The 288,358-nt window shown below is 38.1% G+C and overlaps 3 protein-coding genes across 4 annotated transcripts; 1 reads left to right on the top strand and 2 right to left on the bottom strand.

Annotated features, from left to right (window-relative positions):
* The first annotated feature begins 84,950 nt into the window (after positions 1 to 84,950).
* Positions 84,951 to 143,157, top strand: PDE1A (phosphodiesterase 1A). The gene is made up of 15 exons (XM_062004542.1): positions 84,951 to 85,064; positions 98,142 to 98,324; positions 98,791 to 98,857; positions 99,845 to 99,961; positions 101,848 to 101,988; positions 107,972 to 108,072; positions 110,535 to 110,660; positions 114,268 to 114,369; positions 114,489 to 114,609; positions 117,301 to 117,382; positions 118,986 to 119,106; positions 122,227 to 122,411; positions 133,264 to 133,539; positions 140,743 to 140,861; positions 141,170 to 143,157. Exons 2-14 carry the CDS (start codon positions 98,239 to 98,241, stop codon positions 140,817 to 140,819), a joined length of 1,602 nt encoding a protein of 533 aa, XP_061860526.1. The 5' UTR covers positions 84,951 to 85,064; positions 98,142 to 98,238; the 3' UTR covers positions 140,820 to 140,861; positions 141,170 to 143,157.
* A 7,923-nt stretch (positions 143,158 to 151,080) lies between these two features.
* PPP1R1C (protein phosphatase 1 regulatory inhibitor subunit 1C) lies at positions 151,081 to 200,975 on the bottom strand. Its single transcript, XM_062004885.1, has 5 exons — positions 200,742 to 200,975; positions 198,577 to 198,637; positions 180,624 to 180,661; positions 179,322 to 179,382; positions 151,081 to 152,202 (listed from the first exon to the last, which is right to left on the bottom strand). The coding sequence occupies exons 1-5, from the start codon at positions 200,820 to 200,822 to the stop codon at positions 152,114 to 152,116; spliced, it is 330 nt and encodes a 109-aa protein (XP_061860869.1). The 5' UTR covers positions 200,823 to 200,975; the 3' UTR covers positions 151,081 to 152,113.
* Positions 200,976 to 210,384: 9,409 nt separating this feature from the next.
* Positions 210,385 to 252,410, bottom strand: ITPRID2 (ITPR interacting domain containing 2). Of its 2 annotated transcripts, none has more exons than XM_062004762.1 (19): positions 252,328 to 252,410; positions 251,648 to 251,923; positions 251,449 to 251,497; positions 246,214 to 246,263; positions 245,308 to 245,364; positions 242,589 to 242,625; positions 240,857 to 240,955; positions 240,138 to 240,346; positions 238,651 to 239,348; positions 235,353 to 235,425; positions 228,848 to 228,939; positions 224,524 to 225,741; positions 222,166 to 222,246; positions 221,641 to 221,768; positions 220,498 to 220,648; positions 219,300 to 219,365; positions 218,274 to 218,687; positions 212,048 to 212,163; positions 210,385 to 211,637 (listed from the first exon to the last, which is right to left on the bottom strand). In XM_062004762.1, exons 2-18 carry the CDS (start codon positions 251,862 to 251,864, stop codon positions 212,053 to 212,055), a joined length of 3,750 nt encoding a protein of 1,249 aa, XP_061860746.1. In that variant the 5' UTR covers positions 251,865 to 251,923; positions 252,328 to 252,410; the 3' UTR covers positions 210,385 to 211,637; positions 212,048 to 212,052. The 2 variants fall into 2 exon arrangements, with proteins under 2 accessions (XP_061860746.1, XP_061860745.1); XM_062004761.1 differs by lacking the exon at positions 252,328 to 252,410 and adding an exon at positions 252,138 to 252,318.
* Positions 252,411 to 288,358: the final 35,948 nt, after the last annotated feature.

Raw genomic sequence — 288,358 nt, 5'->3', positions numbered from 1 at the left:
TTGTCTTTTCTTCCTTTCTTTTTCTCTTCTTTGAAGAATTGTTTTCTTGTTACATTTTCCTGTATGTCTGTTTAAACCCTTGGTCTTGAAAAATGTGCTGCAGCTTTTTGGACATATGCCAAAACAAAAAAAGGATAAGTATCAATTTCTTAGTTTTAAAATAAGACCAGCAAGAGAATATTAAATGATTCATCACTTCCTGGCAAGTGTAATGACTGCAATCACCATTCATTATCTATTTGCACTCTTTAGAGATGTGCTAAATATTACTGTAACTTCAGAAAGTTATCACTTCCACTGAATCAACTGGCAGTGTGAGGTTAGTGATTGGACTTGGTGATCTTAAAGGTGTCTTACAACCTTAATCATTCTATGATTCTATGAACTGAAAAAAAATAGTGCAGCACAGGTGTGTACTTTAAACAGGAAATGATAACTATCTCCAGGACTTTTAGAGCTGTCTGCCTTAGAATGAGCTGCAAGAAATGTGTCACATCTGTGCAAAACTGGTATATGCTGAAGTTAAGGTAGCAGTTCTACAAAAGAAAGTATTTCAGCTTGTGTAGCTATCATGTTTGTCATTGTCAGAAGCTAAAGTGATGAAATGTGAAACCAGTTCCACTTCTTAGCTGTGCATTTATTCACTGTCTAAACTGGAACATTGGGGATCCAGTAATTATGGTTAATATTCACTTTGTGTACTTGTTTATCCTGTTTTAAGCAAATAACTTGTAGATTTACTCCTATAGATGTTCCCTGGCAATTATCCATAAGCAAACAAGGAATCTTATTTTAACAAGTTATAGTTGTAATATTTCTCTCTTTTGAACCTTATAAAAATGACTGAAAGCATAATAAGTAAACTATTTGGGGATGTAGATTCACTGTCACCAGTCATTCCTGCAAGTTGAAAACAAAATTCAGACTTAGTAACATATGCATGTATTAATTTCTTAGATTACTTATGAGATCTTTGGGGTAGCAATCAGCTTTTTGCATCGTTTGCACAGCATCTGGTACCACTGGGAATTTTGGGTACTGTCATGGCAAATGTTTAAAATACATTGTTTAAAAATCTTACAGTGCATGAACATTTTTTCAAATTGTTATGAATGATTGCTATGCTAGTGAAAAATCTTTACCTAACAGGTGAATGCTATTATGTAGCATTTCAGCATTTATTTTTGTATATCACCTGAACTCTGTTCATACCCAGGGAGATTAGGTGCAGAGAGCTACCTTTATTTCCATGATCTTGTGACTTTCAACTCTCTCTCTCTCTCTCCTGTGACCTTATATTGTTGTACATTAGAATCAAAGCCTTCCCAAAACGTGTCTCATCCTGGAATGCTACTAAAAATGGAGGAATCAAATGGTGTGTAACAAAAGATGTTTTAAGAGTGGCAGGAAGGGAAGAGGAAATTATTTCAATGGAAGTAGTAAGGCAGAGGGACGACCTAAAACTCCCCAGAAGTGATGGGTGTGGCAATGGCCCTAACTCAGATTATCCTCTAAATTCCTTCAGTCATTATGACCAACTGCTGACTGATTATGGTAGGATGGGACAGCGTTTCAAAGTAGGTTTCAACTTCAGGATGAGTCAACATATTATCTATCTAAGAAGACTATGTCAAAGTGTAGATGTTTCAATACTTTTATTACATCAGGAAAATAAATAAATGGATGTATTTTGCCTTATGATATTCAATTGTATAGAATATGAGATAGATTGGCCTTTTTAAATGTCATAGTATGAAACAGTGCTAGAAATTAAAGTAGGTTTAATTTCGTTCTCCATTAGAGTAGTTAGATAGTTGAGAAAGGTGCTGAATACATCTGATGTTTTTACATGATTTTTAGAGCCCAGAAGAGTTATGTCTTTGACTTCTGCCCCAGGCAAACTGTGAAATTTCAGTACTCTTCCTCCTTACTCCTCCCCAAGTCAAAAATGTTACTGAAGAGTTCTTAAAGAAGCTGAAATGGGATGACTGTCACTGGTTTTGTATCTTCAGCTTAAGGGTAGTGTTGCTGTTCTTCCATTATAATGTTGCTTAACTGGAGAAATTGCAGTGTACCAATGGGAGCAGATACCCTGTGATTTTAGTGAGTCAGCCTGGTCAAGTGTAGTGGCCTTTGTCCACAAGATTCATCAGAGTTTCTCACTATGATTTTAAAGTTTATTTGCATTATTGACTGAGCAAAAGTCTAATATTATAGATAGAGTTTGTCAGCAAGCTGGCAGAACATAAGTTTTCCTTTCCTGGCACAGATCACATTAAGAAATTTATCTGGTAATATTATGCAGTCTCAAAATCTGTCAAAAGTATAAATGATGGTGTGACAGAAACCACCTGCATAGCTCATGATGTTCTTGGATTGAAGTGCCAGCAGGAAATTGCTGCAGTATTCCAAATAGTAAGTGTGGTTTTGGAACAAAGCAAAAACCTTGAGAATAAGTTGATATTTGCTTTTTGCCACTTTAAAGCAGTTCCTTAAATCTTATACCAAAGGACATGCTGAATTTGTGGCAAGTGCTATAAGAAAGAGTAAGAGTTACATATTCCCAAACTAACAAGAGCTGAGTGAGACCAGGGAACCTGATACATGCAAAGGATGAAAAAGATATTGTTAGATATGACTGCATAGGAAAAGGGTTTCAAAAGAAACTATTGCTACAAAGTCACTGAAATGAAAATTTGCTTGATACAGGAGAAGAAACAAAGGAAAAACAAATATCCAGTTCCTACAAAAAAATTTGATGCATAAAAATCAAAGCACTTTTTGAAGTCAAGAAATTTCATGAACTCCCGGTGTCAAAACTTAGACAGTCTGAGTTGAAATGGACCTGTCCAAGATCAGTCAATGGACTAATCAAAATTTCAGGGCTCTTAGGCCCAAGCCTAGGGCCTTATCTATCAGCATATACTGTTTACATTTGTACAAGAAAGAAAAAAAAGAGGCTATTTTTGACATTATACCATTCTACATGCCACTCAGCAAAAAACATTCTGTGAAGCAATCAGCTTCCACCATCATAAGCTTATAAGGCTTTGCACATTATTAGCAATAACAAACTAAATCTCTGGAAGTTAGAATCGAAGCTGTTTCCTTTCCATTCAGATGTCACTTCAATATTATAATTTTAGATTAATATAAGAAAAACTGTGAGGTTAATGAACTTACCATTCATAATGCATGTACTTTCCAAGGTGGTTTCATGCAGTTGATGAAATTGTTTTTTACCCAATTTATATTTATATTTTACTTGTCAAAATCACCTTAGAGAGACTCCAAGGAAAGATCATTGTTTACAACAGTTACCAACAGAAGGATATTCTGCAAATCAGAAGGTATACTTTTGATCTAGTTGGCTGAAATTAGAGTGTGAGTATGATCTGTTTGCTGTGATATGGCTTTGCCTTTTAGGCTTAGTTTTTCCTCTGCCATTGTCACCATGAATAAATTCAGTAACTTGCTTCATCACCTCTTTTGTTCTATGGTTCCTTTAGACCCATATACATATAACTGCTTTTAGGCCTTGGAGGAATTTTTTAAGAATCATAGCACTATTTGGAAACTATATGGGGCAAAAGGTTAACACAGGTTTGTTGTCAGAATAGAAAGGTATATCCACCATCTCTGACATGGGTACATTTTTGTCCTATGGTTTGGAGTATTATGATCTTACAGCGAGACCTGCAAATACAGCAAAATTAGAATTCAAAATGGTACTTGTGATGCAAAATACAGTGCAATTGACAGACTTTTGGCACATTTAGTTGACAGTAATCAACTCTACAAACACAACACGGGGAAACGCTGGCTCTACTGCAGCACCACTGGAAAGGATCTGGGAGGTAACCACAAACCTGAACAATAGTCAACAGTGTCCTGCTGTTACAAAACAGATAAAAATATCATGCTAGGAGATATAATCTCTGCTAGCACTTGTGATCACTGTCACAGTGATCTAACTTCTGCAGTTCATGCATCTCTTTCCAAACACTAGTCATTGTCTTATCTTGTCTTGTTTCTGTTGGTTCCAAAATACTACTAATGAACCTGATTTTGAGCTTCACACATGCATCACAGAATTATTCTTGATAAGTTTTGTACCCTTTTGAGTGTTCACAATGTCAATCTGAAGAGCAAAATGTTGCAAATCTAACTGGTCAAGGGCAAATGCAATCTTTCAGTAACATCTTCCTGACATATTTATGCCAGATCACCATAATAATTTGTTTGGATCTGTTTTTGTTTTCAGAGACTCAGATTGCGTGTTTGTGCTAATGAATGATAAGAGCTCCCACTTTTCACTCTTTTCAAGTTTAAAATTTTCAGATTCAGACGGAATGGGATTTTCTTCAGCATCTGCTATAGAGTTTATAGTTAGTCTCCTTGCCTGATCTCACTAGAAAAATACTGAAATGTGAAATACATCAGAAACAGTTATTTGAAGAACTAAACCTACTGTCTGGCTGATTTTCTTGCTGCTGGCACCAATTGCTGAAAGAGACCAGTGAAGCACTATTTAAAGCTGTGTTTATTCGTTGTGTTTCCAAAAAGCCTCAGATCTCTGGGAGCTTTTAATGGTTCCTTTCTTTCAGCCATGTTTCTTTCTTTTGATACCCTCAGCCACTTGGAAGTTTAATTCATCATTATCCCTCCCATGGCTTTGTAACATGAGCTGCTGCACAGCACAGTCACTGTTTTAACTCCCCTGAACAGCTTTCCAAAGATATGGTTTCCCAAACCACAGAAATCCAAGTTGCAAGTGATTTATATAGGAATACGAAAGGCAAACATTATCAGAAATAGAACACAACTTGTTTGCATATAGACATGTTCCTGGCATTTCCATGGTCTTCTCTGTGTTTCTTTTCTAAAAATGATCATGCTAAAACAGCCTTAACAGAGTTGACCTGAGTAGCCTGTATCATTTTCGTTAAGCTATGTGTTTTTGTGAAATGTTTTCCTTGAGTGTGATTTTTGAGCTGGTCCCTATAATCACTAAAAGAATAATTTCCTAAAATGGAAAAATTATATAGTATAATGCAAAAATTTGTATAACTAATCTGGATAAAGGGATAATGAAATAAAACTACACTGATCCAAGTGAGAAGAATTCATAGTTGTAATTGACATTTTACTGACAGAAGTCAGATGAGCACAGAGACTTGCTTGTATAGAGTCAGGGTGTAGGTCAGGTACATAAATATCTCAAATCCTCTGTAAGAAAGGCTGTTGAATGAACAGTGCCTGGCATATAGTTGTTAATTATAACATACTAATTTAATTTTATGTGCTATTTAAATGCTTACCATTGTTAAATACTTTCTTGATTATAAGTCTCAATAAAGTCATTCACTGTACCAAACCAGAATTACTCCATGTCATTAAATGTGAAGTCTTTAGCTCATTATAGTGACCTTGTGATAAATATTGTGAGTTACTTCAAGTAAAACTGAAGAATAGGAACAGCTGTCTCCATCTGAACCCAAGACTTGCATGAACACAAGAAGTCCAAGCAAAGTGTCTCAAGAAACTGAACAGCAGTATCAGAGAAAAGGATGCAAGCTCAATCTGCATAGTTTGCAGAGAGATGCAGGGTGCAAGCAGGTAAGCATTGACTACTGAGAGGTTGATTTGACACATCTCAGTCTAAGTGCCCTTCTCAGGGCTGAGTGGTAGTACTAGAGGCTATTCTCTTTAACATTCCTGTTTCTGAGCTATACTAGTGCTGCTAACAGGCTACACAGAGGGATGTTTAGCATCTTTGTGGCTTATATTGTTCTTACTTAGAAGAGTGTAAATCCTTGTTTGAAAAATGGAAGCATATCTGACAGGTGTTACCCAAGTTCAGGGCACCTGTGCAGAAAAAAAAGTGTTTTCCCATATATTTACTTCAAGATCCACTGAAACCAGTTTCTTTAAAGGAATAGAAATAGTTTCTTCCTAAGGCTATTTCAAATAGCATTTTTTATTTTCCACTGTTGATGACCTGATTAGTTAGGACCTATCCCAACTTGATAGGTCATTTTGTTAGGCATATGATTTACCACTTACAATATGTTTAATAAATATTGCTCCATCTCGTCTTTGAGGATGACACTGATAGTGAGTTGATCATGCAATGAATGCTAGTGATGGTAGTGGAACTCGTGTAATAGCAATTTTGGTCTGAATGAAAGGCTCTCTCTTTTTCAAAATGTCAAAACGAGACTACTACAACTCATAGTGGGAAATAATGAATTAATAGAATTTTGTTTAACTGTGCACATTAATTGCAATGAATTGCAATTACAACCCCATGTAATGCTGCAGGTTTGGGGAAAAGTGGCTGGAAAGCTGCCTGGCAGAAAAGGACCTGGCTTGTTGATAGACAGCTGTCTGAATATGAGCCAGCAGTGTGCTCAGGTGGTCAAGAAGGCCAATGGCATCCCGGCTTGTGTCAGAAATACTGTGACCAGGGGAGCGATCATGATCCTGTACGCTGCAAAGGTGAGGCTGCATCCTGTGTTCAGTTCCAGGCCCCTCACTATGAGACAAACACTGAGGTGCTGGAGCGTGTCCAAAGATGGTCAGCAAAGCTGGTAAAGGATCTGGAGAACAAGTCTGATGAGGAACAGCTGAGGGATCTGGGATGCTGAGTTGAGAGGAGTCTGAGGGGAGACCTCATTGCTCTCTACAGCTACCTGAAGGAAGGTTGTAGCAAGGCAGGTGTTGATCTCCAAAGTAACAAAACAAGAGGAAAACAAGTTGCACCAGGGAGGTTTAGATTGGAGATTAGGAAAAGCTTCTTCACCTAAAGGGTTGTCAAGCATTGGAACAGGCTGCCCAGGGAAGTAGTTGACTCAGCAAGTATTTGAAAGATGTGTAGATGTAGCACTTAGAGACATGGTTTAGTGGACATGGTAGTGTCAGGTTAATGGTTGGACTAGATATGTCTTAAAGGTCTTTTCCTATCTAAATGATTCTAAGATTCTTTTCTCTTCATTGATGTTAAATGTGCCTAGCTGTGTCAATGGTGACTGGTTGGGACTAATTACATGACCAAATACATCTTACATTTCTTTTTTCTATATGCATGAATTTAATTCTTTTACCAAATGATCTGATTTGATTTTTCAAAAGCATAGAGTAGTACACAAAACAGAAGTCTGATGAGAGAGCCACTAAATGCTTGACATTCCCCATGACACACCTACTGGCTTCAGTTTGATAAACATATTTCACTGAGGGAACAAGTGAAAAACAGTGAGGCCCAAGTTAATTTCTCATCCATTTTACCAGTTGGAAGAAAGGGGGCTGACAGAAATAGATGAACAATGACTGTCAATTCAGGGTAAGTGGCTGGTGCTGATGAGAAGGTTTTGGCTTTTATGATAATGAGACCTTTGGAATACATTTGTCTATAAGGGGCAAGAAAATCTTTGTGAATAGGCTGGACAACTTAGTAAAGTGGGCTTTAAAGTGAAGAACTTGTGGGGTGGGTTGATAAATGGCAATATCTCCCCATTCAACAGAGAAATATGTCAGGGCAACAAAAGAAGTAACAAATGCTTCTCAGCTTCACACCAAGATGAGAAGCAGAAAGCTGACTACCTCAAGCGAATGTATAACTGTGGAGGTTCCTCTTGCACCCATCCAGAGAAACCTACATGCTCTAGTAAGCCCCTGCATTTTCTGTAAACCAACACACACAGCCTGGGCAACAAGCAGGAGGAACTCGAGATGTGGATGTGGTTGCAGGGCCGTGACCTCATTGTAATTACAGAGACGTGGTGGAACAGCTTGCCTGACTAGAGCAAAGCTATGAATGTCTATGTACTATTTAGGAAAGACAGACAAATGATATGAAGAGGTGTAGTTGCTCTTGATGTGAGAGCACAAGTGGAGTGTATTCAGCTCAGCCTAGGCAGGGATGAGGAGTGGGTTGAAAGTTTATGGGTGAAGATTAAAGAGCAGGCCAATGGGGTTGATACTGTTGTAGGAGTTTACCACAGTCCACCAGATCAAGATGGGGAAGTTGAGGAGGCTTTCTCACAACTGCAGCCCTGGTTCTCATGAGGAGCTCCAACCACCCTCATATTTGCTGACAAAACCATACAGCCAAGCAAATACAGTCCGGGAGATTCCTGCAGTCCATTGATGACAACTTTCTGATACAAGTAGTTGAGGAGCCAGTGAGAAAGGGTGTGCTGCTGGACCTTGTACTAACAAATTAAGAAGGTCTGATTGGGAATGTGAAGGTTGGAGGCAGCCTTGGCTGCAGTGACCATGAGACAGTGGAGTTCCAGTTCCTACATGGAAGAAGCAGGACACCAAGTAGGGTTGTGACCCTGGACGTTAGGAGAGCTGGCTTTGGCCTCTTCAAAGACCTACTTGGAGGTAATCTCATGGGCTAGGATTCTAAAATGTAGGGGTGCCCAAGAAAGTTGTTTAATATTCAAGCACCGCTTCCTTCAAGAGCTAGATCAGTGCATGCCCATGAGTAAAAAATTAGATAAAGTAGTTAAGAGGCCTACATGGGTGAAGGAAGCTTCTGAAGCAACTCAAATGGAAGACGGAAGTCTATGGGATGTGGAAAAAGGAATTTGTTGCTTGAGAAGAGTGTGGAAATGTTGTCAGAGTATGCAAGGATGAAACAAGAAAGGCTAAAGCCCTCTTAGAATTGAATTTGGCAAAGAAGTAAAGGTATTGGTTCTGGGGCCAGTTTATTCAATATCTTCATCAACAACCTGGATGAGAGTGTACTCTCCGCAAGTTGGCTAACGACACCAAACTGGGAAGACTGACTGATTCACCAGAAGGATGTGCTGCCATTCAGTGATATCTCAACCAGCCTGAGAGTTGGGCTTGAGAGGTTCAACAAGGACAAGTGCAGTCTTGCAACTCGGGAGGAACAACCCCATGCACCAGTATAGGCTAGGGATTGACCTGCTAGAGAGCAGCCCTGTGGAGAGAGACCTGGGAGTCCTGGTTGACAACAAACTAAACATGAGCAATGTGCCCTCATGGCCAAGGCGGCCAACAGTATCCTGGGATGCATCAAGAAGAGTGTGGCCAGCAGGTGGAGGGAGATTCTGCTCCCCCTCTACTCTGCCCTAGTGAGGCCTCATCTGGAGTCCTGTGTCCAGTTCCGTGCTCCCCAGCTCAAGAGTGATAGACACCTTCTGTAGAGCATCCAGCACAGGGCCACCAAGATGATCAGGGGACTGGAATGTCTTTCTTATGAGGAAAGGCTGTGAGACCTGGAGCTCTTTAGCATAGAGAAGAGAATACTGAGGGGGGACATTATCAATGCTTATAAATACATGAAGGCCAGACGTCAAGACGATGAGGTGAGATTTTTTTCTGTAGTCTCCAGTGGCAGGCGAAGGAGTAACAGGCACTGGCTGGAACACGGGAAGCTCTTGAAAATGAGGAGAAACTTCTTTCCTCTGAGGGTAAGGGAGCCCTGGCACACGCTGCCCAGGGTGTGGAGTCTCCTTCTCTGTAGGTTTTCAAAACCCACCTGGACGTATTCCTCTGCAATCAGGTCTAGGTTAACCTGCTTTAGCAGGGGATTGCACTAGATAATCTCTGAAGGTCACTTCCAACACCTACTATTCTGTGTGATTCTGTGATGTGGTGGTGTCTCTTACACATTGTTTGAGTGGATTGGATATTGTTGTCTTGGACATGTACATTCCAGTTCTAGCTTTAATGAATGCACGGTTCTCCCTGCTTAATTATAAATTCTGCAAGAAGGTAGGAAAAATTTACTACTTGTCTATTTATATCATTAATTTTAAATTAGTCTCATTATGCTTTACTGCTTGACAACAATCTGTATAAAAGAAGAGATACTGTGCTCATGGAAGTGGTATTTAAAAGCTATTGAGAGTATGTATTTTATATTAAAAGGAAAAACATACATTAAACTTTAGGGAACAGTTGATTTTGTTATAAAAATGAAATCAGAAATTGCTAGTGTCAAACATTGTGGTGGTTTAACCAGATGTCCACCAAGTCATAATATCACTCCCACTTCCAAAGATGGACAGGAGAGAGAGAGAAATATAACTAGCGGTTTGTGAACTGAGATAAGGTTGGAGAGATCACTCAGCAATTAACATCATGGACAAAACAGATTCAACTTGGGGAGAAAAAGGTTTAATTTATTAAAGGAACAATAAGAACAGGGAGATGAGAAATAAAACTGAATCATAAAACACCTCCCTCCATCCCTTCCTTTTCCTGGAACTCTCCCTCCCCTCCAGCAGCGCAGGGGATGGGGATGGGGGTTATGGTCAGTTCATTACAGATGGACTTTGCTGCTGTTGCTTCTCAGGAGGAGGCCTCCTCATACTTCCCAATGCTACACTATGGGGTCCTTCCCACGGGAGACAATCTCTCACAAACTTCTCCAATGTGGGTCCTTCCCATGGGATATAGTTCTTCACGAACTTCTCCAGCATGTGGCCTTCCATGGGAGCAACTCCTCACACCCTGCCCCAACGTGGGTCATCCACTGGGAGGACAGTCCTTCAGGTACCGACTACTCCAGCCTGAGTCCCTCACAGGATCAGTAAACCCGGCAGCAAACCCTGCTCTGGCGTGGGCTCCTCTCTCACCATAGACTCCCAGGTCCTTCCAGGAACTTGCTCCAGGGTGAGCTTCCCACAAAGCCATCTGCTCCGGTGTGGTCTCCTCCATGGGCTGTGAGTGAGTCTCTGCTCCCTGGTGGCCTCAATGGACTGCAGGAGGACAACCTGCCTCACCATGGTCTGCACCACAGTCTTTCTTTCAGGGCCTAAGCACCCTCCTCCCCCTCTTTCTCCACTGACCTCAGTATCTGTTTGTTTTCACATTCTCACTCCCTGTTGCTGCTGCAGTTTAGCAACTGCGCAGCAACTTTTTTTTCCCTGCTTCTCAAATATGTTATTCACAGAGGTGTTACCTCAGTCACTAATTGGCCAGGCCTGGGTCAGCTGTGAGGTCCATCTTAGAACTGACTAGCCCTAGCCCTCTCAGCTACAGGGGAAGCTTCTGGCAGCTCTTTGTTTAAAGAAGCCACCCCTGTGTATTTTTTGACAGGTTCCAGAGAAATAAATGAGAAAAAAATGAGATGGAATGAGTGCAAAGCACTGTTAGGAGATGAGTGGAAATGAGCAGTAAAATGCTAATAAGAGCTACAGAATGACACTTTTGGAAGGAGGGAAAATACACCCAGTTTTTGATACAGGAAGATTTTTTTTCTTACTCAATATTGTTTCATTTTATTGTTCAGTAGTAACACACAAGAAGCTTAGTAAATCAGCAAAAGACATCAGTACACAAGAAATTGTTCTTTGCTCCTTTTAGTTCAATTTTAAAACTTTAACATGAAAAATATCAACACATTCTTCAGTTCAGGTACAGTTACAGACCATAGGTAAGGAATTTAACAATGCCTTGGTATATGCTTTGTCTTTTTTGTAGACAAGTAAAACAATGCATTCTGTGTGGCTGGGAGCATAGCCCGTTGCATGTATGCTAAATTCATATGTAAATTAATTGCATGATTAATAAAGCCAATTACACATTGTACCCACATCCAAACATCTCAGAACATGGAAATAGCCAAATTAGTCTGCCTTAGCCTTGAGTTCAGATATATTATGGTATAAAATTAATGTATATTAGGGGTTTTTTTGCAGTTTGAATAAGGAAAGATGTATTTCCATGAAGAAGGGAGGGAAAAGGAAGGAAAATTCTAGGTAGAGACCTTGCAGGAAACGATAAGTCAGTCCTTGTTTATAAACCATAATGTTTGGTGTGTTTCATATTGTCTAGTCATGATCTTTTTGTTTTCCACTGCTGGCAAACTTCTGACTTGATAAAAAGTGTGAGCCCAGCGCTCCTTCTGAGACTAAATAAGTGATATTCTGACAGACTCACTGTAGATTAATGGACTGTCAAAATGTGTCCAAAGAAGTAAAAAGTCCTAAACACATACTTCTGAATCCTTCTTTAGGATCATTACCAATGATTTCAATAGGAAATATACTATATTTCTCACGCTTCTATGATTGTACTCACTTTCACTAGCAAAGGGCTGAAGGATTCTTTGTTTTGCATATATACCTTTAAAATTGAATGAACTGATTCATTTGAATATGTTTTGGAATTCTCTCATATCTAAACTAGGAGATTAGCAGGATAACTTTGCTTTAAATAATTTAGTTATGCTAAGAAGTAACTTTACTTGAGGGAGAGAGAGAAATATTTGATATACAAAAGGTCTGCATTTCTCCTCTGCTTATTGTTTTTGCTCTCTGGAAATGTTATTGCCAAAAAACTAGAATGAGTTTTCTTCTGGGTCTCCTTAAAGTTTTGCTAGAAGAGGTAAACTTCCCACCAGTTTTCAGTCATGAGTACACGTGTACTTGGCTCTGTATTCTCCCCTCTATACTTGGCGCTGGTGAGGCTGCACCTACAACACTGTGTTCAGTTTTGTGACTGTCACTGCAAGAAAAACATTAAGATGCTAAAATGTGTCCAAAACCAGGCAACAATACTGATGAAGTGTCTGGAGAACAAGTCTTATGAGGAGTGGCTGAGGCAACTGAAGAGGAGACTGAGAGGAGACAGGATCATTCTCTAAAACTACTTGAAAAGGGTATAGCAGTCAATCTCGTCTCCTTAGAAATTAATTATAGGAAATTGGCTCAAGTTGCACAAGGGGAGGTTTAGAATGGAGATTAGGAAGAAATTTTTAACCAAGATGGTTATTAAGCGTTAGAAGGGGCTGCCCAGGAAGATGGGGGAGTCACCTTCCCTAGCGATATTCAAAAGATGCATAGATGAGGTGCTGAGGGATATGGTTTAGTTTAGTGATGGGCCTGGCTGTGTTAACTTAGTGGTTGGACTCGATGATCTTAAAGGTATTTTCCAATCATTATGATTCTATGATAAACCTGGCACACCTGGAAGGATGTCATCACAGTAAACAGAGATTTGTGAAGAAGTGTGTGGTATTGGGGACATGGTGAGCCGGTATAAGGAGAAAAAGAATATATATGTGGAATAAAAGATATAACTCCATGAGACTTATCTTTGAAAAACAGTACTGTGCATTGCAAAGGCCATAATAAAATCTAGATAAAGAAAAATCGGATCATTACTGTATGCATTACATTTTGTGAATATCTTTTTAATAGAAAGATAAGAATGATCAAAATGTTATTCTGTTAGAATAATAGATTTATGTCATGCATAAGATAGTTTTTGTCTATGGCCATGCTTCATGTCTGAGGATGGAGCTGAACTCAGAATTTCATTTATCACTATTTGTGAGACTTTAAAATGATGAGTGTCAGTTTTCAAGACATCTATGGAGAAACTATTATTTAAAAGCAATTTTCGCAATCAGAAAGAAAAGCTCTGTTATTAGTAGTGTTGCTATTTCAAAGAAACAGTTTTGTAAGATGATATGTAATCACCTGTAGGATTTTTGATTTTGCAGCTTCTTTTCTGTCTAACCAAAGGATAGCAACAATGTGACCAAACCCCAAATATTTGATAAAAAAGATGTTGCAACATCACCCAGATACTAATGCCCTGGAGAAATTAATGTGTGTCTAGTTCCAGGTAGTTTCTATGTCTCTCAAACCGGATGCCAGAAATCTAATGATGAAAAACAAAAAATGTCAATAATGATGCATAGACCATAGTATTTGAATCAATGAAGAGGAAGTAAGTTCCAAAAAACTGAGAAATAGCTGGACTTAGTGACCATGATGAAAGACAGTCCAATATACTTTCATTTTTTTTTTAATAAACAAAATTTATTCTATCTGAAGCAGAATTGACTGCAAAAAATCTTTAAAAATATTTATTTTTCAGAAACCATCAAAACAAGCATACAGTTCTTCCTGTTGTTTTGCAATGCTTTCTCTGTTATGTATTATGTGCTATTATGTATTATGACTGATGGCTTAAATTTTATTTCAAGTCCATATTCTGCCATCTAGACTGAAATTTAAAACTGGATTTGAGTTAAGAAAACCCTATGTAGTGGAAAGATAGTTATGATAGATTCTTGCCTCTTTATTCTAGTTTTTTGATGAGAGCTATTGTACATAAAGAAAACTGCTACAGTCTACCATGTGACTTCTGATTTCTCTTAGCATAGTCTTTGCCATGTTAAATGCCCATATATTTTCCATGGGAAACGTCGGTTTTGCAGGGAAATTCTTTTAGACATGATCTTGTGCTTGTCCAATGACCCTGCTTAACGTATACCACCGTTACTCATGTCTTCCTTTCTGAATAACTTTTGAATTCTAAACTATCTTTAATTATTGTACTGAATATTTATATACTTATAATTGTTATTTTTAAAGAATTTAACTATTATTTTTTACTTGATTTTCTGTAACCCATTTGTACTAAGGCCTGGACATTTTATTACCCTTCTTCCACTTAAAGAACAACAGTTCTTCAATAAGTTGTGGAGAACCAGAAGAGTGTCTGGGGACTGTAGGAGAGCAAATGTCACTCCAGTCTTCAAAAAGGGTAAGAAGGAGGAGCCAGGTAATTACAGACCAGTCAGCCTCACCTCTATCCCTGGAAAGATGATGGAAGAACTTATCCTGGACGCTGTCTCCAGGCATTTAAAGGACAAGAGAATCATTAGGAGCAGTCGACATGGTTTTACCAAGGGGAAGTCATGTTTGACCAACCCGATAGCCTTTTATGAAGGTGTAACCAGGTGGATAGATGGTGGTAGTGCAGTGGATGTGGTTTATCTTGATTTCAGTAAAACATTTGACACCATCTCCCACAGCATCCTGGCAGCAAAATTAGGAAGATGTGGGCTGGATGATCAGGTAGTGAGGTGGATTGTGAACTGACCGAAGGGAAGAGAGTGGTGATCAATGGGTCAGGGTATAGATGGAGGCCTGTATCTAGTGGAGTCCCTCAGGGGTCAGTGCTGGGACCAGGACTGTTGAATATATTAATTAATGATCTTGATGAGGAAACACAAGGCACTGTTAGCAAGTTTGCTGATGTTACTAAACTGCAGGGAGTGGCTGACACACCAGAAGGCTGTGCTGCCATTCAGTGAGACCTGGACAGGCTGGAGAGTTGGGTGGGGAGAAATCTAATGAAATGCAACAAGGACAAGTGTTACATCAGGGAAGGAAGAACCCCCTGTACTGGTACAGTTTGGAGAATGAACTCTTGGAGAGTAGTGTAGGGGAAAGGGACCTGGGAGTCTTACTGGACAGCAGGATGAGCATGAGCCAGTAATGTGCCCTTGTGGCCAAAAAGGCAAATAGCATCCTGGGGTGTATTAGAAGGGCTGTGGGAAGTAGGTCGAGAGACGTTCTCCTCTCCCTCTACTCTGCCCTTGTGAGACCACTTCTGGAGTATTGTGTCCAGTCCTGGGCCCCTCAGTTCAAGAAGGACAGGGAGCTGCTGGAGAGAGTTCAGCACAGGGCCACCAAGGTGACAAAGAGAGTGGAACATCTCCCTTATGATGAAAGGCTGAGGGAGCCTGGGCTCTTTAGCTTGAAAAAAGAGGAGACTGAGGGGTGACTTCATTAATGTTTACAAATATGTAAAGAGTGGGTGTCAGGAGGATAGAGCCAGGCTGTTCACAGTGGTGTCCAATGATAGGACAAGGATCAGTGGGTATAAGCTTGAACAAAAGAGGTTCCAAAGAAATACAAGGAAGAATTTCATCACTGTGAGGGTGATGGAGCACTGGCACAGGCTGCCCAGATGGGTTATGGAGTCTCCTTCTTTAGGGACATTCAAAACCCACCTGGATGAGTTCTTGTGTGACCTACTCTAGGTGGTCCTGCTCTGGCAGGGAGGTTGGACTAGATGATCTTTTGAAGTCCCTTCCAACCTTTAAGATTCTGTGATTCTGTATGCTTAGTCAGTAGTTGCTTTATTGTCCAGTATTGTGCCATTATATGTATACATTTAGAAAACACATGGCACATCAATTACAGTGTTTTCCAACAGAGACTGAAATTCCATTCACTGTGGCCAATAATAATATTGCACTGGCTCAAACCCAAAGAATGCCATGTTTTGACTTGTGTATCTCAGTGCTAATTTAGCATCGTATCTCCCAAAGGAATTTCTTTCTCCCTCTTGTTTCACCTCCCTTCCTCTGCTTCTCATCCTTCCTTTTCACTGAAGAAGCCGAGTGTAAAACCCTAATAATATCAGGTAGAATCAAACAAAATACAACTGTGATACTGGTCTCCTTCAGAAGTGTTTTATTAATTGGGAAAATAAATGTCCCCATGAGACACTGGTATTTGTATTTTTTGGTATTTCTACTTTTTTCTTGGAGCTTTGCTAGGACTTTTCAGATGTAGTGAAACATAAAAGCAAACCTAAAGGACTGGGAAGCTTGTAAGACAAGTTCCTGTGCTTCAGCCTAAGCAGGACAGTCTTAGCAGGAAAATAAATCTCCTGTATGATGGTATTGATGTAAGCTCCCATGTAAACAGGGAAAGCAAGAGAAAATAAAACATTTTAATAAATATTCTTACTTACAAGAGGTAAAAAGGGAAGCCAGAACTTAAAGGCCTGCAAAACTCTTTGCACAAGGCTTTACCACAGGTACTACAATAGAACCAGTAACATTTGCCAACTTTTCTATCTTAATTCTGAATGAGTCACAATTATCCTCACTACTATTTAGTTTTTCAAGCTTGGATAAGTCGTTAGGTTAAGTTATATGATGTCAACTTGAAGAAATAAACTGAGACTGTCCTGCATATTTATGTACGCAGAACGCAGTAAGCTTAATGCAAACCTGGTAGAGCAGTTGAATGAAAAACCATCCAGCCTGATCCAAGACAGGATGAACTGTGCTGAGGAATGTGAATACTTAAATGGAGAATGTGGATATCACAGCATGTCCTATAGCATTCAGCCTATGTTGGGGTATAGTACAAGACATCAAAAAACTGGGCAATTTATTGGTTTGCTATAGACAGATTTGGAAAGCCTGCATGAGGACTGGAAGCTAGTAAAAGGAGTGCAGAGATATACCTCTTTCATTATCATTAAAAGGCTGTGACAACTATTCTGGTTTGTGGCAAGCCCTAGAAGACTCTATTCACTGCTGAAATTAGTGATTTAATCTAATTACATCACACATTTCCTAAACAGTGAACTGATGCAAGGTACAGTACTGAAAAATCAAATAATATTCTTGTCCTAAGTCCTACTTTAGATTTTCATATTTCAAACCTGTACATTTCCCTTAAAAAGTAAGAAGCATGTAGAAATACGTTGTCTTTCCCCCCCGGCCACAACTTTAATTAGTCCAGTAAATAAATGGATGCATGAAACTTAGATGTCCACCTGTTCTCTTGTTGCTCATGAAAGATAGGAGAAAACCTCTGGCCCCTTGCTTTCTTGTGAAAGCAGAACAGAAATTATGTCATTTAATGGATTAAAGCTTTAAGTGTCATATTTCATTGCCAGAATTAAAGATCAAAGCAAAATTTAGATGAAATGGCAAATACATGAGAGTCGAAAGCCCAGACGTTACAGTTGGCTGGTAGATGGTTTCATGTACACAAAAGTCCCAAACTAAACAGTGGTTTCTGTTAGAAGCTGATACTAGCAGTTGGTTTCCAAAGAATTTCAGAACAGTGAGGTTGGATGGGACACTCAGAGATTATTTACTCCATTTTCTCCTCCAAGTCAAGGCTGATAATTTCTGAAACATGTTTATATAGCCTTTTAAAAATCTACCCTTAAAAGTCTACTCATTGTGATTCCATGAACAGATTCCCTCAGCAGTTAGTGTGCTTATTATTTTCCATTGAACAGCAATCTTTTCACCATTGAGTCTTTATTACTGCAATTTATGGCCTTATGAACTATTTTTCAGCCCATTATTTCTTTACCACAAGGATAAGGAAAATAGTCTGTGTCTATAAACTTACATGGAATCTGGAAGATTTTCAATTATGTTTGCTTTTACTTTTCTTCAGATTGTATTGTCTGTGACTTTCTGCCTTTCCTCATATGAGATTTTTTCCTAGATTTCAGTTTTCTCAAGGTATCGTCCAGTATGCCTCTACTGAATCCTCTTGCCTCAAAGCAAGTAGTAATGCTTCAGGTGAGCTTAAGGAATACACAGGGAATGGGAAGTTGTTCTTCTGGATGATACTCTCTTTTATATGTCCCAGCATGATGCTTATTTTTTCTTCATAAGACTGTGATAATATGTTCAGTTTATGATTCACTGCTACTTCCCATGCATTTTCTGAAGAAATGCTGCCTAACCAATAGCCCCTTCTCCAGCAGATTATTCCCATGTGTATTCAGAGCTTGGTATTTTTTATATTCCCTATTTTTTTCTGAAAATTTCTGCAGCTTGTCAAGGACATTCCAAGGACCTTACTAGCTTAATATTGTCAGTTCTAGACTAATTATATCACCTATCTGCACCCAAACCAATGAGGAAAACATTGAATAGTGTTGACCCTGGAACAGCAAGCTTCTTAGATAAATTAGCTTTTGTAGTAGTTTTGCCCAGGCCGTGTTTTGGCAGTGAATGGCTACAAGGGTGGCTTCTTTAAAAAAGAGCTGCTAGAAAATTCCCCTGTAGCGGATAGGGCTAATGCCAGTCAATTCTAAGATGGACCCACCACTGACCAAGGCCAAGCCTGTTAGTGATTGAGGTAACACGTCTGTGAATAATGTATTTGAGAAGGGGGAGAAGTAACTATGTTAAATGGCCGCAGCAGCAGAAGGGAGTGAGAATATGAGAACAACATCTCTGCAGACCCCAAAGTCAGTGGAGAAGTGGGGGAGGAGGTGCCCAGGCACTGGAAGAGAGATTCCCCTGTGACCTATGGTGAAGACCATGGTGAGGCAACTGTTCCCCTGCAGCCCATGGAGGCCACAGGGCAGCAAGAATCTACTCTACCCCATGCTGGAGCAGGTGGATGCCTGAAGGTGGCTGTGACTCTGTGGGAAACCCACCCTGGGGCAAATATCTGGCAGGACCTGGGAACTCATGGAGCAAGAAGCCCATGCCAGACCAGATTTGCTGTCAGGACTTGTGACCCCATGAGGGACTCTCACTGGAGCAGTTTGTGAAGAGTTGTAGTCTATGGGAAGGATCCACATTGAAGATGTTCATTGAGTCCTATCTCCCATGGGAGGGACCCTGCATGGTAGCAGCGGGAAGTGTGAGGAGGCCTCTTCCTGAGAAGAAGCAGCAGCAAAGTCCATCTGTAATGAACTGACTGTAACCCCTAGTCCCCATCTTCCTGCATGCTCTGACAGCATTCCTGCTTTTTCACACATTTTCACATATGTGGTTGATCATGTCTTCTCTTTCTATCGGTAGTGTCACCTATCTATGACAGAGGTAGATGGGCTGCCTTTAACCACAACCAGCAATCCCTATACACATCTTCATTAGGTAGTAGCTATTTTAGCTAGTCTAGAAAGAATCTATAATTTCACACAAGTAAATTATTGTTCTTAAATTTACTATCTTAATTGCCCATAGATATGAAATTAAAGTAGAAGAAATATTAAAATTTCTGGATCTCTGGCAAAGAACTACAAATCAGTAAGAGATACGTCACATTAAACCATGCAGAATAAAATTTGGGTTCTAGCTCAAATATAGTCTTTTGCCTTAAGACATAGTACTAGATATGAAATTACTTAACTATTGTTAAGTAGATCTTGAGGTTAGAGAAACAGGTTTGTGAGTGGTAAAGTATTATGTGCTTTTAACCCAAGAAATCTGCTTTTACATGAACATTTTACATTGCATAGGAGATGAAATTAAAATAGGTTGCATCACATAGAAAGAGAAGTGGTTATTGGTTGTGATGGGCAAACAATAGAAAAAATAATTGGAAAATAAATTGAAAACCAAAGAATTCAGGAGTTTTCTGCTTGAGTTGGCAAATTAAATAAGATATCCCTAGGATATCATTTAAATAGACTTTTATCATTCTAATTACTGCTGAAAGGATTACCCTGAAGTAAGAAATATGATATTATTTGTAGAGGACTTTTACGGATTGCAATGTATATAATGTTTTCAAGTAAAAGACTTCCTCATGCTAATAAAAATGCAGCTCTTGTTCATTCTGTGTATCAGATCTGAGTATATCCTACAATTGGCTAATATGATTCCAGTGTAATGTCAGATTGCAGTCTGCAAAAGTCCCATGCTGGTGAATTTTACACATGTGATATTTCCCTTGAACAAGACAGGAGTAATCTTAGTGGGACTCAGGCTTTAGTAAGTCTAGTTAATCTGTTGTATCTTTCTGAAATGTCCTTTCTTGAAGAATATGCATGAATACTTATTCAAAATGCAGACATGATTTCTGAATATTATAAGGAAATGGTCACTGGGTAGTGGCTATGTTGAATGAATAAATGATCAAAAAAGTCTCTTTGGAACATGAAAACAATGCAATCAAAATGAAGAAATGAAGTTCTGTTAACATTTAATATTAATATTACTCTCAACTGTCTTTTTTTAAACAGCTCAAAATTCCTTGTAGCCGAAGTAATTACAATATAGGAATTTCAGCTCCCCCAAATAGTACTTTTACAATGCCGTGCTTGAATGAAAGTCCCATGAACAACAATATGCATTAGACTAGGCCCAGAAAAAAACATTTTAAGATACATATGAATTTTGGGACCTACAAAACTACTAGATGAAAGGTTGGGGAGTTCAGTGGAAAGACATATTTGTATAGCTCTCACTGAGAGTCTTGAGTTGGTTTTTTTCTTTTTTAATTTCTGGAAGGTCTCAGAAGATATCAGGGTTTTTACCATGAGCTGCATATAATCCCTCTGAACGATAGAAGTATAGCAGTCCTATGCACATAATATGGAATAGGAAGAAAACTGATGTACTCTGTTAATTTCAACTTTCTATATAGACAGTGAGTGAACATGATTCAAAATAGAGCAAATTATTTTGAAATGCTGAAACCCAGAGTAGCAAAAATAGATGAAGGAAAATGTGAACCTTGGCAGGCAAGAATAAGTAAGATCGTGACTACATGAAAGACTTTAAACTTTAAAATTATGACAACACTCTGAATACTGCATATTGTTGAAGAAAGATCTTCAGATCTTTCAACATCTTGGCAAAAACTAGTCTGTGATCTGATAAAAATAATAGTTTTCCTGACGAAGATGTATATCTCTCTACTTCGCAAAGGAGTAAGAGTGGGGCAAGGTGGAACTGAATTGACACAAAGTAACTAGTGATAACTTGCTGATAATTTTTCCTTTAGGTAATCACTCCATGGCAATGTCAAGAAAATAGTTTTATATGATGTGAGGATCAGTTTTTGGGTCCTTTCAGTCTAACCAAACTTGACAGTCATGCTGTTGTACAAGCAATATATGCTATCTCTAAGAAGAGATGTTACCTATTTCAGTAAAATCTGCTGAACTGCTAAATTTTCCTTTGTGAAAATACATATTACTGGAATTTTTATTATCTCTCTGTTATCTTGCATTATTTTGTGGTATTAATAATGATTTGTGCATAATGTAAGATGAGCTTTCTTGGTCATATACATTTTAGGACACATCTCAATGTTATTTATCTTTCATTTTCTATGCATTTACAGTGTCCCTCAAACTCAATTTGATAATGTCAGTGTTATATACTTAGCTGCCACTCTCCTCCCTCCAACTAAGAATGCAACTGCAAAGGGTGCCCAACCTTCCTGATCCTACTTGTCACACAACTTCACCTAGCACTTACTGAGTACTTTTCCAGAGGTAAGCTGCAAGGTTGCTCCAGTGCTCGGTCACAAGAAAGAGCGAGCTGTGGCAGATCCTTTCCTTAGCAGGAAGGGGGCACACTGTTCCAGGGTACGGTGCAGGCAGGGAGTACAGCTACTAGCAAGATGATGGCTTCTTGCTGGTTTACTGTTCTTTGGAATCCCTGTTTCCCATCAAGCTCTATGCCAGCACAGCTTTATTATGGGCCCTTTGACATGCTTGGGTAATGGCATCTTACCTGAACCACTCATAACTTCAGTTCACTGGGAACCATGGTCAGATGCTTTTCCTTTATAGCTTTGTTTACAGACTGTGTTCACTGCGGTTGAATTCTTCCTGATTTATGTCAGCATGATGTCAGAGCAAGCTTTTTAGTTTGGATCTCTGTTGAAATCTTATCTCGCAAACAGTAACAGTTTGCTACTGTCACTATCAGATCTTGGTCATTTTTGTTTTCCTCAGTCATGTAGTGTCGGTTTGTTTTATGTAGTTATGGTCCTACCAGCTGCAAACACCATATTCTGCTTCAGCCAACTCTAGGTTATTAGGTTATGAATACTAAAAATTATGAGCAGTGCTTTAATTTGCATAGTTATATCCACACATCATCCAGAGTGAATAAAAGCCAGATTGTAAAATAATTACAATTTCTTGAAATAGAGCCAACTTCACAGACCAGATCCATCCGTCTTCATTAATTTGTATACAGTTCTTTTACCAGAACAAACTTTCTGAAGGTACTCGTATGGGAATGCTGAAACAGCTGCACAACTTTTATTTTGAAGAAAAAAAAGTTGAGCCTCGGAACAGTGTGTTTTAAAGAGAGTGAGAGAGAGAGTGACTCTGCATTTAAGACTTTGACCAGCATGTGCAAGAAGTACTCTCATGGCTGGAATAATCTAACAAACTTTTACCTGGGTAACACTTGGCAAAGCTCCCTCTTTTTCTTTCAGAATTGAAAGGAATCCAGTACAATTTTGTGCTTCGATCAACTTGACTCCAGTTTTGCACAGCCTGCCTGGTTTGGTAGCACACGGCCGTGCCTGGCTTATGTGGCCTCTATGGCCCTTTTCTGCTACACTGTCAGAAAGAGGGAGGGAGGCTTCCCCCAGCACCAAAATATCATTCTGTGTGCTCTCTGCAGCACAGTAGCTAAGAAAAAAATTCCTGATTACTCCCTGGTCTTTTTGGAGTTATTTGCTGTAAGAAGTCTTTTTCCCCACTTTAAATGGATGATTGTGTTACAATCAAGAAAAAGCATCTCCAAAGACCGATCTTTAGGTAAGTGATGCTATTATTACTTTGAACTGAAAATGTTATGAACTTTGCTCTCTACATCCTATTTGTTAACCTAAAATTCATATGCAAGCACATGAAAAAATTGTTCAAGAGTTTAATAGTGCATAGCCTAGTAACATATTAGACTATTTTGGTGCTCAGAAAATATTTTTTCACTTGTACTGAGACTTTCTAGAAGTTCTTTTTCTTCTACTCTCTGTCTTCTGTATTCTCTAAAGTTTTGTATGGGATTGTCTTTATTATGAAAGAGGAGCGGCATAGCTCTTGAAAACTTTTTTTGTGTGTTTTGTTTTCCTACAGCTCTGCAATCCCTCAGTGTATTCTGGAATTATAAAGCTGTTTAAAAATGGAACATGGTTCTTGGTTGGTTTAGCTGATTATGTCTGTATGGCCGAATTTTAATACTTGAAATGATACACCTTTCAGAGTAAAGTAGCTTGCTTGCTGGGATGGGCAGACAAGTGCTTAAAGTATAACTAATTCCTAAGAGACTTCTGACAGGAAGCGTTCAAGTTTAAAGAGTAACAAGTTGGAACTTTTGTGAAGTGTTTCTTATTTGTTAGTTTAATCTATGAAACATCTTTCCAATTATCTTATATTTTAAAGTCGGTTATAAGATTCTTTTAACAGATCAGGATTAGAACTAGTTTACTTGTGCTTTTTTACCACAGGAGGCCCCTTTCATTGTTTGGCTAGTCAGAGCTTCAGACTAAGTGACTTCAAGTGGGAAATAATGTTTCTCAAAGTACTATGAATAAGGATGCAGCAGCTGTAAGATTAAATAAACTTGCAATAGTTCACACTTCTGTTTGCAACTGGTGACACCTTTAGCAAAACTATGACTCTTACTGGGTGACATCAGTAGCATATTGTAACCACAGTGTTGATATGACAAATAAATAGAAGATTATGGATGATCCCAGGAAAAATATAGCATTGTTGTTTATTGGATGGCCACTACCAATGTCATATGTTATGGGAGTACAGTAAATAACGTTTGATATTGTAGCTCCAGAGTAAGTTCAGATAGGTAGTCGTGACAGGATTATGGCCTACTAATGTCACATGTGGAAAAATTTTCATTAGTATTACAGGTGAAGTGCAGAAAGAGAATGTGGACATTAAAATGTTATTATGGGAATAAAATTACTTAACCATAAACCTTAAAATTTGAATGTCTTGAGTGGGTTTGAGATGCAATTTCTGTTGTAAACTCAATGAAACATTTTGCACTTTAATAAAGTGGAGTGAAGAAGTTATTTCACAGAAAGCTTGTGACTGGTGTTTAAGAGGCATTTGATAGTTTCGTCAAGTGATATCTTTTTATTTAAGCTAACAGATTAATCAAATGGATTTCTCTTTAAACATCAATGATTATTTTTAAGAATCTATGATAATTATCCCATAACTGTAACTTAATTTTTTTTTAAAACCACATTCTTATAGACTTTTGGGATCATTAGAATTGCAAGTGAATAAATGCATATTTCCTGATGTGTTTGGGAAGAACTGTAGAAATCTGCTGTAGCTACTGCAGAATTGGACAGTTTGCAAGAGCTTTCTTAACAGATGTTTCTCTAAATTCTCTTGTGGGAGTGAACTTAATGAAATACACGAAGTTTCAACATCTCTTACCAAAGTCCATTCCTTCAAATCAGTTCTAAATACAGAATGGCAGCTAACTATTGGCATGCTTAATCCAGAGCAAGAAAACCCCTAATATGGAAAGCCCCTTAAGAGTCCATGTCTCTACAGTGACTCTTCTGGCAAAAAATCTCTGTAATAGTACAATAAATGCTTAAGAAACATTTCCAAGGTCGAAACCAGAATATTTTAGGCAACTGAAACAGAAAGACAATCTCTGTATGCCATAAAGATTGTATCATGTACAGTAAATACAGATACTATCATAGTACATTTAAAGAGCTGGGGTTTTTTATGTGTGTTCATTTTCCTTATGACTTTGGAAACTATTTCTTTGGTGAAAATATGTTCTTAAACAAGAATTTGAAGATTTATCCTCAGTCCTTATAACTCTGAATTTTCTCTCTATGTAGGTAAAATGATTTTACAGGGTAGAGATCTTACATTAAGGTGATTTTTGTCTCAAAAAGAAAAGTGAATAAAATATCAAATTACCCAAATTTTATATATATTTACCTATATTTCACCTACAACCATTGCTAATCTTAGTTACTCTTAAAAATCAGGTCTTTCTTGAGAGCTCTCAGAATTTAGTACATACGAATATATTTATACTTGGAAAAGTTACACTTACAGTGGATCTGTACTTTTACTTGAGTTGCCTTCCCAATAGTTAGAAAAATAGACTGAATCTCTATTAATATTTCTATTAATAATTCTATTAATAATATCTATTAATAATTCCCCCAATATCACCAGTCCTCTACGTAACTGTGGAATAGGTATTATGTTCCAACATGGGAAATTCAATACTAAAGAAATATTTCTGACTAATTTTCAAATATTTTGTAAGTTTTGAATTAATGAAGTAAAGATATAAAAATACTTGGAATGAAGTGTAGCTCTTGAATTTGCTACTCAATAATGCTTGGAAGTAACAAAAAAATTCATTCAAAAATATAACTGTGTGGAAAAGCCAAGCTTATGAATCACACCAAACTGATTACTAAAGCAAATCAATTTGGATAAAATTTTATATTTGCATCAGAAACCGACTGCCAAATGATAAGAGATTCCTGCATTCCTTAATATCAAAAGAACAGTCTACCATACACATACGTTTCAACAAAACTCGTAGTTTGGACATTCACTGACTATTTTCATGCTAACATAAATTCCTGAGGACATTCCATATTTTTATTAAGAACAGCATCTTGAGCATACTTGCTATAACTGGAGATGGTGAAATTAAACAATAAACAAATCAACTTTCTCAAAGAAACCAATGGGAGCGTCGTAGCTCTGACATTTAAAATTGGACCGAATTAAACCATATAAAATATGGTTTAGGGAACAAATCCCTCCCTGCCAACTGCATAGATTAAACAATATAATAGCTGGTTTAGTTCTCAAATTTCTAAGATTTCTATTAACATAAAAATCTACACAGTTGTTAGTCAAAGCTTGTACTGAAGCTAATTTTTCAGTACTCTGCTTCAGTCTTTGGGAGTGGGGGCTTGTATGATATTGGTCTTCCTGGTCTTGACTGTGAATGGAAGCAAAAGCAACAGAGCATCACAAAAGTTTTTCTTTTGGTCTCTCTGCCTGGTCAGTATCCAAGAAAGCCTAGAATTATTTCAAGAAACCCATGGTCTGTTTTGAGATTTCTAGATCAATGGCAGCTGGATAATGACAAGAAATTTGTCCTTGCCATGTAACACCTTTGATTTAAGGCTCTTAATGTGTTTAAAAAATATTAATGTCTTAGCTTCAAAACACCTGTTTTTTTTCTGTTCTGCAAATGTTCTGTGGTCTCTTGCAATTTTGGATCAAGACTTTTCCCTTGGAGCAGTAGAGACAAGCTAAATAGGGCTCATGGCACTGAAGCAAGAGAAAAAACAAGGATGAAAGCCACTTGTTTTCCAACTCATCAGGACACATTATTATTACCTTTTCTATGTTGTTTACATACGAGAGAAGCTCTTTGTACTGTTGCTGTTGCAATATCTTTGTTCATGATATATATGAATGTTGTTTTAACTGCAATTGACTCAACTGTATTTCTCTGTAACATTGAATTCTCCTTTACTAAGAAAATGGCCCAGTCCAGTCCTTCACTCTCTTCTTCTAGTCCCTTAAAATATAAGTGGCTGATTCATATTTTATTGTATACTAAAATGAGCTAGATGTTAATAGTTACTGCAATCCACTGGCAGAAACTGTTCCAACATGACTTTAACACCGCTACAGAGCACATAGGTAATTATATACTATATGTTCTGTACAGCATATTGTAAATAAAGATCTGGTTTCTGGAAAATATTTATACTACTGCACTTTGTGGAATAAGAATAATCCATATCAACAACTATGAGGCATTTTTTTCACTTACATGTAGTGTAATAAAATATAGAAACAGCATGTTCTCTGACTTCTATACAATAAAAGTTTTTGGCAGATATTCGTTTCCTTTTGAAAAAAATATACTAGAAAGTATTTTCTAGCAAAAAACAACCATCAGTCTAGTAATCTTATATGGCTTCATGACTTCTCTTTCTATTCTTTCTGGATTTTTTTCTCTCTTGGGTGCTCAAAGTATTCAGGTGTTTTATCAAGTAAAAGCAAATATGTCCTCATATGATGTATTTCCCCTAATTGTGAGTCCTATATTACTTACTCTCTTTGTCCTTTGGCTTCAATATAGTATCTACTGAACAGGTATATTTATGTTTTGTATAGCTGGCTTTTGCACCTTTTCAATTAGTGTCTGTATGAAATCAGAATAACAGAAGAAGAGGAAGAAACTTACTTAATAAACAAGAAAAAAAACTATGTTCATGTAGGCAGCCTAGAAAGCAGTAGAATTTAGATGCTTATAAGCTCATTAAAAAACTGATGTTTTCTCCCTTTATTTGTAGTGTCCAAAAGTGTCCAAATTATTATTATCTTTATACTGTATGTGGGGAATAAGCAGATGTATGGGAAACTTTGCCAGATTTATGTTGAATTGTGCATTGCAATTACAATGAATGTACATTATATATCATTATTGCTAGTGATAGCTTAATTGTAAATTAATGTAGCATATTAATTTAATGAGTGACTATTCCTGTGGTGTAGGAGGAAGGTGGGCAGGGAAGAGCAAATGCAGTCATCATTTGCTTTTTGCTTGAAGGCTGGAATGTGAAAACACAGCACCCCAAGAAGACCCTGAAATCAGAGTTTGTTTTTTTTTATTTGTTTACTGCAACTGCTACAAAACTACATTTAGTTCATAGCTAAATGATCACCTTGTTGGTGATGCTGCTAAAGGTATTTCCTGCCTATGTGCTTGTTTCTAACTCTTCCTATGTGGCTATAATGGCTACACTGATGGGTAAATACCCCAAAATATTGCAGAGCTGTGTGTTGGCTTAAACAGTTGTCAATTTGGTTTGGTTTGGTTTATTTTGTTTTTTAAAAAACAGCAGTATGTCAGGAGAGATAACTTATAAATTGGAATGAGAAAGAGGTTAGTGTAATAAAAGTAGTAATAAAAAAAATGGGCTTTGGGAGGAGGATTGAGAGGACAGGAGCATCTGCTCCTAGCCTGATAAGAAGCTATGAAAAAATAATCTGATTGAAGCAGTAAATGAAGACATTTTTGAAGAGTATCCAGAATATTATGAAGGGTGTAAAAAGTTCTTAGAAATTCAGACTAATAAATTCCACTATTTTTGAGAACCATGGCACTTGCAGAAGATGGTGGAAAGGAAGATAAAATGTAAAGCACTACATCAAAAGATTTGAACAGTAAGTGGCATTTTGTAAACTGAGAAAGCAGGAGAGACTGAACAGCAGCTTAAGTAGGAGGAAAACATGGAGGATCCAGTTTTCAAGCAGATGATACACATTTATTCAATAAGTAGATTGAAAGGAGACGGAACCAAGTACATTAGAAATGAAAAAGAAAAGGAGCAAATGTCTTACATTCTTTACAGCTTAAAGCTGTTCAGATACATTTGAACAGCTGTCCAAATTTTGCTATTCAACCTTTTAATCATACTAGAAGAAGGTGAATAAATGCATTTTAGACATTTCATCCAGAAAAAGACCCTATTTGACTGAGATAGGAAATTAGGAGAATGTTTATAGCCATCCTAGTAATGTTAGTCTAGATTGCTATTGAAGTAATGGGGAAACTCCCGACTTGTTTTAAGAACAGACTTGTGCAATGGCCCATTTGTTCTGGTACTTTCAACAACTGAAAACTAAAGCTTTTGATAAGTAAGAACTGTTGCATTTTTTATATTTTAGTCTATCAAGCTTCCTAACTTAGGACAGTTCATTAACGAGGGCATGCTTATTCATTTAAGTGAAAAACATTGGTTTTATATTGTTGTATATACAGTTTTATTCTGCCCTGTGTTATACTTTCTAGGGAATGTAGACTTCTGAATAGGAAATGTTAAGTGAGAGTTAATATGCAATGAATGATTAACATTTTAATGTCTAAGGATTACTTTTAGTTGGAATTAAAGTGTCATTTACACAGTTTGGAATGACATTGTCAGGAAAGTCAGGATATACCTCAACATAGAATCAAAAGGAGGTGGCTTTTTAGATAGTGGCAGAAGAGCAGCAATAGATCAGGCATAATTAGTTGCTTTTCAGAGGAGTTAAGAAGGGAAGACTGGAACTGCTCCTGTTGTTCCTGAAGAAATAGGAATGATGAGCAGCAATTGTACAGCTCTCACCTGGCTTTGTGGTAGTAACTCTTCAAGAGGAGAAAGCAATGAAGAAGGTAAAAGAGCTACAGTGAACTTTTTCCACATCCTAGAAAATAGAGAGGACAAAAGACAGCAAAATAATAATAATAATTAAAAAAAATCTGAAATTTCTCGGAAAAATCAGAAATGAAAATCTAATTCATTCTGGGGTCAAATTAGCTTATTCTGGAGGCAGACTGAGGAAGTAAATTGTATGTGGAAGTATTTGAGGTCCTGGCATTGTGATTGTGTTTGAAACATGTTTTGTCAGACCTAATAGCCATAAAAAAACCAATCTGGAGAGAACAGAAAAGCACAATCCAAAACAGTGTTCTGTTTATTACTGGATATTATGGGAATCTTGACTTCTGAAATGTTTAGTCTTCCAATAAAGAAGTTTACACTTGCAAGTATACATTTTAATTATTTGAAACTGCTCCTTTTATGTACATGAAAAGGCAGATTGTAGGAAAAATGACAGAAATTGTCTACCCACCTGAGAATGATAACTATATTGGTTTATTTTTGAAATTAATCCACGGGTGAAAATAGGCTTTGGTAAGGTACTAAAAAGAATTTATATTTAAAATATTTCTAACTTTTTGACATGACTATGATAACATGAGAAAATCATGAAGACAATAAAAAAAGCCAAAAGAAGGACTGGGGGATAGTTTACATAAAGCTTTGGAACTGTTAACCCATAGTATTTTCTGAATTGTGCTCTGAAAAATTGTTTTAAAGTTGTTTTAAAGTTGTGAATTTCGATGACCTTTACAAACAACTGCATAGAAAATCTGGTGATTTTCTGAGCTCAGCTGCTAATGTGCAAAAAAGGACTTACTGACACATTCTCCAATAACAATTTAGTTGGCCATTACAACACTGCATTTAAAACAATACCATTTGCTTTAATATTCTTTTCCAGCTCTCTGCTTTTGACCAGAGTTTGTGAAATTTGAAATTCAGTAGAAAAGAGGGGAGAATACAAAGGACTTGAACACTTCATGACGATACAGGATCATCTAGAAATACTAACTTGACTAATACAATCAGTTCAGTTATATTAGTCCTAATTAATATCTTAACTAGTGTCCATGAACTTGTGCATAGCCTTAAACAAAACTCTGTGTCTTCATTTATGTACTGTGATCTCAGTTTAAAATTAGCCTGCCCACTGTAAAACTAACCAGAAAAATGTAGATTTACTTGTGGTATCAAGCATAACTGATTTTCAGCTTTCCTGTGTGTCTCCACGAGGCATTATGTTGTGTCATAGAGACATAACAAAATTTGTATTTTTAACAAGAATCATGCATGGAAATGTAGAAAAAAACCCACCTATTTTCCATTACTTCATGGAAAAATTTCATGTTTAAATTTTTAAATTATTGTTATAATGCTAGGAGATGTAAGTCAGGATTGTTGGATGATTACAAAAAAAAGCAAGGGAAAATTTGCAAATAATGGAAATATGGTTTGTTGATCAAATATTTGTAAAAATTACATCCATGTTAAACTACTATAATAGATGTTTTCTGCGCAAGGGTATTTATAGATCATTGTACTGGTATGAAGATGTCTGCCTGCAATTTATTAATCTTGAAGATTATGCTTTATTATAATAAGAATAAATCCAACATTGTCTAGTACTACTTTCTGTTCTATGTTACCATTTGGTAGGCTGAGTCCAGATTGACCCCTTTTATGCTAAGTGGTGTACTGATAGATACTGTCTATTTTGATAACAGATTCATAAAAAGTTAAAAATAGTAGTAATCTCATCAAAAGGAAAAGATAACTCAGGCAGATGGCTGTGCATGACTGTCCAATGACTTACAAAAGGGAAAGCCAGGCTCAAAGTCAATAACACTTCATGGTTAAGAGTGGAGGAGTCTTGTTTTTAAATGGAAATCACTGCATACTGGTAGTGGGAGGGAGAGAGACCTGTGTTTTGAGAAGGTTTGAAGAAAGAGATGGGTCTGAGTGGGAAAGGACGTAGGAAAGGACGGGAGGATGGGGCATGGCAGAAGAAAGTTAGAGTATATTTACATTGTAAATTACGTTCGAAAAATCTTGTTCCTTTACCTCCACAAACCTTGCATTGGAGACATGGTTTCTTCAGCACTGGGAGTGATTATTGTTGCTCTAGGAGCTGCTGAGGTGCTCCACAAGCTCATGCTGACACAGGGCTTGCGATGACTAGATAGTAACTTCTGACATAGTCAAAATTGGTTTTGAGTATTGCCGTTTCCATTCTAAGGTCTCTCCCTGCTGCTCTGAATTTCTGTGATTCCTCTATACCTTTTTATCAAGCCAACTCCTTAATTTCAGGTCTCTTCATAATTCCCTGGTTAATGTTTAGTGTGGCTGATGGTTGTCTTCCTCTTTAACAAAAACATGTTTGAGGAAAGCACTCTTTCAGAGTTTTCTGTATCTCATCCACACACTGTTTACACTCGTGATCCTATTTTATGTCTCTTTTGCCATAGATGGGCCCTGCAGACACTCCCACAAACGCAAATCAAGAGTTGGAATTTAAAAAACATAATGTCAACACTAGAAATGAATTTGATGATGATTAGGATGAATACACAAATATATAAAACAATGCAAAAATCAGTGACTTTGGTGTCTGAGGAACACTGAGAAGTTGGATGGCAGTTTGGGGAACTGCGAAAGAGAGGATGATGGGAAAGTTTACAAAGATGATGTAAAGCAAAAAAAAAGAAAAGTTAAAGAAAACTTAAAAGAGGAAGAGAATGAGTAACAAACTGGGATAAGTATTGTAGAAATGATAAGGAGGTGATGATCTGACAAAGAAATTAATGAGAATATGGTCATTTCCATTTTTACATTCTTACTCATCGCTTAATACACCACATCATAAATGGTGTTAATTTCTCCATGTTATCTGTAGGTTGACAACAGTTAGTGACACTGGTGAATTATATATGATATTTAATGTTGGTCTGATGGTCTGTTTAGGACTTTGCTGATGTGCTGTTTTTTACTATTCCCAGGCAAACTTTTCCAAGGTTAGTGATGATTTCAAGGGACATTACAAGATGGGTTGTTAAGTCATTTGCCAGTTGTCATGAGTGAGCTTTGTAATGCTTCTTGTTGTTAAAGATATCTGACTTCTTAAGGTACTTTAAGGCATATGAAAAATTGACACAGATCCTGATGGGATTTGGGTTTTTTTCTGTTTGCAGAAATTAAGAGAAGCTATTTCCTGATCACCACAACTGCTGACAGCCAGGCGTGCATCTGATATTCGAAACACTGCCCAAAGCACAGAAATTAAGGCTGCATCTAAAATTAAGTCAGATCTGCCACTTAGGTACATGGTTTAGTGGGATTTGGCATTGTTAGGTTTCTTGTTGAACCTGATCATCTTAAAGGTCTTTTCCAGACTAAATGATTCTTTGATTCTATGATTCTATTCTTCTGTACTGACATGCTGTTTGTTGGAGTTCAAATGTACGCAGTCCATGTTCAAACCTGGAAAAATGCTGCTCTTGCCATGTTGTGATGGTTGGTGAACATTTTTTACTTTTTGAGGAAATTAGTTTGGCTTCTAAGTGGCATCAACTGAGAAAAAATTTTGTCCTGAGCTGATTTTTCAGCTGATTTTTTTTTTTTTTTTTTAAATTAACATCCTAACTTTAGAAAATCCAGTTTTCAGCACCAGAATAACAGGTCCTATTGAACTGTCATTTCAAAACTAATAATGTGTTTTCTTGCAACTTTGGATAGACTCAGACTGGAACTTTTGTTTTACATAGAACAGGTAAAATGCATTGGTGTAAAACTAATGTATTGCAGTAACCCTCTCTGTTGATAATAGGCAATTACAAGGGATTGTTTAAACATAGTTGTGAGTCAAATTAATAGCTTTCTTAATGTTGGAGAAAGAATGTTGGTGTTATAACATGCTTCATAAAAATTAAAATGAAATTAATATTATACCTGAATCACTGGGATGTTGTTTCTAAATGATTAACAGTGTTCACTTGTTGTTTTGAACGAAATGAAATTACTGACCCCCTGTAAAAATGCATATAGATTTTAAACAATTTTCAGCAAGACTGATCTAGCCAGAATGATTACCCCTTCAGGGCCTAAATTAAAATGTACTGTTGTGTTACCAGGTCTCCTTTTTCACATTCCATCCTCTTGGTATGTAAAAAAACTCCAACTTTAATGACTCTATTAACTGGTGTAAATCCAGACTACATAAGAGTTTTCTTAGGAATCTTAAAGTCTATGTCTTAGAACAGGCTGAGCTCCATTCTGCTACTGACTGCTTCCACTACCTGATTTAGCTTCTTTACATATTTTCTCAGTATCTGCACTACAATGAGATACTCTGTAAAATACACCCAGGTTGAAATGTTTCCTCAGTGTATAGAGGAATAGTTTGTCATCAATTTCTTAATAAGAACTTTTTCTGTGTGTACCTTTCTGACTTTCAGTCATGTCTTTGCTTGAGAAAGTGAATCTAGTTCTTCAATATCACCCTTCAGGTGGTGTTTCCTAAATTTCTAGGGTTTATTATTGTTTTCCTTTTCAGTCATGATATGTCTACAGCTTTCTTCAAACTGTGATTCCTCCAAACAGCTTATTTTAGCAACACATTATTTAGGGCTAAGTAATTTGATATGGCTACCACTTCCCAAAAGTTCTATGTCTTTCCAGTCTTATCTGTACTTATATGTACTTGTCTACATATTTATTTCTGATATTTGTTTATCTCTTTTGGGCCTTTAGCTTCAACTGGAAGTAAGAGCTAGCATGCTTGCTATGCTAATGACTTGCATCACTGATCTGTGGATTGTGTCTGGCAGTGTTGTCACTGACCAAGAACGAGCAGCAGCAAGCAGAGAACTGATCATGTGCCTCAAGCAGAAGAGCATTTTTTGATCAGTCTTGCACTGACTGCTCCTAACAGAAGACTGAGGAGTGAATTCTCTCACCAGCAGGACATTTGATGGTTAGAGAACTTGCAATAAAGGTAGCACATTGTCTGACATGTGAGTAGGCAGTGGCTGATCTTACGCAACTGCTGATGTAACTACGGTCATCAGTAGTTAGCTAATTTCCTCAGTCCATGCACTATGTTAATTTTGTTGATGAAGTCCATTGTTCAGGAAGTTTCACACTCAACTCATGCTCTCCTGCTGCTCTCCTGAGCTATGGAGGAACTTCCTTGGCAGATATCTCCCAGACTGAGTGATGCTTCTGCCCAGCTTTCTTTGGCAGGAATAGAACCTGTTTTTTAGCACTAGAGTGGATTATCAAGGTCATCTTGGGGGCCAAGACTTACCAAATACAGACTGAAAATAGTCATGTTAACATAATTTGCTTTTCACAGGCTCTGCTCTGTAGCATCTGAAATAGCAATGGAAAGATGTCTCTGACTATTATCAATAAATTAATTTAGCATGCCAATTCGGTTTGTCTCCCTTCATTCACAGCTTCATTAGAGTACTTCTACACAAACTAGTATGACATCAAGACCATAGTAACACCTAACCATACCTTATCACACACCTTACAAACTAGTAGGTGTTAAAGTTCACATTCCTAGTAGACAAACTAGATCAGGGCTGCAGGACTGAGTATAGGCAAAAATATAGAACCAGGACTCTAGTCAAAGGGCTGGGAAGACTGTATGGTCATTGCTGTACTTTAGCTGTTAGAAATCAGCTCCCAGAAGAAGCCCAGTACCAGCAACTTCTTCATTCTAATGCAAAGAAATTAAATAATTGCCAAAGGAGGTTGAAATTAATGTTTGACTTGGCACTGAAAGAACCGCTCACATGAGCAATTGAGCCATGAGTTACCACCTCTCATTTAAAGATGGAATGTGACTCCAACTCCACTTAGCATGGACTAACACGCTAAATGCATATTTATGTGTATTGTGCTAGTAAACAAGCTGTGAACAAATTGAAGAATGAAAGCAAAAAGAATTAACCATGCTGAAGACTCTCTAGAGAAATATGCAGTTTAATTTCTCTTATTAAATTAAGTGAAATCCAAAACAGTAAACAAACAGCACGGGTTACATACATTACAAATTTTTCATATTTAAATGTTTAAAAGCACACCTGCTGTTCTACAAGTGTTCTTTTAAATGAAGAGGTGGTGGTTTTTCATACACAAACCTCTCCATATATTGTAAAATGAATATTGAAAAAATAAAGTGTGACTAGTGGAATTGGATTGCTATCATCACTGCCCAAAGATGTTATATAGATCCCAAAGAGATCCATTAATGTGGTATTTTTTAGACTACAGCACAGATTGAGATTCATTTTACTATATCCATATTTTTTGTGATTATCCTTTGATGATGTTTCTTTAATAGCTAAATATGTGATCTTGCAAATCATTGTGCCTATGGGTAATCATTATAAGTCTAATGAAATCAATAAAACTTCACATAAAAAAACACCGTACTTGACGTAGTTTCACAATATCACTCCATAGAAGGTAAATCTACTCAACATTGATTTGGATTGAACACAGAGTTGTTTATTATTCTGTTCTCCTAATAATTAAAAGTCAAACATTAAAACTTCTTTAGTATATGGATTGATGAAAAAAATCACATTGATGAAAGGATCATGTTTGTAAGAAGTTAGATTGTAAAGAAAATGTCAGCAACCTGGACATAATTTTTTGCTTTGTCTTTTAACGGAATGAAGATAAAAATTTGAATTTGTATTGTATATAAAACTGTCTTTGATTCAGTTCACAAGATAATATTTCTTTAGCAGAAATATTTTGATTTTAAACCTCTATCATGTAACTTTATAGAAGCTTTAGCCAACTGCTTAAACAGATGCTACACATCTCTCAAGACTGATACTGTGTTCTGTGAAGACCAATTGAGAAATAGTCTATACTCTATTGTTGTTTTCTTTATCATTTAAATGATGCAATACTTCAATATCAGATGATACAGAACAAAGGACTATTACAGTTTCACAGTGTGCAGGAAATTTAAAAAATGGAAAATGGCATTAGAGATGGTGCACTACTCTAAGAGCAATTATTTCAGGTCTTCTTTTATGTAGTAATTTGCAACTGAACAAAGTAGGCAAAGGAAAATTAGTAATAGTTTCATTATTGTATATTAATTTCTTTATTTCTAAATAACTATTGGTTAGTTTTAATTTACACTTTAATGGGTTTTACAGACACATAGGGATTATTGGTTTTATCTGTGTTGACTTAATGCTTACAAGAGTATGTATTGTTAGTCAGAATAAATCTCTGCTTCAGATCCAGTAACATTTGCTAGATAAATCATATCTTTTTTCAAAAAAAAAAAAAGGTAAAATGATCAGAGATATTCTACCACACTTCTTGCTAATTATTTTAATGCTTCTTTATTCTCAATACAACACTAGTTTTATTTACTCTGATTTAAGCTTCATTTGATTCATTGGTATGACTTGGCTAAATTGAAATACTTTCTGTTTTAAAGTTTTATCCCTTACTTAGACATCGTAGACTATATGGAAGGAACTTTTTAAAGTGGTTTTGTTTCTATGTAGATTAATCTCCCGAAGTTTTAGTTTAAGACCTTAATTCCCTTATATTTATAGCTTTTCTCTCCAGTTTTATAGCAAGTTTTCAGAATCTTCCTTGAATTATGAACACCTGGTTAGACTGCAGTGTTCCAATGCTGCTCTCATCAGTGTCAAATACAGAAGTATATGACTTCTACATCTGCTTAAGATTCCTTTGTTATATGTCCAAAACTGTACTTTACTCCTTTTAGGTGCAATATTTAGATACCTCATGTTTGGCTGGCATCCCCATGGTACCTGTACAATGCTACATATATGCATGTATCTCTAAGAACTCAACAAAAATGGTTAGATTTATAACATTCATTCACTCAAAGTTAAACAAATATGAGTTAGTTCAAATTATCTGATTTGATATAAAACTACCTAATCACTGGATGAGAAGGTATTCTGGGACTTGGCCGCAGCATGTCTTCTTTTTATATTTTAACACTTAAATATGTACTAGGATAGAAACCAATTCCACATTATGGCTTCTCAATCACTGGGTTAAATAACTAATTTCAAACTTAGATCAGTGAGATTTCAGTACTCAGCAAAAGAGTGACTGAACATCTATTTTGTGATTGTCTTATGGCATGACAATTAGGACACTTGCATAAGGTATCAGAGATCCCTTCCATGAAACAGGCGGTACATTTGAACAATTGCAAATTGTAATGGTCCAGTGTGGATTAAACTGCATTGATTGTCCCCAGTACTTGATGAAGTCATCTCTCATTTCAATTATGTGAATATTTTAATCAGTTTTTGGTATTTAAAATCACAATTAAAAAGAATTTGTTAATTAAAAACAACTACATGGTTAGCAATGAATAATTCCAATTCAATTTCTTTTCCAGCCTTCTATCACTATAGGACAGTTAACAGAAATTTGTTACATACAGTGTTATTGGACTTCCTTATGTAGTTTCTCAGTGCCTACCTTGGCACCCTCCAAAGGTTCAAGTTTTTATTGCAATATTGTATCATACTTAAAAGACGTATTCAGCTTCCTCGTCAGATTTTCAAGGCCATAGAGAGACTTTCTTCTCCAAACCATATGGATCCTGTCTCTTTTTAGTTCCCTGCACCAGACATTCTTAATTTCCTGCTTGCTGCGATCCTTCTGTCTGGGCCTGAGCTCTTCAAGTGTTACCTCTTTTTGGTCACCATGGGGTATCTCAAAACTCCATAAGGTTTCACCACAAACACCATTAAAGATATATTTATTCCTCCTATTTCTCAGTCTGTTACTGATCTGATTTCCTTAGAAAAGAATTTTCAGGAGAAGGAATACCAGATGCCAATATATTTGTCATCACCAACTGAGCCAGCCATCCTTTAATCATACTCTTTTATCCCAGATGATTACAAATCTTTCCAAAATCTTGTGAGAAAAGTTGCTTGACATCTGTGTGGAAGTCATCCAGGAAAATCCTTTCAGTGTGTTGCAGACAGCTGTGCCTAGATGGATAGTTTTATCCATCAGTGAAGAGTTGTTGGACATGGAGAAATTCCTTTGGCAAGCAACAGATCCTTTGCCACCAATCTCTTAAGACAGCAAATTGTCATTAGTGTGGGCTTTCATACGAGCAGTTCTTGTCCTCTGGTGGACTTTCTGGTGGTAGAAACAGTGAGCAAAAAGTCTAAAAAATGGCAGTTTTAATCTCTTCCATATGGAAATGTCAAACTGCAATTTTTCTGTAAACTCCAACACAGGGTTCCCAGGCACCCTTTACAGACTAATTTCGTTAGGGTCTGAGGAAGTTTGAAACCCTTTGTTAATGATGCTCAGATTGTAAACAGAACATCACTGAAGGCACTTTGTGCTGATTCAATAGATTCTTAAATCCACTGCAACACGTGTCAGGCATGCTTCAGTATTTGAGACAGTTCTTTGAGGACAGCACTTTTACTGAAAAAACTTAAGAAACTTTCCAATTAACCTTAAAGATTGCAATGTAATGATAAGGATGCCAAAAGTCAGATCTCCATCATCAAGAGGCAATTGGAAATATGATATCAAAAATACCTTAGGTAGTGTCGGCATCTGTCATTGGGTGAGAGATGCTTCAGTTCCTTAATTATCTTTGTGAGTCTTTGCTGGACTCATGGAGCTGTCTTTATTCCATTGGTGTGAAAGTATGAAGCACCTGCTCAACTTAGTATCATTAAGTACCTATCATTAAGACTATGTTCCATTCTGTCAGTTAACAGATAGTAACTATATCAATGATACAGTTCTATACTAAATGCTTCTGGCAGAGTAATAAACAGCTCTTACAAGGACTACCAATAACATAATTTTACTAAAATCCAGAACGTTCGGGTATTACCAAACCTGGACTTTGACCAGACAGATCCAAATTGCATCAATAAATGGTACATGTGCAATGTCAGATCCAAACAGGGACATGTTTGCAAATATGCCAACAGTGTTTTTGGGTGAGTAAAGTTCTCTTTGGTCTCAAATATTCATCAGATTGTGTGAAACAGATTGTTACAGCTTCATGAATTTAGATTTATTTTTTTGTAGCTCTAGCTAGGTAAAGGAGTCCTTCCATATACTGTCAATTGTAGAAAGAGTGATTTCTTGTGTTTTTTGTTTGTTTTTAATTTATACAATGTTCAGGATGTAAATTAAGGATAGGCAAAGGTTTTCTTTTCTCTACAGTGTTTACTAAGCATGACCACTGACTTGCAGTTTCGGCAACAGGAGCTTTGCCTCCTTGGAACGTTAGAGGTCAATTTTCTGTAATTTAAAATTTGTCAAGTTTTGCTATTTAAGGCTTCCGGTTAAAACTGTTCCTAATTTTAGTAGAAACAGAGAACGATATAGATGTAGGAATATAGAGTTGCCTTTTAGGATAAAAAAGGTATAAATATGCAAGACTAAAAGTTAAAAGCTATTGTTAAAAATCAATAAATCAGGTTTAGAAATGTGCACTTCATTTTCACTTTAAACAGTTCTATTTTCTGCTTTGAGAGTATTTGTCTTATTTCAGATCTTATTTGGTACCAATGTTTCTACTGAGCTGGTGCATGGGGAAAATGTTCCTTAAGGATCTTTGAAAATGCTTCCTTAAAATTGTTTGTGAAACAACAAATTTAAAAATGCTGAAAATTGTTTAAGGATCTAATACTGGCATCAGATACATGATACAAGATGTAAGGAAGTAGATATGAAAGAGCCAATAGACTTTTTGAATGAAAACTTGGGAGGCATAGAAACTCTGATTTTTTTTAATTCTTCTTTAGTCTTGTCACATCTCCTGGAGGCAGTTGCAGAGACGTTCACAGACTTAACATTATTTGTAGCTATTAAATTATAGACGTGGATAGCCATATGGTAACACATGAACGAGGTAAAGGAGTGATGATCTGTTGACCATAAGTAAAGAGAATGAACCTACAGAAAATTAAATGTGGAGCAGTTAATACGTTCATATAAAGGAGTTACTTGCTGAGCCCTCATTTAATCGCTGAGTCCTCTAGGATTACCTTAGAGTCATACTCTTAGAATAGCAGACAGGCGCTTTCTCTTAGGACTTGCAGACTGTTGAATTTATTTCACATTTCCTTCCAAAATAAGCTTCTCCTGACTAGCCCGAAGCAACTCCTTCAAAATTTGGTATCCCTGACAGTAAGTAACAGTGGTAAAGCAGGTTTATGATGAGAATGTAGAGACCTTTAAGATCATTTTCAGAAGCTGAAATGTATATACGTGTATGTGTTATTGAGAATAATAGAGTATTTTTATCACTGTATTTTAATTTAAAATAAGTCATGTCATACTTAAAACAAGTAATCTCACCCTGGAGTTACATATAGAGATGGTTAGGAACATGTGTAGTCTTTTCACAGATTTTTTTCTTTCCAGAACCTCTCAACATAAATAAATATCTTCTGTTTTTATTGTCATTTTGGGGAAGGGCATCTCAAAACACTTTTGTTATTTAAGCTGGAGTCACAATATGGAAGTCTTTGGCAGTATCAGACCTAGGGCAAGGTGTTTTGTAGATAGAGTAAGTGAATGTATGCAAAGTAGTTTCTTATTTTTAAAATATTATATCTTTTCCTGGATGGTTTCTTATCCACAAGTTTTAAGTACTCCAGAGACATAATTAAGTTGCTTTTCTTTTCAATATTTATGGAACATTATGCAAAGTACAGCGATTCTGGCAGTGATAAACTGTGATTCAAGTGGACAGGAAAACCTTCGCTCATTTAAGGGATATACAGGCTGTTGTCTCTGTTCTGTTTTAGAGGCGAGTACTCTGTCTCCTCATCAAAATATTTCACAATAAAAATTTAACAAATTGGAGAACATTTCCAGAAAAAACCCTGTTCATATGAACCTGAGATGGAATAACAACAAGTTGTGATGAAATTATATTTAAAGAGAAATGAAGTGTCTTAATTTAGATTCAAAGCCTATGAGTTCCATTTTTTGAATGAGTGATCATAGTCTAAGAAAATGATGCTCCATCTGCAAGCCTAATAGGAGCCAAATACTATGGCTGTGCTCTGCTAATGCAGTATTTTTAGCATGTGCTGTAATAGGCATCTTCCGGAGGAGACAGGGGAGAGTGAGCATTTCAGAACAAAGTTTTACAGCCAGACAGGCCTTTGGGCAGTAATACAATTCAAGTGGGAAACAAAGACAATGAAGATGGAAATTTAGTAACACTAATGGAAATTGCAAAATGCATAATGACCTGCTTCCTTCAGTTATAACGTTGACAAAGCTACACTGAATTTTTCCATGCTAGGTGGCTTTCCCAGGCTTATCTTTAACCCATGTGAAAGTTTTAGCCAAAACAGTAGAGCAATTTCTAGGTGAAAAAATACTGTGTTCCACTTGCACAAAACTCTTTTGACTTGACTTTAGAGCAGTTCTTGGGTTCCCTGGCACTTGAAATGTGACAGAGAAGTCATTTTGTTATCTGCAATGTACCTTTTACTGACTTCATAAGTTTTATCTCTGTCTTCACAGCTCCTGTGTGCCAACTGGGTTGGGTTTGAAATTACCAGGCAGCAGTGCTAGGGGGCTTTCCAAGGTATACACTTGAGTGCTTTTGTTAGCAATTTTGCCATGAGGGTCCTGATTTCTGCAAAACTGGAGCTCAGGGCAAAAATTCAAGGTTGTCAAAATGAGTAAAGCTACAACTACTATATAAAACTGAGTAAAAACCTGCTCAGTAAAGCAAATCAAAAGCCTTCACACATCCTGGGTATTATTTACATCCATGTGGGGAAAAAAAAAAGGAAAAATAAAAACATCTTTACTGTGATGCCAGCACAATTTCAGCATATGTTCAGGTTGCTTTCTTCTTGACAGCTTCAGGTAGAGCAGCTAGCCCAGAAAGCAGAAAGTTGCAATGCTGGGCCATTTTTGGGGCCAGATTTTTCTTTCGTGATACCTTACAACTGAAGTCCTGCTGTGCACAGCTGTCATAAACCAGTAGTTACCTAGTTACTGATTAAGAAGTAAACTTCTCTACTTTCAAATTTTCATTTAAGAAACCTTTGTACAAATGCAACAAAGTGAAACATAAACCAGTGCTATTAAACATTTCTATGCACTGCTGTGGCCACGTCAAAATTTGCTGTTAAAGAGGAACAAAAGAAGAACATTAAGTTTATCTAGGGACTTCTACTAAACAATGAAAATATAGTGCATTCTCAGGGAGTATATGAATCAGAAAAATATGGTGAGATGCTTGATTCTGCTTTTAGTGTTTAAGTTATGCTTCTCTCTGCACTAGTTCATAAAGCTCTTTTTTTCTCACTCTTGATAGCTGCTGCAAAGAAAGCTTCTGAAATCTGATTTACTAAGAGAACACAGTACCATCATTAAGGGAACAGGAGTGAATAAACAGTGGTATTGCTTGGCAAAGTCACTTGTTATCCTACTCCCACTTGGTGATTTTTGGTATGATGTGACCATCTGAGTTTTCTCAGATGAGATGGTTTATAGCATGTAGAGAGCAAGAAGCTCATGGGAAAATTCCTTTTGTAACCTTTTCTGTATTATTTTTCTTGATTATTAGTCCTCTATTCTCATCTGTGTAAAGTCTGCTGTAGTACAACTGTTTATTATTTAGTTGCTGTCTTGATATGGAAGTAGAGTAAAATTATTCATTAAATTACATCAGTACAGTTTCTAACTGATGAAGAAAGGGAACTTAGATTTCTTTTTTTAAAATTCTAATAATAGAAAAGGGATATGAACTTAAGACATTTTAGTCCTGGAATCTGGGAACTCATATTTGTCTGACACAGAACTGGTAATCAGCCTACAGTTTGTTTAGATCTTGTTACTTAAATTATTTCTAAAAAAAGCATTTCATTTTCATTCCTCCCCATAAAGTAATCTTAAACCACAGTCTGTAAAATGAGTTTGATAGACTGCATATTTTAAAGAGAAATCACAACGCTTTTGAAGCCTAGGCTGCTCCACACCATCTTTATAGTGTTTTTCTTATTTAGATTTGTGTATGCCCAGGATGCAATTTTAGGATTCCAATATATTCTGCAAAAGGAGAGCAAAACCTTTGTTTTGTGGATTCAAAATAGCACTTTAGTAGAATTATAATTTCTTTTAATGCTGCTGATTGCTCAGCTCCCCTTTAAAGAATACTCAAAAAACAGTGAATGAACAGTTGTGGAGTTGTCCATCATCTCTACATTATAGCTGTCTGACTTAATGTTGAGACCTAAAAGTTAAATATCCTGAAGAAGGGCCTGAAATTCTTTGCTTCTTAATATGTGTGAAACATGGATGTTCATGTTCAGTGGTCTGTTCGTTATTGATGTCTTTCCTGCAAGCATTGATTGTATTCCCAAATATGCTTTTAGAAATAATCTAAAGAGTATCATTCACTACTTTAGCTACAATATTATAATAAACAGTGAAAAAAAATTGTTATTTTCTGACTGGAAATGTTTTCTGAAGAGTGGCATTTTTCCCTTTGTTGTTTTTGTGTTTAAACTAGTATTTGCTCATGGAAGAGTGAAAGATTGCAAATGGTTCACAAACATTGCCAAGTTACCTGTAGTGCTATGCAGCCCTTTTCAAAGAAATGTGGGCAAGAGCTCTGTTTGATCACTAGTGCATACACAGGTAAGAAAACAGTTGTATTGGAAACTGTACTAAGTAATGATTTTCCATGCTGGGCTTGTCAGTAGTTGTGAAATTTTCCCAGGCTAGAGCAGAAAGGTACAAAAAGGATGAAAAAGCAGATTTGCTTGTAGATTTGCTAACACTTCACAACACTCCCTCCTCCTACCACTTTGTTAGGACAGTGCGTATACTAAAATAGACTTCTTATGGGAAAATCAGTACTACAAGTGACTTCTGTTGTTTTTACATAATTCATATTAATGTCTCTGCTGAAAGTATTCCTTTGATCTCTTTGATTTTAATCAGCTTTCTGTTTGCCTTTTAATTCCTTGTTGCTTTGCTTAATTAAAGTTTTGTACACTCTCTAAATATTGATTTTCTTCCTAGTTTAGCCATTTACCATGTCCTCTTTTGCCACAACTTTGTTAATCTATTATATTTCTTAGTGGTGCTTTTTCTTTTTTCCAGAAGCAGGTAAATAGTTAGTCTAAGCTACAGCATACACAGAGACAGTCCTGCATTTAAGCACATCTCAAGGCTCTAATAATTTAAACAGTCATAGGTGCAGAAAAGAAACACATCAAAGGTAGTGTTGGAAACATTCACTGGCGAGGGTTTCCTCTACTGAGATCACAAAGATTACTTAGCTAATGCAGGTTTTTCTCATTCTGACGTTAGGTATGACCTTATGTAAAGGTCTTCCAAAGAGTTGCTCTTCCTTTCGAGATACCACTTCTGACTGCACCTAAACTTATTGATGTTATCTCGTTGAATCCTTGTGTAAAGAAGAACTGAAAGAAACTCCATAGTAATTTGAACCTGTTGCTGGAAGTAAGCAGGCTTATGAGGGTATAGGCAAGGTTGCTGTAATGGGGAAAGATGAAGATGATTAAGTATCAAACTGGATGGCTCATAAGCCAGAAACACCTCCAAGCTTCTTAGTTTGTAAGTTTGTACTGTCACATGAATTTACAAGAAATATAATTCCCCAAAATAAAGCAATTATTTAGTCCCAACAGCAATAGGATCTTCATTGTACATGTAGATGAAAACTTCTAGGATATCAAGTGAGCTTCTTCCCTGTGATGTAACTAGAGGTCAAGCTTTGCTCAGAAAAATGGAGCCTATCTGTATGCTGTAATAGGGATAGCTGTGGTAAGAAACAGCCTATTTTATGTTCCACTGAGATTGGCATAACACCCTGCAGCATTATTAAGTGTAGAGTTTCACACTGCACCTACACTACACTGAGGTCCTCTTGGCTGTGTGTTTCCATCCCCTTCCTGTTGCAGCAGGATGCAGTGGTAGCCAAGAATTGAGTCAATTTAGGCAGGTGAGCCAAGGGAAGCCCCAGTCCCTTTATTGTTTACCCTGGTTGCAGGTCACTGCACTAGATAGCAGTCACTGTTACCCTCATTTGGTGGAATATCAAGAATGGATAGAGAACTGTTATGTGTAAAACAACAGTACAAAAGTTGACCATACTATACCAAATTCACTGTTATAGTCAATGATTCCAAAGAAACACCATGTTTTTAATAGTAAAGGCTATGAAATATTGATCTCAAGGATGGGCTCCTGTAGATATGCTCTATCACTTCTGCATCAATAATTCAACTCCCCTTGTGTATTTAAGTATGAATATAATGCCAATTTTCAGTGAAATTAGAGCCAGTAGTAGACCACTATTTAAATTCTACTGTCACCCCTAAATGACAGTCTAAGTTTATATTGCCTTCTGCAGAGAAGTACGTCTTTTGCACGGAAGAGAAATCTGGAGGATAGACTGCACGTTTTTTAGCCATTCAAGGGACATGACTCTGTAATGGCTGTATCAAAGAATAGTTGTTCACAGTATAGCTTATTTCCCTCTTTGTCCCATTACTGCATGGTTTTTTTTTTAGCTGAAGAAGGTTTGCATAGTGTATTGGAAATGTAAACAGAGCTCTAAAAGCCACAAGGCATTCTTAACTACAGTGCCATCAAACTTTCTGTTTTACAAATAAATACAATGTTTTCCTTGGATTTATTAACGCTTTCTCACTGTTTCTTTTTCCATCAGTAATACTATCTGTGTATGTCAGAATTCATTCATTATAATGGCATAAGAAGGTATAAGATTACTATGGTGAAACAATGCTCAGCCTCTTAATTGTCCTCAGAATGAAAAGCTCTTTCTTATTAAATAACTTTTTTTTAAAAGAAAGAAGTATTATATGATTTATTTTCTCTCTAAGTCTGTTGCATGGCAGTTGCTGAACACCGCTTCAAATATTTTGCGAGTTCAGATTTGTTTCTCTAACAAACAAGAGGTTTTGATAAGTAACCCCAAATCCAGCACCTAATTTGGAAAGCAGAATGTTTCTGTGTTACAAAGATTAGCCAGTAAATTAATATTAACTTTTGTTTCTTTGTGATATAAATAACAGGTGGAACAACTTTGCTCTGGGTAATTTTTTTTTTTCCTCATTTAATACACACAAAGTAAGTTTGTTTCTTAGCAGTTAACTCAGAGACTTATATCAGGAAAGTAAGTATATGGAAAGGTATGCCAATAAACTGTGCAACTTGTTAAAACCTTCTGAACTAGGATAATAATGATATTTAATGACATATTAGTACATAGCGTACTTCTTAATTCACTATAGTTAACTTTGAGTTGCTGCTAACTGCTGCAGTTACACCTGTGCATTTTCACTGACGTCAATCGGGTTTATATGGAAGTTAAGCAAGACTAGTAGTTGGCACTAAACATAAAATGTTCTGTTTGTAAAGAAAACAATGTGTGCAGAAAGGAATGGGTATCAAGAGGGTTTAAAAGTTTGGCATATTATTAAGAGGAAATATTTAACAGGATGGTTAAACTTCAAACTAAAAATAATTTCCCATTGGCCTTATTAGAAACATCTCTTTAGATTTTAAGTGAGAAAAGACACCTATAGACCAGCTGTAGTCACCATGACAACAACTTGCACTCACAAAACATGTGACACTATTACTTGGCAGTGTAGTTAATTTACAAGCTAACTCAAATTAGCAGAAAACAGTCAATCCCACTTCACCTAAAACTGTGTGTTTATTCTGTCTTAATGGATGAGCATACCATAGGACACAACAAACATGAAATCAGGCTTTTGTGACTTTCATTTGAAAAACTAAAGGCTTTTCTTTAAAAGACAGGTGTTTTTTGGGGGGGGAGCTGTGATTGTCTGCAATTTTTGATAATGTTCATGAAACAGAGACAGGTAACTTTCTCAACTGTGCAGCTAGAGGCTTTATGTATTTCTTCACAGATTTACAGAAACCAGAGATGGCAATGACCTACCAGTATCAAGTCATGCAGCTGTGTCTTTTGCCGATGCAAAAATATTCCCCAAACTATACTGACTGTTATTGTCTAGTCTAGTTTCAAAAGTTTAGAGTTATGTAGATTCCGTTGTTTCCCTTGGAAGCCTGGTTTGTAAGACTGCCAAGAAGCTTTCCTGACGTTGAGCCTCAATTTTTCCATGTTTAATTTCAGGCTATTAATATGAGAGTGTCAAACTCAGTATCTATTCTACTTTATGTTTGTGATCTCAAAATATTTGTAGATGCTGACAGTCTAGTCATATGCGAACCAATCTCTACTTAATTATTTTTAACTTTCCTCTTTAATTGAGTTTTTCAAGATCTCAGATAATGCTCTCTTTCAGCAATTTCTGCTTTCCATGGATTTGCTTTCTCATCTTAAAACTTAATTCCATTTTTTCTTATACTGAAGTCACATGAGAAATAACACCCTCTTTCTTTTCCAAGATGTGATTGAACATTTACAGAGTAAATCATTCTTTTTAGTGACATGCTGTCATGAATATTTGATTCCATGAAGCCTATCTCAGTAGTGCTCATTTTCATCTTTCGCTTCCGTTGAAATGCATTTTGAAACATGTTCTCTCACATTTTGCTTAGCCACCAGTGCTGTGAGATTATTTTCATAATGTTGTTTTCTGTGCATTTGCAATACCTTTTAAATCTTTGTTCTCACTTGACTTGAAATCTGAAAATTTCATTAATGTTTTGGCATTATGAAGTTATACGTTAAAAAAAAAGTTTTAGTTCTAGATATTAACAAAGAAACAACATCTCAACTCAATTTTACCCTGTTTATGGTTTTCATGCCATTTTTCAGTACTAAAAGCTACCTTTCTTTGTGAGCTAAATGGAATTACATTTCTAGCTATTCCAGTGTCCAAATCTTGCTGGAAAGATGGTGGTATATTTTCTACTTTCATTAATGAATCTTCTTGTTTTACTGCTCCATTAAGAAGGGACTTCAGATTAAAAAAGCTAAATTGTTCATGATTCCATGACTTCACCAGATAATCAGTATGCTGTTCTCTTAATATATGTTCTTAATTACTAGGGATCTACAAATTCAAATGATTTGTTGATATCTGCCAGCACTACGATTTACTTCCTTTGGTTGTTACATTTACTTTTCAGAGGTCTCCATCTATCTAATATCTATGCTATTAGATATTTCTATTGTCAGTATACTGGCAAGCTTTTGAGGTTTTGATTTTTTTTAGTTCCTTCTAGATACACCTATTGATACATGTGACATTCTTTCCTCTATAAATCTGTGAATGATGATTGTTGTGTTTAACATGGAAGAAATCTTAAGACCTTGCTTATAGAAAGTGCTTATAGGAGAGTGATGTCAATCTTCAGCACAATTTAAAAGTAGCGGTGGACTTATATGGATATATGTATTTGTATCAGCTAATCCAAGACTTTTAATATCTGCATTTAGACCACCTCAGTTCCAATGTCTAGTAGAAACTTTGTAAATCTTGCCTTCAGAGCACAGAGGGTAGTTAATTATCCAACTACTGGAATAATTCAAGCTTTGGGAATCTTTTCCTCCATAGCTCTTGGACCTACTGAGCTTACACAAACTATATGGTTAATGTGGTCTCTGTCTGAAGTATTTGATTCTTATTAGATCTGGATACCTTTGTTTCACTCCTCAGATACCTTTATTTCACTCCTCAGTCAATATTTCCTTGGAGGCAGAAGAAGTATCCTTTGACAAGATTCTTATTTCTTAACCTGATGAAAGTATGTAGCATTGAGGGATTCCCTCAGGAGGGCACTGTCTGTAGCAGTCACCAAAGTTCCTGTATGAGCCACAAAGTTTCTTTAAGAAGATGGCAGTAAATATGAGGGAACTATTTGGAGAATAAAGGAAGCAGGTAAATGAAAGGCAGACTCATAAGAGCAACTAGGTATTTATAAAAGAGGTGTCCCCTTAATGACACCCAATGTGGGGCTTGAAGTGGTGGAGCTTGGGGCATTGGAGATGAAATTCAAGATAAGGATACTAACTGGGAGACGTAACAGACAAAATGTAAACTATGATATGCTGACTGAGGGGCATTTCTCTTGTTCTAGCTATGGTGAAGGGATAAGTGGTGGATCCTGTCATAGAAAGACAGAGATAAAAGCTTTTTTTTAAAGGGTATCCTAACTCACTTCTTACAATGTAAAGAAATACGCAATTTTGGGGTAGGAATCCAGTTTGCAGGATAGTATGGTGAGCTCTCCACTCTTCCCTGAAAGGTGTTTAAACAAAAGTCTCTTAAATGTATTGCAAACAGTTCTGTAGTCTGTAGATAAAATTTTTTGGTGACTTGCTTAGCTGACATAAGGTTGAAAATGAAAAGTATTTTGCTGCTGCATATAGTGCCAACAGGATTTCAAATCCTGAATTATAAATTGGTTAAGAATGACTAGGAGCAAGAAAGAAAAAGAGCAAGAAACAAAAAAAGATAACATGACATTTAATAAATAAAGGATAAATAATTCTTTACACGTAACATTATACTGAGGAATTCCTTGCCAAAGGACATTATTGATGCCAGTAGTTTACATGTGTGCAGGAGATTGAACAGCTTCATAGAAGAGTAGTGCACTTCTAGATACATAGAAACCATCACTGTGTCAGAGAGTCCTTGATCCCCACATGGCTGGAGGTAAGAGACTATCCACCATTGCTGTATACTGCTTATGCTCTTTTTCTCTTGCCTGGACATCTGCTTTTGGTCATTTTCAAAACTGCACACTGAGTTAAACAGACTTTTATTGTGACCCAGCGTAGGTGTCCTTATGTTACCAAGAACAAAAATAAAATGATATTATGTCTTTTTTTTTTTTTTTGGGAAAAGCTCATGAAAATAAGATAATGAGATTTGACTAGAAAAGCTGAAGGAAAAAAGAAAGGAACAAGAATTATATTTCTTGACTTAGGAAGGTTTAATGTATAGAACTAATAAAGACCAAAGGTGTTTAATCAGCAGCATAATCAGGTAGACAAAATTCATACTTCTTTCTTTAAAGTCTGAAGACACTAATAAGAATCAGGGTGATTAAAGGAGGTCCACTGTGTTTAATAATCTAAAATTAACTCATACTCTTAGTTACCAGTAGCAAAGACTAGTTTAACTTCATTTGATTAAGTAGATAAGCATCTATTTCTTATCCTCTTTTTCAAGATCTCAAGCTTATTCTACTTATTACAGCTTATTGTAATGACTTTCCTTCAGTAAAGGCAACTTGGCAATGTGAAAAAAGAAAATTTAGTGACTGATCTGATAGTCTGGAAAAAGGAGTATTTTAATGGCCTTTATTGGGTTGCAGATCACAGAATTGTATAACAATTCAGATTGGAATGGACCTGTGGAGTTCCTCTCTACTCCCATGGCAAAAGTAGGTCCAAATTTGATCAGACTTTTACATGGTAGTTCAGCTGAGTTTGGAAGAAGAGACGGTAACAGAATATGGTGTTGTTCTTTTTAAAAAAATCTAACATTAGCTAAAGAACTCTGGCTTTATCACCTGTTTCACAATGAATAATAAACATACTTTAGCTGATATGTCGCCATTAAATATACTTATCAAACATTCTTACTGAATTCTGGAGTGTGAACATCTGGAAGAAATAAGTTCTCTTTCTGGAATATAATGTAACATTGTGTTGAGAAAGCTTGGCTATTTCTTCTGTAGTAATGAAAAAAATGCAATTAGGCAAATGCCAATGCACCATAAAGCATAAATCAATGGAGTTTAAACACTGCATTATTGAAGTTTTTGAAATAAATCTTCCAGACCTTTGAATTGTACAAAAAGAGACAAAAAATTTAAAAATCTTTCACAATCTACATGTAATTCCCTTATCATATTCTGAATGATCCCTTCTAATGTTGTGTGGTTACAGCATGATATTTTCAAAGTTCAAAAAAGGAATTAGAAATAACAGTCAGCATTGATTTTTATTGGGTAAGTCTCAAAATTAAGGCACTCGTATCAAGCTACTTGGTTATGCATGTCCTTTTATTTGGGAATCTTGTGAAAGGGCACTGAGGTACACTTCTAATATGTAAAGAAGTTGGTAAGCAGACAAGTTTTTTTGTAAAGATCTCTTGATGTGTGACTGGGTACCTCCATGTGCCAGTATACATGTTGCCACCTATGATCAGTAGCTGCCAAGGTTCTGTGCTGTGCCTCCCAGGAGTCTGTACAAACCAACTAGGAAAACCCATGTGATATCTCTGCTTGAAAAATATTATGGGGAGGAAGCAGGTTGGAAAGAGTTAGTGATCATTGATTCGCTTGAGCAAGAGCAGCTGGAAAATTGTATGCAAGTTATCAGAATAGGTAAGCCCAGATATTTGTTTTGACACTCAAATCTGTGAAGGTTAAATGTGTAAATAGGCTGTTGATTTAAATGGGCTGGTCATGACCTTAGAGTCACAGATGCTTAAATAGCCTGCTGATTGAAGGACTAATTCTGTCTTTTGTTTGCTGATAATTGATCCAATTTCCACATCAGAAAAACAGTTATGAATTTAAGTTATACATTTGGTAATAAAATATTTGAGCTTCTCTGTGAAGAAATATGCAACTCTGACATAACAGAGAAAGAGTGTCTAGCATTTGAGCAGAGTGAATTACAGAAAATGAGGCAAGAAGCATCTGCTTTTAAGTACTTCGTCTGTTTCTCCTTAGGCATGTGGAAGATTTCTGATAATTTCAGGAAACTACTTCCACTAGTGGCTTCATATGCCTTTACTATTACTTGTGAGTGGAGTTTCTCCTATCTGTAGGGTGGATGAGAATTTTGGACAAGAAATCATCACAAGAGTTCTTAACTGAACTGCAAAATATCATATTTTAGGTACAAAAACTTTTCAGGAGCATAGTGAAATAAGTTATATATTTCAGTTTGGTTCTGCAGGGTTTATTTATAGATGAGGACAAGATTTGTGAACAGTAAATTGTGGAAACAAAAAAAAACCCCTAAATAATCATATTTCATCAGTATCTTTCAGTGTGATTCCTATCATTGACATGTAAATACTAAAAAAAAGTAAATGTTTTTCAAAGAATGCCTTGAGAATATTCCTGTGGTTGGTAGTAAGTAATTGTAAATACTCTAAATATTACACATGGGAAACACTGTCCATTCATTCTCTGATGTAGAGTTGTTTGTCCTGTTTGATAGCAGGCTTTTTCTCAAAAGTTTTATAATATTATATGTGGCTTCTCTCCTAATGGCTTTCAAATTAATTTTATTCCTGCATAAAAAAGTGCTTTGTATGTTATGAAAGCAAATCTTGGCATCAATACATCTCTGAACATCTAACCCCAAAATATGGCAACTTGTTTAAGTACTTAATAAATAATAGGCAATGACTGTGCCCTAGTGTTGCTGTTTGCTAAGAGCAGTAGAACCAGTGATGGGAATTTAATCATTGTGTAAGGGAGACAATTTTAGAAAGGGAGATTAAACAGAATTACCTACCATTCTCTGATTCTATGTGTCATTTAATGATACTAAAGTATTTATCTTGTGAATATCTATCTATGCAAGAACTTTGAAAACATGAGACAATTATTCTCATGTGGTTTGAGAAAAATGAAACATTAAGCATTATTGTGTTTTTGAGCGTATCACTTATGAAGTGATTTGTACATGAAAAGGAAATCCCATTATCTGTGCTGATTTTACCAGCAAAACTCACATTGGTAACAAATAGCAGAATGTGTTGCACAGCTAAATGTCACTTGGAAACAAGGATGATCTCCATTCACTAGCTCTGTAAGTCCACATATATTCAAATGACCCCAGCTTTCATAAGTGCAATTCAAATTTTATAATGTTAAAGAGCTATCATTAGTTCCATGAATTTGCTGAGAAATGAAGCACCACTTCATGATCATTTTGAACATGTTGCAGCTGAAAATCAATAATTTTTTGTCAGATTGATTGTGGTTTCTGACATTCTAGAATCATCTGCTTTTAAGAATTAAGAAAGATAATGATAATTTTCTTAGAGTGTAGGATTGCATTTAGAGGTTTATGACAGATCAGTGTTTATATGCAGCTTACCTGTCTTATTTTTCAATATTATAAATATAGTGAATGAAAATATACCATAGTTTCCAATAGGATAATTACCATGTATGTGTGATATATCTTATTTGGGCTACTTGAGCAACTGCATTTTAAAGGCAGAATATTAATGAGCAAAGACCAAGAAAAAGAGACAAGTCTTTTTTTTTTTTTTTTCCCCCAAGTGATACATTTTCTGTATTCATTGATCTTTGGTTTCATTGCAAGAAGTCTACATTCAACAATTCTATTTTGAAAAGATTATAATCAACTGCCTTACTCAAAATTTCAACCCTTTTCTTAATTTTTAATAATTAAGGTTTGTTTTGTAGTTTCTTCAGCAAATCAGTTGTTTACCTGCAAATATGGATCCACTCAGTTGCAGTTACAATAAAACCTGTTTTTTGTCATCTACCTGTGCTATTCAGGAAGGAAAGGAAATGAGTAAATCATGCAGCTTTTCAACATAATGAAAAGTTTGAATGAAAAGTGGCTTAGCTGTTATCATGCTTAGCTGTTTGATAGGTGTGGTACAACCAACTCCTCTGAAACTGTTGCAGATATACAATTATTTTAGTTAACAGCTTATCATCACAAGAAGTAGTCAAGCACTTGTTAAGTCACCTAATCACCTAGTTGAATCAATTAGCTAAGCACTTGCAAATAACTCAAATACTTATTGATTAATTAAGTATTCATTTGAATCACATAAGGATCAAACTGCAAGAGTTACATACTACACCTGATATGGACCTGTTACCTTAGCCATGAGACCCTGGTAAATGTATTTGTTAGGTTACCTTAGCTGTTACTTTAACCACAAGACCCTGGTATATCTATTTGTTAGGTTACCTTGGCTGTTACCTTAGCTGTTACTAAAACAACGAGACTGATAAGTGTATAAAAGCCCTGAAAATGGTAACTAACAAGGAAGCACTTATGGAGGAGCACAGAAACCCCGTGGTTTTCCCAGCACTGCATAATAAAGAAGCGCCTGCTTATCTGCATTCCTGTGTAGGTAAGTGTTTCGAGATTGTGGATCCCTCAACAAAACCATTATTTTATTTTTTTTTTAAGCTGGAGAGTAATATTACCATGTTAAGCAAAATAGAGAGTATTGCAGAAAGGTCATTTAAAGGCTAGAATGCAAACATGAGATCTGGACACATGTAGGAAACATTTTCAGCTTCATTTAGAAGCTAGGTTTGGCCAGACAGGTGGTTTTCAGTATTTGATCACTATGTTGTGTAGAGGCTGTAGTTTCAGGCAATGTAGCTGACTCCCTGCTGGTTTTTCAGCACATGGAAGACATGCAGGGCATAAAGTGACAAGAATAAGTCTGTGAGCAAGAGAGTTGTGTCATATTTCCCATGACCCCTGTTACCTATCTTCTCATGTTCCTCAGTATCCCTATTTGTAGAACAGAGAGAAAATTTGGTGTATAAGTCTCAGCTTGTTTATAAAATGTCACAATATCCTTGGAGAGAAAGTGCTATGAAAATGTAATCAATTCTACTAAATAAACCCCACTTTACTAGGCTGTTTGTATCTTAATGTTTTACCACAGCTAGTTCCTATGCAAATAAACCAGCTTGGCAAAAATTAAGATGATAACTCTCAAGAAATAAATTACCTACATTGTCATAATGCTAGAAATTCATGCATATTTGAAAACAGGTTCATATTTAGTTTATTCCTAACCTTCTTTGGATGCCTTGGATTCAAATACTTTTAGTGGATAAGTTATTTTTGAAAATATCCAACAATTAAAAGGAAAATAAACCTATTTATAAATAAATAAATAAAATTAGTAAATCCAGGAAAGCCTGGATTAACTACTAGTTGTATCTATAATTTCCTGGGTGAAAAACTGGTTAGATGGTCGAGTCCAAAGAGTCGTAGTCAATGGAGTTAAATCCAGTTGGTGGCCAGTCATGAGTGGTCCCCTGGGGATTAGTACTGGAGCTGCTCCTGGGTAACATCTTTATTAGTGATCTGGATGAGGGGATAGGGTACACCCTTAATAAGTTTGCAGATGACACCAAGCTGGGTGGAGGTCTTGATCTGCTTGAGGATAGGGAAGCTCTTCAATGCCAGTTCTATGAGTTACAATAAGGCCAAGTGCAAGGTCCTGCACTTGGGTCATGACAACTCCCAGCAGCGCTACAGGATTGGGCAGGAGTGGCTGGAAAGCTGCTAGGCAGAGAGAGACCTGGGAATGTTGGTTGACAGCCAGCTGAACATGAGCCAGCAGTGTGCCCACATGGCCAAGAAGGTCAATGGTATCCTGGCCTGTGTCAGGAATTGTGTTGTCAGCAGGAGCAGGGAGGTGATCGTTCCCCTTTACTCAGCTTTGGTAGGGCTGCACCTTGTCCAGTTTTGGGCCTCTCTCTACAAGAAGGACATTGAGGTGGGCCACCAAGCCAGTAAAGAACTTGGAACACATCTCATATTAGGAATGGCTGAGGGATCTGGGGCTGTTTAGCCTGCAGAAAAGAAGGCACGGGGCGGGGGGAGTCCTTATCGCTCTGTACAACTACCTGAAAGGAAATTGTAGCAAGGCGGGGGTTGGGCTTTTCTCCCTAGTAGCACGAATTAGAACAAGAAGAAATGGCTTCAAGTTGCACTAGGGGAGGTTCAGGCTGGATATTAGGAGGAATTTCTTTACTGAAAGGGTTGTTTGGCATTGGAAAGGGCTGCCCAGTCCCTGGAGGTGTTTAAGAGACAATGTTGTACCTAGGGAAATGGTCTAATGATTGATAGGGATAGGACACAGGTTGGACTTGATCATAAAGGTCCCTTCCAGCTGAAACTATGCTATGTTCTATGATTCTATACAGCATAGGAACTCTTAATCACATATTCATTGTGAAATGAGTAGAATCGCTCATTACTATTTTTATATACATTGCTCCTTCTTGGTCAAGACTGAATATATAAACTAAATAGATATATAATGTTTAGATTCCAAGAAGTTAACAAAACCTCTTTATTTAACTGGGGATGAGAAATTGGTAAAATTCTGTAAAATTTTTACTAAATTTTTAATTGTGAGGTAACTAACTTGAAACAGCTTTCCAGATTATATTGACAATAGAGCCACCCTTTCCAAGGTTGCATGGTTACGGTGATGGCATAGCAGAAAATGTAGGTTATAAAGTAAGATTAAATAGCTTATTGCTGATTCTCTAAAGCCTTCTACTTGTAATTCTAAATTATCAAATGTGACAAATTGGCTGCATATTTCTTCTGAAAGTATTTCTTCCAAGCCATTTAATGACTGATAGATTTCTATTTTTATGAAAGATTGCAACAAAATGGTTACTTTCACGTAACATATGTTTTCTATGTGAGCATGTGCTTTAAAAATTTGTTTTGGAAAACCATCTTTTAAGTCAGATCTTATTTTTTATTTGGTAAAATTAAAAAATCAGATTTGACATTCTCCATAAAATTATAGACTTTTTCTAAAAGTCCTAATAATCTAAAATCACCATAGTTTTCTCATAACAAATGTGTAAGTTCTCTGTTTTTCACATTCACATAAATACTTTCTAAGTTTAAAACCAAGCACAAAGCATGATGTCTTTTTATTTAAAAATACCAGATCAGGTTCATATTTTTAATGTCATGACCTGTCCTTGTAGAAAAAGATAAAAATTACAGGATGAGGTTTTATTTTACATTTAAAAGTTCAGACTAAGACATAATTTAAACTATTGGCATCTGAGCAAAATTTGTCTCCAACTTAAAAGAATAAGTGAGTTACATAAATATTAAATCATGTGAAGACAAGAAGCATAAAAATTTCGCTTGTGTGCAATGTCTTTACTTACTACAAGACATGGACAGTAGGGCGTTTTGGCTTATTATCATTTTTTGTATTTTACGTTCCTGTGAAGAAATTCTTCTATGTGGGAAATATGCAGGGCATGAATGTCCCTGACCTTGAAGGGAGCTTCTCTGTCAGGACTTATGGTACTTCAATGCTTTCAGGTCTCTGCCACTGCCCTGTCCCAGTGTATGCTGAATTGAATTGACTTCTAGGCAATCCAACAGACTCAATCACAGTAGGTGAATAAATTCACCTCTCAGTAGAAAGTACACAAAAAGTGGCAGAGTAGTTAACTATTAATTAAACAGTGGTGGATTACTTCTGTCTCCAGAAATGGCAGGATGAGACTGTGTTCTTTTCATGTTTTCCATGGAAATTAGTCAGGAAAGTTCAGAGACCTGAGAACTTTCATACAGTTCATGTTCTACTGATGCACCAGTTTTCTATCTTTTGCTTCTGTTTCTTTTAGTACCTATTACTATGACAAAAATTCAGTAATGCCAGTAACATCAAGTACAGAAGGAAAACCATAATGAAATGAATATGCCAGATTGTTGGGTGAGCCCTGACATAATAAATGTGAGACCCTGTGATCTTATTTGGGGCTTTTTGAACAACAAGAACTCTGAGATATTTTGTACAACTGAAGGTATGGTCTTACAGCTGACTGGCAAATTACTTTCTAGCTTCTATTAACACATTCAGAGATGTATTGCTATGGAGAATCTTCTTCAGAAGCCACTGAATGGCTAAGAAGCCTTTGTGTAATTATTGAGAGTTTGGTGCTGAGGCAGAATCACAAGTGAAGAAAAGAATATCCTCTTAATCTTTAGCTCTGCTTTCCAGCTGACATTGAGTGAGATATAGTTCATGTAGTACACAGAGAAAACTTATCATTTCATATCATTTCTTATGTTTACCTTAAACATACAGAATTTTTAAATATCAGTTGGACTATAGGAATTAATAGCCAAATTTAGATAAACTCTTTTGCTTGGAATAACTTTGCAGTCTCTTAAAATTAGTATTATGGGGCACTTGGGTTTCTGGGAAGGTTTTATTTTAGTCTCCAGTGACGTGTAACGGTATGTTGTGCAATTCTGAAGCCAAATAGCTGTGACTATTTGAAAAGCACCGTTCAGTAGTATTTTCCATTGTTCACAGATGAGGATTTCTACTTTAATAAAGGAGACTTCTTTCCTTTGAAAAACTGTAAATATTCCAACTAGAGTTGCAACAGAGACAACTCAAGTGTTCTCAGAAGCACAGGCTAAAAATTTTATCGCAGGGGGACTGGTGAGGTGCCTGAGGCCTGGAGGAATGCCAATGTCACTCTAGTCTTCAAAAAAGATAAGAAGGAGGACCTGGGAAACTTCAGGCCAGTCAGCCTCACCTCTATCTGTGGAAAGGTGATGGAACAACTCATCCTTGATGTCATTTCAAAACACATGAAGGAAAAGATGGTTAGTAAAGGGACTCAACGTGGATTCACCAAGGGGAAGTCCTGCTTGACCAACCTGATATCCTTCTATGAGTGCATAACTGGCTGACTAGATGAGGGGAGAGCAGTGGATGTCATCTATCTTGACTTCAGCAAGGCTTTTGACACTGTCTCCCACAACATCCTCATCAAAAACCTCAATCAGTGTGGTTTGATCAGTGAACAGTGAGGTGGATCAAGAACTGGCTGAATGACAGAACCCAGAGGGTGGTGATCGACAAACCCAAGTTAAGTTGGAGGCCCATGGCCAGTGGAGTCCCACAGAGATCAATTCTGGGGTCAGTCTTGTTCAACATCTTCATTAATGACCTGGACGAGGGGACAGAGTGTTCCCTCAGCAAGTTCCCTGATGACACCAAACTGAGAGGACTGACTGATTCACCGGAAGGCTGTGCTGCCATTCAGTGGGCAGAGAGGAACCTCATGAGGTTCAACAAGGACAAGTGCAGACTCCTGCACCTTGGGAGAAACAACTCCGCGCACCAGTATGGGCTGGGATTGACCTGCTGGAGAGCAGCTCTGTGTAGAGAGACCTGGGAGTTCTGATGTACAACAAACTAAACATAAGCCAGCAATGTGCACTCATGGCCAAGAAGGCCAATGGCACCCTGGGATACATAAAGAACAGTATGTCCAGCAGGTTGAAGGAAGTTTTCCTTCCCCTCTACTCTGCCCTGGTGAAGCCTCATCTGGTGTCCTGTGTCCAGTTTTGGGCTCCCCAGCTCAAGAGGGACAGGGAACTTCTGGGTATAGTCCAGCACAGGGCCACTAAGATGATCAGGGTACTGGTGCATCTTCCTTATGAGGAAAGGCTGCAGGATCTGGAACTGTTCAGCCTGGAGAAGAGGAGACTGAGGGGGACCTCATTAACGCTTACAATTATTTAAAATGTGTATGTCAAGAGGCTAGAATAGTTTTTGGTTGGGTTTTTTTTTTTTCCCTATAGTGTCCAGTGATAGGACATGGAGTAATGGACAAAAGCTGGAACTCAAAAAGTTCCACTTAAAGTAAAACTTCTTTCCTGTCAGGGTGAGGGAGCCCTGGCACAGACCGCCCAGGGAAGTTGTGGAGTCTTCTTCTCTGGAGGTTTTCAAAATCTTTCTGGATGTGTTCCTTAGTGATCTGATCTAGTTGGACCTGCTTGAGCAAGGGGGTTGGACTAGATGATCTTTAGAGGTTCCTTCCAACCCCCACCATACAGAATCAGAATCAGAAAAGCAGGATAATGTCTCAATTTGAACATGTGAAGCTACTAAATGAATTACTTGCATATATACCATGAAGTTTTCCGTGGACTGAAAAACATAATTTCCTAGTCTGTAGTAACAAATGCCGTATCTTTAACAAAAGAAAAGAAATTCTAAAAGTTTTTGTGTAAGGATTTTGTGTACAGTGGCAATGAATCCATTCATGTCTGAACAATTGTATTAATGTATTTCTAATGATTTCCGAATCTCCTGAAATGGAAAGTAAGTCATAAGTATTATTAATCATCCCTTTAAGGATGATATTCGTACCATTATCATGACAAATATCAGAGAAACTGTTGAGATTGCTATAAATTCTACACACAGAAACTGCCTAGGGAATTTACTTTGATTTGTTTAATAGATTCTTCTTATTGGTCTGTGGTATAAATTATTGTGCATAAAATATAGTCTATATTTTTTTATAAATGAAACAACAGAGCTAAGGAGAGTGAAGACATGCTTCTCCTGTAGTCCTCGTTAGAGTGGAAAGTCATAACATGCAGATTCACTAAATTCAACCAGGAGATTCTGTTAATTATCCATTTAGACAATCATTCAGTTGTTTCTTGTCAGCCACTGATTCCTCTTCTCCAACTATAAGTGTTAGTTTGAAGTAAAAACATATGTTTCTTATGTCCAGTATCCATCTTGTACAAACTGAACTTTTTAAAAGTGCTCTTCTTTTGTAAATTGAATAAGTTTTGGAGCTCATATAAAATTATAGAGCCTAAAAACTGTGACTGAACATGAGAAACTGTATTTTTAAATTATCATAAAACGTTGGAGATTTTTTTCAGGTTCAGTTAGGTGATAAGCTGTCATATTGTGTAGCCTTTTCTTATAGCTAACTTCTGAAAAATTTCTGTAAGATAATCATCAATTTTAAGCTAGTTTGTCCTTTAGTTCCTTTCCTTGTTCTCACATAAAAATATCTGGATGTGATTTGGAGAGATTTTAAGGTGAAACAAGCAGATCCCATGAGAAGGACAGGTGAGAGATTGGATTCCAGCTTTGTTGGTGATGAACAGCAATGTCAGTCCTGTTCTTTCAGGTCAGGTACTGTCTCACACAGCTAACTGAGAAAAAAAAAATCTCATCCAGTTTCTGCTCCAGGAACCACAGTGTGTGTCCTCCATTTGGAGAGGTAAGGGGGTGACAGGGAAGACAGAAAAGGGGAGGAGGAAGATTCTTACACTGGAGCATGTGCATGTTGCCTGAGTAACCTGCTTGTCAGACCTAGTAACTAATAAATTGGATTAGAAGCATAGAGTCCAAGCTAGAAATACAGAGAATAGTTTATCTCAAATAAGAACAACAAAAAAATCGCCGCACAATGGGTTTGGTTCCCATTTACATTATGACATTATATTATTTGCCCAGCAGTGGAGGTAGATTTAATCTGCCCACTTTTAATGCCATGCTGGTAGTGTAAAAAGATCTTGGTGTTAAGAATGTGTATTGCTTTCCTATGCATGTTACTCAGGTGTCATGCTTGACTGAGAAGTGAGGTAAAACCTGGTCAGAGTAGTAAATGACTCTGATGGTTCCTTTGTTAAACCAGGTTATAATCAATCTCAAAAGGTGAAAAATCATACAAAACTAGGGCTAATTGCACTCTCAACAGCTCAGAAAACTGCAGTATATATGTACTTTCTCTGTCTCCATCTCTCTGCCTTTCTCTCTCTTTTTTTTTTTCTGTTCTCCTCACAACACATGTACGAAACCAGGCTTTTTATGTCATACTGCAGCAGTAGCACCAACCCACACACTCTCTGTCTCTGAAGAAATGTAACCCCTCTCTCGTTTATCTTCAAGTAGATTTCAGCGATTTCTGAACTGAATATCTTCTATCTGAAGGAGCATATACCTGCTTAACCTGTAAAGAAATGACAGCCTAGGCTTGCATCAGTCTCTCAGATACAGGCATCTAGTGCCATTTGAGACACCTAAAGGTGCCTGAGATCCACCCAGGGCTGGCAGATATGACACAGGACCTGCAGGACACTTGTGCTCTTCTGGAGCAGCAGCTGGGGACCAGGTGAGATACTCCAGGGCATCTCCAATGGCACAAGATGCCTGTCTCAGATAACTAATTTGAGCCTCCTGTTTCTGGGCATAATGTATATTTAATGTGTAAGATGATTGATCAGAAATTAAGTTCCTGGTTTTGTTTTTGTTTTGTTCTGAGGCCAAGTTGTACAAATCTGTAGTTACGTAGTTTCCCTCTTGATGCTAATGGAACTACTTGTACACATAATTGCTTACTGTTGTGGATAAAATGTACATGACTGGGCTCTCCAGTCTCCATTTCTGGCTATGCAGCAGCTCTTCTTCACAGGAAATTTGCTAAATGACAGAACATTCAAAATTTGTCTTATTCACAATTCTCCTTTAAAGGAGAAGGCCACACAACTTTTAGAGATAATAACTGAAAATGAACATGTATATTTACACTGAAAGTTTTGCACATTAGGGCTTGTAAAAATCTTCTGTCAATTCTGGCAGCATATAATTTGTGAAAGAAGCAAAAGACTAGATTATATAGCATGTCTCTTTGAGACCAGATTTATGTTTTGTGTGCCAGAACAACATTAAGCAAATCCTCTTCTTCCTGCTAACAAAGCTAGACAGTTTGTAGCTCTCAAGAATTTTCTTTTTTCAGTAATAAACATTTGAAAACTTTTCCATGCACCTGGGTAGTGAGCAACGACAACAAGTAATGGAACAGGAAACCATAATTCAATTTCATACTATATAGAAAGCTTTGCAGATGACCTAAGCAACTACATTATTTATATGCACTGGGTTTTAAAAGAGGTTATTATGTTTCTTTGGCTGATGGAAATGGAAAATCTGTCTCGTGTATTCTCTGCACATTTAATCAGCTTTTAATCCTCTCCATAGTTTTGTGTCTATATTGCTTTTTCTTCTATTTCAGAGAATGAGACAGGAAAACAGGCATGAAACATTTCTAGAGAGATGCCTTTCAAACATGCAAATGTTGCAGATTGAACTGGCTGCATTGGTTTAAATGCTGAAGAATTAGAGAAAAATCAGTATAAGAGGGACCTTTCTGTTATTAATTAAACATTTTCTTGCTTGAGATTATTATTGATAGCAGTTGTTACTGTTTTATTATGTATGCTGTTCCTTCCCCCTCTCTCTTTTCGATATCTAAGATTGATTACCCATTTTGTTAATACTTTTTCCAGTCTGATTTAAGATTTTCTTAATAAATGAAATTTTAACATGATATCAGAAGTGAAACTTACACAAGCTCTCAAACCTAGAGACAGACTGAATTGTTCTGGAAATTGGGTCCTTTCCTTTGATGTTGCTTGGGAAAGCATTCAGGCAGCAAAATGACTTCTGGCACTGTTTGCTGGATCATGGGAGGAAGCAACTTCCTCTGTCAGGTACATGCAATTCCTTGGAAGTGCTTCCTTTACAGTGATACACAGAAACAGATCTCAAAGAAACCAGATGAAAACTATTAATTTACTTTGGCAGTAGTTTTCTTTCTCTTTTTTTTTTGCTTGGACAGGTCCCAGACATTATCAGCTACAAGACCTCTCAAGCTGATACCAACAGCCAGTTGGCTATCTGTGTTGATAGGCAGGTTAGAGTTTAAGAGATCTTTTGGCACAATGCTAGTTGTGATTCTTCAGGCAATTTAATATAGGATTTTTTTTCTGACATTTATAGATATTTTCTGTTGATGTGTGTCTCTTTAGAGACAAAGAACTGAAGCTGAAATTTTCTATCATTTTCTCTGTCAAAAATGTCTGAACAAAATAGGAACAAAAATCTACATTTTTCATTCAGGAACTTTTAAAACTTTGGTGTAGTAGATACAATATGCTTCAATTCTCCAAAAGCTTTATATTTTTTAAATCTATCCAATAATCCAGTCTTGAAAATTTGTCTTCTAAGCATACATTGTTACCGTGAGATCAAGGTCTGCTAAATCGCATAATTAATACTTGTTGCAGTCCCTGGAAAGAGTTGTAGAATAAGAAATTAAAAATCTGTTGGGAGGAGCAGACCTTTAGATCAGACACTTTTGGACAAAAGTGTCCAGAAGATGTTTCTCCTTTTTTAGAGAGATGACAATTATTTGTCCAGCTTATCTGGCTCCATAGAGTCAACTGGCTCACTAGTTAAAATTTTGAGTCTGTAGATAAGTAGATAATTATCACTGTTCTGTTGGAAATGGAGGTCGCTTTATAATATGTATATTTATGTGGAAATATGTCTTGCTAGATAGTCTGAGCTTAAAATATGGAATTTGTCACGCTATTGGAGCTGAAAGTGTGTTCACAGTGGTTTAAATTAATGTTGATAACAATTTATTAATTAAGTATAAGGAGATATAGGTTTGTTTGTTTTCTGTATGAATGTTTACATGTAAAATTTTTGTTTCACTTTTTCTGTCTGTTCTTTGCTACTTGCTCATCTCTGAAAAGGTGAGTCAATTACCTTAGGTAATTGAACAAGGAAACTACAGAATCATGCATTTATAAGCTTAATTTCATAGCTGATTATTCTGCTTATTATTCCATTCTGGTATCCCAATTTGAGTAGCCATGAATGAACTGAAATATAAAACCATTCAGACTACAAACTGTGATCAGAGTGGTGGTGGTTGTTGAGCTACTGATAGTTACCCTGATAAAACAGACATTCAGGAACTGGCTGATATATACTTACGTCAGCTAAGCAGAGGTCTAATGTACTTTCTGATTTAGAGAAACAGAACAATCCTTATCAGATGGCCTAAAGGCTGATGTGCATGAGAATCAACTGCTGAAGACATAAAGCTGTTCTGTCATATACCACTGTGAACATTCAGAAAAAAGCAAAGTGACTGCAAAATGCTTCCACTGTTCTGTGCACTACTGATAAGAGATTTTGGACAAAATAGAGGCTCACTTTTCATAATTAAATGCTAATTATTCAAACCCAAAAGCTTTTCTGATACTGCATAATTTTCAGAGAAATTTTGGTTGAGAAAAAGATCCATACTCATAGCCTACTTGATAAACTACAGTATTTAGAAGCAGCTTTTTTTGTTTTCTTTCTGGGATATATTGAAAAGTCTGAGGAAGTTCTTGTGCTTGTGTTTACTGTGATATGTATGCCTATAACATTAAATGTAAACTTAAATTACAAATATTGAGATTATGTCAAATCTGAATGTGGTATAGAACATGTGAATTTAGGTGAGTCACTGTAACATTGCTTTACTGTGATTACTACAAGATTAGACATTCTCATTTTACATTTACAGAATGATAGCTAAATCTTGCAACTAAATAAAAAGAATCCAGTTCTATAGGAGGATGTTCTAAACAATCTGGCAGATCATGTGATTATACAGTCTAATACAACAATAGAGGAAGTGAAGGGACATTTTTTGTCTTACTAGAGAGAACACACTACCACGAATCTATCTTACAACAGTGTTTATATATTTAATAATTGCAAACATCTAGTGAAATGCAATGACAGGTTTAGTAAATAGAGATTCTACAGACGTTGTGAAGAGGATTATCATGATATATTTATGTTAGTTTCTGTTTCAAACTCAAAATCTGTTAAAGGTCTGAAAACCTCTTAACTGACTTTTATGGAGTTCCTATAATCCTATTTATAAAAGAAAAGTTTCCATGTTCATTCACTGATGTAGGTCAGCAAAGACCGTTTAAAGATTCTTCTGTTTAAATAAGATTTATGAGACAATATGTTTTGGAAAAGTGCCATAGTTTTACTAACGTGGGATTGGGAAATGCTGACAAGATTCAGAAAAGCAACTCAAAAACTGCCTTATTCATCACAACAAAATATTGGAGCAAGTAGACAGAAAAAGTAACTATGGTTTCCAAAGCAGACCTAGGCCTAATGTGTTAAAACTAGGGTATTATAAGGTATGCTTAAGCTAACGTTTATTCCACCACCACCAAAGGTAAATGAGGATCTAGACAACTTAAATTGGTAGTTTAAGATATAATTTTAAAGCCTTCTTCTAGTAGAAATCTGGTGGAGTTAAATGGAGTACACGTAAAAGGATTTAAAAATCAAAGTATTTTGTGAAAGATGATGTATTTTCCTCTTAGAACATTTTCATAGAATCATAGAATCATAGAATCATAGAATCATAGAGTCATAGAATAGTAGGGGTCTGCGGGGCCTTTAGAGATCATCTAGTCCAGCCCCCCTGCCGAAGGCGGTCCACCTTGATCAGGTCACACAGGAATGCGTTCAGGTGGGTATTGAAGATCTCCAAAGAAGGAGACTCCACAGCCTACCTGGGCAGCCTGTTCCACTGCTCCATCATCCTCACAGTAAAGTAATTTTTTCTTAGGTTTAAGTGGAACTTTTTGTGTTCCAGCTTTATCCCATTATGCCTTGTTCTGTTGCTAAGAAACATGAAAAAAAGGGATGTCCCAACTTCTTGATGTGCACCATTTAGATACTTAGAAATATTAATCAGATCCCCCTTCAGTCTCTTCTTCTCTAGACTAAACAACCCAGTTCCTGCAGCCTTTCCTCATAAGGAAGATACTTCAGTCCCCTGATCATCTTGCTGGCCCTGGACTGGACCCTCTCCAGAAGTTCCCTGTCCCTCTTGAGCTGAGGAGCCCAAAACTGGACACAGGACTCCAGATGAGGCTTCACCAGGGGAGAGTAGAGAGGGAGGAGAACCTCCCTTGACCTCCTGGCCACACTCTTCTTGATGCATTCCAGAATGTCATTGGCCTTCTTGGCCACAAGAGCACATTGTTGGTTCATTTTCAGTTTATTATCAATCAGGACTCACACATCCATCTCTGCAAAGCTACTATCCAGAAGGTAAATTCCCAGCCTGTGCTGGGATTGTTCCTTCTGAGGTGCAGCACTCTGCACTAGTTCTTTTTAAACCTCATAAGGTTCCTCTCTGCCCAACTCTAAAGCTGGCTGAGATCCCACTGAATGACAGCACAGCCTTCTGGGGAATCAGCCAGACCTCCCAGTTTGGTGTCATCAGCCAACTTGCTGAGGGTACATTCTGTCCCCACATCCAGATCATTGATGAAGATGTTGAACAAGACTGAACCCAGAACTGATCCCTGAGGAGCTCCACTGGCCACAGGCCTCCAACTCAATTCTGTGCCATTGATCACCACCCTCTGGGCTCTGTCATTCAGACAGCTCTTGATCCACCTCACTGTCCACTCATCCATAATGAGCTTTCTGATGAAGATGTTTTATAGGAGAAAACGTCAAAAGCCTTGCTGAAGTCAAGGCAGTTGACATCCACTGCTCTCTCCCCTCATCTAGCCAGCCAGTTACACTCTCATAGAATGCTATCAGGTTGGTCAAGCAGGATTTCCCCTTGGTGAATCCATGTTGACTCCCCCTGATAATCATCTTTTCCTTCATATGTTTAGTGATGACATTCAGGATGAGTTGTTCCATCACCTTTCCAGGGATGAAGGTGACACTGACTGGCCTGTAGTTTCCTGGGTTGTTTTTCCTGCCCTTTTTGAAGACTGGAGTGACATTGGCATTTCTCCAGTCCTCAGGCACCTCACCTGTCCTCCATGATTGTTCGAAAAAGATGGAGAATGGCTTAGCAACCACATCAGCCTATTTCCTGAGCACTCTCTGATGCATCCCCTCAGGTCCTGTTGACTTATGAGTGTCAAGCTTGTCTAACAAGTCTTTAACCTCTTCCACCCAGGGCAAGTCCTGTGCTGTCCAGGCCATCATACTATCCTTACTGAACTGGGCTTCCCAAGGGCCAGCCTTGGCTGAAGACACTGAAGCAAAGAAAGCATTCAGCCTTCTCTCCATACTCTGTCAGCAGGGCACCCTCTATGTTCAGCAGTGGGCCCACATTCTCCCTAATCTTCCTTTTACTGCCAACGTACCTGAAAAACCCCTTCTTATTTTCCTTAACTTCCCTGGCTAGGTTTAATTCTAGAACATGAAAATGTAGAGTGGGCAGCTATGAGCCCTGGTTGGAATACATGAGAGAGCAGTGATGTGCTCGTATTTAGTTAGAGGTAGATGCAACCTGGAAAGAATGGAAGATGAATGTCAGAGTAGGGGAAAAGATACGGGGTTTATTGCTGTAGCCCTTGCACTTATGTATCTTTGGGGTAAATTGAAAGAGTACTGTTGTTTAAAAAAATCATAGAATCATAGAATGGTAGGATTGGAAGAGACCTTTAGAATCAGATCCACCAATATCAGGTCACAGAGGAATGTATCCAGACAGGTCTTGAACACCTCCGAGGAAGGCGACTCCACAACCCCTCTGGGCAGCCTGTGCCACTGCTCCGTCACCCTCACAGTGAAATAGTTTTTTCTTATGTTTAAATGGAACCTTTTGTGTTTCAGCTTCATCCCATTACCCCTTGTCCTGTTGCTAGATACCATGGAAAAAAGGGATGTCCCAACTTCCTGATATCCACCATTTAGATATTTGTAAATATTAATGAGATCCTCCTCAGTCTCCTCTTCTCCAGACTAAACAGCCCCAGTTCCTGCAGCCTTTCCTCATAAAGAAGATGCTCCAGTCCCCTGATCATCTTTGTGGCTATGCGCTGGACTCTCTCCAGAAGATCTTTGTCTCTCTTGAACTGGGGAACCCATAACTGGACACAGTACTCCAGATGAAGCCTCATCAGGGCAGAGTAGAGGGGTAGTAGAACCTTCCTTGATGGGCTGGCTACACTCTTTTTGATGTATCCCAGAATGCCATTGGCCTCTTGGCCACGAGGGCACGTTGCTGTTCAGTTTATTATCGACCAAAATATCTGAATCACTTTACTAAGCAGCTTTCATAGGCTTCTGAAAGAAAGGGGTCTGTAGGTGTACAATGCAGTTAGATTTGTGAAACTAATGTAACTAATGAAAAAAGAAATGAAGCCTGGATTTTCATCCTTAAAACATTAGGACAGTCTGTTTGTAATCAGAAGTGATAACCCACAGGGGTAAAACTTAGAAAATCTGCCTCATAAAATAATTATTCCCACAATTATAGTATATGTTGTCAGGTTTGGGGGCTCACATCAATCTGTGATCAAATGTGTTTCTGCATGTCAAACTATTCTGCCTCTGACTGGAATTAATTAATTCCTCCTACTGCAAAAATAATTCAAATCCTTGTCAGACAACTAGATAGTATAAATTAGGTCGTGAAAGTTTAGTAAATTTTTCTGTCATTTCTGTAATCATGTTTGTGGTTGAGGTGCCAAGATCTCTTTTTTCAAGATATCTAGCAGAGTACTGTGATTGAGTAAGCAACTCCAACTCTATTAGCACAAAATAATTAGATCTTCTTTCAATTAGTCATCTCAGAGTATTATTGTCATTTTTGTGAGATCAATTTCAAAAAAGTTTATTTCTTTCTACTGTAAGAATATCTTACTCTGCTGTTTTGTATTTTTTTATTTAATGTTGCTCCCATTTCAACTTCAGTGAGAGCATTCCTGAGAAGTCTCAGATTAACAATTCTGGCTTAAAATTTAAACTAAATACAGCTGAGATAACCTCAAAATAATCATAATAGTGAGTGAAAAGTTTAAACAAGTAGTTATATACTAGTACGTTTTGAAAACAAGAGTAGAAAAATGTTACTCCGTGGCAAAGCATACATTAAATTACTCCATGGATTAACTTCACACTAAATAAGATTTATCGTAATACAAACGCCTACTCTTAATACCTGATCTAAAATCTACAGGAAAAATTGATTTTAGTTACACTTCTTCTTCATGTAAAAAAAATTAATATGTCCAATGTAGAATATTAGCAGTATTTTAGGGTATATGCTGATCTATGCAAAATTAGAATCACATTTCTCAGGTAGCAAATGTCAAAGATAATAAAAACTAAAGATTAATAAAAAATAATATGAAAAGTATTCCTTTTTTTCTCCAAGCGTTTATGCCAAGGATCATATTCTTTCTCTTGTGTGCATATATACCTGCTTAATCAAAACTGATGACTCTTCTTCATAGCTCACTTTAATTTCACATTATTGAGCCTTGGGCAAGTTTCCTCATAAACTTACATAAACATAAAGGTATATCAACATTTTTCCTAGCTTAGTTACTAGATTAAATTTCAGTGTCTTATCTGTGGCTTGTTTGCATTTCATTTGTATCCTTTGGCTTGCTATGGTAGATGAGGGCTTGAACCTGACTTTCTTTTCATGCTCTCAGTTAATCAATCAGGCATTTCATCACAGGCTTCCTAAAAGGGAAGTAAATCCATCTTTTAACAACTGTTACATTTCCTTAAATGTAAAAAAGTTAGACTTAACATATTTTCATTTCTTGATTTGATCCCCCAGCCTCATGGTGAATGTACCTTTTCCACTTCAATGTGAAATTAATTTATCTGTGTATGGGAATACCTCAAACAACTTTGGCGCTACAAAGAGGCAGCAAGGTTTCCAGCTATACATTCACTTTTCAGCTATTTTTCAATCCTTTTGCTTTTTCATATTTTTTTATGTGTTGTGTCCTCCTTATGGTAGGAAATGTGTTTGGTTTTTTTTCTTTCTTTCTCTCTCTGTGTATCACTGCAAAAAAGGCAAATCTCTAGCCAAAGTTAGCACTGAAATTTCTCACACATCATTCAGAATTACATCTGTGAATCCTCGAATCAACTTAGAAGTTGTTTAGAGTCCACGAGTTACTTTGATGTTCATTACAATTTGATTTCTAGTCAATAATTATAAAATCTGACATTAAGAAAACTCCCAAAACCCACAGAAACAATGAGCTGAGATAAATATAAAATGGCTTAGATGACTCACTTCCTAGTATGCTCAAATATAGTCTTATTGAACATGCATAGCAGATAGCCACCAGGGTCCTGACACTGGTATTCAAGCCGTATAAGCACACAGACAATCTTTAACAGTTACTGTCATTTGCTGACCTAGGAAAGGGTGGTGGCCACCCAAAAACATGATATCCATCTGATTCGCTGCCATTTTCACATTACCTTTCCAAAGTTAAATTGCACTCTAACATGACTATTCTCAATCTATAATGACAATAACATCTTGGAGACTTTTTATCCCAGTGGTCACAGTCGAAAAGACTGTAAACTATCTCACTAACCCTAAGCTCTTATTTTTGTCCTTTGCTTGAACAAGGTACACATGTAAAGTCAGATTTACCAGAGCATTGTACTTAGTTTTCCTTTCATCATGATCCATTCAAGAACATCCTTCATTACATACTCAAGACATTATGTAGCTATTTGCACATGAAATCAAGATATTGATAAGAGACTAATGAACAAGACACCTTATCATTTGCATTGATTTTATGAAATTTAACTCCTGTATACTTTGCTTTAGTATTTCTTTATGGTTTTTATTACTCTTGTTAAAGTTGGCTTGTTTTTCTTGGACAAACTACTACTGCTTTCTCTAAGTAATGTTATTTTAGAAAAAAGTCAATTATTTGATATAAAAACTGATGATTTCAGTAAAAAAATAACCTGCTATAGGAGAATATGAAAAGCTATGGAAAACAAAACAATATATGTTTTGAGAATATGACAGACAAATCACATTACGTAGTTACACTTTCTAATAAACCATTTTACTGTCTATTTTGATTTTTTTATGAACAAGCTTTTCCTCAATCCTTAGCAAATGTGTAAACAAACATGTTACAACATTGAATCGAGAATTTACCAGTTTTCTGTTTTTAAATTGAAATATAGCCAGGTTCCTACTTGAAAGAGATATTGAGCCTTGCAGAGAGACTGAAGGATAGTGATTCATTCAGTAAAGCTATGAAAAATGAAGCACAATTATGTTAGCAATTATGTTAGTCAGGACCATAAGAGAGCTGAACTTTTCAGGTTAGATTTCATGTCCCTATAGGAGTACATTTAGGAATGTTGTACTCTCATCACCTTTAAAAATTCAGATTTTAATTTCTGAGTTCTAGAGAGGCATAGACAATAAGAACATAATTTTATGTTATTAAAAACTGGGTTTGAAATTTTCTTATGAACCACTGCTCGTGTAGAAGCCCAGTATTTTTTTTTCCAGCTGAAAGCTGTTTGTCTATAGACAGCAAAAAGAACATTTCAGAGCAATTTCACAAATAATTAAATATAGCTGGATGATTTTAGTCACGTGTTTGGAGTTGTTTTTTTGGGTTTTTTTTTTTTTTTAAATCAGTGTAGGACTCTTTTAGAATGTAATAGAATAATGGAGTGTATCATTTAGCAATTTAGATGATCATTGTGTTGGACAGAAAGCCTGAGGATGAATTTTAGCAGGTATTTTTGCATAAGAGCCCAAGAGGTGCTTTTTAAGGCACAGTCCATGTATTTTGTCTTAGGAAAAGATGATGAATCTGATGCTGTAGTTAGGGCCAATTTTGCAATGGTGCAGCTCTTTAGAACTGAGTGATAATTAATTAAAGAACATCCTTTCTAAAATAATGAAGCAAACGAGTCTCTTCTATAGGAAATATGACACATTCTGAAAAATTCTACTGTAATCATTCAGACTGAGATATCTTTTGTATTATTTTTGTTGACACCCAGAGGTACAGAAATGTTAAATAAATGTATGCTGCAGAATTCTTGATGAGAGATTGATATTTTCATGTTAGAATCATAGAATCGTTATGGTTGGAAAAGACTTTAGATCATCCAGTCCAACCACTAACCTAACATTCCTATGTGACCTGATCTAGGTAGACATGTTTTAGCAGGAGGGTGGACTGGATCATCTTTAGAGGTCCCTTCCAACCCCTACCATCCTGTGACTCTGTGAGAAGATGAAAATAATATCTTGGTGGTAAATTACTTTCCATGTTTGCTATATTTTCTCAGTTTAGACAAAAGTAACACTTGGTGTTAGATTCTGGACTACACCTTCTGAGGGATGCTCCACTTCAAACCTGGAACATCAACAAATTGGAAGCAATGGAAATATTGTCACTTTTTAGTGAATAGGCTGGTAGTCAGGTTGGTTTTGTTTTAATACCATGTTTTTAAATGAAGCAAGACAATATGAACAGCTGCTGGGGTTAGCATGTCTTACCAAACAGACTCACCAAAGTCCTGAGTGCAGTAGAGAAAAACTTAACACAATCTATGCTAAAGACAGTGGCCACTTCCATCACAGTGACAACTAGATTAGATCAAGGCTACTGTTAGGGCTTTCACAGTCTATTATTCTGGTTTTATTTAATATGGAAGGAATGGGAGAACTCTCAAGGCAAAGGAAACACAAGTAAATAAGGAATGGCCTCTAATCCAGTTTACCTTCCCAGACCTACAAATCCCAAACACTGTGAACTGGGGTGCCAGCCAGTTTGCAGGTTGAGGAAAATGGCAGCTATTACCAGGCATTGACTACAAATGAGTTTTTATTAGGTTTGCTATAGTTCTTGACACAACTGTTTCCAGATGCAAAACCAGTATGTATATAGACAATGGATTTAATGTGACAGTGTTCAAGAATGAGCTCCAGGGTCTTGTTTCTGTTTAAATCTACTCATTCAAAGATGGAGTTATTAAAGAACAATTAGTGAATTTCAGTTTCCTATCTGACCTTAATTCATATTTAATTTCTCATGTAGACAAATCTTAGATCAAGCTCACATGTTACATTTAATCCGATTGATGATCATTCTTAAAGAATATAGGTGAAAAGTTTGCCTACTTGATGCTTTCCTCTTTTAAACATTTATACATGTGTCTCTCAAGTGTCTTTACATTTTTTTAATGTTTTACTTCTCAGTACCAAGACCTACTTTGAAGTACTTTCATTTGGCAATTCTTCAGCAGAACATTTATTCTTAACAATTCCAAATGCCAGAGCTTGATTTTGCACATAACTCAAAGTGCTGGATTCTAGCTTCTCCTAATTTTTTCTTTTTTCTTCATTTTAATTGCAGTATTGAAATGTTAAATAAAATCTCTATTCATATTTTTTACATTGTCATGTACATTATATGTACTATAGCTCCCTGAACCACAGAGATGATAATGATTTTACAGCAAAATTGTACTGTAATTATTACAGCCTTATGCTAAAGCTCTGTCTTTTGAATGAAAAACTCATTTAGTAAAAATAGGTTTCTCAAAGATGTTAATTATTCTGTAAAAAAGACATGAATTAAGGTGATGGCATTTTTTCTACAATATTTGAGGCAGTCTAAGGTAACTGTTAAATTATTTAAATATTTTGTCAATAGTCCGTAATAGTTCATAATGCAAATATTTGTATTTTTTACATTTCACAATTTTACCCCAACAAATAGATATCTGTACTTTTTTCCTCAGAACCCATGATACATGTTAAAAACTAAGTTTAAGATGAATTGGCTTTGTCATTCCATCTGGAAGGTATGATTATCTATAAAATGTATAACTTTTATATTCTGCTACGTAACATGTTTGTGTTTAATGGTAAGTAGGAAAGAACTTCTAAACCAAACAACAAGTTAGAACTTGTACTGAAGTAGAATTATCTTGATTGTTACACTGGCCTGTTAGGCCGGCTGAACCTACTACCATGATTAATTTGATAGCATAACTGCATGTACACATGACCCCTAATCTTGTTCTGTGGAAAGAGTTCAACACAAATCCCCCTACTGTAAAATATCTTTGAATCGGTTGAACCAGGTGAATCAGATTGTTTGGGTAGTATGTGGTTGAAACATGCATTTGTGCTGTCAGATATGAGGGGATAATAATTTCTAGAAAAAAGTGGGATGGGATGGAACAGAGCACATAAAAATAACTGGAACACCATATCTGACCATATTCTTAGACTGAATACAAAGGATTGCCATTTTTTTTTTCTGTAACGTATTTTTATATACATCCTTTTGTAACCCCATTGACTTATTTAATATCAGTGGTAATTTGCATGTACGTTGAGAGAAATGGAATAAAAGATACCATACTGAGCATCCAAACAATACTATATTTCATGATCTGCTCATGGAAGTCAAGAGGTCAGAAGTAAATATAAAATCATTTGTAAATAAGCACAGAAGACATAGATTACTTACCAGGACCGGGGATCTACAGTCTGATGCTTGAAAACATCTGTAACTATTAATGAAACAAGTTTAAAAGTTGACAGAAATGTTAGCTGTAAAGATTTGGCCACATTTATGTATGTTACCCTGTGATGTGCAGCAAGGAAATTCTGTCCTAGCTCTAATTTCTATATTGGGGAAATTAAAATGTTAATTATTTATAGAATATATAGTATTTTATGTAATTTGATTCCACAGAGACATGGTCGTTATTTTATTGTCAATGAAGGACATTTCCTGGGTTATTTGCTCATATGTGACTTTATCGAGTAGAGGAAAGGATACTCATGGTAAATGTCATAGACGTAGGTTCTTGATCATTGAGCAATGGTGTTACTTTTAGCACTAAACACCAATCTTCTGTCCTTAACAATTGGAGAAATTACACTGAAGAGGCTTTCAAAAGCCTTCACAATGACATAAACATATTTTCTTAGTAGTTATCTAGAAAATATTTTCAGTGCAATTTACCAGTTCTGGTTAATGCAGTCTTAAATGAAAGAATATTGTCAGTTGACTTTTTATATGATGTCTTGCTCTTAATGTTTCTAAAAGGATGTTCTACCTCTTTGCATGCTGTTTTCAAAGTTTCAACATTCTTCAACCCAGATTTTCTGAATGAAGAAATGAAGGAGGTATTACATGTGTTGATTCAGGATAGGTATACTGATGACTTCAGGGTGAATGAGAGACATTAAAAAAAAGAGTAATGAAAGTTTCATTTCTAAATCCCTATTGTTCTGTGATAATTGGTAAATTGGTAAGATTCCACCATATGGGAAGATACTATCTCATCTATAAGTTTCAAGAGTAGCTAAAGCAAAATGTGGTTTCTAGCAGTATTAGGCAGCAGAGGGAATATGATAGGAAGACCTCAGATCTATATATTTATCTAGTAGATGACAAAAGATTCTATTTGCTGTGTTATGTGATGAGATAAAATATTTAGTGCATCACAATCATATTAAAACAATCAGGATCATGTCAAGGGGAGAGGGACTGTGGCAAAATGCTGTAATCTGGAGAAATGCCTTCTATCAGGAACTCTTTTAAAATAGCAAACATCTCTCATGACTGTGACCATCCTTGGGGCAGGAGCAGGTCATGATCTTTCTACAAGTATGGGAGATGCAGTTATGATGACTGTGAGATGTGAGATAGGGCTAAGAGAGTTACTCTGAAGCACAGACTGTGAGATATTCCAGGCCTACTCTCTGCTGACTATTTCTAGTGGCAGAGAGGTTTGGATACAAGTTTCTTGCTGTAATAAGGAACCAAAGCTTAAATATGAGTGTGAGATGATCTATTTAGAAATATCCTTAATCTACCAGGATTTAAAAAAAAAAATAATGGAGGGGACTGTTTTGGAATATTTAGAGGCTTAACATCTGTCTTTTAGCAGTTTTTTTCAATCACTGTGTTCAAATTTGCTGTCTGCAGGAAAAATAAAGCTTTTTAAATGTCTATGGGGAATAAGGACTATGTGCACTTCTGTTTGTTTAACGTTTTAGCTCCAGCAAGTTAGATGTAATGAATGTCTTCCATCATCTTTGAGCATGATTTTTGGCAGGTGATAAGTTTACTTTTGATTTCCAGGCTTCTTGTTGATACTGAATTTAGCTAGATTATGATGAAGACTTTGAGACATAACAGCTTTCTCAAGTATTTGGCAACTTCAAGGTGAAATAGCTTTAGCTAGCACATTATATAATGTTTCAAGGGGATCTTATAAATCAAATGTCAATTTTCAGACAAAAATAAAGATTTAGCAAAGGACATTAGAAGGATAATTTACAATTTGCAAATTATCTACATTATTTGCCTTTGATTTCGTGGAACAATTGTGAAATGGCAACATCGGATAATGGGAATGGACATTGAGGAAACAGAAACTGTCATATAGCTCACAGTAAGGAAAAACTGATTACTTACTGGGTCTAACAAAAGACAAATAGATGGAAATAATAAAAAAATTGAAGTTTGAGAATTTTTTCATTAAGCTTCAACCTGGAAAACAATTGAACAGAGGAACCAAATTAATGATAGTTGATTAACTGAAGTGTGAAAAAAGTTCAGCCACACTTAAAGCTTGACTGAAACAGGTTTTGTTCTGTGTCTTGGGTGTGCACAAAGGAAGGTGAGAGAAATTTGCAAGTATCAGAATTTTTACTGATGACATACTTTGACTTTAATGGTGAAAGTCACATTTGGGAAAGGAAGAGTAAGTGGGAGATGCGGGAAAGACAGCAGGGAAAAAGAACAGCAGCAGAATCCCAGGATGAGCCTCCTCCTCTAGGGTATAGCTCCAGAGGAGCAAGTGATGGTTATGAAGACAATGAAGATTACAGAGCTGCAAACAACAGACTTTTAGTGTTGTTAAGGCTAAGACACTAAGGCTTCTAAGGCACTTGCAATTTGCTTGATCAGGTTTGTTGAGAATCATGCAAAAATTAAAGAATGCTTTAGATAACATGGATCAGTTTATGATTTCAGGTGGAAATCATGGAAGACTCTGTGGCTTTCTGTGATTTCAGCTAGATACTAAAGAAAACTTAGGAATTTTGACCAAGTTTTGATTAAGCCTTTAAACACACTTAAACCTGTGAGTAAATGAGACCCAAACAATAATACTTACACAGTATTCCAGTGCTAAATAGTATATTTATAGAATTAGTAAGGTAGAATGAATTGAAGCCTAATAGAGAATGCCTGCCTGAAAGAAAACCACTACATCTTACATAAATGTGATCAGTATTTAATTAGCCAAGGCAATTCTGTCGCCAAAACAACACAGAGTACAAAAGTGTAAATTTTAGTGTGTGTTACAGAGCTGCACAACTTCTATTTCACTTCTTCAATATAGGATTGGAGATTTGGTATATCAAAATGTTGGCTGAATTACCAGTATATTCAATATTTATTTTCTAATGACTGAATCTTAATTACAGATCAGTGTGTACAACTCACATGCTTAAAATAATCATGAAATGACTGTGATTGGTGAAACCCTAAGCAATCACAAGGCTTCCGGTGCATATGCTGAGGCACAGCAGTGACTACAAAGTAGTTTCATAAAACACATTCCCAACACTGAAAATGTGATACACCTTTCTTGCATTTCTCAGAATCAGAGTTTCTTGAGACATAGCAACTTTAATTAAAAGAAATATTAACTGCATCCAAGAGTGTCGAGAGAGCTGGCTGATGTGATTGCTAAGCCATTTTCCATCATTTTCGAGCAAGCATAGAGGATGGGTGAGGTGACTGAGGACTGGAGAAATGCCAATGTCACTCCAGTCTTCAAAAAGGGCAGGAAGAATGACACAGGAAACTACAAGCCAATCAGCCTCACCTCCATCGCTGGAAAGGTGATGGAACAACTCATCCTGAATGTCATCACTAAACATATGAAGGAAAAGACGATTATTAGGGGGAGTCAACATGGATTCACCAAGGGGAAATCCTGCTTGACCAACCTGATAGCCTTCTATGAGAGTGTAACTGGCTGGCTAGATGAGGGGAGAGAGCAGTGGATGTCAACTGTCTTGACTTCAGCAAGACTTTTGACGTTTTCTCCTATAAAACATCTTCATCAGAAAGCTCATTATGGATGAGTGGACAGTGAGGTGGATCAAGAGCTGTCTGAATGACAGAGCCCAGAGGGTGGTGATCAATGGCACAGAATTGAGTTGGAGGCCTGTGGCCAGTGGAGTTCCTCAGGGATCGGTTCTGGGGCCAGAAAAAAAGTATTTCACTGTGAGGGTGATGGAGCAGTGGAACAGGCTACCAGGGAGGCTGTGGAGTCTCTTTCTGTGAAGGTCATCAAGACCTGTCTGAACACATTCCTATGTGACCTGATTTAGGTGGATCTGCTTCTGCAGGGGAATTGGACTAGATGATGTCTAAAGATCCCTACCATTCTATGATTCTATGAACCTACCTTTTTTTAATTATTTCAGGAAAGTGAAACATATACCAGGGACTGTGTCAAGAATTGTGGGTTTAAATCCTTGCTCTCCATTGGTATGCTGGCCTTACGTTGCCTGGCAATATATCCCTGTATCAGCATGCTTTTCTCTACCATAATGTAAAAAATCTTGAAGGAAATGTTAGCCATTTTGAGACCACATTGGTTGACTACTTCATAGCTACAGGTAGGAGCAAGGGAACAGAGTGGCTACTCAAAGGGATCACTATCTAAATCTTTATTTGCATATTGTGTGTATATTTCTAGTTTCTCTCATCCATTTGTATGATCAAGTCTAGTATTTTATAACCATATGTTACAAATATTACAACCAAATCTGTGATTTTCCATTTCCGTAGTCAGTATTTTTCTTCAATCTTACAGAAAACACACAAAAAAAAGAATTCCATCCTTTTTTATACAGATTTAGAGTAATCTATATATGATAACTTTTTACTTGAAAAAGTTAGAGCATGGATTTAGTATATAGTTCATTATCATTATTATCATAATTTGGGTTTTAATTCTATCTATATTATTTTAAAATATTTGTTGGAGGGAATGGTACTTAGATAAAGATTTATTTTATACATAAATGTTCTTAATAGAAAAGTATAAAATTCACATGATACCAATTCACATAAAATAATTGAAATTTGGGTAATTTATTTGTGGAATAAAAGAAATCAAGTGAAATAGTAATGTTTGTTTCTTATTACTTTTCCAAGAAGAAATTTTGTTATTCCTATTTTAGTTTTCTTCTGTTTCAAATATTTTCCTGGGTCTCAAATGTGTAGATAAAATAACTTGGGTTCTGAGATTGATCTGTTTTAAATAGATGAGCTGAGTTTCCCATTGTTAATGACTGGTAATTGCTGCATATTGGCCTTTTTTCTGACTGTTCACATGAGGATATATCTTTCTTTGAAAGCTGAGGAACTGCTGGATAAGCAATGCTTTCTATAGGTTCTGAAAAGTATTCAACTTATTATTACAAGAATCACTGCAGATAGGAAAGTAATTTTCCAGTTTTAATTCTAAATAGTTTTAGAAGAAAATTTCCCATTTCCTGGAAGTTTTAAAAAAAACTAGTGATGCTTAAACTGCAACTAACCATATTGTTAGATTATGGTTACTCTTCTACTCTATACTTTTAATTTCATATTATATATCTAGCTCATTTTTATTTTGTACCATTCCTTTAGAGTGTAAAATCCCTGATATAATAAATATTAAAACTGCTCATTTAATTTTCTTATTTAATATTAAATAGACCAAACAAGACATGAAACATTTCTTCACAGAGAAAAATATTTTCATAGAATCATAGAATGGTAAGAATTGGAATAGACTTTTAGAGATCATCTAATCCAACACCCATGCTAAAGCAGGTTTCCCTCAATCAGGTCACACAGGAACATACCCAGGTGGGTTTCGAAAACCTCCAGAGAAGAGACTCCTGGGCAACCTGTGCCAGGGCTCCCTCACCCTCACAGTAAAATAGTTTTTATGGAACTTTTTGCGTTCTAGCTTTTGTCCATATTCCTGAGTCCTGTCACTAAATACAAGAGAAAAAAGTTCCTCCCCATACTCTTGACATACACCTTTTAAATACTTGTAAGTGTTAATAAGATGCCCTCTCAGTCTTCTCCAGCATGAACAGCCCCAGGTCCTGCAGCCTTTCCTCTTGAAGGAGAGACCTTCCAGTCCCCTGGTCATCTTGATGGCCCTGCGCTGGAATCTTTCCAGAAGTTCCCTGTCCCTCTTGAGCTGAGAAGCTCAAAACTGGACACAGATGAGGCCTCACCAGTGCAGAGGAGAGGGAGAGGAGAACTTCCCTTGACCTGCTGACCGCACTGTTCTTGATGCATGCCAGGATGCCATTGGCCTTCTTGGCCATGAGGGCAGATTGCTGTCTCAATTTTATTCTGTCCTTGAACTTTTTAATGTGGTGTCGGTATTTAGTCATCAAAGAATTAATATATTTGGCACACTGCAAGGCTTTTTTTCAACGAGTTCATGGGAACACAGTGATTTACAACTTATAATTAGAGTTGACTTAAACAACACAGATAATTTTTTAACTGGCGTTGTTATTATTGAATATTAATATGAATGTCTATTTCTCTGTGATTAGCATTACCATGTGTTTATTATTTTCTAAGAATTATTCACGTGTTTGTTGCTTATATATTCATTCCTTTGTCTTCAACAATGACTTCCATTAATTTAAAAATATAATGGAAAGCAGGATTAACTTATAGTTTACTTTTTACAGTTTGTTTCACTTCCCTTTTAATAGGATCTGTGGCAAAAGCCAGCTTTCTTTGAACAAAGTTTGCCAAAACATTTTCAAGTTAAGCCCAGATGTGTAAGTTAGCTTTTTCTTTGCAGTGCTCAATGGTGGGAAGACTCAGATGGCAGATAAAGGCAGATTTAAGAAAAGCAGACACAGGTTCTTTTTCTCAGGTTCAGAAATTACCTTCAGGCTCAGTTTTCCTCTTCCGATTCTTGAAGACTGTTAAGCCGAACCTTTAATTCACATATATTCTCAATGATCATTGGTAATTTATTATCCCTTGGAAAAGGAGGAGACAATCTTTAAAACCTGGAATTGAAATTTTCTAACTTATCTGCCTCTCTACCTTACAATCTTCCATCTCCCACCTCTGGCATCTTTGTTTTTTATCTGTTTAATCTCTATTTAGGACAAATATTCATTAGTTTCAAACATATTTATCTTGTTGAACTTTGCTTGATTCTATAGAGGTAAACATTTTCTCATGACAACAGTAGATTTGAAAGTTACAGTAGATTTATCTAAACTTTAATTTAAATGTAACAGAGTTCTAAAGAGGAATTCTAGGGAGGGAACAACTGAATCATGATTTTGATGTTATTAATCAGGAACAGGCTACTTTGTTTCCTAGCAAAATCCTCATTTTCTCCTGGTGTGCTTGTGTTGCTGGGCAAGCCTCAAACCTTATTGCCCACAGCTGGACATAGACATCAACTACACAGGGAAGTGAGGACCAGGGAAACAGTGGTTCTGATAATGTCACAGATGGCATCATTAAAGTTGAGCAGAGCACATTTGTATTGTCAATAAAAGCATTTAATACCACAGCACTCTTGCTGGTTTTTACCCAGTGTGACAGAAGATGACACTCCACCCACATCCTTTATTAATTGCAGATGTGTCTTTCTCCCTTACATAGCACGGCTGCTAATTTTAAAATGTAGTTCTCAGTTGTCCTATGAGAGTTACTGTTTTTCTCTAGAAATCTCTTTCTTTCATGTTTTGTCATATTAACTCAACATATAATTTTTCTTGCACTTTGAAACAGTTCAAACAGTCCAGTCTATTTCACAAAAGAGGCCCTCCCATTTTTTCTTCTTGCTATTATTCCTTAGTAGCATGGTTCACAGGTAGGGTAATACAATACAAGTAGCATTTCAGGTTTTCCAATGGTATTCCTCATGTTTGTTTTCAATTCATGACACTTAATGAAAAGAAAACAAACAAAAATCCTGCCCAATACAGCTGGAATAATAAGTCTTTTATTTTAATATTCCTTGTCATTTTTACCTTTTTTTTTTTTTTGTCTTACAGGCTACTGGACCATGAGTATCTTAACACTTGTTGGTTTATCTTACAAATTGACATATTTATACCTTACTAAAATGTTCATTTCATTACTGAAATGTCAGCTTTTAAACTCTGGCTATTGTACTTTAATGCACAATAAGTTGAATATTTTCAGATCATTCATATACTCTTAAAACCCACTTAATTTTGCTGTGTTGGAAGTCCATTTTTTTAATTATGATTATCACCCGATCAGCATGTCTGATCAGCAACTCTATTGAAGGATTTTATTGCTGTGTCCAACTTCTTAGTGGGAAATGGTACTATAGATGTAGTTAGATTTCTCTGGAAGTGCACTGCAAAAGTTGGGGACCCCTGGCCACAAAAGTTGCCACAAAAACATTCTGATTCTTGGGTACTGCAAAGTGTCTGTGAATTAGCTTCTTCATTCTACAGGTATCTCTGAAGAGGAAGGACTTATATACTGGAACTGCCTCCCCATGCATAGGTTATTTCTATGTAGGAGATGTGTTCCTACAGTATTTCATCCACCCACTTTACTTCTCTAAGAAAAATTTTTAACACTAAATTTTTCATTCCATTGATATGCACTGCACTATGTAAAATACTGGGTAAATATCGTTGCTAAGAGCCTTACTTGTGTTATGTTCTATGCTAATTCAAATTGAATTATGACTTTGGAGAACTGAGGGGATTGATCTTACAAATTCCATTTGCTAAAATTATACTTGCAGGCTTGCACATAATTATACTTATGCTAAATAAATACAAAGAAAAATCATAAAAGTGGTTTTATGACAGAACAGTACTTTCTGAGTTTGAGATTTGTTTTGAGTATTGTTGCATTTTTAAAATCTCATACATTTTAACTAGGTCAAATCAAATACTATATATATCCATTAAAAAGAATAGATAGCATATATAGCATTTTATTATATAACATTGTATATATTTGTATATGCTCTTTTACTTCATAAATATGATCATAAATATGACTAGAGTCAGCTTAGTGCTAGCTTAATTTCAGTCCACTTTTTAACTAAATGTTTGGTTCATACATTATTTTTTCATACACATAAAAGATTATTTCATTAAAGTTATGTTAAAATAATGATATATCTTTAATTTCAGAAATCTTTAACTTACATGATACAGAACTGTGTCTTATTTCAACTTGGAGACATAGCACAGAAAGAAGGAAAATATTCATGCTTCTTTAAGCACCCATTTAGTCACACAATTGCTGATAAAGTTTTCACTTCACTAGTGTGACTACTCTGTATTTGTAAGTTGTGTAGTGTCATAAGTGTTTTTTTCAGAATGTTAAGAAAAATCTGGTATTTAAGGAGTTTATCTGCGTAAGTGTATTGTGACAGAGGGATGAGCTGATGCATTACAAAATTCTTTTTGGATGTATCTGTGTTTGTCATCTAAAAGGAAGTTCTCAAAACTAAAAGCATACTTGGGAAAATATTTGGATTTTTCTAATGCCATAGGAATCACCTTTCATTGGGTAGAATGACAAATCACCAGTAAACACAGAAATGATAGAGCTCTGCATTAGCTAATAAGAAACACAAAATCTGCAGCAAAAGCATACTGGAAGCCTAAATAATTATTAAAACATTTAAATGAAGCAAAATCAGTATAGAGTGGATATTTAAAAAAAAAATAACTAGCCTTTTAAGCAAAATTTAAAAAAATATAGTAAGGCATCTTGTGATGTTTCATTTAGCATTTAAACAAAATTAGAGACTCAGACATAATAGTGTCATAAATTAATATGAAATCACTTTGATGGTAGTTCCTGAGTCCTCTCTGATCTAGTGGAATGTATATGTCTTTTCTTCATACATCTTACAAATTTAACAAGCTGTAAAAACATACAAGTCGTCATTGTTATGTGGGTTCTAAAACTAAATTATTAAGAACAAGGCAAGAAATGTGATCGGCTCTTGTCTCTGCATTGGCTATTGTCTTGATTCCAATATTTCAAATTGTATGCAGGCACAAAAATTTCATATTAGCAATGCATTGATATTTTTATTTTCATTTTCACAGATTGAGATGCCTGGTAAAGCAGCTGGAGAAGGGGGACATTAATGTGGTGGATTTAAAAAAGAATATCGAATATGCAGCATCTGTGCTAGAGGCTGTTTATATTGATGAAACCAGGTAAGTCTGAGGGAAAGAAAAAAGGAAACGATTTTGAGAGACACATTTCATAAATTTGGTCTTTACATGCAATTGTAACTGATGTGAGCTAAAGGTCTCTTCACATCAGAAGAGTCCTATGTAGCTCTTATGTCTTTTAGTGGCAAGGTTAAAGCAAGTAAAATTACAAAGATCAGATGTAACTGTTGTCTGGAGAGTTTGCCTAGTTCTCATCTCCCTCATTTGTCAAATTCCTACATTGTTAAGTATAATATAAATAAATTCATAAGAATTATCTAAAGGATAGATTTTCTTTCCCCCATGGTCCACACAGCAATAATCATGCTGAGGACTATGAAAAAAAATGGGCTGTTTTGGAAAGAAATGTTCAGGAAGATGAGTCAGAATATTATAATCTGGCATGTAGATACATAAATTCATGAAAAGCTGTGATTTATTTTACAATGTTTGATACTTTGTTTATGCTTATTGTTACTGCCAATATTAGTGACAATCGTGCCAAAAATCAGTGTAGGTTAACTCTAATGAAATTAGTGGTTCTAAATATTTGACTTGAAAGAATTTTCACATATGCACTATATTGAAGTTAATTAGGTAACTTACAGTTTTATTTCAGTGTGATGGCCTGTTTAATTTTTTTTTCTAAACAGAATGGTCTTATAAAGATTTCTGCCAAAACTTCTTCAATACTACTGGAACATGTAGTGTATGTCATGGTTTCATGCTACATTAAAGAAGCTTGTTGTCATACTGATTATTATATGGACCTAACTCTGTCTCTCTCTCACCCCTTCCATCCCTTTTCAAATCTGCATATTTGATATGGTGCTTAAAGTATTGCTCCAGTTTTTTCGTATTTCTTCTACTTTGATATGTGTGATTCACACACTAAACCTCACCATCCAGGAATTTGAAGAATCTACTGTTAGGCACTAGAAAGCTTATCCATTTGAAAACAAAAGAATGAAAACAATAGCAAATGAAGCTGGTATCAGGGATCCACTTTTAAGAGATTATATTGTAGGCTCTGTTGGCATGGTCTCTTATACTGGTGTCTTGATCTTAAAAGTACATGCATATGGAATTTGGTAAAAAGTTTTGAGCAAAGTTTTCCTGAGCAGCTTCCCAGCTGCAATTCAGTTCTTAGAGACACTTTCAAAAGCGCTGCTGACAATTCCATGTTATATAGAACTTGAAAAGCATTAGGGACCTCAGTGACTTTGAAAGAGCTCACATGTCTTTCAAAGATGTTTATGGATTCAGTTAATGTTAACTGAGCAGAATGGGCCTAAACATTTTGTGTGACTTCCAGGGGACCTGGACTTTGTTAGAAAATTGAATAAATTTAAATTCAGTATTTAAAAATATTGGTAGTTAATATGTCACTGTAGAAATATTTATATCAGTTTTGCTGGCTGACTTAATCAAGCTTATTTTACATTGAATCAAGGATTGATGTGTACATTTACATTAGTTTATAGCTGTATTTGTAGGTGATACTGGTCCTTAGCAATTATCACAGTAGATGCCATAAAATGTCCCTTTTCAGCAATTGTTCTAAAGGTAAGTCTTGTTGGTGCATCTCATGGTCAGAAAGCTTTGGAAGATTGCTGTCCTCTCTTCCTTGTTTTATGAGAAACAACATCACCACCAGTGGTCAGAGCTTCAGCATTTTTGCATTAATAACCATGAGATCTGTGTCAAAACTGCATAGGGAACGAGGACATCAACCACAGATCATTCCTACCATACACTTTCCAAAGACTACTATTAAATGGATATAGTATTCATAGCTCTTTCTAAGTAGTAGCACCATACACATTATTTTTACTGTAAACAAACCTTTAAATCAGCTAATTGCCATTATGGGACTCCAGAATAGGATTATTAAATTGCCAAAATGAAAATAAATGTATAGAAATTTATAGTGGTTTGGAATTATTTTGTATTCCTCAGGCTCTTTTCTTAATCCTAGGGGCATTATATGATCGATACGTTTAATCCTACTTATTTATTGCATCCAATATTTTGCAGAATTATCTGATTTTTCACTGAACTAAGTCAGAAAGGTAATACCTGAGACAGGTATCTTTTTTTCACACTAATTTATTGAATGCTTCTGTTCTCCAAAGCAACCTCAGAGTCTGTAAACCTACAAAATTTTGCTAGTGTTCTTTATATAAATATGGATTAAGTATACCGTTTATGTGTCTATTTGCATACCTACATCTATTTTTCTGAAGTATAAGTATGTAGACGTAAACCATTTTTCTTAACCGTGTTACTTATGCTGTAAGTAATAGTTAAAAATGAAATTGCTTTAATGAAAACTCCTTTTCAACTTTTATTCTTTTATTTATAATGGTTTGCATTTTATACCCCATATTCTTCATTTTAGTTTGTGATGTTTGATTGTTGGATTTTTTTAATTTCTCTTCCTTGGTCTAACACAGTCTTCATAAAATTCAGACTCAGAGTGATGCATTTTTTTTTAATCTGTGATCTTCATGTTAAATTTATGCTAGAAATACAGGCTGAACCTTCACTTCTGAATTATACAATATAATGTATAATACTGTTTTAAATTTTGACACTTTCTCATTAAAAACTATTTGTAAATTAAGGTATTTATTGTGTAACAGAGAGAGCCTGTGGTTGCCACTGGTAATTTCATAGAAAACTTTTGCACAACAAACTGCAGAGATAATCACATTTTAAATAGCATAACCAATATCCTGTAGTCTAAATCTACACTAAAACTTTTAAAGATAAACACAAAAAGAAAGTACCTCCAGCTTCTGGGAAGCTAATCCTTAAAAGAGAAAAGCAGTGCATGTTTGAGTCAAATGGCAATAGAGACTGGAATTAGCTTGTGTGGATTTATTTCTTTTTCTTCCCACCTCCTGCACAGAGGTACCGCTGTTGGGAGTCTGAAACTGAGTTAACTGAACTCTTTAGTAGACTCAAAATAATAGCTTAGATCATAAGCAGAATGTCCAATTCCTGCTGAGCCTAAACAGATGCTTTTATACATTGCAAAGTTTCTTACATATATGTTGCTGTATGAATAAAAGTAATTGCTATAGTACAGAGTAATAACAATTAATACACTGAGTAAAGCAATGAGAAAACCATCTGAGTACAAATTACTTTTATTAACTAGAGTAATAACAATTAATACACTGAGTAAAGCAATGAGAAAACCATCTGAGTACAAATTATTTATATTAACTAAGTCCCAGAAGGAAGTTGCATGCTTTACAAGGTATAATAGTTCCTCAGATTTCTCTTATAAAGTGGAAAGTTTAGTGCTGCTTTGTTCTACAAGGTACAAAGTCATGCAGGCTTAGACCCAAAGATTCAGAACAGAATTTCTGCAGCTCACGTGAAAATACCCATGTTTTCTGTTTTAAGCCCAAGCTCAAGTCCTGGATTTTGTGGTGATGAATTTTTGATCCATTGCTTCCATGTCTAAGCAGAAGAAGATCTCAGCTTCAACCAGCTACCTAAAACTGAATCCTGTTGGTTGTGTTCTTCCCTGTGTTCCCCTTCCCTGGGAGACAGACTTCAATAACAGCTAAGAGAAAGCCCTCTTAAGCACCTCTACAGTCAGATTAGGAATAGCAACTGGCAGACTGTTGGTTAGGGGCATCCTCCTGACACATCTTTTATGACATACATCCTATTAAATAGCATAATAAAATAACCTCACCAATAGTCTCAAACCTATTGCAAAAGGATCTTCTGCAATTCTTCAGAGGCACAGAGATGAAAAAAGTAAAAAGAAAAATCAAAGCTAAAGTTTACAAAGAGATTCAAATACAAGGTATCTCACAGAGAATATTCATTAATGCAGCCAAGGATCAAGGAAGAGCTTGGCCTGTTCCACAGGTCCAGAGAATCATTTACACTACTTAAATATTTAATCTCACACATTAGCCCAGCAAAACCACTTTTCTCTTTGTAATCCTTATCTTTTTTCAGTTATCAGTTCAAATTTCGTATAGTAGGAGACACACATTTTCTTTCTATAAATTATAGCTTCATTTGAGTTGTTTGGAAAGCCCCTATTATTCTAAAAAGTTGTGTGTGCACGTAGAAGTACATGCAAATGTGTAAGCTGATGGCACCTTGAATTTTTATAGTGCTACAATCATCTGGAAATGGCTGTAGAATTTAAACCCTTTAGCAAGGTACAAAGTATTATTCTCAGGTCCTCTTTCTTTTTGTCTACTACTCTGTTGCTCTACTATATAGCCTTTAATCTGGTATTAAAATAGCCTTTTTAAAAACAATGTAGGTATACTCATTTGTATATATGCTCTTTCTATACATGCATCTGGGTTTGGGAAAAAGCAGAGAAATAAAACAACAGTTTTATTTATGAGGTTCTGAGAGTAAACTCCTTAGAAATGGGGATAGACAGTAGGGATAACCTAAACTTACAAAAAAGTTGTTTGAGGCAATGACCGTCAATATATCATATAAAAGGTTCTGAGCTGATAGAAAGTTGGAAAGAACAGAGAAATCAGACATATGTAAGTGGTGATTTCCTATTAGCTTAGTAATCTGTGGCCCCATGTCAATTAATAAGCTTGTTTAACAAGTCCTTTTTAGGACTGCTGCGTCTCTTAGTGCTGAATAATAATGAGCTGCACTACACATTTTCTTGAAAGACATCTAGTGATCTGGTAGCTGAAGCAAAGGTTTACTGTCAGCTGAAAATAATCAGTGAAACTCTCGGTTCCAGCCTCAGCAGATCTCTTCTGTGTGTGGAAAAAGTTCAAACTTACTGAATAGGTGTTATAAATAATTCTGACAAATCTTGCAGAATTTTCTCCATTAGTACCTGCCGTTTGGCTCACAGTAGTGGAAGAGGATATTTAGAGTCAAACAGGAAATAAATATAGCCTGATAATTCAGTTATGACAACTGTTCTGTTCCTCATAAACACAGCTCTTTACTCATGCTAACAGAGAAGAAAATAAGTCAAATAAAATCTAGATGGAAATTAGAAGATTAAAAAAATTATATAAAGCCAAATAAACAAAAAAAAATTAAACTTCTTGTGGAGAACATTTTTAAGTTGTTCTGAATAAAATTAGATTTTTTTTTTCCAATTATGGTCTATTACATTTTTAAATGCCTTAATATTTTAGAAAATATATGTAATTTCAGGAGACTATTTGTCTGTGTACTTTCAATTCCATACATGGTTTTTAATTTGTTTTAGACCATATAATGCCCTATTAAAAAGCTTTAACCTCTTGAGAATTTTGACTTATGGGAGACCAAGTTTCAGTAATATATGAAATAGATCTGTTGTATATAGCTGTCAATTGCTTTGAACATCTTCGATTCAACAAGACAAAATTACAAATAGAGGTTGGTACTACAGTCATGAAGTGAAAGGAAATCTCATTAAGAATAAGTGGCAATTTAGCAATGTAAGTTTTCATGGGAGCTCTGGAAAGAGTGAAGGTATTTCAGTGATATTACAATGGTAAACAGAGTTTTCTTGAGAAAAAGCACTTATAACATCACTACCACCACCACTCATTCTGATATGTATGATATTAGCTAAAAAGGAGGTAATTAAACCCATACTTGGTGACTACTGTTGTAATAAGCACCTTGGATCATACTGATTTTCTGGTGCACTACTCCAGTAATACACAAAATATTTGTACTGTTTCTGGACTTAAAGCTCAGGCAAACATCTTCAAATCTTGGACAAAAAGGCAATAGTTTCAATTGTGATCATGTGACTTTCAAGGTAAATAGTTTTCATCATTTCATCTCACCAAATGTCCATGTGATCATTAAAGTGCACAATGGACATATTGGTGACAAGAATTAGCATGCATGTATCTTTCTTTTATGAAACCTAAGGAAGAGGAAAAGAAAAAATCCTTGACTAGATGCTGGTGCTCAAGGAGCCGTGTGTCACGGAAGTGCAAATGGAGCCTAGCAACAGCCCAGCAACTAAATGAAATTCTCAACATTTCCAGGAGATCCTGAGCTGAGGAACAGTCAGTGTAGCCTGTTCTTGTGCAGCTTTCATTATGCAATTTGATTACATTTGCCATCTGGAGAAGGTTGTTCCTTGAAGTTTTCAAGTTTTTCAGTACTGTAGAACTTGAGTCCATGACAGTGCTCCATCTTAGGCTAGTAATTAATATCTTAAAAAATAAGGAACTGGGATACCTATTTGAAACCCCTAAGCTTGCTTTCACTCTCTTCTAGCCATCAATATAGGTTTAGTGGCTTCTGTGTATTTAAAATGAGTATCAAGTCAGTGAAGGCTCCATCTTTTACATTTCTCGCACTGTTTTATTTTCACATTTTATTGTTGCAAGTCTCTAAGCTAGTGCTATATCAGCTGCTGCCGAGCATCTTACAGCAGGAGTCTGTTGCTTGACATTACAGGAATATTTGCATTCTCATCCATAGCATGCAACATGTAGCTGACTTTGTGAATCACGTAGTGTTGCTTACTGTAAGGCTCTGGTTATGCAAGAAATTGTGATAATTCATTCACCATTATTCATTCAGAGTAGCCAGCAAAGATGGTCACGCCAGGAAATAGCTCTGGAGGTGCAAGGGTAGAGAGTGTTAAATTCTTTTCATCAAAGAGATGTAGATATTTGTTCAGATTTTTAAAAGACAAATTGATTTGTTCATTTACACATTAAAATAAGTAAATATTTTATTTACAGGACAGTGGGGTGTTTGGTGAATGATAGTGTGATTAATTTTGAAGCAGCTGGATAATATTTCTTCTCAAAATTATCTTTTTTAAAACAAATCAGGGAATATTAATGAAAACAATCTGCCTAACGATACAAGAATAAAGCAAGTGGAATAGAAGGCTTTACTTGGTAATTCTTTGACAGATGAAAACTATGGTCTGTATGATTCCTCCCTGAGCTGTCTTAGTTGAGAAGAGATTGGAAATGGCCATTATTTAAGCAGGAAGTTAAATAATGATCTTGGATATTATTGTCCATAGCCAGCCCATGGTTAAATGTGCTTTGTTCGAAGTTGCTTTGTTAGCAGCAAACATAACATTTGAAGGACATCATTCAGTTCATCTATTAAGGGAATCTACAGAGGATACTTCTCTAACAGATGCTATTGAGAAAAAGCTTATTGTGTTGAGATTAATTCAGTATATTCCACGTTTATAAAAGCTTAAAATAAGCCTTTAAAATCTTTTCTACTAAGCCAAAGTTGTTTTGCGGTTTTTTATTTTTCTGAGAGGGAAGCTTACAACAGCTTCAAAATTATGTACAAAAATGCACCTAAATCACTATAATTTTTGACTAAACTCTTCAGTTCTAACAACTGACCTGTATCCCTTTTCTGAAGTTATTGAATTTTTTTATCTCAACATTGTTGCTGTTAATTTATTGAGATGGTCATTGCCCTGTAGAGTTTCCAGAATACTACATAAAAGTAATTGAATTTTTAAAAATGAAAATACATCAACTCACAACTGTACTCCTGAAAAATGATTTTTTTAAAAAAATTCTGAATAGCCTGACCTAAATCTTAAGATCTTTGATGGTTCTTGGTATGTATGTCCATATTTCTGAATAGACCATACATATCAAGAGCAAATGTTTCCAGTACTTGTCTGCTGTTATAATGACTGTATTTTATCGAGAATCTTTGCCATTTATTGTAATTAATTGGTAGTTCTTAATATGATGACAATTCTTCTGAGGATATGCCAAAGGTTAAGAGTGCTGCATGTTGGTGAATTCATCATTTTCTCGAAAAAGAACTTTATGTAATAAAAATACACCTCAATCATTTTTTCAATTTTTTTTTTCTCAGTGGACGTGAAGAGAATCCTTAGTGGATGTTAGTGGAAATTGCAGTGAACTACAGAGGATGTAAATATTGATTGAATATATTGATTCATGCTCGTTCAGGAAGCTAGTGAGATACTAGAACTCAAATAATTAGTAAAAATGTGAACTGGCTATTTGGACTAGAAATTCTTTACCTTCTGCATTCTAAACCTAGAAGAAGTCTTTTATTAATTCACTCTTAAGAGGTTGATCATTGGCTTGATTAATTCAATAAATGGTGAGCTAATAACCTCCTTCTCAATCTTTCCATCTCTGGAAATCTTTCACCATCTCTGTCAGGCAGCATGACTGATCAGCACTTACAGCTTTTTTCTCCCATAACCATTGTCTATTTTTTTTTTTTAATTTTCCTTTTCTTTGTTCTCCTTCATAGTATATCTGATATATTCCTAAGGGAAAAGAAATATACTTCTGACTAATCCATTAGTATATTTAAAATTCTGATTAAATTAAGAGAGCTAGAAATTATCACTACTTGAATTTTGAAATATTATTCTTGGTAAAAAACACAGTTCTGTGACAAGAAGATCAGGTTATTAGGTACTGTGACTACACTGTTAGCTGATTGCTAAGCTGAAATGCCATGGGCCATATCTCATTTAGACCCACAACTGTCAATGGGAGTTCTACTCATGGAATAAATAGAATTAAATAATCTAAGCCTCCTCTTCTCCTTGCCTCATGTATCTGTTCCTTGTATTTCATCTATTTAGTAGGCTAGTGATATATTAGTAAAATAATTATATGTGACACTGAAAATTCTGAAATTCTGACTCTGTTGAAAAAAAGTACTTTCTATGACACATTGAGTTTGAACTTTTTAATTTTGTTTCTTAGAATTTTTAGGTGCTGCTTAGCTTTAGGGGGAAAAAATAAAGTTTATGCATTGGTATATTAACATTTATTTAATTCAACTAGGATTTTGGAGTTCACACCTCCCAGTTGAACGGACTTGATCTCTGTAGAGTTTTACTTTGAGATTGACTTTGTGGAACACTATATAGCTTTAAAATAGAAAATAAATGCCCACTGTCTCTGAATTTCAGTGATTTGGAGGATGAGGTTATGGATCTTGCAGCTGTTCCACTCCAAATGTTTTCTAAGCCAAGTGTTCTAGCTTTAAGTTTGATAGCTGTAATAACTTAGTATTTTGCTCATTAATTTATCCAATGAGATTTTTTTATTTCTGTAAAAGTTTACATATTGCGAAATCTTGCAAAAATTTCATTATGCAAAAGCCAAACACTAATAACTTCCTATTAATTCCCTGATTTTACTGAAGTTGTGGAAAGTTGTCAGCTGTAAGGAGGTATAAATTAAAATAACAGTAATATACACGCTCAGAAATTAAAATGTTCTGGATATACACCGATTACATTTTTCCCACTAATTATAAACCATGTTGTCCTGCAGAATTTATTCAAATAAATTATGTCAGAATGTTCAGTGGTTACATCAGAGTGATGTGACAATATGTCTACTCAAAGAATCATCCACATGGTTAAGTTTGGACAGAAACAGTTAACAGCACAAAAGACAGACACATGGGAGCTCTGTTGCTGCACTTGATGCATTCACTGAAGTGACTACAGTACTATACTAAGGGCCAGAAAATCATATGCAAAGTGTTTCACTATAAAAAGAACAAGATCCTGGTTAAAAAAAAAAAGGTAGTGGCCAGTCAAAACCTGGTTGTCATTGGGTAGAAAATATGATTTCAGCCCTTACTGTAATGTAAGTGCTGAAGTACTCTTAGTACTTCTGGTTAATGTGTACAAGTTCTGATACTTCTGCTAAGATTCTTTTTCTTACATTTGGTAAAACTTATATATATATGTGTGTGTGTGTGTGTGCATTTTGTAAAGTGTAAGTAAAATTACTGAAAAACAATTTCATGTTTTTATGTCTCTACATAAAATCTTACTTTGAGTTATTTTAAAGAAGCTTTTTGTCAATGAGCAAGTAAAAGGTGAACAATCAGATGTGTTTTACAGAATACACAATATGTATGTATACTCATGGAAATATAGTGGAAATATTCTATTTTATAATGAAAGTATAAATAGTTGAATAAAAGTTGACAAAAGTTACAAACTACGAAATGAGTTGAACGTTGGATTGAATAAACTATGACTAGTTTAATATATAATTAAGCATAGTTTATAAGGTGTAATATATAGCCTAATTTATTTCTCTTCCTAAATAAAACTACCATCAAATTATATGTCAATCTGACAATTTTTTCAGATGTGTAGCCCTGTCCCTGTAATTATAGAAGAATGGCAGTCATTAGTAAATCTAAAGGCCATTTTTAGCAAGGCATAAGCCATGAGTAATTTTCCCCAATATAAATCTTATTCTTCAAAAGGTCAGGAAAGTATGGAAAATATGTGATTATGTGATGAACAACTGGACCTTGTTTCCCCTCTTTAATGTTTGAGCTAGGCTTCTGAAAGGAGATAATTCTTTTTGAGAAGTTACTAAGGTTATGTGTTGAGGGATCTGTAATAACTTGTACATGCAAAGGACTGTGCTTATAATTTAATTCTATGTTGAAGTTGCTTCCAGAGTTATTTAAATAGGAAGCAAAGACTGAAAATCTCTTTCTTGCATAGCATATTGCTCAGTCACCACTTATCGGAGAGCAGTAGTCTCAGTGAAAATTACTAGTTAAGAAAACACTTTTTTCAAATACTGTTTACCATGTGCTGTCTTCTTAAAATTATTACTGTAATTTACAGATTGAACAGTCCTCCTCTTTTAGAGATGGATGGTTAAAAAGGTTAGAGAAACCGCAGGGTGTCTTGCCAGCTCATATTTTCAGAGCTCAGGACTTCAGATCTGAGTCAGACTGTAGCAAACTGATGTAGGGCTCTGCTTCATGCTGCACAGGTGATGTGAAATATCTCTGTTACGTGTTTTGTGGCAGCGTAATGCCATGGTTCTTCTATCACTGGAATAACTTCATCTCATTTGAGCAATGGTTGGAATAGTTACAAAAATGTGGTTTAGGGATTATAAGGTTTATTCCTGATTATACTACAAATACATCAAATGTCAAATACTCCTCAGAAATATAAATGTACTGATCTCTGCAGGTATATTTAATAACAATGTTAGACTGGATTTAAGTGGACTGTTACAGGTTTTAATTTAGGGAATAAAATCAATGTATTGCTTTGGACCTATGGTCAATCTCAGCCTTGGTTCAGTTTTGCACGATAATTTTCCCAAATCCTTTCCTCTACACAAGTCCTGCTCCTCCAGAACAAATTACTGACTTTTGGCCTGTGGCCTACTGTCAAAAATATTCGTAATTCTTGTCCATTCTGCTCCCTTCCTCGCCTGGTAATTCTATGTCTCCAGAAAATAGGAATGTTTCTTCTATTCTTTCAGTAAACATTGGTGTTGTTGGGGGCATTTTATGTTGTTTTTTTCCCTAAACCCCAGTTCAAAAGTCTCACTAAATATGCTGCCAGCCACATGAGCTGCTGAAATTGAGAACAGGACAGATGAGAACAAATATGCTACAGTCACTGTTCACCAATAATTTCAATGACACTTCTGGCATCATGCTTTCTTTCTAGATTACCTCAGATAGTGTTATATTTACAGTAAATATATTTACATATATTTACTATATTCAGGCTATTCTTCATCATCTATATTGCTCCTCAGTTCCTCTGTATGCCAAAAACACCTGGATTAGGCAAGGTTTTAAAATGTTGAAGAAGAGAAATAGAAAGTGAAATGTGTGAAAGAGCTGCCGAATAAATGTGATGAGAAAGTGCACAAATAGAGGAAATAGTGTTATGCTAAGAGTAGAAAGAAAAGACAGTGGAAAGGTGACAACATGAAAATGGAAAAGAAAGTGGTAATTTTCCTCTCTCAAATACCCATCTGCAAATGCTGTTAGACGAATTCTCACCAAATATATTCCACAGAAATTCTTCTCACTCAGAAGAGACTTAAATTTTAGCCTGACAAGCGGATTGTCTGATAAGAAAATCACTCGCAAAAATATGTTGTCCATCATTGCTTTGTGTCAAATTCACACAAACCTGAACAGTTTCAGAAAGACAGCAGTAGAGAAATGAACCTCTGCAATCAAATAATGTCTGCAGTTCAATTTGTACCACTTCTAATAAAATATTTTTTAAGGCTGACATGCTTTACTTATATTTCTAAATCTGGAGTTTATTGCATAATTATGTGAAGAAAAACTTACTTGACTAAAGAAGACATTAGGTTCTTGGAAAACCCCAGCAGACTGAGTGATACGGGCAAATAAAAGCACGAAAAAGTAGATGTTTCTATATCTGGTAGGTTTATGGAAGTGTAGAACTGAAGCATTAAGTCTCTTTTAAGAGAATATTTATTTACATGCTTCTTCAAAATAAATTGATGTCCTCCAATTCAGATTTATTGGAGCAAAGTTTTTTTCCTTTAATACTTACTCTATTTTGCAGCAGGTGTATATAACTTTTCTAAGTTTTTGAAAAAGTAAGAACTGTGAAAGCTGACTTGCAATCCAATCTTTTGTAATAACTTTACTGCTATGATTTTGCTGCCTGTCTTCAATAGGAACACAGAGCTCAACACAGAAGGAATAAAATCTCTTTAATACCTTTATTGTACTGGAATAACATGATGAACATATATAAAGAGTCTTTATTGAAATGCTCTCACCACACCATTGCTATGTAATATCATTTACTTTGCATGTAAGTATCCAACATTTTTCTTGTACCATTTTGGAGGACAGATCAGATGGACTACTGGTGTTTTCAGTTATAGCATCAACTCCTCTTTCTATAGATGTTCATGTTAGCCAGTGTTTTAGATGTCTCAGGATATTTTAAATCATTGACTGCACTTCAATCCACCATAGTTGTGACATCTTTGTAGAAAACATCTCTTGGCTTTACTTGAATATGTTGCATTTTAGTATCTTTTACCTTCTGGAATGAGAGCAGCAGGAGAGAAGAAAGATATATGCTGTGCCCATCTTCTTAGTGGCCTCAATATGTCTACCAGAGAAACAGAAGTAGAATTTAGTCATGCGCTGAGTCAATTCTATAGACAATCTCTACTACCGTTAAATCAAGTTTCATTTACTGTTTACCTGTCCATATTTTTTTCACTCCAGTCTGCTGTCTTCTTGATTACCTTGTATATTTTTTTTTTTTTTCTGTAGAAAGCTTTTGGACACTGAAGATGAGCTCTCTGACATCCAGTCGGATTCGGTCCCGCTGGAAGTGCGGGACTGGTTAGCTTCTACATTCACAAGGGAAATGGGAATAGTGAAGAGGAGACCGGAAGAAAAGCCCAAATTCCGAAGCATTGTTCATGCTGTACAGGCTGGGATTTTTGTAGAAAGGTGAGAATTTTTTTTTCTTATTACAGCAAATGCTGCATTTAACCAGAGTCTATCATTGAAGATCCCTTAAGTGGTCGGATGAACCTGAAGCCAGTCTTTGAGACAGAATTTAAGTTTCAATTTCTGCAGTCACTCTGTTTTTCTATACAGAAATCCAGATGAAACCCCTAAATTTATATGAAATCTCCTAGTCTTTGGAAAAATCTGGGAATGAAATTTATGGATTTGAAACTTATACACTAAAATATACCAGACTGCACTAACACAAAAGAGTAATATAACAGCAAAGAGATTTGCTCCTATGTCCATAAAAAGGCTCATTTCATCTTTGGAATCAGACTCTTAAGTAGCTTAGTGTTATTTCACAAACTATGGGATGTAAATTTAAAAAAAAAAAAAGAAAAAAAATTGTTAGAGTAAATTTTAAAGAAGTCCTATTCCTTTAAAATTTTATTTGTTCTTTTAGGATGTATCGAAGAACTTCTAGCATGGTTGGTTTGGCTTACCCAGCAGAAGTGATAGTAACATTTAAGGTAAAATAGATTTAATCATTATGGATTTTTAACATATTTATGTTTATGTTTAGTGACTTTTAGAATGAAATGAATATATTTTTCTACTGAACATACTCTAGACATAGTACTACAGAACCAAATACTCTAGACATAGTACTACATAACTGAACACAGAGAACAGAGAACAGAAAGGAGAAATTAATAGTTAAAGATTTACAAATTGCATATGATTATGTTTATCATTTCACTGATTAGTTGAGATTTCATTTCGATGTTTTTAGAGTAATAGCATGAAATTTGTATAGGAATTTTTATTGAAATGTGAGACATGGTTTTATGAGCTCCCAGTGGTATAGTAATCAGTGTCTCAGCAGCATTTGTTTCCTTTTTAGGAAAGAAAAATGAGTAGTATTGAGATAGTGCTATCAAAAGAAGCTGCAGCTGATGGAACAAATACAATATTTTCTGAAAATTTTAGGCATTACTGTACTTCACCTAAGAGACAATCTTTTAGAGTAGTAAAGTTCCTGTGGCCATGTATGCAATTAAAAGATGGTATTTCTTGAAAATGTAGTACCTCACCTTTCTCTCTGAAAGTCAAGCACTGTTAGATTATTCTCAGTGTGCTATATGACTACAATCTTAACAGCTTTGCATATTAGCCTAATTAAATGATGAGTATTCACATTTAGCTCCATGAGAGTCTATAGACTATCTGTAGCAGAATGTTAAATTTGAAAGATTAAGTCATCTGATTTGAAGTTTCATAGGTTAGAATACATGTATTTTGTTCATATCTAACACAACTATTTTCACAGTCAATATTGAAAGAGTCATTAATGTATTACCTACGGTAGGAGTTTGAAAGAGTTGGACAAATAAACTTCACCAAACTCTCTCCCTTTCCTCCCAAAATCCCAAAAATATCTTTTCCAGTGATTAACTGGAAACCTACTTAAACAGATGGAAATGTTATATATTTTTTTCTTTTCTCCTCATCTACAGGATGTTGATAAATGGTCTTTTGACGTATTTGCCCTAAATGAAGCAAGTGGAGAGCACAGTCTGAAATTTATGATGTATGAGCTGTTTACCCGATATGACCTTTTGAGCCGTTTCAAGGTCAGAAATTAGACAGAGATAAAATATGTATGCAAAAGAAGTATGTCAAATTTAAAATACAAGACAGCCAAGATATATTTGAAATTATTTTTTATTGTACAATCTAGTGCAGAATTTCAAGGAATATGGCAAATTGGAAAGCTATGTAGACCCATGTCAAGTCAATCTGGTAGGGGATATTTGTAGTGAGCAGCTAAATACTGTAAGCATTAAATAAATATATTAAATATACAGCTTATTTACTCAGCAGTACTGAATCAGTGTCCCAGCTTCATAGATCAAAGATTCCTGAAAAGGCGGAAAACTGTAGTTAATGCTAAGTACTTTTTGCATGATCTAGATCATAACACGTTGCCAACCACTGTGCAAGGGTTTCAGGTGAACCTTCCTCTCTTAACTAACTTGGGAGATTATAAAGAGAAGGCTGCTTTTCAATGGTGTTTACAGAATGTTGCAATACAATATGGAGTATTTAGAACCAGCTTTGAAAGGCTAAGATAAAAAATCGGTCAAAATGGCAAATTTATCTTACATTTCATTACAGTTTCAAAATCTCTCAGGTGCAAAACTCCATGCTCCTTTTGAAGAGGCTGCCTCACTCCAAAGCTGGTTTGGATATTTTAATTTTAACTGATAATCCCAATTCAACTTTTCCCATCAAACTTTTCCCTTCAAGCTCTGGATGCTTGAACCACACCAGGACTATCACACAGAGATTACACAATGTTGCTGGCTAAGTGGGCTTAAGCCCATTCTCAGTCCCACTATTTATGTTGCAGAGCTTGTAAATAAAGAAAAAAAATCTTAAGGAAAATGTCATTTTGTGATATGGGTGTCATGATTTAACTCCAGCCATGACCTGAACACCACACAGTTGTTTGCTCACTCCTCATCAGCAGGATGGTAGGGAAGGGAATTTGAAGGGTAAAAATGAGAAAACCCATGGATTGAGATTGATAACAGTTGAAATAAAATATAATAACAACAAAATAGTTATGAAATGGGAAAAAAGAGATAAATAAAGCTCAGGAAAGAGAAGTGATGTAAACAAAAACAATTGCTTACCACCAACTGACTGATGGCCAGTCAGTTCCTGAGCAGTGGCCCCGCTGCCAACGTCCCCCTAGTTTTATTGCTGAGCATGACATCCTATGGTGTGGAATATCCCTTTGCTGAGTTGGGATCAGCTGTCCCAACTGTGTCCACTCCCAACTTATTGTGCACCCCCAGTGTATTCACTGGCAGGGCAAGGTGAGTTGCAGAAAAGCCTTGGCACAGTGTAAGCACTGCTCAGTGCTAAAAGACCACTATGTTACCAATACTGTTTCCAGCATAAATCCAAAATGTAGCCGCATACTAGCTATTGTGAAGAAAACTACTCCAGCCAAAACCATCCTAATGGGGAAATGAATAGGACTAGATATTATGTGTGTTTCATACATTGCTTGGAGGAAGAGAAGAAGGGAAGTCATACTATGAGATTTAAGGAAATCTTGTCTCAGGCAAGGTAAAACTGGTGAAGAAAAGGAGATAATCCTATTATTAGACTCCTGTCTGTCGTGCCTTTATTATATGAGCGATCTGTGCTTTCCTGGTATAGACAGACAGACAAACACATGTCTTGAAAACTAATTGGTTGATAACTCTGCAGTCTCTTGTACAATAACCACATCCTGTGCATGGTATATGTAGAGGGATATAAAGTCTACAGGAATTGGATGAAGAGTGCCTGAGACATGTCATTTATTAGACCTTTACATTTTAAATTCTGCTTTGATTGTTAACTAGTTCTATGTTATATTTATTTGTGATTTATTTATTGTGTGATTAATTTTGCAGCTGTTGCAGGGAAAAAACCATTTATTTTAATTTTTACTTGCCCCCAGATCCCTGTTCCAAATCTTATTTCTTTTGCTGAAGCTCTTGAAGTTGGTTACAGCAAATACAAAAATCCGTATCACAATTTGATCCATGCAGCTGATGTTACTCAAACTGTGCATTACATAATGATTCACACTGGTATCATGGTAAGAAATATTACAAAATTTAATTTATTTGTTTTCTTAGACTCTGCTGATTTGGATAAATCTGTGCGGGTGTCTTTTCTTAAGGAAAAAATCTCCTTTGAAAGTTGTGCAGAGACAGATTCCAGACTACCATTCAGGCTATGAATTTCATGTCATTTTAACAGTTCTTCCAGGCTGGAACTCTCCTGATTTGGAGATAAAATGGAGAAAAAAAATATCCTCCTTAAGTCCTTTTTGCTTTTCATTGCCTAGGCTTGTGTATTATATATCATACTAAAAGAGATGTATTTGCAAGAGTGAGAAGGTGAGATTTTTTTCGCTTCCCCGTCAGAGCCTGGGAGGTGTAATCAGGAAAGGAAGCTTTTTTGCTGAGGTCCTGGCCATTGAAAGATATTCTGAATTAGTGCGGACTTACTCAAATATTCTGCAGCTGCTTTTTCTTTTAGTTTATAACCTCACTTAGGACATACAGTCTTGCAGAGTCTACCTCACCCCAAAGTTGGTTTGGATATTTTAATTTTGACTGATAATCCCAATTCAACTTTTCCCATCAAGCTTTTCCCTTCAAGCTCTGGATGCTTGAACCACACCAGGACTACCACTAACAACACAGAGATTACACAATGTTGCTGGCTAAGTGGGCTTAAGCCCATTCTCAGTCCCACTATTTATGTTGCGAGCTTGTAATTAAAGAAAAAAAATCTTAAGGAAAATGTCATTTTGTGATATTATTGTGACATGTGGTACATACAGTCTGCAGACTGTATGTACCTGTAGAATGTAGGTACCTGTATGTAACTATAGTAGCCAGGCAATTGCATTTATCTTGCATTATTGTAACATCCCAAAGTTTTTTAGTGTTTTCTTTGGGAACTGAAGTGAGTCTGTGCAAGCAATTTTTACTCTAAACACTTAAGATAGTGTAGAGTTCACTCACTGTCAACTTGTTGGACAAAAGAAAATACTGACTGAAAGAAAATGGACATCTCTGTCAATGACCTTTTAATGTTTTGTCTTTGCTATGAGTGCACTTATTGAAAAAAAAAATAGGGGAAGTGGCAGTATCTGCTTTTGGTGACCATGAAAAAAATGAAAAGTCGTGAAACAATTCCATAAGACTTTTGGAAAGGAAAATTTTCAAGTTGACTGTAGATGTTTATGCTTCAATATGTAGACAATAAATCTCCTTAGGTTAAGCCTTTTTTGTTTTCCTGAAAGCTTTGCCTTTGACTTCAGTGAAAGCAAGAACAAGTCCTTAGGCTTTGTAGGTTTTTATTCTACTGTTTAAATGAAATGTTTTGCTTCTAAGCATTGATTTTTTAAAACTACAGTTTAATACATGTTCTACTTGTAGAATAAAGCCTAGAGTCTTTATGAGCCAAGATTCCTTTTCACGGAGATGTTTTCTTGAGAAAGAACTTCCATATTGGCCTGAAGCATGAGCTAGACAGCTCTTGCCAAGATAACTCTGAACCAAAATTGTTATATATGATGTTCACCTGTCAAAATACTATTTTGATAAAAGAAAAGCTTGAAGAGATTAGATCATGGTTCCTATCCTACCCTTGTATTCTAACTGCAAGCATTAATTGATGTGAGACATGTCTTTGTTGCTAGTTGAACAGCTGGATCAGCAACTTAACAGGGAAGAAAATCCCTTTGTTTTAATATATGTTATAAACATCCATTTGGCCCATTGTAACTGTCCTTAAAAAAGCCAATAGCAGATTTTGTTTGTGAAGCCAGACAAGATTCTGACTTTTTGAGCTATCGTATTTGATTTGGGATGTTTAGCCATTGATTAAGTCAGTTTGCAACACGTTTTGTGTATCTGAACACCAAATGAAGGAAGCTGTGTTGTATTTGTTGTTCAACCTGGTATGCATGAGGATGAGAAAGGTCTTTCTGCTTAAGTTTTACAAGATTAGCATCTTAATCTTGGAACTGTGCTATGATGTCTTTTGGACAGCTATTTTCAGAAAACCTTAGACTTTATTGCTGCTACAAAATATTCCTGTAAAATTAGGGCAGGTTTTAAATTTTCACATTTGAATTTCTGAATTATGATATTGGAAAGTTCTTGGAAAGATATCTAAGTGGACAACACTTAGTCAAGTGCCTTCAAACAGATGTAGCTTGCCATGCAAAAGGAATGTTTATAGAAATCAATGTTCAAAAGAGAGCCTAGCGATTCTGCAGCTTGCAAAGTATTTTTATCCCAAATGTCATTTGCAATTTGAGAATGCATCAATATCATGCAAAAGTTGTATTTAACGCGTGGGTTTTTCCTGTTGCCTGGTTAACCCAATAGAACCCTACTCAATTACAGTTTGAAGTTGCAAACTGCTTCTCAAGTTAATAATTTATGTCTATTGTAATGTCTCTTTTAATTCTGCTGTATCTTATAAAAAGTACCTGTATTAGAGTCAATCTGATGCAATTCTATATCAAATTCCTTGGTGGTTTTTGTACATTGGCATGCAATTTGAAGTTCCTCTGCTTTTACTCCATCTACGGAATTGATACTGACTCTCAAATCTTGCAGAGAATTGCTGTCTTATTTGTTCACTTCTGAAACACATACTGAAGCAAGTGTTTTTGAAAGCTTGGTTTTAGGAAATCTTTTTCAAGATTCTTGTTGTTGAGGTCATACATTTTGTGTCTTCTATAGGCACCTTGAAAACAGCCATATTTCAGCATTTGCCAAAAAACTTTAGCTGATCGGAGTTTATACTTCTCCACAAGAAATTCCAGTGGAGAATAGCACATATTCAGAGTCATAATTAAAGAAACAAAATTATCACTGTATTTTCGAAAAGTTACTATCTTGAGAAAAAAGATCCAGCTACCTCAGATCAATGTGTTAGAAAGATAGATTTTACAGATGGCACACAATCTATTAACCTTCCCAAGAGATTGAATCCCAGATGACATGACTGAAATGCATAACTCAAGCTTGCATTTATGAAGATTTCATCGTTATAAAGATTTAAGAATCCAAGTCGTAGGGAATACATCTTGTAAAGAACTTTTGAGTCATCGATCATCTTCCCATCATCCTTTTTCTCCTCCCACATACCTGTATTGCTCAAGCTAAAGGAAAAAATGTCTTTACTGTCAATAAGAACATTGTTAGATTCTCTTTCTTATTCATTTTCTCATCCATCATTTAAAAAAAAAAATAGTTTGAACTAGAGCTCATGAAAAGATGAAATGAATCTTTTTACTTGTAAACAATTTCTAAAATTGAAAAACATCTCAGTAGAAAAGATCTTTTGGTGGTTTAGTCAGGTGTCCACTAAGTCACAAAATCACTCCCCCTCCTAAATTGGACAAGAGAGAGAGAGAAATATATCAGTTTGTGCTTTGAGATAAGGATGGAGAGATAGCTCAGCAATTAGCGTCACAGTCAAAACAGACTCAACTTGGGGAGAAAAGATTTGATTCATTAAAGGAGCAATAAGAACAGGGAGATGAGAAATAAAATTGAATCTTTAAACACCTCCCCCCACCCCTCCCTCTTCCTGGGACTTTCCTTCCTTCCCCCTCAGCAGTGCAAGGGATAGGGGATGGGGGTTATGGTCAGTTCATTACAGATGGATTTTGCTGCTGCTTCTTCTCTGGGGGAGGCCTCCTCACGCTTCCCACTGCTACACTGTGGGGTCCCTCCCACAGAAGACAGTCCCTCACGAACTTCTCCAGCATGGGTTCTTCCCATGGGCTACAGTTCTTTACAAACTACTCTGGCATGGGGCCTCCCACCCTGCCCTAACGTGGGTCATCCACTGGGAGAACAGTCCTTCAGGTACTGACTGCTCCAGCCTGAGTCCCTCACAGGATCACAAGTCATGACAGCAAACCTGCTCTGGTGTGGCCCCTCTGTCCTCACGGGCTCTCAGGTCCTGTCAGGAACTCACTCCAGGGTGAGCTTCCCATGGAGTCACAGCCACCTTCATTCATCCATCTGCTCCGGTATAGGGTCCTCCATGGGCTGCAAGTGGATCTCTGCTCCCCAGTGGTATGCCATGGACTGCACCTGCCTCACCATTGGTTGGACCACATGTCACAGGGAGTCTTTCTTTCAGGGCCTAAGCACCCTCCTCCCTCTCCTTCTCCACTGACCTTGTTGTCTGAGGAGATGTTTTCACATTCTCACTCCCTGTTGCTGCTCTAGTTTAGCAACTGCACAGCAAATTCTTCCCCTGCTCAAATACATTATTCACAGAGGCGTTACCTCAGTCACTAATTGACCAGGCCTTGGTCATCTGCGGGTACATCTTAGAAATGACTGGCATTAGCCCTGTCAGCAGCAGGAGAAGCTTCTGACAGATCTTTGTTTAACAAAGCTACCCCTGTAGGTCCTCCTGCAACTGAAAACCTAGCCCCAGGCAAATCCACTACAGTATTACACCTATATGGCATAATGTCTTTCAGAAGAGAGGCAGATTCCAGCTCCTTGCAGTCTTACAGACCTCCAGATATGTGCTTTTCCCTCTTCCTTTGAACTTCCTAAGAACTTCTTCCTTAGAAATCCTTTAGCTGAAGTAGATCCCTGATTCTCTGATTTGAATATGTATCTGAATTTTGACTGTACAGCCATTTTCTAGAATACTTGCTGCCAAATAGTACCACATGAAGTTCCTGTGTAGACCATAGATATTGTTTGTAAAGAATGCTCTTCAACTTGCAATGCATTGTCCAACAACTATTTTCATTACTAAAAAAGCTGATCTTTGAAAAGGCATCTTAAAGAAAAAAATTGTTTAGTTTTAGTTATTAATTTTTGTATTTCTGTTTTATTTGGTATGTTGAAAACATTGTGAAAGCCAGGACTAGTCATGGCCTGGTTTCTTGTGACACACAATATGATGAAGGTCACAGTTTCCATTTTTAGAAGTGTTTACAGTACATTCTCATCCTCTGTTGTGACCTTTTTGAATCTATACTGCATCACCAACAGATAGTACATCTTGTTCCTCAGCAGTATTATTCTGTCACTGAGTGACCTATTTCATTATTCCTGTATTACTTATGAATCTTGGCTATTTCTGTTCTTCTTCTTTGAAAGTACTGATGTCGGCAGCTTTTACTGCTGGCAGCTTGTACGTCTTATATCCATTCATCCACATGTGTGAATATATGGGTGCATAAGGATGAGATCATTTTTCAATCCTTTAGTACAGAAGCTTACTTGTACACTAAAAAAACACCAAAATGTGTATGGAAATGCTTAACTGGCATTTGACTTAATCAGTCCTATGACTGTGGGGGTTAATTATCATATGATTTTTCTGTCCTAATTTTTAAATGGAGTAAATTTTCTCCTCAAAGATGATTTATCATCCAAGAAATAGAACTTAAAATTTAAAATTACAGGCTATTTTACAAATTGAGTGATACAGAATAGCAAAAGCTATAAAAGTGCACAAAACTCTAGGGTCTGCATTATTTTTTGTACATGACCTGTATTACCTTTTGTTCTGTGTAACTGTATGCTAGCCTTATGTATCCTTTTTTGCATTAGTACAAAGTATGATAAAATTTAGATAAAAACTGTATATATTGTTCACTAAAAGACAAATTATAAACTTAACTTCATATCAAATTTTTAAATGAATATACCACAATTTGGCAAGCTCCATGTATAGGCTAGCTATTAGGTACTTCTGACTCAAAACATATACAAAATTTACCATATAATTATCTTAATAATTTCTTAAATATTTGGCTGCCAATAATTACTTTTCCAGTGACCATAAGGATCTTACCTTCCTCTTAGAGTAATCGAAGTAAGTACAAGGAGTTATTTTACTGTTTAGTGTTTTTTACTATGAAGCATTATGGATGTCTAGTTACCTGGAATAAGACAAGAATAAAGTTTACCTAAGTTGCACATAATACAAAACATTTCCAATATTGTAGTGTTTAATCTTATTTAGACTATTATAGAAAACAATACTAAGATTTGATTTTCATTTACCAGCACTGGCTCACAGAACTGGAAATTTTGGCAATGATCTTTGCAGCTGCCATCCATGATTATGAACATACTGGGACCACAAACAATTTTCATATTCAGACAAGGTAAGTCAGCGGTTTCTTAAGTGTCATATCTGGAGTTTGCTGTTCATTGGCCCATGCTGTTTCATACTTCTTATTGATACAGCCAGGAAGTAGCCAGATAATTTCTGATTTTACAAATAATTTCTTTGACCTTTGTACAGTTTGGAACTAATGTGTCAATAGAAATTTCAAAAAGATTCAGAACACAGGCTTGAAAACCTATCACATTTCTATTTTCTCACTTGAATTCTGATACCTGAGACTCAAAAATTTCTTCTAGAGTGTCCTGGGAAAAAATACCACTTCTTTTTCAGCAATATGTCTGCATTTCAGGTGCTACATTTTGTTTCAAGTTGTGTATTGAACTTATTGGGTCCTGATACAGAGGGAGAAACCTTCAAGTACAGTTTTAAAAATACCTGCCATGAGTTCTCTCCTAGCATGTTTTGGCAGCATCTGTAGTAGTTAGAGGAAGTCTAGAAAGCAAGCCATTTTGAAAATCAGACTAACTGTATTCTCATGCAAGTGCAGTGTTTCTTCCTCTCCTCTGGTACAGAATGTCACTCTGTCTTAAAATATTTTCAGCTTATCAAGGGAAAATAACTGAACAATCCTTTATTGAGTGATAAATTGTACAGCTGATACTTAACCTAGAACAAAACATCTTATTGCTCTCTCACACTAGTCTATACTTTGTTTTTAGTGTCATCAGTTGAGGAGTCCACTTTACACAGTCTTGAAAAAAAAAATTCAGTAAAGCATTGACATATTCTAACAAAACAACTCTATGCTAGAAATACCACTAGTTTTAATGTAAGCATCGTTACACTCACCTATATGAGCAAGTGTAAATGGTTACATTAAATTAAAGTTGGAACATACTTCTGCCTTGAGATGTTCCCTTCAATAATGAACAAGTTCTAGATCTGCAGATGAAATAAAGACGTAATTCTTGTCTCCCTCAGCATAGTCTGGCTAAAAATACACTTCAATTTGTAGTTACAAGTTTATATTACTTTTCTATTTTTGCCCTTAACATTTTTCTCTCAAGTATTGCAAAACTGGAAAATTAATCAAGCTGTTCGCCTTTGAATTTTACTTTAGGCATACTTGCAAACAGGTTTTTGTTTTGTGATGGAACTCTTTTTTCCCTTGGCGTCTCAGACTCTTTTTTTCCTATGTGGTGTCTCAGAGCCATGATTGTAGGATTGCCTAAGAAAGGCAGATGAGGTGGTTGTCATAGTCATAGCAAATCTAGCACTGTTTAAAACTAGCCTTAAACAGCTATGTGTATCAAAGTGTGCTTTGTAAACATATGTGATTGGCAAATCACAGATTTTCCCTTATTTTTAGTAGAATTGTGAATGTAAGCATATTCATTATTTAGGTAGGTTATAGTTTGGTCCCTATAAATAAAAATTAAAATCTTATTTTCATTTTTTAGATTCCTTGATTGCATACCATAAACATGAGTGGTTTTACTGAATATATACTATTGCTCAACAGAACAAGAGGTTGAATTTACCTTATTGTCATAGTAAGCTGTGCTGCTAAATCAACATACCTTTCTTCCAGAATAGACTTTTCAGTTGTCCAAATTGAAATAGTTGGGAATAGATTTATCAGCACAGAAGTGCAGCAAAGACAGAAGACCCAAGGTTGTTTAGCAAGTTAAATGTGGTCTTAGGGAAACAAATTCCTCAAGAATTAATAATGCTTGAAACTAAGTATGACAGATCCATACTGCATAAAAAATTCTGAAAATCTATGTATAATTCTAGTATTATAGATTAGTCTTCCATTAATAGACAAAGGATAATATCAAGGGTGCTAACATTATGGTGTGAATCTGGTTTTCGGAAACACTTGAATACAAATTTCAGACAGGCATCTCTTTTGTTCCATTGTTATAAGGCTCAAGCTTTAGCTGTTTTTTCTGACAGAAGATGGTAGTTTAAAATTTAAGTTTAAAATGGAAGGTTGAAAATATTTTATTATTTACTATTCCTTCTGATTATAAGTGACATGGGCCAAAGCACGTCTCTCAGAACAGGGGTAGTAACTTCTTAGTACCCATGTTATATGTGGAGCCCCCTCCATTGGTGAATGCATTGCATTTTATATGATTGTATTATCAAAGAGTACTCTTGAGGAGCCTAATTAGAGCACTTCTTTTGCTTTATGACCCTGTCTCCAGTCAAGAAGCTCAATCAAGAATCTCGTTATAACTTTTGTCACAGTTATATAAATACAATGTTACACACTTGAAAATATTACTTTGCCACAAACAGTACATTCAATAGTACTATGGGGTGTCAATGCATTTAGGATTGAAACAATCAGTATTTGATATGATAGGAACAAATAAACGTAGTTTTATATGACTAGTTAATTGTTCTTATAGAGAATATACAGTCCTAGCTTCCTTAGTGCCATCATTGGGATACTATGTCAAATTCTACTTTTTTTGGTTTTACCATTAGGTCAGATGTTGCTATATTGTACAATGATCGATCTGTTCTTGAAAATCATCATGTAAGTGCTGCTTATAGACTTATGCAAGAGGAAGAGATGAACATCCTGGGAAATTTAACCAAAGATGACTGGAGGTATGACCCTACTGTGACATTCAAACATAATTCAAATATTTTAAAATAATAAAAAACACCTCCCTGTGGATTTTCTTTTAGAAGTTCAAATTACAAGAATAAACTTTGACATATAAAGGAGTAATGGATATTTAGATCTTAGAGAAGGATGCTGTGGTGTAAAGAAGTAACTTCAGGGAGACTCCATACTATTTTCTAGATCAAGTTGTGCATTTATGAGGCAAAGTGTTGGACTGTGTGGGATAAGTCTTCAGGAAAACCACAGTACTGCCACTCCTGAGCTAGATTACCTTTGTCTAACAGTGAGTTAAAACCTCCATGCAGAGTCACACTCTGCTGCCAGCTTGAGCACTATTGCCTCTGGGATTTCTGCTGTGTAATACAGCACAGCATAGTCACATCTTGGATAAGTGTTAAAAATCAATAATCTGGAGAGTCCAATAATAATGAAGGCACAAAAGCACTACATAAATCTCCTTTTGCTGCTTCTTCTTAATTTTATTGTAATTCCTGAAGAAAATTTGACCAGCTAAAAGAGTCAGGATAATAATTAATGTCATAAATTCTAAGACCAAAATGAACAAATGTTAGAGATAAGATTTTCTGCATTATTAAAAAGGACATGTTACCTTTATGTATGTTTGATCACTACATGTAGCTCTTAAAATTTCAACCGGCTTGAGATTTGGGCAGAGAGGAACCTCATGAGGTTCAACAAGGACAATGGAATCCTGGGATGCATCAAGAAGAGTGTGGCCAGCAGGTCAAAGGGAGGTTCTTCTCCCTCTCTACTCTGTCCTGGTGAGGCCTCATCTGGAGTCCTGTGTCCAGTTCTGGGCTCCTCAGCTCAAGAGGGACAGAGAACTTCTGGAGAGAGCCCAGCGCAGGGCCACCAAGATGATCAGGGGACTGGAACATCTTTCATATGAGGAAAGGCTGCGGGAACTGGGGCTGTTTAGTCTGGGGAAGAGGAGACTGAGGGGTGATCTTATTAACATTTATAAATATCTAAAGGATGGGTGTCAGGAAGTTGGGACATCCCTTTTTTCTATAGTAGCCAGCAACAGGACAAGGGGTAATGGGATGAAGCTGGAACACAAAAAGTTCCACTTAAATATAAGAAAAAGCTATTTCACTGTGAGGGTGAGGGAAGAGTGGCACAGGCTGCCCAGAGGGGCTGTGGAGTCTCCTTCCTTGGAGGTCTTCAAGACCCACCTGGACATGTTCCTATGTGACCTGATCTAGGTGAACCTGCTTCTGCAGAGGGGCTGGACTAGATGATCTCTAAAGGTCCCTTCCAACCCCTACCATTCTATGATTCTATGATCTCCCTCCTCCATCCCTCCTTTCTTCCCAGGCTCAACGCACTGCTCCTAATATCTCTACCTCCTCCCTGCTCAATAGCTCCGGGTGGGTCAGGGAATGGTGGATGTGGTCAGTCTCTCACAGATGGGCTCTGCCACTTCTCTCTTCTCATATGAGGATGACTCCTGGCATTCTTCCCCTGCTCTGATACGAGGTCCCTCCCATGGGACACAGTCCTTAACAAACTTCTCTGGTGTAGGTTCTTCCCAGCAGCTGCGGCTTCTGCCAATACAGGGTCCCTCACATGGGATAGAGTCCTTAATGAACTTCTCTGGCATGGATTCTTCACAGTTGCAGCTTCTGCAGCTACAGCATCCCTCCCTTGGGACACGGCCTCTTCTGGGCATAATTTTAATGAGCTTCTTTGGCGTGGATTCTTCCCCACAGTTACAGCAAATCAGGAATAAATACACAAAAATCAGTGAGGAGTATCAGCTTAAATATACAATTAATTGGAGGCACAGAGAGGAAACAACTACAGATTGTACTTGAAGAGCTGTTAAACAGCTTTTTAGTGCCTGGAAATCTTCAGAAATGTGTGAGGAGGACAGTGCAGTATTGTTGATTCTTATTCAGACAATGGAGGTAAGAATTAGGGTTTCTCTGCTGCCATGACAGTGTGACTAAACCAAAAGTAGTGTTTTGCTTCTTTACGTGTCTTGTGTAGTAGGAGTGAACTTAAATCTGATTACTCTTAAAAGTTCAGACATGGAAAGTTCCTAGGAAAATCTGCTATAGAAAGGGAAAGTGATAATTATTTCAGTCTTGCAAACAAGATGATTTAACAATACGGAGTCCTTAGTTTTCTTGCGGTGATAGCTGTCATTTTTGGTGTGTTTTTGTTTTTTTTAATGGGTTTGACTGTGTTTGAAGGGTACAGTTTCAAAGCAATTTGAAGGAGGAACAGTTGGGATGCAAATTAATTTGCATATTCTAACGAGATCAGATAAGATAAGGCATTTTCTAAACACAAGTTTCTATGGCTGCATATTATTAAGTTTGAAGTGAGAGGAATTAGTCTTTACATCACAGTTACATCAAAGCAAATCAGGAATAAATACACAAAAATCAGTGAGGAGTATCAGCTTAAATGCTCAATTAATTTATCTCAAAAGAAGCCTCCATAGTTTTTATAACAAACTATTCTAATAGCCCTAAAGAAAACTATACTTTCCCTCTTTAAAACACAGGCCCTTGAAAAAACTGCATTGTTATGTAAATAAAGATACCAGTACAATATGAAAAATCAATCATAATGACTAAAGCAGAATTCTACTATTGTAATTGATACTTGGACTCCTCTAAGATTGGGACTGTGCTCATGGAGATATGTGCTATGTAATCAAAGATTTAATATGAATTGTCCCCAATATACATAGAAGAAACATACTTACATGAATCTTCCTAGACCATTTAGAAATCATGTAAATGAAGACCCAGTAGACTCTTACATGGTCTATGTACAATCCTTCTACATCAAGTAAAGAGAATTTTCCAAATCAGTAATTATTGTTGAGAAAATTAATATACTTTTATGTACAATCAGAATTAATACATTTTCTTATGTGGTTCATATTTCACTATTTTCATATTAATTTAATAGAAGCTGACAAGCCAAAATTGCTGACCATAATAACAAGATATAAAGAAATTATAAACCCCAAACTTGGTTTTACTCATGAAATAGACATTAAAGTATTTTTGAGATGAAGAGTGGTTTTTCATAATGTTCATATGTTGATATAATGTTGATAGTGTTTCAGATGTAATAGCTCTTGCTCTTTTGAGTGTTTCCACAGTCTTCTTCCTAGATTTAGTGTTATGCCTACTCTTCACTAATGAGGGCTTTAAAAAATGACACAAATGCATTGTCTTGTGTGATGGTAAGCCCAGAGACCAAGTGGTTTTTTGAATACTCTATTCCTGTAAAATTAAGGAAAGACTTATAATAAGCGACAGAACTGCATGTAATTTTAGTTTATACATTAGAAAAGAGGAATTAAAAAGCAATGTGGCTCTGAAATAATGATTGTAGAGGGCATTTTCTGAAGTACATTGCCTTCACAGGATCCCTTTAGGATACGGTGTTCAAATTGTTAATTTATGTAAATGCTTTTTAAAATGTAATAAAACCTGTTATGTTGTTTAGAAAGTTATAAATTAACAGGAACTGGTCAAACAAATGTACCATACATGGAATAAATTAATTATAATTAACCATTTTTCTTTCAATTGTTCTTAGGGAGTTGCGTAGCTTGGTCATTGAGATGGTCTTGTCTACAGATATGTCGGGTCATTTTCAACAAATTAAAACTATGCGACATACTCTACAGCAGACAGAGGGGTAGGTTATTTTCCATTCCTTTCATTATCTATAGTCTTTCAATGAACTCATGTACAAGAAAAGAATTTCAACAGTTACTTTTGTTTTGAGATAATTGGAGCATGTCCTTGAATTGACAGGGTAGACAAAGCCAAAGCCATGTCTTTGATTCTACATGCAGCAGACATAAGCCATCCAGCAAAATCCTGGGAACTGCACTACCGGTGGACCATGGCCCTGATGGAAGAATTTTTTCGACAGGTGCCATTTTAAAATCTTTTCATAAATCTAATTTGAAAAGCAACGGTTACACAATGAAATCTTTCTGTAAGTCTACCAGCAAGGATGCTGTTAGTTGTGATTGACAAGCATAGTCAGTAGTATATATTCTTTACACTTCATACATGCCACTGACATTAATTCAACTTTTGTGTGCATGAATAAGATGAAATTATTGTAGCTCTGTATCTATTTCAACTGATACCAGAACTCTGAGTGTTGTAGGTTTTTTTTTCTTTCAATTATAATATAACTTGTCAAGCAGTTTTCATGCTGTAGACAGAGATTTATATATACTTTGAGTTAAAGAAAAGCACCAACAGGGTAGGATGAGGGATTTGAAAATAGGAAGAATTAATGTTCAGCAAAGAAGACAAAAAATTGTCTCCATTTCACACTTCAGAAAGTCATCTTATTTCTTTTCTCTGTCAGTACTTGCCATCCATATGCCACATACAGCTGAAAGTTTTGCTTTCATAACAGCCTAATCCAAAGCCAGAGGTTATATAGTATCATCCCACTAATGCTGTTGCCGTATATCCAAAATTAAGCAAAAATGAAGAAATAGCTTTGTTAAAAGTCTTTTCTGTAAGATACTGGATTTGAAGAGAAAGCCTAGTAGGTGTTGGTGTTACTGCTGCCACTTTTTTACTTACCCTGGCAGCTGAAAAACAACATTTCTCTAAAGGGGAAATACTCTCCCTGTAATGAATATTTGTGACCATGCACATTTTTAACTTAAGAGTTATTGAAATAAAATTGATAACCAAAATCCAGATTAGGTATTACACAGTTCCTACAGTTATATACAAGTTTTAAAAATAGTTAATACAGATAGCAAAAGACTGTATGTCTTTCTCAGCTTGATTGTCATTGTTTTGCTCTATACTGGCATTTTCAAATCAGATGGGTCAGACTGGGAAAAGGGGTCAGAGAGTAAAAAAGTTAGTATGTTAAACCATGAGGCTGCTGAGCCCATCCTAGCTAGAAGATTCTTGATCAGTTCCCAGAGGTTCTCTATATGGATTTTTAGTAGGGAACGTAAGGACATCCTTGATTATAGCCTTTGCCCTGTGGAGACAGGTTGGAAAGCTGGTGCTTTAATTTAAACATAGACTGAGTTTTATGCAAATACTGAATAGAGTCATGAGTTTGTGTCTGCTTCTGTAAATGGAAATAATGAAGATATTAAAATTGAGAGGAAAAAAAGAGGAGCAGATTACGCCATATATATATATATATTTCTTAGAAAGTCAGAAATGACCAACTGTAAAAATGTTTTAGACACAGAGAGACAGACCAGACAGAGCCCATGAGACAGTGAAGCAATGTGTCAGGTCAAGTGCGAAAAAAAATAAAAAGCACAAAAAGGGAATTTATCTAGTGAGTTCAGCACCTTGATAAAGAATTTTTTTTACTATTTTGATCTTTATCTTGATTTTAAATCTCATTAACTTCTAATGATCAGTTTACATATCAGTACTGTGTCCACTATTACAATTTACAATACACTTTGATATTCGACATTTAAGTATTAATTATATATTAATTGCAAAGTAATTAATAATTGGGGTAAAGAGCTACTTGAAAACATGAAAAATTAAAACTAATTCTTTGCTAGTGTGGAATTTTCTCTTTAATCCTTGGGTAAGGGAAATTTACTAAATTAATATTGTTTTAGAAATACTGTATTCAGTGATGGCTGAAATTATTAGAACTACCCCAGTTTATCTTATATCACAGTCTTTGTCCTGCATTTACATGGAGATGTCGCAAGCACTGCTTCTGGTCATAAGTCTCGATATGTTGTTTTATACTCTAAAATCAAATAATGAACTCTGGGTTGTAAAATTTAAGGACCATAGTGATAAACCTCTTTATGTCCACATGAAGTACAAACTGCTATGTCTGTTCCTATGACTGAAGTGGCTTTATTGTTACTACAGTTCTAAATTTTCCTAAATCTAGTTCAATGATACATGATAAAAAGACTAAGAAAGGTTGATGCTGTCCTGGTTATCCATCAGTTTCTGATGAGATCTTTGGAAAAAATGTAGTGTTCATGTACTGCTCCCCACTGAATGATCATGAAACTGCAGTCTCCATGATTAAAGTAATAGGTAGTGCAATTTTACTGGAAAGACTAAGTTTTCCTATATCTGTAATGTCAGTGCTTCTAGCAGCCAGGTTTGCTCACCTACACAAATTATAGCCTCTTTTGAAAGATGTCTTTTCAGGGGTTTTTGCACCTCTAGACTTTCTTTTTGAGCTTTTTCAAGTCACTTGGGTCTACCGTACTGAAAATGGAGATAAGAGCACTTGTCTGTCAAGACTATTATCACCAAAAAACACCTCTTTTAATGTATTAGATGCTGAAATATTTTCAGAACTAGGTTGTACAAATCATCTTTCTAACGAAATTGAGCTTGTGCTTTCTTACGGCTCCAGCAACAAAAAGACATATCTGCAATGAGAATGAATCAGATCATGATCAGTGGATCAGATCATGCCCTTGACCTATGTAAATCCACTGAAGAAATTTTACATGTTGGGTAAAACATCCTCTGGCAACAAAGTAATCTGTTGAATAAATTCTAAGAATGTTCATATTCCTTCATCTCTCTGACTCTTTATCAAATATATGCTTATAATATTAAACGGTTTTATTTGCAGGGAGACAAAGAGGCTGCTTTAGGTCTTCAATTTTCCCCACTCTGTGACCGAAAGTCTACTTTGGTGGCTCAGTCACAAATAGGTAATGACAAGTTGTATATTTTTTTTCTTGTATGTGTAGGAACATGTAGTGTCATGTGGACACTTCTTATACTCATTTTGAATTTTAAATGTTTCAAATGTCATTATATAGAAAGCATTTCTTTGCACCTATCAGTTCACCAAACTCATCTGCTCTTGCAGCAGAAATTGTCATGTCTCAGGGAATATGAAGTGATTACAGCATATGTGATGCCAAGGGCGGATGGGAGAGGCATTAATCAAAGTACTGGACAGGAACCCAACTTCTACTGTACATGTTTTACAGCTAGTTTAGTAGATAATTTTCTCAGAGAGATTGACACTTGTTTGAGAACTCACAGATCTGTCTCTGCTACAATCTGAAAGCCTGATACCATTTTATAAATGCACCTCAGTTTAAAGCTAACTCATATATCGTCTCTCTGGACTGCAGTGAAGACTGGCAGTATGGCAAGGTCAAACTACACAAAGTCCAGTGTCCTTGTCTCGACAAGAAACACTGGATTCTGTTCCTACCAGTCCTATTTGCATTGTTGTCAACAGTACACAAACTTCAGCTATCCATTTTCACAGGCGCTCTCTCTCCCAGTTTCCATCAGCAATAATAAGGAATAAAAAATTGGTAAAGAAGATTGGTAGTAGTTACAAAGACATACCTTAGAAGCATCCTGAGTAAAGCAGTATGTCCTTCCAATAGCTGTACCTTTTATGTGAGTGATTACAGTACACAATACCAAAGGAGAGACTGTGGTAGATGACAGTGTCTTATCATTTAATTGAAGCATGTCATCCTGTCTGAACTTGTCACTCGAGATGTTCTTTATTACATGTCATTGGGACTTGAAAGGCAACATACTTGAGCATCATACCTACTGCAGGAGGGAAGCTGAGTCCTAAGCTGAAGCACTATTGCTCACATTTGTGCTGTGTTGCATGGTTAGAGTATGAAGACATTTGGAAATCCATTGCTAGCTCATGTTTTGGCTTCTTTTTTTTCCCTTTTTTCTGTTAAGTGCTCAGAAGAGAATAATACTTTGTTCTCTCACTGTGTCATTCCATACCTTGATGAGCACTTTAAAATGTAAAAGGCATTGTTCAGAACTGACATCTCAGAACCGTGGGATGAATGCTGTCTCCTAAGGATATTACTTGTTCTCTTCACTGATTTGACAGAAAACTCCTACACACTGTGAAATAACACTTTACCTCCACAGAATAATAAACAGCAGTTTGAAATATTAACTCCTTGGCAAGAAGCTTCAACTGGTAAAAGACACATTGAGACTTCTAGCCCCTTGGTTTAGTGGTAGATTCCCTTCTGTTTGATAAGTAATATTAATTTCAAATGGTAGATGTGCTCTTCAGTGCATACAATTTCCAAGAAAAAGGAATGAAAAGCTATAATTATTAATGTCTTGTTGTATCTATAGAGCTTCAGGTGTTTTTGTTTTTATATGTGCTTTTTTCTTCAAGATTATAATAGTGGTATTTAGTGTATAGAATTAAGACAACAGTCAGAAAATCAGCCTAATATCAAGTATTTATTTTTAGATTTGAGAGCTGTGGAACTATAAAGTCTTATTTTTTCTCTTTTTCTTCTTTAGGTTTCATTGATTTCATAGTAGAACCAACATTTTCTCTTTTAACGGACTCAATGGAGAAAATCGTTATGCCTCTTATAGAGGAAGCATCAAAATCTGAAAGTCCTGCATCTGGGACACCCAGGTAGGAATCCACTGCTTGGTTATTAAGCTAGCACAAATTAACAAGCAATACTTTAAGAATTACCTCAATTATTTTGAAAGTGGGGAAAATAACATCAATAGCGGTATAGTATTGCCATCATGTGGTGCTATGTTGTATTTGCAATATGCTAATACATCATTTGTAGAAAATCGTGCTTATAAAAAACAATGATGAGCAGAATACACATATATAAAATATAAAGTCGATTTTTTACAATATATTTTTCCTTTGATGATAATCTTTGTAATAGATTATTGAAGTTCCTATTTCTTCTATCTTGAATCATTTTCAGTATAATTTTAATAGTACCAAAAGCCACTCTTTCTGAGACAATTGAAGTGGAGGTAGTGAAGGTGGTTTCTGACTATTTTCTGGGGTTTTTACTATACTGTAGATCACTTTCCTTCTTTGTCTTTCCATATTAGTATTATTTGATAGATACACATGAGACCAAATAGATTGCACTTGTATTCCACTTGAGAGATCTAAATACAGTATAATTGAGATGAAGGAGTGGGGAGCAGGTGTAGTACTTGATTGTTCTTGATTTTTGCATCATGATAGAAGTTGTCTAGAAAAATGTTGTGGTTTGGCCCAGCTAGCAAAGAACCACCATGACAATCTCTCATTCGGTGTCCCCATTCACCCCCACCTTTGTTAGGATGGTTGAGGCCCCAGTGAAATGAGAGGATAAAGATAACCAAGGTTGTGGATTAAGACAAGGGCAGGGAGGACTTGCTGCCAATTATGATTCTGGGTAAAACATACTCCAGGGCTTGACTTAGAGAGGAAAGTGGGAAAGTAAAAAAAAAGCAAAAAAAGCAAAAAGGGAGTAGGATGATGAGAAAATTACAGCCAGCACTTTAAGATCTCCCTCCCTCATCCCTTCTTTCTTCCCGGGCCCAGCTCACTGCTCCTGATATCTCTACCTCCTCCCCCGTCAACGGCTTAGGATGACAGGGAATGGGGGATGTGGTCAGTCTCTCATAGATGGTCTCTGCCACTTCTCTCTTCTCAAATGAGGATGACTCCTGGCATTCTACCTCTGCTCCTATACAGGGACCCTCCCATGGGACACAGTCCTTAACGAACTTCTCTGGTGTGGGTTCTTCCCAGCAGCTGCGGCTTCTGCCGGTACAGGGTCCCTCACACAGGACACAGCCTCTTCTGGGCATAATTTTAATGAGCATCTTCGGCGTGGATTCTTCCCCACAGTTAAAGCTTCTGTGAATATAGGGTCCCTCACATGGGACATGGCCTCCTCTGGCCATAGTCACTGCCCCTGGTGCAGGGTCTTTAATGAAATACAAACAAATCTCCGCTTCACCAGTCCTCTCCGTAGAACACAGGTCTGCTCCAGCACACCTCCTCCTCTCTTCCCTCACTGATCTTGTAGTCCGCATGGTCGCTTCTCTCTTCCCACTCCTTGCACCACCACCAGCCAGAAAAGAAGGGACAGAAGAAGGAAGAAATAGAAAGGACTCTCCTCTTCCAGCTTCTTAAAAAGTGATCTTGGAGGCGTCTAATTAGCTCAGCCCCAGCAGTGGGTCTGGCTCAGAGCTGGGGAGAGTTGCGAGCAACTTCTTACAGGAGCCATCTTTAAAGCTCCTTCCCCCTTACCAGAAACCGCTTCATGCCAAACCATGACAAAAACAAAGTAACTATGACAGACTATGTTATCTGTGTGACTACCTACTGAAAACATTGTTCAATAACCAACTTCTGCTTTTACAAATAATGCCCCTATTACCATATATTTTTCATTTTAAGACTGTAATTTTAACATTCACTTACGGTACTCTGCAAGGCAATTTTTTGTTTGCAGTGTAATAGCTAGATTTTAGTAGCAAAATGATGAACTTGATCCTTTTCTGATCATGAGTTTACATGTATTTTGGTTACTAGAAGTAAGTAGATGTTACTAGAAGTTCCTGTTTGTGATGATGCTCTTTGTGTCTTAGGGATTAGTGCTAAATTAAGGCACTGTTGATAACAAATTTGTTTACCTACTCACTTCTTCATAAACTAGTGATTAGCAGCTGCACATGGTTAGCAGCTTCAGGCTCCATTTTCAGTTGATACTCATGACTGAGTGGTATATGAACAAAGGCTTATGATCCAACAAAGCTTCTTGATGTAAAGGGAAGGATAAAGGAATTTTTCCTTAGCATGAAAACAAGAGCTACATGTAAGATACTATAGCATGATACAGAAGTGTCCAAACTGGCCAAATTACACAAACAATGTCAAGCTGAGGTGACTAGAAAATGTTAGAATTATAATCTGTTCTTTACACTCTATCTCATTTAACGTCTCTGGAGCACATGGAAATTACAGTTAATTCTTATACACTTCTCTGATATATTCACTGCAGCTGTATTTTCTGATTAATAGAAAACCATTTGTATGCATATTAGCATCTGTCTTTGGTACCAATGAGATAAACTATGCAGCATATTTGAGTAAAATGATTATGTGTACAAGTCCAGAAATAGTCTGATTTTTTTAATCCTAAGAAAAAAAAGAGAGTTCATTCTTTTTTCTCACCTTTACATATATCTGCATATTCACATACGAATAATCAATTTGACTTCTACTTCACCTTATGTGTAAGGTAGCTGCAGTAGCTCATAACTGGATTTTAAAGCCACTATACTAAATTTTGCTCTGACTAAACCTGAAAGCACATACCTTGAAGAGAATTTGCAGCTGAAGCTAAACTTACTTAGCTGTCATATACTTTTGTGTCTTGCTTTTTTAAAATGTATCAGCAAATAAGTCAGATGTCTTCTTCTGAGACTCACAGATGCCATTCACTGTTCAAAAGCACAGCTCGAAAATGGCTACGTATACATTCTTTCAGGAAACAACTTGTAATGTATTTTCAGCTGTCCCTTTTTTTTCAATACTTCCTTGGGAACAGTTTGGTAGGAATTGGTGCCAGGTTACAGCTTTGTCTTAGTCACTCTTTGGTGAAAACTATTATTTCAAGTTAGTGGTTGCATTTAAGTCCTAAGGAATTTGAATCAAATTAACTGTTTGTGTATTATTAAAATTGCCTGACTGTGTTTGTAATTTAGAGTTGTTTCTCTTCTGTAGCCAAAACAGTTTGGGAGCAGTAAGCAATGCTGAAGCACAAAGGCGGCCATGTTTTAAAAGTACGGGTGACGGAGGGACTCACACAGAAAATTCTCTAGCATCTGTAGACCTAACAAGCTTTAAGGACAACTTGATGAAGATCATTCAAACAAACAAAGAAAGATGGAAAGAATTAGCATTAGAAGGTATGATATACTAAGGTGGAAAGTTTTTATAGATCATTTGGCAAGATGTTGCCTACTTTTATAGTTTTATTTCTTTCAACCTATTAAAATATGTAGCTGTCTTGTATTCATATATTTCATGTCTTTAATGTTTTATGTCCTGTTTTCTCTTTCAGGTGGTATATAGTGGTGTGATCAGGGAATAAGAGGAAATCTTATAGCATGTACAATAAGGCTCTGTGCTGCTCTGCTTATCTTTAGAGGTCTTGTTAAGAAATGTGCATTCTTGCACATTTAATCATAACTGACACTGACATCTGCTTTAAATGCCAAAATCAACAGTTCAAAGTAGCATATGCTGACACATTTCTTAAGAAATTTGAAAGTCGTACTTTACTGTTAGAAATGCTACTTGTTCCCCACTGTATGGAACAAAATTCATTATTGCAGGCTTCTTGGGATTATGCTGTAGGCAATTATTTAAACTACTCAGTGGATCTAAAGATTTGGGCAGTTGCAGCGTATCTTAGATTCAAATGAGGCAAAAAGTGACTCTTCATTTACCAGTTGATAGTTAATAAACCAAATCTGCACCAAGCATCTTAGTTCATAATCCAAATCTGAGAATTGTCTGGAGTTACAGTTTTCTGAGTGATAACTGTTGAACACAATTTACAACCTTGATTCAAGTTAAGTTAATGCTGTTTGGAAATATTTGGTGCACAACCTGTCTTTTTTCTGAGTAAGCACCTGGAAAATTTCAGTATAATATTTCACTAGTGGAACTTGGTGATACTGACCACAGGGAATAGTGTCCTGGAGCCCAGTCTAAGCCTTGTCTTTCATCCCATCATCTAAAGCAGCATCTTTTTTCTCTAAGGGATGTCAGACAAGAAAGAAAAACACTGCTGAACAGTGTTTTAGCACTGCTAAATTCTAATCTAGTGCTAAATTGTGAATTAATATTCTCATTAGGAGAATATTAAGTAAGAACAAGCTTCTATGAGGAAAGGCTGTGGGAACTGGGGCTGTTTAGTCTAGAGAACAGGAGACTGTTGAGAGGTTTTAATTAATATTTACAACAGGAGGTTGGGACATCCCTTTTTTCTATTGTATCTAGCAACAGGACAAGGGGTAATGAGATGAAGCTGGAACACAAAAGGTTCCATGTAAACATAAGAAAAAACTATTTCACTGTGAGGGTGACAGAGCACTGGAGCAGGCTGCCCAGGGAGGATGTGGAGTCTCCTTCCTTGGAGGTCTTCAGGACCCACCTGGACACGTCACTATGTGACCTGATCTAGGTGGACCTGCTTTGGCAGGGGCCTTGAACTAGATGGTCCCTTCCAACCCCTACCATTCTGTGATTCTATAATTCTATACATCCATGACTTGAGATTTAAGTAGAAGGGGCAGCTGAGGAGTTGGTTTAACTAATATTGACTCTTCTTCATGAGCAGTTTCATGTGATCAATTGCTTCTTTTGGAATTGTCCAGCTAGTAGCAACTGGTCTAAAGGACAGAGCTGCTAGTTTGTGATGATCACTAGTAATAGCAGACTATCAAGGTGCCCAACACTACTTAGCTACAACCTGCAGAATGCAGCCCTGGGCTCTCTACACGCAAAGTCCTTTAATATGAAAGAATGGAGAACTTGCTATCTGGAAGTTTGTCATTTCCAGTTACATGTAACACATCAGTTAGATTTTGGTATATCGCTTTTTGGTATAATGTTTTGAAGGTGCACAGTCCTATCAAAGAGATAATCTCCCCTTCATTTCCAGTGCTTTGTAGACCTCTCTGTAAATTATGAATACATTTTGCCCAGTTTCACCAGACTGTTGACAGCCATTAAAACCACAAAGCTTCTCATAGCATGAGGTTTAAGGATTCTTCTGAGTAAATGGTTGTTTCTTGATACAGTCAATATTAATGTGAGGCTGAGCAAGATCCAGGAAACTCTGGGTATGATTTCTACTGTGAGAAATTGAGCCATTAATGTTCAAAACACCAACTTTGTTGGGATTGTTTTTGTCCATGTTCTAGGACACCCTTCTTTTTGTCCATCAACTTGTCTGATGAAGTATGTCTAAGTATTTCCTGAACAGAGTTATGAAATTACAGTAGAATGTACTTTAGGAAAATTGATGGGAAATAGCTGGTGTTGAGACCGGAGCTCTGTGAACCTCTTTGTGATTGTGCTTAAATCTGTTTTGGAAAACCTATGTGAGAGCAAGGAAGAGATTTATAGAAAACTGTGCACATAAAGAGTCTACTTGCAGCAACATCTGCAGTTGGCTAGAAAATGGCATGAAGACCTTCAGGATGCCCGATTACAATCTAGTGGAACCTTGCGAATAATGTAAATATTTCTAAGTGCAGATTTATATTTTCTTAGTAAATAGTAAATTTTTTAGTAAAAGCTGTGGGGAGTTATATAGGTTTTGTGAAAGCCGATACTTTCCATTTGTTTGGATTGGAGTGTGTGGACATTTATTCCGTATGTGGGCATTATGGCCTGCTAGAAAAGAGGTTTTCATTAAGTGAATATAGCTCTCTATGGAGCACTGAGGTAGCACATAAGTTCCTTATCAACATAAAGAGAGAAGGAATCTTCCACAAATAGTCCAAATCAGCAGTATATCTGCTCTGGAGCTGCACTCTGCAAAGGCTGAAAATCCTTAACCAGGCTGTGCAAAATTAATATCTAGGAAAGAATGAAAAATATAAAATACATTACCTTTCCACTTGAAATTCCTTTAAGATTGCACTCAAGTTTGACTAAGCTTCTAAGTGAATAACCTGAGACCTTGAAACTCAGACATTTTGTTCCATTCTGTCTGGATCTCACGTTATGTTCTCTGACTCTATTGCTTGATGAAAAGTCTTCAAGTTGCTCTGGACATATATTTGAAGTTGTGTTTTATTCGTATGTCAGGAAGAGTATGAAGAGAGGGGTGAAATATCAGGGCTAAATCACTGCCAAGTGAAAGGATCATTGTTATTGCTATTGTTTTTCCTAGATAGAATATTTATGACAAGCTGCAGAGAGTTGAAAGTGCTGAGATAATGCGTGTGAGGACAGTGTGCCATGGCTGTTAGAGTAGATCTCCAAACAGTACTTGTGCTGTTAAAAGAACCATCTGCCAGGAGGCTCTGCAAACACTAGACAATGTTCCCAGGCTCAGAAGGAGTTGCCTCTAAAAAATGTAGTAATATAGATGGATAAATAATATAGAGAAGAAACAAGAAACAATTCAGATAATTTCCTGAGGATGACTTGAATTTGTTCCAGCTACTCATCTTTTCAGGATAAGGCTACTCATGTAGCACTGGCTGGGAGGCAGTTCAGCTGGAGTGAGGGCTCTCTCAACAAAGGCTGAAGAGGATGATATGATGCTGTGTCCAGGACACACTGACAGTGTTGTTGACAGGGTAGCTTTCCTGGAGGTACTGGTGCTACTGTTCCCTGAAAAGATAGCTGCTGTTGAGACTTGATTCAGAGCAAGCAGCTTTGCAAGGAACAGTATGCTTTATTTTGGAAAGGTGTGTGTTAGTAAGGAACATACTATTTGAGAGCTTCTTTAATCAGAAGGCTCACTACATAAGATTGTTCCATTTTGCTAAAGAGGTTATATCTTGTATAATTGATGCAGAGGAGCTCAGTGCTCTATAGCCTAAGGGTCCTCAACCTTTCACCACTGAAGAATTAGAGGACTATTTCTCAAGACTTTCAGGGAATGCTGATAACAAGGAATTACCATAATGATCAAACATGTGGGATTCTAATTTGAAAGCCTTGATGTTTAATTAATACTCCAGATCCCTAATCACTCCATAATCTGTCTTTGTTCAACTCAACACAGTGATAAAGAGATGAATCCACCCTATGCTTTTTTCAAAACATTGATAGCAGCCTTGATGACTGCTGCTGTTTTGAGGTAGTTGTAGCAAATAGACAGTAAATATGCTCAGATGAGTCTGAGAGGTCCTTTCATTAGACAAAATGTTTTCTAAGTGGGTTTTAAGATCTGTAAATTATTGACCTACTGACAAAGCTGTAAGAAACACATAACTTGTTAGGAATTATGTAAATATCACCTAAGATCTTTCACGATACAGTTCTTAGAACACAGAGAAATACTAACACAATAATTTAATGTTTTAAAATTACAATTTTTATTCCTTTTCTCTACAGTATTTATTCCTTCATGCTTATTTTGTTCTATAAAAATGTTCTAAGATTTACAAATCAAGTTGGTCAGTGATTGGCAAGCTCAAGTACTTTTAACAGAGTAGAAGCGTAATCGTATTTTCTATTTATTCAGTAGATGTCACTGTAAATAAAGCTACAGGGATAAATAAATATCATTATTCATTTTACAGATGAGCAAAAAGAGACACAGACAGCTTAGGATAGTCAGGTCATATAATAACACAAGGGAATGCAGCATACAGACCAAGATTTAGCTGCCAACTGAATGGGCCCATCACTAAAGCCTGTTAACATTGTTCATCTTCAGGATTATACAAGATTAGTGTTACTTCTTCTTCCCATTTTATGCTTATGTAATTCTTCTAAGACTTAACTGTTACAGGACCTGAGCAGAGGCTGCATTATTTGTAAGGAAAGTGATCAGTGACAAACCTTGTTCTCAGCACTTTCTGTCAGCAAGCTGTGCTACACAGCTCAAAGATCCATGTCTGGGATGACTGACCGCATCAGGATGGGATGAAAAATATGTGAGGCTGAATGAGGCTCTTGTACTTGTTGTGCTTAATTTTGATAGTAAAAATATGAAAAAATGACATCTATTGCATATTTGGAGAAGCTTTTTTTTTCCTTTCTTTTTTTCCTGTTTTTTTTGTTTTTTTGGGTTTTTTTTCTGTGGGCAGCAACTTCCAGTAAGGAATGTCTCTTCTGAAAGCCCTCTTCATGGCACCTGCAGGTCCCCCTCGGGTACTTGCAGTCCTGCATATTTCCAGTCATAATAACCAGAGGCTTTGATTCCATTTTTTCAGAAAGATTTTGTTTGCAGGCTCACTAATAAGAAGAGAGTAACAGCTGCTGAAATGCAAAAATATGAGAGTGATGATCTGATAGCACGTTAATGTGATTTAGTAGCCACTAAGAAGGGTGGGCAGTGGGAGGATGTCTGTGATAGCTGCAGAAACTGACTGATGGTTTGGCACATGATATCTATCCTAATGGACTGTTTAAATCTATTGGAGAAAAATAAAGTCAGAGGGCTAAAGGAGTCTCATCTGGGACCAGTGACAGTGATTTTAATTGCAGCACAAAAACATTTAGGTCATAGTTTTTCAAATAGTCTGGAAAACTGTTAAGAACAGTGGGAAAAGGAGACTTTTTCACCATGATTGGAGGAAGTACAGTGACTGAGTTGAGCTAAGACTAGCAAGAAACATTTTGTATTGGTGGTACCTGGTAAATCACAGTTACTTGAAACTGAACCTGATAATGGAGCCTGTTACATATTCCTCCTCCTAGAGTATACACCGGAGAGCTGGCTCACCTCTACATGTGACAAACTACATGACTTAATACACCTTTTTCCTCTAGTAGGCTGGGGGCAGCATGTCCTGTCGCTTGCCCTGTACTGAATGTCCCACCATTCAAGCCCCTGTGCTTACAGCTAAACAGCAAAAGAGAAATAGAAGGTAGAGGTAGCTACCCTAGGAAACCATGAATTCACAAATTGTTTTCAACCAATTCTTCCAGTAAAATGTTTTAATAGCTAATTGAGTCTTTGCTACATTTTCTATATGACATAGTGCGTGCCGTGACATCAAGTGCCACTGGACTATGTGGAAGAAATCGGTGTCTAACTCTGTGAGTCACTGCAATATATTTTTGGGTTGGAAAATGGCAGGTTGGTTGGGAAAAAACATAGTTGTTTGGGAACTCTTGGAAGTGTCTTTAAACTTATGTGGCAGTCTCAGAGGCATCAGGATCATTTGTCTCATTTTCTGCCAAGTTTTGGTGCTTATTAGTGGTCTCTTTGTCTTCCTCTTCTTTTTAAAATGGCTGATGTCAGAACATGTATTTTAGAGAGGTGCAGTTCCTTCCCATTTTGTACCTGTTTTTTTTCTTTTGTCACTGCTTTCTGGAATTTTGTTTTCCAGTAAAAAAGAAGGCAGACAAGCCTAAAAACCAAAGTTTATCGTAATATACACAGAATGGTCCATAACATCCAACAGCACTCTTCAATACAGATTCCTCAAATAATTAAATTCTTACTAAAGATGTACAGCTCTCCTCTTCAGCTTAGTAGTTTTCTAATTCTTAATATGTCAATGTAATTATGTCTTCTGTAAGTGTAAGTTATTGTAGCCTGTTTTGAACACAGTCAATGAAAAGAACAATGTGATTCATCAGACATTTACTTTACTGGGGTTTAGCACTGTGACACTCATTACCATTAGCTGATTCTAGATGCTTTGCTTACATGTGACTTTTGTGGTTTTCCTCTCCACCCTTGTTAAATCAGTGCATGCTCAAGTGGTGCAGATACAGAAAGGTATCTTATAAGCCCTGTGCTGTGCAGAGTACAGTAGTTGATTACTCAGTTTCTTACTACAAAAAGTTGATGGACACACACAGAAGAGAAAGTATTAAAATGTAGAAAAGCTTCCTCACCACTTACTAGACCATGTCCTGAAAGTATCGCTGCATACACATACAGTAGCATAGCTGAGCTTGTGGTAATCAGAGTTGCAGACTTGCCAGAGGTTCTGCAGCAGCAGAGCAGCAATACTTTGGAGACCACAGAGACTGAGCTGTGTGACAGTTGCAGCATTTTGTGGACAGTTCAGTCCTTTATTGATTTGAGAGGAATTCAGTGTTCCCATTCACTCCAGCAAACAATTAAAAGAGAAGTTAAATTTCAACTCAACCTCAATTTTCAGAGACTTATTAAGCACCTCCACCCTCCCCTGGCCAAGGTGCCTTGGTGAAAGAAAAGTAGTATCCCCTGAAAATTTTCTGTAGATGCAAAATTGCTAAGTACCAGAATTTTTCAACTATTCTGAAATTGGTCTCTTGCCTTAGGACTTCTACCAGTGTTACAAACAAAGCAATGGATTTCAATTATTTTGTCAAGCCAGCCTAAACACAAAGGAAGAAAGACAGCATTTCTACCATGTTTATGTATCAGAGGACATTGTATTGTTTATGTAGCAGAGGACATTGTATTGTTTATGTAGCAGAGGCCATTCATTGCTTCTTATGAAGGACAGTGATTCAAGGCAGTTCAGAAACAGCATAGAAGTGTAGAAAAAAGATATGAGATTGAGTCACCCCTAAAAGACCAGTTAGGAGAAAGTATTTGTTTTGCAGATACATTCACACATGTTTTGCTGAGTAACGCTTGGCTTCTTGTAAAGGAAACAATACTAAACAGTTTAAAATATGTAAACAAGCCTGGCTCCAGGAACTTTTACCAAGTTAAAACAAGAGAGCAAAACAAGTAGAAACAGTAACACATACCTGAGTTGACTGCACTGCATCACACTCTTCTGCCTGCCTTTATCTGAATGGATATAAGCCGAATAGCTTATATCTTCAATGCCTAACTGCCACTCTGATCCCCCCAAAAATGGGGCATTTTCTACAGGGCCAAAAAGGTTGTTTAATCATATTAATTTAATCAATATCTTAAATACTCTTTTTAAATACTGTCAATGTTGCAAATGCCAAGTTATATTGTTCATTTAACATAACCCATTTCCATCTCTGGCCGGCCATGGCAATGTGTGCCTGCAGGAGAGGAGGAACTCACTCTTCCCAACAGCCCAATGCAGGGTGAAGGGCAGCAGCTTTGCCCACTGGTCTCAGAAGGTCCTGGCAGTTTGGGGCTGGTTGGAGGCAGAGACTCTGACAAAACATTTATTATAATTCTCACTGTCCAGAAGTGGACATCAAACCTCATACCACTTCTGCATCTCTTACACTAGTGGTGTTAACTTAGTGGTGCCTTTCTTGAATTTTAATTGTTTGATCTCAGCCTCTTTTTAAGATTGCTGTATATTTCTGTTTCATCAGAGAGATAGGAGAGCAGAAATGATAGAAAATGGTAATTATAGTACACAATATAAAGGTCCTATAGAATTTAGTGTACAATTATTAGCTGTTATGGAAAACAGAAATCTGTATTTTTCCAGCACGTATAGCATATTCCCCAAGTGACTGACGTACCTTAAGAATCCATTATTTTCCACCTCTTTGGCAGTGGTTTTCATAGGAATTGAAGCTGAGTGGAGCAAAGCAAGTCAGAATATTGACTCCAACATCCAGCAGATGAGAGATTTAATATCAAGAAAAAGAACTGGAGTTCTTAATTAAAGTTGTAGTATCATAATAAAGGATTTTGTCCTTGAGGCTTCTCAGTCTCAGTCACAACTATCAGCCATTCCTCCTAGTTGTCCTGAACAAACTCCTCCCAAGTGGGCAAGATGCTTTCCTTCAAGCTTATTTAACTGATAGTGACTTTGAAATTTTATCACCGTGGAATGGTAATCTCAGATATGATTATTGGCATAAAAAGACTAATGTTTAGCAAACATTTTAAGTTCACACATTTTAAGATCTCACATTACTTTTCATACTAAGAAAGACAATATTTTTCTCATGTGTTATTTTGTACTTTTTGAATAAATAGTATCTTAATGAGATTAAGTGCAATAGGTTATGACATTTAACCAGTGTATTGTCAGGTGTAACTTGGTGCAGAGATACTCCACTTCAAATCTACATCCGTAAGATATGCACAGATCTGAGTTAGAGTTCATCTGTTTAAGACATCCTTACACAGACATGCTTGAGATTATCTCAAGGGCAGTAAGAGAAATAATAGGCCAGCATGACAGAAGTTAAGGAGAGACCATCAACACTGTCTTGATTAAATGTTAATCTTAATTTCCTAGTTTAAGTTCAGTGGCAAGTGAAGGAAAGCAATTTTGAGATATTCAGCTTTGTGAAAATAATAGTGATTTTTACCTATATGAATAGTCTGAGGCTTCTAACTTGAGAATAAAGTGGTCAGCCACTCAGTTATACAAACACAAATCTGAATTCTGATTAGAATTGTCCTAAAATACCATTCTATGAGAAAATACTGTCTGTTCTTTCTGGCTTTCAGGTTAAAAAAGCCAACTTTTGTAATGTGAGCTGAGTTAATATTACAATTTTATGTGTCAATATCGTTCATTTTTGCTTCCTTCAACTGGTGCATCTGAAGTATTTTATCTCGGATTTTTTTTTATTCCTTGGCTTTTTTATAAAGTTAACTAAAAGTGCTTGAAGCTCTGCCATATGGAGGCAAATATGGCACTTAAATCAGTTTCTTGGGACAAACGCCTTAAGTAGATAGATTATAGCATGAAAGACAGATACTTTAATTAAAATATCTAGATTGAACATCGGATTTGCTTCAAGTTGCATAATGTTTTCAGCTCAACCACTTCTTTGTAAGAGCTGCATTGAAGTCTGTAGAAAAAGGGTACCTGTTCAGGTTTCAGAGGATTGGAGTCTAAAACAAGTAGGTCTCTAAAGTTGTAAAAAAAATGGCTTAACAGTTTAGAAATTTCTCAAATTTGAAAGTTGTTTATTTTTTTCAAGGAATACCAGAAGTATAACAACTGACAAAAGAAATTATTTAAGTATTCCATGCTCTGCACATCAGGTCAGATTTGGAGATGTTCCTTTCCATCCTATTTCACAGGCTAGAATGTACTTCAGGGAGAACTTTCTTTGGATTCAGAGAAGTGAGGTGGCAGAGATACCAAGTTCTGACTGTGGTAGAAATGTGATAACAGACTGGACTATCTTTCAGTTGTCATATGCAATCAGTTTTGGTCTGAATTAGGACTGATAACTCACAACCAGAGTTTCTGGGAGGTATCATTTGAACTCAATGCATATTTCAATGCTTGGTTTGCTTCCCTAATAAAGTGTGCACAGTCAAATTTTTATGCAATATTATGCAGCTATATTGTGCAGGTGTTGTTCAAACTGCAATGCTTTCATTGTTTCATTTGATACTGTTTCATATCTTCTTTAGCAGTATACAGATTCTAAAATCTGAGTTACAAAGCAGAGATTTTAATAGCAAGATAAATAGGCCCTTCATGAAGGTGGTACAGTTATTTTTTTATCAGACTTTTCACCCTCCATCACAAGTTTCCCATTCTCTGTTGTCTTCATCTTCCAGTTCCCTGTGGTACCACCTTTCTGTGCTACTCTGTTCTGTCTCCTTTTACTGTGGGCCATTTCATTTGTACTGTTGTCCAAGTCTCTGCAATAGAGCAAGGAGTAGAGCCTTCCACAAACATTATTTTTTTTTGTAGCTACTGTCCCCTAAAACACAATTTCCCCCACAATTTTTCTTTACCATGCTCTTTGCACCACTAGCCATAATGGCAGCAGTACTGGACTGTACGCAGGTAACCCTCTATAACTTGTGCTGGGTGAAGCTCTGGATTAGATAACTTTTTTTTACTTTTCTGGACTGATAGGCCAGCTTCCTTCAAGGCTTCCCTTCCAATCTGTTGCCTCCCCTATCCCCAGCAAGGTGCTCCCCTCCATGCCCTTTCTCTGTTGCAGAACTGATTAGCAATGCTTCTGCTAGTCCTGGGGTGGTAAACACCATTGCGGGGGGATGTGCCTGTGACATGGGGTCCAAAATCCCATGAGAAAAATCTCACTCATATCAAACACACAAGTGCACAGATCCTCATTCAGAAATTTGATGTTCACAATGTTCCCATGTGCTGCTCTACCAGTCACTACTCTGAAATCAAACAATTGTGGCATATCCTTCTTATCTAATTCACATATTTTGTTCCCTCTTTGTAGAAGAACTTGTGAAAAATGTTGATGAACAGGAAAAAGACCAAAGCAGAAATTCCACAGATGCACAGTTACAGGAAGAAACAACAAGGATACAAAATGAGAGTAGTCAGGGAAGTGATGGTACAACCTGTCCTCCCAGATCCATCGTCCTACAAGTAGTCTCTTTCGACACTCCTCTGAGTGATGAATCCAACTCAGAAAAATGCACTAACCCTGATCCGAACCAGAAAGATCTCATCGATGCCCAGCAAGAAACAGAGAATACAGACCCACTGAATGGTAATATATCATCACAGCACCACTCAATCTAGTTAAGCTGTCAAGGGTGAAGCAGCAGCACTGCCTGATATCTCCCTGTCAAACATCAACAGTAATAAAACATTTAAATAAGGTGTTGTACAAACCACCAGCATAAGACAGTTTCTTCAGGCATGTGTAAAAACATAAGGTTCTAAAACCATTAAATATAAGCTGTTTTACACAAATATCTTCTTTATCTTCTTGACATTAGCTATTTGGTATATAGAAGAAATTTTTTTTACATAAAATACCAAGACCTTTAGTTAGCTGAAAGAATAATTCTGAAGTAATTTCAATATGTGTATTTGCAACTAAATAGCAGGTTTTTATTGGCAAATGAGGTAAACTTTCAAAACAAGACTAACATTTTCTCTTCAAATAGGTAATTATTTTTCTGATATTAAAATGTACTACCCTTAGTTTATGCATCTTATTTTAGAGGTTTTTTACAGTTAACTTTAAGTAGATGAAATTTGCTAACTGGTAGGCATTGGGAACATGTTATTCTCTTAATCAGAAAGATCAGTCTCCTGACTGCACTTTGTAGAACAAGCAGAGAAGCCAAAAAACTGCTATGATGTCAGAATACTTTTTTTTAAATGTAAGCATTTTTTCAAAAGCTGCCTATGATTTAGTATCTGATGATTGTAAGACAATGTCGAGGGCAAGATGTACAAGCAATAGGAATAGCTATTATCAAAATAACAGAAAGCCACTGTACATTTTCATTTTATTTTCTAATTTTGCTTAGTGTCAGAATAAGTTTTGACATATTAGGATAATAAGAATAATCGAGGCATATAATGACACTTTTCCTCACTTCTAATTAAAGCACTAAATTTATTCATGCTCTTGTAACAGTGAGCATTGTGCTAGAAGTATGGCATTATCTGAGCAGCAACATTAAAGTGCTTATAAGGCTTAGCTTAGACATAAGTATATAACTTGGCACATCTCTCAAAAATGCTTTTTATGGAGAACTCTCTCTTATTCTAGAGTTCTGCATTCTAGCACTCTATACCTTTAGTGCTGACAGTTTTTTTCCATGAGAAATAACAGACAGTTAATTTGGGGTCCTAAATCAAAATATTTACACCATAAATAATTTCATAGCATTTGAAATTGTCTAATATTTTTTGTCTTTTGACAAGTACTTTTTTGCACCAATTTTTGTATTAAAGCCTAACTTGACATTTAAGAGCCCTAGAAAATTTTCCCATCTCCTGAATGAGGAACAGAGTAGGAAAAGCAACATCTTTAAAACTATTCAGAAGGTAGTTGTGGTGTAGCTGTCCTTGGAGGTCTTTAGATGCCTGACCAACAAAAATGCTGTTTGAGAGGTCAGGTACAATTCAGCAGGCAGTTAGTGTACTTTCTTGCCTTGTCTTTACATTCCACTTTCATATGAGAACAGACATTTCTTATTTTAGGAAAAGCTGGTCTCATTCATTTTCTGAGGCAGAGAATTTTCTACAGAATGCTTTGTATTTTAATGCTTCGAACTGCAAAATTATGAAAAGGACAAGGAATAGTTAAGTTTGTAACAGTGTATTACCAAAGGCAAACACAACTAGAAAGTCAATATTGAAAAAGAGTTCAGATAAAGAATAAAATAGAAATAAGACTTTGATTTCATTATTTTGTGGAAAGAAATAGTATTGATAAGGTCCTGAACTGAAAGCCAGAGCTCATACAATGATGCTACTCAGCTCATGTATCACTAAAGAGGCAGTGGTAGTTAAACCATGGACTTGTCATAGAAAAAGAGGAGACACAGCATAACTGCATCAAGTGATTAGTCACACAGTAAGAGAAGCAGCAAATTATTTTTTAAGACAATTCCAGAGGCTGATTGATAAGCCAATACTCCCTTACTGGGATCCTCCAAATGATATCTGAGCCGTTGTAGATTTTGCAGCTTGCTGTGAGAAATTTTGTATAGAAATGTAGATTTCTCTACTGAAACTAAATATCTGTGCCTGAAAATCACAGAATCACAGAATGGTCAGGGTTGGAAGGGACCTGAAGAGGTTGTCTAGTTCAAAACCCTGCTAAAGCATGTTCGCCTTAATCAGGTCACACAGGAATGTGTCCAGGCAGGTGCTGAAAACCTCCAGAGAAGGAGACCCCATAAATCTTAAACCTCTGCAAAAAGATCTTTGGAAATGAAATGGAACTGAAAGTTTTTTTATCCAAACAGTCCTTTACTACAAGTTGTGCCCTTCCCTGTTGGCGAGACTGTAAAAAGTAGAGGCTACTACTCATGCCCTTGATTGAATGCCCAGCCGTTGTAAAATTCTATTATGAACAGGTCTTCAAATTAGTTTGAAAACTGTTCATCTGATATGGTTTGTGAACAAATGTAGTCACCAATTCTTGGTATTGTTGTGGGAAATGATATTGTCACAGGAAATGATATTGCCAAAATGCTGTCATGGGAAATTCAGAGAATTTATGAATTTCCAATTCTTTGGAGCCTGCATTCTAGAATAGCAACTTTTCACCAATTTAAACCTGTGAATCTTAATTTTTTTTCCCAGTGGAAATTTGCATTCCTGGTCAGTCAACTTAAGTCTACAGAAAGTAAGTTTACATTTCTTTTAGTGTCAAAGCTTTCATGGATCCCCTCATAAGTAATTCATAGTTCCTTAAGTCAGAAAACCACAAGATGAATCCGGATTTCTGATGTACACTATCACATTTTTTTATTAGAGTGATACTATGCATAGAGTAGGGATATTGTTTAGGTGTTATTTTTAAAGGCATCTGATATTTGAATGCATTTTTAGTTGTCAGTTTATGTGAAATAACCGTTCACAGTTTTATGTTGAATTTACTCTCATCAATTTCCTTCAGTGGTTATTTGTGTTCATTTTCCAGTAAATGGAAAGCTTGATGAATGTATTGCCTGGTTTTCACAGCGTATTCATGTTAGAGTCCACTTCTCTCTGACCAGGTTGTTTCAGATATTCCACACATGGAGCTTGTAGAGTTTTATATCAAATTTACTGTTTGAAGATGATGTTACATGGGATTTCTGATTTATCAGATTGAAAGAAAATAGACTGACAGCACACTACAAATGTAAGTTACACTTAGCAAAACAGAGCAATTGCAATATACAGCTCATTCACAATGTCAACATGAGTCCCATTATCAATCTGTAGATATATGAACTGTCATGATACTCCCCTTTGTGCTGAGATGGTCAGCTTTCTTAGCAAAAGCTCTGATGACTGACCTCTTGCATTATCTCCTGAGCTTGATGGGCATATCACCCTTGTTCATCTCCATTGAGCCTTCTTCCATTGTAGGGGTTTATTGATCAGTCATGATATGATATACATTATGATTTTATGTTATTAAATAATTTGATTTATCCTTTACATTTAAAAACATCACATTTTTGCATTTTCACTATTTTCCCAATATTTAAATGTCATAGAAAAATATTTTTAATATTTTATAGTCTTTCAAAATGATTGACAGAGGGACTACGTCATCATATTCTTCAAATTTTCTTTCTTAAGGAGAGACCAGCCATGTTACTATATAGTGAAATATCTATATACAGATTATTTAAATACTATAATCTTTTAAGTCAGCACTGATCCTTTCACAGAATTTTATGCTTCTAAGAAACCATGGGAGGAGACTTAATACTAATTTCTCAATTATGTCACAGATAATATAAAGAAACTACATATATAGTTGGTCTTTTCTGCACCTGCCAATTAAAAAAATACACTGCAGGTATTTACATCACTGTAAAGCCAGGGGCTGGGGCAGTAGATTCTCTACAAACACATAGTGAGACTTTGGTCCTGGCTCTTTGAGATAAAAATTAAACAATATTGGTTTTCAGCAGCAGCTTTAAGCACCTCTGCGGAGATTGTGCCACCGTGTTAAAGATAACTGAACAGAAAGGCAGTGCAGGCATTTAGTATTAGACTAGTCTGCAGTATTCAATACCAAAGGGGAAACTGAAGCCAAAATGTTTCACATTTCTCTTTCACAGTGGTGAGGTGGTTTAATATCACTCTAAATGGAGGGAATCCATTAAATTATCATTTTTATTGTCTAAATGTTGGTTTATGCAAGTGCAGTGTATGTAGAAGCCTCATAACTGCAAAGGGCTGAACAGTCTCTGTTTTTGTACTCCTATCACCTTTTTCTCTGTATAAGCAGCGTTTGAGATGGTCAAAGATGAGTGTGTCGTTTATAAATCAGTAGCTCTTGGCAGAGAAGGGAGATACAGTGGAGTAGCATGCCCACTTTTCAGTTTTACATCTTTGTTGATGGCCTAAGTATCACTATACATCTATCAGGACATTATCAGCCTTGTCCATGCTAGGTTTTTCTACCTCTGTACTTTCTGTACTTAGAATAGTGGGTAGAAGGCTAAAGCGATGTCCAGAGTGCTTACTGACTCCTGGGGCAGAGAGGTAAGCATCTGTGGGCACTGGGGCTGGGGCAATGAGGTAGAAAGTAAAAGCAACATATTATTCAGATTGAAATTTCATCTGTTAGCTATCATTGTTCCGTCCTTTATAAAAAGCAGAAAAGTCAGTTTGGTTTTCTGTGAGTAAATGACTAAATTATAACAGAAGTAGGAATGCAGAAAAATGATCTAGCTGCATTCTTGAGAACCATCACCAAATGTCTGGATGTACTATAATGAAGGGATTCCCCATTACAAAAAGGAAAAAATACTGTTTTCCTTTCCTTGTATCACATCTCTTTCTAGGTATAGTTCTTGTAGACCATCGCATTTTATTAATGCCAGTAACTCTGCCGTGGTTCCTGGTCAGTGCAAAGGGAGTAGAGGGTTGCTGTTACAAGGACTCCAGTTGTAACTGAATGTTGTTTTTTTCCCCAAAACCTTTTCTCTTTCAATCATCTCACTTTCATTTAATTGAATGTTACAAGATTAAGTGGAACTATTATAAGGTGATTTTTTTTTAAGTGATGATTTTCCTTTTCTCCTGAGTGATTTATTAATTAGAACATTAATTTTAAAACTGCTTATGTTTAATTAAACAGCTCCATGTTTCAATGATTTATAAATGCTAATTGGCACACTTTTAACTTTTCACTCGTGATGATAGACACATTAATCCTTAATATCAAAATGAAAGGAGATAATAAATCTATTATAAACCAGATTATCAGTAGCTTTGCTCTGTGAGACAGTAGAGGACTGAACAGCCACATTGAGTTGTACAAAGCATTCAACGTCACCATGAGTCAGTAACTGAAATCCTCTGGAGCATAACCAGGTTAAATAGCAGTGGACAGATCCATATCAGCAATATACCAGTTTGATTTATGGTAATGCAAGTGGCATCAAGTGATAATTTGTGCTGTGCATGAGGTATCTGTCCAGTGTTACGACGGCCCTGTGGTACTCAGCCAAGGATGGAATCCTTTGCACCCATGTAAAGCAGGCACAGATCCCGGTGGGGCCTGGTGCAATAGTGCTCCTTCTGAGCTAAACACACACACAATTGTGTCTTCTATGGCTAAACAGAGCAACAGTAAACCAGGGTCCTGCTACTAAGGCAAGGCATCTGTGTTCATGCATGGGGTGAGGGAAGGTTATACCAGAAGAGCAAAAAATTTGATTCCAAAAAGGGTCAAGATTCTAAGATAACAGCCAATAGCAACCATTCATAGGGCACAGTTTATCATGTTAAAAAAAAAAAAAAGAAACAAAATGTATTGACAAGAAGAAAGATATGCATGGCTTAGAAATTAATGTTTAGTTTTATGAAAATTAAATATACAAAGCTTTTGTTTTAAGATCTCCACAAACCACTTCTAAAACTCTAGCACCCACTCTACGTCAAGTATAAAATTTAAATATTTAGATCAATAGATTTTACTTTCATACCCTTCCTCAACCCCTTTTCGGTTTCTTACGGCTAATAAAGTTTAGCTAAATCCCTCTAGAAACGGCTGCAAACTGAAATATCTGAAAAAAAATCTTGTTCTAATTCATGTTAGTCCAATTTTGAGACTCGATAAACCTTTGGAGAACTGGTTGTCTATATTACACCCATATTATATTTATGTAAACTGAGGAGATGGGGAAAAATGCTGCTTTCAGGAATATGGCCTTCTCATGGTGGCTTCATTACAGAGTGGGCAGCACCCTCTATGACACTGTTCATGGCAATGAAACAAAAATAAAATCAGTAGCAATTCTTACCTGCTTACAGTGAAGCCCCGGTGAATTCATAGATATTAATTTTCTTCTTTTCTCATTGTCCTTAGGTCCCTTTTTGTTACTTTCATTTCTCTCTTCTCAACTGAGGTCCTCATATTCCAATTGCCATCTTTAAATTTTCCTTTCAGGTCACATATCACCCACTTTCCCTTTCAGATGCTTGTACCTTTGTTTCAGCCTTTCAAAAATCTGTATTTTGATTTTTGTAACTTTTATGCTTCTCCCACTTTATCTTCTCTGCTTTGAGAATTCTGTGCTTTTCCTTTTTCTCATTTTCAGTTCAGTATTGTTAATTGCTAGTGGATCACTTAACGGCTTAAAACTGAGCCAGTCAGTTAGTGAATAACACTGTAAGTTTGCTACATTCTACCCATGCCTACTATCTCAGTTTATAATTTCCTCAGCTTTACTTATTCAAAGCTACAAGGAATAGTTTAGGCAATAGCTTAATATTATGATTGTCAGTTTCAAATTGATGTTGTATCACTGTGTTTGAAAGCTTCTCATATCACTCAGTGTCATTGCTACTATCTAATTGAATTAATTGAATTCGTAGAACTTGACACTGGCATCTTCCTTTATCTGAGAGAAGCTTACTCCCAGTTTGAAAGCCTATATTAAAGGGCGTTTAAACAGTACTTCTCTACACAGTGTGAATTTTGAGTTTCAGTAAGGCACAAGATAAACCAAATTCACTTTATTAACACTCATGTAAATGTCTTCATATTTTTGTTTCATGCTGTGATCTATTGCTCTCATTCTGTCTTTTGCCTTATGGAGAAACTATAATGATTAGTTAAACGATCCTGAGTGAGAAAGCAGTGACAGAAGTCTCATTTCAACCTTAAAAAAGTCAGGAGGAAAAAGTTCCTGTTTGTCTAAGGCTGTGCAGATTCTCTTAGCTTGCTTCACTTCCTCACTCAGGTTCACAATCACATTTGTTTATCTTCCAGATGAGCCTAAACACTGTAAGAAGTCAGAAGATACACTAAAAACCACTGAGCAGAAAGAAGCACTGATAGAGAACTAGATTTTTTATTTCTTAAAAGCTTCTGACATTCAGGTGGGACAGGTAATTTTGTCATTTCTTTCTTGTAATGGGGAGTGTTTTACACCATAAAGACTCACTTTGTGTAATTATTATCCTCTTTGTTATTCCAGTTGTGGTTTTATTACAAAATTTTGAAATGACTACATGGTACACACCACTACGTCCCTTTAAAAGTCATTTAATGTAAAGAAAATGAAAATGGATGGTTTACATCTCTGAATCCTTAATGTCAGACTAATGCCATAAAACATCCTCGATTCATGTATATTAAATACTGGAAGTAGTGTTATTAAAAATCTGTTTAGGAATTTTCATTTGACCTCTTGCAGGAGAAAAGAAGAACTCTACCTGTTCCTACTTCATGCTCTGAGGCTGTTACCTGTCAAGTTGTTCTTGGATCATCCTGTTTCTGTGGAGAGTGATTGGACAAAATTATCAAAAGTGTAAAATTTAAAATCCAGAGCTGGTAACTCAAGGCACTTAACAACTCACAAGATTTCAGTTGTATCTGTTGTTGCAATTTCCTTGTCTATTCTGCTCTCTTAACCTACCCAAAATACTTTTTTCAGACAAAGTTGGGCCTTGTTTTAGTGCATCACTGACACCAGATGTTTCCAATTAACCATGAGACATGTGAAAACACAGCATTTATCATCTGCCCAGGACTGCTGTTATGTATCACTGCTACTGGCATCCAATGGAAATAGAAAGTCAAAATGAAACATTATTGATACTTGTTCATGCAACCATGCTGCATGCAACATAAAAGTCCTGCTTTTTACCTTCCTTAAAATATCTAGACATAAAAATACATAGACTGTATGGGGAAGCTGTAGAGTTACACTGACCAGCCTGTGTGAATGATGATTCTTCCCCACTGCAGTGGCTGCCATATGGAGAGGACTGGTTTTTAACAAATCAGTATTTGAAGTATCTCTATAAAATTACTTAAATAGTATCCAGTGTTAAAGGTTAAAACATCCTTAGTCCTACAGTATTTTGGAAGACATCAGCAATGGTGTCAGTTCTACCATGAAGCTGTTTTGTAGGGTGGAAGAGAGGAAATGGCAATGGGAATACATGAAAATTGCTTAGCTTCAGCAAAATATTGTGTTGCCTCTCAGACAGTACTGGAAGGTGATACTGAGGCCTTATATGATGGTTTGTCTCAAATGCAAAAGTGACAATGTGGATCCTGCAAAATCCTTGCTAGCACTTGTTTCATTAAAAGAAAACACCAGACCATCTTTCTCTGTGAGGCAGAAAAATGGATCATGCATGCAGTTACCTCTGCAACAAGCCTCAGAATGAGCCCTCCAGCCTGAACTGTGCCCAGAAAGACTCTATTTTCATCTCTGTTTCCCTCAAGCTGCAGGTGACCCCTCCTGGCTTGCCTGGGTGTCTCACGCAGCTGCAGCCAACTTCATATCCCTCTGCTGGGACCTGCCAGGAAACTTTCATGCTCCCCTTCACGTTGTAGGCGCTTGGAGGGCTTGGATCGCCGACTCCGAGTTCTCCTTTTTGGACCCTGCGGTTATTACCTCTCTGACCAAAAAGTCTTTATAATCAGCCATGGTCCACTCTGAAGAGGAATCTTGAGGCCAGTGGCACTGCCCTCTATGAAGAGGCCGAGAGATGACTGAGACCTTTGTGCTATTCATCTGCTGCTTCAGGGATCTAACCAGAGCTCAACAGACATCAAGCTCAACCTCAACAAGGGCACGCCTTGTCCCGACAGAAGAAGGAACCATAAAACAATCAACCCATACTGAGGGACCCTTGCATGTCCATGCCTGTTGACTGTCCTTTTCTAACAGTGGAGCAATCAAAATTGAGCTGGGAACAATGTGAGCTCCGAGCCCTGGGATAAGGGCATGCCCACAGGTGGAATTCCTGTCATTGAATATGTAAGCCATATACATGCTATGCATAACTGGTGTGCATAGCTTTAACTTAAGAAATGTTTGTGGATATAGGATGTAAAAAGTGCATTTAAATTGTTTTGTGTATCTTGTCCAGGACTTGTATTTAGCATGGACAAATTTCTGTACAGTGCAGTTAGCAAACAGAATGTTAACAAATGAAACTGTATCATCTGTGTTATAATGCAATTGATATTTTTTGCCAAGAGTTAAGAATTTATATATTCTCAGCTAGTGTTTGAGCAAATCATTAGTAACCTGGACCACTCTGTGCACCTTTGCAACCTTTTTGGGAATGTTAGACTCTTTATTTTTTTTTTCTCCTCTATAATAAAATGTAAATCATCTTATGGCTTCTTATTGTCATTATGACAAGAGAAGAAATATAATGCTCATATCAGACTTTTTTAAATTGGAAATTGCCCTATGCTGTGGCAATGGAAAATATTCTTGTTTCAGATATGTTGTACATCTGCAGTTCCCACTAAATTTCCAAAGAACAAAAGGTGATTGCTATCTTTAACAACTGGGCCCGTAAGTTACTTGTTTGTTACCAAGTGTCCTTCAAAATTGTAATGTTTGGCTCACTGAGACTGAAATCTGGAGCAATCAGAGTTTAACATTTTTATTGTACTTTAAATTTCAGACTTTTACCATAGTTGAACTTAACTTTTTTTTCTGTGTTTTTATCCCATTGTGATTTATATATTCTGCAAGAATTTTCTCCTGGAAATACAAGCAGAAGTTGTAACAGATTCTGTGGAGTACTCACAGCATCCTATGGGGCTCTCAGCGTCCTGTTACGATAGCTGACACCAAGATCTCACACTGCAGAAACTAGGAGGAGCTCCTGATCTCACAGGAGGCACTCATTGCCTGTAGAACTCATTCATTAATACAGAAATGTGATTTGTGTATAAATAATCCTATTTGCTCATTTGTATCCAGTTTTAATCACTGTGTTAGCTTTTAAAGAAATATAAGAAGAGTCCTTAGTTTTTCTTTAATGTCAGCTGATCCTCTTTCTTTCTTCCTTTATTCTTAGCAAGATTTTACCTGGACATGACCCAAAGCTTAATGTCTTGTTTGGATAAGAAGATTTTCTGTGGTGGAGAAGACTGATATAGCCAACACGTGTCAGTTAAGGCTTTGACCTTGGGTGAAACTTGTGTTTGGGTGACAGAAACTCTTCTTGAGGGGTCCTCTCCCTGAACAATAATTTATATCTCAAACCTGTAAGGCTGCGCTACCAAAACACTGCATGGGGCCATAAGAAATGGCGTTTGTATATGCATCTTTCCCACAGCATTATGGGCATGTACCCCTGCATTGAGCAAACTGAGGAGCTGTAGCTATAGATTAGCCTTCAAGAGTTTTATTTTGTATTTTTATCTTGAGATATTTGACAGATATATTATGTAATATTGTTATGGGTTATGATCTAGACAGTATTTTTTAATTTAATTTTCAACAAGACAATCTAGAACTGTGTGTTTTTATTCTGCTGTATTTGTCCGTATTTCCTATGATACTCCCCAATAAATTCGATTTGAGGACAAGGATTGTGAAGCTCTTGAGTGTTAGATGAAAATCTGCTTTCCTGAAGCATGTTTGCTCATTTACATATGGTTGCCTTTGAAAAGTGATGGTGCAGAAAAGGTTGTTTCCAGCCCTTTCACCTGCTTGTGACTCCACACTTTTTCCATAACTGTGCCAGTTTGCCTTACAAGCTCACTCGTATCCTCATATCGCTCTTGAAACTAATTTCTTTAAGCAAATCTTGCCTTCTTAGCCTTTACTCCTAAAACAGCTCTCATATAATGAAAAACATAACCAATAGAACATTTTTTGTGCCCCCAAAAATTCTTAGTGTAATTTGGTGTTGATGGAGTCGGTGGGACTGCTCGTGTTAGCAACAATTCTTCAGGAAGGGACTTTTCAGAGACGTCTCCATGGCATGGTGCAAATTAAGTCATCCTAGTTCACTGGAGCAGGGACTAAACGGGGCACCTTCCTATGCAAATAGAAAATGAATGCAAATAATCCAGCTGACCTAAAAGTGCGTCAAATCCTAACAAAGTAGATGATGGAAATAAGACAAATCCTTTATATTGTATTCTTCACAGTTCCTAGTTCCCAGATGCTACATGTGCAAAGGGCTGCCTTCTGTTTTATAGATGCCAGAAGTCAAATATGTTGCTACCGGAAGCAAAATAACTTCAAATTAACAAATAAACCAAGCTCCCCAGTGACAAGTGTCTGAAATGTATATTTCTAGCAGAATATACAGTTGCTGGATGAGAAAGAAGAATATGTGCGTACAACTAACATTCTTCAACATCATCTTCAAGACATTTAAATTTACAGTAGTTTAGTAGACAAAGGTTTGTTCAAGGGGAATCTATTCACTTTTAAATCATTATTTAAGATATCCTTGAAAACTAGTATGGAATAAAAAGTGCAAATGGTGTTTAATAGTACGTGGAAAATAGTGTCCTCTGTCAAACACACTATGCAAATATGTAAACCACCTCCCTGGGATAATTTTACTTTCCTGATCATTTAATTATTTAATGAGTCTCCAGAGACCCATTTTCCATGTCCCAGGGCAAATGTTCAGAAGTTTTATCAAACTGTGAATGTCTAACTAGTCCCCCAGGAACAAAGCAGCAAGTCATAAGCACAAAGCTATAAATGTGAAAGATCTCTTATAAAAATTGGGACTTTAACTGCTTTGGTCTGACTTTGCTGCAAAATATTTCCCTTGTGCTTAGGCAAGTACTTTGCCTATAGCCCTTTTGTGGAGAAGTGTTTGAGAACTTTCCATTAGCTGAACTTGGATAGGTAATGTCTTAAACAAATATGATTTTCTGACAAATTCCATAATATATGAACTTTAAAGCTGATGAGTTGTATCCATTTTTTACGCTTTGTACAGATCATTATTGCAAACATGAAATAATATAAAGTTATACATAAATAAGGTGGTAAAAATCAAAATGGTTGATACAGTCTGGGCCTTGAGCTGGAACACAGGCAGTATAAATGTTTTTCACTTTTGTTTGGACTGTAGTTATAAACCGATCTTATCATCAAATAGGGGTTGATGCTGATGTACTTATGAGTGACACTACTCCACCTGCAAGAAGGACTTTCATTAGAGTAAGGCTTTGGGACTTGTATCATAAGACCATGAACAAACATCAGATAACATGAAGGTATTTGCTGTTTACTTGTATAAAACATTAGATGAGAATCTTCATTCAAAGTCAATGAGCCAGAGGCTCACATTCACCTATGATGCAATCCTATGAAAGGCAAGAGACATGGTATCATTATATAAGGAATTAATTTGATAATTAGATACTAATTGGTTGTCTCTTGCTTCCTCTGTATTCAGCTAGATTGTTTTCTTCAGTGAAGAGTACTCTGAGGGTCTAATCTCCCAGTACAAAGCACTACTCAATGTCAAGCCATTTTAAATTCTTTTATTGAAATTATATGTCCTTTTCTTTGGGATCTCTGTCCTTTGAAAGAGAACTGTATTTTTCATACCAGCCAGAAATTAACGTTCACCTTTATTGTTTGTGATACTCTAGTAGGTGACAGCTGGAAAGAATGGCAGCATATTTGCATTAGGAATTGTAATATGATGCATGGTGCACCTTTATTTTAGCATTCTTGTCTGAGAAAGACATCTATTCTGTTAGTCACAAGATGATTTGAGGCAGAGCAGAACCACGACTGCAGCCAGAGCAGTTTTGAGGTACACGTGTGTTCTCAAGTTAATAGTAGGTAAAAGAGCAGGGCTACAGAGTTGATATTTACAGTAAATTAGAGAATAAAAATGGCATGAGCAATTTAAATTTTATTTATAATTGACCTTCATGTCTGTTTTTAATATTCAATCTGCTGAGTGTTTAAAAAAGCAATTAAATGTCCCATATAATGTTGAAACCCTTGATAAATGCAATAAACAAATGACATATTCAAAAGAGAGAATCTATGTCCCATTAGGAGAGAAAAAGAAAGATGAGAGCAACATATGGCAGTATAATTAGCATGATTAGGGAAGCACATCAACAGAATTTATGCTGCAGGGAAAATGTAATAAGAAACCAACACACTTTCCTCACTGCCTTGAACACTGCAAATATCGCACTCTGAAAAGGAGAAGATGCAGAAAGGCTCTCTGGCATTTAAAGCTGTAACTTGTGTTCTGTCATTATTAAAGATGCACACAGCCATCTGCAAACCTTTTTTTTTTTCAGAGTTCACATTGTCCCATTGCTTTGATTAATAAGGAGCAATATTACACCTCAGCTGCTTTTCAAAAAGATGCTATTTTGGAAACCTAATTAATACTTGTTCCACAGTTAGCTTGAGGTGTTCATTGGTGCCAGATACTGAGTTCTTATTTGTTTCTCATTATGTGAAGAGTATTGCTTCTCAGTGCCAACGGTTTTGTTTTGCATTTTGGAAAAACCTTTCGACACTCTTGCTTCTCACAGCCATCCCTTCAGAAGAGCTAATAACACCTGTCATCATTATTTTAATGTGCCTGTTATGTCTGTTGAAGACAATGTGGGGTATTTACATAGACAGACTATCCTGATGCACAGCAAATATTCCTGCCATTTTCTGAACGGTTGGGCCAAAGAGAAAAGCAAAATTTAGAAACTTGGCAAAGCATTTCAAATCTCAGCTTACCACTAAGGGTCAGTATACGCTAAGCAAATGAATCATTACAAACTTGAAACTGTATTTGGCCTAGCAGTAGTAGAAAATATATTTTGTGCCCTAAAAATCCCAGATTATTTAATAAACAAAACAAAATGATACAAACAAAAAAAAACTATAGAAGAAATATAGACACTGAACCTGTATAAACTCCGTCAGTCAGCTTTGCTGTAACTGGAGACTAAGAACACTTTACTAGTGGACTGAGATGTAGTAGAAGGTGCACAAATATCTTGCTTGAGATTTTCCCAAAGTGCTGCTGTCCTTACTGGAGGATAAAGGAGAGAATACAGCAGAAGTTAGGAGACATTTAGCATCCACTTTGTTGTCAAGTATAATGCTCTGCATGAAAAGGTCAAATGTAATTGCACGTGTCAGGCACCAACAGAACAACTGAAAGTCATTGCAGTGTTGCACTGAGCCACTAGGCAAAAAAAAGGGAAAAAAAAAAAGAATAAGAGAATAGCTGAGGGTCTGAGCACTAATGTAGATACCATAGGAGAGGAACAAGGGGGAGGTTTAGTGACAGTATGTTTTCAATATGCCTTTACATTGTACCCCTAGGGTTCGGGGACAGATAAAAAGCCCCTGTCTCTCAATCTGCAAGAGAAAGATGAGGGGGCAGAATCCTACACTGAGCGAGGGACTTTTCATTGTACAGTGCCAGCTGCTAGGCTCATAGAAAAGCAGTCCCATGGCCCTCAGAATCACCACTTAGATCTCTCTCAAACCACCCAGAGCAATACAACCTGCAGACGAGCTCTGGAGAGAGTTTGGACAGCCACCCAACAGTTTGCCATTTGAAAGAAAATAAACATGTTTTTTTGAAGAGCAAAAGCTTCCATCAACCTGGCCCTCAGTCTTGTAGTCTTTTAGATGAAATATAGATAAATTCAAAGTCTCTTCCTTACTGACTGACCTGGACCCTGGACACCGTGGGAGTCTCTGGCCCAAGAAGAACTTCTGTTCAATGTGATATCTTTGTGTCTATAACACCAGTGGTGAAAGAATTATTCAGTTTTCATTAGAGGAGAGAAAAAAATAACATTATGAGAGGACAGTGGTGTAGTCTTTGAAGACTTGAACAACATTTATGACAACCTTTAAAAAAAAAAAAAAAAGCTAGAAATTCAGTACTTGATAGCAGGATAAGAGAAACTCTCCTGTATGCTACACGTCATAGTTCCCCAAAGGAAAGTATGCTGTCAGCTAAAACCTGTGGCCATTCTCAAGAAAAAAATTCTCTGAATTCGGTGGAAATTATGCTTTAGAAAGGACTTTTAGATCTTGGCTCTTTGTATCTATTTAAGCATTATCTGGTTTTGCACTTGGAGAATGAATAACGTATACTATCCTGTAAGTCATACCATGGGATTTTTCCTGTTAACTTATTAGCACGTCTCAATAAATCTCTCTGAAGGGAAGAACCTGTCATGAAATAACAAGTATAGCACAAGAAAAAGAAACGAGGCTGTAAAACTCAATAACAAAATGCCTTTAAACCACTTTACATCAATGAGTTAGGGGATACTGGGAAAAGACAGAGATCAGTCTGAGGAGACGACTTCCTTTCAATTCGGAAAATATTTCCTGTAATACTTTCAAAGTGAAAACAATGGCAAACACATCATGGCATGAAAAGGCAGTAGATTTAAAGACATAGAGAGGTGGAAGAGGAAAAAAACACAAATCAGAGCTGCTCGTTAAGAAAGAACTATGTTCATTATTTCCCTGGACAGTATTTTCCTGCTTTCTTTTTCCATCACCCTTTTCATGGAAAATGGCCTAATACAATCTATCTCCAAAAATCCTGCTCCCTCCAGACCTGTAGGAGTCTTCACCAGGAGCAGATATTATGAGAAGAGACAGTTCAAACAGGGAGTCTGTTACTGTCATTAAGGTGTTTTCATATTGGCTTTTTTTTTGAGACACTTGGTATTTGTCAACATTTTGTCTACTTTCTCAATCCCTTGTTGATTCATTTACACAAAACCAAAAGATAACATTGATGGATTTTGTTTGTTTGTTTTAAACCATGCTTTTGGTGACATAAGCATATTGGGCAACAATGATTGACCACTGACTATGACAAAGAGATCCACATCATTCAGTGTACCTATCTGGAGCTCACCACACTGTGAGACAACCAAAACTTTCAATTATATGTCAAAGTATATGAGAGGCTTTCTACATAAGGCCAGTTTTTAAATGTCAGAGGCTGAGCCAAAAGCCAGAAAAGTGCTCATGACAAGCACCTTTTTTCTAGGCTCTGTTGTGTTACTGATTCCTTATAGCTCCACTTACTGTGTTCCTCAGCAATGAAAGATCACACAAAGAGGGCTTGCTTATATTTTTAAGCTAAAAATGGCTGATGTGTTAAAATAAGTGCATTCTGGGTTTGTCCTTCAGATGAGGTCCTACCAGCAAATGACGTCAGGGTTGATCCATAGTGAAATCTCTGCAACAAGTCCTGTCTCTTTGCCAGAAAGAAGGAGCCTGTTCCTGTACTCAGACATATTACTTGCATAACTTTGTTTCAAGAAAGAAAGAATCAGGTTTCTAAAATCATAAACCACAGCTAGAATATTTAGACATGGGGACATGATAAGACCTATTTTTTAGGGGTTTTTTTTCCTATTATTTACAAAGTGTAATAATCCTCAAACCAGTCCTGAAACAGGGTGTTCAATGATGAATTCTCTGAGCTCTTATGAAGTGCTTTGTGTTGCCTTTGAAATGTTGAGATCCCAAAGTGTCTGATACCTTGTCTTGGTATCGAGTATTACAAACCACGCACATTTGTTCATTTGCCTGAAGAGTCCTCAGCAGTCTTCATGTGAAGCCTGTGGATACTAATAACCAGCAAAAAGCCATTATTATCAAAAGTGCTTTATTAGTTAGCAATACAGAGAGATGGTGTGAGATTAAACACCTATGACTCTTTTACAACTGAGAGTACTGTGGCAGCAACCAGCTATGTGAAGAGCCTGGTGCTGTGCAAAAGCAAAGCTGTGACAAAGCTGGGACCAGAGCCCAACTCTTCTTGCTACTGTTCCAGTCTTAACTTTGGTCCATTCAAACAGTTTCTGAAGGGTCACTTCTTTCTTTTTGTTGTTTGTGGCATAAAAAGCCCTCAGTCCAGTAAGTTGCGTAGCTGCTACTGTACAACTGAAGAGTCCTTCTTTTAGTCCTTCTTGCACATCCATGCTGAGCTGGAGTCATGGATTCTGTTGCAGTGTTTCTATAGAAAATGGCAAAAAGAGGACTGATACAGAGATACAAATGGAGGGCAAAAAGATGTCTCTCAAATACAAAGAAACACTTGTTGACCAACCGTGTTCTCAGCAGGTCTTTGTGGGAGATCTCTGATTGAGAGTGAAGTCATCATAGACAAAAGGCTCTGTGTTTTCATACACTTCATCTCCTTTCCTCCCCTCCCCCCACCTTTTTTTTTTGTCTTTTTGGCTAGCTCAGCCCTTTAAAAAGACATATAACAATGGAAAGTTAAACCCGGGGTAAAACTTTATATTAAACACTTAACACAAAATAACAGTGAATGGATTTAAAAATTGTCTGTGAATAAAAAAAGGAAAGGATCCAATTGTGACTTTGAATAAACATGTTTTTCCTTCTCCATCTTATTGAATTTTATGCCATAGGATTTGCACAGTCTAACAAATGAAAACATTGGTATGAACCAGACTTCAACCAGAAACTCTAGGGCTCAGGCACATCATACATTACTGCAGTTTGGTATGCTGCCATTTACTGATGGAAGTGGTGACAAAGGAGGAGCAGTCAGCCCCTCTTTCAGGGAGAAGGCTGTACCCTGTGTTTGCTGCAGGTGACAAAGGTGAATATTGACGTTTCCCACGACTCAGCTACTTTGTGGAACCCTTCTCATGGGACTCATACATTCCTCTGTTTCCTCTGACTCCCAAACTGAAACTTTCTAATTTCTCTAGATAAAAACAATCTTGCATAAAGGGAAATCATTGTGGCTGATGTGACCAGATGGCCTCAGACCAAAAGCAAGAGAAGTACTTCAAGCCTTTTATATCCAGAGAACATGGGAAAATGTTTTTGGATCATTCTAACTCTGGTTACTTTGTTTCTATCTACATTACTGCAAGTAACTCTACTGGTAAAAGCTGCCCTTAGTTGAAAGAATCATTTTATATTAAAGTTTCTCTGCGCTCTAGAAAAACTCATTGTACAATATACAATCTCATCTAAATGAACATACTATTTATTTTGTAGCTTTTAAATCAATTTTATTTACAACAAGCCTTAGAGTACAGCTTACACACAGTAGTTAAGCTCTGGCAGTACTGACCTCAGGTCACTAATACATTTGCAAATTACATTTCTAGGTCATAGAAAAATGAAAGAAAAATTCCTTTAAAACAACTGTGTTATCTTCGGGCATAAGGATCACAGAACACATTTGCAGGTGGCTGTAAAACCCATCTGAGGATGCTGCCCAGGGAACCTCGGCACCACTGGCACGCTGCAGTGCAGGGACACAAGCAGTGGCAAAAGGTCTGCCGTATGCACGGCTGCGCGGTTCAGTCACTCTCTGGGATGGGGCTCAAGGCAGCTCAATACTGTTTAATGGCCCCACTCCTCTTCCCTTTCAATAACTCCCTCTTCCTCCTCTGGAAATGCTGAATCACTCTGACTCTTCAGATGCTTAATGCCTGAAAATATAGGAGTTGTGGTTAAAGTTGTGTTAGCTTGCATCAATCCTTTTGTTTTCCTGAAGAAACAAACAAAACCCCAAACAAATGGTAAGTTTTTTAATGCCCATACTGACTGTCTTTTTCACAAACCTCTTAGTTCAACCAGTACTATGGTGTATTTCCAAAAAAAGTATTATCTTCCTTGAATACAGGCTCTTAGTAAATTTATCATATTTTGTTGAAAAAAAAATGTTGAAAGATGCCTTGTAGAACGTAATAGTGTTTATTTCTCTTTCTTTCCTTGGAAATCCTTGATCAGATTAGTATCGCCCATCTCAAGTTAAAAGTTTTCAAGGCTCAGACAGTAGACATGAGAATTATTCTACCACAATTACAATTTGAGCCCGTTCCTGAGACTGATCTGCTGAAGGTCATTGCTTACACAGACCCAGTCTACCATGATCACAGCTTCCTGTGTGCATGAGAGATGTTCTTCAGATTCTGTCTGCATAGTCTCTTCACAAGCTGGTGCAAAGACAGCATTGCACCTGACTGTGCCAAAGCCATGACAAGATTGGATCATTTCTCACAAAAAGTGTAAATACCTATCAGAGGATATTTGGAAATTTAAGTCTGAGGAAAGTTGTGCAGATTCTGCTGCTGGTTGGTTTCAGCATTAATTAATGCTGAAAAATAAAATTATCAAATTAATCAAATTGAAAAGGTCATTTTTTCTGTGGTGTGTTCCATATAAGTAAGCAAGTCTCAACGGATAGGGCTAATTCCAGCTTCTCATCTCTGCCTTGGTGTGACAGAGGAATTCAAGCTGAAAAAGGAACCAAAATCAAGCTAAGATGCTGACAAAGAGGAAAACCAGAGATGAAGACTTGTTATTTTCAGAAAAAACAGGTGGCAAATGCACAGGATCTCTTTCTGCATCCTCCAGGTTTTGATAGAAACAGTTGTATTGGAAGTATAACAATAAAAATTACATGATTTCAAGAAAATATGAGCCTGAATTAGGTTTTCTGGTGTATTTACTGCCATAATATGGAAATATTTTTTGTTTCACTACGGATCTTACATAGTTCTATTCACCATTTCTAATGGACAGAAAGAAAATCTTATGTATCAGCTCCTCTGTTTATTGAGGAGAAACTGCACTCCAGCCACTTTAGGTAAGCACAGATGGATAATCAAAAAATCCCACTGTCACATCACTTATAGAGGCATAATATTGGAAAAGGGATGCACCTTTAATGCACACAGTGAAAGATCCAGATGATCTCAGCTTTTGAGTAAGAAGAATTGATGGTGCAGATCTAAGAGTTGTGGCTCCAGAGTCACTTAACTTGGAGGTTCCTACACTTCACTGTTTGTGTTCACACCACTTCAAAATATGTGATACTTTTTTCCAAATATATCACTTGAGAAAATTTGAATGTTATTCCTGTTCAACAAAGTTACAAATAGCTGAAAAAAGGATGTTACAATGGATTGTTTGACAGGAGTGAAGAGAGCTTCAGTTCCAACAGAAGCCCATCTCTGCTCTGTGCTAGACTCTGGCCTCCTCTCCCTTTTTTTTTTTTCCCCACACATATGACAGTACTTGGTTCCCTGGGAAACTGCTGTTCAGATGTAAAACAAGCAAATAAATTAATGCTCCCAAGTTACAGTACTTGTAAGTGTGTCCTGCAATAATCAAAACATTTCCAATCAGGTAACTGTGATACGTGAGGAAGCACTTAGGGTGCAGAGCTACCACCAAGTTGGCCTCTTTAGCAGCACTCTTTGGTAAGACAAACACTTTAAGCATGATTTCACCTAATGATAGGTTAATGGAAATTAATTTTTAAATTGTATTATATTTGTAGGGCAATTTTGCCTCCTGTTGTTTACCTCTGGACTTACATATCCATGTCACAGCATTCATCTAACAGCCACTATTCATTACTTCTGACAGGAATTGTTAGAAGTCATTTTTAAAGGAGTTTTTCAAAGATGAAAAAGGGAAAGAAAAGAAAATGGGCAGAAAAGAAGGCACAAGATACACAGTTAGTATGATGGAACTTCATAGAATGGTATTTTTGGCAGGAGTGAAGACTTTTGGCTATGTGGTTTAACTGCAATATTCAATCTGAAAATTGCTGGAAATGGAGAGAAATTACATCAATGAACACTACCCATTGATTTTCATGTAGCAGGCAACTATAAATCTTGTTTAATGATTTTTCATAACCTCTGTTCTACAGTCCGCCTTCACCTCTGCCAGACGTGTAATATCACAGCATCTTTAGGAAGGAAGCAAAGACTCACAGGATTTCCTGAACTGACCAATAACACACAAAATTCATGTCCATTGTTCATAAGCCTCAAGATGTTCTGATAGCATTGAGTTATCAGAATTAACTGACCTTGCTCAGCTACACAATGAATTTTGTGTGAACTGACATTCGGGTAATTAAATTCCTCTCAGTAACGTATCAACACTCATGACAAAAAAGACTGGTGATTTTTTTGTGAAAAGATACGTTTCATACATAAAGCATCTGACTTTTACCATGCAAAAAACAATAGTCTGGGGTAATAAAAATACCTAGTTAAATGACAGCAATCAGACACTTAGATTAAAAGCGCATCTAACCATATAACATTGCAGCAACCCTCAGTAGCTGCCAAGGATGGTCAGAAGGCACTGGAGTTGGGCATTCCCAGGAGCACACCAGCACATTAATCCACAGCTCCTGCTCAGATAAAACAGCCCAAGAGAAGTGGCCACTGCAGTAGCTCTTGAGTGTCAGTCCTGCACAGTTCAAGTTGTATGCCTGGTCCTATTTCAATACAGAGTAAATGATAGGTAGCAAGGTGGAGCTCTGTCCACAGAGATATATTTTTCTAAGGTGAATCTGTTCATACCGAGTATCTTTGTTTAGCAATATCTAATTTGTTAGATGAAAGGTTAAATTCTGATAGAGACAGAAAACTTACCACTCAAATCACCCCTACAATTGTTACTATTTATTAGAAAGTGTATTTCCTTCTCATCTTTTCAGTCTTCACACACTGGTAACACAGTTCATGTCCTCAGATTTCTCAAATAGTAATCAAGAGGTACCAGAATACTGTTGTTTGGATTTTGTTTCTATTAATTGATGAAGCATGGTAGTAAAGACAAGCAACAAATATAGACTCTAAGATTTTATTCACAGAAAAAAACCCACAAGAAAATAAAGCCAGGATATTTGAAGGGATATATGGGGGATATTTTAGAAATCGTTGTTTGTACATACAGTAGATCCAAGTTAAAAACGTCATGTTACTGTTTCCACATAATCTACACAAACTTCATATCAGTTGCAAATAGGGAGGACTGCATATACTGATCCACAGTCACCCTATCTCATCAATGACCCTTATTCCAGGTGGTAGGCAATTCTGAGTTTGTGGGTTCCCTCACACTCTTGAAGCACTGTGCCAGCATGGTCCTGATGCTATCCCGTTGCTCTTACTACTCCATCCCCAGCCCCTGCCTTGCTGTCTCCCTGTCTGTGGAGGTGGCTCGTGGGATTTGAGCTGTACCATTGACCCCATCAGGCCCCAGTTTCTGCTGCATCTCACCCAACTGCTGCTCCATCATGTCCTGTCCTGGCTGAGGCCTTCCTCTTTGCCTGGGAGATCTGACAGCAAAAACCCTTTCCAGAACAAAGGCTGCCCCTTCTCACCACTCCCTGTTAATGATTTAATACTCACAGCATGTTCAAACTCACTCTTGTTCTGCCTTAAAATAAAGCCTGTCTGAAGCATCCCCTCCTTGCTCTACTTTATGCTTCTGAAGCCATCAGCACAAGAACTGTTTTTCCTCAAAGGGCTCATATTTCACTGCAGGTAATTTAATCCACTTAATGCTGATGAAGAAACCCTTAATAACAAACCATGTTCAGCAGTCATGCACTAATACATTTTGAACTGATAATTCTTTTTAGATTAAGTCATTGCTTCAAAGCATATTTCTAGATTACTTGCAAATTATGAGTGAAAATGGGACAACTTTCTGGCATTTTTGAGGTCACATAATACCATCTATGCTGTTTAATCAGTAGATGTGTTTTTACTTCTCTCCTGACCAAAGTACTAGATTAGAGGCCTAAGCAGTGTCACAAGATTTGAAATAATCAAGTGTTCCTGAATTAAATATCCCCTGGGGAAAAGAAAAATGAGTAATTAAAGCAGCTTCCCATCTCAAGTAATTAAGGCAGCTCCCCATTCTATTTAACACTTCTTCCTTAACTCTGCTTCACTACCCAAGGAACGGTGTTAATGTTTACCAAACTCAGGATCAAAGTCTGGTTGGCAATTTGAATTCCCTAAAGTTTGAAGGATTATTTAGTTTTATGATTTGGAGCTGATCCTCTCTCTATCAAAAACATATTTCCAGATTTTCAGAAAGCAATGGAAGGCAAAGCTGTCTGATTTTCAGAGTTTCAAAACTCAAATCACTTTAAAATTATCAAACAAACAAGTCTAGACAGACAGGATAATAGTCAAATAATGCCTGCTCTATGCCAATCCTGAATGAAATATGTTCTGTTCCCTTAGCAAAAAGAATATCTAAGCAAAAATCACATATTTGCACCAGGAAAAGGAAATTTTCTTTTTTCTGAAACATTTTATTTTGAAATTGTCAGCTAAATATATTTTTACTTTTCTGAAACTCCTTCCTGATATTTTTTTTTCACAACTCAAATTAATTTTTTCATTAAAGAAATAACAAAACACCCCTCCAAAACTAGTGTCATGTAAAACAGGAGAGGAATCTGCTGGTGCCAGTGTGAGGCCATTTTCTGTCATTTTTGAAGGGTTGTGGAAACCAGAAGTTGTCTTCAATCAACAAGTTAGGCTGTGCCTGAAATATTGTGCATGCCTCTCTCTGTACAGGAAGATGTTGATAGACTTGTTCAAGTCCAGTGGAAGCCACCAAGGTAGTTAGGGGACTGAAGACCTGTGAGACTGGGGCTTGTTCAGCCAGGAGAAAGTGCAACTTTGGGCACCGAACAGCAGCCTGCCTAAACCTACAGAGGTTACCCGCAAGGTGGAGATGTCTGGTCATCAATTGGAAGAGAGTATATTCTGATTGGATAAAAAGAAGAAATCATACCACTGAGTATAGTTAAGTACTGACATGGTTTCCCAGAGAGTCTGTGAAGTCTCTTTCCTAGATGGTTTTCAGTAGTGGGCTAGACAAAGCTTTGAGTAATGTAGTGAAACTTGATGCCGATTGTGCTTTGTGTGTCAGGTTGGACTATGTGCTTTCCCAAGATTCCTTGCAAAATAAATGACTATATGATTTTATGAATTCAAAACTCAGTAAATCCATCTAATAGTTTATAAAAGTATATTAACTGTGAGGCTGTAGTCTACATACTGATCCAGGTCAGAGATTCAAATGCTTCCTTTACTTGGAACTGAGATGCTGCATCTAATTGCACCAGTCTGACTCCACTCAAGAACAAGGTTTCTTTTCACTCTTTAAAACCATGGGACCAGACTAAATTGGCATTTCAGTACTAATTTTGGGAAACATACAAGCTCATAATTAGGTTATGTAGCCCATTGTGATCTATATATACATATATACCTGAACTATATGTTTGTATTTGTTCCCAAATGAAATGGATGAAAACAACAGTATTAAGGCATTGCATTGGACCAAGGGCTACTGTATTTCCATAATCAAGGACCACAGAACATCTCTTGCCTGTAACAGATATACATCCAGACAAACTCTCATGTAGAAATCACATCCCAGTCGCAGCCCAGCGCATAGAAAAGCCAAAGAAAATATTTTATTTCTGGAGAGAGAGGTGGGCTCTCCTATGGAGCAAGTCCTGGCACACCTACTGACAGCTACTGAAACGATGCTTCCTCCCACCAGCATTTCAGGGGTGGATCTCAGTCACTCTATACTGGTGCATGGTGACTGAGGACTGCTGAGCATCACTGTAGTTGAAAGAATATGCTCACTGCCTGCAGATGTCATAAAGTTTAAAACCGTCTACGGTGGTATTAAAAACAAAGCTTCTGAACTCCTGCTACAGAAGCCATTGCTTTCTTGTTCTGCTAGGCATCTGCAAGTAACATAGACTCTCAACACTTCACAAGATGTTTTTCAGAATGTTTCCAGAGGCATCTGGTGCTCTGTATTTGGAAACATGCTCCCTGGCTGGTCAGTGCCATTGGGGAGCACCAAGACTCTCCCTGCATGGGCACTACAGTGCAGCTCAGCTGGACACAGCACACATTCCCCTGCATCAGGCAGCTCCCTGCTCTGAAGAGCAGGGAATGCTTCCTACTGTTGCCACTTCCAGCAGAAACTGAGACCCTTCAGAGCCCACAGGACCAGCTACCAAGTAGAAACCTCCTACAGGAGCTGAGCAATTCTGAAATGCCTTTCCTTTCTGTGACTTTCATCAGTTCAATAGAATACAGCTTAAAAGGCCTCCATTCTCAGCATTTTCTGCTTCATAAAAGTTTAGAAAAAGCAAGTTTAGCCATCTTCAAATATTCATTGTCAGGTGGATGCCAACTATGCTGTCAATTTTTTTTTTAATAAACAAAATATATATCTTTTCTTGCCTCTAGCCCTTTTGGTGAAGATATCAGAAATGCAGCTGTCACTACTGGTCATGGAAGAACTCTAGGCCTGCCCTCTGAACACTTACTGTAAACACACATCCTAGGCTCCTTGACCTTGTTGATCAAAAATTCTGTTGTTTGTCTGGAAAAAAAAACCAAAAACACAACTTTATCTTTTTGTTTGCTTGTTTTAAGCAGCTGAAATACAGAAAGGCATGTATTCCATGCAAGAGTAGAACAGCAAGCCAGTAAGGAAAATGCTAGTTTCCCAAATGTTTATTTTGAAGTTTCTCTTGTTTCCTTTTTCCATAAATTACCTGCTATCTATATCTCTCATCTGTACAACCAGTTCCTGAAACTTTTAATCCATTTTTACTTAATTGGGTGGTTTAGATAAGCTCTACTTGCATACAAGACATCACTTTAGTGCTTAAGCTTTCATTAGTAATCCTTTAAAAAAAATTAATTCCATTCTTAACACTACTGGCCTCCCCAACTACTGTCCAATTCTTCTTCCTCTACCATTCAGCTCAACCAAAGTAACAGTCATTGATTCCACTGTATACAACTTCCAACCCCCATCTCACTATGTCATCCACTGCCCTTGGACATGGCCTGAGTGTTTTCTGGCAAAAGTGCCTAGTGATCTCTGTCATCTTTTCCAACTTGTTGATATCTTTATCTCTGACTCTTTGCCCTTGCTCTTCCACTGTTTGACCATTGCTGTCCCTTGACAGCCTTTTTCCCCTCACTCCAGCCTCTGAGGATGGGTGGTTGTGGCTGCAAGATTTCTTCTGCTCCTTCAGTACCAACAGTCTTTGCCAGTGTACTTATCAAATACAGCAATAAGCACCTTTACAAAGCCTCTGATGAGTCTGTTCCTTTTGTGCTGATTAAAACTCTGGAGTTTTCATCAAAGCTTGCAGCAGTCTGACATTATCTACAAGGGGCCAAAATCAAGCTCTTAGTCTGCAGTCCTTGCCAAAATGCTTAGTTGACCTACTATGGACAGCACCACCATACTTTCCTGTCATGCAGGCTTACCCGTTTCTGATTTCAGCTCTTCTCTAGATCATTATATTAAATTTTCATATAAGGCTTGCACATATTTCTTGCTTCATGTAGCCAACACGTTCTTTACCACTTATTCCATGAAAACAGTCACGGAAACTCTCTTTATACTTCAGTCTTCCCTAAGACCACATCTCTTTCTCTGTTATAAACATATCTTTCTCCCTGCATTCAGCATTCTATAGTTACAATCACTTGAATAATTTACATTATCACTTCTGATGCTAACACTGAGCACTCACTTTGCCTTTTCTCTCCACTGATTTTGTCCAAGATACTTCAGACTAATGGTGGTTATTTATGCTTTCAAGGAAAATTCAGTTTCTTCACATATTATGAGCATCACTTGCTCTCATCTCAAGTCAGAAACTAGTACAGCTTTGGCACTCAATTTGTTGCTAGGCTTTTAAATGAGCATTTTTATCCCTTTTCCTACATTGTACTGAATGCTGGAGAGACACAACTACCAGCTTCCACAGCCACCTCTAGATCCTCCCCAAAGATCTCAGTATGGAATTTAAGAAACAACCTCAAACATTTTGGTTGCCAGAATGCTGAGACAAAGACTGTCACACTCCTCCCTAACACTCTGTATCTGTTCCTGTGTTTGATTGCTACAGCTCAGCTGGGATTTAGCTGGTGCAGCAATTGACTTCCACTGAATGTTTGAACAAGGTTTAATGCGACACAGTCCTAATCCCTGGTGTGGATTCCTGGGTGCTATGTTAACATCAATACAAGATGATAAGAACCACAGAAAATGTGGTTTACATACCTTTCCTTGTGTTTCTTTATTCCCATCTACAAGAATGACTTCAGTCTGCCAACCTGAAGAGTCAGATGTTCTAATTTACCTTAATTGCAAGTTGTAAGAAGGAAACATTTTCAAGCAGCTACTATTTGCAATTGATATATGTAAAATACTATAAATCAATGTTGTATGTGGCTTTAAAGTTTGAGATATGAGATAAAGTGACACAGAAAATTGGCACACTATATATTCTCAAACTTCTGTTTAGATTATCCAAGGAAAAGCAAAGTCAGGCTGTCACTCTGTCCTTTACAGCTGATGGAGTTTTCAAAGGCCAGCAGACACGGTGGGCCTTCATAACGTTTAGAATAAAAACAATCTGAAGTATTAGTGTGGAAGTTTAAATGTTGACATTTTAGCAAGCTATAAATCAGCAGAAAAACTTGTGTTCTATACTATTTTACATCTGAGCTCAGATTGAGCACAAGAAAAAAAATTCTCATGGGTCTGTTATCATTATGAGACAAAGATAGTATTCAGCCATGAAATTTCATCCTTTTTGTTTGTTTGTTCCTTCTTCTCTAATGTTCATCTCTTTCACAAGTACTGATAACTAAATCAAAACAAATGATCTGAAGCACTGGGAAGTATGACGAGTTTATGTAGGTCACATATCTAATCTGGAGCAGATCAGATCATCAGCATATGCAGCAGGTCACTGTGGCCTCATAGATGTTTGTGCATGATCGTTTGGAAACCAAGCAACAAAGACTGACTAATTTTCTAAATGTCTGCTGGTTGTTAATATCTCTTCTCTCAGCTCCAGCCACACAATACTCAGTCCTCAGAGTGAGTCTTTTAAATGACAAATTTTAAGGGCACATGCTACTTTCTCTCAGTTAGAACCCTCAGTGTTAAACTATCACAAAGAAGACTGTATGACAGCAGCATTATTCATGTTACAAGTGTCTGGCTGCATTCCATTTTATTCTCTCACACACTACTTTCCCCTTGGTTTTTCCCTCTCAGAAGTTGCTTGAAGCATCACTGGCTCCATAAGCCTAGTGTGAAGGAGCTGTTTCAGCACAGAAAGTGCTTTTGTTGGTCCTCCCCAAGCTGTCCAGAACATGCACTGGAGACAGAAGTCAGCTTTGCTGTGGCTGGAGGGACTGCATCTCCCACTTATGGTAGCCAAAAAAATGTAAACTGAGAGGCTTTTGTCACCCCAGGCAACTTCTTGTGGAATGTAAACACCTCGTTTTCCTGTTCCTCCCTTCCCTCACTAGCCTTCAGACTGCAGAAGTCAGCCAGTCTTCAGAGTTCAGATGAACAGCAGAAGCCCTTACAGTCAGCCAAGTGGATGTTTCAGCCTGTAACAATCTCAGCCCAATGCTAATTACCCTTTGAAAGCCCCAAATCTCTTAGCTGATGGCTCTTGATCAAATACCTCAGCAACAACTTCAGCAGAAAAGCATATAGAGATAATTTCCACACTGGCAATGAAATCGGACAGCACTGCAACAGCTCTGTGTGTTGGTCTGGCTGGGCAGCTGGATGCTGCAATCAGGAGAGGACTGAAGCTTTTCAGCTAACATTTTTTAATCCCACTTTTTCTAGTTCAGAGATAAGCTTAGAGCTGTTGATATTCACCCAATGCAGGCAGATCTTCAAAGGTGTTGTGCTTTGACAGGTGCTGGGAAGTTTGTTAGATTAGATGATAAAAAACCTACCTGAGGAAACAGCAGTCTGGAAGTCAAGTTTTACCAGACAATGGGTTTATTTGCTGGAATTGCTAATCCCTCACTTTTAAGACCAGTACCAGTGTCAGTCAGGCAGCTGTCTGTCTAAGAGCAGATCAAAATTGCAGGACTGCCAGAATTGTTTGCTTATGTTAAAAGATTACAGTAATTCCATCAAATAAAGGGCTACATTTTCAAAACTGAATCAGCTGCTCCATAACAGAACCAAATAGCTCTGCTACTCTCATAAAATGTGTATTAAAACTCACTGGCCTTCAAAGCTTATGAGTAACATTTTCTAAGCATGGCTTCTTTAAATCAAAAGGTAACGGATTATTACATAAATCTTAACTTTCATAAGAAATCTTAACTTCTGAATTCTAAAATATATGCCATCTTTCAACATAAATTATAAATCAGGTGTCGAACTAGTTTGAAGGGTATGCTTTATGCCAGAGATTCAATTATATAAAAATAATGTCCCTTTCCTAGTGTTAAGATCAATGAGCATTTACAAAAATGATTTGTTCCTCTAGGAACAAATGCTTTGTTCACAGCTACTATTCCCTTTGCTGAGGATAAAAAATAGAAGAGTTCTGTTCCAAAGATGTTAATATATTAAGCAGTGATTTATATGTTAGGAAGGGAATTGATTCTCATATCAATGTAATTTCCTCTAATCTGTTCCTGCCAATAGAGGCAACCAAGAGGATTTTCTCTTTTTAATTTTTTTTCCTTCCTCAATTCTTAATGGAAAATCTCCAAACCGCTCTCCCAGACACTTCTCTTACCAGAGTTACTCAAGACTGTATCTTTTATAATAAAAATTATTCTTGTCAAAACTGCTGTTGAGGCTACACAAACCAGTCTTCAAAGTAAATGCATAAGCATTCCTAAGAGATTTTACTTCAGCATTTAGTTCTTGGGGAAAGTGCTGTATTAGGGAACCTGTACTGTGATCTGTTTGGATGTTAGGTGGTCTGAGACTTTCACCTACTTGGGATGTTCAGGTAGTTATAGATGCCATGATATAGAAAAGCACACTGCAACAGAATATTAGGATGGCCTTTTTTCATGTCATATGTTTTAACTTCAAATCTAATTGCTTCTATTTGAATGGCAATTTCCATTAGGGTTTTAAAAAAATACTGGCCAGCAGAGATTTGTTTATGGTGGGGGTAGATGAAGCAATATGCCTCTGCTAAATAATCTGCAATAAAGGTAGTGCGTGGCAGTGGCAGTGACTTAGGTGGCAGGGAGGGATGTGGCAGCCAGCCCAGAGTAAGGCAAACCCACTGCATGCTGCTGTTCCAGCAGCACAAGCCACAGAGCAAAGAGAAAAGTGAAACTGCTGCTGAACTGCAAACTCCTGAACCACAAGAAGAGTGTTGCATTTTTCCCTGTGCTTTGCTTAAAATTGCTCCCAAATCAAAGGAACTATGTGATATCAACTCCAATTAGTAAAGTAGAGGAATGACATCTTATACAGCAAAATAGCCTCTCAGTGTGTGGCAGAATCACCGACAACAGTAACAACCACCATTTCATTCCCTTGTCTGGCACCTCCACAAAATGGGGTTATTTTGGAGAAGATGATTTTGTAGGTTCCCTTTTTAAAAAAAAAAACAAAAAAAACCAAAAACACAAAATGCAAAAAACCCAAACCAAACAGCAATGTTAAAAATAAATGTACACAGACAAAAGAGCATATGCCAATTTCCTTTGTGAAAACAAATACAGTTCTTAACCTAATTCTGTGTTTGGTTTGGTCTCTAGATGACAGGGAAATGGAGGGTGTTGATCCCAGGGATCTTTGTAGATATGAACTGCGATCATGCAAATGGTATTCCAACCCTGATGAGCAATGTTTGTACTGCTCAGACCAGCCTTTGCACTGCAATACAGCTGTAGTCCATGTGCATTCAGCAGGCAAGGTTTGCCTAGAAAGTTTCTCTGCAGAGCTTAACTAACTTGTGTAGGAAATTATGCTTTTATGTCCTAAATATGTGCAGAATTCTTTTAACTACAAAACATAAGCTTAAAAAGCAGTGTATAAGGAATAAGGGAACATAGGTACTTCTGGAATCTTCAATACCATGGCAGGTTTGAGGAGACATGAGATATATCAGACCTCATCCAGATCGCCTGTATTAGATATTTGACAGCTATGATTGGATTATCAAACAAGAACTAGCAGTTAAATTTAGATCCAGTCATAGGTCAGATGTAGACAGAATCTGGGATCAGATTTTACTAAAATGTTAATTATGGACCCCTTTGCTATAATACACCATTGAAAATGCTTATCCTTAGTTACACAGTGCCAGTGCCACCACAGGCTCAGTAGTTTTGGACATACTGTCTGGAAAATACTTTTACTCACTGCACAGTTATTTATTAGACATCAGGGAGGTTTTCTTTTGGTTGTAAGTACAAAAATATGTGATTCTTCTCCTTGCTGTAAAAAGAAAGTAACACAGTCAATGCCATCCTTGTTTTACCTCTGCTTCCTAGGTCTTTATTTCCTTTTTTTTTTCCCCCTGTTCACTGCTGTGGCAATGTTAAGAACTGACCCTATGAAATGTCCAAGGGCAGCCTGGGTTTGCTGCTAAGCACAGGTGCCCACCTACCTTTAGGTACTTTAATATTGAATGCACTTGCCTGTGATTCCCCTGTGATTCCTTGTACAATCAGCAGAGAGAGAGAATTCCAGGATTCTTGACTTGGCAGACTGTAACAAGCTCAGGGTAGCTCCGTGCCTGACTTGGTTTAAGCAGGATGGGTTCAAGTCAGAGCATTTATAAAAATGATAGTAGTGGACTTCAGTAGTTGAATGCACTTCCTTGGAGCCTTACAATTCTGGTATGCTTATGATTAGAAAAAAACCCTGAAATTTCACAGTTTCCTTTATGATGAAAAAAAGAATAAATATTTCCTCAAAACATTTGCAAACACTGGTATCAAAGCCTTTAGTTTTTCTTAGTTTGTTAAACACAAAAATCTAGAAATGTCATAAAAAAATTAATTTCATTTTTGTGCAAATTCATAACAGAAAGGAAATTAAACCTTACTGAAATGTTCTATGAAACACTTCTATCCTCACAACTTCACGAGCTATTTCCAAACAGTCTGTTTGAGTTTTCTTTAGGCATTCTTATTTTACTTCAATGTTAATGGACAGCACCATCCAACTGCTTGTTTTTTTCCAGACAATTGTAGATCTCTTTTTTATATTTTGGCTGACATGGATATTTTTATGAGGTCATGAAACTTAAACAAATGAGAAAAAACTTACTGCCACATCCCAAGGAGAGAGAATCCCTGACAGAGAAGAAGAGGCTGCAATACTGAGCAATTGAAACTTGAATACATGATGGGGTGAATGAAATCATGTGTATAAGAACTGAGCAGGTTTTCCTAGTTCACAGCTTCTTCTATTTCATCCCCAGGCCCAGCATAGTACCCTCAGCATTCTGTTTGGTTTATATTCTGGATGTATATTTATTTTTGTTATTCTTTTTGTGGTTTTTATTTCTGTGGTCTGGGGCAGATATAGTGCAAAATTTGATAATGTCAAACTGCTGAGTACTCTGTGTAGCCTCTCATTTTTAGGTCATGGATGTAAAGCTTTCCAGTGAATTGCACTTTTATTAAAACAAAACCAGGAGTAACACCTTTGCTGGTCAGCCAAAAACCCAAAGCTGTGTTTCTCTGCTATACTTCTACGTGCTGTGTGGCTTTCGCTTTTAATTAATCCAGTCTGCTTGGTTTCTGCCAGAAGTCTATAAGTTTCTCTGTTAATTTGCCAAGGAATCCCCTACTGGTTTATAATTGTAATCTTTATTGTGATCCTTCTTACGATGACAAAGGAAATATGATTTTGACATCAGCATAACCTGATATAAGTAATATTGTAAATGTTGGAATGAGATTTTCTTTTAAGTATTTTATAATCACCTTCAAAATTACAAGAACATTGTGATGACTAAACAAGTGATTGACGGGTCAGTGTTCATATCTAATTACCCCCATCACAGTTGCTTCATGGGTGGCATATGAATAGCAAACAATTACCACTTTCTTTGTATTACAAGTACTGTAGCTGTGGTCCTGACATCCAAGCAGGAATCTGTCAGGAAGAATTGAACTGCTTCAGTTTTCACCACCTCAGTACCTGTGAGCTGCTGAGATCATCTCAAGTAGCTGAGATCCATTTCAGAAGCTCAAGGCTTGAATCCTTCCCCTCTCTCTCTGCAGCAAGCATTTCACACTAACCAAAGCAAAGCCTGTTATGCATCAAGTCAGCTTAACTGCCTAGGACCACTGGAATATTTCTGGAAGATCAGAACTGGGCCCTCTTCTGGATTCATTAACACATCCTGATGCTGGAAAGGTTTTTATCATGTTAAGAGCTGACTTATTTGGGGCTTGCAGCCTACCTTAATCCTAATTTTTTATTCTGACATGGTATTGCTCAGAAAGTCTGACATTTAGAAAGTGCTCTTACAGGTGTAAGGAACATACAAAATAAGATGTCATCCATTGGACTGAAAGGTTAAATTCTGATATAGGCAGCTGCAGGATAAAGTTTTCACCGTGCCTGTTGTGATCATGTTATGAAAGGTTTACATTTCATAAATGGTAAGCAAAACAGTCATTAAATCCTAGAATTGCTGAGGCTGGAAGGTACCTCCAGGGATTGTCTAATCCAAACTCCTGCTCAACACAGAGTCAGGTGGAGCAGGTTGTCAAGGACTGTATGAAGAAAGATTTTGAGTATCTCCAAGGATGGAGATTGCACAAGTTTTCTCAGAAACTTTTTCCACTGTCTGATCACTGTCACAGCACCAAAAAGAAAAAAAAAAATCTTATTTTAAGTTGAGTGTCTCATGTTTGATGTCAATTGATTCTTCTCATTGCATACAAGCTCATCATTTTCTAGCACAGAGAGCACAGCCAAGGGAATTGTAACTGCATAGAAGAAGCAGATAAATTTCCCTAATTTTCAACACTGTTTCCAGTGTTTAACATAGGCTTTTATAAAGTATCCATGCTTCTATCTCCTAAATGCATACTGGCACCTGAGAACCTAAGTCTAACCCCACACTAAACAGTGCCAGGAGGCAGCTCTGGGCACTTACCTACTCTGGTTGCACTGACCAACCACTGGGTAGATTGCCATTTTTTTCTGTGCCAACTAGCCCTTGCTCAGTATGGTTTAGGCACAGGCCAGAAATAATTTCCAATGGGTATTTTGGATGACTCCCATGATTTGGGAGCATAAAAGGGACTGTAGCATGGATGTGAGCTATGTGGAGCCAGCTGGCCCCAGGTCAGATGCAAGCTCTTACTCAGATGTAGCTGAGAGAGTGTACCTTGCGGAGCATTTTGAAACTGGACTGTGTGTCTTGTCCACCTAAAAACAACAACAGTAAGTCTAGCTCCTTTCTCTCAGATAATAGGTTTGTAGGTTTTAAATATGACCAGAAGCATTGGTTTTGACCTTGTGCCCTACTACAGATCTTCAGACTGAGCAACTGATAGACCCCATGTGATCTCTCTTCTCGTTGTTACCTACTTAACTTCCTGATCAAGTTCGAGACTATACAAATATTTTCATGTGCTGAAATTTTCTGAGATACACCAGGCTGCTCTGATGGAGCAGGAATGGCACAGCTCCCCATGGGTTGGTGCAGCTACTTCTGAGATTTGATATCAAAGCTGGAGAATAAACACCGTGAAGTCCTACATCACACACCAACCTCCAAACAGAGACCCCAGACTTAGGTGGAGTCTTCACCAACCTGAAACCGAGGTGAGAGATCAGTCTTTTTTCACTAACCTGGCAGGGTGCTAGGGGGCCAGGGAGCATGGGGAGCTTTGCCTGGTAGTGTTGGGCTGCTTCATCAGCAAGCCAGCAGAAAAACAGCAGCAAATTAAGAGCAAATCAGCAGTTGCTGGTTGCCCACTAACCAGGGCTTCTGCTGGAAAGTCCGCCTGAATGCAGGTTGGTGGCTTTAACCCTTCGGAGATGGTTAGTGTCTGTTAAGTCTCACTGCTGAAGCCAGTAAGAAGGACGGGAAGCAGGTGCCTCTGTTAGTCTTAACCAGGCACTGTGCTCACTCACACATGCTGGTCAGGGGACAAGTGGGAAGTGTGACTCTTCCCCTTGCTGGCATCTGTGAAAAAAGTGATCCTTTCCCACACAACATCAAATAAAAAATATCTAGTGGAGAACAGTTCTCCAAAACTGTCCAACCATGGTGACTTGAATGGGAGATGGAGAACAGTATTGCTTTGCTGCAAGGAACAATATTCACAGAATATTCAGGCTACCTCACCTGAACAGTAAAATAGTTTTTAAATAGAACTTTTTGTGTTCCAACTTCATCCCATTACACCTTGTCCTGATGCTAGCTACAATAGAAAAAAGGGATGCCCCAATCTCCCGACATCCACAATTTCTATACTTATAAATACTAATGAGATCCCCCCTCAGTCTTCTCTTCTCTAGACTAAACAGCCCCAGTTCCCACAGCCTTCCCTCATAAGGAAGGTGCTCCAGTCACTTGATGCTCCAATTATTTGATTTCATTGTGAAAAATATAAGCAAAGTACAGAAAATGTAGACTGTAAGGGCTTAGACACATTCATATCAGAGTCATATATTCTTTTAAAAATTATGTTTAACACTACTCACAGTTGGTCTCACTGAGTTTGAAGAAAAGTCAGTCTCTAACAGCTCAAGAGATTTGCAGAAAACCACTGGTATCTAAGTAAAATCCAGTAAAAAATTTAAACAGATTATAGCTAGAAATTATAAATTACAGTCAGTCTTTAATAAAATTCCACTCTTCTTAAAACCATTCTTAAATTTAGTAATTCACCAGAAGTGGTGGTAAGGAACTACACCTAGGTGTCACCAGGGGGAGCTTGCATGCCAAATATCCCATGGACTTTTTTTTTTTAATAACTCGGTTTTCTTGGAGACTGAAAGATGAATTTACATACTTTTTCAATGTTTCTAAAAGAAAAGGAAAAACCTACTTCCTCACTTTGCCTTTGGATGGCTAGGCTCTAGGCACTCTGGTATTCAAGGATACAGGCCTTGCGCTGCCACCCATCACCATCCAGCACCTCTCTTCAGTTTCACAGCCTCCAGTTTGCACTGCTCTCCATTTAACTGGCCTCATCTTTCTCGAATTTATTGTCCTGAACAGAGCCCCAGCTAAGCTGAGCAGACGCGCGTGGCTTTCCTATGGCTTATCAGCTGCTCTTCAGGTACATATACAACCCTAGTGCATCCTGTGTCCCTATCACCTGGAAAGATGTAATTGCAGGGAGCAGTCCTAAATCTGCATCAATTCCAGGCTTTAGCAGACATATTTTTACATATATCTCTTGTTGTGTGTACAACGTAAACAGTAAAGATTCACATTTGAGTTCTGGCATTTTTTGGTGTCTGAGCAGTCATTAGATCTTTCAATTCTTTTAAATAATAGTTACTCTGTAGATTCCTCAGAGTCTGCTGGTGCTCTCCTCTGGCTATAAAAAACCCATGGAATAGCACTTCTTCACAGCTTAGGTGAGCACTAAAGAAGCTGAAAATTTCTCCCACCCTTTCAAGAAAAATTAGCAGCTAGACCAAATGAGAGCTTTTTAAACAACATCCTTCTGGCTTGTGAAGCTCACAGGAAAATTTAATCCCTTTTCAAATCCATATGCTTGCTGCTCTATTTCCTGTGTTTTTCTGGTCACATTCACACACATAATTCATGAAAGTGTTCAGTCTTAGCTGCGGGCCTGAAAGGATGTGGTTGAAATCTTCAGGCTGCTTGTGTTCTTGTCTTCATGCCAAAGTTTTGGTGGATGGTTTTGGGAACTCTATGTTCCTGCTAAACTGGGCAATGTTGAATCCCAAGGGGTGAAAAAAAGGGAGAAATTGTGGAGGGGAAGAGAACCACATGTCTGCCTTTAGAAAATTTTTGTCTTTCAATAAAGACTAATCAGCATCCACTTCAAAAGGAAAAAAATAATCAAATCATAAAGAAAGCCAGACAATCTCTCTGCCACTAGAAACCCAGCACAGACGGTCCCTGAAAATCAGAAGCAAGATTCCTCTCAGCTGAGTCACAGAAATAACGGCCACAGTGTTCAGAGTCAGAGATATTACAAAGATAACATACTCCTTGGACATTTACTGAGTGAAACTTGACGGTAGAAAGTAAAAGAACTAATGGTAAGGTACTGTCCCTGGAAGAGCAGCTTGTGGGCAGGAGCTGCTTTCAAGAAAATTGTTGCGTTTTTCAAACCTCCCAGCCCTGATCTCAGGAAAGGTGAGTGAGAGTGGTAGGAGCTCTGCTGATGGGTGCAAACCTGACCATACTGACACATGCTCATAAGGACTAGCATTGCTGATGGAGCTTTAGCTGGAATGTTACGGGATGATTTCGCTCAATGACGTTGCTCAATTCATGGTGGTGCTGTTCATGTTACAGAAATTCATTATTAACTTGGGCTTGCCTGTAGGTTGTCATGCTATGTTTGACAGCTTTGCCTTTTGGGGGTAGAGATTTTTAAAAATGAAATGACTTTGTGGAGAGAAAACATTTATAGACATAGAGGAACTATAGAAATATGCAGTTAGATACAAATGTAGGAAGGGCTTTTCTTTTAAAGGTAAATCAAAGGAGACAAAATCTTGCATAGTATGGAGGCACTTTAGAAGAATATTACTTAGGTACAGCATATAAATACAAAAGTACCTCTTTATCTCCAGGAGACTCCAGTATAAATTCAGCTAGATTCCCCACTGGCCCCTCACATGCCAGAGACCCCAGCAGTGCACAGGAGGAGCGTGCTCTCCCTAGCAAGCTTGATTCATGGCACAGAGCAGAGAAGAGGTGAGGACTAGACAAATACACTTGTCCTTGCTGTGCATATGATCCTGCAGCTCTTGTCCAGGACCCCAGGAGATGTCAAACATGAACAGGAGCAGCAACACGTAATCTAGGTCTTCATTCTGTCATCTTGCTTGAGATCAAATTCAGGATTTTAAATGTTTGAGACGAAACAAACAGGTCATTATTATTTACTACAATAGGACCCAGCGGAGTCAAAGTCTGCCATGTGGCTCAGTTGTTAACCTCCAGCATAGAATACATAGCTAAAGCCAGGAAATAAAATTTAATGCCCTGCCAAATGACTGGCTTTGTAAGAACTTTACATCTCCCCCTACAAAAATATTATCTTTTCTTCAAAAGTTGTTAAAATTCAGAGTATATCATTGCCAACATTTTTGAAATTTCACTATAAATATATCTTGTGATATAAAGTAACCAGAACAACACATGTTGCCCTTCCTGGGCTTTCTACTTAATGTTTTAAACTAAGTACTAAGCCTCCCATGTTCTCTTTCTATAGTATTTTATGTTGTTATCTCTTAAACAGTTGACTTTTTAATGTTGGCTCTTACTGCTTAGAAAGAATTCATACTACTATGATGTTTACACTGCACAACAATGCTAAATAATGCTATTTTCAAGTCATAAATGCTGTTTCACAGACATTTAAGATTGCCCTTCTATCACAAAGTCATACCCTTAAAAAGAGGCATACACTGCATGAAGATTAGAAAAGGCTATCAGATATGTGGACTTCACACTGAATTGAATTAAGTCAGTGGGAATACTCCCTTAGACTTCAGTCTGTGTTGGATTAGGTCCTTAAACCCCATGTAGTAATTTAAGGACTGATGTTAGTGCCCAGCAGAATCTTTTTTTTTTTCACACAACAGGTAATAGTAGCAGATGACAAGTTGTAACACAAATATCTCAGTTTTTCTGTGGAATGGATGTCAAGCTTAGTTTCCACTGAACACCTCAGTCTCTCTAAAGATACTGTGGTATTTGTTGTAGCCAAGGCCAGAGCCATTTTGAAACAGAAGCTGACAGCTGTGTGAAATGAAATGTAGTCAAAGCTGCCAACAGTAAGGAATTAAATACAGACTATGGCTGCATCTGCCAGCTTTTGGGGCAGTAGCAGAACAGTGGCAGCCAATTGAACTTGAGATGGTGGCAATCTGATGGCAGCAATCTAATGTAACTCATTCACCAACTCAGTGATTCACTAATTAATTTAGCTCTCTTTTTTTTTAAGTTGTATCCACTGTCATGAGCCTACTGTGCAAGTCTGAGGAAGGAAAGTAGAGGGTAGAGAGAGTAAGTAAAAGAGAGTAAGCTTTTTGTGTAAGAGTCCTAGCCATCTGCCTAGTTATTGTAGCCCTTTAGCCCACTGGAAAAGCAAGGAGGTCTGAAATACACATTCAGGACTCAGAGCATAGTTGAAAACCATCTTCTTCTCTTCTGGTCTCGTGGCTCGTGTACAGCACAATTACATTAAATAAAAGGGTCAGTATAGGAAAGTTTGAGAAAATGTAATAGCCCGAGACAAAGTGACTTACCCACATGAGTAGAGTCTGACTAAACACTGTCTCAGTCTGTGAAATTTCACAAACCTGGGCTTGATGTTCAGAAAACTATGTAAGATGTGTTATATTGTGGGTATTATTAATTTCCTAAAAGTTATATTTAAGTCAATTTATGAAGCAGAAATCACACAAAGACACAGTACTTTTCTTTCTAGTATAATATCACATTTCTAATTCTTACACTAATGTGTTTAGTTAACACTAGAAGCTCTTCACGGAGCTTGCCATAGAAGAGGGCAGCCTGGAAAATGATACGAGTTTGTGCAGTCACTGCTTAAGACTTACAAACTTAATTCTTCTGTAACTTGAAGCAAATATAGCCTGAGATTTTTGTTCCACAATGATTCTCGTGGGCTCCGAACTCAGTGCTTACCACACTAACAATAATCCTTTATGTCTCCAGACTCTATCTGTGTTCCTTGTTAACCTTCAGTCACAATGTAATGAGATGCATCAGACATCATCAAGCTGGCCTAAGGGGTTACAAATTTGGATGAGGGCCACATACTGTACTAATTGCTTCTAATAAATTACATATTTCAGGAGGGACATCATGATTTTAATCATTTATTCTGCATGTTGTTTCCTTTGGAGAGAAGAACAAGCAGGCACTAAACAATCTGAGCATCCAAAATGCATGGCAGAAGCTAGAAAGAGCTCATTTAAGATCAAACATCATTATAAATACTAGAATTATGCATGTATCAAATCCCTGGGCCTGAACACTTTGGGAACAGCCAGTGAGTCCTGGTTGTTCTAATGAGTCAAACCAAAATGATGTCTTTGACTGTTCCTTAGCTTTCTAACAACCCAGCTTTAATCCCATTTAAAATGTGTAGCTGGGCCCTAGCTCAAGAAAAAGTCTTTGTTTATATGCAAAGAAAAATACATTAAGAAAGGAATTGACAGGATATATTTCCCAAAAGGCTGAGAAGGAAAACAGTCCAAAGTACTTTTCACCTCTGTGGGGAAAGACTTTAATTATGATTTGATGGCAGCTAATTGCAAAGGTGGTCCAGCAAACACAGAAAGCTGCAAGAACTTTCTTTAAAGACAGCTCAAATCAGTAGGATCTTGATGCTGATCTAAACAGTCTCCTGCAGGGTGAACTAGGATGAGTGAAGGTTTCCTGTTTCCCTGACCTCTAGCTCACCCACATCAGTAGACTCACTGTTAATGAAATCCTCTAACCACTTGGGAACGTGCACTTCCTTCACAGGGGGAGACCTTGACGGTGTTTAAATAGCTGCTAGTATAAATAGCAATAGCTAGTAGATAATGTGGAGATTTTGGAGCTCTGGGGAGCAATACAGGTTTGGGAACAGCTCAATTTGTCTTTGTAAATCTTGTTTCCTGTCACTTCAGTCTTGAATTTTCCTGTCAAGGATGAGCTGAGATACCAAAAAAACCCATGACTATCTAGGTAAAAGGAAACTTGTCTGGGTACAAAGTATGTCTTGGGATGGAAAGTTGCAGTTGTAGCTCTAAGACTTAAACATCCTCTTTTGATTTCCAAGCATTAATGAGATGCCAAGGAAGCACCATTACCTGGGATAAGCACAACCTGCTTCTGCCTTTGCAGTCTAACTTGCCTTCCACTTTGTCCCTCTCAACCTGAGAGGGTTTTGGTACCATTTTAGACTTCTTTGGCAAGTGTGAGGGGAAAAGGATGACAATACAGCAAGACTTCATAGAACGATAGAATCACACAATGGTAGGGGTTGGAAGGGACCTTTAGAGATCATCCAGTCCAAAACCCCTGCAGAAGCAGGTCCACCTAGATCAGGTCACACAGGAATGTGTCCAGGCAGGTTTTGAAGACCTCCAAGGAAGGAGACTCCACACTCTCCCTGGGCAGCCTGTGCCAAGGCTCCCTCATCTGAACAGTAAAATAGTTTTTCCTTGTGTTTAAATGGAACTTCTTGTATTCCAGCTTCTTTCCATTACCCCCTGTCCTGTTACTAGGTACAATAGAAAAAAAGTGATGACCCAACCTCCGGACATCCAGCATTTAGATACTTATAAATAGTAATAAGATCCCTCCTCAGTCTCCTCTTCTCTAGACTAAACAGCTCCAGTTCCTGCAGCCTTTCCTCATAAGGAAGATGCTCCAGTCCCCCGATCATCTTGGTGCCCCTGCTCTGGGCTCTCTCCAGAAGTTCCCTGTCCATCTTGAGCTGAGGAGCCCAGAACTCACCAGAGCAGAGTAGAGGCAGAGGAGAACCTCCCTTGACCTTCTGGCCACACTCTTCTTGATGCATCCCAGGATGCCATTGGCCTTCTTGGCCACGAGGGCACATTGCTGATGTTTATCATCAACCAGGACTCCCAGGTCCCTCTCAGCAGAGCTGTTCTCCAAACAGGTCAGTCCCCAGACTGTCCTGGTGCATGGGGTTGTCCCTCCTGAGGTGCAGGACTCTGCACTTGTCCTTGTTGAACCTCATGAGATTCTTCTCTATCCAACTCTCAAGGTGATTTCCAGGGATTCCTCAAATCCACTGAACAGAATAACGATGATATCTCTAAAGATGTTCTTTGTGGATGGATGGATGGATGGATACTTGTTCTAAAACAGTTGGATATCTACTTTGATACAGAGGAAAAGGACCAAAAGATTCTTCTTGGTTTTGCCATACAGAATGAGAAGTAGATTAGTGAATAGGAGAAACAGACTTTATGCAATGAGACTTGCCATAGAAAACATTGCTCTAGGTGAAACTGGTGACTCTTAAAACTGAGAAATATTAGTCTGGTTGTTTTTGTGGTGTTTTTCACAGGGAGGTTCAAGCCGTCCTCCACACAAGAATACAAAGAGCTTAAAATGAAAAGAAGGTGATGGAGATTCAAACTTGTTGTCTTAGAGCATTGGAACTTACAGAAGGATGAGAGAATTTAAGGTTCAGATGTAAAAGCAGAAAAAAGTGCCACAAACAGAAAACAATGTGACAAAAGGTAAGTTATAACATACTGAAAACACAATTTAGTGCAGTGTTCAGATACTGACTTTTGCCAATATTGCGTGCTACATAAGAGTGAAGGGTTAAGAAACACTGCAGGGTTAGAAAAAGGAATACTTTTAAAAGCAAAATGGAAAACCTCTTTGACATCCATTAGGTTTGGTAATATAATACTAACAAGAACACTGCACTGAGCTGTTATCTGGTTTGCTGTCTGATTTGCTATCCAGATTACCACTTAAATCAATAGCTCTCACATTGATTTTTCCAGCACACTGTATTCCAGTAAAAACAACAATGCTCTGAGATGAGTCAGCTATTTGCTCTGTCTGTAGGGACTCTGGTGCATTTTCATTTAGGAAAATAAAAGCAGGAGCCAAAGTACACACAAAGATACAGCAATAAGAACCTGTCCGTTGCACCATACCGTGACACTGTCTCTGTAGACGCATAGGTTTGCTACAGCAGGTATAGAGACACCCATGTCAAACTAGAGTAAGGTGTTTCAAGGATGGAACCAAAGGTTTTGGAGGATATCTTAGGCAGAGGGGAAAAATTTAACTAAGGAGCTGATCTCCATACATTTACCATGACACATAGAACCTCTTCAGCATTTTCATTTATTTCACATATGTTCATGTATTTGCACATACCACTTAACATGTACTATAGTCCTGATGCTATAACTAATCACCACTATTGTCTGATGTTTCTTCTGCTCCTTTTAACCATCTTAACAATATCCTACTTTCTTTGTAATCACAGCATGCAGGTTCATTGCCTCTTACTTTCTCCCCCTTTCTTAGCCATGAATTCATGAAACTAGCAACCTTTCTCTCACACAGCTTTGTAATTATTTCAAGGAACTTACAAGAAGTGTAGCTAAAATGCGTTCAAAGTTCAAAAGAAGAATAATAATCTCAAGAGCTACTTGGAGATTTGGAGTCAGGCTGAGGCACCGCTCTCCCCAGGGTTTCTGTTGAACTCTGCTACAGTCACAGAGTGCTACAAAGTACTAAAATGACAGGGGGAAAAAAAAAACAAAACAAAAACTCAAATCAAAATGTTTGTGCACATTTTCCACTACAAATTCTGTTTATGGAGATTTATTATCTCTATATCTGAATGTAAGGTACTGGATTACAGTCTATCCCACCCTCCATTAATAATAGCCACAGAAGACACAAAGCAGCCAAAGGGAGAGTAGAGGAGAGATGTTCAGCATCTGGAATCTCAAGGTATTGAATCCCATATTGTGAACATACTGAGGGACAAGCCTGTTATTCTGAAAATACTGTGGAATACTGCTGTCTTCAACTGCTGTAAAACTAGAATAACTTAAATAATCACAAGTCTCTGTATTTCTCAATAATGCTTTCAGAACATTGTGTATTTCACATTCCTACATGTTCTCTTCCTAATCTCTTGGTCTAAACAAAATAATGTTCATGCTTTCTTAACAATGAAGAGAAAGGAAAAATGAATTTTCTATTTCATGTAATTTTCTTAATAGAAAGTGTAATTCCTGGACTAATCCAGCCTATTTACAGGAAGAGTTATCAACTTCCAGACATCCACCTGTGTATCTGGGAATACTGTGTAGTTCAGGGTGTTAAGATATTAGGGAGAGGCATTTTCCATTTTGTTTTGCTCTTTTTACAAGATATTTCATATTAGTTGTAATCCATCTTGAACCACATATTTTCCTACTTTCCTACTGTTCCATAGGAATTAAGTTGTCATAGAAGCAAACTATGCCAGATACTTCCTCAGATCTCAGTGAGATATTAAAGGTAACACCAAGTAGGCTGCAGTCCTTGATAGGAGATATAAGGACTCCTTCTATGAACATATCATTTGCACGGTATTTAGTTTAGGCTTGTATAGCAGTGAGAACAATAAGTATTCTGGCTACCCAAGCAAAGCTTCTTCCTTCCACAAATTATTACAATTGACTGTAAGATAATTTCTATTATAGAGTACACAAACTTTATCCCATTTTGACAAACAATAAGTCTTGTTATTGTTTTAACTGTTGCTAAGACAAGTACTAGGAAACTGAAGCTACAGAATGTCAGACATAGAATTGGCTGGTATAGTAAATTATCTGATGATAGCAGCAGTATTTCTCACAACAAAGCAGATCTCCTACCTTTCTTATCAGGCAAAATATGTAACACATAAATTGTGTTAAGCATAGGCTGGAAATTGAGGATATTCATTATCCATCAAGATACACCTGGTCTGCAGTCTGAAAATAATCCTGCATTGACAAATGTCAGTCAAAAGTGCTGGTGAACAACTATAGATCTTGCTTCACTCGAAGCATCATCAAGGCAAACTCTGTTCAGAATCAATTGAAAAACAAGGCCTAAATGCAGCTGTTTTGAACCCAGTAAATATTCCCGCTACTTTTACATTCATTCCTGAAAGACATGTAAGCCCATTAAACATTTATCAGGTTTTGTCATTTCTTCTTATCATCACAAGAAAGGCTTCACACTTCCTATGATCAGATATCCAGGCCATGATTTTGGCTACTCTCATTTTCACAGCTGTCTGGAAAGAGAGGCAGAATATACAGGAGTGGTTTAAATAAAAAACAGATAGGGACAGCACTGATAAAACTTACATATTCAAGGAGTTCTCATCAAAGTTTGGTATTGAATTATTGCAGAATCATCAAATCATGATGGAATGGTAGGGGTTGGAGGGGGTTGAAAAAGACCTCTAGAGGTCACCTAGTCCAGTCACCTGCTAAATCAGGTTCACCTCAATCAGGTCACACAGGAACACATTCAGGCAGGTTTTGAAAACCTCCAGAGAAGGAGACTCCCCACCCTCCCTGGGCAGCCTGTGTTCTCTCACTCTCACAGAAAAGAACTTTTTCCTTGTGTTTAAGTGGAATTTTTTGTTATTCAGCTTGTGCATGTTACTCCTAGTCCTGTCACTGGACACTACAGAAAAAAGTGTCACCCCATGCTCCTGACATCCACCATTTAGGTACTTCTGAGTGTTAATGAGATACCTCCACAGTCTTCTCTAAACTGAACAGTCACAGGTCTTGCAGCCTTTCCTCATCAGAAAGATGCTCCACTCCTTTGATCATCTTGATGGCCTTCCACAGGACTCTCTCTAGAAGTTCCCTGTCTCTCTTGAGCTGGGAAGCCCATTATATCACAGAATTATTTGTTATATCAAACTAATAAAAGTATCAAGACTGTGCAAAAATAAGAATATTTTCTAAAAAATGAACACTTTAAATTGCCATTGCTAGAAGGTTCCATCGTGAGGCTAACTAGATAGTCAGTGTCAGCAGACAGTCAGGGCCAGACAGTCACTTCAAAGAATGAAAACAAGAGCTTAAGCAAGAACCTTTCATGGCTGTGCTGCTCGTGGGCTCACTCCCCAGTGTTTCCTGTGCAAGAGAAGAAAACAGAGAGCCACGGCACAAGGGTCACAGCCCTGCCAGGCAGAGCCAGGGACCTTTACAATACCTTTAAGGGCAGGTGGTGTGAAGACACTCTGCTTCCTTTGCTTGGGAGAAGCGGTTTGGGGCTAGGAAGGGAAAAAAATAGAGAGAAAGGCAGTAAGACAAGGACATGGGGATAGTTTTCTAGTCATGGGAGCACTGGATCTTGCCCCACATCTGCTTTCTGAGGGTGTACGTGACAGTCTGGGAAGTTTCTAAGAAAATGCTGCTGGGCTTCCATGAGTACAGGGAAAACTGAGATTAGATAGATAAAATATATATTTAATGACAACCTTTACAGCTCCCAGGCAAAAAGAGACTCCATACTGCTGAATATTACCCTTTGCTCTACAAAAATATTGCTAAGTACAAAATTCAGATAGCCTGTGATTTTAACAGTCTATTGTAACTGCTGGTCATAAGGCAAATAAATGTTTGCATACATTAAAATAGTTGCAATATTTACATTATCCAATATTCCAATTAAATTTGGTATAATGAATGATTATAGTTGTTTCTGGTCATAACAATGTTGCCTTCTCCCAAATATTTGCTAAAAATTACTGGTATAGATTCTGTGAATTTTAATCAGCTGTATTTCTTCAAGGAACATTTGAGACAGCTCTTAAGAAAATCGCTTTCATAGAAGTATAGCCAATTCTATCACTCTACCTTACCACAGTGGACGGAATAATAACATGTATAAATAAGATATTGTCTTCTTTTGAAAGAGAAAGCTATTTATAAACCCTGTGGAACTGGTTTTTGATCCTTGCTCCAGTAAATTGTGTATCTGAGTTCAAATTTGAATCAATCAATACCCCATACTGCTATTTAAAGCACTGGCTGCTTCTCTGAGCAATAGGTGAAGGAGAAAGAGATCAAGAAATTGGAGCTCTGCAAAGGGAAGTTAGAAAACAAGATCAGAGCAGCTGACTTTTACCTCTTCTGCAAACAGCATCCATTCACTGTCTACTGTGGGCTTGGTGAATGATGGGAAGAGGAGAGAAGTTTGCAACACTTTTGTAAACGAGCAGTGATCTGCAGATCCAAAGCAATGTTGGATGAGGTGACCTGGTAGGGTCACCTTGGGCCAAGTTTCCTATGATTTGACAGGGCATAGAAGCAAGGCAGAGAGGAAACTTGACTTTCCCCATTCCCTGCTACAGGGCGAAGGGAGAGTCAGCAGAGCTCTGTATGACTGAAGACGGCATGACAAGGTAATTAAAAGAATTAACTAGGATGGATCAGTGAGTTTCAAAGGGATTTTAACAACAGATCTATTTTAACAATAAATATGTTTAAAGAAAAAAAAGATTTCACTCACCTCTGCCAGTGAGATGTTTGTTCTCTTCTCATTTTTTTCTAGTGGAGGAAAAAATATGGAAAGAGAAAAGTTAGTACAAAAGCATTTCTCAGTCTTAGCCCTCGTTAACACTGGTCTGAACCCTACAGCATTATTGAAAATAAGAAATTACACTTCTGATTTACAGCTTGTCTTTCTCTTTTGCATGTCTTGCAAAATCAGAGTCCCTGATTAGCATTTAGACATAATCACTACATAGAAAGCACTTAACTCCCATTCTTGTCTGAATTAACAGTAACTGACAGAGTGCCTTCGACAGGTGCTTTGGCAGGGCTCACAGCAGGACTCTGTGCTAACTAGGGGCCATTGGGAAGTGTGGCTGTTTTGCCCAGGGACTGTGTTTTCTTCTGTGGTCAGAAAAGGCTTCGTTGCCAAATAGTGGGCAGCAAACTCAAAAAAAGGCTCTACTGGACTCATAATAGCAAGAATCTCACCTCAGTTAAGTTATTAATACACCAATACTGTTACTCGAAGAGCACTTAATGGTAATATATAAAATTAGCAAACAAAAACTTTACAAAGACTAATATTCTTAAATGTTTTATGACACTACTGGACTAAATTTTTCCTGAAACTGCTTACTTTTATTGCCTTATTTTGCTTTGGACTATAAGAATGGCAAAACTGGTCGACAGTAGAGATTTCTAATGAAAATAAGCATCTCTGAGAACACGTCTGAACAACTAGGTAAAATTGTACGAAGCAGAGAAGGGTCAAGAATCTTCCCAATCATTGCCCTTTAACAGTTTTTTCATGAGATTATACTATTTTTCTGCTGTTGTCTTGATGTGGTTAATGGACAGAAAGTGTCCGTCTTCTGACAATCATTTCTCAAATATTTGCTGAAGATCGTGTCAGATATTTGATGCACGGTAGTTTAGAGCTCTAAAATAAAATGCTGTTAAAAGCAGAGATATCAATCTCTCATTGTACCAATGCCATTTCTAAGATTTTCCACTGGCAGATATTACAGCAATTTCCACTGAGGTGTGGCAGATCTGTAAATGAAGGTCTGAGGGAAAAATTAGGTCTAGGCATTATCACTTTACCTAACTCATTCTCTAGATACTGGCTGCTCATGGTGTGCTGGGTGTCAGGAGAAGAGCCAGTCCAGGCAGATAGGTTGTTTTTTCTATTGTATTTGTACCATTGTATCTGTGCAATTAATGCAAACATTAATTGACCTACTTTTTTTCAGTGTATATATTTAACTTGAGGTTAAGAAATGTAGCTGAAAACAATGTTGATTACTGTGCTGGTGCAACAGATACAGAATTAGATAGGACAATCAGGAGTCCAGTTCCTGTCATTGACATTTATATGAACTTTGGTAAGGTGACTAATCTCTTCCCTGACTTCCCTAACTGTAAATAGGTACAGAAGTGCCTATTTAAGTATAGCAGTGTCTATTCACTCTTGTAAAGCACTTTTGGGTATGAATTTAGTCTGGCTAAATGAGTGATTATTTATGTGCTTATAATCTTTCTTATTAGTTGCACATCAAACAGAAATGGACTTCAGTGATTCAATATCAGAGTTTTTTGAGATCAGGATCCTGAATTTAGTTTGGAGGCTGAAATTGGAATAGATCAGGAACTTTCAGCAGAAAACAATGAAAAGTAAATTATGTTCCAATCCTTCCTGAAACTCTAAATTTTCCTAGCTTAAAAATATTTTTTGCAAACCCAAGCTGAGGCTCACAAAAAAAAGCCCCAAAAACTGTGATCAGCAGCTTCATCAGGTTTCAGGCCTTATTCATAAGCATGTGTACAGCTCTAACCCTTTGGGTTTGCACATTTAGAGTTCTTAGTGTGGTGACATTCTACCTACCAGAACTGGAAAGCTTCCAGTCTTTCACCCAGCAGACAGGCAACTTCAGGAACAATAACTGGTTCTATATGGAGTTACAAGGCAAATGCCAAAGAATAGCATCAGACAATGTGAAAATTTAAGACTGGCTTGTAAAATCACACAAAAACCCAGTTTTTCAAATCCAGTAAGCAGAGATCAGAAATAAACCTAAAGGAGCAAAAGAGACAAACTTGATGTAGCAGATACAGAATCATAGAATCATAGAACTGTTTTTGTTGGAAAAGACAAAAGATCGAGTCCAACCACCAACCTAACACTGCCAAGCTCACCACTCAACCATGTCATTCAGCACCTCATCTATGTATCTTTTAAATATCTCCATGGACTTCACTGCCTCCCCAGGCAGCCTATTCCAGTGTTTCCACATGATATGTTTCAAGTGAGTTGTGAGATGAAAGGAAAAGTTGATCTGGTTAGAGATGCAATTTGGTCATTTTGATATGCATTTATTTTTAAGGACAGAAAGAATGCTGCAAGCTCATTTTTGACAGGCATTTTGATGGATAACATGCAATGGAAAGTACAATTTTTTAAGGAGAGGGGACAAGGAATGGGAACAAAGAAAGCTGAGATCTCTAACTGCTATAGACTGAGGCAGAGAGCAGAAAATAAAAACTGTTTCCACAGAGGAGAAGGAAAAGATGAAAGGCAAAGGGAACATGGAAGGAAGATAGAAGGGCTTGTGTGTAGCTGAGACAGTAATGAGAGACATTGACAGCAGGGTTGTAGCAGAAGTAAAAGGGGGAATTTATCGGTAACAGAGAGCAAAGCTGAAATGGAATATAATTACTCAGGTAATTTCTTTATAGTTTTTGTATTTATGTATTAAAGAGGTATAATAGAAATCATATGAAGAGCTGAGAACAGATTTATACATGCTCAAGTTACTTGGAAAGTTGAGGTATGTAAAAATAATATTGGAACTTCATTTGGAGGGTTTTTTTTACACCTGTGCTGAGGAAAAGGCAGTTAAGGACTTTCCCCTGTGCTAGGTGAGTAAAGTCTGAGGCTAGTGTGAACCTGACCTCATGTAGACTGGAGTGGCATCTGGTAAATAAAGTTTCAGGCTTTAGTCAATGTTCTTGGAGTGAGAAACAGTCAATGAAAATGATCAATGGTCAATGATCAATAAAAAGTTCATTCTAAAATATATGTCCCTCAGTTCAAATGTGTACACAGGTTTTCTGAAATTAACTCTTAGTTTTCTAACAACAGACACTTTGGAAAATCCATCTACTTGCACAGACTCCCTTTCAGCTTTAGGGCTCTAAGCTTTAACCTTTATCCAGGGCAAAATCTCATCCACTTGCAGGGAAATCTGCAAGACTGGACCAGGCTATATTGATGAAGAAACACCAAGAGAATTGTCTCCAAAATGCTCTTGTTAGTAGAGCTCTCTATAATGTTTAATAGTACATCCACCCAGCCAAGCTGATCTAGTAAGCTGAGCTACCCCAAACGTGTAATTATGAGGTCAGAAAAGAACCAGGTGAAAGGGGGCTGGTTATAACCGGGATGACAAATATTTGATGCTGCAGTTTGCTTTTTCTGTGAATGTCCACTGTTGTGCAAACAGCACGACCATGCTGGGGAAGGCTTGCAGTCATTTCAGAGTGAGATCAAAATCCATCTGCCTCTTTTTTCCCAATGGATAATGTTAATGCACTTGGAGCAGCTATACAGGGCAAGAGGTGACCTGTTGTAAAGAACTTGGTCTCTGACATCACCCATGGGTTCTGCAGTGAAGTCATCCAGCAGAGGCTTATCTCATCCAGCTAAGTATCCTGCTTGCTTTCCCCTTGGCAAATAAAAGCCTTTTCTTGAGGATTTCAGTCAGGCACCTGAGGAACAGAACAGGTCAGACTGGCTTTTACATAAAAGAAACACAAAAGAAAAGGATAAAAGGCTGATATAATTGTTGGAGAAAGCTCCTTGTAGAGAGTTTGGAATTTTCCTTGGGGAAAAAAAAACCAAGCTGAGTAGTTTCTGACAGGGAGTGGATAGGGCTTTGGATTTGGTTAGCTTTTTGTCCCAGTGCTTAGGAAGTTAACTGTCTGAATTTTGCTTGATGGTTTTTATTTGCCTGTTATCTATCAATGGAAACTTTACTACAGATATAGATGTAACTACATTTAATTAACAAAAAAAATCCTCCTGGCACAGAGTACATGTCCTGAAAATCCTCACATTGCAAAAGCACCTCATTAAACTCCAGTATCTCAGCTGCTATAATGAATGTAGCTGGAGGGTCTGCTCCCCTCCTCAGTCAAGTGCTGACAAGAGAGTGTGAACATTGTGGTTCTGCTGCATCTCACACACTAGTCAGCATCTAAAGTACTGCCTGGCCCTTTAGGGAACACTAGTAACAAGGTTTGTATAAGAAATATTAATAAAAACATAGGGAAGAGATGAATTTGCTATATACATAATCATTTGCGTTCTTATTCTATCAAGCGTTTGCAGTTACGTAGCATGCAGAGAGAGACCTGGGAGTCCTGATTGATAGTAAACTAAACATGAGCCAGCAATGTGTCCTCGTGGCCAAGAAGGCCAATGGCATCCTGGCATGCATCAAGAAGAGTGTGGTCAATAGGTCAAGGGAGGTTCTGCTCCCCCTCTACTCTGCCCTGGTGAGGCCTCGTCTGGAGTCCTGTGTCCAGTTCTGGGCTCCTCAGCTCAAGAGGGACAGAGAACCTCTGGAGAGAGCCCAGTGCAGGACCACCAAGATGATCGGGGGACTGGAACATCTTTCTTGTGAGGAAAGGCTGCGGGAACTGGGGCTGTTTAGTCTGGAGGAGACTGAGGGGAGATCTTATTAACATTTACAAATATCTAAAGGATGGGTGTCAGGAGGCTGGGACATCCCTTTTTTCTATAGTAGCCAGTAACAGGACAAGGGGTAATGGGATGAAGCTGGAACACAAAAGGTTCCACTTAAATATAAGAAAAAGCTATTTCACTGTGAGGGTGAGGGAGCCCTGGCACAGGCTGCCCAGAGGGGTGTGGAGGTCTTCAAGACCCATCTGGACATGTTCCTATGCAACCTGATCTAGGTGAACCTGCTTCTGCAGGTGGGTTGGACTGGATGATCTCTAAAGGTCCCTTCTAACTCCTACCATTCTATGATTCTATGAGGAAAGTCTCATGTTACCTTAACAGCACCATCACCAAGAGACTTCTCATTACTCTGGCTCAGACGTCATAGAGTAGCCTTACCCAACTAGCTCCTCACTGCAGTCAGCCCTTTGTAGTTCACTAAAAGGACACAGGCTGGGTGAATCAGCTGTTTGGACATATCATTTTTTTTCCAGTTACAATAGGCCACTTACATTTACATAGCTCTATACTTCCCACCTTCAATATTCAAGTATCCATTACAAGTACTGAAAGTAGGGGCAGTGATCTCTTTTGTCAGACCAAATCCTTCCTAATGGTGCTTAGTCAACCTCTAAATGAAAACAACAATCATCCTTTTCCTTTCAACACATACAACAGCATCTGATCCAAACAGCATCTGTATCTCCGAATATCATACCGACAGTATTCAAGGACCCACTTTCAAGTGCACATCCATAAGAATATTAAATAAAACCACTTTTCAAAAATTACACAGATCAAAATTTCTTTAAAACATTCTGAGACATTAATCTGGTTTGGAAGGAACTGGAGACATTGCAAACCTCAAATGTGAGACAAAATGTATTTGTTTATATCACACAAATCATGAAAGGGAATTATAGTGCCTGATTCACCACCTTGATCTTCCAGTTTCATACCAAACTCATGGAAATCAGACTACTGCCATTAAACTAGAATGTAACAGTGACGAATCAGGTCTGCAGCCTTACCACAGTGCAGTTATGAATTATTACAAGCAGTACAAAAAAAATCATCCCTCTCTTAAGCATTTTGGTTTGAACTTTTCATTCTCCCTCTCTACAATACTTGTTATGTATAAATATAAGTTCTCAATAAGTGCCTTAAATCAAATATAGTTTCTCAAAACATACATTGGAAGATAATTCAAATTTCATTATTTTCTGTGTTCTTTTTAATATGGACTGAGTTGTTCTCTCTGCATTCTGAGAGATACACTTCTGTTTGACTCTGTGGTCTTCCAGATGTTGCCAGCACTGTAAGGCTTTTTCTGATGCTCTCCTGGCTTTGAATGACAAAATAAAAACCAGGCTTTGTGTGTATCATTAAAAAATCCTTCCATTCAGAAGTTTCTCTTCCTCATAGAACAAGAGGCTGTGTTCTATAGCCTTGCTACATGAGGTGGACAGGTGACCAAGTAGCATAGAGAAGACCTTCCTGACATGAAGTCCCTCATCCATTATATGGGGACAATTACAGGCTTGGCAGATCGTCTCAGAGAAAGTGAAATAAATCATCAATCCACTGAAAAATATGCTTGAAATAAGCATTCTGTTTGGATAACTAATGTAAAGATTGACTTTAATTCACAGTATGTTGGGCTTGAAGTTGCTTTCTTCCATTTCTGTTCTAAGCAGCATAAACTCCTCTTTGGTGAAGGAAATGGAGATTGCTTTCAAAGAACAACTAAATAACAGGAACTTGGTAAGTAAAAGTCTTCTTTTCCTTTTGATCTCTTGGATGAGACATTTTCTGGACCCAATATAAATCCCTGCTAGACTACTAGGAATGGCTCCAAGATAAATCTTTCATACAATATGCAGCTGACCAGTGGGGACTCATGGTATCAGGGCTGGGAGAAACCTCCACCAAGATCACCTAGGTTGTCACTGTGTGCAGAATCGCTAGGCTGGGCTCTGTTTCCACCTTGTGTCAGAGCTTCTTTAAATTAACTCCTTCTAAATGAATACCATTTAGTTAACAGCAAAGTACTTCTTTCTGCTTCTAGCATAACAAAGTTAAGTTTAATCACAAATCTGTGCTGTCTGTTAATACTCCAATCCTCTACAAAGAAGAGTTCCATCAGTGCCTGACTAGCTGAGGAGCTAAGCACTGCTCCAGACAAAATGAGTCCAGCACAGGAGTTCAACACATGTAGAGGGCTGCTTATTTAAATACTCTGGCAAATCCATGGTCTGCATCAGTGAAACAATCAGGCAAAGCAGAATCATAGAATCATAGAATGGTAGGGGTTGGAAGGGACCTTTAGAGATCATCTAGTCCAACCCCCCTGCAGAAGCAGGTTCACCTAAGATTAGGTTGCATAGGAACATGTCAAGGCAGGTCTTGAAGACCTCCAAGGAAGGAGACTCCACAGCTCCTCTGGACAGTCTGTTCCACTGCTCCGTCACCGAAGTAACAGAAAATAATTTTACAGCTGACTTCATTAGACAATAAGCAATACAAAGTTTTGCCATTGGCTTCCAACTCAAGATTTTATCCTACATATACAGCATGAATTTGGTTATTAAAAAAAAAACATTATAAAGCAGAGGAAAAAATGCAAACTATTTTCTCATGTAACTAATTAGTTCAAGAGTTAGTGCCACTGGGAAAGAACTTAGCCATATATAAACTGGATTCTTAGAACTATTACTTATTATCTGAATTTAGTTATGACACTCACATTACTATTCACTGCATTTTCAAAATATCAGGCCAATGCATTCAACTAAGTAAAAATAAGTGAGGCATACTGAAAAAAACTGCTGTGATTGATGATGTGGAATTTAAAATCCTTGGCCTATTGGGAAGGCTGATAATAAGTCTCAAAGTGTGTGAAGTAAAACTTAAAAGATGCATGACAATTGACAATTGACTCTTCTATGCACATCCATAGGATGGTTAAAATCTCTCTTTTCTATTGAAATATACACGAGAAAAAATCTAGAATAACTTGTAGCAAATAAATGTAAACCAAGGTGCTGCTGAATTTTTGGCATTAGCCAAAAGGAGAATCTGACAGTCAGCATTTCTTTTTGCTCCAGGCAGTGCTGGAGGGCCAATCTGAACTACAAAGTGATCCTGGAAAAATAGACTTTCGTGGATATGGACTAAGGCAAAGGATGAGGACTAGAAAATAGATGTAAAACACAATGTGGTGTTTCAAAGTTTATGTAGTTGTGTAGAAGGAGAACTCCTCTCATTGTAAGGTTGACAGAGGGTCTACTCTGACACAAAACTAGACGTCAATAAAGATAAATTTTTGCTGCATGGAATAACACAGTTTGCACACTCACAGCATAACCTCACCTGGCTTGAAACCTGACTCACATGAAAAAAGACTCCCATGAAAGAAATAGGAGGGTAGTGGAGATAAAGATGGCTTTTGAGAGGTTAGAAGACAGACAGAGCTGATGAGTGACTGCCAGCAAATACTCAGAGACACAGGTTCAAAAAAGCAGAAACATGCCTCTGAAATGAGTGTGCCCAAGCAAACGTGTGTCCAGACTGAAAGTAATGGCTGCTGTTTTACCAAATGGTACCAATGTACATACACAAAAGGTTCCCAAATAGCTTGTAGTTACTTTGTCCATTGACTCAAACAGACATAACATGTATTAGTTTGCAAAAAGATATTTTCAGTATTTTCAAATACAGAAGGAAGCGAATTACTTTGAGAAGACAGTTGCCCAGAGTTGTGAATTCATCACTAATATTGAATAGTATTAGTAATGTGTTACTTTCCAGCTGCTTGCTTGCAATCTATTCAAGTAACTTCTCGGAGAAGTTGAAGCTCTAAATACAATTGAGTCAAAGACCATGAAGAAAAATTCATGATACTAGAAATATAATACTAGTCAATCCCATGCGATACATTTAAACCATTTCCCAATAGCTTAGTATGCAGGAATCAATTGTGATGGAAAATGGCTCAGAATTGACTCACTCTTTGCAATCTCTATATTGGAGTTACAGCTGCAATAGCTGTCACTATGAGCAGTTCCTTTCTCTGCTGGGAGCTGTAGGAGTATTCAAAGTTCTAAAATAAAAGCCTGCAGCAGCAGCCAAAACTAAAAAAGTCAAATATTTCTTAGCATGTTATAGCTCATAAAGCCATTAAAAAAAATCATAACAGTGTGTATTGTACATTCTGGAAAGTAATATTTGCCAGGGGAGAAGAAAACAAATACAAAACAATAAAACTCTTCCTTAGCCAAAGATTATTATTGCTGCCTTTGCAGTTTCCTTCCTTTCGGAGTAATACCTCAAGGATTTCAGTAAGAATGTGTTGTAAATCTAGTACTGGTCAACTGCTTGGCTTGCTTGTGGTTAGAAAGCACATCCATAAAGCTCCTCACATACATCTATCATCTTATGCATAAATCGAGCACGCTACTAATGATAGCACTTGGGGTTTATGGCCCTTTTTACAAAAAGAAAATACAAGTACCCATTTTGTAAATTCACTGCTTGGTTTTCTAAGCTTTCAAAGATTCAGCAAAATGAGATTCTATGATCGCATTCTCACCAGAAGCACAAGAAGATGGGAAGGAAGAGACCAGGCAAGTCAGATATAATTTTTAAAGGCGTTTTTCAGAATTTCTACTAACCTCACCATATACTACATACTACACTTCCATCTCTACTGTCATAATCAGACACACCTTGCTGTGATTCCTGTGCAATGAGCTGTTCCATAAGCTCCTATAGGATATGCTGTACACATTAAAGCCTAAGCTACATACTAGTATCAGAATTTTAGGAGGCTTGAAAGCACATTTCTAAACAAGTACAGACCTGCTGTCTACGTACTCTACTTCAAAACCAGACAATAAAACACTAATGTTGATTGGATAAAAATATGGATCCAGTTCTTTAAAGGGAAAATTCTTTTTTTCTCCTCTACCCCCTCAATTGCTTTTGAGTTTATCAGTACAATACCACTTTGAAGAGAAGAAGTTATAAAATGGCACCTAGTTATACAAGCATGTTGCATTCACACCAGGTTAAATTGCTCCTGGATTCTGTAGCTGTCCTGCATATCCTAATATAACAGGAGAGAAGGTGGAGCAAGTGCTGCAGCTTCATTGTGGCTGTCCCCAGCGGTGCTGTGGTCAAAGAGAGAGCAGGAAATGTTCATGCACATCTTCTTTGCATTCTGCCATTGTCTGGGAATATTTATTGCAGGGAACTTCAGAAAGACTGGAAGGGAATACTGTCACCACAAGCAACTGAGCAGTAGAAGCTCAGTACAGAAATGTTTAGCCTATGGGATGTCTAGGTACCAGGATAAGCATTATTGTAGGGTATATTAGAGCTCACTGCTTTATTGAACTTTTTATTTGCCTTGCTCATGTTCATTTTCTGCCCAATGTTACTCTTCTCTGCTTGTCTCATCAGAATGAAGGTCATGGCCTCAGGTGAAAAACACGACCTTACAAGAAAGATCTACTTAGCACTGATAGCTCCGTTAAGCGTGGTTTGGTTCCACAAGATGAACGATGCCAAGACAAGAATTCTCTGTGGTATGTTTGCATTCCAGGTATCCCAGGGAAAACGTGAACAGTGAGCATGTAACTGTGCTACATTTTGCTACTATGATATTCTCTTGATTCTGAGTAATGCCATTTGAGAAAAATATTAGAAGTGATGATTTAAAATACAATCACATGAATAGCACTTTGAAGGGGAGAAGAGGAAACCAAGCTCCTTCCAATAAGCACATAGTTTAATTCTATCTTAGAACTGCTTTGGTTACTGTTAAAAGAGACCTAGCTGGGCCAGCTGATCTTGTTTGCACCAGCTGGTGACAGAAACAGCTCACACTGATAAGAATGCAAAGCTGAGTTCTACACCTCCCTGCACTTTCTCAATTTCTGTAGCCTTGTGTAGTTGGCAAAAACTTTCACGATTGATATTTTCAGTGTATTTCGAAGTGAAGATTTAGCTTCAGTTACTGCATATAAAGAGTTAATTTTTGTCTCTGAAAGCTTAATAAATGGAGCTATCTTGATTGATGTTTTAAGTGCAACCCCTTCCCAATATTCTGAGTGTAATGAGGTTAGTGCTAAAAGCTGGATTTGCTCTCATCTGTCTGCATTATCTATTTATTCTGCACACGTCACCATGGTAAATTAATGTTGCATTAAGTACTAAATTCTAGAGGTCAGATAAGTCCTGCATTGGTTTTTTTCCCCCTCTGCAAGGCTGAAACATTTATTAATGGGTTTTAGTTTATTACCTAGAGGTTAAAAAAAAAAAAGATCAGAATCATCACATTATTGTAGTATAATTTAAATGTATATCAAAAAGAAGTAATCTGACATTCTTACTCAAAACATTTTGTCTTACAATGTTCAAAAGGATTTAATTTCAAACAGTGTCTAAATTTTTTTACCATTTAAAAAGCATTCAGAATACAAACAGAATGTTTACCACAGGCTAAACTAGACCTATTTTGATCCACATTTTTCTTTAAATGCCCCAATCCCCCAAAATGTATACTTATGTAGCTATATTAAATATAGTTTAAGTACTTCAACTACAGGGAGTAGTTCATTACACCTAGACATTTCATTTTTTAAATAGGAAACTCACCACCTATTCTGAACTCTCACCAAAAGAAACTGCATGTGTGTGTAAGTATTTGGCTCAGTGCAAATCTGTTAGAGTTCCTCTAGCAAAATATTAAGTCATATGAATGCAATACAGTTCAAATCTGTTCAACTAACTTTCTCTCCAAGTTAGGTAGTTGTGCACACATGCTACCTATGAGGCAACACTTTGTCATGTTAAAAGGCATGGAGGTGATAACAGAGGTAAACAGCCTGAAAGCTTATCAGTCCTGAGGCTGAATAAGCAAGCAGCTGGAGATCTGTAACATGAAGCCACATATATCAAAAGTGATTTGCAAATAATCTCCTGGGGTGGAAGAAGGCTGTTTCTATGGTGCTTTTGTATAAGGAACAAGGAAAACAGATGAAGAGTACAAGGTTCAACTCTAAAAATACCTCATTCACTTTCAGATAGTTCCACAGACATTGACCTCTCCAACACAAAACCAACAGGATGAGGGAGTGGGAGCAACAAGTAATGTCATGGTACACATTTTGAGCTTAGCTGCACTGATAAATAAAAAAATGCATCCATTCACCTGTTGGGGATTTACGGCTGGAATGAGAGAAACGGATTAATGCAATTTCACCCATACTGGAAATGAGTAAATCTTTGGGCAAGGGCTTCACATTCCCTCACCTGCATCACTTCTCTTATCCAGGCCTGAAATTTGAGTCCTGGTTATGAATATCCAACCTCCACTTCCAGTCTACTGGGCTGCTCAGGCCTTTCCACAGAGCAGAGCTTTCTCAGGTGGTGTTCACATCCTGTACTCCCCCACCTCACAGAGATAAGGCAGGCTCCGGTGAACAAGCAAGACTCATTCTTGTTTTGACTAAATTTACCCACTTCAGCCAACTAGACCATAGTCAGTAGGAGCAACCAAGCTCTTACAGGCTCTGTGTTATATGAAATATACTTATGCAGTCATGATTAAACATTGACCCTGGATAAAAATAAAAAATGAAGTAAAAGGAGTGGATATTTGACCAGAATACGCACAACATCTTTTTGGTTTGACTTTCTCCAAGTAGTTTTCAGACCCATCTCCTTGTTAAAGTACTGCTTACTGACTAAAGAGACAGCCCAGAAACAGTATATGTTTCCCACTGTTTCACACTGTATGTTTTACACAGTGGCTAAAATGTTCCCAGGTAATTTTTCTTTTTGTGAACTAATGTGATCATGACCTCAAAGAATAACAAAAATGCATCTGGATGTTTTGGTGATAACCTTTGGCAGTGTCCGGTGCATCCCAACCAACTCAAGCTCCTTTTGGCAGGTGATGCCAATGACGTAAAATCCTTACAATCTCACTAAAATGGAGTAGTTTCATGAGAGATAGTAAAATATTTTTTTTTTTTTTTAAATTAATTTCTTCTGTTTGGAACTTGTGAACCATTGCTTCTGGGCTACACTAAAAACAGCTCAAGCACTGTTTCCTGACTTTTTTCTTTTTAAGTTCCTGGACTTTTATTTATAGAGTCTTTCTTTATTCACACTGTATATATGTGAGCAACTTATGCTGTGGCTTATCCCAGGCAGGTCTGTGCACCTAAACTGCAGAGTAAATTCAAAGTAACCTAACCCACCTAGATGCATTCCAGTGTAACCTGACTTAGGTGTACCTGCTTTGGCAGGGAGGTTGGAGTAGATTATCTCTGAAGGTCCCTTCCAACCCCTATCATTCTATGATTCTATGATCCAGTGCTGTACGTAAGAAAGGAAAAAGAGTGTACTTTGGCACTGAACATTTGCAGTCACATGGGATATTTTCCAGCACAGACGTTTTAATCTCTGTTCTGAAATCTCTATCACCTGTCAGGTCTTATGCAAAGTTTGTTTTATATACTTCATTGTTTCACTGTGTCAAATAGTCCTTTCAGCATACGCCAAAAGAACATGGAGGTCCTCACTGCCCTGATCAACACTTCTTGATTTCTGAGCACCCTGGTGCCACTGGTAACATATACTGAGCCATACCAGTCCTGTGGTGTAAGTGGACATAAATTTTTTTCATTGCTTATTACTATAGCTCCATAAACTTCTAGACTCAAATAAAAACAGGGAGAAGACCTAAATGGCATCTACATTTAGCCAATCTTTAGAAAGGCCAACCAGTTTGAACAAAAAAATATAGTTAATGAGAGGTTTTTTTTAATGCACCGCTTTTCTGAATTATCATGTTAGATATTTACATTTGCAATTGAAAACAGCTGCTATTTGGCTTACCCACTTTCTCTTTCCTGAATCAAAGTAAGCAGTATGTCCTACCAGAATCTCAAGCTTTTGAAAAGCGTATCAGTTTTCATCAACTGTGAGACCAAGAGTTCTCTGCTGATTTAAGTTTCACCAAGACTTTTGCCCATGAAACTCCAGCACAACTGCTTGACAATGCCCAGAAACATCTGTCTCTTACTTTGTAGGGTTTTTTTCATTTTGGTTTATTTTTGTCTTAGGAGAGAAAAAAATGTGATCATTAGACATTAAATAAACACACTAATGTTGGGTAGAGCACATTGCAGTTATTCCCTCAAGGACATAGTGTTGGTATAGTTTGCATCACCAGGAAAGTACATCTATAAGTGGTAACAACATTTAGCAATCGGGGAAGGCCTGGGAGTGTCCAGCACCAATTTCCCAGATAAAAAGCTTTATCTGCTTTGGGTTGTGCCACACAGGATGTTGCCCACAGGTGTAAGGATTATCTTTTCCTCCCATCACCCATCTGGCCACCCTGTTTGCTACTGCACTAAATATTGAGACTGCTCCTGAGGCATTTCAGCAGACCTCTGGGGAAGTGGAAGTAAGGTGAAAGATGTGAATCTGTCTCTGGACAGTGGAAAATCATGAGAGAACAAGATAGAAACACTGCTACTACTCAAAGACAAGCTGAAAGTAAGTTTCTAGTTTGATGACAGGCACAGCTCATTTATCTTCAGGTTATGACTTCCAGCCTTCAGAAAACTCAGATGTACTGAGTTGTACTTGAAATCTATGTTTTATATTGCTTTTGAAGTGATAACATACCCTTTCTGCCTTGAAATGAGATTTGCAAAATACAGAAAAGCATCTCTGGAGAATAGTTATCAAAACACATTGCTATGTTTTTCTTATATCCAAACATCAAGTAACATTTACATTGCAAGCAAGAAAGCCAAAACAGGCAACTGGGCAGAAAGGAGAGCTGGAAACAGTAAAAGCATAGAAAGTTCAGATATGCAGACATTTATCCTAATGTTTACCCGTATTCTAATGCTTCGTTAAGACAAAGTACTTTGACACAAGTTGAACAGCCTTTGCCAGTCAGACTGTTTGATGTTGCACTGGCTCAGTGAAAAAGCCATTCTGTACAGGAACACTGGCATTGTTTTCTGATCAAAGCAAGTCCTAATGGTATTAACCTAAGCTGTGGTCTGATATGTTTTCCTCCCTCAAACATCACCTCTCTACATTGCCACCAACCTTTTATTGAGCCGTTGCAGTATGATATTCTTCTAGTTTAAAGGACATGAGACTTTTATTTCAGATTACAAGAAATTATTTTCATAGATATTTCATTATGCTTGGTAAGGAGAAAAGAGGTTGTTAGAATATTATGGCAGTGCAGGAAAGGTTGCTGTCAGAGTATGGTGATATTCAGTGTTTGTTAGTTTCAATGATATTGCAAGAAAACGAGGAAATGGGAGAACTTCAGTGATTCTTCAGTTCAGCCCTTGTGCAGCATAATAGTTACATGTGTCTTTAAAGCTTAGTATATTCTCATGTCCCTTTTATAAGGGACAGACATGGAGCAACTACGGCTATAGTGGGTTAAGCCAATAAACTCATGAGATGCTGCATATCTTTATAGCTCTGTCCACCTATATCTATCTTTGCTTTCACTGATAGTAAAAGGGTCTTATCATTTCAAATAAAAGTGATTAGATATTATGAAATTAAACATCAGATCCTCAGAAAACATAGCTCCATTGATGGCAATTGAAGTATAATAGTTAAGTAACTATTGAGCTCAAGTCTCAATTTGCTAGCTACTGCTTCTCTGTTCAGATGGGACATAACCCATCAAAGAGTACTTACAGAGCACTTACAGAAGGAATATAGAAAGGATTTATTTGTTTTACATTGCTTTACAAGTTCATATTTTCCACTGCAATCACACTTGCTCTAGCAATTCAAATTTCCCTTTTGTTGTTTGAGACTTTAATTGCAATTATATACGATGCCAACCAGAGTCAATGTGAGAAAATGAGCTAATCTGTGATACTAAGGTCTGGACATTAGCTCCTGCAGTCACATGTACCACCTGTCTTTAAATCATTTAGTGTGATCTAGCACTGTCTCCATGGGAGCAAGGAAGCCAAGCAGATTCTTCTTACAGTTTTTTAGTAGTTGTCATCAGTTTAAAATGACTTAGCCTTAGTAGATATTTGATCTTTATAGCACAATGGACATGACATAAATCAGTGAAGGCAGATTCCTGTCAAGGCTGTAGTAGACATCAGGGATAGATGAGAAGACTTAGAAGAGAACTCTTTTAGATCTTTGTACAGTATAACTCAAACTGAATTTATTATGAAGTAAGTTCAGAAATGTCCAAACACATTTTACTGTCTTCTGGTTTCCAGGTGTGTCTGCATCCAGAACACTAGAATACCACAAAAAAGGCTGTTTTTTTTCCTGCAGCAATCAGAAGCAGCTGTAACAGAAGGCTATAGAAAAGTCTCATTCTTAGAAAATTTCTGTCTCTGACCAGCATTTTGGAATTTAATCAGCAAGGTATCAAAAGTCCCTAAGATTAACTGACTCTGAAAGCTGAAGGTATGAAACAATTTCAGAAGGTACAGAGCATCTTGTAAGATGAAGATTATAAGGAATTGGTTTGCTATTTGTATTTCCATTGTAAGGCTATGGTCTGCTGTTAATATTTAGCTTTGCAGTCCTTGGATTCAACAAGTTTCCACTGCTACATGTGCACATCTTGTTCAAAACACTTGCCCATATCAAGTATACCATATGGAAACATGTATGGACAGACTCATGCATAAACCACATAGTGAAGTGCAGGGAAATGAACATGCCTTTAAAGTTCTTATTTTTATATTACTTAATACAATTTTTTTTAAAGAGACAAGATTATAATTTAAACAAAAATACCTTCATTGTTATTAGTTCCCACTATCTAGTAAGAGAAGATAATATCTAAACTAATAAATATAAATAAGTGAAGAAGATGAATACTAACTCTTGGGCTTATATGGAAGTTGACTGATACTTGCAGCTATCCTGACTCATAATAAAAATGATTTATTTAAAGATTTATCATGAACATTGCAGGAAAGGAGATAACAGACATGCACCACTTTGTTTACAGTAAAATTTCCTGTAAATTAAAAAGAGGTCTTATTCTCTGTTTGGTTTTGATTTGATACTGTACCAAGTTTATAAAAGGAAATATGACAGTACAAAGTGTACAGAGCAAATTGCAAAAGAGATTAACAGTCAAGGTGAATTTGTTTTAAATTAAGTCCTAGCAATACAGACACTGAAGATCCCATTAAAGTCCATGGCAGATCTTTCATGCACTACTACTGAGGGCTTGAACTGCTTGAATTTCAGGCCAGAAAGCTACTCTCCAAACCAGTATTGGTCTTAGCCCCGCAGCAAACACATGGGTCACTCTCGATGTCAGAAGAACATAACCAGAGCCATATGTCACTTTTGAACATCCCTAAACCCTGTGCTGTGCTGCAGTGATCTCAACCCCAAGAGCGGAGCTCTATAAATCAGACAAATCAGTGAGAAAAAGTTTGAACTGCTTTCCAAAAAATTATTCAGGTGATGAAGGAAAAAAGTACCACAGAGAACTACAGAAAAAAGGTATGATATAAAGCAGGTAGCATGTTTCCAAGAGATTATGTTTTGAGGACTTTTTTCATGTAATCTATTTTCACTGAGCTTTTCTTTTCTTTTAATACTCCCTTAAAAGATCTATTAAAGAGTTTTTCTTAAGTCATGTTTATGTGATGCTGCAACCTCATATCATGTCATCCCACAGAACATCTTCTGGAAGGAGTCTTGGATGAAGATAATGCATTCACAGTTGAAAAGGAATAATGAAAACAGACATTACATGTTTCACCAGAAAACTAGAAAAACTTCTGCTTTGCAGAAGCAATTCCCTTAGTTGATTTAGCCCTGGAGCTATTCTCTCAAGACTCAAGAATTGAGACTAGGACTTTATGGATCTCCAGAGTATTCACTCAGTAAAAAAAAAGTTTGTGGTTGCAAGTGCTGTATCTGAGTCACATTAATTCTCCTTACACACACAACAAAAGATTTGTAGTTAAAAATCCTGAAATTATCTGGAGGCCAGGAGTTATTCACATTGATGGTTTTTACTCCAAACAGTTTTAAGATCTATTATTTGATATTTTGTGCTGTGAAATTAATGCTGGATTTAAAAAATAATATAGTTAATAAAACCAGTTTGCAGGCAATCCTGTGTATACAAGTTCAATGGTTTAGAAGGTATGTTGGCACTTACCCGGAGGCACGTGTTCATTCATGATGACAAGTGACGCTGGTGTAGGCCTTCTTTTTCTGATCTGTAACAGGCAGAAACCAAGGAGAGTCATTAGGGCTCCATCAACTGCCCTTCACATAAAGCAAAGCAAAAAATCCATCCAGTGTCCTCCTGAGAACAGACCAGGCAAAGGCCAAAAAGAAAATATTTAAAGCACAGCAGCACACCACTGTCTTACTGACTGCACATCCCGTCTGACTGTGATCAGGATCATGTTGCTGCTTGTATGTGGAAATCAAAGCCATCAGGGAGAGCTTTCAAAAATATCTTTAGGATTTGCAATCATTTTGAGTAAGTTTTTGGACATGTATTGCTGACACATGCTCTCACAAGTAACTACTAATATCAATATTTTGTGAGTGCACTTGAGAGTTGATATTGCACTTAATAGACTATTTCTATAACATGGCCAGAGGTGTTACTGTTGTTCTTTAACTAAAGAAAAACAATATTTAAGGCCTTCAAAAGAATATTTCCAAAGAATATATGTCAGATCTTTACATATAAAAATGTAATCTTGAATTGTATGCAATTTTTCTTACTTTATTTGGTTGCTTTTGTTCCATTAACACTGGTTAACTGCATGATATTGGAGTACTCTCCTATAATTCACACATTTGCATTGAAAGCTTTGTGTTGCTTCACCAAAGCCTCCAAGTTATTGATATTCTACTGAATTTTAGAGACAGACCAAAAGTATTTAAGCTAGAAACCATTCTGATACAAAACCTCAGTGTCAGTGTGTTTTTTCTCTTTTAGTTGCTGAGCCAATGTCTGTATTTAGCTGGGTTCAAATTTTGCTTTCAGAGGTGTAAATGGAAAATTACATCATCAGGGATAATGGGTTTATTCCAGATTAGCATAACTGTAGCTGAGAGTAGAATTTAGTACTTTAATTTTATCACACACCCCTAGTGAAACTGTATAATACTTGGAATTAAATTCACAGCATAAAACAAGGACTGCTCATGTGGCAGAATTTGGGCCACAGCATTTCAAAATTCATGGGAATTCTGGGAAACCATAATGCTATGGTTCTCACAGATTTCATTTTTATATTACAATACATCCCATTTGGATTGTTCCCCAAGGTATAGACATCTTGCAGCTCAGAAGTACCTTTGGACCTTGCACCCTTCTAGTGTTTCTTCCTTCAGTGATCACTCACTACTCATCATTTTCTGACAAAGGTGGCTGCCTTTTAAGAGACACGACAGCAGAATGTTCATGAAACCAGATACATGTCCTAAAGGTGTAAATGATTTTGGAGCTAGTGGCACTGAACTCTCAAGGTTATAATATTCCCCTGGAATCATCTAAAACTAGACTTACTAAAATAGAAGTAAATGTCAAGAAGGACTTGCACTGAGAGAAATATACTGGGTCACCTAATTACAATTTATTCAGCTTTTCTCATAAGATTCCTCATGTTCTTTATGCACATCTACATGTATCTGTACACAGTAACAGATACCTTTTCTTTCTTCAATCTCGGTATGGCTCTATATGTTAGATGTATCTGTACATTTTGAGAGTGAGTCAAAACCTAAAATAGCCCACACATAATTTTGCCGTGGACATAAGACAGGCATGTTTCTACAAATGTATTTTTTTCAAATATGTAAATCACTGGAACAATAACACAAGACTGTACAAAAATCCTGAGAAATACAGGAGGTAACTGAACAATTGTGCCAAAATGCAATTCTCATTTTCCAACATTAAAATGTATGGTAAATAAGCTGTCTTCTGCACAATAGTACCTATTATCAATTTCATGTTTTGCTTTATGTACAGAAAACATACTTTAGCTGATCTGTTGAGAATGTGTATTTGTGTGAAGTGCATGAATTAGGGTGTAAGTCATTACAGAAAAGTCACAACAACTATATACTGAATAAACCTACCCAAGGTAAAGAAGCCTTCTTTTGGCTAGAGGACATAACCTCCTCCCTCTTTAAGTATATCCAGGTATTACCGTAATCTCCAGAGCATTTAGTCTACAGTTAAACTAATCTAAGTTTGAAAAGCATTTAGGCCACAAGTATTACCTGTTCCCACCCCACATCTTGCTCTCATTCCTGCCCCATTCCCTCAAACTAGCGAAAGAAACTCGTCTTCCTTACCTGCTCAGCTGCCTCCGGATCTATTTGACTTTGAAACAGTGGCACTGCAAATTGTATTTTTTTAGGGCTGTTGGGCTCCATCGCGATGCTGAGGCGAGTCAGATGAGAGAAGAGCCTGGAGACTGAGAGCCAGTCTGCACCTCTCCCTGAAGCCCTCCCCACAGCCAGGCTGAGAGCTCCTCAGTAGCAGCTGGGACGCCCAACTCAGCAGGGGAATCTGCAGGAGCCCAGCAACTCCCTTCTTCCACATCCACAGAGATGTCGCTGCCTTGGCTATTTTCTTTTTTTCCCCCCCTCCCCTCTCTTCCGCAGTCCTCCAGATCCTCTCAGCACATAGCTGAAAGGAACAATAAGCTAATTGTGTACCAGTTCACTTCTACATATGCCAAGCATTCACTCAGAAGCTAATTGAAAATGCAATACTAGCACTGCATGGCCTGGAGCCCTGGGATTTGAAAAAGAGGATCTCTCTACCGTACATTACTAACTGGCTGCTCAGAAGTGCAATGCAAGCTCCCTCTGAGTATTGCTGATGGGTTCTTAATTATTGATGAACACAAATCAGGAAGTTTTCAGATTTTGGGGGTGGAGGTAGCAGGAGAGGTGGATGCAATAATTCCATTTCTGTTGCAGTGTGCCAGAACTGCTCTCCTCTTCTCATGTATCAAACAATTGCCTTTGCTCTTTCAAATCCTTTTCTTAAACCTCTTCCAAGTTTTTGTTTTTGGGTTTTTTTTTTTTTTGGTGTATGATGATGCTACACAGATGCCTACAATCTCATGAGGCTTAACTGTTGTGCTAAGGGGGTTTGCCTCTCAGGTTTGGGTTTGCAGATTTAGACTGTTATTTCTTCTGGTGGGCTCCATCTCATGTGACTTCAGATACTGTGAACATCCACATTTAAATCAGCTATCTGGGCTCTCTCATGCTAGACACATCAAAGAGAATTTCACCCTGTCCTACTTAAGTGGAAAACAGTGTTTACTAAGGATGAGACTTTCCATTAATCCTATAAAAAATAAAGATGACTCAGACTAGTTATCTCATTTTTAAATGGCTAAAATTCAGAGGGCCAAATCCTAATTTGGGGTAAAAAATGTGTGTCATTGTCCAAGACCAGCAGAAGAACTACAAAACGTGTGCCATTGTCCAAGAAGAAGAACTTGGTCAGTCATACCCATAGTATCCTTTGGTGAATTTTCCATTTTCATTTCACCTACATTCAAAAGTTGTGTATGAAATGATACATGACAACCATTGACTTAACCTATCTCTTTACTTAGAGCACCTGACCAATCCCAAGCAGCATAGCAGAGCTCCTGCAACAAATATGTGCTTGATGCCAAAACTGCGTCCCTGGACACAAAAGACCAATTCAAAGGGCTCTCCTGAAAGCTCATGTCTAAGATGAAGAGCACCAGGTCAGTCTCCTGTTGCACACTACCACCAATTGGGAAGAAAGAGAAGATGAGGTAAAGCAGGAAAATCAAATTGGTCCAGATCAGAATCAGCTTTACCTGGAATGAGGCTACCTGCAGAGGGAAAGTATGTTTTGATCGGGTTTTTGAAGAGTTTGTGAACTCTCTCAACAGGGAAGGGAAACACTAAACATTAAAGACACAGCTGATTCAATGATCAAAAATTTCCCTCCTCATCCAAACCAAAACTACTTTGCACCATAGTAGTTTCCAGAGGACAGCTAGTAGCTGACAATTTTCCTGTTAGATTTATTTGTGATGCTTTAGGTGGCATTAACTTAGAATTGTAGAATGACAGAAGAGTCCCACAGCAGATGCCCAGTCCCACCTGCTGCTAAAAATGGGGCCCAAAATCAGGTTATCCTGATCTCTCTCAGACTAAGTCCTGAATATTTTCAGTGCTAAGGTGAAACACTCGGTTTCATTTAACACAACAAATCAGAGACATGCAGAATAGCAACGTTCAGTGTCTCATAGAATCATTTTTAGGCCTTCACTATTCCTACAAAAATAATAATTTGCTTTATAGACATCCACAGACAATTAGAGCCAGAGCACAATTGCAGCAGTTCTGCTTGTACAACTAAGAGTCTGAGACCCTAAAGTAAGAGAGGCATACAGTGCTTTTACTAAAATCATTACAGAGTTGTTTCAGGACAGTCTAATTAACCAATTTTACAAATACTTCATAAACAGATATGTCATTAACTTCAATGACAGCTTCAGACATAGCAGATATACAAGGGGAAACATCTAGGGGGATGACTCAGGGATTTTCATACTTGAAAGAAACAATTTTTATCAGTCCCAGATAACAGGAGAAAAATGTTTTCCAGCTGCTTTGATATTATTTATGTTATTAAATATTTTAAATATCATATTTCTCTATGAAAAAATCCATAAAATATTTATCGTTATGAAACCCTGTATGAAATTGAAGCATACTTCAATTACAGTGATGTTACTGCAATATAGAGCCTTTAATTCTCATTACAAAGGTTTAAAATTTCTTACATTAATGATAAAATCAGTTGAAAAAATACATTCAGATGGTGAAAAAAACCCCAAAAGATTAAATGCTCAAAAGACTATAGAGGTGGGGTTCAGCTCTAGACTGCTGGACACTGCTCTCTAAAGGAATCATGTCTTGAGGTCATTGCTAGCAATGGTATCTGAGAAAAATCCTCAACAATCAAATGAAGAAATAAACCAATAAAGTCACTTCTTGGCAGGTTCAGAAGGGAGCCAGACAACATGACAGGACAAGACACAAGGAAAAATCCTTAGTGGGGCTACTATGCCTCAGAGAGAGGCCCACCACCAATGTGACGTGGAGATGCTTGCCTTTGCAGCTCTCCTCTCTCTGTCTGCTTGAAGATGGCTTCCCAGCAATCTTCACATGCACTAAAACAATAAAAGTGACTTAAAATAGTATAAGAGGAATATTTCAGAAAGCACTCAGATATAGCATTTCAGGTTTACTACATCAGCTCACTCTTACACCTAATTTGCAGCACTAGATGTCTCCAGGCAAAATGTGCTTGCATTTTCTATAGACTGCATCATAGTCTGGGGAAGAGATGAAATGCATTTCAGTACTGCCAAATCCTTTTAGCTCATCTTCTGTTTTTAGTGCACTCTCCACAATGTTTCAAATTCCTTCATGATTCAGCTAAAACTGTCATGGAAGAAAAAATAATAATAACTGTCTAAGATCTTTCCTTCTTATGTCATTTACTAGGTTCTGGTATGAAGCATTGCCTTTTAATATACCCTCCTGCAGTGATGAGCTATCATGGTACTCAAAGCACAGCTCCTGCTTGAGATAGTTTCCCTGTTGGGTTAGGAGTGTTGTGTTATTTTTTTCCCTAGTCAAAGAATAGGCTGCTGGGAAAAGAATTCAAGGGTCTGTGTATTGCACTCTCCTTACACAGTTTCCGTTGTGGCTGTGATCTGCCTCAGCTTCTGCAGCATCAGCCTTGAGAGGAGAGAGCTGGAGCTCATTGTAAAGCCAATTTGCATAAGGCTTTGATTCCTAATTTCAGCTGTGTGTATGCAGGGGCGCACTCGGTTACAGGTCTCTGATTCACCAAGCCGCTTTTGCAGAGCGAGGACTCAGTTTGGAAGTGAACTTCTCCTCATGGCAGTATCTCCTCAGCACACCACTGGCCAGCTCCAGCAGAAATGGGGGGGAAGAAATATTGCAGAGCACATTGCTTCCTGAATGCTGTTTACTGGCTTTCTGGTATATCCAAAGGACACTTTAGCATGCTTTTTCCTTGTGCACTTTTCTAATGAACTGAAAAGCTTTTTTTCATTGCCTTTGTCCATACAAAGGAATCAGCTTTGTGGCTCTTTGTATTGGCCATGGGCAGAAGGGAGACAGAAAGCATGACACTTGAACAGTCTTTGCTGTGTGCACTGTATCTGTTCATGGACAGGTTTTCTTCTTGGGGCTCTCTACACTGGGCATTGCTTAACGGTGCTATAATAGGTGCAAGCCTTCCAAGAATAAACAATGGCATTCAAAACAACCCTGAAATTTTCCTTTCAAAATAGCTGAATACAGGCATTTCAATCAGGGTGGCTCCCACTCAACCACTGGAAACAATCTGCTATTTATACGCAGAAAATGCAAAGAATTTAAAATCTGCAAGGGTGGGAGAATGTAGAGCAGATCACGTCTGTCTCGTGAGCAGTAAGTGCTGCTGCAGACATGTCAAGAAGAACTTAAAGCTTTGTTGATCAGTGACAGAGTTGGTGAGGCATTCAGTGAGAGCTGTTAGCCTAATAACAGACTAACTTAAATTTCTATTACCAATACTCATCCACCAAACAACAGGCTAGGACACACATACTAACTATATACAAGGATTCATAAAGTCCAGATAAGTGAAAAATATAGCTTTTTCTATGCATACATTCTCTTTAGTTGAGATAATAATTCTTTAGTGCTATAATTTTAAGCATAATCAGTTTAAAGTTACCTTTACCTGAAGACATAAGAAATGATACTATCTGTTCAAGTCTTCCTCTGGGATCTGCAGGTCTCCAGACTATCTGGTAATGTATAGACATTTACTGGTAGTGTATAGACATTTAGTGGTAGGCGCTATCCACCACTGTCCATAGAATACATACATATCCAAAACATAGGAAATGAGTTGGATTAATGAGACATAACCTGACTAGGCAGTGAAAAGTTCCATGTCTAATATGGACTATAGTTCAAAAGGATAGAAACCAAAATTCTGGTACTGGCTTTAGGGAGGTATTTCAGCAGGAAGTCATGCTAGAATTTGCATCCTCACCAAGAATAGGGTAAGTCTAATATAGTTTTAATAAACAGAACTACTGTTATCAGTGTACATAAACTTTAGAATGAAATTACATTATCTTGTTTCCATATTACATCTTTAACATAAAAAATGACTGACTATACTATCGAATTAAACAATTGAAATATAAAATTACATTTCTAATGTAATTTTTTTTAAAAACCCAAAAGTTAAGATATACACAATACAGAGAAGGTGAACAAGGAATGTTTGAGTCTGAGTTAGAAAACTCAGTGTACAAACACAGTCTACCAGGCTAAAAGTGAAAAGTCATCAGCTGGGCTGTAGAGCCTAGTATGCCAAATCAGAACATTTTTTAAATTCTGATATTTGAGTCTAAGACTCTTTAGATGTCTCTTCTTTCTTGCTTCCTCCTCCACCTCAGATGATAGGCTACACCTAAAGAAGTCACAGCACTCCTCAAAATGTTGTCTGCAGCACCCACAGGGCAGCAACCGAGCCATTCAGACCTGCACAGCTGGCACACCTGGAGGGAAGTTCTGGGATTCGGTGACCTGGAGAAGGTGGCTGGGCCACAACTGTTCACTATTTCTTACACAAGTCAGGGGCAGCAGGCATGGGGCTGCTCTGCAAGTAGGTTCAAACCAGGAGCCAAGGGCTACCCCAATTCATTCTGCGTCCTCTCTGAAGGTAGCAGCAGAGCCAGAAGGCATCACAGGAAATTATTCAGAGACTGGTTCAAACAAAAAACCTTCTCCATGCAGACTATGCTTAAATTGCAGAACACATCACCACAGGATGCTGTGGGATAGGACAAGGGGCAATGGGTATAAGCTGGAACATAAGAGGTTCCAAAGAAATATAAGGAAGAATTTCTTCACTGTTAAGGGTGACAGAGCACTGGAACAGGCTGCCCAGATGGGTTGTGGAGTCTCCTTCTCTGTGTACATTCAAAACTCACCTGGATGAGTTCCAGTGTGACCTACTCTAAGTGGTCCTGCTCTGGCAGGGAAGTTGGACTAGATGATCTTTCGAGGTCCCTTCCAACCCTTAACATTCTGTGACTCTGGGACACCAAAACTTCACATGAGCTAGAAAAGCAATTGGATACATTCATGAAAAAAATCCATCAAGGATCCATCCATCCAACCACTGGCCAAGAAATCCTGTAACCATCACCTGCTGAGAGGGGGAGGGCAGAGATGTACCCTCCCCTCCCCTCAGGCTACACTCTTCCCAAAGAGGAGCACTTACTGTTGGCCACTGTGGGGGTAAAGATACTGAAGGGGATGGACCTTTGGTTTCATCAGCTGTGGCTGCTTTTGTGTTACTAACTGCAACAAAACTCCAGGCATTTTGAGAGCCTGTACTGCTATGCAACTTGGACTTAAGAATAACCAATCCCTTTGCTAAACTTTTTGTTTCATTGCTTATACCAGTTCAAAAATATGCTTAGATGTACATTTTCCTACACATCTCTCTACAATAATAAAAGTATTTAAGTACATATTTAAAACCTATATTGTTTAATCTTTCGTAAATGACATTGCCCTTCCCTTGTATTTATGATACTTTTTAAACAAAATCTAAAACTAAGGCTGAACACACAAGATTAAACAAATATTTCTGTAGATGTTTTATCTATAAAAAAATTAAAACTCCTTCATATGTTGTAGCAAGTGAATGATGGAAAACTGGATTACTTTAAAAAAATTAAAATTGAGAAACTGTGCATTATTATACAAAGACACACAAATTTAGAAATATTTGTGAAAGCAGGTATCTGCACTGAAGGATTCATGGTAAGCAGAACAGCTACTCACTACTGAGGCAATTCTTGCTTCTCATCATGCTGTCTTCTCACTGCTACCACTTAATCACTTAACCATCATCCAAGCTTTCTGTTTTCACCCTGTCAGAAAAAAGGGAAAGAGATTTCTGTATACAATATTCACTATCACTCAGCAAACATCTAGGCAGAATTGCTTGATATACAAACTATGTATAATTATCAAATGATTTTGTTTCTCTTTTTTTTTAGGCATCTCTCTTTTATTGTTACAACTTTCATTTTAAGAATTTTTTAAAAAATATATTCTATGGCATAAACATGAAGGATTACCATCACATCTAAAATCACATACAAAATATCTAAGTAAATCTGTATTACACCATTAAGTTTCTTGTTTTCCCTGAAAATCAAATCATGTATTATTTTGATTTAATCATGCTAATTCAGAAGAAACTGTTGCTCTGGACTGAAGCCATCTAACCAGTAGTTATTCTATTTCATGACATCATTCAAGTTTCAGAATTTTAGATTTGTTTCCTACTGAAAAAGCCCTTCAAAAGAGAAAATTTCCAGTAGTTCAGGCATGATTTTGTTTTACATTGCTAGTCATGGCTTGAGTTACTCCAGTTCCCTCTCCTTAATCAGTATCTTTCTGTGGCCAATTTCATTGAAATACATTCATCTGTAGTAAAATAAAATAAAATTGAAGTATTCTGACCTACACTGTATTTCAAGTGTAAGTCATTTGCTCAGCAGTACACAAAATCCAAAGGCAGCACAAACACTGCTCCTTGAGACACAGTGCAATGGTACTGGTGAGCTTCACTTATTGGACTGTGTCAGCAACACTTAATTCTCACCTTAAAGAAGATAGCAATCTGAGAAAACTGGTCCTTAGCAAACGCATACCTTGGGCATCACTTGCCTTCTAAAACCAGGCTGCCAAGGGCACGCACACCACACAGCTTTAGAGAAAGCAGAAGGTACAGGACAGCCTTCCCTCTAGAAAGGTCACACTCAGAAAAAGTGCCTTAAGGAACTTCAAGAGCCCATCAGTTTGTTCGGTAGGGGCAGGGTCACTTTGAGCCCTCTCTCCAAACAGCATTGCAGACACTAACAGCAGCAGGAGCCTCATCCCTTTGTACCCATCCCAGCCATACAGCTGCATCTGTGGCCATCATCCATCTCTTCCTTTTCAGGTCTCACACACATAGTGCTGTGGTCAAGGGGCCACCAAAGCACTACCTCAAGTGGTGGTGGGGGCTGCTCCTGCCTCTCCAGCTATTGCCTCCAGCTGCTGAATGCTGAGATGGCTTCATATTTCAGCAGAGGTCATTTCTGTAGCCTTATGCTGCAACAATATGGGCTAGAAACATGCTTTTTGCTTTTACTCACCTGTAAAAAAATCTCCATGCACTAGGCCCTCAAAGCTCTGCCCAACTTGAGCTGTGCCATTGGCACTTACTGCTCTGCAGCAGGCTAAAGATAAGTCCATTGTGCTGACAAGAGTGACATAGCTGTCCTATACCCAGGGAAAACAGCTAGCTCTTAGGGTTTCCAAAACACAACCCTTGGCTGCCAACTGGCAGCCACAGAGACCACTGTCACAGTGAAGTTTAGGAAAGCATCCAAAATGTCTCTGGCATTACTGACAGCATTTTGTTCACAGTAAATTTGATTGACCAATATTTATCAGCCACTAATAAAGCTGTCTTAATCTGCACAGAATTCATGTCAAATTGCAGGCTGTTAAAAAAAAAAAGACAACACTAATTTGTAAGGGAAGTAGCAGTTTCAATCATTAAACAAAAGAAAAACCATCCAGACTCAGAAAATCCTTACAATTGAACCGACAGTACTAAAGGGCAAGACACCCAGGTTAGGTATGTGTCCAATAATAATGATAGCTGCTCCTGCACAAGCAGAAATGTCAGTAGAGGTTGATAGCAGTTCAGCTTAATTTATGGCAGCAGTGCACTACAATTCTGTTTTGTTTTTAAACAGGAGTTTATAGACACTCCTGTACCTACATAAATGTCACTCAAAAATATTAGCTGGAAGTGTCTAAGAATAGAAAAAAAAGATGTCATCAGGATTATGGAAAAATAGGTGCTAAAAAAATCAATTTTAGTAGTTTTTAGGAATGTCATGTCAAAATGTCTTTATTTTAAACTATCCAGAACCTCACAAATCTGCCTTCCATCAGCTGCATGAAAATACTGGCACTATTTTTCATTTCTAAGGCTACATTAAACATTAGACTGCATTGCTGAGATCAAATATACTTATGAGCTACGAGCTGAAGCACCTCAGAGACGCTGGGATGTTACCTACAATAAACTTGTCTTGCCAGAGCAGCGAGGAGACAGGTTGCTGTACCAATGAAGGATGCTGCTGGCAGCCACAGCTCAATGACCTCCGTGCCCTCAAGTGCTTTCCTCCATCACTCTGCGAGCACCACAGTTGCCGACTTTCTTGGAATGCCACTTTGAGTAGCACATGGATACAGGACCTATGTTAACAGTCCAGTGTGCTAATTAATCTGGCTGTGGGACAAGGGGAGCATCTGCTGCTAAAATTAGCTTTGGGATTGGTGTATTGGTGAAGGAAGGTAACAGGCGCTCGGGTCTGGCTGGCAGTCTAAAATGGAACCCTGTACTCATGCAAGCTGCAAAGGGAAGCAGAAGCCTACTGCAGCTTCACTTCACACGGATTGTCACACATGAATGCTGTCAGTTTATAGCTCAACTTTTAAACATGCAGGATGAGGTTTTCAATAAAGCTGTGGCTTTACTCACAGGGACAAACTCTGAGGAGAGGTCAAAATCAAGTAAATTCTTGGAGCTGCAAGAGGAGCCAACAACTTTCAAGAGTTTGGTTTTAAGTGCCACCATCTGTCTCAAATTTGTATCTCACATTTCCTAAGTATATAGGGTTCCCTGAACACCTGGAAGCTTTCAGAAACCCAGGTCCTAAGCCTTCCTGCTGTTCTCCATTCTGTGTATCATTTAATCAAATCTATGTTACTTATTTTGCTTAAGAGTAAACCATGCACAATGAAAACCATACACAGATTATAGGCAAAATAAATATTTTATTGGTTTAATATACACATATTTTAAGAAATCAGCCCTTGTGTGTCTTTCTAGCACAATTTAAAATCTTATAAACTTTTTCATATAATATTGTTATATTCAAAACTATTTTTTATTAAAGACCTTGAGATAGCGTAAAGAGTTTTAGTAGATGGAAGTGTCAAAGGAGTAAAGAGACTCCAAGCACAGTTAAAATGGGATGTAACATATCCACTGTCTGTTTGACCATATAAAACCTTCAATGACTTCCAATTTGCTCCATTGGAACAAACACATGTTCACTAGGCTAACTGCAAATACACTCAGTGAGGGATGGGGAAGGAAAAGAGATTCTTTCCATTTTCCCCCGTAATACACACAAGGTCATTCATCTGTTCCAAGTTGCACATCCTAATTGCTTTCAGAAGACCAGTACTTTTATTGCTTTTTGGTTAATGTGAAGCAGAAGAGAACTTCTCTTGGTATGACTGGGAGCAGCCAACACAAAGACATAAAACAGTGCTTAAAATAAGGCACTTTTTAATAGAGAGATGGCCAAACAGTATGGAAGCAAAATTAGGAAAAAGTTGTCTTCTACACAAAGATAAGGCTTTCAGTGTCAGAACTTTAAGTAGTTTTAAGTAACCTCATGTCATTCTACCACTCTGCTAATAATAGTAACCGCCTCAAGAACTAACAGCAAGTTTTACAACAGGAGAGTTTCCTTCTTTTGAAGTGGCACTAAGTAACAGCAGTGGAAACCATTATTGGTTGTTTCAAGCTCTTAAAGTGGATAAGTTATTGCACGATAAATACCTCACAGAGGTCAGTGTTCGGGTTTTTTTCTTCTTGTGGGGTTTTTTTTGGGTTTTTTTTGTTTTTTAAAAAAGCCAGGCTGAGCGCATTTGTGTTACTTATAAATTGGTTACGTCTGGAAATCTTCAAGTTTCATGATGCATCACTAGATAAAGAAATTAGCTACATAAAAATTTACATCAGGGACATACAAATAAATACAAAACATTTCATGGTGCCACAGTCTTGTTGATACATTAAGGAAAGTAATGAACTAATTAAAGTGTCTAAGTCTTTAGAGACAAAGTTAAGGAAAGGTACACATCATAGAACCAAGCGTTGAATACAGTAGCCTATCTCAGCAGCTTTAACATCTCCTGAAGCAAAAACAACTTGACACTTTCACCAGCGTATGCCGCCCAAAGCAGAATCCCAGAGCATTTCGGATTACATCCAACCTTACAGGAAAGAAAAAGCAAGACAAATATCTAAATTAGATTTTCAGGAGTCTGGTTGTTATGCTGAAGTATGTACTTTGGTATTTTTCATATCTAGTGCAAGCAAACTACAGAAATCCTCTTGCATGATGTGTTCACAAGCAAAGTCATCACAGAGCACACTGAAACCAAAAATCAAGGACTGCTGCATGAAAGCTGACAGCAGATTGGCCAAACTATAAACCCAGTGACTTCACAGACCTATCCAGGATTATCAGTATCCTCTGTATTTAATGAACTTCAATCTTGATTACTTACATTTCAAGAGGAAAATGCAAACAAAGCAAGGTTTAAATTAACAATGATATTTCATATGATAAAAGAACCCAACAATCTAGTTCTGTCAGATTCCCAGAGATTACCCGTCGTACCAGTTTCATGGCTGCGTATCTTGTTTTGCAGTTGCAGATCTGCTTTGGGGTGATACAGCTGCTAACAATCCACTTACTATTTCTCGTCTTATTTCACCAACAATAGATTCCTTGATCTGAAAGGGATTAGCCAAAGTTTTAAGGTCAGTAAGTTACATAACCAATGGATTAAAAACTAAATGATAATGCAGATACATTTGTCATTATCAACATATGAGAACATACACCACCAAAAAGTCAACTTTCAAAACATACAAATGGAAAAACCTAAGTAGGTTTCTCTTGGAAAAATAACTAAGTAATTTAAAGTTCTCACAAATCATATAAATGCAAACCAAAGTAGATTTATTTTTCCAGATGGCAAATATATCTTATGTTTTACACTTAGGATATCTGATGTTTCAACCATGCAAAGCTGTAAAAATAGCCTTTCAGCATATATACATCAAAAGCACTCCAGTTGCACTGTTTTTTGATGTTAGCTGTTATCTCTGGAAAATACAGGGCCAGTATGCCTCATGAATGGATTATGCAGTAGAACAAGTCCAGGTCCACGAATGTGAGCTGCTGTTTTCATATAAATCAAAAGGAGACAAATGCTAATTACATACTTTCATCAGCAAAGACACAACTTCAACAGTTGCTCACGTCATCAGCTGGCCACTGGGACATGATCTATGCCAGCAAATAATATTTTTCACAGGACTGTGACAAAGAATTTACCCTTTAAGTTTTACAAAAAACAAACCCAGGAGTTACTACTACCAGGCACCCAAGTGGCTGAGGCTAGAACAAAGCAAAAGGAGAGCAGTAAATGAAACAAAGGAGAAAGGGAAGCAAAACACAGTTCTACAAGAGCACATTGTGATGGAAAGGAGCAGGGCATGACAAAGAAAAATCCTATGGGCTGCTTGCAAGTACAAGAAATATTTGGCACTAACTCATTTGTTGGACGGTCTTGAGGGACAACTAACAAGTCGGATATGGTTCCAAGGACAAGGGAGGACAACAATGGTAACAGACTATAGGAGCTAGAAACCAGAGCCTGGCCATCAGCATCACTCACAGAAGCACTCATCAGCCCAGTTCAGCAATACAGCTTTCCTTTTCTTACGATAAGGGAAAATAATTTTCTGGCATAAATAACTGATCTCAGACTAAAGAAAATACCGTTCCAAGTGTAATTTCAAAGTAGCTTTCAAGTGCCTGAGTAGTTGTAATGAACATGAGACTAGATGCCAGAAAAAAGACCAACTTTCTAATTTGGGTTTTGCCAGTAACAAATCCCTTCATGTTCTGATGCCCCATCAATGCCATGGGAACAATATTTACTCAAACTCAGCCTTCCCAACGGCTGTGCCGTGTTTGTACAGCCCTCTCACCATCTCAATGAACATCTTGTAATTATTATCTTAAGTCTCCCCTCTTCCTAGTGCGTCAAAAAGATTAAGTAACAACGTCAGAAGGGTGGCAGCAGCATTAGCAACAGGTTAGTTATCCCTTGTTCTCACTGGCAAGCAATTCAATCCCTAAACCATTAGTGGCAAAGTTCCTTGTTTCATTACTACTTTGCATCAAGCAGAAATTCAGAGACTACAATACTATTGGGAAACAGGTTTCCAGTTGGGTTGTTTGCTGATTAACTGACAAAAGCCGGCGTGTAACAGGACATGGTTTAATGAAGGCCACAAGACCTGGCGATGTCTATGTCGGTGTACACACAGACGTACAAAGCTTTAAGACTTCTGTGAATGCAGTAAGGGCTTTGGGATTTAAAAACAGTCAGTGGGAAAGGTGCCACGCAGTACCCCAGCTGCCTGGCAGGCTGCTGTCGGAACAGAACCACGCTGCTCTCTCTGCTTTTCTTCACCAGTATCACAAAGAGTGGGTCTGCAAGCACACTACAGTCAGTCATTCTGTGCCCTTCTCTCCATGGACAGACAAAAATAAGCCTCACTTTCCACAGAAAACTGAGAAAAGCTTCCCAAATTAGCAAGCATATGGTCCAGTATGACAGACAGTCTTGTGGCAAGGGGGAGACTGGAAGGGCTCTTGTTCTATTCTCAGCTCTTCCAACTTCTGGTTTGACCTTGGTGGATCACTTGAATCCTCTGCTTCTCAGCTTCCCACCCAAGTGACAACAAGGCAACCCTCTGTCGCTTCTTTTCACTGCCACTGCTCGCTCCCTCCTTTTCAGACTCCTCAAGGTCATTCCTGCATGGTGAGCATAGCATCAATTCTGGCAGTGACTCAGTCCCATGAGGGTGTCATGACAATGGCTAACACTTGCCTTTTCCATCACAAATTATTTAGGGCAAGGTGCACCCTCCATTTGCTCTGCAGAGGGCACAGCCTGCTGCCAAAGGCTTTCTCCATATAAAAGACAGAAAGCAGTCAATGAACACTCCACTGGTATTTTTAGCAGCTGAATAAAAAATCCATCATTTGAAAGCAAAGAACCCACTTATTTAACGGTACATATAGTACTACCTCGATACAATACTAATATTCAATATGGTATTATTAACACAGTACATTCATGCCTAGCTTTACTACAGTAAACTAGTGATTTTTCTCCCTATGAAAGAAATATCATAACTGTAATATTATGTTGCTGCTAAATAATTAATTGATTAAGAGTGAAATGTGCCACAAGGTGAAACATGTGACACCACATTCTGGAGATGGGTATTCTTCACCTACTGATGGAAAACAGGCACAAGGCTTTTCACAGTCCTCATACTCCTGATCTGAGACATATTTTCTATAATTAAGAAAACTATTTTCTACTCTTGTTTTCTTCATGGCAGCAGACGGTGAGTTTTCATGTTCAAGATAGTAAGATGAGGAACCCAACACCTGCATAAGGGAAGTATGAACAGCCAACAGACATTTTTGGTCAATGCTGAGCTAACATAGATTTGAATGGAAAACAGAAAAGCAAAGATTCTCTGTCAGACCACCTCTCTGTGCCAAATGGCAAGGACCCATTACAACCTCTTAAAACACATGTTGACAGGAATATATTTCTCTAAAGTATAACTTCATTAAATGTCATTTACAATGGAGAACAATACTTCTCTAATAGTTCTCCAGAAACAAAACTTGCATTGCTCTTCAGCAGAAAGCTTTTTAATCTGTCATATCTTTAAAACTGCAGAAGAGCAGAGTGAGAGGGCCTGGTGTCACTCCTAGTGACAATGTGACCTAGAAGTCAACCAGTAAGTGTTTCATGCAATACTCTAGTGGAGGCCAGGCCTTATTTTCATGAAAATAACAGTGCCACTGTTTTATGTTTTAACATTTCACACTGTTAAATGCTTTTCTTGGGGAGTTAGTCCATTAATGCTAAAAGTTGACACCATAGGTTTATTCAATGCCAGCAAATAGTTACAGGTCAAAGGTCACATGCATTACAATCCACCCAGGCAGATTCTGAAACACTGCCTGACTTCTCTCCCCAGCAGCTGCAGAGAATGGAAGGAATAAGCAAGGGTCTAACATCTGTGAATGCATACATCAACAATACATCCTACCAGATTTCTTTCAACATCGAAACTGGAATCCCTTTGCTAAAAACATGCTACTTAAGGGAGATAGATTTCAATTTATGCTCTGATTTAGCTCTTATGAAATACAAAAGACTTTCCTCAGCAGTATTTAGTAGCACATTCTGGCTCTGGAAACACTGCCAGGTGCTTTGAGTCAACGCATCTTCACCCTGACCTACAAAACTTTTCATGCTGAGAATCTGAGCCGATATGAAACTAACTGCCAATGAAGTTAAACTGAGGGACAATCTCTCTGTGTGCTCAAACATTTACAAAGTGAGTCAAGCTCAGTTATTTGCTGACCATTCATCTTTGAATAGTAGCCTCTCAGTTCAGTGCAGATTCTTTCAGCATTACAATGTCATCAGTGCCACACAACCCAAAGAACAATCTCTATGAAAAGAGTACAATCTTTATTTGCTATGAATTAATGAAGTTAAAGAGGAACTTGCACACAGGCAAACTTTAGATAAAATATTAACTGAAATAACCCTGTACATTGACTCCAGCTTTCTTTATTGTTTCTGCTGCTTTTACAGTATATCTGAATTATAGCTCTCCCTCCTTTCTCTTACAGTTTCTTCTCTTGCAACTCTGCACCATGACAACACTCCTCTGACACACAGATTTTTACAGAAAACATGGATACAAATGCAGTGTCTTAGCTTCACTTCAGAATCACTACCAATGTGCAAGGTGTGATAAATATCTCATGTGTAAGTCTTCTCTAAGCATTAGGCAAGGAACCCCTTTAAGAAGGCAGGAAGGGGGGAAAAATGGACCAGAAAGAGAGAATTTGGTATATCTATTTTATGATATCTCCAAAAGAAGGCCTTTCCTAACACTTCTTCCAATTTTAACTATTTTAAAGAAGATGGTAGCAGGAGGGTGATGCAGAAGGGAGATATATAAAAACTGAATGCTTGCCCCCTTGCCTCATTCATTCCTTTGCTTTTGAAATACATGTAAAAAGTTGTAATCTCATAAGCTCCACTGTAACAATCAGTTATGGCCAGAATACATTCAGCTCCTAATGCTAAACACAGTAATGATGAGGTTGTCAGTCTGGTGGTACCTCACCATGAGCTGACAGTGGTACTAGTGGTATGCTTCCTTCCACAGAATAATGCCACTTTCCATAACTCTTCCCAATGTCTCTAATGAGGCTATTGATGGGGCTAAGTATTATTCAGCATCATGAGGCTCCTTGATGAAAGCTGGTCTCCACCTCACTGCCAAAATTCATTTGCTTTTAACAGCAGTAGTTCACTGACAGTTAATGCTTGTGGCTATGCATTATTCTTTGCACTTGAAGCTCCAGTTATTTATTGAGTTACTCAAAGACAAACAAAAGTAAATACCTTCACATGCTTCCAGACATCATATTCTATAAGAACACTCCTTAGTAATGCTTTACTGCCTCATGATCTCACTACATAAGTGTAAAGTGCCTATGCATAGCAAAGCCCACGGTGAGTCATCCAAGAAAACATCTCCATTTTGCAGAGACAGACACAGCAGAGTCTTGTGGTCAGACAATGAGTAAACAGATACCTTACGTCTCAGTACACTCTGCCTCTTCCTGCACTAAGAGAAAAGGGTGAAAGTGTGGCAAATGATTCCTCTGGGATCACGGCTCCTGCTTCACCATGAGATGAGTGGCCTGCCTCTCATCTGTTTTAAAGACAAAGCTAAGGCAAAGCTGGTTCCAGTTAAATCAGTGCCTCAAGGCAAGCAGTCCTGGATGGTACCACAGCGTTACAGCCTTGTCTGTTGTACATTCCTGAGCATGATGCCTCTCCTGGCCTTTTGAGTGGTTTATGGCAGAGCCATGCAAAAGCTGCAAAGGACAAGCCAAAGGCTAAGAGTCCAATGATCCTCAGCTACAGGCTCAGTGGTCCCTCTCCAGTGAAGCAGAGGAAATAAAACCCACAGGTTCTCCATCCCCATTTCTGTATTCACAGCTGAGAACTTACTTAGTCCACTTTCTCACAGGCACTGCTTTCCAAAAAAAGGTTATTTTGCTTCCTTTTCCCATTTATGCTATCTACCAAAAGGCTTTCTGTTATGGCAATGACAAACAAAACATGCAGTTTTAGTCCCGTTTTGTAATCCGCCCCATAGGAAAAAATAATAAAGCACCTTTCACTTTCAATTACTGCCAACAAAACTAGTCCAACAGCATTAGTCAAACATCAGCCTTAAAGTCTGAAAAAAACCTCCCATCGTACTTCAGCTTGATTTGCTTAAACTCCCACAGTCCTTAGTGGTTTGGGGTAGAGAGAATGGGGAAGTATTTTTAACATTTACTACAGAGTTGTTTCAGAAACAGTATTTCACCAACCAAATTAACTCCAACCTGGCATTTCAGCAAGCAAACACAACAGGGAAATTTTCACTTGGGAATCTGAAATACTTGTGTTTAACCAAGTAGCAGAGAAAGCAAATTCCTTCTCATCCAGACTTACCACTGCAACTAGTTCTTAATCTACATGCTAAACACTATCACTCACCTGTGGCTTGAGTATCTAGTGACAAACTCTGAGCCTTCAGAAATATTACAGTAACAGTATGGAGCTTTGGCTTATGAGGGAAGAGAAAACCCCAGAGGCCAAGAGTTTAGGTTTCAGTAAACACTGTTCAAACACCCTAGATCTCAGCCCCTTCCTCCTCACCTCCCGTATGACTTGCTGCAGCTCCTCCTGCTCCACCGTTTTGTGGATTTCATCAACCGAAGGCATGAAAGGGACTTTTTCGAGTTTGTGTTCCACCTCTGGTGTGGAGTCTGCAAGCTCTTCAGAGCCTTCTGCCTGCTGTCCAGCACTTGGTCTCATTGGAGGAGTTGGTGTTAAGGCAACGGAGGCTCGGTATAACTTCTTGCTTTGACTCTTAGACTTTCCTGTAAGTTCAGAGGATCCAACACCAGCTTTTCTACCAGCGTGACTGGAGCACACTGATGATGAATCAGAGTTTCCATGGGAGAATACAGACTCTGTACCCTCTGCTGGGAGAGTTTCCAGTCCAAGATCTCCCAGATCTAAACCCAGTTCAGACTTCAGAAATGACTGCTCTCGAATAAGTTCGGAGACCTAAGGATTCAGAAAAGAAACAGTCTTGAATTGCCATATTAAAAAGTCACATACAGACACAACTATGCTTTCTTGTTATTTATTCAATCATTTACTCATTCCCTCTATGTTACAAATGTAACAAATACAGTTATAAAATAAAAATATGCTTTGCCTTTATGACTGCAACAAAAGGGATCATAAAAAGGAATGGGCTTTTTTGAAAGCCAACATAAATACAAATTGTGGCAGTTCCCCAAGCCACTGACTTTTGCAATATTGATGCATCCTGCCAGAGGCATTGACAGAGACACACGTAAAGGCTTGATTTTGTTTTTCTTTACTGAAACAATTAAAGTTTGTTCTTTCCTTTCTGCAGTCTTTCAACTACTTGTTTTCAGTACCATAAAATGCCCAGAAAAATAAGAAATCATTTTCCCCAGAAAACTCATCAGGTAGTCATTGTATCAACCAAATGCAAAGGGAAAGTGCAGCTTTTCTAAACAGAACTACTCAAGTGAGTAAAGTATGTCCAAGATTCTGTATTAAATGAATCTCCTGCAATTTTTTTTAAGAAATCCCTTCTTGATTTTTTTTTGGTAGTAAAGTATACAGCATATAGCAATTACTTACTGGTTCAATGACATTCAACGGAGAAGGGCATGATAAATTATCAGCACTTCTGCTTCCATACATACCCTGAAAAATTAAGTCAAGTTAATGCATTGAGGATTTTTTTAGAGCTGTCAGAAGCTAATATATAAACACGCCATGTCTCAGACACTTTCTGTAAAAGCAGAAACTTGGAAACAGGAAGCAAAGCTGGTTGGAGAAAGTTTATTTCAGACCTTTTTAAAGCTGTCCCTCTTCTATAAAAGGATTAAAAAGATATTTATATGGTTCAAAGAATGCAAGTTTGGCTTGGGATCACAGTAATATCATATTTTCCTGTTCTTGGGTTTAATTTTTTTTTCCCATGACAAAATACTGAAGAGGAAGATGTGGCCTGTGCCTGTGCTGCTTCTGCAGAAGAGGATTGGCTATGAAAGAGGAATGAAACCCAGGAAGAACACACAATACTTTTAGTCTGTGTTTCTTTTGTTTGGCTGATGATAGAATTGCAGCAGGAAAAAAGAGGAACAGTCTTCCACTGAGTGAAAAAGGAAGTATATCACCATGCTACCAATAAACATATGTAAGTCTCTCTTTTATCCCTGCTCTTGTGCTTTGGATGGGTTTGTGGGAGCAGAGCTTCTCCCATTGTTTGACAGGGAGACACACATTCATCTGAAGGAGCTACAAAAGGCAATGAAGGAAAACACTGAAGGTGACAGCTGGATTTTCCTGTTTCTTTGTTCCCTTGATTGGCAGAGTTAGAGTGAAAGTACACTCCATTTCTAGGGAGAGAAACACTGTGCATTTTTCACCTCTCTGTCCTCATTTCACAAGAAAAATCAGTGAAGTAAAACTCCATAGAGACCATCACATCCTCCAAGGATTCTAGACAAGAATACTGCCAACCAAAATGATGATAATTCAGTGTCACGATGAGGAAAAAGAAGAAAGCACTAACAGAAGAGGTCTGAAATCTCAGACCTAAAGTCTTGGAAGATATGTATTGGTATGTATTAACACTAAGAAAGTCCTTTTACTCACATATCTTTTCCCAAAGACAAAACACTATCTGAAAATAATAAAATATGACCCTTGATAATACACACGGCATTGTTAAAATCCCCAAATACCATCCCACTGTAAGAGTTTTAATCATTACGAGTTATTAACATTACATTGAGAAAATGTGTGTTATTGTTGCAGAAGTAATGCTTACTACGTGTGTCTGAGGTCTGTAAGGTGAAGACATGTGCAGACTTCTCAGCTGGTCTTCCAAAGCAAGTAGACGTTCTTCTAACTGCATCTCTAACTCCTGCAGCTCCATGCGGACAGACTTTCTCAAGCTCTGTAGCTGATCAGCTTCGTATCTATACCCAGTCCACCACAAAAAGAACAAAGGCATTCAATGCATTCAGCTGCACAACACAAAGGGAGAACTGAGTAGGACAGTCCCATGTGTAAAGGACTTCATACAAGGTAATTCAAAGTGCAACCCAGAAAATTTCTCTTTCATGGAAACGTCACCTGAACACTTGGATGGAACAGAAGCCTCACTCTGTTAATAGAAAATATATATCACTTCAGGGAGAAAACTAAACATAGTGTATGACTGAATATTCTCCAGCATTGGCACTTATACCTGTATCTAATCCAATTTAAGACCAGTAACAACAGAAATCAGTGCAATACAGTGATCACATATTACTTATCCTATATGGTTCTACATTCTCAAGCACAGTCACAACCACGTTTTGGCCAGGATGCCATTGTCTAAGAAGGCCAACCAATGTCTAACTGTTTACTTTTAATGTGGTTAGTCAAGAGATGATTCAACTAAAGTAAATATATAAGTAGTTTTGAAAATTGTTCTAGATCAGCGGCTGCAGCAACTCACAGAGACTAAATATGAATGTCATCTGTAGCCTTCTGATGGCCACTGTAAATTGGAAAAGCATTGGAATGCTAAAATGTTCGTACTTTATTTAAATATACAAAGGTGGGGGAGGGGGTGGAATCTAAGCTGAACGACTTCAAGGTTTTTTCTCCTCCAATAAATATCTTGTGTTGAAGTATCCTATGATAAAAGTCCTTAAAATCTACAGCTGTAAAATCATTTTAGAAAAAGGATGAAGAAAAGAATCATCAATTGATGAGAACTAAGGATCAGAAAAAACAAAGAGGAAAAAAACCTGTAGAATGAAGAAGTACAAATAACAGAATAAACAGGTTTTTGAGAAAAACTCAGCTTCAATCTCCTGTTCAAATTGAAACTAACAGATTCCTTGCTCTGATTTCAGGGGCAGCAATACGTTTCCTGAAGTGACAGAGTATTTTACGGTTTTTTAAAACTATCTTTTACCTTTCCTCTTCCGTCATGTGCTGATAAACTGTTGTCTGTTGACGTAACATGGTCAATTCTAAATCCATCATTTGGGTTCTGAATAAGTTTAGATTTCGTCTTACCACTTGTAGTTCCTGAAAAGTATTCTGGGGAGAAAAAAATAAAGGCACTAAAATAAATCTGGATCATGGAAAAATTTAATCAAAATAAATCTTGATCCTATAACCACATTTGCCCACATGTGCCCTTTGATTCAAACAGAACCTCAGCAACTTCAGTATAGTGCAGAGGCTGCACATTGTGGACTCACAATAATTCAAGAAAACAATGTTTTTAGATAAATCATTCAAGCAAACACATGAAAGGATTTCCATGTGTTTAGATTAAATCCTTTTTAACATTATTTGCAGCACAGAGTCATCTGTTATCTATTGAGAGAAAAGATAGGGAACTGCTCAAAGTTAACACAATCTGTGACACATTTAGGATGTTTCTTTGTATTTTATTTTGACTAATTAGCACTGTGTGAACAGGGATACTTACTTCATAGAGAGGTAGAATGGATGATCTCTGAGTAGTGTAACCAGTGGCAGCTGAAAGATCCTGACCCCTCATCACTGGGTACTAGGAAAGAAACAAACGATTTGAAATCAGAAAGTCAGTGACCAACTTCATGAAGTTGTCTTCTCCAAATGTGCAGATGCTCCAAAAGCAGTCACTGTTAAAAAACAGTTACCTTTCTGGCTCTGTGATTTCTGCTGTCTAAATATTGGATCAGTAAAAAGAAACCTTTCCAAATGGCAACACTGGCTTTTAGTTGAAGCATGTGCACCAAAGCTCTGTCATGCCAACGTGCTGCCAGTGAAAAAACAAAATTAATTCTGCCTGACATAGTAAGTAGGAATAAGAGTTTTTCTGCACCAGACAGTTTGTGCTTGAAAACACAGTAGTCTCAATTGTCTTAGCCAATGATGAAAAGAACAACTCCAAAACCAGAAGTGAGCAAATTAAACTGTCTCATTTTCAAATCATGATCACAGTCACATTTGTTGTGGGGTTTGTGCAGTTTGTAGTTTGGCGTTTTTTGGTTGATATTGGTTCTTAATCTCACTACACTGACTACATCCAAAAAACCCTGTGTGCAAATGATCTCTCATGAGAACAAGATTGCTGAAGAAATTCTATTTGCATGTTTCATCAACATGTGAAGCAACAAGATAAAATTCAGGCCCTGTTACATGTAGAGACATGGCACAACAAAGAATGGTAGAAGCAGCAAAAACATTTACCCTTTCACACCTGAAACAGGCAGCCTGTCCAAAATAATTTTGAAAGAATTCAAAGGATTATTGACACACTATGGAAAATCTGAAGCATGTCCATTCATCCAGAAGAGTTTTGCTCAAACATGATCACATCAAGGAGATGGTTTGATTTTCCTCTCCCAGTTTTTCTGTCCCATCAGGAATTTATCTACTTCTCTTTATTCCTTTCTAAAATTAGAATAATCTATTTGAAATATCTCAGTATTTTCTTTATCTGCTGAGTACGCTGTGTGCTACATCCTATGTGTGCAGGAAAAAGAAGTACCAGAGAATACATTTGCATACAAACCTCTGCAATGAGGAGGATCGAGACCCCAGAACGGAACTAGTGTAAATAAAATGTGCTGGAAGCAGAACAAGTGGGCTAGAAAATGCTAATATCCTCTCCATTAATCCTATTTTTTTTTCTTTAATAATTGAACCAGCTTAAGCATGAGTTCTGGATGTAATACAGAGTATTCCTCTTCAGTAGCTTTAGTTAGCATTGTACATGCAATCAAAGTGCCATAGCACCCTGTAACCTTACACAAATCAAGGCTGCAATTTGTACACATGAGGGAATTTTACAGAAAAGGCTAGATTCTGCAAATGCTTCTTCCCAGGCATACTATGTACTACCCTGAGCAACAGCTGACTTAAAACACAGTTGACTGCAGATCTCCAATGCAAGGCTGGTTACAGCACCAAAGCTCTCTCCAAGAAGCAGGGCCAGCTGATAAAACCAAAGTCAGGCTGGGCTAGCCTCTAACTTTTGACAAGTGACAAAATAAACAAAACAAGAGAGGTCTAAAAAAGGTCCACTACAGGCTGCCACACACAATATGGTGCAGGCAGACACATGTTTGTTCTGGAGTATACCTATAGAAATTATTGAAGCCCTACAACTGCAGAGTCTGCAACTGCTCTGCCCATGTAGCCTCCTGCACCAGCTTGAAGGCTCCAAAGTTGAATCGCCACCTAAGAGAACAGCAGTACAGGACTGGCAGAGGAGGAACAGATGGAAAACAGGAGGGAAAGAGCAAAAGGTGTGGCAGAAACCAGTAAAAAAAAATGTGCTTGCATTTTCATGTATTTCTCTTCTGAGTGATAAGATGGATAAAATTTCACATGCTCTGACAAAACTGATTCTTAACAAATGTCTGATAATGTCAGGAACATGTTCGCTAGTTCTGGAGTTCAAAGTGTAAAAGATGGACATGAAATAGCACAGAAACTTATAGAGATCAATCATAACTGACAGCATCAGTGAAACCATGTGACTTCCAATGAAGAAAAACACATTTCTACCATTTGGATGGGAAATATGTCAAAGAGGAAGGAGGTTAAAGAACTGTCAATATGTATTTTCAAATCTGAAGCTAATGACCATCACCTTAAAAACAGTGGAGAACTGAAGAGATAATCATTTGCCACTTTAAACAGAAACCCTAAAACAATAGCAAATAAAATCTGCATAAAATGGCATTTTTTCCTATCTGTTGCACTATGTAATGGAATAGTAACGTGAACATCCTGGTTTTGTAAGGGTAAAATAAGAAGTCCCTGTGCTCAGGGACAAAATTTGGCTTCCTCTTACCTGTGAGAGGTTCTGCAGAGAGTTTCTGATGTCATGTAGGACTCTGCGCAGCTGCATCTCCACAGTGGAGGGTGGGTTGATGGCGTGAGGTCGGTGAGAAAATCCAGCATGCCTTGGAGAGAAGGGACAGCTGAAGGGGACAAAGAACGTGTTGAAGGAAGAGCCAGAGATACTTGGAACGCTGTGGGTGCTCAGTGTCCTCGCGTGCTCACAGAGCGGTCTGTCCTGCCACTCGAGGGGGAGGGAGTGGAGGGAGCACGTTGACTGAGACATGTGTGCCGGCGTGTGCAGTGGGCAGCTCTGTACCCTGGTAGGACTTTGTTCCTCAAGCAGTCTGTTGGGTCCACTCTGAGGTACTTCTTTTTTGGAGGATGAAGGTGCAATGAACAGTGTGGATTTGCACACTGGCTGGCTAGTGGCCGTCTCATCCTCACTTTTGTCATTCTTAGATGTCACCTTCTCATCTTCCTCCTCACGTGTGTACTTGTAGGTGAAAGACAGAGGACTGCACAGTGTCTCTTTTCCTGGGTTTAACTGGACATTCACAGAGGACACCACTCTCACTGGATTCAGCAATGCAGTTGGGAGAGACTGAGACCGTCTTAGAGGATAGCCTGATTCAGCAAACCACAGTCTCTGCTTCCTCAGGAGATCTTTTGACTTAAGTAGTGTGCGGCCAGCCCTGGAATCAGATGTGCTGACGATCCTCATCTCAGCTCTTTGCAAGGCAACGTGAACCCTGTCTATTGAAGACGGGGAGGAGCCACCACCTTCCAGAGATGCCATTGACTTGAGGATATGGTGAGTATGGTACTGAGGAAACTCAAAAACACTGTCTTCCTCTAGCGGGTCCATTTCTTTTTGTTCACTGGAAATGTCTTCCTCTTTAGAGCTGACCTTTCCTTGCACTGTCTCTGATATTTGAGATGACTTGCTTTCTCCTTCTTGATTTTGCTCAGTTTCATAGTCAATATGTTTTCTATCTTCACTCCTTCTGTTCTCAGAAGGTATCCCTACCTTTTGTCTCTCTAGTTGAGAGACAATATCCTCTTCATCATCATCATCATCCTCATCATCATCTTCCTCCTCCTCAAACTTATTGAAACAGGGCAGTTCCTTGGCTACAGGTGTCTTCTGTTCCTCACTATGCGATGTCACGGTTGTCTCACTGTCACAGCTGTCAGCACTGCTTCCCATGCCTTGCAAAGACTCCTGAATCTAGGAAAGATATAAGCCAGAAAAGGGGTGAACATACAAGAGACTGAATTGCTGCCTTCTCAGGAGTTAGGCTAAGAGCCCAAGTCCATATGCATTGGGCATTGTGGTGGGGAGCAGAAAGAATGCTGCAGTTAGCATGCAAGAAAAAACAGTGAAGGAGAATAAAGAAAGTATAGTATCAAGTAAGTTAGAAGCATATTGAAATATGGCAACAAAAGGAAATATGGGTTTTTTGTTTTGTTTTTTAAAGCCAACTATTTGCATATTTATTTTATTTGAGAGTAAATCAATGGACTCTTTGTTGCCAGAGGAATAGAAGTGTCAACAGAGCGAAGTGCAGAAAGAGTAAAATGCTAGTATTCTAGGTAGCAATGAGAACAGGATAGCAGGACGGTGGTACATGGTATCGCCCATATATAAAGGTTCAGTTGGTGCTGAAATGAAGGCTGGTGTTAGAGAGTGAATATAGAGAAATGAGGAGAACTGCAGATCATAGTGAAACTAGTGTCACAGGGCAACACTAAGAATGGGTAAAACACTTTGCCCATATACTCAGCCTGGTTTAAGTAATAGAATTGTTTGAGACTGAGAATTTCACATTAGGCTACTAAATCTCTATTGAAGACAGCATTCAGTACTATGTCCATTCTTCCTTCCATTCTCCTAATACTTCTTCCTCTTTCCATTCTAAATCACAGTTTAAAACGGTGCACATGTATGAAGGAGCTGCTAATTTAATAAATAACAAATGACAGAAAAATCATCTATGAGAAAGGTAAAAAAGAGATCCATGGATTGCAAAACATATTCCTTTGGCTGGTCTGATTAGTACATCTACAAGATGACAAGACATTCCCATAAGAATATGTGGTATAAAGTATGGTCTTGGAAGTTTACCATAGCTAATGCATGAATAAGAAATGTAGGGAAGCTTTTCCCATCTCCAAATTCTGCAGCTCTCACTACCATTAGATATTAACTATTCCTTCTTGAGAGATTACTTGTGCTGTATGTCAGGCAGTAGTTACCTCTCCAATCATCTTGAAGATCTCAGCCATGAAGGTCATCTTCATAAGTATGTACTTAATTAGACTCACTGGCACAGCCACAAGTTATTATGAAAGACTGCACAGGTTCAGATACTGTCCAAGTTGAAGGTATTAAAACAAGACATGACTGTAAAATCTACATGAAATTAGGTACGCTGCATGTATGTGCTTCTCTAATCCTCCATCACATTGTTCACTTACAAGTCAGGCAAGTAAAACTTCAGGAACTTGGACAGAGAATTCTTCCAGCTTCTTTTGTAACGTGGAACTTCCTTGCAGAATATCCCATCTCAATGTCAAAACCTCCCCTAGAAATCTTTACTTTGGATTTCAAGGATGAAAGGTAATATGATTCCAGTTTTTGAGTTCTCTCCCAAGTTTCAGAGAAATGCTATAGCTGCTAGAGTCAATTATTTAACAGTAGATGGCACTAACTTACCATACTATTAAGAAACAATATACACCCCTTTGATTCCCCTTCATTTTTTTTTCACAGGTTGTCTTCACTAGCTGCCAAGTTCTCATTTCCCCTTACTCACCATTCGCCCATAATTTCTGAATTCAGCTCAGCACTTGGTCTGAATAAAGCAATGAAGGTGGCAAAAGAGAGTCTAGCAACTCCATAGCACAAATCTTGTGCAGTCTCAATGTATCTTTTCAAAACAGCGTAATAGGAAGTAGAAAAATCTCATCTCCTTACAGATAACACAAAAAATTCCTTCAGTCTTCCAGTGAAGGGGCACTTGGCTGCAACACACTTTTAATCATGTTGCAACCAATATAAAGATCAGGAGTGAGCAACTGTAATCTAAGCAACCTTCCAACATGTCTATCAACTTCAGTGTAGTTCCAGTTTAGTAGAGAGCAGAACCAGTACCTTGGACTATTATGCTCATTACTCAGGCTCATAATGTCCTTTATTCACGCCCTTGCTCTTGGAAAGTGTAAGTTGTTGCTTAAGGGAGACACAAAGACTAGCACTGTCTTGGCTTTCATTTTGGTACTCAGTTGAATAACTACTACGCTGGAAAGCACAAAATACTAGCACCAAAATGGAAAAGCAATGTTGATGGATAGGGAGGGTGGGAATCTCTTCCTAGTAAGCAACAAACAACTTTTAAAATGTTTGGTGTGCCACAAGGAAAAAACATATACCAAAAAAGAAAGAAAATTTCAGCATATGTAAGCCATAGAAATGAAATTACTGGTGATACCCAGAATCCCATCTTTGTATACCTGCGGACTGTGGTTTAGGTCCCAGATAGCTAACCAATGGCTGTGAGGCCAGAATCCAGCTCAAGACTTCTCTCTGGCTCACTGACAGGCCAATCAAATCATGGCTATTACTGTGTGAATGTTTCAGCAGAGGCAAGAGAACACCTCTTTTAAATATCAAGTACAATGCTGCATAAATGTGTGCATTGGGTAGCCACCTAAACACCATGCTGGAACAAAAGCCTCCCCTAAGACGTGTAGTGTCTGGTCAGTATCACGGCAAGTTCTGGGACCGAGATCAAAGGAACTGGAACAAGTAAGAGTGTGGGAGCTACAGATCAACTAAAAATTAGTATACCTTCACAGTAAAGTTAGCATGAAATCATAACCCTGTGTCAGTTGCTAATAAAAAGAAAAATATGAGGAAAAAGAAAAGAAAGAGTGAGAAGGCACTAATGATACACGAAATGGAATAATTTGTACAAAAGCTATAATCTTCCACAACCTTAATCTCTATCCACTGAAGTCATAAGAGGAATGAGCTATGATTCTTGAGCCTCAGTCAGTCAGATAAGATAAAACAGAAACAGCAAAGAGGACATATTGAAATTAAAGCTTATTCCAGGCCCAAGCATATGCAGATTATCCTACCAGAAAGGCTTTCAAATTGTAACATTTCTGTAAGGGACTCAGCAGGTCCAACTCTGCAAATGAGAAGTTTTATAGGATCTAGACTGTCAATCATGACAGTAGTCAAACACTCATATTCCCCTTGCCCTCCCCAGGCCCCTGCTGGCCCAAACTTAGCAGCATATACTTCAACCACAGTATGGGAACCTTACCTGAAGTTGATTAAATGAAGAACAATCTGTGGAGGAGTCCTCAGCAAAGCCACTGCTGTCGGAGTGCTGACTTGCAGTCCGTAAGAGCTGATCTGTTTAAAACAAGCAAAAGCCACTGTAATTACTTTACAAATCACAATCTTTCAAGACCATTGACATTCAACACACACTTTCCTTTTACATCAAAGTAATTTTAAGTGGATAACACAATTCCTTTTCAAGTTCCCCTTTGAACAATACAAACAACTTGTTTGTTTCAAGTAAAATCTCTTCTCATGCAAAGCCCTGCTTGTGAAACTTCAAGTAGCGATAGAAGAGGAACCATCTTTTACATTCTTCTCCCCTATGCTGTGGAAAAAACCCCACACTGCTGGAGTCTGCCTTCCACAAAATTGAATCATTGGTTAATCCCATGTAGGCAGTGGAAGAGGTACTTCTGTATTGACACGTACAGATTCACCATCTCTCCTGATTACAGGGATAATGAAGATCCCTTGTCCCCTGCCAGCCTACACCATCCCATACACCTAGAGGAACAGCATCACATGAGCAGTGAGGGCAATGTGACAGACTCTGCAAACTGCTAGAAATGGTCCTTTGCTGGTTTAGCAGACAAATACAAAACATCTCTGACACATCAACTGGCAATCTGACAAAGCACATCCCCAGTGCTCATTTTATACACAAAGATAAGATCCTCCTGCTTGTTCCTTTCTACTTACACTAGGTTAAGTGTTAAAATAGCCTAAAGAGGCTCTAAAATCCTCAGTGCTGCCCAGGAGTGGTTTCCTCTGGTAAAAGCACTATACCCACAAAACTGCTTTTCAATAAGATCTCAGGAAGCTCTGCAGTACAGCATTTGTACATTTATTGTACCTGATTGAACAAGTGTGGGGTTTACTTTACTGCACCACAAACATTTTGCTTAGCCAGATGGCAGCATGGGCAACAACTGTATCCCACCTCCAGTTCTGAATAGAGTGTAAAAGCTTGTAGAAGGGATGAGACCTCAGCAGCCTGTAGCCCCAAGATCCCTGACACTTCCTCCTTCTCAACCTGGAGTAAGAGTTTGCTGCTGTCTCCTCAGAAGTTCAAGATAGAATTTTGCCCAGCATTCCTTCAACCACTAATTGTCATCATATAATTAATCCCAGTTCACAGCTCAATGCATTGGAATGCATTATGAAAACTGTTTTGAAGCTGTTGGATATTCACAACTGATTTATTTTAGCATTAATTTTGATGAACATTTCACTAATGCAGAAATAAAAAGCCTGCACAGGCCCTTAAGTTTGTGAACACCAGGAGAGGCAAACTGCCCATTAAACTTCTGTATTAGTGATTTAACACTGCTTTTAGGGAGTGCCTTTCAAATTGTGCTGCTGTTCTGTTATCATGGTAGCCACAATATCCTGCCATGATAAACAACTTTTCTACCTCAAGACAGACATCCCCACCCAGCTCCCAGTAAAGACAATGGAAATTACTTTCCTGAGAAACAGACTAGCTCATACCAACTGCTCAATACAATTACTACAGTTGAAAGAGCATGCCATGAACAGGTTGCCTCAGTGGAGGTTGGGGAGAAGCTGCCACCTCCTCCAAGAAGAATAGTCATCTACCTTGTCTTCTTCCCTGTCTCTTTTGATCTTAATATAAAAGGACAAAAAAACACTACTGATGAAAGCCTTAGCCACAGGGGAGACATTCCAGCTAATTGAGGTAAAGCAATTCACCAGTGCATGTGCTGGCATCTTTTCACAATCATGAAGTTTATAACCGATCAAGAAAAAGATTGACCTCCCATTCTATTTCCTTCTCAGTCAATATTTCCTTTTCAGCTACTGAAAAAAAAAAAAAAAGAGTACAAACACACACACACGTATATACGTCTCCTCCAATTCTTGGTCTCCTTGGAGAAACAATGCTTAACTAATAATCAGTGGTTTAGATCATTTTCTATAGCATGCTCTCACAGCCTTACATGACAGATATTGCTAGTCAAGTGATCAGTCTAGAGCAGAGGCACTGATACCTGCCTCATTGTCTTCATCCATGGCATGAGACTAGCACAGCATGAACAGATTCAAACTGTCTTAGTTTGAAGGAGACATCTCCTTAATACCATTATGGCTTGCTTTCTGTGTTGTAGAGCTGCTAGGATTTTTTTTTTTAATGTTTCAAAGCAAATGAGACCTTTTTTTCTAAATATGAGTAGTCTTCTACTACACCTTACCCTTGCCTTTTGCAATTTCTGAGTTTCCCACTATACCACTATCATGTAAATGCAGTAAAAACATTTTAAAGAACAGAAATCTCTACTGCTTCATTAGTGAAATGACAAGGTTTGGCTCTGGAAGGACTGGAAATTCCAACTAGTACGCTGGGATATACTGATATATAATGGTAGCCACACTCTTTGTCGACTACTGATCCAGATGTACTCTATGGCACTTGGATGTCTCTCAGAGTCAAGCAGACAAGAGGAAAGCATAAGAAAAAAAAAAAAAGCTAAAGAGTTACATTCAGATCTTGATTAAAATGACTCCTGGCAACAGAGAGTCTTAACAGAAGGAGGTTGTAATGAGATACAGCTCCGCCCTCTTCACCTTGAATGCAGAAAACTCAGTACCAAAGACTAGGTTGTAGGAGCTAGCCTGGGATCATTCCTTGCCCTGCAGACCCCCACTGAGGCAATTTTACCTTCTGCAAAAAGGTCAGACACAATCTCAATCCTGTAGCCCAAAGCTATTATCAACACTACATAGAGGACTCTTCTAACTAGCAGAGGGCAGCCAGGGGCAGCATAATGAAGTGCGGGAAAAGGAACCAGCCAAGACGAACAAAACCAGAAGGAACAATCAAACTCACTTCCCAGTTAAACAGTGTCCCTTGGATTATTGTTTTAAATGGTACAAAAAAATTAGAATATATTTACACACTGAATACATGCCAGAGAAATGCGGGTATTCAGAAATATACCAAATAAGCTGACAAAGTTCTAAAACAAAACAGATGATGAAGAAAGAAGTGTGCTGCTTACAAAACATGAGAGCACATATTTATCTGAGAATCACTATCAAATAATTCATCTATTGTAAAATAACTAACTACCAGTGGACTGTCAGTCTCAACAACCCAAACAGTCCTATCAGGTACTAGTCTCTTTGCATCACTCAGTTGCTCACATGGAAGAGGAGTAGAAATACAAGGAAACTGCCCATGAAAATTTAGCAATATCTATGTTTCTGGTACCTGCAGCATTGGTAAAGCTCTGATGAGCTTTCTACTTCACAAGATTATTAATAAATTAACAATCACAACCTAGCTATAAAGTATTCCATTACAGAATTAAATATCTGCTACCCCTTTTTTCCATATTGATTGCTTCCTGCACCCCAGCACTGTCAAAACCAGCCCAGTAGGGAGCCCTGCTGCAGAAACCCTTCAGAATCCCTGGGGATTTCCTAGCTTCTGGACAGATAAGCACAGACTCTCACAAACACTAAATCTGTTCCAAATGTTTTGTTCTCACTCCCGCATCTCCAATCTCCTGCAGAGCTGCACCCACAGAGAGCTATAAATACAATAATACATTAAGGGCAGGAAATGCTGATGATGTGCTTTCTTCACTTTCAAGAACTAAATTTTAAAATTAACCACTGTTTTTGACTGTGAATGTCTGATGCCTTAGAAGAAACAGGTTTGTGGCAATTCAAAATTTCACAGAGCCACTGATGTCAGCAACCACTCACAAATTCCAATGTCTCAAGAATACTTTGTTTTCCACACATTGTAACTATATTTGTCTCATCTGTTGGACATTTTTGGAATGGAAGGTGCTGCTGTGTAAATATTTCAGGAAGAATTTTGTTTTCCAACTAACAAACCCTCCTTCCAGACAACTTCACCATAAGGGGTTTTTTATAGTGGACATTTAGCAGCACTGTATGTTTACAGTGCAAAGCAACTGAAGCTTTTAATTTTTCTTCACTGTGTTCCTAAAAAAACCCCACATGCACAAAGACTTCTACATCTGAGGTTTGCAACAACAAAGAACAAAATGCTGGTTTTGGGCATAAGGGATAAATTACCCTTTGGAAGATAACCTTCAAAGTTCATCAAGCTAGTCAATATGATACAGAGTTGTTTGTATCCCATTTAAAATGTTTACCAAAGACAATACCAGAGAAAACAACCATTTGCAAGGCACTTTGAAAATATAAGCTTACTACTTATAAACAAAGCTAATCTGAAATGAGAAACTAGCTTTAATGGTGAGTCTAAGCAGCAACAGACTTAGTGTTGTTCAAGCATATCTTAAGTCTCCAGATGATTTCAGTAGGAAAGAGATTTTTATTTTAATTTAGATACTTTACATCTTATTATAGGCTCTCTTAAAATGCCTTACAAACTGTTGTAAATGTCAGAGAAAGCATCCACAGCCCTTTGTGTAAATGCAAAATGACGCTGCAAGGTTTATAACAGTCAGTACCAAACAACACTAACCCTGCTAGATGACACAGAAGTAGCCCTACATGAAAAAAAACAGTACAAATTTATTCCTTCAAGGGGAACTATTCATCTGGAACAAATTTTTTTATTTATGGTGCTTATGTACAGTAGAGTCAACACCACTGAAAGAGGTTGGTCTGTTTGAGGACCATTGACTGAAATCATATTGTAACAGAAGACCAGTGCTTGAATTCATGCTGATCCCACGTCAAGAGACTGGTCGTGAGAACATAATTTCACATTCAAACACAGTGGCCTGTATTTTTAGTAACTAGCCATTAAGTTTTGATGACTATAGACTTGTTGAGCACCTGCTGTCTGAGAAAACAGGCCTCTATGTTGTCTCATGTTGGACAAGTTGCCAAAATGTGACTGTTGTTTTTTAATGTTTTAGATAAGTTCTCCACTAAACGCATCCCCTCTTGGCAATTTGACTGAAATTCATATAGAAAAAAGTATCCTAATTTTTTTCAGATCTTTCAGATGAAATAAAATGTTGGTCTCAGACTAACTTTTAGCAAAAATGCAGGCTTGTCATCAGCGTTGATATCCTTGTTAGAGAAGACGCAGAAAACCCTAGATAATATTTGCATGATAAAAAAGTGTCATAGCTAATCGATGTCAAATGTATTCAGAAATGGGTGGCATATACCAGTTGAGAAAAATGAGCCCTCACACTCCACTTCTGCCACACTGAAGTCCCATTTCTTGAACTGCCAGTACCTTTCAGCAGATACACACAGGATCATCTGTTTTATCCTTGTTTGGAGGAACAAAATGGTAAAATAGCTACCGGGAACAGAAAACAAAAAATCCACACTTCAGAAGACGAAAAAAAAATTATTTATCTCCTCTCTGACTGCACCTCTTGGTTCTCTAAGTTGTCTTTCTCTGAAAAGGTCTTTCTGAATCTGCTAAAGCCAGGCAAACAAGCGAGATTATTTTTTTTTTACATGTAATCATGTAAAGCATATAACCATGGACTTTAAAATACAGTCAAGGAAGAAATGCTGAGAACAGTTAAGAGATGTAGTTTCTGGCAGTGCTTCTTGGTGGCTTCTGTTTGTAACAAAGATTAACAACTGCAATGCTACATTGTGCAAAACATTGCTAAACTAGTAGTACATGCTATCCCTAATATCCAGACATTAAACTTCGTCACTTAGTTCAGAGCATTCTCAACTGTGTTAATGAAATTCATCTGACAGTTCAGAAGACTGTCAGTTCATTTGTGAAAAGGCAAAAAAAAAGTGACCTCTGTTTCTTAAGACAGATTTTTCTGCCTCTCTTTAGTAGCTAGAGATGCCTGTCATGTTTCAACAAGAAATTGCATCACCACTAAGCATCTCACTAAATGCAACAAGCTCTGTTTCTTCTTTAATTACATGTAACATCTAGAGAAGGAATTTCACTTGCCAACTTTGGGCTGTTGTGCAAAGTAACAATCACAAAATGAACTTAAAGACCAGCTTTGTCCCTCTCCCAAGCCATAAAATACATAAATAAGAATTTGAGATAAAAGCACAAACAAAATGAGCCATGAAAGCTAGTGCAGAGCGTCTCCCATATGAGGAACTACAGTTTCCATGTGGGTGCAGAGACACTAGTCTTCTTTGTAGACAGAGCAGTAGTGCATAGGATAAAGCTGCACATATCATGCAATTTAGGTTTCAAACAAGATAATTTTAGTTTAAATGGGTATCTTAAATTACAGGATCTGTCAGGGGAAAAAAAACCCCACACATCTGAATTAACATTTCAGTCTCTCTAAGCTATCATCAATTGTACAAAAGTGAAAACAGCCAGTGAGGTTATAGGACTGCTGTTTTGCCTATAATTTGGTTGCCACTTTGCAGTAATGTCTGTGATTTGCCTGAAAAAGAAATCCAGACCTTTTTTATTTCTAAAGAGAAAAGAAACTTGAGAAGTTTTAAATATCTGATTCAGCACTTCACAAAGGGAAAGACACAGCAAACAGCTGTCTACTCACCTTTCCTTGACTTGGTCACTGCCAGCTGGTGAGAAGTTGGAATGTGTGGTAGATCCCCTTCTGTACTCTGGATCTATTGGGAAGAGGAGTTCAATATTTTGTCAGTCCAACTGGAATATGCTCCTATGCTTCAGAATATCCAAGCTATAATACAGCGCACAGGCAGCAGTTTGTGGTTTTTGTTGGGTTTCTTTTCTCCAGTCCAACAGCCTATAATGAATGGGGGATCAAATCGTATCTCCTCAAAGCAAAATATTATTTCACCAGGTAATCAGCCATACTTCTCAACTTCCTCACAACACAGGGCTCCCCTCTTCTTACATTCATTATGCAAAAAGACTTGGAAATCACATCCTGTAACAACACTGAGAGTCCTCAGTTCCTCTTTGGCAAAAGACTAAAATAACTATGTAGAAACATCTTTGACTACCTTTACACTGCTTTCTTTTCCATTCAGCAGTCTTGGCCCGTCATTTGAATATGAAGAAAAAGCAATAAAGAAAAATGAAGGTAATGTACTGAGACATGCAAATTCCAACCAGGAAGCCTAAAACTACATGAAAATCAATCCCATTACTTAACCACTATGTGAAACACAGCCTAATTAAGACAGCAGTTCTCAGACAACTGTTCAAACAATGAAAAGAATAAGCCTACAGTCTCAACTGGGAGGCCTTTGTTTAGTTCAAAACATTGAATTTGTTTTGTTGTTTGTATGCTCCAGAAAAAATCCTAATGGTTCACATGCAAGTCTACATGCACAAAACCCCCAATCCAACCATCTCCCCAACCTTCTCTCTAATGAGCTGACTGCCTAATTTCAAAATTGACAAACAATTAAATCTTCATCTCCACTTCTGATGAACTTAAAAATGCAAACTTGGGATATTAACAGTTTTAAGTCCAAATTAGTATTTGGCTAAAGAAGCTATATTGCAGCCATAAGGGTGCATTTTCCCAGTTACAAGGGTTTTAAGAATTAATTGTCCTGAACTTTTCTCAGAATCACAGAATGGTAGAGGTTGGAAGGGACTTCTAGAGATCATCTAGGCCCTGCCAAAGTAGGTTCCCCTTGATCACTCAGGAACATGTCCAGGCAGGTTTGAAAACCTCCAGAGAAGAAGGCTCCACAACCTTTGCCAGGGCTTCCTCACTCTCACAGGAGAGAAGTTCTGTCTTACGTTCAACTGGAACTTTTTGCGTTCCAGCTTGTATCTGTTACCCCTTGTCCTGCCACTGGGCACTACAGAAAAAAAGACTCACCTCCTCCTCTCAACACCCACCCTTTAGCACTGACAAGACCCCCTCTCAAGTCTTCTCCAGGCTAAACAGCCTTTCCTCATAAGAGAGACGTTCCAGTCCCCTCATCATCTATGTAGCCCTAAGACGGTTCACCATTAGTAAGTGGTATGCATTACTCTTGCACAATAAATCAAGAGGCTTCTGTTCCTTTAGGAGATGAAGGCTGCCTCAAAAAGGTAAATCCTTATTTTGTCCAAATGTAGAGGAGCACAGAAAGGGTTCACTATTTAAGCTTAAGAAAAATTTCTTCACATCTAAATATCCTCCACCTCTTGTCCTTGGCAGGGAGACAGAATCCTGTCTGTGTCCACAGCACAGTGCAGCTCCATGAGTGTGCAGAAGCACTCCTTCCCCATCCCTTCAGCCAATATTGATGCTGGTAAATGACCTTCAGGACTGTAACTGGCCACCTCAGGAGTGGGTGTTTGGGGGAAATCCTGCCCTGACTCACTCCCGTACTAGCTATCTTCACAGCCACACACTTCCGAAGGGCACTCAAACCTCCAAGGCATTAGTAAGCATGGAAAGAGTTTCCTTGATATATCTCTCATCTTCCTTATGTGTTTGAATACACTCCAAACCAAGCTAGGAAAATGAGGGGAGGAGTTATTGTCACTGTTTCTAATACAGTTTATTGTTCATTACACCCTGCTTAGAGACAGACAAAAATAAAATCCTGCTGTCAGGTATTGTTTCTTCAACAAAACTGAATCCCTCCCTCCCAAGGATCTGTAGACAGTTGATATGTATATATTATATTGCGTAAACAAAAATTCACCACAGTCCTAACCTACATTGCATACCGTCTTGCCAAAACAGCTGTGTTTATGCCCTGGCATCATTGCAAAGCATGTCAACCAAAACTTTGCAAATGCATCATACTTGGCTTGGGCAGAACTTAGCAAGTCTTCTTCATGTCATAACCCTCTGAGGGAAAATTTCATTCTTTCATTTGCTTTTTTTTTTTTTAACTACATATATTAGTTGTCTGAACTTTGCCCAAGAGTAACATAAATGGCTGTCTCCTCTCGGATATGTAACAAGATGCATTGCCACTCAGAATCATCCCATAGATTATACATATCTATACATATCTATTTCAAATAGACAAAAAAGTTAACTGCTAAAATGTTAACAAGAGCCATTTTGAAATGTGTCCACAAAAACATCCACTTATTTAAGACAAATCTTACAATTCAAGGTGTGACTCTACAGAACAAATTGCATTCTTGAATTTGTGGGACGCAAGAGTCCTAGATAATAAAAAAAGTACTTACAGGAACCTAAGGATTAAAATTCGTTTGGGACAAGTATGAATCAAAAAAAGGTTACATGCATTCATGAAGATATTAAAAGGCAGTTAGCACAGAACTTGTAGGTAAGTCATCACTAAAGTCATGCCAAACAGTTGACTTTCAGTGTGCTAATTTCCAGAGAACAAACATACAGTAGATTGTCACCAAAACTAAAAGTTGCACAAAATGAGCACTTTCACCCTATATGATAGACCTTTTCCCTTTCATTCAACAATGCTGTTGATCCAATCACAAATTTGTCCTTCATCAATGTTAATTAATAAACTGAATTTACTTTTAGGCAACAAAAGTAACTACTTCCAGTTAGCAATTTTAAGCAAAGTAAAGTTTTTAAACCAAAAGCTTTAATATATACAAAGCCTTACCTAGATCTATTTCCACAGGAAAAGTTCCAATCAGTTATATTGGTGATTGCAACTACCTGAACTTGATGAAAAAAATAATGAGAACTTTCCTGCCAACTCTTGGCAACAACAACAGCAGCAGCACCAAGTTATTTCATTCACAGGACCAATTAGAGCAGGCTATCAAGACAGAGTGACAACTGTCCTATCACTTGGAGAATTTAAAGTATTTCTGGAGAAAACACTGTCAGCTTCACAGGAGGAAACATTCCTCTGTTGGCAGCCAGCAAGTTATGTAAACTGTATGCAAAACCAAAGCCATCTGTCTCCACCTACCTCTTCCATCTCGAAGGAGTCCTTCTGCTGCAGCATTAGATTCATTATGGAGGGGTTTGTGAGGGGAGCACAGGAGTCCCTGCCTGGCAGTGGTGCAGGCAGCCTTTGTGTTGGGGTGCTGCTGTTGGATGTGCTGGAACTGCTGCTGAGGTTCGGTGAGTCCAAAAGACCAGATTCTTCACACAGTCTATCCTGGGCACTTGCCAACCTGCTGCTGCTTTGCATATCTGCTGAAAGCACCGTACCCTCTCGCTTATCATCAGTCCCAGCAGGAAAGTTTGCAGGTTTATGTGTATCTGCAGCATTTGTCTGACTACTGGCTATTTCCTCCTTTACAGTAGCCAAGAAAGAGGGAGAGTCTTTCTTTTTAGAGTATTTTGGTAATTTAGATTCATTTTGAACATCATTTTCCTCGCTTCCTAGTTCAGCTAGACATTTCCCTTTTTCAACAGGTGAAGGAGTTGTGCAGCCACTACCATCAGCTTGCTGTGTGCCACACAGATTGAGCTTTGACAAGGTCTTCATTAACCGACTGGCTGTATTGCTGCGATTTAAAGGGGGAGGGCTGGATGCCTCCTTGCTGGATGACACTGAATTCATACTACCAATTTTCTGCAAAGGAGTCCCAGATACTTGAGAATACAAAGAAGAAAATGCATTGGCCACAGTAGTAAGCACTTCAATCTGACGAAAACGACCTGCACAAGCGTGAAATATAAAGCAAAGTTTACAAGGATGTTTGCTATCATCACATCAGACCTATTGATCCATCTCTACATAATGGTTTGAATTCTCTGAGACAACTCTTTCATATATGAGGAAGGAATTTGCATCATAACCACTGCCCACTCACCACTCCCTAAACCTCCTCCTACTTATATCAAGTGCCCCAAAGGTTGACTGAACACTGCCCAGTCCTGTAATGTGCAGGGGACAACATATACCGTGAAAACACAGAAAAACCTTTGCATGAGTCTTTACTAAATGTACAAGAATAGCATGGAAGGCTTTCACAAATTAAAAAGGGACACAAATATGCAAGAGCAAGTTAATTTACAAAGTGCTAGGAAGAAAAGGGCTATTCACATTGCTCTCTCCATCTCTACAAGCCCTTATTTCAGCAATGTTCACTACTGACCTAACAAAGCTCCTATCCAAGTCAACAGAAACACTGACTCCATGACTCCAATCTCAACAAAAACAGAAGTAGGTCACTGCTGACAGCTTTCAAATACCCCACTCGAATACTGAAGAATACAAGAAACAGTACCCTACCATTCTATGACTCTATGATATCGCTATCACATTGATGGTCATATCTTGCTATATTTAAGACCAAGTAAGAGCTTTATTATGGATTCTGAATAGAATTTGGCCTTCCAGGTTGTAAAGGGAGTTTGTCAGAATGTTAGATATGGACCTTCTTTTAGGGTTGTTTACATAGTTCAAAAACTTACAACTTAAGTTTGCCTCAAAAACATACTTACTTGTTAAAGCAAAATTTGGATTTTCCACTTCCATGCGCTGTATTTGAGCATTCAAAAACACTTTGATATCTATCCCTCTGGCAAATGATGATGAATTAAAAAATCTTGCTGGAATTTTTGAAGCAATATCAGGTTCATCTCTTCCAAACCCAAGGTTATAGAGCACTTCTTCAGGATCTTCCTCATAAAGCTCCAGTAATTCAGAAACGCTAGACAAATGAAAAGACATTTACTATCTACTTGTCTCCTAATAAGACCCAGTTCCCTCTGTTCAACTGTTAAATCAGCTGAGTAGCCAGTCTGTTTAACTTTTGACTCCTACAGCTCAGCCTTTCAAAAATAATTGTAGAGAACTCTGCATCTGAAGTTTTGGTTCCAACCACCAGAGACATCAACTCAGACACATCTTGGATCCAATCCTGTAATTTATACGGTCAGTCCTTACTCTGCAGATCTCTGATTTTAAAATGCCATTAAAATTTCAGACATTTCTAACATTTAGGCCCATTTGTTAGTATTTATTGCAAATCACAACTGAAAACAAATAGCAGTTTTTCAAGCAAACAAACAAAAATACTCTTCTTGGCTACTAAATGCAGCAATGCATATAAATCAAGCCAAATCTATCCAACTGAGAAGCAGAAGAAAGTTTTGCCAGCAAAATGCAGCCAAATTCCATTGAACTGTGCTATGTCCTTCAAAGCACAGTACTTTTTTACCTTGAAACAGTTGCACTGCTTTTTCCAGAGCCGGTGGAGTTCATACTTCGCCCCTTCTGATGGAACTGCAGCCTCCTCTCCTTCGCCGGCACACCATTGCTGGCAACAGAAACAGAGACCCCTGCCATAAACCCCTTTCCTTTGGGCACTCGACTCTGTCTCAGAGGAGAGGTAAGCCTCCAGTGCTGATGAATTCCTCTTTTCCCCTTCAGTGTTTTCTGGTTTCTATTAGCCATGTGTCATGGCTTAGCAAGGAGTTGTTTTTTGCTTGGTAACAGGGGGAGCGGGTTGCAGTAAAGACCCGGTAAAGAGTTTTTGGACGCTCCCCTGCCTCCTGGGTTCAGACCCACCTCTGGCCCAGCTGGGCCAATCTGGTGCCTCTGCCATCACTATTTAGGGATGGGAATTTGAAGTGCTGGCAGGAGGTGTATGAGTGATATAAGATGGAGGCAACCACATGGACCCCACAGTCAGAGGAGGAGGAAGGAAGGAGAAGCACCAGACCAGAGACCCCTCTGCAAGCCGTGGTGAGAATGCGGGCTGTACCCTGCGGCCATGGCGCAGGCCGTGCTGGAGAGCCTGCAGGCCACAGAGCAGACCCACAAGAGAGGCAGAGAGGAGCTGCAGCTTTTGGGATAAATGCACTTTGGAGCAGCCCGTGCAGGGCTGCTGTGTGTGTGAGGTACCCCACAGACGTGCAGGAAGGACTGGTGCAGAGCCCACCGGCCTTAGGAGAGACAAACAGCAGAAGCCATCAGGAATAGACTGACTGAAACCCCCACTCCCTGCCCCCCTGAGCCGTTCAGGGGGAGAGGAGGTAAAAACACAGGGATCAGGACTCTGAGCCCAAGAAGAGGGGAGGGGTGGGGAGAAGGTGGTCTTAAAGGGCTGGTCGGACTCTTCATCATTGTACAACTCTGTGTTGTTTTGTTTTGGTTATGTTTTGGGGTTTTATGGTTATGCTTTAGTTGGTATTGCATTAAATTATTTTCTCTTTCCTTCCCCAAGCCAAGTGGCCTGATCTGTTTTGTCCTGGACCTTAAGGGGCAGTTAAGCTCTCCCTGCCCTTTGGCAATCCTCAGGTCTTTGGTACTTGAGGCTAATTGTGGTCTTTTGTTCCCTGATGGGCCTAAACCAGGACACCATGTCATTTGCTGAAATACAATCACTAAAGTAAACCCTGGAATGCCTCAGTAAAAATGTACCTGGATGGTAACAATTTGAAGGCAAATGCAAGCTGAGAAAATAAATCCCTGAACTCCCCCTTGCTGCCCCACTCTTCCTAATCCCACCCTCCTCCGGCAAGGAAGCCCAGTCTCAGGTAGCTGCCCTGCTCAGGAGCAGCAGTCCTTTTTTTCCCCATTCCCAAAGGACATGTGCTCTGAAAGGCTAAACTGTTTTCCCTTGAAAGTTCTAAAATGGTGAGGGATCAGTGAGGCAAAGAAGGTAAATCATATTAAGTTCCTTAGATTTGTCATTTCTCTGCTTTCATTCTGCTACCCCAAAATCTACATCAAGTTTGCTGGAAGAATAAAAACCTGCATGTTTTTCCTGCATCTCCCAATGACTGTTTCTGTGTTATCTCAATCTTCTCCTTCCCACTCAGGTAAACAGACACAAGAAGAGTTTTATCTCTGAGGTAGCCTCCACAACTTCCACTGCCTCCTCTTTCCCTCCTGCCCTCCATTATAAACATTTCTCTGAAGTAAACAAATGAAAAAAAAACTTTTACCATGTTTCCATTTGAGTGTCACTCCGTAGGTGATTAGCTGTAGAAAAACAAGAAGTAGTTACACACAGACCTCTTGAGAATTACACTCCCAACAACTGGTATGAAGAAGCAGGCAGTGAACACACCTATTAAAATATTCCTGCATAAGCCAGATTTTTTTCTCTTCCCATACAAATGTGATTGTCAAGGGTTTCTAGTGTATGGCTGATCTGGTTTATTCAGACTCTGTTTAAAATAAAATCTCACATGGACACAGGATAATACACTGTCATTAATCATATTAATTTCAAATTTAACATGTGGTAAACTAGTAATTGTTATATAAACCATTTATAGCTTTGCAATTGAAAATACAATTACCAGGTGTGGAGCTCTTTCCCGGATATGAAGGAGAGGAGAAGTGGGCACACTAGGTAGAGAAAGGCCATAAGAAAGGCAGCTAGCCCCACGGCCAGGTACTGAGACTACATTCTGTAGTCTTTTCATCAGCACAGACCACCATCCAAGCGGCGTGGGCCATGGCTGCCTGAGCCATGCAATCCATGGCAGGTGAAGCCTGCGCTGCAGATGCGACCGGTGGCCGCACCTGGAGTCGAGAGGGCTCTGGAGGGAGACTGGCTGCCAGGTAGGAAGCAATTGATCACCAGCCTCGAACAGGGAAGTCAGCACTTTCTGCAGCTGGATCCATCCAACTCCACACAGGAACATCCCAGACAGCATTATTCTTTCAGAAACTCTTTCACCACCCTGTCAAGCCAGAGAGTCTTGGGCTCCAGCCTTAAATTATGAGTTCCCCAAGAGGCAATTCAACATTAATCAACATGCCCCAGGACACAGGCAAGGAGCATGCATATGTCCTAGCAGCCTTCAGAACCAGCTACAAAAAAAGCAAAGTGATGTCAAACCTGCTGCCAGGAAACTCCAGCATCTCACTCGCTGTGTCAGCGGGATGCAGTCAGCAACTGAGAGCAAAGCATGGAAACCTCGCAACCTTTCTCCTCTTTTCAGGGGCATCACAAAGAAACTTAAATGTATACTAACTGCAGATGCCACGTCTTTCTTTTTCTTCTTAATATTCTTGCCTATAATATGAAAGTAAACCCATCCATGGGCATTAACTAGTGAGTAGATTGAACTGCTAAACCATGGGGTTTTACAGCTCAGTCAGGGGCTGGGGTTACAGGACCTGGCCTGATGCCCTCTGTACGACTACATAGGGCTCTGGCTTGTATCTGTACTCAAGCAGTCACAGATGCACAAGGGCAGACCATTCACACCAGCCTCGAAGGGGCTGGCTGTCCGGCACGGCACGTAGCATCGCTCCAAGCAGCTCTGTTGTGCCCTTGTTCTCAGATGGGAAGCAAAGCCCAGCAGAAACACCCACGTCTTTAACCAGGAAAATCAACCAGCAATTCTAGTATTGAGAATTTCATAATCTGAAAAGGAGGGAAACAACCTTCTACCTAAATTGTGCTAAAGGCTCATAAAAAGCAGAATTCCTTGGAAATGATAAAGCGAAAAAAATTGAAAAGAAAAAAGTGACAAGATGTTTTAAAAATGTACTGACTCTTGTATTCTTGGTCATACACTCAGAGCTCAGATTATTGTTACAAAGAAACTTTTCATATGAAATCTTTGTATTGCAGGCAATCTAACAAGTGGAAAAGACTGTCAGAAAGAAAATTTAATCCTCTTTAATCTGCTGCAGTTAGGGACTCATTTACTGCTTCTCCATCATTATCAGATCAATTGTTTTCCTTAGAAGTCTTCAATCTTTAAAAACTAAAGGTATTTCCTTCCTCCAGGCCCCATCCCACTACTTTGACACACTCATGTGGAAAAAAAGGGCTTTCTACTATACAAGTTCTGACACTGCAAAAGCTGTAGTTCATAAAACATCAAAAAGCAAAGGTGGGGAGTGGTTTTCCTTTTTGGTTGTTCTTTTTTACACTGAAACCAGATATTATCTTATATCCCTTATCTTCCACATAACCCCAGGATACAGTTTGAGAGCTATTTTATTTCAAGAAGCTGCTGTTACAACAGGATCCACAGTGCTTTTGTTTGTTTGTTTATGGGCACCTCCAACACATGGTCAGTGGACAGAATAAAAGTCTTTTCTACAGAGAAGTCCACCAAAAACAGTCACATCTCCTTCCCATTAAAAAAAAGGAAGAGAAAGAAAAGGCAATTAGCTAGTGATGGTAAAATACCAGGCTTTGGTGCTTTTCATTTTAAAAAGCACTTAGCCCTTAACGGTCTTCCCTCTTGGCTGACAGAATTTCACTCCTAGTTTCAAAAACCCGTACATGCCACTCCCAAGGAATTTGATGGACACAGGGCATGCACGGCTGCCCAGAGTAATCCACGCACGGCTGCCCAGAGTAACCCATGCAAAAGAAGAGCAAGTAGGAGAAACCACTTTTCCACAGTGTTAGTGAGTGCTCCAGGCTGTGCTGACACCGTGAGCTTTAAAATTGAAGGGGCTTCAGGGCTGCCTCTGACCTTCAGGTTAGAGGAGAATGTTGAATACCAGTGATAGTCCAATAAACTCGAAAAGCAAATCTTCCTACATTTTTTATGTGCTTCATATTGGTTTTCTAGCCAGCTTTATCAGCTGCCTTTGACCATAAGGGAAATGCTGTCTTTCAAAACAAAAATCAGATGACTGAACATCGGATTTTTTCTAGAAAAAGAGTCATAATCCTGCCACACCCACCTTCGGCTCCCAGGGACAAGTCATCTTCAAAACTTCCTCCATTTCTCACCAGCATGCCTGAAAACGTAGTTAGCAGTTCAACAACTAGAATGCTGCAATGTTTTCTTTCCAGCAGCTTAACTAAAGATATTACCAAGACACTTTAGTTGGTGTAACAGGATATAACCAGACTATATTTACAATCCCTGCATTGCTCATACGGTAAAAACACACTAAGAAGTGAGAAGCCACATTTGAGAACATAGAAAAATTATTTTGAAAGAGAACAACTACAACACTGCTTTTGTTTTGTGCTCGTAAAAATCCCTGACTCAGTCTGCAATCAAATTAATTGCATGAAGTCCAGCATGAACCTGGAGGTACCAGTCAACACATCTGTGACCCATGCTACTATGTTATCTTTTCTCCAGACATCTTACCAGGGGGATCCAGAGTCTGAGTCCAGCTTAGGCTTTCCCTTCTCTCTCCTTGAACCAGATTTAGAGTTGAAGCAAAGATTCCAGGCACATCAAGTAATTCCTCTTCACCCTGTCACTACCTGCACATTCTCGCTGTACTTTGAACTTTAATATTTGGACCTGCTCAGATAGTAAAATTTTCAGGTGTGGCAACCAGAGTTATTAGAAGCAGAGACTGCCTAATGCTCACCAGCTCAGAGAGGAAATTACAGCCTCTCTGTTCTGCACATTTTTGGGGTTTTTTTTAAGGCTAACTAAATGCTCCAGAAAGACTTATTCAGGATCTTTTCCCTCTTCTCCATTTTCTTGGGCATAATTGCTACACAGGGAGAATAACACTGCAACGTCAACTAGGCTACGGTTTGTGCCACTGCTAAAGAGCTGAGGTGAACATTCACAAAAGCACAGTTCCCAGCAAGAGATTTCAGCAGGTAAAGCCTTTCCTTACCCTTCAACAGAGGATTGCTTTGCTCATCCAGGGAGGCTCCCAGAGGCGTTCTGAAACCACAGAAGAGATTAATGCTACTTTTAAAACTTGCTGCTTCATGTCCTTCCTTACAGTGTGTAACAAGCTTGTGATAGCAGCAGTTGTCCCTCCCTCCGCCCCCAGAAAGCACAAACATCTGAGGACTGGCAATAACTTCCTAAACAATCCCCAGCCCTCTGAACAAATACATCTTGTAGAGAAAATACAACGAAACAGGTTAATAATAACTGCAACACTTAAACATCAGGCAGAAAAGCAAAGCTCAGGGGTCAGCAGCCCTCTGTCAAGGTAAATCATGGGCTTCTAAGAAAAACATCCAGAAAAAAAAAAAAAAGAGCATGTTTTTTGGATGGACTAATTCAATTTCATTTCTGTGAGAAAAAATTGTTGTCATTTTTCTACACATTTAAAACTTGGAGAGAGGTATGAAAACCTGTGTTTGGTAATCAGCAGCAAGATAAAAATCTTAACAGCTATGTTAGCTGTCACTTGCCAGTTCATAGGCTGTTATTTGGATTATCTTTCCTATTGCTGCTCCCTGAAGGGCAGGGGATTTGCTGAACCTCATGGTGCCTGAAAGGAGCATCAGAACCGCAAAATGACAGGTCCAATCTCTCTCTGGGTTCACTCCACATTTGTTGATGCTAGCTGTATGTTTCCACATTTTGCCTCTGAGACAAGTTTAACCAAAGGCCTGTCACTATTAACTCTCAAAGCCAAAAACAAATCCAGATATATAATACTCATAAAAAAGGGAAAAGCAGGTGATTTATGTGCCTATATTATGTACATTTCATTTGGGGTTTTAATTAGACAAACACATAAACCTGCCCAAAGACCTGAAAGTAAACAGTGCTCTGATAGAGTATTGTTTTAGTGCCATGGCCAATTTAAGCAAGGAAAGTTGCATCTGTTTTCTAACAGACGTTACACTTCACAACCTTATTCTTCTTACCACTCTGAAAAGAGTTCGCTCTTTCCACTTGCTGATAGGGAGCAAGCATACTTCAACATGCTCTTTGCAAAGCAAAGCAAAGCCCCACCACAGTGAGATGCCAGGGCAAACAGCCAGAGCATCCAGGTGCACAACCATGTTTTGGGTGACAGGACAGACTCTGTCGAGGCTCAGATGACTCACATTTCTGCGTGTCTGTCTTGTCAGGGTTTAAAAAAACTTAGGGCATAATGTCTAAACCCGTCACACTACAAGAAGCCTCGCATTCTGAGGTAATAACTATGCCGGTTGTTTACTCTCTGGCTTTGATGAGCATGCTCCCATTCTTCTTCCTCTCCTTCCCTGGTGGCCACTTTCATGTCCTTAACTTTTTGATGCAGAAACTTGCTCGCAGTGACTTTGACAGTCAAGGTCAGTCTTGCATATGCCACTGGCAGAAAACAGTAAAAGCAACCACCAAAGCTGGCATTTTATTTCACAAATTAAGTCTGTCACCTCTTAAGGCTTGTTAGCAGCTATTAGAAAAGCAGTCCTGTCAACCACTCATCTACTGCCTTGCTGGCACTGCTGCACTCAGGTACAGCTGCTTTATACCCCCTGCCTTTGAAAAACTGTCATTTAAGAACTAGACACAACATGAGTTTAAACAAGGGACAAGTATCCACACAAAAAATCCTCTTGGACAACAGCATAGAAAGCTCTGCCTTTCTATGTAAAGCTGTTTCTCACCAGTGAGGCCCATAAGTTGGCCAGCTCAGTCTTGGCATAAGCCCTGTGCACTCAGGAAGGTCAGGGCTGGGGGACTTCAATTGCTGATCCTTCACAATGAGGCCTCCCGAGCTGGAGTCACATCACAGAAGGCCCCCAGCACATGGTGACAGCCAGGGAGGAGCAATGTGTCGAGGTCAACAGCAACAGTGGGGCAGCCACAGCAAAGAGCAAGTAAGAGGGCATGTGCTCAGATCAAGGAATCCTACAGTTTTCCAGTTGTGTTCACTCATTTATCAGTGTATTTAAATACATATGGCAATAATTTCTCTCAATTTCAATCCATAAAACAACTAAATGAACTTTCTGTGCTCATGTTGCCATGGGACATTGTAAGAGGACTGCATGCAGCCCCTAGGCTTTCTCTCATCCCAGAGGCTGGTTTGTTCAGCTACCAGTTGTAGTAGGGTGGTCTTCAGAAACAGGATGAGGGTTTTCCATTGTGCTGTGAAAGTGTTTAAACCTCAGCTTTTAAAGACTTAATTGGGCAGGAGCCATGTTTATTTCCAACTTGAAGCGAAAAATCTCCTCATTCTGAGGCATTTCAAGAACTCACTTCCTGCATATCTACAGGAGATGGCTCCTAAATACCTCCTGCATCCTCCATATTACTGGTAGAGTTTAAATATACTCAATCAAAATAATACACATCACCATAGAGTTGGCAAAAACTTCTTTTCTATCAGTATAATACAAACACTTGTGTTTCCTGTCTTAGCTGCACAAGAGTTAAAATGAAAAACCTTTGTAAGCTTTCCTATTACTTCAAAATGGCATTGCAAAGCACCAGGGAGAGTGCAAAGAATGCCTTTTCTCAAAGGCATGCGATTCCCAAAGCTTGAATAAAGCAGAAACTTTGGGTAACATCTGACATTTCTTAAATCTCCATAATTCTTATCCCAGTGTGATACATACTTGTTTGGAAGGGTTTTTTTGTTTTGCTGTTACTTGTTGGTTTTTTTGTTAAAGAAAAATCATGTGTCTACTTAGTTAAATAGCATGGGGTATTAGGAACCCTCCTCCCTCCTCCAAAGCAGATGTAAAACTGAGATGCCTGTAAGAGCACCAAACCATTAACATGAATATCAAGGGACAGATAACAATTCTTTTATCCATATTATAACATTGTCAATGCTTCCAGAAATAAACAAAGGAATAATCTTATAAGTACATCTATTTATGCTGTTAGTTGGTATTTCGTATTTTTGTGCTGCTGCCAACACAAACCAGAAAATTGTACTTTAGAAGCGTCGATTTTCTTCTGATGTAAATTTCACAAAAGCTTACAGAAACTCAGAAAAAATGGGAAAGATTGCTTTTAAAAAGTATATACCTGAGAAAATACTTTAAACTGAATATTGACTTGTAGTAATGGTCATATTTTTGCAACAGAGATAACTCTTAAGAATGAGGTTACATGATGGAGCCAAAACACAAGCTCAGTTTGCCTACCTTGCCCACACTTTGTAGCAATCAAAGCTCCACAGTAAAATTGATGTTACTAAACAAACATAAACTTTCAGGAAGGACAACAATTGTGAATTTCACAACTGTTAGGTTTCAGTGTTCTTTTTTAAATAACACACTATAGTACCGGTAGGGCTATTTTGTAATGTGCTAATGCTTGTCCTCTTTTCCTATATACACTGTTATTGAGACAATCAGTTTGGAGTTTCTATACATAGTCTTTTTATAGGTGCATGTTGAATAGTCATTTTACTGCACATACTAGCTACTGCTCATATGTATAGGAGATACAAAAAAAAAGGAAACCATTCTGCACTTTTAAAACACAAGGGACTATGCACCACTGTTGCAGCTGAGATCGCACCTCCCAGGTATAAACTATATATGTATGCATGTTGAACATCACAGTCAGAGGCTAACTCCACTCTGACTAGCTTGGTTTAAGAGATCTTCCAAACAATGCAAATTTTATTTTTCTCAGCAAGATTCTTCTGAAAAGACCAACAACAGTGAACAGCTATACTTTAAAAGACTTCTGCAGAAGGGCTGCAATGGGTTTCACAAATGCACTCTAAGTTTACATCTCCCTATTGGCAAACAAGTAAATTTGTGCTTTCTTTCCTTAAGGAGATAACACAGAAAAAGAACACAAAATAAGATTCCCAAAATTTGGGAACTGGCAGAGATGCAAACACATTCCACAGAAGCATCTGGTGCCAGTTTTAACAGATAATTACCAGAGCACAGGAATAAAACTGCAAGTTTTGTGTTATTATTCAAGATTTGTCACCATCTACTTGATATTTTGTGCTATTTCTTAAATTCTGTACAGAAAGCGCAAGGATCACGGGGACTGGGAAGGTTCTAGACAGAAATCCTGCAGATACCGAAAAAAGTGTCACTGCAGCATTAGGAAGAACATCTCCTTCGGGAGCCTCTTCCCCCTCCACTCCTCCATTTTTTTTGCACTCTGCTAAAAAAAATACTTCTAAAGTACTGTACTCATAACTCTTATATTTAAGGATATGCTTTGCTAGACCAACAGGACACTGGATTTCAGGTAAAGTCAGAAAAAATCTTCTCTGGCATTCTGGAAGAATGGCTTGTCAGGTCTGAATATCATATTTTAGGGACATGGTATGATTTCAAGGTTCTAGCTGTCAACAGCCCCTTCAAGACACAGCCTGTGAAGATCTGAACAAAACTCTACCAAGGATCCTGTAGCTATAAAGCAGTCCACACTTCAGTTATGGAAGCAAGCTCAGTCAGCCACTTACTGGATCAAAAGATCACAAAGGTAATTTATGATAAATTTTCATCTTACTGAGAGGGAAATCAGAAATATTAAGCAGAAGAGGTCTTGAAATGTCACTGCTAGTTACTGGAAAGTTAACTGTAGCTTCTCCCTATCAATTCTGGCTCCAAGGGCTGCTAGGATTGAACAGAGAAGATGACGGGACAAAGGCAGCTGCTAATAGATGTAGCATTTATGACTTTCTGTAACTGAGAATGAAGAAAAAATACTGCTGTCAGCCTGTTCCAAACAGTAACAGAAATACATATATGTGTGCGTATGTGTGTGTAACGGAATGTATATATACACCACATCTTAATTTAAGGATGGCAGGGCAAAAACCAAGCAAGGCAACATGGGAGGGTTTCAACTTGAGCCCCTCCGTGAGAAACAGAGCAGCTTCCAAACTAATTCCGCCTTCCTTACCCTCAACAGTTTCTCCCCCAGTGGCAGAAAGTCTTCTGCCCCATAAATGAGATGCATGCACTACTGCTCCCTCATAACTTCAGCTGAAGGTATAGCCTACACAACACCGAAAGGCACTCCTGGAAGGCTCGTGACAGCGCCGCTGACAAACACCGTTCCTGGGCGCAGAGATGCCCACGCAAACCCACGAGAGAACACGCCGCCGAGATTTCTTCCCCTTTGGGACGCGGAAACTACCTGACGCACCATCCGGCACCCGCAATGACCCACCAGCGGGAGCACTCACCTGCAGTCCTTCAGCCATATCGCGATCTTCTCGTTGGGAACGCTGAGGCCTTGCGGGCAGAGCATGAGAGAAAGGCCGACAGTCAGTAACAACCTGCCCGTCGGGGCCGGCCCACCGCGGCCCCCGAGTGGCTCCCGCTGCCGGCCCCCAGGGGTCCCAAGGGCCCGCGAGCTGTGGCCCCGCCGCCCCCTGCACTGACCTGCTTCTGCAGCCAGCGACAGCTCTTCGCCGGCGAGATCCTCCTCCTCCTCTTCCTCTTCTTCCTCCTCCTCCTCCTCCTCGCCGCGCGCCAGAGCCGCCGCTACTGCCGAGAAATCCTCCGCTTCCGACGCCTGCCAGGAGTCCCTGCTTTTGGCCCAGGCCTTCCTCTTCTGGGTCGCCCCTTGCCACTCCTCCGCCGCCGAGGGCTCCTCCATCGGGACAGCAGCGCCGACGGGGGCTTCACGCCGGGAGACGAGTGCCGGAGGGAGCCGGCCTGCCGGGGAAAGGAAAAGGGAGCCCTGCCCTCCGTCCGTTCGTCCGGCCGTCCGTCCGTCCACCCGGGGGCCGCGGCCGGGGCCGGGCCACGGCAGGGCGCGGGGCTGCCGTCCACGCAGCCCCCCAGGAGCGCCGCCGGCCCGCACTCACCCCCCCCTCCCATCCCACACCCGCCCGCGATCACACCCCAGCCTGCCCCCAGATCCACTCACCACCGCTCCCCGGCTCCCGCCGAGCAGCAGCTCCCGGCTCCGCAGGTGCCGGTGCCAGCCCCAGCCCCGCCGGCAGCCCGCACAGCCTGCCGCACTCCCGCCGCCGCCAGTCGGGATGCAGCGGGGAGGCAGGGGGCTGGGCAGGGGAGTGGGCCGAGCCGAACCCGCTGTCTTGACCGCGGATACTCACATATCACGCCGCGGGGCGGCGGCGGCGGAGGCTGCGCCCGCCCGGGCTCCAGACGCCGGAGGCTGCCACTTCCTCATACCGCTGCGGCGAGAAAAGTCGGCGGCCACGTGACAGCATCGGGGCCGGCGGCAGCGCGGCTCCTGCCGGGGCCGGCCCGTGCGAGGCCGCCTCGCGGCGGGGCCCTGACGGGAGGGCAGTAGCCCCCAGGCGGCGCGGCAGGCCCCGGAGAGGGCACGGACCCCGCGAACGGCACCTAGCGACCCCCGTGCTGGGTCGTCTGGGCGCAGCAGGGCTCCTGGGCCCGCGCCGGGCCGGCCAGCTGCAGGCACACAAAAGATGTTTCTGAACCAAAACGCATGCAGAGTAGGCAGCAGAGGGTTTGGTACATTTCTTCCTTGCGGAACAGGAGCGCAGGGAAGAGGTAAGGCACAAAATGAAGAGCTTGGCCAGGCACGGACAGCGTTGCCTCGTTTTCAGGAGTGTGAAATCAGAGGAGCTTCTGCATTGCCACTGGCAGACGTCTGTAAGGGACACTGGCAGTACCGAACAATTGCTGATAAAATGTTCTTGAAGCCTTTATCATCTGCTTCAGGGGTGTACACAAGCAAGTAGAATCAACTAAAAACCCAGCAAAGGACAAGGGCCCCAGGGCCTGTGCCTGTGAAGGAGGTGTCATACAAAAGGCTGCTTTCACTGTTGGGACAGAAAGCTGTTTCTCAGCCACTGCCTCCTGCTTGCTCATTGAGATGCCAGCCAAGGTCTCTGCAGTGAGAGCCCAGTGCCAGGCATCCTGCCTTGGCTGTGCCTGACCTGACAGTGGCCTTGCCAGAGTCAGCCCCTCTGGGCCTAACAGGCCAGTCCCTGCCAGCCTGGCGAGCAGGACCCTACCACTTCCTTGTGTGGGGTCAGGCCATCCCACTGCTGAACCAACCCTGCATGCCCTGAGAGTTTTCCTGCAGCCATGATGCCTGTGAGAAAAAAAGCTTTTTAAAAAGATCTGTTAACAGGATGTTCAGAATAAGATAGTGAACTACTAAGCACAAGCAGTAAAAAGGACCAGAGTCCTCTGGAGGTTTAGTTGACAGGCAGGCACATGAGATACCTTTTGTTTAAAGGCAAATCAGCCTATGGAAGAACCAGGTTAATGGTACCTTTCATTTTTGTAATTAAAACCTTTAATGACATTTTTTCTCTTAAAAAAATCTCAACTTGCTGAGAACACATTTCTTCTGTTTCCTAACTCCTCCAATCCAGCCACTACTTTAGGTATACATAGCCTTCCTAAGATTAATTTCTCCTCATCGTGAGCTATTTTCCTAAACACATTCTACTTTTTTGAATGAATTGTATTGAAATTAACAGAAGAACAGTAGCACAAAGAAAGTATATTTTTATTTCATGTTTTCCTGAAAGTTCACTGCTATACATGTTTTGGACTTGTGTTTTTAAATGCCAGTAATTTTTAAAGAGAAGAGGAAACTACATTTGAATCTTTTTTTGTTGGTTGTCAAAACCATCAACATTTTCTCAGCAAGGCATGTTTCACACACTACTTGTTTTTGCATAAGGTGATTGATAGCATATGCTGAGCCATGGGTGTCCTGAGGAGTGAGTCAGAGGGTGAGCACGTGTCCCGCACCCTCCACCATTGTGTAGTGGGGCTTGGCCTTTGGCTGAAGTTAAGATGGAACCTTAAAATCTTACTTTTTCAGAGTTTGTTGACAAGACCCTAGCACAAGTGGACTTCTATGTAATATTTCTCTTTTATGCATATGCAGAGATAGATTTATCCATTAAAAACTACTCTGAGGTTAAGCTGTCTGGGTGAGAGCTGTTAGAGAAGCCCAGGAGGAGTTTAACCCCTGTCTCTGAGGGAACTGCCTCTGAGGGAACACAATAGCTTCTGGACAGTAACAGTTTTGCTGGCAAAGCTAAGGGTGAACAGTTGCAAGCTAGAAGCAGCTACTATCTGCAATGCCAATGCATCCTGAAGGAGTTCTTAATCCACAAATTACTGACATTATTGTCTATAATTGCTTGTCTGTTGTGACAACACTTATTCAGAGAATGTTTGAAATGTAAACAGCAGCCAGTAGCTTTTTGCAGTGAATTCTTGCCAGTACAGCACTGGGCTCTCACTTGTGCCTTCATACCACCCCAGCAAGTCCCCTTTTGACTCTATATGAATAAGAATTACACACTTATATCCTATATTAAGTAGAACTTTGTTTTTCTAAGGAAAACACTTGGCTTGTTTATTTATTTATTTTTTAATATTTGCAACCAAAAAATTATTTGGTTCTATAATAAAAGCTTCTTTTGCTTCAGAATGTAATTTTTGTCGTACTTTAAAGAAATAAATGACTGGGGGAAAAAAAATCCTGTCATCACTTAAATCAGACCATCTTCTTTTTTTCCCATATTATTTTTTTAAACTATTCAACCAAAATGCATAGACAGTGGTTAAATAAGGGAGAAATCTGTTGTTTATGCTACATTATAAATTCCTAAAGGAACATTGATAATCACAGCACCACTAGCAGTACTACCAGACATTGCAGTAAAAAACATGTGTTTTAAGAACAATGCTGAAAGAACTGTCACATTTGTCACCTGGGTGTTGGCCCTGAATATGTAACCATGTATATAAATACACACACAGAGACACAATTTAGCTTGAAGAATGCCTCTAAGTCACTGTCTTTTGTTCTTACAAGACTAAAAACCTTTGAAGATGACTTAAGTCAATTCTTTGCTTGCAGAGGAATCTCTCAGATACAGATTTGTCTAAAAAAATGTGTTCCTACATAACTCAGAAAGTTATAAATGAGGTGCTTCCACCAATTGCCATGGGGCCTTGTTCCCATGTATGAGTGCACTGTCAGTGGGCTAGGCTTTACCATGCTTTTGAGCAGATCATTTTCATGATGGATTTGTATGCTAAAAGATCCTTCACTGTTCAGGAGTCACAATTTGTATCATGAAGAGATAGGGATGAGCCTCTGGAAACCAAAGAAATATTTACAGGCTACAATAACTGGGCTTGGCAGCATGGTCAGAGCCTGCACTTCTTCCTCTGCCACCTCCTCAGAAACTGGATATCCAGTGCCAGAGGATAGGAACAAATTGGATCAAGGGGTCTTGACTGGCCAGATCTGGAAGCCATTTCCTCTGTTTTCCAGCTCAGCAAAGAGCCAAGCCCACTCCTCTGGGACAATCATCTGCAGCAGGACAGTGGTCCTGGCAACCAGCCCCCAAAGCCCCATTGCACAGATCTCAAAACAGAGAGGGCCACACAAATGGATAACACATACAGGAGTTACTAGACAAAGCAATTAAGTTTACACCCCAAAATAAAAACAAGCAAAACTCTCTATGTGCATGCTGCCCTCCTTTGACAGAAGAAATGGGAGTAATTTTAAAGGCTGTAGCATTTAGAGAAGTAGTGCAATATCATAAAAACCTCAGTTGGACTTTCTCATGGCAGTGAGAACTGGTTCTTGGCAAGGAGAGAAACTCCATGCTGCTACCTAATGTAGGTCTGATCCTGGGACAGGCAGCGTCAAGTCAGCGATATTTCATGATCACAATTGGATTCTCATGTTATTGGCTTTTTCCAGGCAAAAGAGAGTAGGAGCTAACAAACAGTTCACTTTAGTAAGCATTGTAATAAAAAACATTCTTACATAGTAACAAAACTATGATAAATACTGTGCAGTTATTTGCTTTGGCAGTGTCTGTGTTTAAGAGTACGGGAAGAAACACACAACCAAGTGTCATGTACATCTTTAAAGTTTCCACAGCTCCATTTTAGAAAATGCACTTTGTTAAATTCAGCAATTTCATTCTGAGCCAAGATGATTTTTTAAAAAGAAAGTCTATTGAGGTCTCTTACACTATAAATTGCCAGACATGGATAGTATCTATTGTGTGTTAAGAGAAACGGCCTGCCACTGGTTTTTGTGATATTTTAGCTCTGATGGTCCAGTACAGGGATGGGCAGTTTGGTCTCTTGACTTTTCCATTACACATCCTGGATCTGCAAATGAAAGTAAAAGGATGGAAGTCAGCCTTTGCAGAGATCCTCCAAGATGATGGTGGCTGGGAACGTGCTGATGGTTTTCTCTGAGTTGCTTTGGTAACTTCCCAGCTTCTCCAAGTGTCTCTTACCTTCCTGGGCTTTCCGATCTAGTGATGGCAGGAGACTGACCAGCATCTCCTGCTTCTACAGAGCATTTGTAGGCTTCTCTCTGCTAGTAGAAGTGCCTCATTTTCTTTTTTTTGTTTGTCTCACAGGCCATTATCCAATGTTTTAGAAGGTCTTGTATCTCTCACAATGCTGACACAATAATATCTACTGCTTTACACCTTTCAGGACTTTCTTAAGATACTTAGAAATGGAAGCCTCACGTGTTTCATATCATCATGGCTTGCAGGAACCAAAACGAGTAACTGGAATACTACATTGCTGAGGCAGAGCAGACTGTCTCCTTGTATAATATGAAACATTTATGCCATAAGAATAGTGAAAATGATGCTATGAAACAATATAATGCATTTGATAGTTTTCTAAAGTTTTGTTTTAAAAATTACATATTTAAAGTGAAATGCTGCAAATTAAACATAATTCTTTCTAGAGTGTCATTCAAGCATCTTTCTCTGTAAAGAAGAAAAACATATATTTGGTTTGGAATCATCACTGTTGCCAGACATTTGTTCTCTCTCAAATATATGGAATAGAAAGGATGGAAAATAACCTGGCAGTTTTACTATAATAAATTAAAACGTTAGAACAGCATCTATGGCTTTGCTAGTCGTTTTGTTTATACATGAGTGATATGCATGATGTTTTTAATAAGGTAAGAAACAAACACATTACAGGTCATGCAAAACTACGTCACTTTAGGCTCTTTTCAAACCAAATGCTCTCTGTTTTTTAAAGTGACTTGTATTTCTGGGACCTCTTGCAGCAGTAGGAAGAAGGAAAAAAACCACTTCCTTCAGGGCGTTTACAAGAGCTATAGTATAGCAAGAGGAAGTTTCTAAAGGAAGAGCCGGATATCTGTACTGAAGTGGATTACAGTTGCACCACCAAATCAGATGGAGGGAACTAAGGCCAAGTATACATAAACGTAGGAAAACAAACACCATGGAGAAGAGGGAAGAGTAAAAGCAGCTTTCATCTTCCAAGATGTAAATGCACTTCATGTCACTGAATTATGTCAGTGGGTAGTTGTAGTTTTTTAAGATGTTAGTATCTTTGCCAAGAGAGCAGGCTAAGGAAATAAAGCCACAGATGCAGGAAATTAAGGATATAATTAATTTTCATTTTAAAGTTTATTGTGTGATTTTTTTTCATACAATGCCTTCTTTCTTTAAACTTGGCGACTGTATTAATTCCCTTTCTGAATACCACCCTTACAAGACGATGGCATCGGGACTGTGTCTGTTTATGCATCCGTATCCTATACTACAGGATTCTGTGCTCTACTTTTACAGTCAAAGAAATTTAAGACACAATGTAATTTATAAATATTGTTCCTCTTCCCGAGTTTTAAATGTCTCTTCCAAATGGCTGCTGATGGAACTATCCATGAAAAAGAGACACATTTACTTGCACTTAAAAGATCTTTATCTTTTCCTTCACATTCAAAAGCACCCTGCTAACGTTTTTAGTCTTCTTTCTGCTCTCATTGGGATCACCAATAAAACTGTGTGTATTTAGAACAATTAAGCCTTTTAACATACTCTGAGGTATGGAGTAGCTGTCAACATTGTTGTCAAACAGTAATCTGCAGGAAGACAAAATAAGGGAACTCAGGACATCCAGGTCTGACCAACATACCATACATTTCCTTCCAAATCCATTTAGAAAACCCACCAGATGATTTTTTTTTTTTGCAAGTAATCAGCAAAATAAAATTTCATCTTCTCCAGAATGAAGGCAGTCAAGTTTCCTATGGATTTAAGTTTTGTGGTTGGATATTTTTGCTTCCACTAAGTCTTTCATCATGGGAGTATTTGTCATGCATCTCCCTTCTGAATATTGCCTATTGTCTGATAATGAGCAACTTCAAGTTGCAGCCTTTGCCATTCCAACTACGTGTTTCATGAAATGCACTGAAGACTTAACATCGAGTCCTCTTCTCTCTCTAGAACTGGGCTGAAATTCACCAACAAGTTCAGAAATTATGTCAAGAAGAGGAGAGGAAAATACTTCATAGGAAATGAAGATTTCTTTCAAAAAAACTCAACAAAACCAAAATGTGAGCTAGGGAATCATTCCTCATCACAAAGTCTACACAAAGGCTGTGCATAAGCAAGCCCAGAGGACACATCCCTCACTTGTCATCTGGAACTGAACAGCTTGGTGTGTGTGACTAACATATAAAAATGTGCTGTCAGATATTTACCCAATATGTCAGTTCATTTGTGGGTTTGACTCAGTCCTAAAATTAATGTATTTCTTTTCCTTGAGAAGTACAAGAAATTACAGAGTGATACCGGTATTGATGTTAAGGCACTGAATAAATTATCCTATAGATGTGACAAGTGATAGCACAAAATACATCAGGAGAAAATGCTAAATGGAAACCAGTAGGAGCTCCTAATCAAAACCACGGTTAAAATGGGCTAGGACAGTCTTGGTCTATTCACATCATTTGCTATAAATCTCATTCCCTCAGTGCTGAGATATCAGTTCAAACAATACAGCTAAGAAGAGTACTGGTACCCACTTGATCCTTGGCAGTGGGAGAATGGGAGATGGATGAGTGAGAGGGAGGGAGAATGTACACAGAGGGAGAGGATCCACACTCCTTTGAGCTAACACGTGGCCAGCAACAGGCTGTCAGTGAAAGACTATTGCAGCAAAAACCAAAATTTTATCTGTTTGAAAAGTTAATTTTTAATCCCATTAAAGTGAAGTTGGAATAAAAACAGGAAAAATCACATCTTTTTCTCTTGCAGTATACACAAAGTGACTACTTCTGAACTTAGAGGTAGTCAGAGAATTGTGTAAAGACCAGACTTCCAGCATGAAGATGCTTAAAGACAAAATGGCATATTTCACTTCATGAGTTCTTCCACACTGATCAATAAATTCTAAAGAAAGATTTATCTGCACAGTGCAATAACTCCTTGATGAGTCATTATGCCGTTTCAACCCTTTTCCATAGACATTTAATGGTCAGATGGCATCATGCTAAAGAGGATTTTCCAGTCTAACAACTCCACAACTCCATCTTGCCATATGTATTTTTAAATGTTTATAAATGGATACTCCAGTGTTTGGAGTGCAGAATATTTCTGTAGCTGACTGGTCAGAAGCTGGTCTGATCCAGCAGCAATCAACAGCCATTCCTGGTCTGCAATTCTTTGGTGATTTATGTGAATTCATTTGATGTGCTCAACAGAAGTAGCTCCCACTGGGGAGAAGGCCAGGTCACAAAAGCATCACATTTTGTACTAATCTGGTACCTCATTTCCGTCTACAGTCTTGGATGGCAAACCTCGTGCAAAGAAGTCCCATTAACATTAAACTTACCTCCTTAAAGAGCATAGCAGGGACTGGTCACAGTAAATGTGACATCAAAAATAAATGGGAACAGAACCTGTGCTGCCCTGAGAAATTATTCCTTTACATGGAAGTTCAAGGCTTGTGGTGCTAAGTTATCTATTTTATCTAAATTATCTGGTGCTAAACCATCTATCTTTACCTATTCATCTTCTTTTAGATGTTAAATTAATACTGCCTTTCAGAGAATTAATTAATTCAAACTCACATGGTTCCAAGCTCTGAATGCTGCCATTGATTTTTCCCAATCATTTAATAGATTGAAATATTAACTAGAAGTCCAAGTGCGACATCCAAAAATAAACCCATCTCTTTAAAATTAGCTGTCAGCTATAGGAAAGCTTTCCTTCTTTGCTGTATGCTGGGAAGAGTCAATATCTGCATGATCCCTACAAGGCTGGTTAAACCCAGAGAGCTCTCTCTTTCTGCACTGTTTCCCACTTCCTGCAGTTAGCCAGCACTCTCATACCTACCCTAGCACCTCTGCCTCTCTCCAAATACACAATCACTTACTATGGGGACCTTTTACTGCTAAAGATAAAGACTCTGCCTTTTGTGTAAATAAGTTAGGAGTCAGTTTGATTAGAGGAGATACTACAGCAGACACCACCTAAAAGATAAGAATCTGACCTACTTTTACCAAGGCTCCCATGTCTCCTGTTAGAGTGAGATGCATTGGACCATGGTGGTGTATTTGATGCCTGTCCTTCTTTTCAACAGGCTTCTAACCTCTAAGGATAGGTCATTGCGCCTTGAATCAGGGCTTCCTGACAGCAGCAAGCATTTCATGTTTAAACATTGCTGGTATATCAGTTAGGTTTTACTAGCACTGGAAAAACATTCCATGAATGGAGGCAGTAGGTTTGGACTTAGAAACATGCCATTTGTGGTCCTCCCTTTCTTTGTCCCATATTCTGATGATTGTAGGGACCAGAGGTGGTGTACGTGGATCTCTAACATGTATTGAGTGTCACTGCTGTCACGCTGACAGCTGTCAATCCTGTCATCTTGTCTGTGCCTGTCCTGTCACATGCATGCCACTTTCAGAGTTTTTGACTCAATACAAAGCTTCAGAAGGGCTCTGCATCCTCCCATCTTTCTAGAGAAAATAGTTCTCTTCGCTCCTCAAAAGACATCAGGACACAGCAGTGTCACATGTGCAATAAGCATGGATCTGGGTGTCCCTGAAGGGAGTGTAGGAAGCTTTACTGGGATCTTCTTCTCCAGAAGTGGAATGAGGTGGCTCTGGAGCCTACCACTCTGCAGACTCCATGAAGGGCTGAAGTTTCCAAGGGGTAGGAGCTGCCTCCAAAGTAGTCAGAGGAAGGTAAGAAAGGTTGAAAAGGGATGAGGGAGAACCCCTTTCTCTATCCACCATCCTCTGAAGTTCCCCAACACCATCCAGATGGTTTGGCAATGCCATGGTAGTAAGTCACATTATAAGAATTTTTGTAGCAATGTTGAAAAACTATTGAATGATGTTTCCTATGACAAATACACCTAAAGTAATCAAAAATGCAGAGAAACATTGGTGTCACCTGACATTTAAAGCCACTCAATATGCTTTTAGAGAATAGCGTGCAAAGATCTAAACATTTTTCTCCCCGGTCATTAGAGAAAGCATGTTAACAGCGCACTACCACGACCAAAACCACATGTCAAAGCTGAGGTCTCACGAAACAATGGCTTGGGATCTCATGGATCTAGAGCTTTAGTTTCACACGGTGAATTTGATCAGGATGTCAAGCTAACCATGCAGGAAAACTCATCGTTTTCATAACCACTACTGGGCATCTCAAAATCTACCCTTTACAGAAGGCAATGTCATCTCTAATGAGGGAGAGCTCCAGCACCACAGTCTCACTGCCAGCCTCATCACTCATCACTTTCTAATGCATTTTTTTCAATGCATGTATGCACTCACACACAGAGATCACACAGAAGGGCTTATCTGTGAAACATGGAGATGATTAATCTCATGAAGACAGAGAAAAATGCCTTCTTGCTGAAAGGTGGTCTTGCTTTTATGCACACAAATCATGCAGGAAGAAAGACTGTCCCAGTATTTTCAGTTATTGCATTCTTTGTTTTAATGATTACATGTGAAGGAATAATTATCCTGGCACTACTGAGCACACCATAGGCTAGGGGCTTTTTATTTGCCAGTTATTGTTTGTATTATAAATGCTAAAGTGAAATGACGCAAGTGCCCTTTTCGTTGTGATATTGTTTGCTTTAGCTTTTGTTGGATCCAATCCAATGGTACCTTTACGTAGGCTCCTGTATAATTAAGATAGTGTGCACAGCCCCTGAAAGGAAATCGTTAAGAGCCTTTTGCAGAGAATGCCCCAATTTCCATGTCTGTGCCTTTTTAGTGGGTATAGCTCACACTCCATTGATTAACTTCTTGATAGTCCAGGCATATTTCAAATATTAATCCCATGTTAAGCTTCCAAAGCAGCTTCCAGCTAATAAAGTTCAAGCCACTGTGTAGGCTATGATTCACTTGTTAATCATTAATTTCTTGTTATTCCTAATAAGATGTTCCTTTCTCAGGAAAAAAAAAAAAAAGAAAGGATTTTGTTTTTCTCTGAAACATATTAAAGGTATTTTTTTAAAAAGTGTAAGGACAGTTTAGAGCTCTCTACACTATTTCAGAGTAATGGATAGATGCTTTGGTTAGAGATGTTAAATCAAGAAACAGATATTCTTCTTGGGGAAGAAATCTGATGGTTTAACAACTAAACAAAGAGGACAAAGTAATATACAATTTTGCAGTTTATTTGCTCACCTGCAATTGCAAACACAAAGTCTAAACTTTCCCTTTGCCCATAAATAACAACCTTTCATTGCTACAAACTCTCTCTAAGCTTCTGTATGAATTCCCAGGTAGGTGTGGTGCAGCTCGTTATCACTGCTGTCAAGTTTCCAGGCTGCTGTGCAGTGTTATACCAGCTCCTCCCTACCCCAGAGAGCTTACCCACAAGCACTCCTTAGGTGCTTCTGCATCAAAATAGCCCTATCTCCTAAACTACATCTCACCTTATTTCTCCCTTCTACATCTAATGGAGCGGTCAAGTCACTAAAACTAAACCTCAGCCATGATATGAGAAAAACACTGCTACCATTGTGTTCATCTGCCTTTATTATGAGTTCAAGCTGAGAATTGATTTCTTTCATATTTAAAACCTAAAATAGTAGTAGACTTCAGAGAAGATTTGTCCTCTATAACTGATTACTTAAGTAAAAACAAATAAAGAAATATGCAACATAAAGTTACTATATGCATATTTATAGATGATCAATGCACACCAGTAAATGCTTTTAAATAGGTATTGAGTAATTTCTTAAGTCTGGAGCTTAAGATCAAATGGTAAGTGTATTAAAAACCTGGAACTGCTTGACTCAACATGCTTCAGCTAAAATTATATCAAAGTAGTTACAAAACCTGATTAAACAAGGCTTCATTCCCACATGTAACTCCACCTCGCTGCCTTGGCAAAGCCATAAGCTGGTAACACCCTTTAACTGGTTTGTACAAAGCACATTAGCAATTAATAAAAGCAGAGTGAAGGAGTTCATGTTTATTTCTAACATGTTAATGGTGTTTAGGGAATCAGTGCTCTCTGGCAAAGGGTGGTGATTTAAAAGAAACAATTTAAATCAGCTCCTGGTTTCTGTCTGACTTCAAGGCAGCTGAGTCAGTCCAGCACTGAGGACCTGTGTCAGCCAAAGCCACAGCACCAGAGCCCAAACCACCCTCTTCATCCTCCTTAGCCATGTGACAACCAATTTGCTTCACAAAATGTCCTAGTGCTCTCAATACTAGGGTACTGATAAAGAAGTCTCACTTAAGGAGTCAACTAGAAAAGAAAATAAATTGCTCTAAATACAGATGGCTATTTTTCACAACATATGAACTCGAGACACAAGTGTTTTCATAGAATCATAGAATGGTAGGGGTTGGAAGGGACCTTTAGAGATCATCTACTCCAACCCCCGGTTCTTGAAAACCAATGCTTTGATAGAAGTTATACTGCAAACACAGCCATCAACTGAGCTTACTGCTTTCTGGAAAATTAAATAGCAAGCTTTTAACGATTTCCCCCTTAATGGACTGTATGAGGTTTCAAAAGCTAAGATAACTAAAAAAAAGTAGTTAAAAACTACATCCAAACAGGCTTCATCTGTACCATCAAGGATCATCTGAACAATCTAATTTCAATTCTGTTCCAACCTCTCAACCATTGTTGAAAAAAAAGCAAAAATGTCTTCCACCCCCATTCTTCTATTTAAGTGGAAAAAGAAGAATGCACACTTTTTCAGACCAGTCACAATATCCAGGACTCAGGAATTTGTCTTCATTTAAAGCCACCATGGCAGTAGTGCAGTATCCAAGTAGTGCAGTATCCCTTTACTAACACATAGGAAATTAATTAGAGAAGGGAGGTGAATGACAGCACGCCCCTCCGCTAAACATCACAAAAATAAGATACAATAATTTTCTAAAGTATATATTAAATACAGCTAGATTCTTAACTCTCCTGCTGTTCCCTGACTGCATATATTTGTTATATGTATGGGATTTTATGTACTTCAGCATTTCCAAACTGTTATCTCTAGAGAGAGCAGTTTGCACTGCCCTAGGGGCTGCAGCAAATGTCCTACCAGCTTCCAAGAGACATTATGCATACTGATGCTCCAGAAGGATTTTGGCAAGGAGTGCTTGTCACTGGACATAAGTAGGCTTCACTCTTACAATGAGCAGGGGCAAAAAGACGTCTCAGGGGTCTGGGTGTACTCCTCATAGCATCATAAAGCAGCTTCAGAGAAAAAAAACACTGGTCATTCAGGTTAGCCTATGACTTGGAGTTTACAAAAATGCATAGAAGTCCTGGTCAAGTTATGGTGTCTTCAGAAATTTGACATATTTATACTGTGTCCCAACACAAAAGTCCAAACATCATGAAAATAATGAACTGCTATCGGAGCACTAGTGCTGTTCCTGACTAGAGATGGTAAACTGCCATACCTGAGAAGGTACCTAATTAGGGGTAGTTATAGCAGATGTAAAATCTATCAGGTAACTTGATTGCTGCTATTGTTTTTCCCTGAGAAATAGGAAAACTAAAGTATTTCACATTCAAACGTAAGTTCTTTCTTCCAGATCTTCTAAATACATACAAATGGGCTAAATTCCTGTGGATGTGGTTTTTTTCCAGAGAGGATGTCATGGGTGCCTGCTTCTGCTGAATTTCAAGCTAGTCAATGAGGACTGCCAAATCTATCAGTGATATGGAGTCAGAATCTATTTTCCAGTAAAACATTTTTCCACATTTTGATTTGTTCTTGTGGTACCGTGGCCCAGGCGGGGGTGCTGGCAAACCAAGCACCAAGCAGTAGCTCCAGTCCCAGGTGTCAGCAAACATGGATTTGACCAGAAGCTCTGAAGGTTTTGAAGAGAGAAAGCAACTGTTTTTAAATACCTGAAAAAATGTGCCAGAAGAAGAGGATATTCAGACTTCAACAGGTTTTTGCCCTTTTATCACAAGCCAAAATACTGTCATCAGCCAGTACTATTTGAGAAAAATGTTATTTAGTTTTCCCTAATTAGCTATTTTTGTGATTAATTTGTCATTGGTAAAGCTTCAGTGAAGCTGTAAAGTCAGATGCATGCTCATTAGCATTATTTAACTTAGCTCCATTTTCTCATCCTGGTAAAAATACAGAAATAAAAGCTATTAATTCAAAACTATTGTCCATTTCCCAGCATTCTGAGGCAGTTCTAGACACATAGCTTACAACACTAGGTAGAAATTAACTGATCAACATCTTCCTAGTAACTCTGGGGAACTAAGGTACATAACTTATTGGCATAAGTTTTCTTCCCAGGTGGAAGATGCTTTCTGACTCATTGAATGGGAGCACAGCTGCTTTTTGTCCTGTGCTGTGACCTGTCTGGGATATAAAGAGGTTGATGGAGCAGCAGGCACAGCTGGTCTAAGTCTGAATGCTCCCACCATGAACTCTAAAGCTGACAGTCGTGGAGTAGAAAGAGCACAGAACACGAAAATCTTTGGCACAGGGCAGATCAAACCCACACGCCAGAGAGAAGGTTGGACACCACTCCCGGCAGTGTGTGAAAGCATCTGCAAATGGAGATGTTGCTGAATCTCCAGCTGCTCCTGCAACAGCTCTTTGGAAATTAGTTAAAAAAAAAAAAAAAAGTCAGCTTGGCATTTGGAGGCCAAAGGCAAACACTTGAGGATGCAGGGTCTCTGTGCACATCAGCTGGCGGTCACATCTAGGAGTCACTAAGTTGAAACTTTGTCATGAGCAAATCTCCATAGCTCTACTTGATCCTACACGGAGAGGCTGAAGAACTGCCCTGTCAAGTAGGAGAGAGTAACACTAATTTTCTTTTATATTTTATATAACTTAGCCTAAACCTTTTCATTGGTGATAGGACACTGAAGTCCTATCCCTCTCTATTGAAGAAAGACATTGGAATATTCTCAACTTTACAGATGGACTTCTTTTCCAAGTAGAACTGGTTTGGAGGAAAAAAAAAACACCAAAAAAAACCAAAAAACCAAATATTAAGTACAATATTTTTTAAAGTTCAGATTCTTGAGTATTTACACCTAGTCCATATATTTGTAAGAGTTGTTTGATGGTTCCTTTATGGGCTTAATATAGGGGATGCACTATCCAATGATTATGAGATCACATCATCCGGACAGGCAGGCAAATAAAAACTTCATGGTTTGTAACCGAAAAAGTGGTGAAATGTCTCCAAGAAATTGAGAACATGAAGCCAGAGTTTTGAGCTTAATCCCCCTGTTGTGCTACTCTTATACCTTCAACCTCTGAAAGTCCCTCCAATATGGACAAAGCCCAAAATAGCTCCTGCTGGGTGCAGCAGCTGCTTAGCACAAGGACAGCATGCTCTGTGGCTGCCCAAACCAAGATGATAGCACATCAAAACACGTGGCTAGGAGAAAGGGAGCAGAGAACATTTTCCAGTATTATTCTGGAAAAGAAGTCAAAGCTACCAGTGCTACTAGTGCTAAATCAGTCATTAATATCACTATGGGCTCATTTCATACCAAAATATCTTAAAGAACAAACCAACCCTCCTCCCCTTTGATTGTTTACCCATATGATAACAGCATCATGTACTCAGAAAGAGATGACATGGTATAAAAAACTCCAGCCCCTTCTTGCATCCAGAAGGAAAGAGGGATAGAAATGGATTTTAATTATTAACTTGGGTTAGCTGTCACAGTACCTGAGAAACCACCATATGGAACATATTCCAATATAGTTTCTACTCTTAATGGCCTCGAGCCTTCCAAGAAGAAAATTCTGTGTTCTATAAACTGATATCTAAGTGGCCTTGCTTTCCCTTTCCCTAGAGCTACAAATACATCAGCTATGCAAGGGCCATTAACATACAGTTAATGTGTCCAATAAAATTTTTAGTGAAATATACTCTGGTTACTTGAAGTAAGAATTTGGATGGAATAAGATTTCAAGTAGTGGGAGACTTGAGGGAGAAATTCCAGCTATGTAACCCTCCCACTTTAATTTCTTCTCAACAAAGTTCCTGCTGTGATTATGGTTGTGCTTTAGACCAGACCATGCAAGGCATGAAAAACTCTGCTATTCTGCTCTTTAATTATCCAAATCAACTATTCCTAAAAAGTGATTGTAGTAAGAGCCATGAAAAAAATGCATCAATATCTCCTTTTTATTTTGTATACATTGAAGAAATAAAAAGCAGCACCAATGGAAGCTACATTAACATCATTGGCACTAGCTTACAGTCCCTGTGAACAAGTATCACATTTCTGTCACAATTTTTCAGACAAGTATTTTGCACTGGAAATTTGTTCTACACTTACTGATGCTAGTAGACAGGAGATTTTTTCCCTTCCATGGAGATATACATATTTATACAAAAACATCAAGATTAAAGTACCAGAAAATGATTTCCTGTTGCTGCAAAAAGCAGTGTGTATGGGCAAACCAAGGCAAGGTTTCCAGAAATGCTTGTGAAAGCTTGAGGACCAGCATCCTCTGATTTTAAGAGGTTGGAGTGGGAGAAAAAAACGACTGAGGGCACAAGTAAAATGCATATTCAGACTGCAGTTCAAGCAATCTGGTTTCAGCTCTTACTTCAATAATACTAGTGAAGAGGTGTCACAGGCACAGAGAGTGCAGGCATGTAGTCACACATCCAGTTTTGGTTATTAGAAATGCATGGTGGATGCAAGTCGATCCAAACTCCAGCTACTGTGCTTTGAGCTAGATAGTGTGCAGAAACCCCCAGGGAACAGTGTGGCTCTGTGCCTTTCAGACAATTATAGCACTAATAAACCCAAGAGTTCATTGTTTTTTCAACCTCTTTTTGCTCACAAAAGTGCAATATTCCTCACTATTTTTCTTGGCAAAGCAAGTAACAGCATTTCAGAAAAGGGCAGCTAAAATAGGTGTCACAGAATATTCATCCATTATGATGAGATTTACTCTAAGAATGGTGTGTTATATACCAAATGCATCCTGTGTGAGGCCAACGTTAGCCTTAGAACGATGGAACACAGTCAAGGCCAGTGCTCCCACTTATTCCTGAAAAATCACCATCTGAGGAAAAGTAACAATTCTCAAGGGTTCTGTCACACACTTATACACGTGCACACAAGGATACAATCGCAAATAAATCTTGAACAGAATAATGCCAGACTGGCTTTTCTTTCTTTCAGAAAGATCTTTAGACTCTCTGCCCCCTCCAAGAAAGCATCTAAATCAGTTCAACTGAAGGTGGAGAAGAGGGAAATAAGGGGGGAAAAAATCCCATGTAATTTTGAAGTTTTAGTATGAACACAAGTTCTACTGGTTTATTTCTATCAGATTTGGCTCTCTGATGGTTGGGTGGCTTTAATATCTGTCTATTTGCACACAGTTGTGCAACCTTCTTCTACAGCTTGTTAATTTAGTCTCGAGATTGCAGCATGTGGGTTTTTTCAGACATAACTAACTTAAAATAACTAAACCCCAAAATTCCTTCTTAATAAGCTCAAGGTCATTTGTTTAAAAATTGAAAAGGATCAGGATCCTGTAATTCCAGGCGTTGTTATGAAATGGGTGAAAAGTTTCCTTCATATTAGCTTACTGAGTGCACTCTGCAGCTGTGTCCCACTGCAGAGCCACCACAGAAATCAGCTTGTTATGTATGTGCTGGTTGCAAGGAAGACTTGCTAAACATTACAGCTGCATCTAACATGTCTTCAAGAAGGAGTGTCTGCATGAAAAATAGCAGCTGGAGGTCAAAATTCAGGCCCTGAAAGGCTTTGTTGTAGCTGAGGGATGAGAACAACTGTATAGACTATGCATGGGAGTCAGCCGAGACCAATGGTAGGACTGATTTAGATTCTTGTTTTAATAAAGTGCACCTTCATGCTATATACCTCATAGAAACAAGGTTGGTCTTTGAGATGCTTTGACTTGGTAAACAGTTGTTTGCTCAGCAAGTGCCATTTTTGGGTACTTGAGGCAAGTGTTGGTAGACGTTAAGAGGGACAGGGATACATTTAGTACTGCTGCATTGCCTGGGAGAATAACCTCAGCTTCAAGATAGATAGTGAGTGACAGAGTGAGAACAAGTACTTCGGAGAAGTCTCATAAACAAAGCATCAAAAGGCATTCACTTCAACTTACTGTTTCCCTTTAATGGCTGTAGGCTGAATGTACTCTTTCCAATCAGTCTCTCATGCTATTTTTACCCCCATGTATGGACATTACATCTCATTTCTTCAACCCAGGCCTTTGGAGTTCTTCCCAGCTTTTGAAGGAGCAGAGAATTTTATGCTTCTTATGTTTAGCTACTGTAGATTCAAGTCAGATATTTGTGATTCTCAAGAGTGGATACATTGAATCCAGACTCACAGCAGGCTGCTTCAAAATTACTTTGACTATATGGAAAGCTAGCAAGCACTGTTACTAATACAAAAGAGCATATTACCTTATTCACCTGCTCTGACTACCAGCTTGTCTGAGGAACAGAACACATAAGAATTTAACCCTGTAGCTTATCCAAATTACGAAAAATATTTGTATTTTGAAGAATGAACTTTTGGTGTGAAGAAGGGAAGGGAATTTCTGCTGAGTTGTCCTGTAGCTTCCAATTAAAGAAGAGATACAGCTTATAGATAACTCCAAATGGCAATGAAGTATTGCTAAAAAGGAGTAATTGTATTTTCAGGCACAAATTCATCACTCAGAGAAGTGCCAAGTTGCAATGTTTATCTCTACAAAATGCCAAGAATGCTCTTCCATTGCATAGCAAGTAACTACATTATCTTGCAAACCGTATCATCTCCAGGGCCTAACATATTACAGTCTCAACTCGTCTCACAGTTTATTTGATCATTATGATGACAACCCCAGTTAGACTGTGCTCAGGCTTGTCGAATGGCTACTCCATTTGGTGGCATAGGTGATGCTCATCTATAGGAATGGAATTTGCAAGCCTGAACTCAGTGCTTACAGCCTCTGTGCAGAGAAAGGCTTCAATGCCTGTGGTTACCATTTACAACATCCACATGGAAGAATGCCTGAAAGGCTTTTTCAGATTTTAGGACCATCCAAATACCAAATTATAGACCAAATCTACTTTGGAGTGCAGTGTCTACGTCATTCCTCACGAAAGAGCAAAATTACACCTGATAACACAACAGCAACACAGAGAAGAGGAGATGAACTCTGTGATTACTTTGTACAAACACTGAGGTAGACAGGCTCTTCATGGGGAATTTCAGATGTCTTTATGAGGGGACAAGGCGCAGAGATGCTTATTCACAACTGCAATGGCTCTGACCAGGCTAAGCGCAACTCCAGGAGCCTATATAGCTTGTCTGGCCAAAACCAGATACTTATGCATACCTGGGTGTGTAAGTGATCATGCAGAGATCCTGGAGGCTGCTCAGATGTAGGTGGATATGTTCTCCTTGAATTTGCACTAGCTCTGTAGATTCCTTTTGTGAATCTGACCCACTGATTTCAAACACAAATTCTGTTGTGTTGATTCTCCAGATTATTCAGGATAAAGTTTGCTGAAAGTCAAATCATCTTGTTCTAAGAGTATTTCCTACAGATGACCGTGTACATCTCAAAGAAACAAGGATGCCATTCAGGCAGAAAGCCTAGCCTCTCTGAAAGGCATGAAGGGGCATGGAGAGACAGAGATTGGCATATTCTCCACTAGGCCAACTAGAACAGATTGCTCAAGCAGATTATTGCTATCTGGATTTTTCAGCATTGGTGACAAAATAAGTTTCCATTGGAAGTATTTAGTTTGAAAAGCTTTACAGAGCCCAGACACATGTCACAACTTAAACAGGCAAGGCAAACCTCTCCTTTTCTCCAGGTATGCAGCCTGGGGGGACAACAGCTGCTGCAAGGGATCAGCTACTCCTCGCAGAGAAGTAACATGTCTGACAGGATCTGTCCTACTGCATGTGAGCAGCCCCCAGCCCAGGGCATCAGGCACCTCTATGAGGATGAGGCAGGTCTGGTCTGAGGAAGGGAGGGGCAAAGGTTGCTTGCTCAGCATACAGAAGCAGTTGTCTCATTCCTCAGCAGCAGTTGACATCAAGATTATTTGCAGAGCAGAGAGAGTTGACATTAAACAGAAATATGGGCACCTCAAGAAGATGTTCTCTTATTCAGCCCTCAAGACTGTAGTATAGAGAGCATAAATGCCATAAGCAGAAATAGCAGAAATGCCATAAGCAGCAAGATGGTACACTCTAAAAGGGAAGGTGGGAAGACTGGGATGGAACCAAGAATCTGGGAATACAAGGAGACATGAATGACTGACTGAAATGATGACTGCAATTTAAGAAATGCAAAAACCTCAATCATAAAGTGGAATAATTCTAATTGGGAAAAAAAGAAAATACCACAAAAAGTACATCACATCAGAAAAGGTTATCAAACATCCATCATCCATTCCATTAAATATTCTTAACTCATAAAGCTAATCATAATTCTTTGCTCATTAGTATTAAAAGTTAAAGATTCAGGATTTCCTGGTCCTGTTTCTGGTGTCAGTAAGAACGGCAGGATCACTGGCATCAGCGAGCAAAACTACAACGTGCAACCACAGCACTTACAAAGAATGAGCAAGTAATTGTTCACAGTAGCTGGCAGCTTGGAATGGGCTTATTATCAGCCTATTAAGCCTTTATTTTTTAACAGCAATATTCACTTAAATATTTAACTTCTGTTCTTTGCACCATGAAAACCTAATTCCCTTTCCTGAAGGTATAAAGTTATTGGCAGAACAAAAAAAGTAGTTTCTTTTTTAATGCTCAACATGTTTGAACATCAGCTATTGCCTACTGATACTCTTCATCCTTTAGTGGAGCTGAGCTTGTGCCACTGCTGTCAGAGGTAACTTGGTTACCAAAACATCAACTTCCTAAACCCTCCAGAAGAACAGGGGGACACTGTAAGCAAAACACTGCATTCTCTAAGAAAACTGCCTGTTTCTTGGCAACTGGAAAAACAATCTCTCTCAATTAACACACTTCGTCTAGCCCACATCTGCTGTTAAAACACTAGAGTAAAAATATTTGAGCACCTTCAAATTGTGAGTAATGAAGTCACACAGACAAGAAATTAAATTATTCATTTGAAAACCAGTTTAATTAATATAATGGTCTGCACTTTTTTTTTTGGTATGTCTTCTAAAACCTTTGATTCAATAGTTTTGTTTCTTTTCTCTTCCATATCATTGCTTGCTGTGGAGTTATGAAAAAAGAAAATGTTTCAATTAATTCAAGGAAGAGTTCTTCTTAGAATTTCTTCTAAAATATACATATTTGCCTATGTGTTCAATAAGTCTTATGCAGCAGTAAGGTTAGGAACACCACTTGGCAATCTTGTGTTCAAAGTTCATTCTGACCTCTAGAGCACTATGTTTCATCTTCAGTGGCTTTATGAGTTTTTTAATAGATAGGAAGTTTTACCCTACATTCCTGTTCTTTGTGCTTTTTCCCTCACCTTACACTTGTGAAATGCTAAGGCTCACTATCAGACATCTGTCTTACAATTCATAGACAGCCTTCAGCATTTGCGTGTTTAATGTTTAAATCCCAAAGGCAGTGCAAGTTTTGCCTTTTAGGTGAGGTTTAAAAGTTGGCAAATGACCCTGATGAGGTTATAAACACATTTCTCTAACTAAAAAGAGATCCCTAGCAGAGAGGGAATCACTCTCTTCAGTCCACCTAATAGATCACCTGTACTCTCTAGCTTCTTCGCCTGTTACAATTTTTTATATGCAAATTCCATTTTTTAAATTCTCACTGAACAAAGTGGTCAGTATTGGTCTGAGACAAAATAGAAATGATTCACACAAAGGTCATTACTTAACTAGGAAACAATATAAAGTAAATACTATTAAGTAAAAAAATCATACCTTAGGCACAGGAACTGCAGATTTCCACTAGGAAAAAACCCATCACCAAGAGTCTATTCTTGGTTTCTTACAGACACTGTTACCAAGCTGGCCTATCCATGAACCTCCTGATATTTTTATTATGCAATCAAGTAAAAAAGTAATTTGTACCTTAAAAATAACAATTGCTTCATACATTGCCTCTATTGGAGCAAAAGGTAGGGAAAACATTGATTACAAATGCACGGCTTTTTGCAGGACACTGTTTAATGAAGTTCCTTTCTTTCCTATTGATCAAACTTACATACTTCTATTTTCTTGGATGACAAACAATAGCCTAGAGGAAATTAAACATTGAAATCTGCAGACATTCTGGGACGATATTTGTTTAACAGCTGCCGAACTCTGGAAGTAACAGCAAAGGGTATTATGTAAGAAAATCCTGTAACCCAAACAGATAATATTCTGCTTAACATCACATTGAGACTCTACTTGCTTAAAACATCAGTTGTTACAAGAAAACAATGTTCAGCTGATGATCCACAGTGCAGAACTCTCTGTTCAGCCCAGAAACGTAACAACCTAGAAATGTTCAATAAGTCAAATTCAGGAAAATATATAATTGCCATTTCTTTAAAAAGAAACAAGTATAATACAACAGATTATTTGTTCTTACTTCATCTTTGACATGTATTACCAGAGTGACAGATTGTACACTTGCTTGTTCCAGCCTTCAGAGTTAAAACTGAGTTCATAAAAATAAATCTGAAACTGTCAAAGGCTGTAAATGCAGACCTGGACAAATTTGACCAAAAATAAACTAATTTGGCCTATATTTCTTAGAAGAATGTACTAGATTTCATGTCTTGATTGTTTTATGACACTCAATAGAAAATAAACTGTTATTATTTAATCTTCACAAATAAACCCAAAATATTTTTATGCACATTAACCCAGGATAAATTTGACAATTTGCCAAATAGGTGTTTTTCTGGTGTTACCAGACATGTTTTAAATCTGAGGTTGGCCAGTAGATAGCTTTACAAAGTGGCCTCATAAATTGTATATTTGTTTGACTGTTACCAGAGATACTTTAAAAATAACAGTAAAGAACTACCATTTCAAAAGAGGTCATACAATCTTTATCAAATTACTAATGCTATTTATTCATTCCAGATTGATGACATTTCAGATCATGATCTGAACTACAAACAATACTTTTCAATTAAGTCAATGCAATTTCTGCACAAATTGCTTCAGAAGACTTGCAAAGTCTTGTAGGAAATCAATTAGGTCGGAGTATGCTTGGTAAAATAATATAATTTTCCTGAACAAACCAGTATTGTGTGTATTTGCAACAGTTAAAAGCTCCTGTAGAAAAGGTAGGAGTAGCTCCCTCACTTAGTTTACAGAGCTTCACATTAACTTCAACCAAATGGTGAATTCAAGAGACTTGATCATAAATGTGCAATCCATGTAGACAGTATATTCTTAAGATCTCCTCCTCTTCTGCTTAGAGACCACAAAATACTACTAGCTTTGAAAATAAAGATCTTATTCAATTAAACCAAGAGTCACTTTTCCATTGAGCTTTGGAAGAGTCTAGTCTAAATCTAGTCGCAAAAGCATGTAGTAATGACACTTTCCTAACTCATCCATCAATTGATTTTACTGGGATTATACATATCCATTGCACACAGCCATTGATACACACTGTAGCCAGAGAAACACAAGGTCCTGAGCCTGGCTTTGCTGGCATTGGATCACCAGCATGAATGGGGCAATGTGAGGATTCCTTCAGTTGAAGAAAGAACGAGATGGGACAATGAAGGAGAAAGGAGGCCATTCGGCAGTTTCTCCTGCACTTATTATCTGAGCATTCCTACAGAAACAGTGATGCTTTACTCTAGGCAAGATTTTAATTTAAAAAATTATTATTTATTTAACAGCTAAATTGCCTTTAACTGCAGATCTCAGTGCACAGGATGAGGACAGGAGTTAAGGAGCTGACCATTCACAGAGGGTAAGGCCAGAGATAAAGATCATGAAACACAATGCTAGCTGCCAGCATTGAGACTGAGCAAGTAAATTTGAAACTGGATAGAGAATGTCTTTCTTACTAACTTTAAAGGTCCTTTGAGTTGTCTCTATTGTATAAAGTTAGGGTTGGGATTGCTGATTTCCCATTTGCTTTCAAGCTTCAAGAATATGGCAGTAACTTTGATGCTCAAAATGCCAAGCAAGAAGAAAAAAAAAAAAAAGCAGCAAGAAGAAAAATGACCAGACAGTGTCAACACGCAAAAGGACCAACCAAAAGCATTCTCCCTCTCTTCTTTTTTAAAATCTGTTAATAAAAGTGGGTTTATTAATGCATTCTCTTCCTCCTTCAGATTAGATATTTCTATCCTTTCACTTTGGTTATTGTCTTATTAATGGAATTTACTCAGCCAATGCTTAATCAACTGTGCTGCACTATCTTTAAGCTTCTACCTTGCAGGGCCTCATTTCAGGCAACCACCTGGGGAGTGTTCACAATTTTCACAAGGCAAGTGTCTTTTTACATTGTATCTTTTTGGTGGATAAAATTTAGAAATCTTCTAACTATTGCCTTGACAGAGTCCCATCTACTCATTTGGTTAATTAAAAGAACTTTACCCTTCTCTTTCCAATGGGACACTTGTCTACCCTAACCTAGCTGAAAGGACAGCACCATCCCTGCTGAGTTAAAGCTGGTTGAGCCTTGCAAATCCTCACTGTCCAGAGGAGGATGAAACATCAGATCTGTCACACCTGGCAAAGCAAAGGTAAATCTATAGAGTTTAAACATAAGATGAGCAAGTCAGTCATCTTCCAGCACTTACTTTTTAAATGCCTTGTTGCCTCCCATTCTACTGCTATCATTCTATCACATAGATTTCCTCCCTCTGCTTCTTGAAGGTCCCAGCTACATGGTCTTCTCTCTCTTCAACCTTCCAGCACAAATTCTGCACTCATATCTAACCCTGCCTGCTCCTGCTCTCCTGTGATGCTGTTTTCCCAGATATTCCCATAGATCTATACTGATCCCCAGTCAGTATTATGGCCTTCCTTTTACCTTTGAAACAGACCAGCTTCAATAGCTACCCACTCCTGAAGGGAGTTTCTTTTCCACTTACACTATGAACCCTTTTCCATTCCAGTTTTCATCTTGTAGCCTCTGTAATTTCTTTAAACAAAGCTTCTATTGGTCTTAGTGAAAGCCTGAAATTCAGATTCCATCCTTATTCTCCTTTATCCATGAGACATTATCTCTGTCAGTTCTGATATGCACCAGAATCTCTTTAATTTGTCTTCTGTTTTTTTTCTTACTAAATCCGTTTTTACTTTTGCATCCCAAGGATGGTCAACATGCTTCATTCTTCTAAAGAACTGATTCCTCATTCCCATCCTTTCATCCAGTGTGCTGGTAATTCTGTGTTGGTCAGTTACTGTATTCAGATCTTTCTTCTTCTGCCCATTCTACAGCCTTTCCCTAGCCTGGACTTCTGTTCAAGGCAAATCTGGTAAATCCTCAGTAGGAAAGGTTTGATACTATCCCTTTTTTTATAGCAAACAATTGTAGTAGCAGTCTCTCTGCTTAGTATGCTTAGTATATCTTAGTATAGATCTCTTCTTTTGAATGTTGTTCTATGCCTTCACATCTGAGCTATATCTTATTCACTATACTTCCAAATTACTTGGAAAATTTATTTCTAGCCTTTAAGCAGTACAGATAAAAAAGTTCACAGATAAAGTTTGCCATCACCTTCATTTTATTTAATGTAGCATATCTTCTCACCTTGAAAAATTTGTGATCTGTGATCATCATGATCTACTATAGCCTTGCAGAAGATTAATTTCCTATATCCTACTGATGAAGATATCCATTACTTGCACTCCTCCAGGATGTCTCTTTTCTATCACATCTTCTGTTTGCCTTCTAGATTCATCTCTAATTTACCTACTTGTTCCTCATTCTCTTTTACCATGAGCTCCATCCTTCACTCAGTTCAAAACTGTTTTCTCTGTGTTGTTCATGAGCTTGGAAGGAGGTATCTACAAGCATTCCAAAGCTGTCTGAGAGCTATTCTTTCAATTCCTCTCTGCGACATAGAAATTTGAAGACAGGACACTGGCATGATGAGACTGATAACAGTCATTCTGGTCAGTATCACTTCCTCACAATCCCTTTGTTATGAGACTCTTATTCTAGGTTTAAGGCACATGGCAAAGGGTAAGAAGAGCTTTGAGGTGCAGATCTCAGGCTGTCCAGTAAAAATATTTTTATTTCCTTCTCAAATACTTCAGTGAAAAACAATTAGTCATCTTCTCAACCACTTGTACCATTCATGATCTGTACAAACAAAAAAAAAAATCTGCAACATTGCTCTGATATTTCCTCATCTTTTGAGAAAACATAAGACCAAATGCCGTCCAGGCTCTATGGCTCTGGCATGATTCTTGTCTATCACCAGAAAGCACTGCCACCTTTGAAATAGATACCACATACTTGATGGCATTTTCAGTCTTTTGCTTCCCTCGGAGTCACCAGCCTCTCTGCTCACCTGCAGCACCCTAGAGCCAGTGGCAGACAGGCCACAGGGTGGTGGCCACATGGCCTCACAGCAGCAGCGCACAGCATCCCGCACTGCACGGACAGGACACACAGCTCTCTGGAGGATCTTTCTGCTTACCTCTATAGTTTTCCTCCTTTGTAATTCACAGTACACACATAGCTGCAAAGAACATTAGTGGGAGAGATACAGATGATTAACTTTGCTTTGTTTTTGTGACACTGGAGTTTCTAGTTAAGTTTATTTAAGGTAATAATGTAGCCACTGATGAAGGCAACCTCCCAAGCACTACCTCCTCAGTACTGCAGATGCAGTGAAAAACTCATGCTCCCAGTCACTGTGTTAAGAAAAGTAATTCAAATTTCTGATGCATTCTGGTACAACCACTGTGCATCAGCTAATGCTTTTGCACACAGACACCCCCAGATAGTGGGGCAGTTTTACACTGGCTTTGCTTTTTGTGCTGGATGGCCCTGTGGAATAGCTGATGCAGACTGGTCACAGCTGTATTTCATACGGGTCCTGGTTTCTGATACACATTATCCTACTGTCCACACTTGGAAGCAGAGCAGAAAAACCTGCTCACTGCCCACACAGAGGACTGGTTAATGTACTCCAGAGCAGATCTTGGGTGCAAACCAGCACATATGCAGTGCAAATAACTCAAAGTGACTTGGATCCTGCATGAGAGCAGGAACATGCCAGGATAATTAAACAAATTTACCCCATTCTCTTTAGATTCTTCTGTCTAACATTACTTACAGCTTAGAGACAGCAGTTTCACAGGTAGTCTTACAGGAACAACTCAGTCAAAGACCTGATTACAATGTAAAGCTTTTAACTCATAGTAACTCATATCTGGCTCTCTATGGAGCCAGATATCCTTTCTGAGGAGTGAAAATCTTGCCAATTTCAGACCATAACCAAAGCAGCAGTAGCTCTGTAAAGGGATAAATGTAGGTACAGTACGTGCAGCTGTTTGCAACATTGTCCAATTGAAGCAAATTTACTTAGCATATCTTGCATGCTGTTGTTCTACACCTCAAATTTCTCACATGGGCCTAACATATCCCCAGTTCCAGTAGAATAAATATTTTCAGCAAACCATTAAGCATCAGTTTGAAATCCCACCTATTTACAGAGGATTATATTTTCCCCCATTTTCTAGGTTACCACACTTTCACACGGCAAAGTCTATACGAGGCTGCCTATGTTGCCAATACAAATTCCATCCTCCATACCATGCAGCAGTCCCATTGCTGCTAAGTATTTCTAGCAGCATGTCAGTCCAACCTGAGCTACTAAAGTGTTTGCTTTTCATATGTTCTATTTTTTTCTACATCTTGAGATATAAAAATGAAGTGCTTGAAAATTCTTAAATAAATATAAACTTCCATGTTATTACAAGCCATTCTCCACTGCCGGCAATCCCCAGCATTCCCTAGAATCACAGAAGGGCACTTTAAAGATCATCTGGTCTACCCTTCCTGCAATGAACAGGGACATCTTCAATTAGATCAGGTTGCTCAGAGCTCTGTCCAACCTGACGTAGAGTGTTTCCAGGGATGGGGCATCTACCACCTCCCTCAACAAATTGTTCCAGTGTTTCACCACCATCATCATTAAAAAAATTTTTCTTTATACCTAGCCTAAGTCTACCCTCTTTCCATTTAAAACCATTGCCTCTTGTTCTGTTATAATCTGGATTGCAATTAGAGAGCACAAGAGAAGTAATTTGTTCAATCTCCTACTGTATGCACTAAGACTACAGTAGGTTTTGGTACCTTTGGCTTCTGTTTCAAAACCATGAAGTTAAACAACTTCAAAACTGAAAACTCAAAAGAAAAGAAAGGAGAGATGTACACACCATACAGTGAAATCTTTTTGGAGAAGAGATGCTGCTTATCCTGTGGCAAATCTTCTGCTGTGGCCATGAGCTGAGAACTAATTACTGGAACCCAAGAAAGTAATTTGACTTGAAATTAAAAAGGATTTGTTTTTAATTGGATTTTGTGGGGTTTTTTTTTTTCAGTTTATGGTCTGGGAGAAGTCAGTGGCATTCATGTCAGTAAAAGTGCTCAGTGATCCAAACTGCAGTAATTTCAGAGTACCTCAGAACTCTTCAGTGATGTGTTTCTGACTGTGCTGTACAAAATAAGTCTTATAGAAGCTTATAGGGGGGCTTCATAGAAATATCTATGGAAACAGGGCATTCAGTTAGGTTATCCAGGGTCTTTTGAAGCTAGCGTTTGAATATTTCCTGTGAGAGTCTGTGACTTCTGTGTAACCTGTCCCAAAATCTGACTGTTGCTATGGCAAACAATATTCTTCTGATATCCAGACAGAGTTTCTTCTAAAGCAACTTATGACATTGCCTTTTGTCCTGTCACTGTACATCCTGAACATACATTACATCCATGTCAAAGATATCCTCTCTCTTCTCTGTAACTATCTTTGAAGTGTAGGGAAGCTATGGTTACATTCTCCTGAGCCTTTTCTTCCTCAGGATAAAATACAGCTCCTTCAACCTCTCTTCATATGGAAAGTCTCTCAACCTCTGATCATCTTGGGGTCTCTCCATTGGACCCTCTCCAATTTTCCAAGTCTGGGGGACAAGAACTAGACAGAAGTGCCAAGAAGAGCGGAACAATCACATCTCTTGACCTGCTGGGTGCAGAGAGGCAGAAAAGAGGTATCACTGTACCCAGTAAGGTCTCTTAAAGGATGAGAATTTTATCACAGCTTCCTCTAAATTATTAGGGTCTTGGGATTTTATTGATTGGGAAATGGGCAGACTGACCCTCAGAGCAAACATCAGCTCAAGCAGAAGCAAGAACGCACACAAGGATGAATCCAGCTGCTCAGCTGATCCTGGGACGGAACAGGAAGACTAGGACGCTGTGCCACACATTTCTCCAAATTACTACTGGTCACGGGTGTAGACAGGACCCTGAAGCTTTGCTGTCATTCAGAATAGCAATTCTTGTGTTCACATGCTACCAAGCCTGACACCCTGAAGGCTTTCACAGCTGAAATCATGGCAAAGAAGAAACACTGCAGAGTGCAAGGCTTTCTGCCTATTTTCCTAAAATAAACATTTTGGTACTGCCTGACTAGATGCCTGATAGGTGAAGCCTGAGGAGCTACCTGTGTTCTCAGAAGATGTCTCAGGGTCACACCACACATAGCAGTGCAAGCTAGTTCTGCCAACACAGCAGTGGCCCTGCTGTTTCAGGCTCTTCTCCCAGAAACAGCACATGCAGCAGGTTCTCTTGCAACAGCTCTCAGTTAACTCAGCATTTCTGTACACCACCAGTTATTACTCCTACATGCCCAAAAATTTCAGCAGCAACACAAACTGTTGCAAAACAGTAGCTAGTGCTTCAACATTTCAAATGGAGGGAAGGAAAATTATTACCTCCCCTTTTAAGTGGAACCTTACCTGTGTTCCTAAAGCACTGCTGAAGGCCTGTGCTAGTGAAGGTGGTCTCCAGGAAACGAGAGCATCTATTCAAACAGCCCTTTCCCTTCCACCCACACTGCCAGGGAAGAGTAAAGCTGAGGGTTTCAGTGTTTTCAGTGATTACTTTCATTGCAAGGAGCTGGGTTTTGCTCAATAGCCATTGAGTACATTCCTCAGATTCTTTTCTTCTGTGCTCTGTAAACCAGGGTTGGTAGCCGCTGCTGAAAGCACAGAAAGTTAAAAATCACTTTTTTTCAGTCTTCTGTCACCTTAGGGTACTTTTGTGATAAACTGACCCAGGCTTCAAGAGTGGAGCAGCTTTTATAGCCTCAACGCAAAATAATTTACAAAATAATGAATTGCTGCCCTTACCATGTCCTTAGCTGGCACTGCTGAGTCTGTAACTAGACATACCTGTTCAAAGGAACACAAGTTATGCTGTTGTTGAGTATGGCTGTCAAAGGGTCCAAAGGCTCCTCTGGTGTCCACTGAAAGTGTGTATTTAAAAAAACAGCATGGTGCATCTTAGTCACTGAAGTGAAACAAAGGTTTTCTATTGACTTTAAAGGGAGAAGGATTAAGAAGTACATTTTCAGTGCTTAGAACATTAATTAAAGCTTCCGGAGGAATTTAAAATTGAAATCTAGGCAGCCAGAACAACTTTGTCCTGCATTGATTCAGTGTGAAAACCCAGGTGATTGAAGTATTTTGCAGTAATAGTAATTCACATGGAAGGCATTTTAAAATATTTACCCTATATTAACTACTTAACCATACTGAAAATAAAAATAGCTAAAAGTGTTTACTAGCAAAGTCTGGAAGAAATCCTCTTGAGGGCCAGTACTGTAGTCTGTGAGGCAAAACTGGTCACTACCTGTGATGCAATCCTTGCTCCAAGTCTAACAGGCTGAGTTTATGCAGCACCCAGGTAATATCCCAAACCACAGGAAAAAGCCACCCCACGCTGCTTGCTGAAAGCCAGTTCATGTCTGCACAGCTTCAAACTTCACTTTCGCATTATAGAAGACCCTAAAAAAGGAAGAAAGCCCCAAGTGCTTACTGTGAAAACCAACTGTTACAGAACAGGGCACCAACCTTTGTGTCAGATGAGGGACCATGAGTCAGGACTTAGCCCCACAGAGAAAATCTTAGATCAGTCCAGAAAGCACAAGGCAGGATTTCTCCTGTCTTTCCAAGTCAGGCACTATCCTCTCAGAGCTTTCCAAGCTGAGGTAGCTATTTCACTTTATGGTCTGCAACATATATTTTTTCCTATTTTTGCTTCCAATTTCACATTTTTATAGGATTTGTGCCCTTACCTATTTAAATACTGGCTTTACTTATCCCAGTGAATATTTGCTTCTGATTTTCTTGTAGCTACTTAGACAATTGAACTTAAAGGAAAAAATCTAGAAAAAAAAATATTAATTTAAAAGTCTTAAATTCAAAATTAGAGATTAAAAAGTTTGATGTTTTTTCCAAGCAAGCTTTTAACCAGAAAGTTAAAAGAAATTATGGGAACACTGCTAAAGGTCAGCATGCTATAACCAAATCCCAACCTGTTAAATTACTACTATATTATGCTTCCAAGAAAATCTGTATTCGACATCTGTTTTCTTTAAAGGAGATCATTAGGAACAGACAGGCCAAGTCAGCCTTGTTCTGCACTTACCTCAGGTTTTGAAAGGACAAATCTGTACCTCCCTAGATACAAGACCAGATTCAAACCTGGCCTTGCTGGATTTGCTCACTACTGTGAGGTTTTCAAGTTGCTTTGGAGTCAGACATTACCCAAAAATCAGTATTAATGAGGAAAACAGGAAGGCAAGCTGGAGACGAGCTGGCTCTGTTTCTCATCATTTACACTCGCTGCTGTTCGGAAGAATTTTTTATCAAGTCAGAGCAGATTTGTCTCTGACATAGTTGGCAAAAAACATCCCCCCCAAAAAAATTGTGGCTGATGGTCAAATTAGGAATCAGTGAGGATCCTGACAACTTGCTACTTCTGACGGCATCAGTACACCAAAAATGTTTAAAACCTAATCCCAAACATAAATGCATTGCAAAGAGCTGTGCAATTACTTGAAGTTATGGAAAGCAACTGTTACTGCCTAGCATGTGCTAAAACAACTGTTTCCCAACACTATCCATTTGTTTTTTGTGAGATCAACAGACAAAATACAGAGACATCTGGGCATTCAAAAGTCAGTACGATTGTGGATACAAATGCTGCAGCAAAACAGTGTCCAGCTCTGCAGAAGGACAGGCCTGTCTGGGCATGACCTGAAACAACTAGTCCAGAAGCATCGCACATTTCTCACACTACTGTTGTTGTTTCCACCTTCCATCCCTTCTCTCTCTCTTGCAGTTCCCCTCCTAATCCTGACACAAATGCAAGGCAAAGACTAGATCAAAATTAGGCTTTTCCGACTGTGGTGGAAATTTTGGAACTGTTCAACCTCTATCAGGGTTGTCATTATCTGGGTATTTGATGCCACAAACAGAGCTAAGTGTTTTCACAAGCAGGAGTCTCAGGATTTAAAGAAAAAATGAACATAAGTGTGCCTGGAAGAACAAAGTGCTTGCAAATTTTGGGCAACAGCTCATCTTTAGCTTACTGTACTTCCAGGTGCTTTTCCACCCCAGATCCAAGAAAAGCAGTACCCACCATAGGAGCGTGGCCAAATGACTGTGGGGATACTGACTCAGATATTCACTATATGATTTTAAACATTAATGAAGCTACACAACACAATCAAGACAAAACCAGAAAAGGAAGATCCAGACAGATTATCATGACCATTCAAAGAGCAATGCTGCTTTTTTAGTTAACAATTTTCAAGGATCGTGTTGCTTGTTCCCTTCATTCTTTGCACATCATGAACATCACGTTGCTACAAAGCAGACAATTCTAAAAGAAAGTTAAACCTGAGGCTACTATAAGGAGATGTTCAGCTTACTGTGGGATTTTTCTTTTATTACTTGCTTTACCTTTGAATGATTTGTGACCTTGGAAAAAAAATTCTAGTTTACCCACATGTGGGATGTTTACTTATACCCCCAAACAGTTACAAAGTTTTTATCCAAGGATACTTTCTGTAATAAAATTAGAGCTGTGCAGTTGAGCTATTGACATTTGAATCCACATCATTGCTCCTGCAGTGTTTCAAGAAAAAAAAAAATGTTAAGAATTGAGGTAGCATGGAATAGAGGGGGAACAGGTGGACTGTACAAAAATTGGTAGGGCTTCATTTGACAGATGAGGGAAAGGATACAAAACAGAACTCAGGAAAGAGAAGGGAGGAAGAGGGAAGAAAGATTTATGAAATGATGCTTCAAAGACTAGTGAGATAAAGAGTTAGTCACAACTGCACATGTCCACCAAGATGGGGTTTGGTTTATTTTTCAGTGACAGATTATCCAAAATTAGAACAGAGATTGCAAACTCAGCTACAACTGCTCTATTTCATTAAGTAGGTGCTGAATTAGAGATTGTTCTACCTAAAGGTGACTGTGGTTTCCACTGCACACGCTGACTGGATGTAAAGCAGCCTTCCCAGAGGCCTGAAACTTCCTCTTAAATTTGCATAGTTTTGTATGATAGCTTGCTTTGTTTCTCCCTAGAAAGAGAGTTAAGAGAGTTAAAGACAGTTAAACTATTCCCTCTTAAATAAAAGTAACCTTTTTGATAAGCCAAATGCAAAAGAAAAAATGACACCTTTTCATTACTTTTTCCAAGCAGAGACACACACGGTGTGACATTATGAAGCTTTAATTAAGTGCCATTGTGGTTTGCCTCCCTTAGCTGTTTTTTATCTAAATTATTAGGTTGTTTGCAGTAACACATCTCAAACAGAGCATAAAGACAAACTAGGGATGTTAGCTTTTGATTCTGACTTGAAAAGGTGTGGACAAGTAACAGCAGTACACAGAAACAGGGACTTTCAGAAGCAAACAAGCATGAGGGCCCAAGGGATGGGACGGTCACACCTCACATTTGCTGTCAGGACCCCTATTCAAATCCTGGCTCAGAAATACAAGTTATTGACATTGCACTGACCACATAAGCTCCTTCTGAAAGGAGTATTGACCTTTTTAGGCAGATTGCTAACAGACAAGCATTTGCAGTATCAATAGTGAAAGTAAAGCTTTGATGAGCAGAAAGCTTGACCCATCCTTTGGTCTCTTTGAAGCAGAGCTGAAGCAGGTTGGGAGGGCAGGATGCACAAGCACGCTGTTAGACTTGCTGTTTGGAGAAAGCTAAGTGTGGAGTCACTGAACTGACCTCACTTCTTTCATATTATGGTAGAGAGGTTAAAATTCATGACCTTTGAAGAAAAACCCATCTGGAGACTTGTTATTTTCACACAGATGAAATAAATATATGGAATAGCCTTTTTCTTTATCTCTCAAGCAAGTTTAAAGCTTAGTTAGCAACATCAGTTATTTCTATGGCAATAGACAGATATAAACATAGGATTATAACCTTCAACAAAGGATTGAGAAAAGGAAGAAATAGGACTTGAAGAAAAATGCCTGGAAGAGATGCAAAATATGTAGAAAGTTACTAACTTTCTTAAAATGCATAGTTCTTGCTACCAACTCGTGTGAAAGTAAATTTCAAATTCCCACATACCCTTATGTACACTAAATAGAGAGGAGCAGGTAATTCTAGTGTTGTCAAACCAAAAATTATGTTTGAGAGGAAGTACAGATCATACCTTTTAAAGTCTACTCTGCTGTGAGCAAAGTCACCATTCCCTTTCACCCATGAAACCACGTACACCACTCCCAAATGCAATCAAGCCCTGCTAACACAATAGCAGCAAACATTTTGCTGTTTGTCTCAGTGTAACTAACTGTACAGTACTGAACTGAGCACTGTATAAAAAGCAAATATTTCCTCTCTTATTTTTCCCTTCCATTTTCACTGGCAGGATCAGCTAGCCCTCTTGGCAGGGGGAGACAAGGGAGCTGCTGCCCCAGAGTGTGCACAGGGGCTCATCTCCATTCACAGCCTGGCCAGGAAACGCACCAGGGCATGTTTCAGGAGAGCTAACCCCAACCCCAACAGCAGATTATGTGTGGCGGACTGAGCCAAACACACCAGGCCAAGGCTCGATTGCTACTCAGGCAAATTCATTTTGAGATGGTTTGGGTGTGTCTGCACAAGCTGCAGTTACTCCTTTGGATTGACATTTCCTAAGAATATCTATCTCCTTGAGTCCCAGCCAAAGGAAGAAAGGTTGCTTTGGTTATTTTTTCTGTTGTTTTTTTAATCACCACCCTCAGTTGCCCCAGACACATGCTTCTACATGACACAGAGAAAGTAAGAAAGGGAAAGCTCAGTCTGCACAGAGCCTAGCAACAGGTCTGAGGCATGACCTGATTAGCAAAATGATCTGAGAAGAGGCAGGTGCATAGGAAGCTCCCAGCAAGTGAAACACAAGCCAGGCAATCCAGCTCAATCTTTGAGTCCCCCCCAACTAATCCAGGGCATGCTTAGAGAGTTAGCATCATTTATTCTGGGCCATAGTCAATGAAGGTTAAGAAAACTTTTCATTTTTAGAGATAATGCAAGAACATCAGCTCCCGGGCAGAGGTCTAGCCAGTCCCTGGGCGGTTTGTCAGGAAGCCAATAAAAATGATAACAATGAAATAATTTTGTACTATTGCATAGCATTTGAAGTGAAAGGAAAAGCATTCAGCACCTTCTGAAGCTTAAATACCTATTTACTGTTAAAGCAGGGAAGGACTGAAAGGAGCAGATACCACAGAGATCTAAAGGCAGAAAATTCTCTGCATCCTTCAGCATCCTTCAGTTTTTGCCAAAAGAGATGCTCTGCCTCATTGCTCACTGGTAATATCCCAGTTCCTGGAGCACCTTTTAGCTTTGAAAAGTCCCAGTGAAAGTTCTCATTTTGACATCCATGCACAAAAGTTGTGTTTTAGAAGTCACGTGCAAAATCCCTGCACAATCTCATTCACAAGTCATCTGCTGTGCTAATAGGGCTGCACGTGGGGAGGAAGACGCAGTGACAGCAAATTGACCCAGGCAGAGCAGACTGACAGAGCCCACAGTCATTACAAAGTTAGCAGTGACAATTCCCTGTGTGCCTGGAGTTATTCTCGTCACTTGTAAAACTTTAAGAATTAATCTGCTGAGTTGCACATAAATAATTCACCTAAGGACTGTTTTACTGCATAACTGTCAATGAGTCTACAGTGCTTACATATTTCTCCTATTTAAACAATTCCAGTGCCAGTAAGGAAAGACACAAGAAAGCATGATTGTTTTCTACCCCTTTTCCAAAGAAGTGGAAGCTGCCATGATATTTAACCTTTCCTCTACTCTTCCACTAACATGCACCCCACCCCACTGTTGGTTCCCACACCCCAGATATGAAAGAAGATAAGGAGGTCCCCAGCTTGCTGCTTCCTGATGGTGAGTCACAGCTCTGAGTCAGCCTTTGTGTTCTGGGGAACCTGGAAGGCTTTGAAATACACTGTTGATATTGGCAAAATCATCTCTTCTTGCTTTGAGGGTAAAATAATTTACACAATCATTTTTGGTCTGAAAAGAGCTGCTAAGACAGCAAGAGAATGACCAAATATGTCTTTTACTGGAGCCCCACACACCAGTAGAACCTCGCTATCCTGGGGCACAGTTGCACTTAAGTATCTGAGCTACAAAATACCTGCTTAATCCCTGAGGACTCAGGCAGGCTGTATTTACAGCTCCTGCCTGTCTCTATTTTGTGCACAGAATGTACCACTATTTATGACTTTGGTTACAACCACCTCTAGAGCAATTGGTCACCTTTTCAGTGATGACCAAGAAAGGTGTCATCACCTGCTGGGTCAGTATCCACTTCCCATAGCTGTGTGAGCCAAAGTCAAATAGTACCAATTCCAGTCCTGACATCATTTACCCAACC

This window comes from Colius striatus, chromosome 11 (assembly GCF_028858725.1).
Source record: "Colius striatus isolate bColStr4 chromosome 11, bColStr4.1.hap1, whole genome shotgun sequence".
In the NCBI taxonomy this organism is placed as follows: domain Eukaryota; kingdom Metazoa; phylum Chordata; class Aves; order Coliiformes; family Coliidae; genus Colius; species Colius striatus.
The sequence above is the reverse complement of the archived record's forward strand: the minus strand, read 5'-3'. Positions and strand labels throughout refer to the sequence as shown.

Excerpts from the sequence above, each read along its gene's own strand:
- PDE1A (XM_062004542.1), top strand. The coding sequence starts at position 98,239 with ATGGGAATAGTGAAGAGGAGACCGGAAGAAAAGCCCAAATTCCGAAGC. Across the intron at positions 98,858-99,844 it reads AAGTGATAGTAACATTTAAG|GATGTTGATAAATGGTCTTT; the intron begins GTAAAATAGATT and ends CCTCATCTACAG. Across the intron at positions 101,989-107,971 it reads TGATTCACACTGGTATCATG|CACTGGCTCACAGAACTGGA; the intron begins GTAAGAAATATT and ends TTCATTTACCAG.
- PPP1R1C (XM_062004885.1), bottom strand. The coding sequence starts at position 200,822 with ATGGAGCCCAACAGCCCTAAAAAAATACAATTTGCAGTGCCACTGTTT. Across the intron at positions 198,638-200,741 it reads ATCCGGAGGCAGCTGAGCAG|ATCAGAAAAAGAAGGCCTAC; the intron begins GTAAGGAAGACG and ends TGCCTGTTACAG. Across the intron at positions 152,203-179,321 it reads CACACCACCTGCCCTTAAAG|GCATTAAGCATCTGAAGAGT; the intron begins GTATTGTAAAGG and ends CTATATTTTCAG.
- ITPRID2 (XM_062004762.1), bottom strand. The coding sequence starts at position 251,864 with ATGGAGGAGCCCTCGGCGGCGGAGGAGTGGCAAGGGGCGACCCAGAAG. Across the intron at positions 246,264-251,448 it reads ATATGGCTGAAGGACTGCAG|AACGCCTCTGGGAGCCTCCC; the intron begins GTGAGTGCTCCC and ends CTGTGGTTTCAG. Across the intron at positions 218,688-219,299 it reads CGTTGAATGTCATTGAACCA|GTCTCCGAACTTATTCGAGA; the intron begins GTAAGTAATTGC and ends CTGAATCCTTAG.